Source organism: Acanthochromis polyacanthus, chromosome 16, assembly GCF_021347895.1.
Source record: "Acanthochromis polyacanthus isolate Apoly-LR-REF ecotype Palm Island chromosome 16, KAUST_Apoly_ChrSc, whole genome shotgun sequence".
NCBI lineage: Eukaryota > Metazoa > Chordata > Actinopteri > Pomacentridae > Acanthochromis > Acanthochromis polyacanthus.
In genome coordinates, this window is record NC_067128.1 from 31,315,276 (window position 1) to 31,528,723 (window position 213,448).

Here is a 213,448-nt window from a genome sequence, read left to right on the forward strand (position 1 = left end):
TCACATTTATCTGAGATTTTTTATCCAATTAACAGATTTCTTCTGGTAGAAAATGACTTAAACTGGTGACAAAAGTCGCTGGAGATCTTAATGATAATGAGGATTTTAACTATTTCAATTTTTTGTTGGTTTATTTGTTTTTACACCCCAAAATACCATGTCCAACACTATTCAAACCATTTCTCAGTAAGTATTTATTTGTGACCACAGGAGTCAAACACTTTTTTTTATATGTATATATAAATGCTGACGAGCGTTGGGATTGATCTTCAGTTCCCTCCACAGACTCTTAATGGGATGCTGCTGGCCTTTATATTGGCTGGGCTGCTCCTAACTGTTCATGTTTCCTGTAAACCCTTTTTGACCGTCTTTGACTGTATGTTTTAGATCATTATCATGCTGAAAGGTCTAATGCTGGCCATGGCCGAGTTTTTGAGCAGACTGCCTGGTGTGTTGCTCAAGAATGTGAATGCCTTCCGACGATGTTGTTACTTTTACAAGGTTGCCTGGTCCATCGAATGAAAAATACCTACAAAGCAACAGATTCCCTCCACCATGCTTAAGCCTTGGCATGGTGTTCTTGGACTCTAATGCTTCTGTCACATCTTCATCTCACCCAACCAATGAAATTGATAATCAAAAGATTTCCTCCATATCATCTAGTGGAAGTTAAGTAACTTTTGTGTGCCTGTGGAGTCCTTGGTCAGTCCCAAGGAGACCAACATTTGTGCAGAGTCTGCTGGAGTGTCTTTCTTGAGATGTTGGTGCCCGAATTGTTCAGATTCTTCAGGATGGCCTCAGTGGTGATCCTTGGAATCTTCTTGGTCTCTCACACTACCAGTCTTGCCATTGTCGGGGTTGATTTTGGCTTCCAACCACGCCCTTTGGAGTGTTTCACAGTGTGAAACTCCTTACTCTTTTTATTATGCTCTAAACTGTGACCACTGGGATGGGATTATAGTCTTTTCCTGTCTTGTGTGGAGCCACAATGCAGAGCTCTCTCACAGGAATGGACCACAATAACAAGCTCAAAACTCAAAGATCTACGCTTTTTGGTTTGATTCTGAATTGAGAACCACATACAGCTTGATGTGTAGATTCTCAAACATCCGGGTCATGTTCATCCCATAGAGCTTCAGTAGAAGACAACTGGGCTTCTCTTTTCGGTTCGTGAAGACGTTTCACTCCTTGAGAAGTAAGAAAAATGGATTAGAGCTAAAATGTCTTCAAGAACTAGAGTTGTCTTCTCCTGCATCGTCTGTTCTCACTTGATATTCAAGTGTATTAGAATGCTCTTTAACATTGTAGAAATTATCAGGACAGTTTGGAATGGTATAGAAGCTGTATTATCTCGAACACTTCAGAAAATTATCAAATCAAAATCAAATCAAGTGTATTTGTATAGCATGCTAAAACTACCTGAGTTGACCAAAGTGCCATACAGGTCATTGGTCAGTCAGCAACAGAAATATATGTTCAAAAAGCAAGACAGGAGGAAGCCAAATCAATGTTTCAACAAAACAAAATAGTATATAGTACCAAGAACAAGTCAATACAGGACTAAGGTAGATTTTCTGTTTAAAAACGGATAAAATAGCATTGAGGGCAACCGAATGGCATTAAAAAAAATACTCTAGTAGCGTCGGATGAAAGCAACTGGACTTTATTTTTTGGTTCTAAAAGACACTTCACCTCTCATCCAAGAGGATTCTTCAGTTCTAAGTGATGGGTCTCGACCTGTCAGTTACTCTCTTGGATGAGAGGTAAAACATCTTTAAAAACCTAAAAAAAAGTTGCTTTCTGCTGAAGCTCCTAGAACTTAAGACTTGCATGCTTTCAACGTGTTTTTGTAAGTTCTAGGAGCTTCAGCAGAAAGCAACTTTTTTTAGAGATTTTTCTTTAAAGTACCAGTGGAAGACAGACATTTGATTGAAAGAGGAAGGCTATTTTATAACTTCGAGGCTGCTACTGCAAAGACATAATCTCTCTTTAGCCACCAGCCTCGACTGTGGAACAGTTGAGGGGTTAGAAGCATATTGGTCTAAGCCACAAAAAAGTCTGAACTGGGCTTTATGTAATTTCAGTAATATTTTATGGTGTAGATTTTAGTGGAAAGTGGTGAAACCCACAACCCAAATATAGTGTTACAGCGGTGCTTCGAATGTTAGACATTCTTGACAACACAAAACTTTGAGCCCAATTTTCTCTACAACTACAGAAAGTGGGTTAGACTACTCTGCTTCGAAACCATTCAGTTAACAGTAGCTGTTCTGAGGATATAAGAGGCATCTAGAGGTAGAGCGCAGTTCAGAAATGTGCCCAGGTGCCAACCCATGCACAGTTTTTATAATCAAAAGTATAAAAATTATATGAAATCATATCTAACAGTAGCTGGTGGACAGATGCTCCTACATGAGTCATGCTTTTTTGGTCTTGGAGCAGCATTCTACACCAAATACAGAGATTTAAGCATTTTTAAGCAAAAAAAAAAGTAAGATTATTCATTCAAATCAACCATTAACATCTCTACCACGGTGTTTTACCATCTTCTGTCACTTGTTTTCCTCATTTCCAGCGAGAAAACAATGACTGATCAAATAAAACATCACTTTAAATCAGAGAATTTCATGCCATTTTCACACCAATCATCTGCTGCAAGTTCTTTCTTCCACTTCCCTGAAATTAAAATTGAATACTCAACAGAAACACGTAAAGACTCATAGCTGGTTACTTGGAATGGGTACGAGACCTCCTGATCTACACATGAAAAGCTTACTGTAACCGCAGCAGGAGGAGGAGAAGCATATGTCAAGCTTCCTTGATTTCCGGGTCCTATGACTTATCAGGTGGTTGTTGAGCTGCAGGAGGAGGAGGAGGAGAGAGAAGAGAATTACGAAGTGTACGTGTGAGTGAGTCAGGGGGGTTTTACTTGTAATTTCTGGTGCATCTGACCCTCAGCTGTGTGACCAGCCCACAGACCTCTCAGGCGTGTATGAGCGTGAAAGCAGAAGCAGCAAGTATCTGCCTGTGACTCTTTTTATTTTATTGTTTTGAGCAACGCTGTCAGTCTCAGGATGGCCGGGGGCTCGGTGTCTGAGTGCAAGGAATACCTGTTCAAAGTTCTGGTGATCGGGGAACTCGGTGTGGGCAAAACCAGCATCATCAAACGCTACGTCCACCAGCTTTTCTCGCAGCACTACAGGGCGACGATCGGGGTCGACTTTGCGCTAAAAGTTATCAACTGGGACAGCAAAACCCTGGTCAGGTTACAGCTGTGGGATATAGCAGGTAAGAATCTTGTAAAAAATGACTTTTGGTGTCTCTAAAAGTGATTGTTTGGAAACGTTAGAGAGGTTTCACTTTCACACACGAGCCTCCTTTTGGAGAGATTTCAAAGTACAGTTTACGCGCAGCAAAGTTCGCCAATTTACGCAAACAATTGGCCACGTTGATGGTGATATTTACCCCCAAAAATGCAGCCAGGTTTAAAAATAATGCATGTGAAGGTTTACATTTCTAACCCAGAGGAATTTCCAGGCCGGTTGATCATGTCTGCTTTCCACTTTCTGATCACAGCAGCTCATAATTGTCAATGGAATTTAGGTCACGTTGTTATTACCGACTGAGCGCCGCCCAACTCAGTTAAACTCACCATCAGATCCTTGGAATATGTTCACATGGGACTAAAATGTCTTTATAAACTCCCCGTGTGCCTTTACAGCCCCTTATCTTTACCTCATGTCATCATTCATGCTGCACTGTCACTGTGTGTCTTCAAACTTCCCCATTTCCTTTGCATTTCTACAAAAGCTTGCAGTAAACTTAGGTAACTTTTCCTTCAGCGTCTGCTGAACTTGGCACACATGGCAACCTTTGCATTCCAGCAGCTTGAGTAAGCAAGCTGTGAGAAATCAGAGCAGTGTAAATACAAGTCTCTACCCCCTTCTTTCTCTCTCTCTGCCTCTCTTCTACCACCACAACCAACACCACATGCAGGCAGCTCACAGTGTTTGTCATCTCTGGGCACAAAAAATGAAAAAAATATCAAACTGTAAACAGGAAAAAGTCTCAAAAGGACAGGTGAGATGAGATGAGCAAAGACGAGAAGCAGCCAGAAAGTTTCAAATCAAACGAAGATGACAGATACAAGCAGGAGGGTTGGAAGTTGAGTGGGTGAGGGTGTATCTGAGATTTCACATTAAACTGAGCGTCTCTATAGGCAAACATACCACCAGTATTACATCAGAACTTGTGAAAAAGACTGTTCTGACAATACTGGAACTCAAAAAGCCAGTTTTTGCTGGCTATCTTCATGTTCATCGTAATGGGATCATGTGCTTTTCTTTCAGACGTTTCCACTAACACATGATTTATATTACGGCAGCTTAGATATGAAAATTAAATTGTCTCTTGTGACATTAAAATGCATTAGACAATGAATAAGAATCAAGATCTCATATGTAGAGAGGGGACAGTTGGAGTAGCTGTCTTTTGCAGGGATGGGCATGTTCAAATTAAGGTGTGTGAGGGGCAGATATTTTATGGAAGATGGACATACGGGGCTGCAACCAGTGCCTATTTTCATTTTTGATTCATCTGCCAATTACCTTCTTAATGAAACCATTAAAAAGTCAGAAAATGGCGAACATTTCTGCACAAAATGTCCCAAAATAGAAGAGACATACTGTATGTTTTTATTTGAGAACCTGGAATCAGACAAATGTAGTCATTTTTGCTTCTTTTTCGGGTTGTTTCAATCTTTCTAAACCTTATTTATTCATTTACCTGACTACATGACAGTCCATTAGCAAATATGTTTGATCTATACCCACTAGGAATTGACCAATGTTAGGGTTTTTTGGTGGTCAGGGAAGGTCAGTAACCGATATTTGGCACTTATATACCTCAAATGTAATGTTTTCACAGCATGTGATAGCAGGAAAACTGTACTACATAGCAAGTCATCTTCAAAGATAAAGAATGGCTATGATTGAATATGTAAAATGGAAATAGGAGTGATAAATGATCTCTTCTGTTTCTGTGTGATCAACTGAGATTGATCAGCTTGTCTCCTGCAGTTACATCTGCTGCTCTTTTCTATTTCCATAATCTTTCTCTGTTCTTTCACTTTTATTGCCAAGTAAGGTTCATATCGTAGCCATCTAAGGCATACCACTGTGCAAGTCTGCCTGGACATAGACATATTCTTACATTTTTTCATACTTTAGTGCAATTTGTGGAGTATTTTCATTTCCTTGACATTTGCTTTACATCAATATAACCCTTATATTCCGAGTTTTAATAATATGCATTGACTTATGTTGTAACTACTACAGTAAATTGCTTAAAAGTGCTATAAACCTAAAAAAAATTAAATATTTTTCCACATATATTTCAAAATACAGAAACTGCATAGCTGTATCCTTCAAATTTCTAAATGTAAAAAGTTGCCTAATATCCCATGCTCTCGTTTTAAAATTTTTTTTATGTGCTCTTTATTGTGTAATTTTACAAACCCACGACTGCAACGAAAAAGCGCTCTGACACATGGTGATTGCGTGAAATGTTCGTGTAACTCTCCAGATTTTATATGCAAAAAGAATGATCAATTTATCTTATTTTGTTTCAAATCTACCAGCAATCAAAAATGAATATGTCGTTGTAGCGCTGGTGGTCCGGTGGGCTCTATAGGGTTAAAGAATTATTAACAATCTGCCTTCTAACTTAGCTGCTGGCCGTTAGCCGCTGTGAAAATAGCTAATTTCCTGGTTTGTGGCAACAGCTTGTGTTTCTTGTTCAGTTTTTACTACTTGAGAGACATTTCTGAGACCACAGAGTGACGACAGACAGAAAGAGGAGGCCGCATCCGATCCAGCGTCGTACGTTAATTGATCAATAATCAGCCAGTAAAAATCCAGATACTGATAATGGGGAAAACACCAAATATCGGTGACCAGGCTTATGATCGGTCTATCGACTGGGATGATAAATGACCTCTTATGTCAGCTGAAATTAAAACTGCACTTCACCTACATGCTCCATAGTCTCGTGCAGATTGACCTGCAGTTTACAACACCACAACTTGGGTAACCAGCAATAATACATATACTGGAGATAGATACATGTTTAGGCTCAGAAAAAAACCAAGCCTTCTCCAAATATTCATGCTGTTGCTAAAACACCATGTGCAAATGATTTAACATGTGCTGCAGGGAATAGGGTGTGCTGCTAGTACACGCTGTTCAGAGAGTCTCGGCCAAAAGGGGCAGTTCTGGCTCCTCATCTGGTCCTGTCTTCTTGTTGTTGGTTTTTGTTTTTGAGTCAGATGCTGTTTGTCAAAGCCATTGTGGTCTTCTGTCAGATTTTTAAGAAGTGGAAAACAGAACTCGCATGCGAATATGTACAGTGAAGGAGTGGGGTTTTTTCACCGGCCTTGTTCCTCAAAGTGATACTTTCCTTTTCAACAGATTCCACTGGTGGAATAGTAACACAAATGTTGCACTAATGTAATTGTAGCGGCTCTTTCATTGTGAGTGATGCTTTAAGGCAGCTTTGAGAGAAGAAGACGAAAGAAAAAAACCTGCTTCTAGATATATTCTGTTCTTACTTTTGGTCATGGTCGAGCAGCTCCGTCCTCTTCCCTCAATCAAACCAACCTCATATGCTGAGACAGATCAGGACAGATGGTTAGAAGACTGCTGTTTTGATATTTATTCCATCGCTTACAGCACTGACAGAAAAGGGGGCGAGCGTTTGGGTGTCGCGGTGGTGTTGAGGGGGATCATCGCACCACCTTCCATGTCTGTCACAGACTGACTGGCAGCGAGGGCTTCGTTCCCCCGCCGCCACTCGGGCCCTGGCACCCTGAGCTCAGTGTGCAGGGGCATCTGTGGCTGAGAGCTGGGGACGTCTGTCTGTCTGCCTGTCACAGACAGACAGAGGATCTGCCAGGGTAAATAAAACACTGACACATACTCGGATAGACTGTTATCATTCATCGAAACAATGCTTGAGTATATTGCGAGAACAGAGCTTTGTTTACACACAGTAGGGATTGACTGACATGGGCTTCTTTAGGGGGTTAACAAAGAAAGACTCCTATTTGGAACCGCTACACTGAAAGGAAATGTTTCAACAGCATGGAAGAGCAGAGAACCTGTCATTCATAACTGGGCTTCTTCATTAATAAGGGTGACTGTAACTGAATATCCATCCATTGTCTATATGCTGCTTAATCCTCATTAGGGTAATGGGAAGGTGGAGCCTATTCCAGCTGACTCAAAGTGAAGGCACCAACCACCAAGCTACTGTGCAGCCCTATAACTGAATATGTAAAATGGTAATAGGAGTGATTCAACTGGATGCTCTCGACTGACATCGATCAGTTCGTCTTGTTGGGCCATTTTAAGATTGAACAAATGTTAAAACAAAGCTTATAGGATGTGTAAATCAGATTTTAGTCCAAACAATGATAAGATTGGAAAACCTAATGTGTCAGCTGAATTGATGCATGCACTAAATAATCTTGTGGAAAGCGGCAACCCAACGGAAGCCCATGGAGTCCAAAATGAGGCGTTAAGACTGGAAATTGCATCTGCACTCTTGAGTTGAACCTAAGGTCACGCTGGGCTGAACAGAAATAATGCTAACCTGGCAGAAATTAAAAAAGAGGATTTTGATGTGATCATATACATCCTGATTGGGTCTTAAGACGACGGGTTGTAGCTTTCCAGAATGGAAGAGGAGTGTTTAAGAGAAATTTGCAGAGGTAAACTACCATTCAAAAGTTTGGGGTCACTTAGAAATGTCCTTATTTTTGAAAAAAAAAGCATTTATTTTTCAATGAAAGTAACATTAAATGGATCAGAAATAAATTCTAGACATTGTTAATGTGGTAAATGACTATTCTAGCTGGAAACAGCTGATTTTTGATGCATTATTTACATAGGGGTACAGAGGCTGTTTTCCATCAGCCATCACTCCTGTGTTCTAATGCTACATTGTGTTCGCTAATGGAGTTGAAAGGCTAGTTGATGATTAGAAAAGCCTTGTGCAATCATGTTTGCATATAAATAGAAGTGTGAGTTTTCATGGAAAACATGAAATTGCCTAAGTGACCCAAAACTTTTGAACGATAGTGTATGTAAGACAATGAAACATTTTTTGCAGTCAGTAAAAAATGTCGAGATTTTTGCTTATGTTTGTTCTTACAGCCTCTGTATTGAATAAACATTATTCACGTCAGACTGTGAAAACTGCTTGAAGTTGCGTCTGCTCTTCTTCTGTTTTCTTAATCGTTTACTGTTCTATCACTTTTATTGCCCACTAAGGCCCATATCTTAAAGAATTATCAATTATGCTTTTCCACATTCTGTTTCATTGTAATTTGTGGCTGACTTCTAACTTAGCGTAGCTTTAGCCACTGTGAGAGAAGCTAATTTCCTGGTTTGTCACTACGACTTGTGTTTCTTGCTTTGGTTTTGCAGACTCTGGTCTTTCTAAGACTACAGACACTGAGAAGTTGCTTCCTCAGACTTGACGTAGAACATTTAATTGAACAATTGTTGATCGATAACAGGACCGGTACGATAACTGGAAAAATGCCAAATATCGGCCACGATAATCGATGTATCCTCAACACATAGTCTGACTTTTGAAGTTCATCAACACAGATTCTTTACTACTCACACCGACACAGAATCCTGGCCTGATGAACAAAGCAACCAAGCGTGGGCGCAGAAGACTGAAAGCTGGAGGTATATTTGCCAAATCATTTAGACCATTAATGAGTGACCATTAAGGCATTTAATTGTGCAGAAAAGGAGAAGGAATTATCATCTTGGCAAACGCGTAGAGCAACCTCCGACTTGTCTTTTACCAACCTCGGCGGTGATTACAGTCTGCGAGGAATGATAGTAATCAGAGGACTCCTACAAGATGTGGGGAAGTCAGTGGCTCGTGGCTTTTCCCACCCCCGTTTTCCACCTAGAATTGCTGCTATCTTCCTGATTTGTCTAAGCCAGCGGACAGGATGATTATCACCATTGCACAGAGTGGAAGAAGGGCCTGCACCTTGTCAAATCAAACATTCTGAAAGGGGCAGGAAGGTCGCACAGTAATGGGATGTGTGCAGCGGTTCCCAGCACAGTGGCGACCTTCAGAGCCTCGGTTTTATCTTGAACCCTGACACTTAGCGGGTAAACTCCCCTCTGTCTCTCAAAACTGCTTGTGGTCAGCAAAAAGCACTGGTGATCAGACACTCCCAGAGGTCTCAAGATAAATCTGAGGTGTTACAAGATGACGGGAGGGAAAATATAGGTGGAAAAAAAGCACCTGCCTTACAGAGAATATATTTATCTTGACTGATTTTTGTGTAATTTTTGCTTTATTTTGTCTAAATTCTGGATGCTTTTACCAATTTAGGCTTCTTATTGGAAAATGGAAGGGGAAAGATAAAATAGAAAAAAAAAAACCTTCCTTACAGAAAATATATTAATTTGGATGATATTTGTTTAAAAGAAAACCTGCCTTACAAAAATGACATTTATTTTGCCTGATTGTTGAGGTTTTTTGGGGGGCTTTTGGTAAATACTTGATGCTTTTACCAATTTAGACTCATTAAATGAAAAATCAGAGTTCTAGACTAAGACAGAATATTTGTTGAAGTGGTGCTGCAACGTTTGATTTGATTTGAATAATGATGTCTCTATTATTTAATCCAAACAGGACATTTTACTTAACTTATCAATCAGTTATTTGGTGTACAAATAGTCAGAAAACAGCAAGAAAAGCAACTCCTGAAATCACGATTTACCAAGTGATTTATTTCCGATTGCTTGTGTTGATTGAAAAAACCTGATAATAATTGCTTTCCCATCATGTAAGACAAAGAAAATCCCACAATAATCTCCATAGATGAGATGAAATCAAATGATTAATCAAATGTTTTTGATTATTTTTCTGTCATCGGACTAGTACAGTAATTGTTTGAGCTCTACTTGTGAGCTGCTGAGTGAAACCAAATTACTGCCAAGCAATTTAGCTGTGTTCGCCAACGGTGACTGTGCATGCTGAATGCGACGCTGAGACATTGTCGAGCACGTCGTGTGACAAGCGGCACCACCGTCGAGGGAGGTGGAAGTGAAGGTTTGTGTCTGGAAAGGGACTGTAAGTGCTACAAAAATAGCAGAAAACACAATGTACCGACGGGTGAGAAATTAAAGGAGAAACCAGCAAACAATGTCTCAGTGAGGCGTCGGGCCGTCACAGGCTGACAGAACAGCTCCGGCGCTTCTTGGCGGAGATTCAGTCGATTCTGACGAGTCTGATGGAAATACGATTTTTCCCACATTTAATTCTCTTATTCGCTAAGTCTTTTCCTCTTTCTGAAATCGCTCACTGCTCTGTTTAGGAGCTTCTGGATTCATTATGCTTCTTTATTCGAGTTTATTCTCTCATTTGTCACCCGTCTCTGTCAGTAACATTGGTAACATTTCTTGGTGCTTGACACCAAACGCACGCCTGAAGGAGCTCCTCGGTGCTTCACTTGATTTACCACCTTCTATACGTGGCCTGCTTTTCAAGTGAAAGTGGTGCAACAGAGTTTCACAGCCGTAAGCTGATCATCTCCACAGTCTTCTGAAATGGTAGTGTATAATGAAAAGAGAGGGAACATTATGGGGTCACGGTTTATTAACTTTCCAGCAATATTTTTCAAAAATTAGCTCGCCACTCATCATCAAGACAGCTGTTCACTCTGCACCAACATCTGCACAGCTGTGATATGTATGCAATCTGCTGCATGTGCTGCAGACAGTCCTGAAACCAATTTAAACATTGGAGTCTGTTATGCTTGACAAACTATGTGTTTACACCCTGTAAAAAATATTCCAAGTATATTGTTTCACATTATATACTATGTAAAAAAAAAGTTTTCATATCGGCAGTGACAATACAACATATACAGTATCTCTGATTGACCAATACTGGCTGAAAATATCAGCTGACTGATACGTTGGTCAGGTTCTCGTGAGAAGTAACTAAGCATGTATACTTAAATATGTATTTCTACTGCTCATATTGTTACTCTGCTAAAAAACGCAGTGGAGTTATGTGGCGATCGCCATTTGTTTGTCTGCCCATCTGTCCGTCTGGTAGCAACATTACTTAGAACTCAACAGATTTGGAGTAAATTTTCAGGAAAGGTCAGAAATGACACAAGGACCAAGTGATTAGATTTTGGCAGTGATGCAGCTTGTAGTCTGAATCCATGGATTTGTTAAAGATTTCTGCATCATTGCGAGATAGTGGCATGACATCACTGTAACTATGACAACAAGTGAACACTACATGAGCTGCCTGCTGATGATCACATGATTGTGATCCTACTACAAATCGACCACTGCAGACTTATTGGGACTTATCCATTGGAAATGACACAAAGAACAACTGATTACATTGTGGGATTGTTTCAGAGTCCCATCAATTCCTGCCGACCACATAATATTTAGGCAGCACGATACGGTATCTGTACTTGACGTACACATGCATGACACTATGCTCATGTCAAGGTCATTTTGTTTGTGGGTACAGCTATATTAAATGGCCACATTCTATGTTGCTGTGATTTCTGATCATCAATAACTAAAAAACAAATGCTGCATTTCTAAAAAATAAATAAAATGCTGCATTTCTAACAATGTAATGCATTAGAATGAACAGCCTTGGCAGAGTACTGCGCTCTCTGAGTGCTTTTCTTGTTAATATTTATATTTATGTTGTATTTATTTTCTGCATTTTCTGCTGCTTTATGCTTCTACACCACTGCAATTTTGCTAAATACTGTACTTTTTACTCTACTTGTACCTTTCAGGCATATTAATAGCACACAATACAACCAACCAATACACTGTCATTGGAAATCTCCACACTGATGCCTTATTATTAGATTAAGGTGAAACTTCATTGATCTTTAGGAGGAAATTTATAAATGACCCAGCAGTATATAAAGTCAATAATAAGGCAATTATGAATACATCAGCAATTTTAATCCCATAATACCACAAAGAGTATTCTAAAATTGACCAATAACGTAATTAGTGCTTTTAATAAATGTAGTGGAGAACATTTTACTTGTCACAGGGTATTTATACACTATGATGGTACACAATCGTAGCTAATTCTTCCACTTGTGTATTATTGTACATTTTTACCATAAATAAGAAGACAGAGAAACCTTTTTTTCCCCTCGCCTGTTCTTTATTGTTACTCGTCCTAATAGGTAGTAATTCTGTATCATATTCTACAACAAATATTATCGTTATGAGCTAAATTCTTGCAACCTTGTGGCAAGGCTTTACGCTGCTCCAGCGCTGGAGCTGGAGGTGAGGCCGGGCGAGGTAGAGGGGTAGAACAAGGGTAATACCACTTTAAAGTTTGGGGATTTTCCCTCAGTCCAGGCTCTGTAGTAAGCTGTAGTAAGTCACCGCTCACATGCTGCTGAGAGGAATTCGAACATGCCGGTCATGTGTTATAATTCACAGCCGCTCTTTAGAAACTCGTGCCGACTACCTTAATGACTATCTGTATTATTTTAGTGTGGTTCTGCTGGGAGGGGAGTGGAAGGGAGGGGAGGGAGGGGGGAGTTCACAGCCAGTTGCCTCCTAACAACAGACGGAGACTGCTGCTGTTGCTACTGCCATGTCTGGCTTGGACAGTTTCTATGGCAACCCACCCACAGGATGGCGATATGTACGACCGTAGAGGAAACCGGGGTTGCTAAGGGCTATGGATAATGATGAGACTTTGCTTTTCTTTCTGCTTCTCCCACACAACAAAACAGAGATGACTGCAGCTAAACTCTTTCATCAAGTAGTCCGGCAATGCGTGTTCATAACTGAACTGTACTGCACCAATAATCGACGGCGTGAATGTAAATGCCCACTCCTTTTTTTTTTAAAATTAAAAAAAAAAAACAAGAGAAACTTGAAATTCCACCACAGTTCATGCTTCTCTTTAGTTTCGCGCAGTTTGACGCAGCTCTCTCTGCAGTCTCATGCTCCTCTGTGGCATTCGCTGTGTAAATGCTCGATTGTTCACACAGCTCAATCCATTCCTGTGTTTTATACTGATTGGTTTAGGAGCCTATAACACTCAGTAATGCTTTAAGTGTTATTATATTTGTTCCTCGTGTAGAAGAAAAAATAAGAAAAAGTCCTATATTTTTGCAGGGATCTCATGGAATATTGCAAATTATGAGACTAATGGAGGATAGAACAGAATAGACTAGAAAAACACCGTTTGAATGATACTTCCCAATCTGTTTTCTTTATGTGCTTCCGTCCGTGAGTGGTAGAAATCATAACATTAATACACCTACACAAATCCCTGACCTCTGACCTCTAACATCTTCATAAAGTCAATTTTCTTTTTGAACAAAAGAGACAAGCAGCTGGCTAATTAAGAGCAGGAATGCAAGAGAAATTTAAAGTGATGACCTGAAGATATGACACAAAATGGTTTAACAAAAGTAGTATTTTTTTAATTATTTTTTTTATGCACTACCAAGAAGTCAAAAGTGTGGACACACCTTCGCGTTCAGTGCTTTTTATGCTTTTAAAAGTTTGGGATCACTCAGGCAATTTCATGTGTTCCATGAAAACTCGCACTTTTACATGTGCTAACATAATTGCACAAGGGTTTTCTAATCATCAATTAGCCTTTCAATACACTGAGCTAATACAATGTAGCATTAGAGCACAGGAGTGATGGTTGCTGGAAATGTTCCTCTGCACCCCTATGTATTTCATTAAAAAATCAGCCGTTTCCAGCTAGAATAGTAATTTACCACATTGACAATGACTAGACTGGATTTCTGATTAATTCAATGCAATCTTCATTGAAAAAACTACTTTTCTTTCAAAAATAATAACATTTCTAAGTGACCCTAAACTTTTGAATGGTAGTATGTTTATACTATTTTACTTTCATTTTAACCCTAGGGGCTTCAGTAAAAAAGCCACTTGGCTTTTTTTTTTTTGGTTCTCGAAGATGTTTCAGCTTTAATCCAAGAGACCTGTTTAGTTCTAACTGATTAGAACTGTCTGTCAGCCAAAATGAAAACACTTTTAAACATTGTCAAGGACATTTTTCAGTATTTTCTTAAATTTTATTCACCAAACAATCAGTTTTAATAAAAGGAATGGACATATTTCTTAAGAATAAAGATAATTGTAAGGTTAAGAAATTAAACACTAGATCGTAAGTACTGTACAATGTGATTCTTGTGGACTGATTATTAGAAGTTACTAGTGACACTTGAAAGGTCGGGCATCCTGGGATTTGCTGTCATTTGATGTTAGCGACTCGTGTGGGGAAACCCGAGCACATTATCGATACCCCACATAACTCATTACCCCGTAGAAGAGTCACGTCTGCGTGTGTGTGAGTGTACATTCAGCGATATTGATTGATATTGAGCCGGTTGTGTCCAAGGAAGAAGGGATGTTAATACTCCCACACTGCCTCTGCTTGTCTATCGAACAAGCAATAAGGAGTGGATGTGTCAGAAAATCAAGTGGCGAATGTGGACCGCTGTCAGTTTCTGCTCGCTTTCCAGAAGAAGTCAGTCATCTTGCTTCGCCTCACATTAATCTCTTTCTTTGCAGATTCAGAACAGGAATCAGAAATTAGAGATACTGACTGAAAGTTAAAACTGTACTTTATGTAAATGAGGTTCTTGTCCAAGGTGAGCAAGCAACAGAAAAGGCAGTCATTTTACCAGCAGCACTTGTCCATCTTTTCCTCTTTTTTCCTCACATCATTCTATTGCCGTTCATGCTGCTGTCTTCATCGCTTTTAAGATTAATTTTCTTTCATTTTGTTCAATAAACCATATTCTTCAGCACATTTTTCATCAACTAAAGCTGAAGATATTCAACCATCTCTGCGGTCAGTACAGTTCAGTTGCTCCATTCATTGCGTCCAGCTCAGTCAGACCTCGCAATAAAATGGGAAAAGCGAAAATGATTAAGCCGTCATGTCTTCTTCGTTTTTTTCCCCTGCCCTTGCCTTCACTCTTCTGGACGTATGAGCTTTTACAAGCCATGGAAATGAAAGCCTTATTTCAGTCTATCGGCTCTTTATCCCACTGTGTCGTGTCTCTGGTGAATTCACCTGGGGTTATATCAGCTAAAATTAGACTCTCAATTATGAGCAATTACCGTCAGGCCTGTGGGCCCCACAGTGTATTCGCTCTCTCGCTCACACCCGCTCTGCGCCACGCCACTCCACTTCTGTTGCATGGTCGGGTTAGGTACCTCCAGTAAAGTGAAAGTTTGCTGGGAGAAGCGGCGCTCGCAGTTCCTTAATCCTGGTTCGTTTTCTGCTTTGTGACTGAGCACCAGTGAAGGCTGTTAGACGTCTAATATGCTGCACAATTAGACTCGCCCTGTAGGCTCTCTTAGAGCAGTGAAGCATAAATATGTGCTGAATCTATCACATTGGACGCCTGCCGTAATTGCAGATACTTAAGATTTTAAAAGAAAATGATAACAAATGAGCAGATTCGTAGGCCTGGGGGTGACCTGATGGCTGAATAGTTAGAAGACACACCACATGGGTTGAATTATCCTTAGCAACAGAGTCTCTAGTGTGACTTCCGACTGGTTGGACCTTGTTACGTCTTCCCTCTGTATCAGTACTGTGCTGCACAAATACAAGAAAGAAGTGCAGAAAAACAAATACATGCACAGAATCTACACACAGGATTGTAATCTACTGTGTGTGCACTCACATTAGGAACTGCACTTTTTCCTAACGGTGCCTATGAATTACTTGTGCACACAAATATATATCAGATGTACAAAGTGTAATGCATGAATGCATGATGTAACTGATCTCAAAAACATGAAACCAGTTTGGAAGCATTTTTTCAGGATGTGTGTCTGAGAAACTATTTCTAAAAGAAGAGGAAGCAGGAGGAAAAGCAAAAATTGTTATCTAACTCCTGATGTAAAACTGCTTTTGTTGTCTGTTAAAGTAGTTGCTTTCTGAGAAGTCTCTGAAACACAGAGGGCATTTTAACCGCAGGCTCTCGGCATGAAAAGGATTAATTCTTTGAAAGAATCTCCACAAGTGTGTGTCTTAAAATTTGCATTTAGAACCAGCCAGAGCTTATTATCACAGCTATCCCTTGTTAATGCTTGTGCTCCGCTCTTCTAGCTGTAAGTGGTGCTCAGGGGAGCTCAGTACTGGCATAGGTTGTCCCAGCTAACCTTTATCGATTGCTTTTTTTAGATAACCAGTCCATCTTTATGCCAGAGTGGTCATTAAACAGCATATATGGTGATATAGTATATGTTTTTTATTGTCAAAAGTGTGATTTTGAATGTATTCTGCTATTGACTACATTGTATTTTGTTGTACAGCTCACCTGTGCACAAGCCTGCACTTGGAAGAAGAGCAGCTGCTGGAAGCATCCATGCAATGCATGCATAAACAATTTAAATGGAGTCCTATCCTACTTTAATTTTTGATTCTTCTCAACAAGTACTTGATCCTACTATTTGATTCGGCTAACAACCCTCTATAGCCCATTCCTCTGTGCTGAAAATCAGTCACCACACAGAGCAAATAACATGAGCTGCTGCTTTATGGGTCTTTCAAGTGATATGAGGCAGAAATCAAGGCATCTTTGGATCAGATACATGTGCTTGAGAATGTGATGTCAGCCAAGTGTTACCAGAATGAGTTTTTGCCAGTTTAACTGCTGATCATAGATTCATTTGCCTTTACTGGGCTGCTGCTTCTGTACACCCCGCTGCACACTAAAATGAAATAAGATGTGTTCGAGAGCTGTCCTTCATGTTATTTTCTCACCTCCAGAATATGCTTCCTCTGTAAAATTTCATTGTAGTTGTGCAAATTCAAATATTGATCTTGCCATGATCTGTTGGCATCGAAAAGCACAAATGTACTGGAATAAAATGGAAAAATAAAAAACGGTTCAAAAATAAATGCTGTCAATAGATGTTTTAGTGCCTCGGTGTTTAGTAAAAGAGTCAAATGAGGATTGTTTAGCTTAACTTTTGAGGAACTGATGCGATGTGACTTCAATTAGTTGATCTGAAACATAAACTAAAAGACCTTCCCAGATTGACAGCGACACTCCATGCACCGCTGGTAATTCCCCTTTGCTTTGCCTGTGTGAAATATTTCAGATTTTCTCAGAGAATGACTGAAGAGAATGGGCGTAGCATTACGGCAGATTACCTCTGCCATTCACTGTGCGCGGATTAGGCCCTTGGCAAATTAGGGAAAGTAGGTCGAACAAGATCCGTGTCTGTCCTCATCGTTTTTTTTAGTCCACATTTAGAGGAAAATGGTTGAGTTCTCGGCAAGTTGTGTCAAAGTGGGCAATAAAATACTACATTGTCAGGGCTATACGTTTGGTTTCATTCTTAAAATGCTATTTGATTCAGATTTTTCTGCAGGATTCTTTCACAAGTCATCAAGACTTTAACTGCTCTATCAAATACTCCTCTGAATTTTCTTTCTATCCCACAGGCCAGGAGCGATTTGGGAACATGACGCGGGTCTACTACAAAGAGGCTGTTGGGGCATTTGTGGTGTTCGACGTGACGAGGGGCTCCACGTTTGAGGCCGTTTCGAAGTGGAAGCACGACCTGGACAGTAAGGTGAAGCTGGCTAATGGCAGCCCCATCCCCTCAGTGCTGCTGGCTAATAAATGCGACCAGAAGAAAGAGAGCTCCAACAACACAGCCCTAATGGACAATTTCTGCAAAGAGACTGGCTTTCTGGGCTGGTTTGAAACATCGGCTAAGGTGAGAAATCTTTACCAGACATGAGTACATTACAGGTTTGGAAGCAAATTCAGGTTTCTGTTCACAGTACCTTTCTTAAAAGGGTAAAAATAATACAAAACAGTATGAATTCTGTAGCTTTTGGGATGTATTTACTGCATGAACAGACTTTGCTTTCATTGATATGCACCATCTATCCATCCATTATCAATACACCGCTTAATCCTCATTAGGGTCACGGGAAGGCTGGAATACATCCCAGTTGACTTGGGGCGAAGGCAAAGGACACCATTGACAGGTTGCCAGTCTATCACAGGGCTACACATAGAAACAAACAAGCACACTCACATTTACACCTATGAACAAAATCACCAATTAAACTCGGCATGTTTTAGACTGTGGGAGGAAGCTGAAGCACCATTTTCATCAGTTTCCCTTTACGTATACATTGAAGTTATCAGACAGTGGCTGAATAAATGTTAACAAAAGAAACGAAGGGCTTAGTTTTAGGGTTGGGAAGATTTGCAAGAGTCACAACTTGCGTCATTCACCTTCGCTGTCTGGCTTTGGAGAGTTTGCATACAAAAATCCCAATAAATCTCAGCTGTGTCCATATCCCTATAACTACCACACAAATTTCTAGAAAGAAATAACTGAGTAAAGAAACAAGCGTACAGATACAAATACTTGATAGCTGTAGTAAAAATGTATTTTGATGAGTGACTCTATATAATGATAATTATGTTTATTTTGCTGCAAAGTACACCAGTGAAACTATGATCTTTATGTACAAATTTGATCTTGATTCCAAACTTTTGGAATGTTCTGTATCCATGAAGTAGACCTCTTTCTCTTCAGTTTTTGAATGTCTGTTTGACAGACTTCTCTTTAACATACTTCCCCCTCTTTGATGCCTAATTTGTGCCAGTGTTTCTTTGTTTTAAACCAAGCTACAGCAGTATTTTACAGCAGTATTTGGATCATTGCGGTACGGATTTCCTTTCATGTACCTTGACTCATCGTCAAACATGATTACGGCTGGATTCACATCTTATTTTATACACAAATAGGTTTGTGGCAAATCAGATCTTTGGATCAGAGCTTTGAAAGGCCCACGTGGCGAAGTAAAAATAAAAAGAGTCACCAGACATTTTGCCATTTTTACTGAATATCTCCTTCACTTCTCGTGGTAAACAGGAAATCCTCTGAAATTATCCTGCGGGGAAGCGGGGCCCCTTCTGAATGGTGTAATCACCCTGGTTCTGCTGTGGTTATTGAGAAATAAGTACATGTTGTAATGGTTTTTGTCGGGCACACAGTCAGCAGTAATCACTTTTAATCCAAAATTCAACGTTAAGTTTAGAGGTTTGTAGATGATTAGTCCAAGAGCAGAGCTGAGCCTCAGAATAAGAGCTCCCGTGTATCTTTACATTTCAAAACAAGTAAGCTACGGTTGTCTAAAAATGGCACAAATGATAGCGGTGTTTGATGTCTTTGCCATAGGAGCACAACAACCAGTGAGAAATCTGTTAGTTTGATATGGTATCGCATGACACTGATTGATGTTGCAGCCCTGAGCAGCGAGGATCAAAAGGTTAGGCTTGTGAAAGATAATGTTTTATAGCGTCACTACTTAACCTGAGTCACGGTGTCACAGGTTTAGTGTAACTGTCTTGTTGTGTTGTGCTCTTGTATTGGACAATTAGCCTGTAATGTTGGCCAAAGTAAAAGTGGCAGTTAACCCTTTCAACCCCAAAACCAAACACTGGATTTAAAACTAATGTTAAATATTAACCGTTCGATGGGCCTTCCGCTGGTCATGTCAGCCAAATCGAAGCTTGAAATTAAGATATTTCATTGAAATCACTTTATTCTACATGCCTCATATAAAAAAATCAACCAAAATAAACTGTTTCCACTCGATCCTATAAAAAGAAGAAAAAAATTAGCATTCCTCAGCACAACTGAGCAGCCATGACTGAGTCAGCTGTGACCAACAGTCACATGACAAAAGACCTGTGACGAAAAGGGAGAATGAGTGCAAAAAAGAATGAAATCGAATGATCTTTTTTACGATGTCATTTTAACGTTGTCATACTTGACTGAAGATGAGCATTTTTCAGTTCTGTCTATTCCCAGCCACATTTTGCTGTTTCGATAGAGATGTTAGACCTTGTATTGCAGTGAAAACTGAGCACAGGAGCAAAAATTACATCCTCAACTGGGTTAATGTCTAGAAAGACGACGTAGTATTATAATTTGGGTGATTATTACTTACTGTTAGTTAAAGTGGCACTAATTCCAACTAGTTTTTAAACTGCTGGGTTGTTTAATTCATGAAAATACACCATATGTTATAAATTTGAATGATTATAGGCTTTGTATATAAATGAAGCAGTATACATGTATAAAATAGTGGTAAAAGTACCTCAAATGTACACAGATCTGCATTTTTACTTACTGCAGTTGTATTTATTGGTGTGTTATACAAGTGGATGACAAATTAAAGGAAAAATCTCAAGTGTCATGGTGTTTAATTGGATTATGATCTGGTGATTGCAAAGGTCAAAACATAAAACACATCATTCCATACTGTTCATTCCATTCAGTGAGCTTTTGTGGTCTGTGGATGGGGCTATCCTGGAGGAAACCACTTCCATCAAGATCGAAATGTTTCATTTTAGGATCAAGGGGATCACTCAAAACATGTTTGTGCCAATGGTGGACCCAAACTATGCCAGAAAAATGCTCCCTACTAACATCACTGTATCCCTTCACTGTCAGGAGTCAAAAGGTTCAGTTTTTTCCTTTAATTTGTCATCCATTTATATATGTGACTCATCCGCAGGTAACCGTGTGAGCGCACAAAGCTGACATAATGCTGCATGTGCCTGCTTGTGACCATTGTAGGTTTTCCTGCAAATAAAATCTTCTGAGCTATGAGACTCCAGGGCGAACCTCCTCCCATATTTTCCTGACCTCTCCATTTCCCGTCATTTTTGTTTTTTCTTACCGAGCCGGTCTTCTGCAAAACTTGCGAGTCACTTTTAAAGACACGTGCAGTTTTTTGTATTTATTTTTTTGTTAAACAATAACCATCTGTTTTACTTCAACGTGTAGTAGTGCTTTATTGAATTGGGAATGAGTCGACTTTATGAAGTCATTCCAGATAACTTTCGTCCTGGAGCTGTGTCACGTGCTGTGTCATGTGAAGTGTGTGGGTGTGTGCAAAGCCATTTCCTCTCTGCCAGTGCAGTGAAGTGTTGTTGTTTTGTGTGCCTGTCATGCTGGTGTTAAACTCAACCCACAACAACCTGTGACTGGAATCAGGGAGTACCAAACTTTCTGACTGTTCACTATGATCAGGCATATAGTTCCATCAAGGCTAGACAGGAGAATAATGCACAGTCATGGTGAGATAGGTATTATTCTAATCACAGTTTTGTTATGGTTGTTGCTATCCCTCTGTGAAACATTAAGGGGCTGTTTATTTTTTTGGTCCTCATCACCTTTAGCTATGATATAATCAGTAACTTAGATAGTCTGGTTTTGATTAGTTTATGCCTTTTGCTTTAAAAAATGACACATAACACCCTAAAACACTCTTATTTTTGTTGCATTCATGAATGTCTCAATTAAAGAAACTTCAAGAGTGGACTTTGGTTTTCCCAGATTTCTAAATAATTTTGTAAATTTTAAGCAATTTAAGTTCCAAAGCCCGAAAGGTTTTGTAGCACAGCATTTTATTTACAGCTACAATACTTTCTGATATAATAAACCACATGTTTTCTGAATATACACTCACACTTTGGTTGTCTTTATTCAAGATATTCCTTAGTGGTGTGCTGCTAAGCTAGGTTTGACATAGCTGAGCTTGACTAAGCTTGCCTGACTAAACCTAAAATCCAAATCAGAGTTTATGGGTATCAAGACGGTGGTTATCAACTTTCTTTGTTAATCCAGGTTTTCTATATTAGGAAGACTGACATGTTACGTGACTTTTCCTGTGAACAAAATGGACTGATTATTTGCCACGTACTTCAGTTCTGCAGCTGTTGTAGTGGAGAGCTATGAAAAAATAAAAATTTCCTATGGTAGAAACACTGTTACAGCAAATTATGCAAGAGAGGAACATTGGTAGAAAACTGTCATTCCTGTAAATTAATATATTTATTCAACCACTCAATGTGCTCTCAGTTTAGCTGCACATTAGAGCTCTTAAACTTCAGTCATTTAAACATGATAATAAAGTGATTTTAGGTCTGACACTGTTCCACAATGAAGGATACGTGGAAACCACTTTTGTTTTTGGTTAAATTAAAGTGAAGTTAATGTCACTGACTGAATATATTCTCTGCGATAAATACCAATAGACCTATCGATTTTCTAATCTGTGTTCTATCACCTTCAATAATAGTAGTGGAACATGAACTTGGTAGATAATTAGGTCGAAGCATAAAAACATATTTATGCATTTTCTCCATCACTAATTGAACACATGTAGCTTCCCATGGCAACGCATATAGTTTGCGCTGCTGTAACTGCATGGCTTCATTTAGTTGCCATACCTGGCCGATTTAGAGTCCAATCTTTGAACATAACCTCCACCTGAACAGGATCTAGCAGATGAAGCGAGAGAGTCCTTCCTAAAACGGAAAATTCTTGCTTTTGGCTCAACATTCCTCGCTTAAACATTAGTTTTACTCCTTAGTACACCCCTCAGGCGTCTTTGTGTACGTATTTGCCATTAATACTCATGACTGCTTTAACCCATGGAATTAAAGCTTTTGGTCACAGTGTGAAAGACAAAAGCAAATAGTGGTATTTACCTTGCCTGTGCTGCCTTAAGACTGGTTACTCCAGTGTTGCTTTCGTGAGCTCATTTGTATAAACACAAGTTGCTGACATGTGCTGTCATTCTTCATGAAAGGACAATTTAGCTAGTTTGTCAAGAAAATTCATGACAAAAAAAAATGAGCCAGTTTAAGTGTTACTGTAGTTTGAGATAATTACAGAATCTATTCAATATACCAAACAAAGCATGGCTTATATGTTTAATCCCTCCATTTCAAGTCTTGCTTTTTTCTATAAACATTATCGTGAGGACGGGAGCAAGGGAAAATTCTGCATTGCCACTAAGGTAGACATATGCTAGGTATAGACCAAATATTGGCCTGGCTGATTACCGTGGCTATTTTTGGCATGTTTCTAATTACCAGTATTTTTATCAACTGATTATTGCTAAATTAAATGCGTTCAGGTCTGATCCAGCCATCTGTCTGTGTATGTTGTCAGTCTGTGTTCTCAGAAATGTATTTCAGAAGAAACCCAAGCCGTTGCTACAAACCAAGAAATTAGCTTCTCTCACAGTAGCTGAGGAAATACTATCAGCTAACGGCTAAATTAGAAGGCAGCCAAAAGATAACCATGAAACAAATCTGGAAAACAATGATTAATGTTTAATGCCTTAAGATATGGACCTTAGTGGACAATAACAGCCATAGAGCAGTGAAAGATTAAGAAAATAGAGAAGAACAACAGACATAACTGCAGGAGACAAACTGATCAACCTCAGTTGATTCCACATAAACAGAGGAGATTGTCATAATTTAATCACTCCTGTTGTTATTTTACACATTATAGTCACCCTTATCAATAAAGAAGCAGACTTATGAATCTCAGGTTCTCTGTTATCAAATGCTGTTTTAATTACTTTTAACGTATATCAAGTCCAAATATTGTTTGTCTACCTTTCTGGATTAGCAGTCATCAGAATTGGTATCGATCCCTGAAGTTGATAGTATTGAGTGTTTTATCACCTCACTCAGACACTGTTTTGATGTCTTTTTTTTAGGACAACATCAACGTGGATGAGGCAGCACGTTTCCTGGTAGAGAATATCTTGGCTAATGACAAAGGTTTGCCTTACGAGGAGAGCAATGGAGACCGGATCAAACTGGACAACGACCCTGTGGCTGCTGAGAGCAAGTCAGGCTGCTGCTAACACTCAATCCATTCACACTGGCAGGGTCCATCGAGTGCACCACAGCTCTCTCTGTCACAGTCTCGAAGAGGAATAGGAATGTTTTTGGCTCCTCAAAGCTCCAGGAACTTCTCTCTGCACCGATGGCCAACTGACCTGCACGTCCAAGTTTCTTGTAGCTGTTCATATGCTGTTTCAGGATCTTTATTGGTCTCTTTGTCCCATCACAAGCCCTGATTGCCCACCACCAGCTACTAACCTCACACTGAAGTCCTGGACTGTATCACACTTGAGAAGGGGTTTAAACTGAACACAAAGCTGAGATTCAAGCTTGAAAACAACCTGTAGCTTTTTAATTACTTTAGTGTGCTTTCTCTAAGTATCCTCTGTTGATGTTGATGCCACTGTGTCTGTGAAACTAGACATTTTATTGTTTTTCTGTCATTCTTTAGTTAACATAGATCCATGTTTATGTCATTGAAACATTTGACATACAGCACATCCTTATGTCCCAACTTGTTCTAAAATTAGACTACTGTGTAAAAAGTAAGCAAACGGGCATCATAGTTAAGTTTTATCATTTTTTTTTCATCAAAACTGCTGACAAAATTTGTTGTATTTATGCCATATTTCACCTGAAACAAGGTGCCATAATACACACATTTTTTTTCTATTTTAAGGGCGGGGTTTTATTAATCACACCATCATTTACAAGCATGCCAATGGACAATACAGTATTTATGTTAAAAAAAAAAAAGAAAAGAAAAAAGAACTCTAATGATGGTACTATGTGAGACATTGAGAAACTTTTGTTTGATTGTCTTTCCACAGGTATGATAATAGAGGTTCGATTAACAGTATGTATTTTCAAATTGAATCAGAGGACTACAATCTGTCGTGCCTTGGGTCGCTAGTCTGTTGAAGTATACAGAAGAAATGAGAAGGATTTTTAAAACATGTTTACATGTGGAAAATACTTAAAATCTTCAAGACCAAAATAGAATAAACATTTTAACAGATTTGTGTTGTTTTTTTAATCAGACTGTTCAAATGTTTTAATTGATTCAGTGTTTTTACGTGCGCAACCAAAAAAAGTTAATGTTCAATGACATGTAAATATAACTTGTTTTTAGACTCATTTAGGAACCCAGCAAATCAACTATGTATTTGAGGCACAGTGTTTGACTTGAATACAGTAGAAACAGTGTTTCCCCTTCTGAATTTTACAGTTGATTGTCTACAGCAAATGTTTCTGATTAGAATTTTTTTTGCATTTTTTTTCTGGCACGTACGCATCTCGGATCAAGCAAACTGAGCTGGGATTATTCTCATATTAACGGATTTCTTAACGGCAAGCTGCACAAGTATTAAGGCATGGAGCAGGTTCTTGGGAGTTCAGCAGAACTGTTGCAAGAACCCACAAACTGTGAAAACACAGATACTGTATGTATATGTACACAAGACATTTGGGGGAAAAAAAAGCACTATAGCTGCTGTGTTGCAGTAAGTTTCCATGCAAAGCATTGTGCATTAAGATGTGTGTGATAAGTGCAACAGACTTTATGCTTGTGTGTGTGTGTGTGAGAGAGAGAGGGACCAGGCATGTGACTCCACTCAAGGAATAGTGTGTGATAGTCATCAGACATGCTGCTCCCAGTGCTAGAGATTGTGCTCGTCCACAAACCTAGCTGATTGTTACCAGAGCAGAGCAGGAATGCACTGGAGGCATAACAGGGGTTATGTACAAGCATTACAGCAACTCATGTTTACTGCCAGTAGTGCAGTCCCCCCCCGGCAATATTCTATGGTGTTGGATTGGATTGCAGTTTCTAGTATTTTGTCCATTTTCTGTCAGTTTAAATGTTAAACAGTAAAAATCAAATGTTTAATGGGTGTTTGTTTACCTCTCATAGTTCTGAGCCAATTTGTGCAGTTACACCATAGCAACACGTGACGCGCCAGCTCCAAGCCCCGCCCACGTTGAGGTGGGTTGCGTAGCAACGCTCAAACTTACAAGAGCCGTTAAAGAAATACCCCACCAGCAAGCGTCCTGCATCGTTAAATAAAGTTTGCTTGTTGTGGCGGTTTTACGCCAGAAGCAATGCGAAAACGACAGACAAAGACAGAGGAGTCCTCTTCCAGCAAAGTGTCTCTATCAGACCGACAGACAGAGTGAGTTTGGGTTAATGTTGATAAGCTTTAGCTTTAGCTACATACCATGGAAATATCAGAAACATGCTAGCCACTGAAGAAAGTCTGTCCCTGTAGATTTGACTTCATGTTGTTGTCTTTGAGGTTTTAGTCCAAACTGGGTTAATTCAGCCAACATCTCGTCTTCGGAGCGACATTTTTACACCGAAAGTCTTCTTTTCATATATTACACATATAAAAATTCTGCTAGCCACTTTAGAATAGCTGCACTTTATGTTACACATGGCATGTGTGTAAATCCAGTCTATGATTATTATAAGACAGCAGCCAGCCAGCAATAACACTCAATATCTCTTCCCTGTCCAAATGCAACCAGGAATTTGATGGGTGTAATTCTCATATATATAATCTCTGGCACTGAACTAGCTAAATTTTATGCTAAATACTGGCAAAAAGGTAGGCAAGACCACATGAAGATAATCAGCTATATGTCATCATTTCAGAGCAGCATCGCTGGATGCCACTTCCTCACAGAGCTTAGGAGGTGTGGGGAGATTCCCCATATGGCCTGAGTGGAATGATGCTGAAGTCAACAAGGAGAAATGGGACTCAAAAGAAGGACCCGAAGATCACAAGACAAAAAGGAGTTCCAATACTCTAAATGTAGGGTAGAAAACGTGTGAAATTAGGAAAGAATTTATTCATTTGCCCTCAGCAACAGTATGTTTACACAGCGTTGAGAATGTGTACTTTTCTGAGTCCCACTTCCCAATGGAAATTCATTTGAACATTTTGTCCCTCTGCTTGACTTTGTTTGCTTTTGTCAGCAGTCATTTTTTGAAGATCCGGAGGGAAGAGTTTCTCTGCCTCCATCTTTGAAAGCGCACACTTGGAAGCGCCCTGCAGAGTTTGTTACTGAAAAGGTAACCTTTGTGCTTCTAAAACAACTATATATTTCGTAATGAGATTGAGCAGTGTATGCCAAATGCCAGCCTGTCCCAATTTGGCAGTGGTGAGTATGGTTGAACTCGGACTATTGTGATGTATCTGTTTATCCTTCAGTTTATGTACATGTTCATAAAAATGCGAAAGGATAACAGTACTGAACAGAGTCCAGTATATCTGACTTATGGCTTCACATATATTACGGATGATGTAATTTCATGTCAACTCACATTAGCTCAATTGATTATGGTTTGTTTATAATTATTAGCTGTTTAAATAATTAACCATTGAAAAATACACATTAGTTTGTTTAGTGTCTTGTATCACTGTACACTGAACACATTTAGATCATGTGTTTGAACACAGTGCTGTCTTCATGTAGCTTTTTGATAATGATGTTACATGTTTTAACAAAGTGTATATCTTTGCCACACAGTGTGAAATGTAGTTAAGGAAATGTGCTCTCTAGTCACCTCCAATGAAGTTTTAATTGCATCATTCCACTTTTCTGTTACCCTTGTCTCAGTGCAGTATTGAGCAATTACTGGAAGCTTCCTGTTTTTTGAATTAGCCCTTGCTAGGTCACACGTTGCCTTTCCACTCAAGATGTCAGAATCATTTCATTAATTTCATACGAGGGGAGCACGGGCTAATCACAAAAAGGAATCAGTCAGACAGGAGCACTCAGCAGCTCTTCTGTGATATTCTTTAGTCTACACTGGTCTGTTTTTCTTTGATTTTTTTAAAGCTTTTTTTTTTACAGAACTATTTAAAGTTTGACTCCTGATGAGAGTTGCTTGCAAAGTTAGAAAACAAAAGTCCTCCTTTCCTGCAGGCGATGTGCTTCACGATCATCTGACCCATTAATTTGTATTTAATTAGTCACATGGTAGGGTCTGTTCACTTGGTAGTCAAATATTCATCGCAGACGCAAGCTTGGGAGTGTCATAGCGAGGTTAGACCAGTTTAGGCCGTGAGATGGGTAGTTAAGCATTATGTAGGCCGCTAATTCATTCTATTTCAAAGAGATGACCTGTGAAATTAGTTTTCTAAAGCTGGTTGGCCACTGCGCTAGTATAACGAATGATTCTGTTTTGGCCACATACAATAATAAACTGTATGACAGTCTGATTGTGTTTTTTCAGTCAGCGTGCCTATAGTAAAAACAATGATGTGCTTTACTTTTAGGTTATCACTGTTGTCAAAAATCAAATGACCTTTGACCTGGTTTCTTCCAATGATCATCTGCTTTGCAGTGAGGTTAGTTTTCAATATTTATTCTCCACTTTAAACTGACTTTTTCTTACCCAGTATTGATCAGCCCTTGGATAGCCTAATTCAGATGTCAACAAAGTGATGCTTGACTAACAGAAATTAATTAGACTGCAGTAATGCAATTCCCTATTGATTCTGTGAATTAAAGATCACATAACTGAGGATTCAGTCAATGGATTTCAAGACTCAGAATTTTTTTGCTCCCTCTTTTTATCCCTTCTGTCCTCCAAGCTAATGAGATGGATCATCAGTGAGATGTATATTGTGTGGACGCTGTCTAAATCTACAGAGCAAAGTGGCTGGAGACCTTGGGACCACATCTACTCGCTGTGTAAGGCGGAGGAAGGTCATGTGCCACTCTACAACAGCTTTGGGAAATATGTGGTCAAACTTTACTGGATGGTAAGCTTTACTGATACACACATACATCCAAAAACATTTAATCACATAATTATGGATCCAGAGAAGGTTTTGTTAGTTGTCATTTACAAGGAGAAGGCTTTTAGTGTTGAGCTTAATGCTAAAATGCAGGATATGGTGGGAAATCCAAATATTCTGGAGAAATTCACTGCTTCACAATGCACTCTTTGATTATTACACATTTCTCGAGGCACAGTTAGATGGCATAAGTTGTTCAGCAAACCCCACAGGATGCAGCAGATGAGAGGGGAATGGGGATGGACTGAGGGATAGAAGGGGGGAAGGGATGAGAGAATCTTATCCTCTCAGAGCTCAAATCAATCAGTCTCGCTGCTGTGCCAAAAGCGGCTGGGCTTCATCCATTGCTTGATGAATAGATAAGGCTTAACAGGAGTCAGCTGCTTCTCAGAGACCAAGGCTCAAGTTAGATATCTACACTTGGTACAAATCTGTGAGCTGGGAGGAATTTATGCATGGCATCGTCATTCATTTTGATTATGTGTTAAGTGTGGGGATTTTACACATTTTTGGCTCCAAATCAAAAGTCATCGTTGCACTGGGATACAGCTTGCCATTGCTGTGCTGTAAGTTTCAGTGTGAGCTGCAGATCTCTAAGTAGCGGACACTAGTGTTTTTCAGAGGGGGAACTTCTTCCTGCAACGACAATTTGGGTCACCAAGAGAGTGAAAAAAAAGAGAGCTAAAGCGACGGTGTTCTGTAACACTGTGACTCTTGACAAACAAGCATGACACGGTTGTAGGCAGCAGTCCCCGTGCCAACCGTAGCACGCTAGCAGATGGTTGTTGAGATGGCATTAAGCACCCAGCCCCCATTCCTCGTTCTCATTTCATTCTGTTTTTCCTCAGACTGCTTCTCTTCTCCTGCTCATCTGATCCTTTATTGTTCCACGCTTGTCTTTTTTTGAACATCTTTTCCCTCTCATATTGATTCAAATGTACCTCAAATGTTTTTAAATCCTACAACTCAGTCTCTCTCTCTGTGCGCGCGTCTCTTCATCTCTCTTACAACGTGCCCTTTTGCACTGTATTTCACCCTGTGTGCGAGCACATCAAGCTCCCACTGTGGGCACTGGTTTGACAGGAAAATGGAAGAACAAGTGAGATTGTGCCTGCCTGCACTGTGCAGAGGCTTGCATTGCTTGTGCACGTTGTTCTGATAGATCGCAAGAGACACAGCTGCGAATGGTCAGTCACATTATCGCCTGCTTGTGCTACTTTTCCTTACGAGAAGTGTGAAACTCCCCGCAGACGACCAGCAGATATACCACACCGCAAAAAAAAAAACCATGTAACAAGCTCTGGCACAGCACAGCATGCAAAGTTGCAAGCATAAGGTAGCTAATGTTAGGACAAAGGAGTTCTGGGAGGGTGCTGAATCAATCGCAAGATTTACACAGTGGGACTTAGGGAGAAAGATCCACTTTTGGTGCTTATTGTGATGACGTGAAGGCATTGCATAATGCACTATAGCAGGGGTGTCAAACATGCAGCCCGTCGGTCAAAACCGGCCCTCCAGAGGGTCCAATCCGGACCGGGATGGCTTTGGAAATTGTAAAAATGACACTTTCAGCAAATACAAATTACAGAGTGTAAATTGTATTTGCTGTGTATTTGGAATATATTTTGAAATATTTAATATTTATATTTGGAATATCTGTTTTTGTCATTTGTCTCATGTTTTTGTCGTTTTGTTTCTTGTTTTTGTCATTTTGTATTTCCTTTTTGTCTCACTTGTGTTTTTTGTCTTATCCTTGTCATTTTGTGTTTTGCTTTACTCGTTGTTTTGTGTATCGTTTGTGTTCTTTTTTTTATCTCACTTGTGTTGTTTCTTTTTTTTTTTAAAGTTTTGCTTCTCGCTTTTGTCATTTTTGGTCTCGTATGCATCATTTGTTTTTGTCGTTCGTCCATTTTTTTGTCGCTTTGTAACTTTTTGGTTTAATTTTTTGTCCCTTTTTTTATTTTGTTTCATGTTGTTTGTCTATTTTTTTTGTGTTTTTGTGTCCCGTTTTTGTAATCTTGCATGTCTTTTTTTGTAATATTTTGTCTTGTTTTGTTTTTGTTGCTTTTTTGTCTAGCTGTTGTTGTTTGATCATAAAATAAAATACTGTATCATTCAGTTCCAGATACCTGTGACTAAATATTTTGTTCCTTTGTAGAAACACTGTGATCTGGAAGTTGTAAATGATAAACTGGGGCATAATATTTCTGAAATTGAAGTCTTTTTTCTTAAGACATGTCAGGTTGTTATAATGTTTTGCAGAAAGATAATTCCTTAAATGTGAACGTTTTCAAAATGAACTTTTGTGCCCTAAAACAAAGGAAAGATTTGGAGTTGTTCTTATTCTTCGGTTATTAAGCTGTGATTTTACTGGTTGAGATTTTACTGGCCCAGTTGAGATCAAAATGGACTAAATGTGGCCCCTGAACTAAAATGAGCTTGACACCCCTACGCTATAGTGTAGATTCACACATTCACACCTGCTAATATAATATCCAGGCTGAGGCAATAACACCAGGAAGTTAGCACATAAAGCAGAGGTGCAGGAGGGGCTCTTTCAGCAAGCAGTGTTAGCCTGAAGGTATCAGCCAAGAAAAAGTGAGAATTGTAAGGCTGTGAAGGCTTGTATGGATGTTATTAATCAGCTGGTAGCAGATGAAGCATTAACCAGACAAAGATACTGAATATGACCGCACTTCTGCTCTGCCTGCCTTAAAGCAGTGCCTGACTCTTATCTGAGAAGTTGCAAATGTGACCATACAGAAGGTAAAATATGAATATGCATATACTGCATAGGGTAGAGAACAACATTTACTAGTTGCTATGGGATGATAGCTCTTTTTATTAGGGGTTAAGTGCTAGCAATATAGATTATTATGAGTCAAGAAGGCAGATAACTGATACTTAGAACCAATACAGTTGCTGTAAAAATGAAAATCTTGGTGTCACATTTTAGAATTAGACAAACTTCGACACAAAAATTTGTTTGATTTTGCTGATTTAGGCTTATTCGTTTTAAATTAAAACAGAAGTCATCAACATTTATCCTTCAGTGTTGGTACACTGCAAAAACTCAATCTTACCAAGTCTATTTGTCTTATTTTTGGTCAAAATGTCTCATCCCACTTGATTTAGGGTAAATTCACTTAACAAATGGCATTTCAGCAAGATGGGGTGACTTGTTTTAAGACAATGCATCCTAAATATCTTGTTCAGTCAAACAATCTTGAAATTAACTTGTTTTAATCTTCGTGTCATCCCGCGGGTCATATTGACCCATTATAAAGTTTGAAAATGTGAAAAAAAAAAAAAAAAAAAATCGCAATGAAAATTTCCACATTTTCAACATTTTTGGGAAATTTTTGAACATTTCTTGTGGTGGAAAAAAAATAAATGTTAAAAAAAATCTTCCTTTAAGAACATTCAGAAAAAAATCCATCAAAATCCAGTGAAATTTGCTGGATTTTAATACATTTTTCCTGAATGTTCTTAAAGAAAATATTAGAACTTTTACTGATATATATATGTAATCACTTTAGATATTTTTAGGATTTTTTTGAAAGATTTTTATTCATTTTTTGAAAATTCTTGCAATTTTTATATATATATTTTTTAATTTTCTTGCCAAATTTGGGGATTTTTTTTTTTAAATTAAACATTTAAGGGGAACTTTTAATGGATTTTCTTCCTGAAGATTTTACAAATTTTTATAAATTTGGGGAATTTTATAGGGTTAGGGTTAGGGTTAGTTATTTCAAGAAATCTTACCAAACCATTTTTCACTTGTTCTATTGGCAGATTTTTTTTTCCACTTATTTCAAGGTAAAAGTTCTTTGAAATAAGTTTTTTGTCTTCTTTTGAGAGGAGCATTTTTTTTCCAGAGTAATGTTAATAATAATACATTTCATTTGTAACACACTTGTCTGAGTCTCGGAGCACTACAGACTAAAAACAAAGACAGTTTAAACTAGTCTTAAAACAATTCACTCATAAAAGGTACAAATTCAGTAGTTAAAAGCCTTGATAAACAGGTAGATTTTTAGTCCTGCTTTAAAAGTTTCCAGGCTCTGTGCTGCCCTCAGCTGGATGGGGAGACTGTTCTGCAGGTGTGGGGCAGCTGAGCAGAAAGCTCTGTCCCCTATGGTGTGGAGACTAGTGGTGGGGATATCGAGAAGCTGTTGGCCTGTTGTCCTGAGTGTACGGGTGGAGGACTGGAGAGTGATCATTTCTGATTAATAGAGAGATGTGTGACCGATGATGCATTTATGGGTCAGTAGAAGGATTTTGAAGTCGATCCGGGATGAGACAGGGAGCCAGTGAAGGGAGTGGAGAATGAGGGTTATGTGGGTGTATTTATGGGCTCTCATCAGGGTCCTGGCAGCGCAGTTCTGGATGAGTTAAAGCTTCAGGATGTTTTTGCCAAGAATACTGATGAAGAGCTCTTAGTAGTCCAACCTTGAGGAGATGAAGACATGGAAAAATTTCTCTGCGTCTAAGAGAGTTAGGATTGGACGGAGTTTGGAGATGTTTCTCAGACGATGGAATGGTAGTCTGTTACTTGTGATGGGCAACCAGATAGTGCTGTAGATTGGATGCTGCTCAAGACCAAGGCTCAAGACTGGTGACGACAGATAGAGAGGTGACTGTACTAGAGCCCCATTTTAATTTGTTTTTGTCTGGTATTAGTTGGGGGGGGGGGAAGTGCAACAGTATAATTAATGAGAAAAATGCACAGTACTGGATCTGATAATTGGCCGGGTCAGTTCAGTCGACCCCTGCTTTTTAAGTGGAATTTATATTTTAAGAATTTTTGGACCCTGGCCAACATTTCTTGTCTTGCTTCTGTGTGTAATTAAGAATAATAGAAGTAGTCTCTTTGGTTTGACTGAAGTGGTTAACAAGTGGGATATATTTGGCTTCACTGCACAAAAAACTTTTACTTTTCATGAGAAATAAAAAATAAATGAACAGACCTAAAGTTATCAAAAAGTTACTGGCTCAAATTGGCAAAATAATCGGGGATGTCACCTTCCGTTAATCAGTGCTTTGTCATTCATACACTTAGGCTTGTTTTTCGGATATATAAACAAGATCTAACATGTTAGTAGGTGAGATTTCAAGCTGCTGGCAGTTGTTGGATTTTGTTACACGTGGACAGTCTGTCATGCTTCGGGGGTTTTGTTGCAGTTTTGGTTCGTGTTCTTGTTTCATAAGATCACATCCTGTCTGTCTCTAAGTGTGTGTCTTCTGTGCTTCCTGTCTGTGAGATTCCATATCTCACTTTTTAATTTCTTTCTGTTTCATTTTTGAAGCCTTGTGTGTCTCTGGTGTTTTTTGTTTGTCTGCTCCATCCTCATTAGTTTCAACTATTTGTTGTTTCCCAATTAGTTCTCGGTGTATATATAGTCCTCTGTCTTCCTCTGTCAGTTGTCAGTTTGTCTGTTTTCTTTGGCTTTTCACCTCCTGGTTCTCCTCTCCACTTTAACTGCCTGCGTTCTTTCTCTGTAAGCTTCTTCGTGCAGTGTTGCCGGTTTGTTTTTTCTTTTGTTTGTTTGTTTTTGTATTTAATTACCTTTCTTTTTAATTTACCTTTATTTTCCCTTAATAGTTTTTCTTACCTGTATAGCATAGATCTCTCGACACTTTTTGTTACTCCGCCAAGAAAGGCAGTGAAGTTATGTGACGATCGGCTTTGGTTTGTCTGTCTGTTTGACTCTTAGCAACATTACTCAAAACAGACAGATTTAGATGAAATTTTTAGGGAAGGTCAGAAATGACACAAGACCAAGTGGTTAGATTATAATCTGGATCCACAGATTTGTTAAAGATTTCTGTATCATTGTGAGATTGCGTCACTGTGACTTTGACTATAAGTGAACACTACGTAGGCTGATTGCCATCCTACTACAAATCGCCCGCTGCGGACTTATCAGGACTTATCCGTCAGAAATGATACAAGGAACAATTGGTTTAATTGTAGGGGCCTGAGTCCCATCAATTCCTGCCACTCGCTACATATTTAGGTCATGTGATTTGGCATCCATGTATAACTTACACATGCATAAGACACGCCTGTGCTCAGCCCAAGGTCATTTTGTTTGTGGGCACATCTATGTTAAATGGCCACATTCTCTGTTGCCGTGATTTCTCATTATCAATCACTAATAAACAAATGCTGCATTTATAAAAACAAAATGCTGCATTTCTGACAATGCCCTATGGTACAATGAACAGCCTTGGCGGAATACTGCACTCTCTGAGTGCTTTTCTTATTTGTTTATGTCCCTTAGCCAGTCACCTCGCTTTATTTTAAATGACTGTCAGCAAAACATAATAATAAACATATTTCTGGAAATGTCATATTTTGCTTTAAAGCTTTACGCGAGCTGCTGCAGTGTGAATATGACTGGAAGACTCATGAGCTTGTGTAATTTCTCAGAGCTAGTATTTGAGGTGCTTTGATTGTTACACCATGTCTTCACTCACTCCTCCTCATTCCTTGCTTTCAGGGTTGCTGGAGGAAGATAACAGTAGATGATCTGATGCCATTCGATGAAGACAATAACCTGCTTCTCCCTGCCTCCACCTGTCAGTCAGAGCTGTGGCCAATGCTGTTGGCTAAAGCTCTGATTAAGGTGGCCAACACAGAGTGAGTTACTACACATTCCAACAACCGAATCTCTGTAAGCATCTTAGTACTACCCCAAGGAGCTGGGAAAACAGTTACAGTCCTAATGTTGCACTAGTTTAGAACAGACTCAGCATTATTCCAAGTAAACTAAATAGCAGCTTGACCTTAATATGACCACTGTGAAAATACAGCACACAGTATGTACACTGATTCTTTATACAAACCCTGCTCAAGTAGAGCAGTATACAGTGATATTTCTGACACATATGTGGTAAATGTATCAGGCGTTGTCAAAGTTACTGAAGGAGAATTTTGCAGTAAATTTGGGGTTCAGTAAATTGTTTCATGATCAGGCCTAACTCTGTGTAGTCCCTGCATTTGTGGCAAGTGAGAGTACTAAACAATTTAAAGCCCACTCACATGTGCGAGATCCACCACGGAGGACCTTTTGCTGACTTGACCAAGCCTTCACCTGACCTACGCTTTGACAGACAGTGTTCATGTCTGTGATGGGGCAACATAGCGTGTGCAAAGGTGGCAGTTCAGGTGTCCACAGAAGGTCGAGACATAAATGTTTCATCCAGGACAGGAAACAAAGCAGTCTTTCTCCCGGTGAATCATTTATAAGGCGTAGTGAAAGTTCTTTGTACTGAACTAGAAAAAACTTGACTCAGGTATCTGCTGGGAGTTTTTTAAAAAGCTGAATTTGAGGGATGCTTTCATTTGGTGCTGGGCAGCATTTTTGTTGTGATTGGTGGCATCACTGATCATGTTGGATTGATTTCACTTCCTTGGGTACGACTGGACTGGACAGGTTGGTCCACAGGATCCTGAGAGGCTCAATTAGAGCAGCGGCAGCCATCTGTTTTGAGTGAAAGTTATTTGTGAAGGATGCATCCTGTATACCATCAGACGCACCTTTCTCAGAAATCATTCATAGAGCATGGTTAGGTTTCTTGCATAATGCAGATTTCAAAATGTAGATGGTAAGTTCAACCTGCAATTCTGACAGGCAGTCACGCTAACGGTAATAAAAATGCCAAAGCCCGACAACTACCAAGCAATGGTAATGGAGGATTAAATACCAAATGTGTTCTGTACTTCCTGAGCATGATGTTATTGTAAAGACAGCAAACATGCTGCTTTTGATAAGAGAAAGTGACATTCATTTTTCTTGTACCTTAAGAGTTTTCACACTAAACTTAGTTTCTCATATTGAAATAACGACGTCCCGAGTTTTCTTTAAGAACAAAGCCAGCGTCACCATTGGTGAAGGTTGTCTCTGGTTTGTTTTTTCAGGCTAGTGTCTGAAGTTTGTGAGGAGATGGACCAGTTCAGCTTTATTCACACTCTCACCAGCTGGATCCCAGGGACCAGTACAATTAGGTAAGAATCCCAGTGATTGGCTTCAGTCTTCTGTCTCTGTTACCTCCATGTAGTTCTATGTTCTAAATATTATATAGTGTCCATTATGGGCGTTTTGTCTTCATTGTGTCATTTGCCCCATTTGCTTTTCTTTTTTCCTCTATAAAATACACAGTAAGAATCAAACAGATCATCTAACGTGTTCATTTGATTTCAAGGCTGTGCAGCTAAATTCGCTGTCACAGTTTGACATTTGAACTTTCTTCTCTTCAGGATAAAAATTAGACTCTTAAAATTATGCAGAGAATTGTATTAAAAGTTGCTCTTTGGGAAGAAAATGTCTGACGCTTTAAGATTGGAACAAGGAATATACTGAAGGAGGACTCATCTCAGAGTGAAGTAGGGGATCTCAGCTTGTCAGTGATGGAACTTTAATGGGGCAACAGTGTTTTGGAGTGGAGATGGGGAGTGTTATTCTTTCTAGCTCAGCAGGTTAGCTGTTTTTAGTTGGTCGCTTGGGCACTAATGGCAGCTGGTTCGCACTAGCAAAACATACTGTGGACTTCTCAGGCTCACACCTAAAATCAGCGTACAGCAGGCATTGTTAAAATATAAATATAGCTATTTTTTTGTCAGTATTATTGCTAAAAGTCACTGCTTCCACTATTCACCCCCTGTAAGCAAACAAAATGGAGGAACATGTTAGACTGTTCGAGTCTTGCAAACTTTTTTAGGAGCTGTAATCAGTGGACTGCAGGAAGAGGCAGCAGTGGGACGTTTATAATCACAGTTTATGGTTACAGGATATTACAATGAATGAAAATCAGTTAGAAAACTGACCAGAGTAAGACAAAAACAAATCCTTTGCCCAACGAAATTGGCCTCGACATTCTGTCTTTGAATTTTGAATGATCAAATTAGATGGCTTAGCAGAGACAGATGTTTTGGGGTGAATGGCTTCTTCAGTGTCAGAAACATTGAAAGAAAAAACACTATTCAAATATAAAAAGAACCCATGTTAATCACATGTAAAGATGACACTGTTTCTGCTGTGTCAAACTAAACTAGTAGCTCAGTGTTCCCACGGCTGTCGCTCACTCTGTCCACCACACTGTGCCAAAACGAGCCATAAATCTTGCCAAGTAAGGAACCGGCTAGGCAAAGCGAGGAACCCACTGCTAGATCATTTGCAGTTTGTCATGTTGTGTTGGCGGTGTTCTGTGTAATATACCATCTACAGTGTGTGCTGAAGTAGAAAGAAGATACTGTTGTGTACTATTTTCAAGTGAAGGGGAACTGTTTATGTATTGTCATGAAAAAAGCAGTGCATCCCGTGGAAATTGTGTCCTTATTTGAACAAGCAAACATCTGACCTGTTTTATCATTAATTCAACAAAAATCGATCAATAGATGTAATATTATTCTGAGGCCAGTGAGGATAATATCACCCCCTTCAGCAGAAGTAAGTTCTTGTCAGCACTTTGCATATTTGTCCACCAGTCTCTGAAATCAACTTCACGAATTCTCCATGGCAAAATTCTTTCATTTGTAAAATGTTAAAGGTTTTTTGTGCATGTGCTTCCTGTTTGAAATCCCCCCTCGAGTGCAGTATATGGGAAAAAGTCAAGAGTTTCTGTGGGTTGTATTGTAGCCTGTTGTATTGCAAGTCGAAGGACAGAACAGGAACAGAAACAGCAATAGACCCAGACTGAGGACAAATGTACTTCAGCTGTCAGCAGAGCAGTCACTGTGTGTAAGCTAAGATAGAGTCACGAAAAACCTGACGTCACTCCAGGTCTGCTCGTGCACAAATTGAATTTTTGCATTGGAGAAGTTAGACTTGGGGGAAGTTCCAGGGAAAACCCACTTAAAGATACAAATCCCCAGAAAAAAGGCTTAAATAATAAAGCGTTCGACTGGAACAAATCATATTCTTTTTCACCCCCATCAGGCCACTCTACTCCGAAAAGATCTGGGATTTCTTACAAGGCACCATTCCAACGTTTACACTCCCGGATGAGAGTTTGCCAGTGCCGAAGCCTGAGACTGCATCTCCGGCTGCAGGGAGAGAGTCCACCTCTAAGGACGACAGGAATCAGCTGCCTGAGACAGGAAAAAGTAAAATCTAAATTGTGCACACACACACACACAGATGCACAGCCACAGAAGACACACGATTATGCATACTTGCAAACTTGCAAACATATATCTCAATTACACACTCTGCTTGCGCGTTTAATTGAGTAAGTCAGTTGAATCAATCATCCATTGCTGTGATCATTTGTATGCACAGACAACTTTTGTTCCTCAGATAATTATTTCATCAGTTGATGGTTTTAGGAATATATTTGTGTTGTGTGTCTGTATCTGTGTGTGTACATAGATAGACAGACAGACAGACAGACAGACAGACAGACAGACAGACAGACAGACAGATAGATGTAGGTACAGATAGGTATATAGGTTTAGATAGCTATAGATGTAAATAGATAGATATAGCTACATAGATATAGATAAAGATAGAAATATAGCTAGAAAGAGAAATAAATATCTTTATTCTTGTATAGACAGAAATATATATATTTTGGATTTACTCTCTCTGCATTTATAATTCGACTAAGGAGTATGGCAATGAACATTTCATCAACAGAAACTCGCAATTATCAGTGATTCCATTCTCTTATACTGCAGAAATAAGCTGTTCAACAGCTACAGTCTCAGAATTTATTACAGGAAAAGGCAGCCTCCTGTCCTAAAGTCAACTACTTTTTCAAGTCATACTGCAAAATACCTAAATTTCTGTTTTGTGTAGTGTTGTCGATCAGCCAGTTACCTGCCGCCTCTTTCCTGTTACTTCAAGCGTCACTTCCTGTTTTCTAGGGGTCATGTATTATGGAGTGCAGGGAGGGTTAATGCGTGTGGGGTGGGCCATAAATAAACCAGCAGAGGGAGAAGTAAAAGGGTGAATTATTTGGTCTTCCCGCAGGGCAGAAGAGCCTCCAGAGTCAAGTGTGGTTATCTGATGAAGATAGGATTGAAACACGCCCTCAGAAATAGTGTGTGGCTCGGAGTTGTTTCAGGTCATAGTAGTAGCATAGAAAAAGGTCTTTTTAAATGAATTTGAAGAGGAATTTGCAGCTGAAATGCATTTTTCAATCAACTTCAGCTTGCTCGTCATATTTGACATTATGAATCTGTGTTCTGAAAACCAAGTTTAAGAGAAAAAAAGTTCTCTAAAATTTGAGGGTAAAGCCACAAAATGGTAGTTGGTAAAATGAAAAAAATGTTTCTCCCTGTTGCCCTCACATTGACCCATCTGCACTTTTTGAGAGTAAACTGTCCCTAACACTTCCTGACACTCCCACTCGTTCAAGCGTTGGATTTTAACATAATGTGACAACTGCATGCACGAGTGCTATTACTTCACAGAACATTTCTGCTTTCATGAAATGCACCACATAGCACTTTCATTCACACATGCAATGAGATCTACACATTCTTTTCTCTCACTGTTGTGATGCCCACTGTTATATTCCATTGAAATGCATACATCACTATGCAGTGTGAGAACCACTTCCCTCTTCAATTTTTAATGTGTAGCCTTTATATTAGCCGAGCAATTCTCCCATCTCTTTTCACCATGAACCTTCAAATTAATTTTCCATGTCTCCTGGCTCATGTGCTTTCATATGATATACTCTAAGATGCACGATAGAGCGAAGGACCGCTACATAGCCTAGATATAGCCTTGTTTTTTTTTTTTTATACCAGTAAGCCAGTAGTGTTTTCACATTTCCAGGGTTGCATTTTAGATTGATTTGAAAACCTAACTTATTGTCTTTAAATAAGTACTGATCAGCGCCACTTTCACTATGCTAGTATGGTTAATCTGTGTCTAGCAATTTTACCGTAGTCCCTTTTTAAAATCAATGCGCTGTGGTACCACTCAAGGTATGTATCAATATTGCAGTGTGTGTGCTTATACAGTCAAGCCCAAAATTATTCATACTCCTAGAAAAATTTCTTTAAAAGTTGCTTTTATTCAACCAACAAGTTTTTTTGATTGGAAATGACACAGGTGTTTCCCAAAACATAATAAGATGATGTACAAGAGGCATCATTGTGGAAAAAAAAAAAATCTCAGCCTTTATTTACATTTAATAATTACTTTAAATCAAAATTTGCTAGGGGTATGAATAATTTCAGGCTTGGCTGTATACACATTCAAAAGTTTAGGGTCACCCAGACAATTTCATGTTTTCCATGAAAACTCACACTTTTATTCATGTACGAACATAACTGCACAAGGGTTTTCTAATCATCAATGAGCCTCTCAACACCATTAGCTAACACAATGTAGCATTAGAACACAGGAGTGATGGTTGCTGGAAATGTTCCTCTGTACCCCCATGGAGATATTCAATAAAAATCAGCCGTTTGCAGCTAGAATAATCATTTACCACATTAACAATGTCTAGACTGGATTTCTGATTCATTTAATGTTATCTTCACTGAAAAAAACTGCTTTTCTTTCAAAAATAAGGACATTTCTAAGTGACACAAAACTTGTCAACAGTAGTGTATGTTTGTACATATCTATGGAGTTGACCTGTACTTATGCTATTCTTCTTTGTGTGTTCTCAGGTGGCCCTGAGTTAGTGGTGTGTGCCAGCTTCTACCCTTTCCAACTACGTAACTATTACGTACGGTTTTGCCTAATGGTATGTCTTTTCACTATCCTTCCTCATTTACTGACTGTGGATACACACGGCTCACTGAGTTCAAGTTTTACGCTTTTAGCCATACCTCTCAAGAGACACATTTGCATCCATGAAATTTACATTTCACCTGCTGTGGATTGCAGTCAGATGTTCAATGCAGATTTGGAAGCGGAGCAAATTCACATTCTGATGCAAACACTTCGTTGTGTGATTGCAAAATGTCCACAATCTTTTATGAATAATGTATGCATCAGTGGCGTAAGCAGTACAAAAATGGCAAGTTCAAGGTTTACTCAGCATGTAGAAAAAAAACTGAACATGAAGGTGTTTTAAAATACCTACTGCCATAGTCACCTCTGTTAAATAGCACAGGAATGTTAAGGCACACTCAAACTGTAGCAGTGGGTGGTGGAGATAAAACATTGTTTGATTGTGATCTTGGGTCATGCTGTGTTCTGTTTGGATGCTTTGCTCAACAGGCTTAATGTTTATTCAGTTATTATTGCGTCAAACTAATTTGAGAAAAGTTTCTAGAATTTTCCTCTCCTTCACTTCACTTTTTATGTTTTTTTAAATGCTCGTTACCGACTACTGCTTGTGTATTTATTTCTGTGGATTTGTCTGCAGACTAATAGCTCAGAATTGCTACGTCGTCACGGCCTCTGCTCGCTGCGCAGCCATATTGTCCTGTTGAGTCAAACTCGGGCTTTCCCGCTGGAGGCGCCACCCAGACCTCCGCCTGTGCCCCGGTGGAAACTCATCCGTCAGCGCAAGGAGACTGTGGTCACTGCTGAACCACGGGGTGAGTGAGAGACGGAGAAGGGAATAGGAAACGAAAAATGTTAAAATGAAGTTTGGAGGAATAAAAGGTGGTAAAGGGAAACCAGAGGGAGGATGCAGGGGGGGGTATCAAACGAATAGAAAAGCACAAATTATGTGATAGTGTGTAGGTGAATGTCATAAATAAATATGACTACAACGAAAAGTGAGCATTAATGGTGGAGATTTAGAACGTACAGCGCAGAGGGCATACAGTACGGCATGCTGAAATGAAAATAGGAGGGCGGCAGCTGCAATATTTCAGTTTTGAAAATAGCTGCTGGCTCCGGCATATCTGACATCAGCTGATCTCTGAGCGAAAAACAGAAAATGCAGTAAAAATTCAGAGAGTGATAAAGCAGTGCTGGCATGATGTGTAGAGGATTTTCAGCTTTTTCTCTTTTTGCAGAGATTCCTTTGTCAAAACCGGAGCAGTTCATTGAGGTTGCCAGCCCTTTTCTGTCCTACCGTGTCGAGAAGAGCGGTGGCACACTCCCAGAGCTGTGCGTACACTGAAATGATCTAAAACTGAGAAACGAAATGAGATTATTTTTTCTGTACTTCTGTTCCTCTGCTCTGCGATGAGTATGTCAGTGTTCCAACATGCACCCTGACCTCTCTGAATCGGAAAGGACACCTTCCATATCGGGACCGATGAAGTACATCATCACTGTTCATTTTTGCCGTGTTCTTACTGTTCCCTCATCACTTTTCCCCTTTTTTCAATGCAACAAGGTGGTTATACATATAGTTCTGCTTTTTTTGTTTTGTGTCATAAAGAGTAAAGATTTGCTCCAACTGAACTGCCACCACACTGACTAAAAGTAGAGTTTTCATATTTGATTAAGCTAAAGAGCAAAGATAAGCAGTTCATTGCTGTTTTGGTGTTATATAAAGTTGGTAATGTGGTAATATATGTTCAAAAACTGTTGCCATGTAATATGATGTGTGTATGTCATGCTTATGACACGACACGTGTGCTGCATCTGCACGTAACGTATTGCATGAACATGTGTCTTTCCGTGTCAGAGAGGCCGAGCACAGCGCCTCAAAGAAGCGTTTCTATGGATCCCCTCTGGTGTCCATTACTGAGGGAGAGGAGACTGAATGTCAACAGGGCCTTGAGCGTGATGCAGCTGAACGCACCACCAACTCCCCAAACACCACTGACAAAATACAGGTACATAAAATTGCTGCCTGCTCAGGCGTAGTATTTATTTGCTCATTTGGCACGTGTGGGTTTAACATTTCACAGGTAGTTGTTTAAAAAGCATTGATGTTTGATATAGAACCAGAAGAAATTGCTGTAAATTGCTCTGAGAGTCGTTGAAACCCCGTGTAACACCACTTGTCAAGAACAGCAAAGATAGTAGCAGCTGTCTGCAAAATTTTGCTGCCTCTTGTTGTTTCTTCCCCTTTATTGCTTCCATCCTGCTTCCTCACCCCTCTGTTTACCCTCTAAGTATGCAGTTGAAGGCTCGTCGGAGTTGCACTGTGTGTCAGTGACAACAAGGCTGCCATCCCCCAGTCTCAAAGTCACTTCTGTTGTCTCCCAGCCAGGCCGCTACTGACCAGGGGCGCATTTGCACTAAAGAGAGAACCAGCAAGGAAAAGGAAATGAAAGGGTGTTGGCTTCAGAGCAGCTGCATGGGAGAGACACCGAGACGAGGACGGAAACAAAGATTGGGAGGAATAAACAGGGTGGGCAACTGTGCTGTACAATAAGAAAGGAAGGAGACTGAAAAATGGAAAGAAAGTGACAGCTGGACAGGGAGAGATGAAAGCGTAGCAAGAAACAGAGGGAGATGGAAAAAGACAATCTGTGGCGCGTGCTGGTAGTGAACGGAGCACGAGGGTTTCGTACAGGGAGAGGTCGTGTACTGCGCTGATGAAAAAAGCAGTGCAATTAGATGGGGAGCCATCAGTGTCTGAGTCTCCTGGGGGCTTCATTATTACACTTCACTCCTAGCATACCGAGAAAAAATAGAGTTCATATTAATCGCCCTCTTGTGTAACTGTGACCAGTTATAGAGCAGTTAGGTTAGGGCAGTGTGGACATGCTAATTTGATGTGTCGTTTGATGCGTGTGCACACAGGCGCTCGTGCACATCGGCTTGTGTATGCGTCATGCGAGTGTGTGTGTTCCCGCTCTTCACAAGCACATGGCAGGTCATGTGCTGTGTTGTTTTTTTTTTTTTTAAATAATTTTTTTATGTTTTGTCGACCCGTGCCGACAGAATCAACCTCTGTGTCTAGCTCCCAGGATAGAAGAAGATGTTGTCACATGATGTTCCTGATAACCTGAATGGCCTACTCACTCAGCTTTCGCGTGGGTTAAAGGGTTGGTGTAAGCGTGTCATATTAACTTCTATTATGTTTGGAATGCGGGTAAGCACCAAAGCGCGGCCACAGTTTTGTTTGTACCGCCACAGTTTCAGTTCTCCAGAAAAAAAATATCAGGGTACAGTATGAGATATGGAAAGAATCCCTTGGTGAGCAAAGATTTTAATCTGCCTGTGCAGAATAAAGGAGTGGAGTGCAGGTTAAAGGTTTGATCACACAGGAAGATCGCTGCCTCCTCTGAAAGCAGCAGTGAAAAATCCCAGGAGCCTTGTGTGTAAAATCTGTCCATCTCAGTGTCCCCTTTCTGCACACATATAAGACAAGCAGTCTGATAAAATGGTATGTTGTGGGTGGACACGACATACCATGGCTTAGAGCTTGACTCAAAGTTTAATGCACTTTTGGCAACACACACACACACACACACACACACACACACACACACACACACACACACACTCACAAGCACGTACGCATTGACATTTGTGTTGCAGGAAGGTGTTGCTATAGTGGTAGAGAGGAGGTCAAGTGTCCCTCCCAATCACAATGCCTCTTTCCGTCTGTCTGGATCTCTGGGTACTTATTCAAATAAGTGGTGACTCACACACAAAGACACACACACACACACATACAGAGAGAGAGAGAGAGAGAGAGAGAGACACACACACTGACTCATCAGAGTGTCTTGGCAGGGGTTGCTTTGAAGTTACAGGACACAAAGACATAATTCTTATTCAGAGCTGAGTAAACTATTCACTCAGATTTCCCCTCAAGGAAGTATTGTTTCAAGAAAAAAAGCATTCAAATGAAGGGGCCTTGAGGAAAGTTGGTTGACACAGGTGTACCACTCCCTGCCCTTAGCGGTGATAGCAGTAATGCTCTTTTCCACACTACACCATCTGTGTTGCTCAGACAAAAGAATATGGTATTTGAAGGATATGATAATTACTCATTAGCTATATTTCTGCATTGTGCGAGCATGAAATCAGAGCTGTTCCTTTCTGAGAGAATTAACATGCCCAACAACATAATAACTCCTCATCTATCACTGACAGTTGCAGTAAATTAGAGCTGGTTTTCCCTGGTGGTGTTTTTAGCAGGGGAAGAGCAGCCCTTGTCACATTAAACTGCGTCTCGGCGTTGGGCGAGAATGGCGCAACACCACAGCTGCCATGGAATCACTAGAGGGTGGAGGCGCATCTCTGGTAGTGCTACTCTGTCAGCAACTCAGTTCATGCCTCCCTCACTAGCTCTTTTTTTCCTCTCTCTCGTGGTCCCTTTAGGTTACTGTAGAGGACAAGAAGAAGGACGATGATGACATCTGCAATGGTAAAAGCTGTTTCTCTGCAATGCTAGGCCCCCAATTCATGTTGAAAAAATCTGTCTCCATATCTGTGTCCGAGATCGTCTTACCCGAGGTCACATACAGACTACCAGAATGAGCAGGTGCTCATTAATTCTGTTTTATTGGAAATGACAAATGTAGTGAAGCTCTTCATAATTGGTTGACTTGAACAGCATCTGTGCAGCATAGCCCAATTAATGTGATTCGAAGTATTTGCATCTCTTGCCTTCTTTCTCTCCGTGCCTCCATGGGTTGGGCAAGGCACTTCAAAGAAGATAGGACTGAATTTATGCCTTGTGACAACCGACCAGTTCCCTGCCTTCTCTCTTTTCCCGTTTAGTTGCTTAGTAACACCTGCAGTTTGAGTTAGCAGACCACCATTGCTCTGCGGCAGAGACACTGGCCTTCGCCGCCTCAACTTTCTGATCAGACTCTCGCTTTAAGTAGAGCTCGGGGGCAGACTGTTAGTGTGCGTGCATGTGTGTGTCTTTTTTTGGGGTGGAGAGTGTGTCTGTGTGCATATGTCTATGACTTTGCGCTGCACGTATTGAGAGAGTGGGAGTCGGTGAGTGGGAGTGTGGATGTGCATGTGTGCTTACACTATGCCATTATGTGGGCGTTTGGCCAATTCGACTCACTGTGTTTAAGATAATGATTTGAGTCTATGATAACTTGCTATGACTCACAAGAGGAAGAGGATTTTGTTACTCGCAGCATTTTGAAATGGAAAATTTCACAGGCAGCGCCATACCCATTTGGCAACAAGTGTGGCATGAAAAGCAGTCAACTTGGATGTTGCTCAGCGTGAAAAGGACATGTTTTTCCTTTAAAAAGAAGCTGTCAGTTTGTATTAGCGGTAATGAATGGTATTCTATAAAGTATTTTGCTCTGTAATCTATCCATCAGCTTGGTGCCTGTACACTCGGTAACTGCTGCCTTACACCATATATCCAGCCTGACAAAAATGTTTACAAATCCATTATTAATCATGAACTGTGTCCCTCTAAATGGAACTAAACCTTCCTTCCAGTTATGCCGCAAACTGCAACTAAAAAGCCTGCAACCGAGGAATCCTCAGCTGTTGTCAGTCCCATTCTGCAGAAGACCTGGGTGGACCTGGATGATTTTGCTAAATGCTTTCAGTAAGACAGACATGCACACGTAGATACAAATACACTCATATGCACTGAAAACACACTGTATCTATTGATAGTTGTGGAAAGCTGTGAACAAAGGACGGTGGAGCAGCCTGAAAATGATGCGATAGAGATCGTAATTGTTTAAGCTCACAATTAACCGTCATTCATTTGTGGGTTTTTTTTCAGGCTACTCTGGGTGTTTCATAAACCACAGACCTATCCATATCAAATCCAGAAATCACATTTTAAGGTACAGAATGCATCACAAAATAAGTCAGTGACAAGCAGTCGGTGTGTTTTTCTACACATGGTTGTGTTTATGCTTTGACACACAAATGGTAATTGTGTTGGCTATATGGCAATTAACTGTTGTCTGCAGAGCACCGTCTTGTCTAAAACTGCAGGAGGCATTTGGGGCTCTGGATCATCTACACACTCTCTTTCCACTGGATCCCCTGCTGTAGCAAGCCCTGAGGTGCACATGCAAACACAGTGAAACACGTGCACGCTAAGAGTTGCATTATCTATTCATACATACTGTAGAACCGTCTACCCAACCCATAATGAGCAGTATAAAAGCAAACCTGCCAAAAACTAAAGCAATATATGTTCTCACTAAGTAAATAAAGGAATATGCTGTCTCTTATTCAGCTTGCTTGTATATAATGTTAACAAGCTGTGTTAAGCTACAGTAATGAGGAAGTTTTTAAGAAAATGTCACCATGACCCCGTTCCCTTGAGGCCAAAGCAGCAGAACTAGAGCCATATTTCAAGTCCTTCTTAAAAACAATTCTTGCACCAGAAATCTTTCTTTAGAAAATGAAAAAATACTGTTCAGTCTTGTCTGTAAAGTCCATTTTTTTAAAAATGCATTATGTGGTGTCAGTTATAGTGCATATGTACATATATGTAGGATTGTGTTTGCCTTTCTGCATGTAAAAAGTGCTTAATTCTCCTTTTCATTCTGGACAAATATGAATTCTCACCTTCTTCTTCTCTGTGAGTCTTCACCTGACCTGCTGCTTTTTTCTCATGTTACAAAATTCACCATTTTAGTTCATAAGTTACCAGCTCAAATTCTCCTTTAGCTCGGTTCGCTCTTATCTATCTGCTCTTATTCCTTTCCCCCTCCACTCCCGTCTTCCCTTCCCTCCTCTGTATTTTCCTCCAGCTTCTCTTCCACTAAGCCACCCTTCTATCAGTGCATCCATCATCCCTCCCTATGGCTTTCTGCTCTCTTTCACGTGTTCATTTCTTTCACACAGATAGCTAAAGCTAGTGCGTATATGTCTGTTTCTTCCAGTGTCCAGAGGTCAGCGAGTGTTACTACCTGTGCGCGGACAGTGTGCAACCTTCACAGATCCTCATCAGCTTCACAGCTCTTCTTCTCTGGGGAGATACAGACAGGAACAGTAAGGACTTATCCAAACACACAAAAACACACTCACACACTAAGACAAGGATTTTCTGTTGTGCAAGTAATGCAAGAGACTTGACTGGTTGACAGCAGTTGTAACTTTCCATGCACAAACCGTACATCATAACTACATTTGGCATACGTATTCAGATTAACGCTCACCAACATGTGAGCGTTTTATGAATGTGACTTATTGTGATAGCTGACTGCAGTGTGCAACCAGTGCATTGTTTTTCTCTCCATGTTACAACACGTCGTAGAAAAGGACATGTCAGCAGCACGTAGGTGTGCCGTCCTCGAGGCCCTGCCGTACTGCTGGACAAGTGTGCGTTCTGAGCTGCCACTTCTCACCATCCAGACCAGTTCCTTCAAAGCAGCTGTGCTTAACTTACCCTCAGGGTAGGTCAGCACTGATGAGTATTGACAACTGTGTGTTATATTGATCAAAATTTAAAGCTTAGATCATTACAATAGCATGTCCATAGTATGCTACTTGCAATATTTGATTTGATAGCACTTGTGATTCTTGTTTCTATATTATCAAAAATATATACTATGCAAAACTTCACATTTGTGACTCTCCTCTGAAATTTACATACTCGTTTCTATGGTGCAATTTTACATCCTCAAGTTTATACACCCAAACAAAATTGCCCCATGTCACGTAATTTTTTTTTTTGTCACATTCACATTTACGCCTCGTAACCCAAAATTACCCAAAGTGATTTTTAATTCCCACCATTAGGACGTGCTCTAAAAATGTGTACATTTCCTGCGCAGCCCCCTTGAGGTCTTTTACATCAGTCTATACAGAGATCTACTTAAAGCTATCATGGAGCGAGCAGAGGATATCTGCCTACCTCAGATGCTCTGAAAAGAAGTAAAAAGCATCTGTCCTAGTCTCTATTAATGGGTGCGACTTGGCCTAGAAGCAGAGGGCCTAGTTTCTGGGGTCAGGTGCAGGTATGCAGCAGTGCAATTACCACTGAGCCATAATCACACACATAGCACTCAAGTTACCATGCCCATTTGCCCTGTAGTATTCCCTTTTAAGACACAGTAACTGACAAGACCGCGTTTTTTTAAAAGAACACTTTTTTTGCATGTCCATCTACTTTTTTGTGGAACACTGTTTTTTGAGTCTGTCCACTGCCACTGTTGTTTTTCATGCGCTAATCTATTCATTTTAGAGAAGGTTTTGTATTTACTCCTTTGCATTTTCTGTACTTTTCTTCTTGCTTTCTCCTCTCCCATGCGCCTCATCTCTTCGCTCTCTCCCATTCATTTCCCTTTTGTATGCTTCAGCCGCACTAGTCCAGCTCCGCTCAGTGCTCATCCATCCAGGCTGTGATGGCTGAATTATGTAAAGCTAATGGGGCCAAGGAAGTGGGGTTCTACACTCTCGTGCCTGACCAGGCCCCTGAACTCAGCTTGGCGCTTTAGCAGAGGAGACATTAGGCTACGGCACATCTGACTGTTGGACCCAGCCAGCATTACTTGACAGAGATATACTGTAGTAGTTTTACTATTAAGACAGTGGAGGGATTTTATTTAGCGGGAAGCATATTGCTACTATTATCAACAGCAGTGGAGCTACAGGATAGTGGGATGTCTCTGTGCTTTTTTCATTTCGTTTCTTATCCTTTTAGTAACCGAATTGTCTGATATTAATGTCCTCCACAAACACATTGTCCATTATTTGGAAAAATAATGTGTCTGTCTTTAAAAAAGTAAAGCCTAATATGTTGCAAGATCAATCTGAGCCGTCATATCAATATTGTTTCCACACAAATCGTCTTTTTATTTCTCATCTTTCTGTCCTTTTCTGATATTCTAGATCGTGTGATTTCTTACCTCCCTAGAAGGTGCAGCATCACTCTTTGGTTGATCTGATATCCAACCTGTTGTGCACAAACGTAGCTTCTCTTTGAGGGTTATAAGCCAAAAGGGCTGTCAGCCATAGTTTTAGAATAATTAATAGCTTGAATTATGTGTGCTTGTCTTCAAAATGCAATTTGTCCTCTCTGTGCCCCTCAGGCGCCATGTGCTACGTGTCCACATAAGGGCAGCACTGGGCTACCATGTCCACATGTGCAGCAAGACACCGTTCTTCTTTGGGGATGAGGAAACCGTCATGTCACACCTGGCAAACAAGGTGAACAAGGCCTTTTGACAATAATAGTAATACAAATGCACTCTTCAAGCTTTGTGAATTTCAAAAGTAAACTATCTTTTTAATTACAAAGCTAAACAGCCATTTTCCCATTTTATTCTTCTGCAAATGCAGTCCACCCCAGCGAAAGTAATGCAAAAGAAAAACTGTGTATCTTGTTTCCCGTTTGTCTACAAATCCACCAAGACAGTCGATATCTCTCCTTTCATTCATTTTCTGCCACCCGCTGACCTTCCTCTTTTAACAGGACAGTGCTCGTTTCACTGAGCAGGCGTCGTCCATCTTTACAGCCCTGTGCAGACTGGTGACTTCTTTTGGTGATGAGCAGGAGCAAGCAGCGCTTAGAAAAAGCCTAGATGAGGCTCACTGCCCTAAAAACATCAGCACCACACTGGAAAAATGGGAACACTACAAGGTAGCTCGCTCATAGTGAGATACAGTAAGACTACAGATGCAATGAGCACCTTATCCTAACTTCTAACATGCAAACGATTGGCCGTTGCACATAATAGGCCATGCATTTAGTTTTGTTAAGATAAATCACATGAAAATGCAGATCTGAGGTCAAACATAGCTTACAATTCTATTATCTATTATTTAGCAGCCATGTTTAGCTATTGTACAAAAGTGGTAAAGATACAGAACAATACACTGAATCTGAATGCACCATTTTTTGCACGTTGAATGTTTTACTACATACTCATCTACGTAAGTATTTCAATGTCATGACTGATGTGGATCCAAACAACTCTCCTAAATGAGGAAGACTGTTGCTTTAAGGGGTCATGGATTATGTTTTATGTAAACAGAGACCCTCATGTTCATGTTTACAGTGTATGTGTGTTGGGGTCTGCAGGTATTTAACTCAGCAGTTTACCACATGCTGTGCGAGGCTCTGGGCAGGAAGCTGACAGCGGACGAGCGCTTTGCCGTACAGGCTCTCACTGCAGACCCATCCGGTGATGCCACTTACCCCAAAGAATACTCCCCTGCATGTATGCACGACTCACATATACAGTATTTGTATGTAAATACCGAACACGGAATTGTTAACAGGTTTGTTATATGCATCAAGGTTTGCACCAACTGTACTGCAGATTTAATCCCACTTAATACAAATGTAAAACTACAAAAATGTGTGGATTAATGTATCATATGACACTTTCTAAATCAAAAGTATAAAAAGTATAGCAGCTACACAATAAACTGGATTAATTTCAATATTGATTTAATTTTTTAAAGCATTTTTCATTCATTGAATCATATTTAATAATTTTCAGAATGAAATTTTCACATGCAACTTGTTTTTTTTTTGTCCTGTCACTCTGCTGTTAAGTAGATGCAGATGTAGAGCCCCCAGAAATCTGGAGAGACAGGCAGCCAACAGACAAGGAGGTCAAGGCAGTCACCGTCCTGCAGGCTGGATTCAAAGGGCACTTGGTGCGAGAGGTCCTTAATGCCTCAAAACCTGGTAAACATGTACACACGTAGAGACTGGAGTCATTTCAGTAACGTGATCAGGTGTAAATCTTCAAATGAATTGTGAAAATATGGACTTACTACACAAGAATTTTGAATACTTTTTGTTTTAGTGCCTGTGGAAGAAGGACTGAAGGCCAAAAAGGCTTTATATGAATGATGAACAAAAAACAAAGGCATGAACAAAGCACAGGAATGCCATTGTTTCATTTGTAGATTCCTATTTAGTGTCCCAAAAAACCCAACACACAAGAACAAACCGCCGTCTGCTTTTTGCATTCACTGTTTGATTTAGCCTGCTAGCATATATTGAGCCTCTGAGCACAGGCACAAATATGTATTGATGAGACTGCCACTCTTACTAACACACCCTGACAGATGAAGGGTAGCCACAGAGTGGATACACACACACACACACACACACACACACGCACAGAGGAAACACACACACACACACACACACACACACACACACACGCACAGAGGAAACACACACACACATGCTCACAACATTTCTGCATCAACAACAAAAGCGTTCATTAGTGACAGCAAGAGAAAGATGAGGTGGAGAAGACGGGGAAACAGAGGACCACATTCAGGAAAGAATGACATTAAACAGAGAGACTGAGTAGAGCAGCTCTTCCTCTGCAGTGTTGCTGCTCAGAACTGTTCAGATAACTGCCTTCTCCTAGCACAACACAATACTGTCTTTCTCTTCAAAATTTGCATATATGGGAATACGTACACTTGTTGGTGATGAAGGCATTTTCATAAAGTACTGTACTATAGCAGCACTGAGATTTTGCCTAATTGCTCATGGCTTGTAATTGTGGCTTGAGCGTCCCAAACATCCAAAATACCCACATCGTTATAGAACCCATCTGCCAACAGTGCTACAAAGTATTGCTGGTGGTTATGTGGACATTAGCGTGAGCACACACACACACACACACACACACACACACACACACACACACACACACACACACACACACACACACACACACACACACACACACACACACACACACGGGCTCAGCAGCTTGACTTCTACGTAATTGGCCTGTCATGGTTAAGTTCTCTCAAATTTTATTCACTGACTAGTCAAAGTGCAGCTTTCAAAGTGGCACTTACATTAATTGCAAAACACCAGTCACATTTTCAATACAATGAGTGTCTAATACCCCTTTGAGAAGAAAAGTAAGAACTGAAATAGATGATTGTAGATGACTGAACTCCACAGCATGCCTGTTTATGACATGGGTTACCTCAAACAACGGGATGCTTACCCCAAATTCCTTCCCTCTTCGTCTTGTTGCAATCTGTTTTCCTTCCACCTTCATCTGTTTGCCTCTTCTTCTTTTTTTTTTTTTTACCAGTGTATGTTCTCCCTTTGCACTGCAAAAACTGAAAATCTTACCAAGCCTATTTGTCTTATTTTTAGTCAAAATGTCTTATCCCACTTGATTTCGGATAAATTCACTTAACAAGTGACATTTCAGAAAGATGGAGGGACTTGTTTTAAGACAATGCATCTTAAATATCTTGTTAAGTCAAACAATCTTGAAATTATCTTGTTTTAACCCTTGTGTTATCCTGAAAATGTGGAAAAAATATAAATATTTTCACAGTGAAACTTCTGATGTCCACATTTTCAACATTTTTGAGAAAGTTTTGAGCATTTAGCAAAAGATTTTTTGGTAAAAAAAAAGAAATATTTTTAAAAAATATTTCTTTAAGAACATTCAGAAAAAAATCAACCAAAATCCAGCGATTTTTTTTTTGGTTTTACTGATATATGTGTAATCACTTTAGATATATTTAGGATTTTTTTGGAAGATTTTTATTCATTTTTTGAAAATCTTTACAATTTTGATATTTTTTATTTTTATTTCTTGCCAAATTTGGGGATTTTTTTAAAATAAAACTTTTTCTTCCTGAAGATTTTGCAAATTATTATTATTTTTTTTAATTTGGGGATTTTTTGCTGAATTTTTTGATTTGTTTTTTTCAGACAAGGAAACAATATTTTTTGGTGCCGTAAATGAGGACAACAGGAGGGATAAGCTTGACAACCCTGGTAAAATATAGCTTTGCCCAGCTAATTTTAAGATCTTAATATTCTAAATATCATATCTTATTTCAAGTAATCTTACCAAACCATTTTTCACTTATTTCAAGGTAAACTTCCTTGAAATAAGTTTTTCCCCTTGTTTTGAGAGGAGCATTTTTTCCAGTGTGGTTGGTAAAGATGATGGGTCTTCATCGCCCAATCGCCAGCCTTTGGCACATTATAATGTTCAATTTGGAAAGGTGGCCATTTGAAAAGAGAGCTGAGGGACGTGTGGTGGGAGAATCTGAGGACACCTTTGCCATATGCCAGATGTGGGAAAAAAAATTCAATCATTCAGCTGTCTCTTCAGAACATTTCTCTCACTTCTGTGCACAAACACACACTTACAGACACACACAAGCGCATAGTAATACACAGAAATTGTGTTCTGTCAGAGTGGTTACCTGCCTGCTAAGATGGGTATGAAAGCTAATGTCAAGGTGAGAATAATCTCCTCCTATCACCTCTCACTGAATGAGAATGCATTTTGCAATTCTTCCCCTGAACTAGGTCAGCTACAATAATTTTTTCATGCGCTTGACAGCAGCAGGGATTGTCTTTCATCTTTAATGGCCGCTACTTTTCTGTCTGTGCGCTTGTGTCATTCAGGAACGAAAGAGAATCTGAGTGCATCCAAGATCCTTTTGGACATGTGGCCGAGCATTGAATCAGACGCAGACAAGCATGCTTCCTTCTTGCTACGGTAAAAATACACAGCTGCAATTATGAGCAATACAAACCATGTTCACTCACGCCATGCATCTCAATACAAATGTCATTATCTGAGAGAATATGAGTGCTCCTGCTACAGTTCTGTGGCGTGCACTTAGCCTCTCTGTTGCACTGCATGCCCAGAATCTGCTCCCTCTCCTGGTTGTGGCAGCCTGTGGGGGCCATGCAGGGAGCATTTTCCACATTGTGTTCCATCTTTTCCCAGTGGTACCATCTGCTGTTTATACTCTCCTCGTTCCAATCGGCTAGCAGCGTCTGCTGAATGACCTGCTGCCTGGGGAAGTATGTGTGTGCATGAGCACTGAAAGCTCGGTCAATGTGTGTGTGCACGGAGGGTGAAGAGGGGTAGGGGGGGTTGCTCGGGTGTTGCCAACCTTTGAGCGTGTGTTTTTCTTAACCGACAGAAATATCCACTTCAGTCAGAGATCACGCTGAGAGGCAAAGTGCATCTCCTCTCTTCCAGTGAAGTCATTTTATTTATTTTCCTTTTCTTCTTCTTCACTGGATTTCTTTCTTTATGCACAACATTGAGTAGAACCTGGTGTTTTCTGAGAGTAGATTTTGTCTTGTTCTTTTTATTATGTACATGATTTTATTTGAAATTTACATTTCTAAATGTGCGCTCCCCTTTTTGTTTTCCTTTCAGGTATATCATTGAAAATTCCAAGAAAAAAGCAGAGCTCTACCCCTGTCAACAGGATGAATCGACCAGAATCACCTTTGCTGATTACTCTGTCTCTCTTCAAGACACAGCCAACTCCTGGGTCTTGATCTTTAGGTGAGACATCGTAACTTAAAGGTTAGCCTTGTCAGTGAAGGAGAATTACCAACCAGGTTTGGAAGCTGTGGTTGAATTGTGGTGTCAAGGAAGGATGTCCCCGTTCGGACCAAATGCCATAATGCTATAAAACAGTGTTACTTTTAAACCCACAACTCAATGAGGAAAGTATGCTTTTACCTTGCTGTCCTACACGTCGGACAGCACTCTGAAGAAGACTCCAGATGCAGTTGAAACATGTCAGCAAGGTAAGATCATACTTTCCTTATTGCGTTGTCGGTTTAAAAGTACCATTATTTTATAGTAAAAAAATGACAAAATGAACATAATCCAACTGCCATAATGTTACCTTTAAACCATGTATTCAGCTCTAACTTGTCATAGTAAAGTGAAAATGGCGTATCCATAATAAAAGCTGTGGAAAAATACTTTGTTCAGAGCTTTTGTTGTTTGTACAGAGAGGTGTTCCTGGTTCCTAAGGAGATGCTGCTGGTACCAATGGTCTACTCCCCGATCCCTGACTGTGTGCTGCACGTCATAAATAACGACACAGGAGAGGAGGTGGATACGATCGGCAACAAAGTACTACCCCATCTCTATCAACCCAATAAGGTCTGTGGATGCACCGCAGCACTTCATAAACTTCAGCCTGACTTGACTGGATGCAAACTTACTGTCTGTGTTTGAGGAGAAGTTGTTACTGCATGGTGTAATACAAATTTTGACGTTTCTAGTAGTATAAAAGAAAGACAGATGTGCTCATTGTAGTTTTCTTGATTTACATCTGACTTACACACTCTTCACATTTTTTCCTCCGTCACTTGTGCCAGCTTGGTTTCACTTTTGTAGCAGAGGGTGTCACACCTGAAGTACCACCTGCTGATGCCACGTGGACAATGCGCTTGATTGGCGTGAAGGAACCCTTTCCAAAACTGTCCCGTGAGACTCCACTCAATGCATTCTCAGTGAAGGAATTCCAGGATTATTATGTTCCCAATGACAAAAATCTCATTTGTCGGTAAGAGATTTATAGGGCATATGTTCAATTGGAAAGTTCAAAAAAGAGGACAGCATTTAAACTGGTCACATGGTTTTTATTGTGACAGCTTCTACACTAAATTAAGGACGCTCTGAGAGACAAATTGTACCTCAGTTATTTAATTTTTTTTTTCTTTTTTTGCAGTTACCGTGTGCAGGTGACATCAGACATCCTCGGAACAATTCGGCTTCAAACTTCCAAGCCAGATGTGTTTATACGCCTGTCAGTTCTGGACCAGGAGAAGGAAGTGTGCAGCAAAACTGGAAATGGCGAGGTGATAATTCCGGTGTTCTTCTTCCTGGCCAACAAAGGTGAGGAATCAATAGGTGCAGTAACTGAAGTAAATGTTGAATGAAACCCGTCGTGTTCACAGAAAAAGACGCGTGAGACTGCTTCTTATCTGTCTGTCAGAAAGTTACATTTACAGAATCTGTTTCCCTACAACACTGTTCTAAATATTTAACATATTATTTCCATTTTTAACCTTTATTCTACCATGAAAAGTCTCATTAAGATTAATAATGTCCTTACCACACAGGCAGCGGCACAGTTAACAGTAGACAGAACTACAGATGTGAAAACAGTATTAACATGAAGATTAGAAAGAGTTACTGAAAGCAAAGTCTAAAAATATTGATTCAATATCCATTTAGTGATGAAATCATTGGCATTCAGGTAATTTTGAACCTGATTCCAAGCAGAGCAGTATAGTACTCAAGCATCCTCTTTCCTGATTATACAAGCTTTAGCAGTAATAGTAATAATGAGTCCTGGGAGTGAAGGCGGTAACTTAGAATGTCCTCATACATCAGAATTTACAAGGACAGAATTTTTCCTGTGGCTAAGTCTGTTGGTGGAAAAGGCAGACCATCATGCTCAAGCGTATCATGAGCAACTGTGATTTGGGGCTTCACCATTTGCAATAACCCTCAGTGCTCCATGGTAGCCATTGCCCAGTGTGTGTAAGCATTGTCAGGATGCATGCATGTAGAATATATAAGGGTATATAGCCTGCTCTAAACCTTTGCACATACACTACCGGTCACTTAGAAATGCCCTTATTTTTGAAAGAAAAGCATTTTTTACAATAAAGATAACATTACATTAATCAGAAATCCAGTCTAAACATTGTTAATGTGGCAAATGACTATTCCAGCTGGAATATTGTAATGGAATATCTCCATTAGGGGTACAGAGGAACATTTCCAGCAACCATCACTCCTGTGTTCTAATGCTACATTGTGTTAGCTAATGGTGTTGAAAGGCTCATTGATGATTAGAAAACCGTTGTGCGGTTATGTTAGCACATGAACAAAAGTGTGAGTTTTCATGGAAAACATGAAGTTGCCTGGGTGACCCCAAACTTTTGAACGGTAGCGTACATATGGAGTAATGTTGGGTTTTATATGACACGTGTCTTTTTACCTTGACGTGAACTGACTGGACTCTAATACCGTGTATGTATTTATTTACAATAAACGGTTTCTGAGTTTTTCAAGTGTAAGATTTATTCCTTGAATTCAGTATAAAATGTTTTTGAACAGTTGTAGGGGTGTAGTCTATGAATCTGATTTTTTTTATTTCTTTTTAAAAAAAATTATATATGTGTGATTTTAGGGGCTGCACAGTGACTCAGTGGGTAGCTCTGTCGCATCGCAGCTAGAAGATCCCTGGTTCATGCCCCGGCCTGGGCCTGGGATCTTTCTGCTTCATTTTGCATGTTGTCTCTGTGCATGCTTGGGTTTTCTCTGGGTGCTCTGGCTTCCTCCCACAGTCCAAAAACATGCTGAGGTTAATTGGTAATTCTAAATTGTCCATGGTGTGAATGTGAGTGTACTTGTTTGTCTTAGTGTGGCCTGCGATAGGCAAGCAGTGTATAGATTATGGATGGATGGATGTGTGATTATAAGTATAGCTTCTGTGTTCATGTCTCTCTTGTTTTATTTTGTCCATGTTTTCCACTGTTAATGGTTATTGGATGATTAAGAACACCTGAAACCACTGACCTTATCACACTGTTGGGGTGTGTTCTAAGGAGATGTGTATGTAGCATGGCGAGGCATGTCAAGGACAAAGAATTATGCTGAAAATGTTCAGGAAGATCAGGAAGCCATTTATTTGCTGTCTCCAAAAGGACAAACAGAAAAAAAGGCAAACTTTTGAAGAATTACTTTAACAGAAAACTTAATCAGTAGGAGTTAGTACTGCATCGTGCTGCCTTCACCACAGCCTATTCCCACCCAGGGTAGTATACATTAATCACAAATTACTTCAAAATTCATCACAAATCTGAGACCCCATCTACTCATCTAACACATGACACAGCTGCTTTTGAGGCGTGTCTCCCCTTGAAGCTCCAGCACAAGAAGGTTGCCTTAAAGGACAAGCTCTGGCAGGTGATGCTTTCAAAATTCAACGTCGTGTTAATCGGCTGTTTCTTTTAATTATGCAGATAACGTTGACTTGGAGGAGAGGCACATGTCTGCCTGTAGCATCTAGAAGTGTAAAATAAACAGAGAAACAAAATGGCGTGCAATTTATGTCCACCTTTTTACACAAAAGGCTTGCTTGTATTCAGGTAGTGGTAGCGCTTCCTAACAGGATGCATGACACGAATATGGATGGATGGCTTTCTCTGTTTAAAAAAAAAAAAATCTCACCAAGATCCAAGTGGGATAAAAATGTTGTCAGTCAAGAAAAAACTCATTTGTCTTCAGGTGACAAGTGAGGCCCCTGTAACTTTATTTCTCTTTGATAGTTATAATTCAGCTCACAACATTACAAGCAGATTTTGCTTAAGACAACAAGGCCCTCCTTCCTTTTATTCTTTTCTGTCCTTTTTTTCTTTCTTACATTTCAGCAGTTTTCCCCAACTACCTTTCCCCAAAGAAATGAATAGCGGCAGCATTACTATGAGCGAATGTACAGTTTTTAAAACACATTCATCTTGTTTATTCAGTATTATCCTCTTTACACCCTTCCAGCCTGGATGTGGGCCAAGTGAAAATTCTGCCCCTGTGTTTTTAATGGCATTTGCCCGACCTGAATCAAATTATACGTTGTCTGAAAGCACAAAGCCTCACGATCCAAACGACGCAAACCCTTTCAAGATGGCTATACCACATCAACAAAAGCAGCAGCAGTAGTTCCTTACTTTTTAATAAGAGTGTGTGCACAGCAAAACGGTAGTCGCTTGCCTTTTGTGTCGCCTGGGGGCACACGCTACTTAAGTCACTATGTGCCGTACACTATTTTCACGACAAGAGCAACAAAGTGTTCTAAGATCTGTCTTTTTTTATGCAAATGTAGCACTTTGAGCTGAAGCTCTTGTACAATCCTAGAGTCCATTAAGACAGAGACAGTCTACCTGTCTGGCTGGAAGTAAATGCCATTCAGACTCTAGAATTCATCAAAAAAGGGTCCATATTTGTCTTTTCTCGGACATACGCTGTGTTTAATGTCTCTTTTTCTGTTGCAGACCCCAGTTGCACACATGGAAAGAATCAGAATGGATCCGACACCCAGGACACTCGGCAGCAAAGAAACGGGGCTGACAGCGCAGTTGGAAAATCAGGCTCTTCATCTGACCAGTTTCAGCCTCCCACAGAGACTATGGTATCACCAACAACTGTCTGCGTGGTATCTGCTGTTGCTCAAACACTTAAGTGATCTCACTTGCATGTGCATCTCACTTTCCCTCTCTGTCTTTCTCACCCACTTGCTTGCTGCCTGTTCATATCAATTTTTCCTGCCAGATAACGCCTTACTTGTAAGCACACACACACACACACACACACACACACACACACACACACACACACACACACACACACACACACACACACACACACACACACACACACACAGACACACAGACACACACACACATGAATTTGCACTCACCCACACAGACGCATTCTCACAGACCAAATTTTGACAAAAAGAGCAGCAGAAACTGGAGGGGTGGTTTTGTTGTTACTGTCTGATTTTTGTCGGCGCTCATCGGGGAGCAGCCATTTGTGCGTGATTTATGACTCACTGTATAGTCTGAATGCCCCCCATCTAACAGACCTGTTGTCATAGTTTGGTGGTTGCCAAAGCATATGGTGTGCTCTATAAGTGTGTACCATCACACACTGGCATCCGCATGCACACGAAACATGAGTGCGTAAAGCTCAAAAAGAAAACAAACAAGAAATGTCTGTTTGTTTTGCTGTGGCTGCTGTCAGAAATGCATCTGGAGAGCGAGCGAACATTTTCATATTCTCTCAGCTGTGACTCAGTTTCACAGCAGTGAGTTTAAACCTTTTAACGGCAAGCCCGTATTTTTGCCACAAGAAGCTTTTGTTTAAACCCTGCTTGTGCTTTGGACATTTTTGACACCAAATCACTCTGCTTAACAAAGTAACAGTAGTTTTATGAAGAGGGATTATATCAGATGCCATTGATCAGCAGCCGGCCAGAAAGAAACTGCTATTGATCAGGAAATAGGATTGATCATGACTTAGAGAGAAGGTTCAGTGACTAAGGTGCTGTTCAGTGCAACAGGGACACAGCATCACACATACTGATGCTCACTGATTGCGGATTAATGGCAATAACGGCAAATAATCAGAGTGAGAGTTAAACACACCTATAAGGCCATTAAATCAACAAACACAGTCAACGTGGCTTTCATTTTGTCTGGTGTTATCAACTTACATAAAAAACCAAATCGCTTTCTACAAAATGTTTTTTGTAGCTCTGTTACAGATCCAAATGTTTGTCAGACCAAATGCAACTATATATAGCAAATTTTCTCTATCAGCTTGAGTCTCACCTTGGAATTTTGTCTAAATTCTGTCTTTTGTGCTCAGTGTGATGGATGTGGGAGTTATCACCCATGATATAATCTTGGCTAACAAGCCCTCTGCCTCCCTCTCTCCCTTTGTGCAAAGCATGTGGTTCTGTCAAAGGGGACAGAGAAAAGCAAAAACAAAATGTGTTGTTCTTCTTTAAGGTCTTTGTCTTTTTTTGTATCGTGTATATCTGTCACGTTCGGTTTATGCTTCAGTGTGGGTGTTTTTTTACGCTAACTTTGCTTGTCTGTGTTTCACAGGGTCATAAGTACATGGTGCAGGCAGAGGTGCTTCATAAGAGCTGGGATTTGGATGAATCTCAGTTGGCCTTTGTTCGTGTGCTCAAAGACTTGGAGAAGAATGAGATGAGAGGTATGTACTGAAAAAGATCACAAATGCCACATCAGCCAGCCTTTATGGGATGCTCCAGCGATAGCCTGGGGAAAACGTCTCTGAAAGTCAGCTAAATATATTGTACTTTCCTTCAAAACATATACACTTTTGTAGTTAGGTTAACATAGTCACACAAATCTTAATCCGAAGTTCTCAATATGCATTAGCATGATTAATTCCATTATCCCCAAGGATGTCTAGAATGGGCCATGAAGTACTTCCATTTTTATGACTGCAGCACAAGTTAGTCAGCGTTTGAGCCGTGGGTTCTGAATGGATTTTCTAATGTGCCCTTCATGTTTGTTTGTGTGCAGCTTCTTTTTTATGTTCAGCATGAAATGTTGCTGATAGTCAGTAGGCAGTGTCAGGGGCCAAGGCAGACGCAGTTGATGCTTTGCTTCCGCTAGCCACGGGCCTGTAATCACAGGCCTAATGAAAGCCAAATGAATACAGCTGCTTTCGCAGATCAGTGTGATTTCTTGTGCCCACTGGTTGTTGACTGAGGCAGTAATCCCGTCCTCTGCCACCAGCTCTGCTTCTCTGCCTTTAATCACGCTGCACAATTTGAATCAATTGAAAAATCAGGGCTTTGAAATTTCATAGAAGCTTCTCAAAACATTTGAAGGGGATGAATAAACCGCAGCATGAGTGGATGTTGATGTGAACGGGATGCTGCATGGGGACAGTTTGCATGACTGCACGAAGAGAAAAGCCAGTTGTTCAATTCTCGTTCTCTTTTCTCTGCTGCCCCTGACAGTGATCCCCCGTATTTATCCATCCAGTTCGCTTGACATGAACTCCACAGATGATATGTGTGCATGTGTCCTGTGCAAGAAGAACACTAATGATTTGTAACTGCCCTAGATACGCTGTCTGTTTATTTATCCATTCACATCACATTTCACTTCATAGATGTGTGACAAAGTTAAGACATGCTCGTGTTTGTCCGTGTACGTATACGCCAGTGTCCACGCAAACCTCCTGTGTTTTCCCAATAAGCTTTTGAAAATGGGTCAATAGGATGTCAAATGAAGTTGGCTCTTGCCCCCTGGTGCCCTGGGAAATATCTTAGCAGGAAAGTGAATTAATTTCACCCAGTTTAACTCTGTCTCAGTGGTGAGGCTGTGCCCTTGATCATGCTCCCTACATGCTACATGGACACACACGCACTGCATGTCACGGCGAGCTTTGAAACCTCTTTAACAAGCTGTTTACCAAGCTGTAGTCAAAATACTGGGCTGCACATGTTTAACGCAGGCACATTTTTCACATCTCTGTTCTGAATCCCAATATCTGCTGTCAAAGCGGTCAGCTGTCAGGGCTTGCTATACATGCAGTCCAACTTTGTGTTTTCATTTGCTTGCCAACCTCTGTGACATTTTTTTTACTGGGCTACTGTGCAAATACGTGAGCATATAGGGTTTTTCCCTAAGAAGCTTTTTTCTTTTTTTTTTTTTACTTTCTATTTAAGTTAGTTCATCTTAATCAGTTTTTAATACATGTCTCATGCTTGGAATTATAACAACACCAACTGATATTTAAATCCAGTTTGAACACTGAATGTCTATATGACTTGAGATAAGAGTAAGTGAATGAGCATGCACCAAAAGCTCTTCGGGCAGAATGGCAGGGTGTCAGCTAAATGATGGATTATTACGCCTCTGTATCGCACAAGTGAGACTCACAGTTAATGCTTCGTCTAAGCTGGGGATTGTGTTCGTTTCAGCTTTAAAGTGCAACAGTGCCATCTAGCACACATGCGACCACACAGCATACGCACTGTCTGCCACATTCCCACTTCAAATAAGCTTTACTGATACGAACACTTACTTTGACTGTTGGGAAGAATAGGTTTTTTAGAGACAGTAGTCACTGCTTTTATGTAACATAGAATTCAATGCTGTGTTGTTAGTATTCAGAAGTACCCTACAGATTTTGTAGATGACATTTGAATAATTAAATCCACCTGATCTCTTCTTCAAAACGTAGTTTACAAGCCTGAGGATGCAAAGCTTTCATCCACCGGTAACACACCAAGCAGTGATGGTCACAAATCCGACACGCCCAAAACCAAGCGCAAAAGCGGAGGTGACAAGAAGAAGACGAAGCCAGCTGCCATCTCCAAATCTGGCTCCAGGCAAGAAATGGTAATATTTGGCTACAGGACTGCGGCAGACAACAACAAACACCACAATACTGTACACTGCAAATTAGGACCAGAATTCTTTACATATTATATATTCCAGAATCTGAAAAATGAGTTGTGGAAGGATCCTTGTTCTGGCCACTTTACTGCTAAGCTAAACGTGTCTAACAAAAGTTGACTCCAATTAATCTGTGATCTTTATTAGCTTTTGTTGCATCTCCTCGAAGAGAGACTGCTTCAACCATATCTCTGCCAGGGTGACCTGTGTGTATTCAGACTGAATAAGAGACACTTGTCCTGTCATGCACTATAATCTTGTGTGTAATTCTCAGATTAATGGTTTCAGTTTAGTCGTTAAAACCACAGCTGCTTGTTAAATTCCTCATCCACATAAGTGCCTTTTCTTCTCAGCTTTGCTGCACATTAAACCCTAAACCCTGTGTTAGCAGCACAACTTTTGGTGGACGAAAAAGATGTCATGATCTCCAAATACATAAACAAGAAAAGCACACAGAGAGCGCAGTACTCCGCCAAGGCAGTTGGTTCATATGGCATTGTCAGAAATGCAGCATTTTTCTTTAGAAATGCAGCATTTGTTTATTAGTTACTGATGATCAGAAATCACGGCAACATAGAATAAGGCCATTTTATATAGATGTACCCACAAACAAAATGACCTTGCACTGAGCACAGGTGTGTTTTATGCATGTGTACATTATGTATGAATTGCATAACCTAAATATGTAGTGGGCGGCAGGAATTGATGGGACTTGAAAATCCCCCCACAATTTAATCGATTGCTCCTTGTATCATTTCCAATGGATAAGTCCTGATAAGTCCACAGTGGTCGATTTGTTGTAGGATCGCAATCATGTGGATCTGACGCCATGACGCGATCTCGGAATGACACAGAAATCTTTAACAAATCCATGGATCCAGACTATAAGCCACATCACTGCCAAAATCTAATCACTTGGTCCTTGTGTCATTTCTGGCCTTCGCTGAAAATTTCATCCAACTCCGTTTGTTCATTTTTTAGTATTGTTGCTAACAGACAGACAGACGGACAGACAAACCAAAGCTGATCGTCACACTTCCCCACGTTCGTTGGCCGAGTAACAACAAGACCAGACATTTGAACAATACGTAGAATCCATGGTAATTGGTTAGCTGTTTGTGCACCAGACTGTTTGAGTTGATTATTGAAAAAGACATCATATATTGTGGTACAGTGACCTTTAGCTCAGATGTTTATGTGAGCATGTGTTGTTGTTTTTTCTTTTCCTTTGTGCAGAGCCTTGACCCAACCAAAGCAAACTGGACCCTGCGTGTTGTCACTGACGAGAGCAAAAGCGAGGGCATCGAGGTGACAAAAGACACGGAGACTATCGACCAGATAATAGCTATCAAAAAGTCCTGGGAAACGGCTGAGCCAGGACGCGCTGCCAAGGTAACCCAGAAGTTCCTTTCAACTAAATTTCCACTATATTCTCTATTTTCTGTAAGAATCTAAAAGGTATGATATGAAAATCAGGACTGAAAGTTCTTTTTTATATTAGCCTTATGTGTACTTAAACATACTCGACAGAATAAACTCATCACTGTCTTTTTAGGCTTTAGAGTGTCGTCTCAAGTTTCTCAACCGAGTCCAGCATAAAGCAAGCGATGAAGCTGCTACAGATGAAAGCAAAGAACCGGGTATTGTGCTGTACATATACACGCATACACACATTTACTTAGGCACTTTGTTTTCTGACTGACATCTCTTCTGATTGTCTACTTCCCAGCTGCAGATCCAGATATGTCTCTCAGTCCATCCGATCAGAAACTGAGTGACACCAGCAGCTCTTGTCCTCACATGGACCTCAGTCACCTCATCAGGTGCTCCTATACTTATCCCTTTTTTCTCCTTCTTCCCATCTATTTGACTGCTCATACTGTTTTGGGAGAGAGATGAGGTAAGACGCTACAGCCAGCATTGTTGCTAGTTCTGCTCCTCTGCCTAAAAGACCTTGGTTGCACCTTCAGATGCATTTTGTGATTTGATGGCCATGATGAAAATAGTACATAACCAGCAAAGAGAAAAAATCATCACAGTATTGTATTTTTCTCTTCTTTTTCCCCTATTAAAGTCCTTTGGGTAATATGTAGTACGCAGTCCAGTTGCCTAATGTAGCCGTTGTGTGACCCAAGCTTTGTAGGCCTGAAGTAAGCCTTAGCTTCACTGCTTGATGGCATGAGGGGATTTTTTATGCGTCTTTTCAGTCCACATGTGGCCCTGCTGGTGGACATGCAGGCAGCAGATTGGTTCATACCGTATCTGCAGGACATTGCCAGTAATTTCCTGTGTTTAAGACCTTTGCTCCCTCTGGTGCAGTGGACAGCACTGTCACATTGCGTACTTTCTCTTGCCTAAAAGTGCAACGCATGGATCCCAGAGGAGAATGATGCATGCTGGGGCTGCACAATATGTCGTTTCAGTGTGTCTGTATGCAATAGTGGCATCTCAGCAAAAGTGTGAAATTTTCTGCTGTTTGATACAAAGCTCATTTTTCTTGACTAATCTATAAGAGAAGTCTGTCCAAGAGATGATAATTTATTACGCTTTTAAGGGTTCTTGGATATTCTGAGTTTTTAACTGTTACAATAATGTGCAACAGCAAAGTGAGCGAGAAACAAGGGAGAAAAGGAGATTTGGTTGCAAAAAGTCATGTATTTCAGCTACAGATGGAACAATGTTAATCAAAAACAGGTTAAAAATAGTTTTGAATGCCTGCACCGCTGACTCCAAACCGCTTTTTTTTTTTTTTTTGGGGGGGGGTGGGGGGAGGTGGGGGGGGGGGGGGTGGCTTTTTTAATTTAGATTTTTTCTTCTGCAGATGCACAACCCTGAAAAATCACCTTAGTTATTCTAGAATGAGTAATTCTTTACGAATACAGTTATTCATGTAATCTAGTGAAATTTTTTTCTTGCATTATATACCGCAGAAAAACACAAAATAGTGAAAATGTATGATTTTCTTATATGTGTTCATTTATACATGACAAACTGCACTGTTTGTCATGTATACTTCAGTGACTAAATGACTGACAATAAGTAAAGTCACACAGACCTTTTACTGCAGCAACATTTTATAAAGAATCGATGAGCTGCACTCACAGTATCATCAGATTCATTTTGATATCAGTGCAGTTTGAGTCACAAGCACCTACAGCTTTCCTGGTTGTTTACGTGTAAATAATACGCCACCTCATTGCTTTTCTCGGCGTAAGACGTTTGAAGGGAAAGAGTTTCCCCCTGAGTGTCCCATTACTCTCCCTCACACCATCTCTCGTTCTCTCCCTCCATCTCTCCTCTCTGTCCATCCCTCTCCAGGATAAATGAGATGATATTTGGGTCTGTTAATTAGAGAGCTATTTCAGGGCCTCAACGAGCTCGTTGCTCCAATGAGATGTGCCCCTCTCCCATCACCTCGCCATCCTGCTGTGGGTGTGTTACGCATGTGCGCGGCCACACGTGTGTGTCCGGCTGCTAATGGCTGCTGACACTGTGGCCTGCAATCAGATCTAAGAAAAGGATTCTTAGTCCATCAGGGATGTGCCATTATCCTGCAACAAACTTCACTCTCATACACATGTGGACAAAATTGTTGGTACCCCTCAGTTAAAGAAGGAAAAAACCCCAATTCTCACTGAAATCACTTGAAACTCACAAAAGTAACAATAAATAAAAATTTATTGAAAATTAAATAATCAAAATCAGCCATCATTTTTGAATTGTTGATTAACATAATTATTTAAAAAAACAAACTAATGAAACAGGCCTGGACAAAAATGATGGTACCTCTATAAAAGATTGAAAACTATTTGACCAGAGTGACATGATTAACTCAGGTGTGTCATTTAATTGACATCACAGGTGTTTCCAAACTCATAATCAGTCAGTCTGCCTATTTAAAGGGAGACAAGTAGTCACCCTGCTGTTTGGTGAAAAGGTGTGTACCACACTGAACATGGACAACAGAAAGCGAAGGAGAGAATTGTCCCAGGACATCCGAAAAAAAAATTATAGACAAACATCTTAAAGGTAAAGGCTATAAGACCATCTCTAAACAGCTTGAAGTTCCTGTGACAACAGTGGCTCATATTATTCAGAAGTTCAAGACCCACGGGACAGTAGCCAACCTCCCTGGACGTGGCCGGAAGAGGAAAATTAATGACAAATTGAAGAGACGGATCGTTGGAATTGTATCCAAAGAGCCCAGAGCAACCTCCAAAGAAATTAAAGGTGAACTCCAAGGCCAAGGTACATCAGTGTCAGATCGCACCATTCGTCGTTGTTTGAGCCAAAGTGGACTTCTTGGGAGACGACCAAGGAGGACACCACTGCTGAAAAAAACTCATAAAAAAGCCAGACTGAAATTTGCAAAAATGCATGTTGACAAGCCACAAAGCTTCTGGGAGAATGTCCTTTGGACGGATGAGACCAAACTGGAGCTTTTTGGTAAGGCACATCAACTCTATGTTCATAGACTCAAAAACCAAGCATACGAAGAAAAGAACACTGTCCCTACGGTGAAACATGGAGGAGGCTCAGTAATGTTTTGGGGCTGCTTTGCTGCATCTGGCACAGGGTGTCTTGAAAGTGTGCAAGGTACGATGAAATCTGAAGACTATCAAGGCATTCTGGAGAGAAATGTGCTGCCTCGTGTCAGAAAGCTTGGTCTCAGTCGCAGGTCATGGGTCTTCCAACAGGACAACGATCCAAAACACACAGCCAAAAACACCCAAGAATGGCTGAGAGAAAAGCGCTGGACTATTCTAAAGTGGCCTTCTATGAGCCCAGATCTGAATCCCATTGAACATATGTGGAAGGAGCTGAAACATGCCATTTGGAGAAGACACCCATCAAACCTGAGACAACTGGAGCTGTTTGCTCATGAGGAGTGGGCCAAAATACCTGTTGACAGCTGCAGAACGCTCATTGACAAATACAGAAATGGTTTAATTGCAGTGATTGCCTCAAAAGGTTGTGCAACAAAATATTAAGTTATGGGTACCATCATTTTTGTCCAGCCCTATTTCATTAGTTTGTTTTTTAAATAATTATGTTAATCAACAATTCAAAAGTGATGGCTGATTTTGATTATTTAATTTTCAATAAATTTTTATTTATTGTTACTTTTGTGAGTTTCAAGTGATTTCAGTGAGAATTGTGGGTTTTTCCTTCTTTAACTGAGGGGTACCAACAATTTTGTCCACGTGTGTAGCCTCACATTTATGGAAACACACTCATGCATCTTTACAGTTTTAGCATGTGTCGCTACAAGCAGCTGAACAGGGCAGTGTTCATTAATTGAATGAACTCTATCATCACGGCCTCATCTTTGTTAAAATCGACTTTTATAAAATGGACAACAGATGAGTCATTCCAGAATTGGAGGACATTTTATGTCCTTCCCATCAAATTTAAAAAAATCCATGTACAGAATGCTAAACCATGCCATTGTTGTGTAAATGTACTTGTCCTGAGACCAATTTAAAAAAAAAAAAACAGCCTGAAGTTCCCCCTAAAATGCCATTTTTGTCTTGCTCCACCCCCTGATGACCAAATTGAATCTCAAATAACACAGTTAAAATCCATCCATCCATTCTCTATACACCGCTTTCTCCTCACTAGGGTCGTGGGGGGTGCATATATTCTTAACCGAGGAACACAAGAATATGGTGCTTGCAGCCAAAGCCAAAGAAGCTTCTCAGATATCAATCTGGATATACGAACTTGGAATAAAAGATAAGGCATGGGACTGTGTGTCCAGCATTTCCCCAAGCTCTATCTGAATTTATCTAGCATATTTCTAGTTTTATTTGTCCTGCCTGAGTCAACATCCTCACATATTGTCCAATCTCACAATTTTATGAGTTGGTGGGGGGAGGACACAAAAGTAGATTTATAGGTTTAGTGTGCTATAGTTTGAGATTTGTTTAACATCTGGTCTCAAAATATTCCCTTCGCAATTATATGGAACATACCCAGTGCCTCAACATTGTATTTGTTTGAATGTGTCTTCAGTATTCACAGTAAATACAGTCCTACATGAACTGTTCATTCCGGTTAGAGACATTATTGTAAAGGTGCATGAGGTACACTGTCAGCTCTTGTGGTGGTGAATTGTTGTATACAAATATACACTAAATCCTTGTGTACGCATACAGACGCACAAAGGATGTGCCAGTACTGATGGACTCGCAGATGGAAGAGGTCGAGCACAGGGAGCTCTTAGAAAATATCCAGGCCTGGAAGCTGGAGCGAGACAGTGTGGTAGAGCAACAGAAACAGGATGCATTGAAGAGGAAGGAGCTCATAAGAATTCAGAAGGAGATGTATGAGAGCATTAAGGTCAGTGAAACAGAGCTACAAGACACAGACGGCAGTAGTAAACCATTTTAACTATTGAACTGAAGTAGTCAGCTGCCTCTCCCTCTAGTTGCACATCAATCTGTGCCTCTCTTGTCTCCAGAACCGGGATCAGAAACTTCTCGATTCTTTCGAAGCATTTCGTGTCAGTTACATGGCCGCCCTGAAAAAGGAAGAGAAGAAAAGAGAAGAGAAACAAGCTCATGAGGAGGCCGGACCAGCAGATTCCTAGGATTTAATGTATGTTGAAGCTGAAGATCAGTCGGTGGTGGGTTACAATGTTTAGTTTAAAAAAGCACTTAGCTGAATGTTTAGTTTAGTGCTTAGAATGGATTGTGATTTTATGATATGCATTGTGGACAATTAATATGAACATTTCTACACCTTCATTGTTCTCCAGTTTCTTTAATGTTCTTCCTGTGGTGTCAGTCTAACATGTATTTGCCATTCCTCACAATCAGCTGATCAGAGAAGCTGAATTGAAAATGAAAAGGAAGAGGGTGCCATCTAGCGGCCATGGACATTAATACATTTTATCACTTTGCTGTTTCAAGGTTGACAATAAAGTTACATTTTGTGCCACTGAATGAAGGAAATTATTATTTTTTGCTCTGTGTGTGTGTGTGTGTGTGTGTGTGTCTAAGTGTGTATCAGATACACACTACAGCTGTTCGTCCCTGTTAATATGTGAATCCTGCAGCAACCTACTGTAGCTTGAAAGCTTTTGTTCTGCATTGTTGACAACTCAAATATGAAAATTCTTCTTAAAAAAAATCCTTATCATGGCCCGCCCTAACTTTGGCATAAGAGCTTAGTTGATTAGATACAATGATGCTGCTGATATAAGCAAACTTTTAGGCTAATTTATAAACGAGTTTAATATAATTGTATTCTCAAATTGCTCCACTATACACATACACTGGGAGCACAATGTCTACATGGGGGTGCATTGCTCAGTGTTTTCTCTGTTCAAAAATTGTACCGCTGCTGCTTTGTGTGTGTGTGTGTGTGTGGCTCTGTGTTTTGTGCGTCTGTTCGGTCTGTCAGGCCTCATCTAGCCAACGACTATTTCTACCCCTGTAACTGCTTGACAGAGCTAATCCTGAAAGCCTTGTTCCTGGCACAGAACATTCCCTCTTGTCGTTGCACTGTTCCCACTTGCCCAATTCATTCCTCCCTTTCTAAAACATTAGCAGTTATTTGATGGTTTCCTTGTACCTAAATCCGCCCTTCTCCTCCTCCGGCGTGTGTGCGGTGTGTCGTTGGGGTGGGAGAGTGTGTGTGCGTGTGTGTGTTGTAGTATTTTGTGGTTTTGTTGAGATCACCCAACACTCTAACTGACAGTGACGTGCGTGTATTAACAGAAAGGCTGTTTGTTAATTGGCAGCTGTTGGCTGGTGGTTTGATGTAAATGCGTTGTGAGTGACAGAAGAAGTCGAGTGTAACCTTGAAAACAAGGGGACGGTCGGCCATTTTGTGTGTGCGCGCCGCCTGCCTTTGCATGTGCGACTTCCCACAAGTAATAAGAAAATATTTGATTCTTAAATGGACCCACACAGAGGGATGATGAAATTAAGTGAAACTAGATACACATTCCCCGAGTGGTGTGGAGACTGTGGTGGCTCTTTAATTCACTTTCCATCCTGGAGGTAATAATTCAAGATGGTCTTAATCAAGCTTTTTGCATTTTGTCAATGACAAAAGGGCATTCCAATTTGCAGAAATATCCCATCTTTTCGTGATTGCTTTCTCTTTTTGTTAGGGTCAAACCCAGTGTGTGTGTGTGTGTGTGTATAGAGTAAAACCACTGATAGGTGAAGCGAATACTATTGATCCTCTTGTTGTAATGCAATGTTCTGCTGCGAGGTCTTAGATCCTGGCATTCTTTAGATCTTACTTTGACGCTTACCACCCACCCAGATGTTGTTCCAGGACCAAGCACACTCCAAATAGGGACAAAACTCCCCAACTCCAGCAACCTTGCACAACAGTACACTGATACAGGATAAACAGATAGCTTGCTTATAGCAGCTACAATCAGTCAAGAACCTGACATCCAACCTAGCATCTAACACAAACTATTGTGTCCCAACATACCCCATACAGTTCTCAGGAATGACTCGAGGAACACAGCTAACAGCTCAAAGCACTGACCTCACCAAAAAACTAAGTAGTCCGATCCTTCGCTTAAGTAAAAGTACTAATACCACACACTGAACTCACTCCCCTACAAGTAAAAACCCTGCTTTTAAAACCTTACTTAACTAACAGTGCATAAAAATTACCAGTAAAATGCATAGAAGTATGACATGTAGAAGTACTCCATATTATAATATGACATATGATGACTTTCAGATTAATATTACTGCTGCATCATTGTGTATGTCACATTTCAATGCTGTTGATGTTTGAGGCTGAGATTGTTTTAACAACTTTATACACTGTTTTGGGTTTATCTACAAAATTGCAGAATATTCTCTAAGCATTTTATGGCGAATCATAAGAATAAACAGTGTGCATAGAAGAATGTTCTCAAATCATGAAGGAACACCTAATCTTTGAGTTTATCACAAACATTCAAAATTGCTGTATTTGAAAATAAATGGCAAAAAAAATGTACTATTTTAAGCAACTTGTAACTAAAGGTGTCAGCGAACACTTATTACTCCAATCACAGTGGAGTAATAAGTACTTTATTTGCCCCTGAGATGTAGCGTCGTAGAAGTATAAAGCTGCACAAAACGGGAACACTCAAGTAAAGGACAAGTACCTTGAATTTGTCCTCAGCAACATTAAGTAAAGGCACTTTCCATCACTGGAACTTGGCCCAACACTACCAAAAGTCTGACCTGTTTTGCCTTTTTCTCATGGTCCAACAGTATAAAAAAGACAAGAAAATCACAGAGTGGAGGAGCTGATAAGACAGGATGAAAATCATCAGCTGGAATCCTACCAAGAATTTGATTGCACTCTTGTGTGTGTGTCTTAGGCATCCAACAATTGGAAAACCCCACCACGACAGATGTGAACTATACCTCTTCCTCCAGGTCAAACCAGGATGTGGTTCTAAGGGGTCACTGTCTTCAAGTGTAGTGTTTGGCTGGTTTCATCTGGAGCTGTGCTACCGGCCCTGTTAGGCTGTGCTTACTGTGGGTGTTTTGAGCTATAAAAGCCTTTGCTAACATGCTAATATATGTCAGGTAAAATTTTTCTCACATTTTTCTGCATTTTAATTGATCATTTCAACATGCTAATATCTGCTGATTATGATTACTGCTAAAAAGAATGGACAGCTTTGACCAATAGGGATGTTAATGTCACACCGTCTGATGCTTGTCCACCTGGTGGTGGTGCTAGCTTAACATATAAACCATCAGATGCATTGTCTGGCAACCAGTGATATCTGTACTGCATGTCATTGTCAATCATGTACAGTCTAGCACCACAGATGTCGAGACGTACCACAAGAAACCAAATATGTCTGCCTCATGGCGGCTCTACAGTGAGGTAAAGGCATCAGTAGGTTTCACCCTCTGGGAAACCACAATATTTCCGTGCACAAGACTTGCCCACCCTCTAACTAATCTGCCTAATACGACCTACCTTCACCCTTCACCAGCAGCAGGGAATATATAAAGCCCAATAATGCAGATATTAAGCCTTATTTAGTCCCTGCTACCACCAGGCTTTTTAATCATGTATCATTCAATTATGCACCCCCTAATTTCTAAACAGGAAAGTGTACACTTATTTTTCATTCAGTCTATACACCTGTAATATGTGCAAAAGAATACGCAGTGCCCTTAATATCATTATGTTTTACCTTTCTGCTCACCTTTCTCTGTCACGCACAGTTATCACACCTTTCCCCACGCATGTGAAAGCACACACATACAGCCACGCAAACACACACCTCCGGGTGACAAGGGGTGGATACGGGGCCCTTTAGCTTATTGACTCAACATGCTGCAGCCTTGTCCCATTGTTGTTGCGCTGTCCGCTTGGTACAGGATGTCTCTAGAGGTTCATCCTCAGAGCCTGCTCTGCTGGCAGGGCTTCGAAAAAGAAAAGACCGCGCTGCCGGGGCTAAGACTCAGCTCAGACGACAAGGAGCAAAAGGTCAAGCCTTTGTGTTGACAGAATGATAGCACCGAAGGGGAAAAGGTGAGGGCTAACAGACTAATGCCAAGGTTTTACTGCAGTAATCCAAGCCCCCCCGTATCTCTCTAATGCACATATACAGTTGTGTTGAGGACATTGCATCGACTTACAATAATTTTCAGGGGATTTACCCTTGCGCTAACTTTGAAATACAGCTTTACCTTAAAATTTAATGATTAAGGGGACTTGCTTTGTGTCCCTGTATGGAAGACAATTCCCCACATAGTACCTGTAAACAAACGTGGGTCCCCAGCATGAGTAACACACACACACACACACACACACACACACACACACACACACACACACACACACACACACACACACACACACACACACACACACACACACACACACACAATACTTAGCTAACACTAGAGGCTTAATGGAACCCCAGTCTCACACACACAGAAATGCTGACCTGGTTGCAGTATCGTTCTTTGTAACCCAGCAATTTCTCTCCTCCTTCCTCACCTTGCTTTGGCTCCGCTCTCTTTTTTTTCACTCTTTTGTGGCCAACTGTCCACCAGCAATGCCTCTCTCATCATCAGCCAGCACAGCACAGCTCTGGGGGGGGATGTGAAAAATCAAATAATGAGTCAGTGGAGGTCCACAAAGAAAGAAAAAACCTGCAACACTTCAAATTTGTAGGAGTAAAGGGAATAAAGCACAGAACACAAGGTCAACATCACCACACAAAAAACGGTACCCGTCATCAGACTTCGGTGGCGTGAAAAGAGAAATCCTCGGTAAGAATGTGTTTTAAAACAGATTAGCTTTCGTATTGTTTTTTTTTCCTTTTTCATTTCCCCACGGCCCTCACTTATCAATATCTGCGAGACCCTCCCAGAACCATCAGTAAATACTTTGTAAAGCTCAGTCTATCCCTATTTGAAGGACAAACTAAGTCAATATTTAAGCCAGGATGAGAAACTGCATGTTGAGGTGGATCTGTAATAATGCCATTGTGGTCCATCTCTGTGTACACGTAGATTGGACAGAAACAGCAGGGACACGTTAACATTTTACACTGACGGGATCAAGAGATTTAGTGCATTTGTGGGCACATTGCTATATGAATGCACTGTACAGCCATGGCCATAAGTTTGGACACAAGTATCATGACGCTTGTGAATCTTAGAAAATACCACAAAATTGTCACTTACAGTATACTTATGTTCTGTAATAGACATCAAAACAGACATAAGTCATGCTGTGTCCAAACTTATGGCCATGGCTGTATATTGTAAGTGACAATTTTGTGGTATTTTCTAAGATTCACAAGCGTCATGGTACTTGTGTCCAAACTTATGGCCATGGCTGTATGTTACACATTCTGATCATCAAAGTTTGCTTTTATATCTAAGCTGCCCTCTGGGATGTTTTAGACGCAGCTGCATTTCCTGACAGTTACACTAACTACTACTGATACGAGGGAACTTTGTACAGTGTGTGCTGCTCTGCGTTTGAAAGTTGTCTAGAATTATTACAGAGAAGTCATGATTGTCAGGGTGCAGCTGATGCAACCTCCTGTTGTGCCACACCGTCCGAACTAGTGTTTCGGAAGACCTTGTGCAGATTACCCAAGACGTGACTCTTTCTTTGTGTGCAATGATAAAGTAATGTATTGCATGTGTACGCAGGGGTTAATTTACACTTTTGTTTAGCACTAATCACGCGCCATTCGATGTCACAATTTCAAAGCTCTGCTGCAGCTGATAAGTAGATGAAGCATAATCTATAGATAGCTGGATGGAAGGATACACACAATTTCCTTAAATAGCATCACGGTGACGGTTTGAATCACCACTTAATTGCCTGGTGTTGGAGATGATTACATTAATTCAGCAAGGCAGACTCCGTTTGAACAGCAGAGCCGGGAGGTGTCAGGTTGCCAATAAAACAGGAGTCTAAGTTTCATCCCACTTTATTGGATACTGCAATAGCCTTTGTCAATCACAGGGGATAATTGCGCGGCTTAATTTACCATCAGAGGCGACAGGATGAAAGGAGTCCTCTGTAAGACGGCTCACCATCACACAACTGTAGTCCTTGAGGAAAAGGAATTTAACTTTCCTTCCGAATCCGCTTTGAGTGCTTATGAGCTGGATTTAACAGCATCTTTGTGTTTGGCTTCGGGTTTCCTATTTATGTGAACAGCATCAGGTCATGATTCTTCCCTGACAAGTCTTTCACTTCTGAAAGGACGCTCGGTGTGTTGCTCTACGATATTAACAGCGACTCGGGCTCGCTCGTGGTGAAGTGCTGATTTGATAAAGTGTGAATTGATTAGAGCTGAAGCCAACAAGGGGTAGCTGTGCAAGGGAGTCATTGATAACCTGCCCTGTGCTTAGTATTGATTATTGCTGTCTTAGATAACAGAACAGGAGACCTCTCTCTCTGTCTCACACACAGATGCCTTTGTGCCTCCTTTTCCTTGTTTTTTTTTTTTTTTTTGCATCTGTATGTATTAGGGGGGAGGACAGCGCTAAATTTGGGGCACTGTCCAACCCAATGCCAGCAAAACCATAGTAACCTTTTGTTGAATATATATTGGATTCCCCTCCTTGCTCTGCCAAAGGACTGTGACCAGCAGCAGCAGTGGTCTCGACTCACTGAGTTAGTGACACTCAACTAAGGACAAGTGCTATTCACCTCTTGTGTCTCTTCAATTTCCAGATGACTGGTTCAAGTAAACTTAATTTTGGCCGCATGCCCGCTGCCGCTTCTTTCTAAGAATCTGTCCTCCCAGAGGTCCCGTGTCACTGAGATGATAACATTGGCAATGCCCTTTCTTTTAATAGTGGCATCCATCTGCTCTACTGTGTGCCTGCCTGTGTGTCTGTGTGTGTTGATGGTCAGCTTATCGCCTTGCCTGATTATCGGAATTGATACCAGCTGTGCTGCCCAGAGCGGAGACGAGCTGACGTCCATCCCCGGAGCTGTTTTCGCAAGCACGCCTGCGTTTGGACACACACAAGCAACAAAGTGCAGTTTCGGTCGTTTCTGACTTGTTACGGACACGTAACCGCATGACCTTGAAAACGCAGTCAAACATCTAAGTGTTTGCCCAGAGGAGACACATCTTCAAGTCTTCTCTTCTCTTCACATCTCCAGCTTTTTGATTAGGAGCACTATGAACGTGATGAAGGCTTTACGATGTTTTCGATTTCTCCACCCACCATCTCTTCATCTCTTTTATCCTCCCATCAATATTTATAAGCCCCCCTTAAACAATAAGGGTTGGTGGTGGATGAGAGAGTGGGGTGGGGTGGGGGGGCATTTACAGATGCATCTCTAAGCTTTGTTACCCTCCACATGCAATGCGTCTACATGTATGTTTGCAGGGGGAAATGTTTGACATTGAAAACAGCTTCCTACCAGCCAGAGACAATCAAGTGTTCCTCAAGGGTATCAGCTCATTAGCTTCGATCCCTCTGCAACTGCTGTGGATGTGTGCGTTTGTAGGTATATGATACTAGGGTTTGTCAGCTTGCTGTGTTGACTTTGTCTTCCGAGTGGCGTTCTTGTGATCTTCTGATGATTCCTTTCGATCACAAGCCCAAATCATATATATATGTGTGTGTGTCTGTGTGTGTGCATTCTGCTGCATGTCCTCTCATTTGTTAGATAGAGCTATACTGAATACTTGTGTAACACAGAGGACACAGAGGTTGAATGCTGCAGGGAGGCTCGGGGTCATGAGCGTTAAACTCAGGTGTGCTGTGATCCGCTTGATTAACTACAGCTGTCAGCAAGGGCGCAAGGTGCTGTCCCTCCAGTCCTTCTATGTGACAGGCAGACGCCCCGACTCTCAGCGACCTGACGTTGTCCCCTGCGTCCCCGTGGGTTTTTCACTTTCTCCAGACAGCACAGGGACTTTGTTGCTATTGGGGTCAAGCGGGGTTCACTGTGATGTGGAGCTCTGGGGTGGTGATGCGGATGGATCCGCTTTGTGAATGTGTGAGAATGCAACAAGATCCGTCCCTGTTAGGTCATCTGTAAGATTTTAAGGGGGCTAAAATCCACCGGAGATATTTTGTGTGGAGGGATGCTTATTCTTAGGGCATATATGAATTGGGTATTTGCCTTCTTTCTGTGTAAAGACTGTTAATTTGTTTAATTTGGTCATTTTAGAACTGTTGAAAAGAAATCACTAAAGATGCAAAATTAGATGAAAAATGTGATTATGATGCCATTCGATGAGAATCTTTTTATATTGACACAAATGGAACTTCAGTACCTGGAATAGGGAGACCATGGTCCAATCATCTAAGTAGGTCCTCGAGGGGAACTTGCTCGCAAGCATCTCATGGCCGTGACTTAATTGTGGCTAGGCTGGGCACAACCCTGAAAAGCAACATGGAGTCACCACCCACTAGGACAGGTGTTGGGGTCGGGGGCAATGCAGGTAGGGGTGGGCAAGGCACACGCTAAATATGTCAGTTTGATGACGAAGCTCTGTTTTGGGAAGTTGAAGGGGGTATATATTTGAAGAATGGTAACAGCAAGGATACTGCTTTCAATACTCATATGTGCAAGTAACTTATACTTGCCCATATGAATAAATTTGGTTTTCAGTGGAGAAAAAACAGTTGCACTATAAGAGCATAATGGCAACAAGCTGCCACTTCATAAATCCACAGGCATGTTACTAGCTAGAATTAGATTATATACAGTAAAGGACAGGCTACTAAGAACTTGCATCCTGACTATATTATACTTGGTCAGATTTGTGAATATAACCATGTTTTATATCCCTGACTTTAAATGGAATTTACATCTGTTATTGTAAATCCCCTCTGTCTCTTTTCTTTCTTTCCGGCTCTATTTGCAGTTTGGCTGATTAAAAACACAACAAAAATGACAGTAAACACGCAAACACAAGCAACAATAAATTTAAAAAAAAAAGCCTGAGTGGAAAACCTTATCAAAGGGCACAAACACACAGCAGTCAGACTCTAAAAACAACACGCACAAATGCACATGATGCGGCCAGATGAATGGTGCTAAACACAATGGCGCTAAATTAAATCACTGATGTCAGTGTCGCCAAAAGCCCTCCCCTGCCCACAACCCCCGCTCACACACATGCAAGAACTGACTAATAAGGACCTCTTTGTTTGGCTGCATAATGTATTCTGGATCAGGTGATATCAGTTGGGTTGGAAGGTGTGTATGGTCAATTTCAGTTCATTATGCAAATCAGTACGGCAGCAATTGTTGTCGAGCCACCCTGGTACGATTACTGAATTAATAATTGGCTGCCTGGTCCTCTTCATATCTTTTTGTGCCCTTTTATTCAATAGCATCTTCATTTCCTTCATGCCTCCTTTGCATCAGCTTTGTCCCCTCAAAGGACAGTTTACATGGAAACGCGTGATGGAGCATCACAACATCAGCGTTGATTATTCCAACGTGCTGGACACAGAAATGACCTCTTTTTGGAAATTCTGTCCGGTTGAAGACGGAATTGGCATCAGGTGTTGCTAGCAAGAGCACGAACGCGGCTATTATTTCCGCTGCTGCACCCCTGTCCCTGCAGCCGGCGGGCACCTGTCCAGGATGAGCGTGTTAGCGAACGGCCCCAACAGGTGGCAACGTCAGTGTCGCTCAAGCATGAGCGGCCTTAGCTGAGCTTGTCAAGTCCGGTACTTTCATCTGTGACCTTACAAACAAACACAGCTGTGCAGGGGTTCTTAGCTCAACTCGCTTAAACTCTTTGGGGAGAAAACATAACCGCTGCTGAAGTTGTCTGAGTGGTAGATCTTTATCGCAGCTGCTCCTGGCAGACTGCAGCTTGTGAAAGGTGTGAGGTGATTTTTGGAAACGCAGTATGTAGATTTTGTTGTGCTCTTTAAGGGTGATTAAACCCAAAATCAGCTACTTGTTGATCATTTGAATGCATCCTTTTGTAGGGTCAAAGGAGTCTGGAGTCCAGCTCATCCTGCACAACAGAAATGTGATATAGAAGGTCTGTCCCTATGTTTACCAGTCTTACAATAGTAAGACTGGTAAACATAGGGACAGACCTTCTATATCACAATCACACCTAAGGCAGTTTGTTTCTTCATACTTGTGCAGGCAATTGGGGAAAATGCAAACTCCAGATAGCTCGGAATTGTCAAATAAACAAACAACAGGAGATGGCAAATAATAAGAAACCGCTTAAAGAGAATAGAGAAGTCTTTAGTTAGCTGAAGCACATCTGCAAGATGAATAAGTCATTAATCCTTTAATGATGTTTTGATAGAAACTAGTTTGAATTCAAATACTTAATATCCTAGCACTTTTGCAAAGCTGAAGAAAAAAAAATTAGTTAAACGAAGAAATTAAATTCCCTGATCCCAGCGTAACACCTTGTTAATGTACTGCCTTAATGATTTAACCCCTAAAACATCATGTATGTGTATCAAAGTTGCATATTTGGAGGAAAAAAAGTGTCAGAAGTGCTGCTGGTGTCCTTCAAGCCGCTACTGTTCTTGGAAGACAATAATGATTAAGGAGGGAGGAAGTAATACAACAAAATAAAGCATTAAAAAAATCAGATCCAGGAACCTAAAAGGTATGTCTGTACAGTAAGAAGCCTTTATTTCAAGATTCAAGATTTCTCTATTTGTCATTTCTCTGTACATCTAAAGTCAAGCCCAAATTTTCACGTAAAGTTACTTCTATTCAACAAGTAAGTGTGTTTTTGATTGGAAATGACACGGGTGTTTCCCAAAATATAATAAGATAATGTGCAAGAGGCATCATTGTGGGAAAAAAAATTCTCAGATTTTATTTACACTTTAAAATTACTTTCAGTAAAATTTGCTCAGGGTATAATTTTGGACTTGACTGTATAGACAGACATTTAAATATACACACCGATCAGGGATAGCATTATGACCCTCTGTCTAATGTTGTGCTGGCCTGCTTTATGCTGCTAAAACTCCTCTGACCCAGTGGTTCATGGACACAGGACCTCTGGGGACGTCCTGTGGCACTGAGATGGTGGCAGTAAATCCTGTGCGTCCTGTTGGTTGCAGGGTGGGACCTACCTAGACCAGGATTTTCCTGGCACATCCCACAGATGCTCAATAAGATTTAGATCTGGGGAGTGTGGAACCCCAGTGAACACCTTAGCTCTGTCGTGTTCTCCTGAGCAGTTTTTGCGGTGTGTTGGGGTGCATTGTTCTGCTGAGGGTGGAGATTGGGAGAGGGGGTAGGCGGTAGCGTGACCTGCCATGTTTAGGTGGGTGGAACATGTCAAACATCCACATGAATGTCAGGACTCAAGGTTTCCCAGCAGAAGGTTGGATTATAGTAAGAAGATCGATGTGATTCACTTCACCTGTCAGTGGCTGATCGGTGTGTATATACATATATACTGGCTTCAATATATGCTGTTGCATCTTCTAGAGTGTTCAGATCCATATAGTCCCTGCCTGTGTCAGAGTCAGGAACTGATTTTGAAGAAGACTAATGACACAGAAAGCCCCATCCAGCAAGTTGAGGGGCTCCTTTGGTTTGTTACCTCCGCCAGGAGGTTATGTAATCACCGGAGTTTGTTTGTCTGTCTGTCTGTCTGTGTGTCTGTCTGTCTGTTTGTCTGTTAACAGCATAACTCAAAAGTCATGGACGGATTTTCACCAAATTTTTACAGGATGTCCGGAAGAGCTCGAGTAAGAATCAGTTAGATTTTGGAGGTGATCCGAATCACCGTCTGGATCCAGGAATTTTTTGAAGGTCGAAGGACACAGCTGTGCAGGCCATATCCCAATTGTCGAATTGGGATATGTCCAATTCGACCCAAAGGTCGAATTGGACAGAGAGCTTCAACTAGTAGAGCTTCAACTAGTATGAACCTTCAAAAAAATTCCTGGATCCAGACGGTGATTCGGATCACCTCCAAAATCTAATTGATTCTTACTCGTGCTCTTCCGGACATCCTGTAAAAATTTGGTGAAAATCCGTCCATGACTTTTTGAGTTATGCTGTTAACAGACAAACAGACAGACACACACACACACACGGACACGCAGATGGACAGACAGACAAACGGGATGGCGGAGGTATGCGCTCTCCGAGTGCTTTTCTAGTTACATATGATAATTTGGAAGGCTGAATTAGTTTTTTTGAGACTGTCATGTCCACACTTGAGTTTCAAGGTGGAGCTGCTCAGCCAGTGCATACTTAACTTATGATACAGTATGTTTCCAGCACACGAGAAGACCCCCCCTCACACACACACACACACACACACACACACACACACACACACACACACACACACACACACACACACACACACGAAATCTAACATATAGCCTTCAGCATGTTAAGAAGGAGGATATACCAGGTAAGCTCCACCATGAGCTGGAAACATTCATTACCATGGATACTGACAGAGGCATTGCTTGCTCAGCTGTTGGGATTTATTTATTTATTTATTGATATATTATGTGCTGCTTGCCCTTTAATACTCTTCTGAAATAATGGAACATATCAAAACAGTGTGCACTAGAATCGAACCTTTCACCAAATTACTCACTAGGCACATGCTTTTATTCCCTCAGTTTTGTTTTCTGAAGGAAATGCTGCCCTCTTTTTGTGATGTTCCTTCTATTCCCCATGAGGCTTTTACAAATTGCCTCCAGTGCCATCAACTGTCGGTCCCGCTGGCCTTTAATAATATGGCGAATCTTCCACGCAAGCATTGGATAGGGCGAGGATGTAGTGGAAAGAATAGGACCTAGCTCGGGTTTTTTTCTTTCTTTCTTTTTTGTTTGCTTGTCTGTCTCCACGCAGTCGCTCTCCACGCTGCAGCATCCCAACATTCACCAGCATCACCAGGTGCAGTGGAGCAAAACCTACTATGTGTGCGTGAGAGGGGAGGTAGCGGAGGAGGGGATGGGAGGGGGCGTTGTCGCTGGGGGCAGATGAAACGAGAGAGAGAGAGAGAGAGAGAGAGAGAGAGAGAGAGAGAGAGAGAGAGAGAGAGAGAGAGAGAGAGAGAGAGAGAGAGAGAGAGAGAGAGAGAGAGAGAGAGAGAGAGAGAGAGAGAGAGAGAGAGAGAGAGAGAGAGAGAGAGCTGGGAAGGTGGCGGGATTTGTGTTGAAGCCTCTATTCCGTCAGACATGCGCAAGAGCGTCAGCAGCAGCACAATCGCCACCGCTGCGCCGCGTTTCCGCCTTGGCTGAAGCGGCGCACACGCAGCCGAGAAAGGGGAGGGGAGGGACGCCGAGAAGGGGAAAGAACGGGAGCCACCGAGACGCAGTGTAGTGGCAGGGGGGGCACGGCAACGGACCCACGAGCGAAATTGCGCACACCAACACCCCTGCGGGGCCCCGGTCTCCCCCTCCTTCACCTCCTTCACCTCCCCTCCCAAAAAAGACACCAAAAGAAATTTTACGCGCAAGAGGCGACCTGTGCGGTGCGCGTCAAAGCTTTTGCTTTTTTTTTCCAGCATGGAGACTGCGCTAAAGAAATAAAATGTGAGATTCACAGGGGGAATCAGAAGAGAGAGAGCGCGTATGTGTGCGTGTGAGTGAGAAGGAAAGTCGCTTTTATCTTTTTTCCCCCCATTTTTGCGGGTGATTTCAAATTCTGTGTTCTGCAGTCTGAGGGGAGGGAAAAATGAAGAAGTTCAACATCAGGAAGGTGCTGGACGGTTTGAAAGAGGTGTCCTCCTCCGCACCGTCTGTCCAAGTGGGGCCACAGGAGAACCATCTGATCCAGGAGACCCTCCAGTCCGAGCATTTCCAGCTCTGCAAGGTGGGCGAGACTGATTATTTATTATTACCCATTCATTAGAGCTCTTCTACCTGCAGCCTTTTACTATCAGTATTATTGCCACTACTGCTGCCGGTTAGTGCTGCTCTCATCCCATTTCAGGACGCAAAAGCTTCAGAGAATTATTATAATAACGCCAAACCAGTTTCTTCTAAATTGTAATTCCCATGTGCTGATTAAAGCTTTATTTCCCGCTAGACGAGAGTCTCGCGTTCTGTGATTGGGAACATCTCCAATGCGCATACTGTATGCGCTTTGGCCACAGGGAAATAGAGACTGCTAAGTTCCTATTTGGTTGCATTTTTTTGCAGTGTAATTCTCTTGGCACATGTGGGAAAAAAAATAGATGCAGTTGTATAGAGCATGACAGTGACAGTTCTATATTCTACTCAGTGCAGAATGCCAGAGTTTGCTGCATGTGCGCATGGCATGAAGTGTCATATCGAGGGGCTGGGCTCGAACTGATCCCTTCTTGCATAATCTACTGGTTTGGATTAGCGAAACGGTGGTTTGTGGTTGATGTGTGCCTGTATGTGCATTTTACCCCCCCTAGCTGCTGTGTCTCTTCATCCTCTTCTTCCCCACCTTTTCCTCTTTCTCTCTCTCACACACACAGTCCGCTGCTCTGTCACCCTCCCACACACACACACACACACACACACACACACACACACACACACACACACACACACACACACACACACACACACACACACACACACACACACACATCACTTTATCCCCAGATCACTGGTCCAGTGGGGACTGATGGCGCCTGAAGTGAGTGTGGTGGTGGTGGAGGGGCAGAGGGGGGCTGTTTGGAGGTGGGGGGGAAACGGAGAGGCCTGCCCTCCTCTCTCTGGATAGGATAATTAAACATTCGTGCAATTTACATGCTGTTCATGCTACATGTTCTGTGAGTTGTGCTCTAGTGGTTCGATGTGGCCTTTTTTTTTCTTCTTCTTCTTCTTTCATAGACCCCACTGTGTGCTTGCTATTGATTTCCCCGCATGTTTTACCAGCCGATCGTAACGGGCTTCTATGTGGATTCGTTTCAAGCTTTCTTTAACTGAATAATTCTTAGTTTAATGGCTTTCCCAGCGTAAATGGTGAAGAAAACACAACCTGTACTTCCAGTGGCCGCTGATAGGCTTCACCTGATTTTGCAGTGTGGAAACTCTTTTGATTTGACTTTTCATCTTGTCTATTTTAGAAATGGACAATGAGCCAAGCAGCAAAATATGGTGCAAACATTTTCAGCAAACAAACATGTTACAGTGTCTAAAACTAGAAAAGCACTCGGAGAGCGCATACCTCCGCCTTGCCGTTTGTCTGTCTGTCTGTCTGTGTGTGTGTGTGTGTGTGTGTGTGTGTGTGTGTGTGTGTGTGTGTGTGTCTCTGTCTGTCTGTCTGTCTGTTTGTCTGTTAACAGCATAACTCAAAAAGTCATGGACGGATTTTCACCATATTTTTACAGGATGTCCGGAAGAGCAAGAGTAAGAATCGATTAGATTTTGGAGGTGATCCGAATCACCGTCTGGATCCAGGAATTTTTTGAAGGTTCATACTAGTTGAAGCTCTACTAGTTGAAGCTCTCTGTCCAATTCGACCTTCAAAAAATTCCTGGATCCAGACGGTGATTCGGATCACCTCCAAAATCTAATCGATTCTTACTTGTGCTCTTCCGGACATCCTGTAAAAATTTGGTGAAAATCCGTCCATGACTTTTTGAGTTATGCTGTTAACAGACAAACAGACAGACAGACACACACACACACACACACACAGACGGACAGACAAACAAACTCCGGTGATCACATAACCTCTAGGCGGAGGTAATAATCTAGAACCAAGCACCTGAAGGCTTCAGGGATATTGTGTGTTTAGAAAGACGAGCTCAAAGCCTTCAGGTTTGTTCGCCACAGCAGCCTAAATATGTCCATCATCAGCCAGACATCTGATTGAAGTGTCTCCGAACAAGAATCCAGCCTCCCTCCTCCAACTTCACTGTCTGTCTGGACAGGGACTCGCTGTAATGTTTCTCTGGAAGAAAGGCAGGTGTCTCTGCTGCACTGAGTGCTTCTTATGTAACATGCTTTAGCCTTCTGCCACTAAGCAAACAAATCCAACAGCCCACCACCGGCTGACTGATGCCATAAAACTCCAGTCACACGAATACACCGGAGAGGGAAACAGGAACACCTCATTGTAATACGCTCCTGCAAGAGGCCTGGCACAATCGAATCCTCCTTAGCCATGCCTTCCTCATGTGTTTTAATTCCAGACTTCAGTGTAATCACGACTTCATGTGGGAGGCAGTGAGAGAAGGAAAACGACATAAAAAAGAGGGAAATGAGAGAGAGGAGATCTCAAAATAGGCCCCGTGATTATAAAGGGATCCTAAATAGCGAGGGCAGATATCAGCCTATCATAGGAAACAGGGTACCCATGCATAGAGAGAGCATTTGTTCCTGTCTTTCATTTTCCCTAATTGTCTGCACAGTTTCGGCCTTTATATGTCTGTTTCATAGCACTTTCCACATCCATCTGGGCCATTTGTTTACCAAAACCAGGTATGTGACATTCTCTGACAAAACAACACCTCTGCTGCAAAATAGAAATTGATATTCTCTCTAACACATTCTCCTTTTTTTGCCCCCCTCCCATCTCTCTGCATATCACGCCAGACTGTCCGTCATGGCTTCCCCTATCAGCCGTCGTCCATGGCTTTTGACCCCGTGCAGAAGATACTGGCCATTGGCACCCAGAGCGGAGCGCTGCGATTGTATCCTTTTAGTTGCCATTGAGCTGTCTTTCGGGTAGCTGCATCCCAGCAGGTAAGTGGACAGATGTCTGAGCCGCCATGGTCGGATGCTGATGTATGTTGCTTGGGTTTCGGTGTATTTTTAGACTCTGCTGAACAGTTTTCGATTGCTTGACTTAACAGTCCCCTGGCTGTGGGCTTTGTGAGCTTACCTTCACCTCCAAATTCCAGATGATGCTACGTGGTAAGACAATGCATCGATCTGCATCCTTTAGATCTTGCGTTTTACCTGCTTTTTCCGGCATTGCTGCACATTTATTTGCATATTTTAAACCACAAGACAAAAATCTGAAAGTACAACAGTGGTGGTTCACGTAGACTTTCTTGCAATATGAGGACATTCACGCAAAAAAAAAGGGACAACAGCTTGCGATGAAACGGCACTGCAGGGAGTCGTATAGCTTGAGAGAACGCCCGCGAGCTTGCCTGCGTGAGGCTGCTTTTACAGGTCCTCCATGTGTTCTCTTGCCTGTCCGACAACCTTTGCCAACTCATTACAGTGTGATGAAGAGCTGTCCGCCTGGCTGTCCCTCATTCCCACCTGCTGGCAGCTGCCGTTGTGACTCAGTCTCATTCACCTGTGCTGGAAAAGTGGAGAATAATAGCAGAGTCTCTCGCAGGCAGTCGACGACGAGGATGAGAGTCTACAGAACTGTGTTTACCGGAGTTTTTGAAGAACAACAGTGGGCAGGCTGTGTGCCTTTATGCTTCCTTGTTCTTCTGAAAGGCAGACTGGACGAAACTGTGAATATGTACCACATTTTCTGGAGATGACTGAATGCCCCTAAAGATTTACAGATTCAACAGAAGCCATAACCCAAGCAGAGCAGATTCTGTCAGTGGTACACATGTATTAGCAGATACGAGATGAAATCCCTCCTCTGGTGGAAGCACCGTATTAGGGCTTTTGCAGGAACTGGCGAATAAGCTTAAAGGGGCTTATGTCTTGCTTTGCTGTTACATTACTCCTGTGGGTGCCAAACTGGGTAAACCCAAAATAAGAAAAAAAAAAAACTTTAACCAAGAAGTCTATAACCAATCAGCTTAGAGATCAAAAATACATTCTCCCTGAGACTCCCCTGAGTTTGTACCCCGCTAGCTGAAACTGGTCATTTTGAAATGGAATGAACAGATAAATCTCTCCTGTGTTTGAGTGATGTGGATCAGACAGAGTCTTATCAGAGTCAGGGGAAGGTGAAATGGGAGTCATCTATCTGTTCTTTGGTGCTGGTTCCCCTCCCCTTGTTATTCTGCTGTTTAGTCAGCTCTCTCTCTCTCTCTCTCTCTCTATCTGATGACAATGATACCATCGTGGTACAGATGAAGGGGGTATAATGGAGGTTTCATGATTCAGAAGTTTTGCGTTGCTGAGCTGCTGCACATGGTGTATTTTTGTCCAAGTAACATATAGAAAGGCCTTGTTAATAATGACACTTGTGGCCTTTAAGTGAACTGCAGCTAGCATTCTTTTGCTAGTATGAACTAGTACCCAGCAAGTGATGTAACATACACAAGATTAAATGTGATTGACTGGCAGGTTGATATATGAGATAACTAAAGTTGCACTGTTACCATACCATGGCTGTAAAGTATACACTACCGTTTAAAAGTTTGGCATCACCCAGACAAATTCATGTTTTCCAAGAAAACACACTTTTATTCATCTACTAACATAATAGCACAAGGGTTTTCTAATCATCAATGAGCCTTTCAAAACCATTAGCTAACACAATGTAGCATTAGAACACAGGAGTGATGGTTGCTGGAAATGTTCCTCTGTACCCCTATTGAGATATTCCATTAAAATCAGCCAATTTCAGCTAGAATATACATTTATCACATTAACAATGTCCAGATTGTATTTCTGATTCATTTAATGTTATCTTCATTAAAAATGCTTTGTTTTCCAAAATAAAGACATTTCTAAGTGACCCCAAAGTTTTGAACGGTAGTGTATGTGAGACTGTAGACTTGCACTGGACATTATAAAGATAGCAATATGTACCAGCAGAACAATCCTTAATGGCACAAAGAAAACTATTGTTCAATCTGAACCGCCATGGAGACATAACAAAAATGCAAATAGGGTTCATGAACAGTCAATTGTACATCGGTACTGAAGGTCCTTTGCCTTCCATTGCCCTTCTAAAGACTTCTGTGCAGGTCTCCCGACTAGCGCTAGTCTGCTGCTGCAGATCGCTTTTAAATGACACACATTTCATATCATTTTGTTTGCTAAGCTTGACAGTTTCTTTTAAGTTGGGTCATTTGTTTTACCTAATTGGTGTTGGTTTGAGGTCAGTTTAGCTCAAAATAGATTTTACCCACTGTTTTTAGTGTGTGTTCTTATTCAAAATATCCCTTTTTGTGCTGCTCTTTGTTGTAGCAAGTCAATAAAAAATGTTCTGTCATAAATATGTTTTTCTATTATATTACTTAACCCTACTAGAGGCTGTGTAAACTCTCTTAGCATTGGTGCATCACTACAATTAAGCTTAGATATAAATCAGGCTATGCAAGACAATAGTTAGACAAATATGCATTTTTTCCTGTTATGTCTCTCAATGAATGAAATATGCTGTGAATGCTGACCCTAGTTTTTTGATCATATTTCCATTTGGCCAGACAGGCTTTACTAGATATTAGTGTTTTTTAGGTTTAGTTTGTGTTGGAGTCTATGTTGTGCTTGGAGCTGGTCATTGGTTTTTTTTGTGGATCCTATTTCAGTTAGCTGTTGTACCCTTTTGGTGCTTTAGAGAAGTGCAGTCACATCGCACTCTTCGAATTTTTCTGGAAAATTTGTCTTGTGTCTTCGACATAGATAGGTTTGTCAGTTTTTAAGCCCATTCACAAAGTGGCAATAAAAAAAACTGATTATTGCAGGTAAATTTCTTCACATTTGTACACCTGGTACCTTGAAGGTTTTGTCTGGTTGCAGGTTTTGTGAAAGACAGCCTTGGATCTCGTACACCGTTGCACATCCTTGAGGTCGTTGTTATTGCAGTTCTGGTGAATATCGATGCCGATGCATGTTTCTGTGTTTGCGTGTTTGTTTGTCTGGTAGGCCTGCCAGGATATTTGGCTGCACCCCTCTTCCATGGAGGATTACAGGAAGTGGCAGATCAAGGGTCTCAGCCTGGCAGTGTGGCAGAGGACTGAGAATTACAGCAGAAACAGGAGGTGTGTGCCGACTCGTCCATGTGTGCGGGCGAATGTGTGCGTTCAAGTCCGAGCGTGCGCGGACCCTTTGAGGAGACGTCTGATCCCTCCAGCCATAAAGCCAATCACTTCTGTGATCCCCCCCAACAAAACTGCCCCGTGTTTGATGCTCGCCACTGACTCTGCCTCTGCTTTCACTGTCCAGCTGGGAAGATGACAATGTCTCTTTGGTGTTGTCTGGAGCAGGGAGAGAGGGGAATAGCTAAAGAGGTTGGCAGCAGAGCCTGTGGAGAGGACAGGGAGATAGACGAAGGGAGAGCAGAGAGTGGGAATAGATAGCGAAGAGTGAGAGAGGTAGGCTATCCCTTTTTTTCAAGATCTAATGGCCAAGAATAGAATCCTTATTGATCTGTGTGTGGTAATGCACTGAGACAGATATGCCCAAGTGGACACATACACACACACACACACACACACGCAATTGTTTTCTGCACAATTTCTCAGCAGCAAAAAAAACAACAAAAAAAGAGTCGTGAGCATTTAGGAAACGGGTTTTGCTGTGCAAGCAGTCACCCCACATTAGCTATCCCTTGGATTCGCTGTGTAATTTAAAAAAATAAGCAGGAATGCTGCGTTCTAAAACGCTGAATTAAAAAAAGCTGTTTTAGTGGTTTTAGTGATGAGACAGTGTTTCTGATTTAAAAAAAAAAGGTATTATAGCAATAAGTCAAAGGAACCGTCTAGCTTTTTTTGTTGTGTGCCCTTCATTTTCTTTGCCAAACAGATTCTCTGCACTGATGTCACTTTTCACCCAACACTCCCGAGATGCTTTGGCCTTTAGTTTAAGCCGGTTATGAAACAGAGTAAAGGCCAGTGACAACGGACAAAAAAACATAATGAGCCATGTTCATGCACCAATCCTATAATGTAATGTGGTGTTAACTGCAATTCATGCTAAATGAGATTGGGATCTGGGGAGTTTGGGGGCTGTGTAAATGTCGTGGTTCTTTGTCACGGGACTTGTTCTGTTGGGGAAGGTCACTGGCATTGGGGAGTGCTGTTGCCATGTGGGGGTGTGCTTGGCTTGGAACAATGCTCAGTTGGGTGGTACAGTCAAATAACATCCAGATGAATGCTACTACCCGCCTCTCATTATAGATCCATAATCAGTTGTATATGCATTTGTGCGCTGTGTTTTGTGGGTGGTCTGCAGCTGTGCGTCCGGCCTCTCTGGAGAGATGGCTCTTTACTGGTGGTAGCCAGGAGGAATGGCAGCACTATAACTCAGAGACTCCTTGTGAGCCAGCAAGACGCGGATCAATAGATCAAATTGTCAGTCCATGCTCTGCCAGATTATCTCATCGACAGGCGCAGGACATCATAAGACTCACACGGCCAAATGGGGGCACACAAACAGCCTCGCACGGGGGAGTTATTATTTCGGGATAGACATTCGGAGGTGGCAGAGGCGAGACACATTTGTGTGTACATACAGTGGTAGATCAGTTATACACTTGTTAATTGATGTGCACGCAAATATTGTATGTGTATTGACTTCCGCAAAGGGGCAAACGTTTGCACATGCAAGCAGACGCTGGCGCACACATGTTTGCAGAGACGAGCTGACACACACACACACAGGCTTTGCAGTAGCTGCTGCGCCTGGTCTGTGCAGCTTTTGGTTGCACCACAGATCGACTATGACATATCTTCATCATTAATCTTCTTGCTGATTCACTCAGCAGCTGTGCTCGCCTTAGTCTACAGCCACAGGAAAACCTTTCTGAGGTATGAGCTCTCTGACTGGACGACTGATGGGAACAATTTTAAGTGCTAAAAAAGAAAAAAAAATGTTGCTCAGCAGTATGTGCTGGGATTTTATTTTTATAGCACAACACAAACGGAAATGTTCGGTTGCAGCATGCAATCTCTAGAGAGCTTCACCGTGTGTGTGCACGAATGTTTCTCCTTGTGAACCGAGTTTAGTTGGAGTTTCAGTGTATTTCAATACATGTGAGGATTTCCTGAAGATTTCGAATGCAGTACAAGTGCTTGTTTCACAAAGTAGCTCCCAGATGCCTTACACTGATTAGAATTTATTTTCCATTTGATTATTTGCTTTTTTGTATTTTAAGCATGAGCTGTGCCACCAAGAATCCAGATTCATCATCATTATTATTGCTACTATTATTTATGTGATATTGATAATGGATATTGATTAAAGGAGTGATTACAAGGACTCTACATATCTGCATGGATTACCTTGAATATGACAATATTTTACATCCTAAACAGTTTGGCTTCCGGCCAAAATATTCAACAGAATTTGCAACTTGCTACCTAATAGATAATATTAAAAAAAGTCTGGATAGGGGAAACGTGGTTGGAGCAGTGTTCTTGGACCTCCACAAGGCCTTTGATACTGTCAACCACATTGTCCTCTTGCACAAACTAAAACGGCTAAATTTTTCACAACAAACTCTCAGCTGGTTTACATCATACCTGGAGTTGAGATCACAGAGTGTAAAAATTAATGATAGTATATCAGAACCTCAGCAATATAGAATAGGATTACCACAAGGTTCCATTCTGGGTCCTATTCTATTTTGTCTTTACACTAATGACCTTCCATTCATCTGCACTGAGACTGAGTGTCAACTGTATGCTGACGACACTGTCATCTATGTCTCAGCAAAGACTACAGAGAAAGCTGCAGAGTTACTAAATAAACAAATGGTCAAGGTTTCTCAGTGGCTGGAGGACAACTATCTTTTTCTAAATTGCTCCAAAACTGTGTCTATGTGTTTCTCCTTGATGCCAAGGTCTTTAGACAACTTCCGGATACACATAAATCAAAATATAATTCAAAGAGTAGATCAAGTAAAATATTTGAGAGTAGTGTTGGACTCCCGTCTGAAATTTGAATCCCATATTAAGAAGTTAACAAAAACAATTAAGACAAGTTTAAACTGTTTTCGCCTAATAAGATCTTATCTGACGTCTATTGCAGCCAAGTTGTACTTCCATTCGATGATTGTGTCCCATTTTCATACTGTATCACTGTGTGGGGCCAGGCTAATCAGTCAGCTCTGTCAGGTGCGGTCTCCCTTTATAAACAAGCTTTAAAAGTACTTGATCTAAAACCTATGAGGTGGCACCATTGCAAAATTCTAGAAAAATATAATCTTCTAAGTTTTGAAAATTTCTAAAATTATTCTTTTTTAAAATTAGTTTTTAAATGTGTTAATGGTCTTGCCCCAGATATCGTTAGAAGCATGATCCAAAGAAATCAGAGTCGTGGTATAACAACAAGAGGAGTAACAAACGGAGACTGTAGAATTCCCCAATGTAAAAATGCTTTTGGACGAAGTGCATTCACAGTGACAGGGCCACAGATCTGGAACACTTTACCTGCTGAACTGAAACATCTGACAGATCTGAAAAAGTTTAACCATAAAATTAAACAATGGCTCAAATCGAACCAAACCTGTGAGCACTGATTAACATTTCTTTGTTTTAATGTATATATTTTTATTAATACTGTATGCGTAATTTTTTGTAAACTTTTGTAGACTGTATTTTCTGTAGTTTGTATGTGTGAGGGACCAGGTCTGCGAATTAGCTGTTAGCTATTGACCTATGAACATGACATCGGTTAATGTAACAATGTTTGTTGTTCTGTCCCTATCAAATAAACAAACAAACAAACAAGCAGTGGACAGAGGAATAATTAAAGCTTCTTTTGAGGTCACAGACCATTTCTTTATTAATTTATTCTATTTAGCTGCACATTTATTTGTTTTCCTCTTTTTTGCTTTCTCCATGTGGGGATTCTCAGTGGCAAGTTGACTCTTCTAGATGGAGCTCTTTTCCTATATTGCTGACAAATGGATATATTTGTACTCCACCAAAGAACAGCGGAGTTATGTGACGATCGACGTACGTTTGTTTTTCTGTCTGTCTGTCTGTTGGCAACATTACTCAAAAACGGACCAACGAATTTGGATTAAATTTTCAGGGAAGATCAGAAATGACACAAGAACCAACTGATTAGATATTGGCAGTGATGCAGCTTGTAGTCTGGGTCCACAGATTTGTTAAAGATTTATGTATCATTGCGAGATGGCGGCACAGCGTCACTATAACTATGACTATAAGTGAACAATACGTCAGCTGCCTGCTGACGATCACGTGATTGCGATCCTACTACAAATCAGCCATTGCAAACTTATCAGGGCTTATACGTTGGACATTATACAAGGAACAATTTATTAAATTGTGAGGGTGTTTCCGAGTCCCATCAATTCCTGCCGCCTGCTCCATCTTTAGGTCACGTGATTTGGTATCCATAAATAACATACACATATATAACATACGCCTGGGCTCAGCGCAAGGTTATTTTGTTTGTGGGCACATCTATATTGAATGGCCACATTCTATACTGCCGTGATTTCTGCCTTGAATTTTTTCAAGATTTCAGCCATCAGAAAGGAAGCAACCATTGAGCAGCCTTTGTGGAGTAGTGCACTGTCTGAGTGCTTTTCTTGTATAACATTTTTATAGCTTTCATTTGAAAGTTAAACATTAAAACAGCCTGCCTATTATTGTGTAGGTTCCACTTTGTGCTACCAAGACAGCACTTGGGGCAGTCGGGGCATGAACATATGACCTCTGGGGTGATTTCTTGGTGTCTGGTCTTGGGACATGGATTGGGCTGGATCAGCTATTTGGACTGTTGGTCATGCTCCTGAAGCAATCCCAAAGCAGTTTTCTTCATCTTCTCAAAAGCAGGTTTGTACACTGGTGTCCAACGAAAGTGCATCACTCATCCAATTAACCTAAATCTATGGCAACATTTCTTACAGGTTGCATCTCTTAACATACAACTGATAATGTAATATTGCTTTCAACTGTATAAAACACGCTCTGCAAGAGTTGCAGACTTTTCTCGCTTGTGTCAGGATGGCGCCGGGTGAACTTTTCATTTTGCATTCCATTTAAAATGATAAATTGAAGTAACTCGAGGGCTTCTGATAACATTTCAGCTGTAAATGTCATGTTTATCACAATTATTGTCTAAAGGTTGCAGATGCTCATTTTGGAATATTTTGAGAGCCGCTGCCAAATGTTGGTTAGCTTTAACTATGAATAAATGTCTTTTGACTGTACTGCTATATGTGATGCTAGTCACTAATGCAACACATAATGATGCATAAAGGGTTAGAAATGTGAAATTCTGAGGTGATGTGTTCCTTTGCAAATCAGTTTTAAATTTAAATCTGATCCAACTTCAGACTGTGTCAAGGACAAATGACGTCAAGTCATTTTAATACGTGATTCATATATCTTTGTCGATGGAAACTGGCATGACATGACATAAATTTATACATAGAACGTACTTATTATTCATATTGTCATGGTAATTTTTAATAAACTTGTTGAAGAAAAACAAAAAGGATAAGGAAATTATAGTTTGCTTTTATTTTAGATTCTCTAAAAACACATATCTGAGTGTCCCTAAAGTTTGGACACACAGGAAATTAACTACACGAAAAGTACTGAGAGAGCACAGTACTCCACAAAGGCTGCTCAGTTGTTTCATTTCCAACGGCTGAAATCTTGAAAAAATTTGTGGCAGAAATCACAGCACCATAGAATGAGGCCATTTAATATAGATGTACCCACAAACAAAATGACCTTGCGTTGAGCACATGCATGTACTTTGCATGTGCACCTTATGTGCGGATACCAAATCGCGTGCCCTAAATATGTAGCGGGCAATGGGTACTGATGGGACTCGGAAACGCCCCTATATTTTCCATCAATTGTTCCTTGTATAGCTTCTGATGGATAACTCAAGATAAATCTGCAAGATTCAATTTGTAGTCAGATCACAATCTTGTGATCATCAGCAGGCAGCTGATGTAGTGTTCACTTGTTGTCATAGTTACAGTGATGCCGTGATGCTATCTCATAATGATGCAGAAATCTTTAACAAATTCATTGATCCAGACTGTAAGCCAAATCAGTGCCAAAATCTAATCAACTGGTTCTTGTGTCATTTCTGACCTTACCTAGCCTAGCCGCGCTAGACAACCCACGGCAACGAATTTAATTCTCTGCCAGGGTGGGTCCAGTTACCCTCCATAAGGCTCGAGGTTGGATGCTCCTAAAACTGGCCGGACGAATCACCATGAAGTGTAGAGTCAGAAGGCGGGCGTAACTAAGTGACGACACAGGCGCGACGATTCTGACAGAAACAACCGGAAACAACTAGCCTTGCCGTGCTAGACAACCCACGGCAACGAATTTAATTCTCTGCCAGGGTGGGTCTAGTTACCCTCCATAAGGCTCGAGGTTGGATGCTCCTAAAACTGGCCGGACGAATCACCATGAAGTGTAGAGTCAGAAGGCGGGCGTAACTAAGTGACGACAGAGGCGCGACGATTCTGACAGAAACAACCGGAAACAACTAGCCTAGCCGCGCTAGACAACCCACGGCAACGAATTTAATTCTCTGCCAGGGTCGACAATAAAAACGACAACAGTCGTTGAGCTCCATTAGCACCGACTCTGAATAATCTTTCTGTTAACATGTCTGTAATATACTTGAGCTTCACCCATTGACTGTATAAATAAGGCTTCACCGAACTACCGCATCCTCTGATTTCCAGCCCTCTAGGAGCCTATTCGTTGCGCTGATTGGTTGTATACTTACCCAATTGCTGCAGAGTGATTTGATAGACAACCTTTTAGCCCGCCTCCCTCCCTGTCGAGCGTGCCTAGACCCTTGCGTCTTCAGAGCATGGGTCTAGCGCGGCTAGGCTAGACCTTCCCTGAAAATTTCATCCAGATCCGTTAGTCCGTTTTTCAGTAATGTTGCTAACAGACAGACAAATCAACTGTGATTGCCATATAACTCTGCTGAGGCTCCACCTCCTTGGTGACGTAATAATTTTGTTGAAATGATTCTTCTCAGTGGACATAAAAGATGGACGTATCGAAAGATAGCAGATGAATTTAATGCACGTCATCCAATGAGGATTCCACGTGGCTTTTCCATGGTGGCAAAGGTGGTTAAAAAGGTTAAAGAAACGGGCAGTGTCATGGACGACCAAATGTGTCAGTCAAACTAAAAAACTAAAAAAAACCTGGTCATTTGTAAAATTCATGATAGCCCCAAAAATCATCTCCATAATCCTGACCCCACCTTTCGATATGTCCACTGAGAAGTACCAGCTCAACTCTTTCTTCTATTAACAAAGCCATATTTAATCTGTGGATGCAAATATCATTAATGAGATTTCCTATGTGTCTAGACTTTAGGGTCACCCAAGTATAATGGTGTACAATATAAAATAAATATTCTTGCAACTGAGACATGAGTTAATATTGGTGCGTTTTTCTCTCGTTGCACGTTTTGGTGGTTCGATCCCGACCCCTCTACATGCATGGCAGCTCTACCACTGGTGTGTATATAAACGAGATGTTTCTAAAGTGCAGTGAGTGCCATGACACATGCAGGCCGAATTAAATTTGAATTAAAAACTGCAAACATTATATGGAACATATTAATTTGTCATGCACTTCCCTACATGCATAGTGTTTACTTGATCCATACTTCATTTTTATTATTAGTTTTCATGAGGAAAAATGCATACTTTAATGAATAAATCATACATGTCTTGTTAAAAAATAACATGGTTGAATAAATTTCTTCAAAAATACATGTATAAAGATTTGCTACTGGAGGCAAAAGGGAAAGTTTGTCTTTTTGTTTTCCATATGGGTAGTGCTGACCGGACTCGGAGTTGTGTGTTTGTTTCGGTTACGCAATGTGCCAGAGGATGGCTCAGCTAAGACGAAGCAGACTGAGACAGCATGAAAGGAGTTCAACTGATGCTGCTGCTGCATTATGAAGTAGAAATATGTGATGTATATAGGATACATTGCATCTGTATGGATGGCTCAAGTCAGTTTTGTGTCGTTCCTGTCTCAGTGGTTCGCTCGCAGTGGCATAAGAGGCTGAAGGATTGTGGAAGAGGAGCGTTATCACACCAAATCATGACGGATTAGTATCTCATCCCCGCTGACCTTATTTCACTTTTCGCACAAGTGGAGGATGGATTGATGAAGACAAAGAAGAGAGAATTAAAATTACTGCATGTGATGAGAGAGTTTAATGGTGTGCTTGTCTGTGTAAAGAGCTGTTGGTGAGGTTGAATGAATCTACTTTTGTCTGTCAGATGGCTTCCTAAAAAAATGCCTATTTCAAAGTAAAGTCTATAGCGAAGTCACCAGCAGGCTTCCAAGATGTGGCTTTCAAGTCAGTTCAGTGCACATCAACTTTACACCATTCCTGGAACAAAGGATGTGTGTGTTTGTGCCTGTGTGCACTGGAGTACTCTTAATCAAAGACCCCTTGTGTACCAGGTTTCATCTTTCATGCTCTCCAAAAGCACTCAGCGTCCTCGGTTCTATCGGTTCTTAGAAATGGAAAACAAATTTTGCTGCATCAGTACCACAACAATGCAGATGCTGCTCCTCTCTGTCCAATATCCTGACAGCGGGTTCTGCTTAAGTCCTTTAGCCTTGACAAGCGCCAAATGGGATCCGGGTTTAGGGTGATTAAAGTTGCGCTGCCATGTTGCTTCTCCTCAATAATTTAGTGTACATTTAACTCAGGCTTTTACTCCTCTTGCTCGCTGTCCCTTATCTCTGTTGACTGCTGACTTGCCAGGAATCTTAGTTCTGTTGGCGGCTGCGTGTTCGTTTGACTTTGAAGGTTAACAGAAACATTCCTTTTTTCCTACATTTCTCATCAGCAGGTGCGCAATGAAGACTGAAAGCAAGCTAATATAAAATGTGCACAAGTGTGGACGCTCAGTCGTGTTGGATGCAGATCCGTTGGAGGTCGCCAACCTGTGTGCTAATTATTCCCAACAGACGGGAGGTGACGCTTGAGTAGCTCAATGTAAATACACAGTCTCATGTGGGCTGGAGAGAATAAATGGGTTTGTATTTGTACACTGGGAGGGCGTATCTGCTGCACTGGATGATGATTGGCTCTGGTTTGACTGCTCGTGCACAGGTGAAGATACAGTGTTGTGATTGGGCAAATGGTAGTAGTGTTTGCTGATGTGGGTTTGCTTGTTACGATGCTTAAAATGAAGTGATCCGACACCACACTGTCATTGCTAAATACTGCAGGATTTGCAGGGCAAGATAGTCCAGGTTTTTAATATACCCGGAGGTTAGTCGGACATATGAGAAAGAGAAAACAAAGGGGAATGTTACAATAATGACATGTGATCTGTGGTAGTTTCTGCTTGCAGATGCTTGTGCAAGACTTCTAGACTTTTTTAAAGCTAGATAGATAACTCTCTATGTAGTAGGAAGATGAAAATGACAGTTTTAAAGGGCCCATATTATGCTTTCTGGGTTTCTCCTTTCCTTTGGAGTGTTATTTAGCATTTTCGAGCATGTAGGTCTGCAAACCTAGAAAGCTCAAAGTCCATTCTGAAGGGAGAGATTGTTCACCAAATACCACTCCTTTCGGACTAAAGTGCCTCATTTGTTACTTGTTTACCTCATCATGTATTACATTAGCATAACGCCTAGCAAGTTTGGTGTGTCTTCAAACAAAAAATCAGCAACCCCGTTCTATGTCTGTCTGCATACACTCACAGATCTGCGGTTTTTTTAACCAGCATAATTTGCTTTTGTCTTGTCAGCTGACCAATTGGAGCAGACTTGGCTTTTAAGGAGGGAGGTCTTAAAGAAACAGGGGCTAAAACGGAGTGTTTCAGACATATAGTAGAAAGAGGTGCTGCAACAATGTACAGTATGAGAAAAATAATGTGCATTTTAGGGCTTAATGTATGTAAACATATTCTAGTAGATGCCAAAAATATATTTCTAAACATGGAAAGGTGCATAGTGTGGGCTCTTTAATACTGCCTGAAAAATGGTGGCAAAGTAGTGGAATTCATGGAAATCCCCATCAGTAGTCGCAACACTACACCAATATGAGTCCCTGAACAAATTAGGACAGCAATTTAAAGGCCTGAAACCATGTTAGTTCTTACCATAGCTGAGCTTGAACACAGTTTTCATGTGCAGTGAGGGATTAAGAATGGCATTTCAGGTGCACACACTTTCACTTTTAGCCGTCTGATCAATTTACGGCTTGTTTATCGCTCTGTCTGACTTCTAACAATGGTGCCTTGATCCCATATTTTCGAGCTATTTTCAAGGAGTGTGGTGTCATCAAAACCAAAGAAACGGCCAAAGCTATGAAAATACGACCCGTGTTGTAACACAGCGATAATCTAGGATCTGAGCTGCGTTTTAAGCACGTGGTGTGCAGTATTCTTGGAAACAGACTGGCTGCGCCCTTCGGCCTCGCAGACAGCAACAATCAGGGACACACAGCGCTGTCAGCATGTTGTGATTTATGACAGGGTTTATTTCACACAACTGCCTTTTCAGCATTGCCAGGGCCACTTGTGAGAACCATGTTCCTGCTGTATTGATTTGCACTCATATTAGTGCTGGTCAATATGCTTTTCTAATGTAACGCTGCTCTCATGGCCAAAGGGTTTGACCGCTATCCAGTCCCTATACCACAGAGGTCTCTTACCATGTAGAGTCAAGTTTTCAAAGTAAACAGCCTTTACAATCTATTAGATTTGTTTGCTGCCATTGTGCACGGCTTCTGATTCAAGAGTTACAGTGCTTCAGCTGGTGGTAACACTATTCCTTCTGTTGATTTCATTTGTAAGTCTGAGGCTTTCATTATTGTATTATTGTGACATTTTGGCGAACTCCCCAAGGATTAAATGCTTGTACTTCAAATACCATTTTAGCAGCGATTTCTTCGCTATCAAAACCGAACCAAATAATCCAGATCGCCCTTGGTCTATAAATATCGAAGCTCTTAATAGGTTGAACTTGTTGTTTCTGAATTGCCCAGAGCAGATTATGGCATTATTATCTCGCCTGTCCGGTGAAATAAATATCGCTTCATCATACATGCTGTAAATCTGGCATCTCACTGAGATGTCACTGTCATTTCACAAATCATACATGATGTCGACAGAGAGCGAGCCCTATGAGATCAAGTTCAATGCAGTTTTGAGGTTGAATGGGAATGTGATGCCTTTCAATTACCTTCAGTGTACACAGTGTGCGTGCCGGGGGATTGCTGAGAAGTGATGTCCGCCCTGTAAACACGTGTTCACCCACAGGTTCAGCAAAAAAAAAACAAAAAAAAAAAAAAAACTTAATTCTGCTTTCCAGGAAGGGAATTAAAATACAAAGTGAGGCGTTGTTTTGTGTAAGAATGTGTAGTAACTGGATAACTGTTTATTCTTAACGTGACCCGACTAAATCAAAGGCTTTACCTCGACTGCATTTGATGAGCTAAAAATAACGGAATGTGTGTTCGGCTGCTTGTTTGAATATAACATTAGTGTCAGTGGTTTTGAGACTCGCTGGTTCTGCTTGAGCTTGTTGTGGAGGTATGGAAGCATAGCGGGGTTGAGTCAAACTTCTGCTGTCAGGTTGGCACAGTCCCTGTGGTGCTTGTAAGGCGACTGGCTTCCAGAAAGCTGTGAAGCACAAAGATTTTGTCATCTTGCTTTTCCCCCTGCCTTTCATGCGACCTCTGGGTCTCCACGGGGCCTCAACACAAACTAAAATAATTGTGAAGTATTTCTTCCTCTCTTGTACTTCCCCCTCTATTTCACCTTCCGTTGTGCCCAATTCAGATTTTTAAAAAAAATCTTTTCCATATATCACATTCCCTGGGATATAATTGGTTAGTTGTTTTAGGATTGTGAAATTTTGTCTAATGCTTTCACTGATTTTTCTTTGGTGCTTTTGGTCCCGCTGCTGATTCTCAGTGTCTCATTATTTTTGTTTAGCTTCTGCAGGTAATCACCCACTCTGTTTCAGGGGACTAGACTCCCTCCGTATTAATGTTTCATGTGTTTTCTTATGATTTGTCTTCGTAACATTCTCCTCTCCCATTTGCCACTTCCAGAGATTTATGTTGTAAGACATATTTTTAAGTCTACCACAACCACCATGATAAATGAATTAGAATTAATCAGTGATTAGTCTGTCAGTCAGTGCATAGTTGGTCTTAATGTGAATCATTTCAGAGCTTTTGTGTTATTATGTGCGCATTTATGCAGTAAGGTGTGCCAATAGCTTAACACGGATGTGTTAGATGCTATCGTGATGATGTGATGTGGCAAATGTCGGCGGTTTCAAGGTGCTAGAGCTCTATAGATATTTTAAGTTCCTTAATATTGTGAAGTTTTGGTATACTTGCACAGATTACCAGTGCAACAACCCATTTCCGAGCTGCCCTTTGTTTCTAACAGATGTGTTGAGAGACGGAAGCAGTTGTGGTTTGATGCCACGCAGGTGACAAACCATGAGCGCCTATGGGCTGTGTAAATGGTAGGTTATGTCCTTGCAAAAAAAAAAAAAATCTAGATGCTCTGTCTCTGTCTGCAAGGTTCTCTACGCACGCTCAGACACATGCACACATACATGCACGCACAGAAACACAACTGAAGAGCAAAGACAGGGAGGCTTCCGAGGTACCAGACCTTGAGGAATTGCCTGTCACCGAGTTTGTGTGTGCTGACATGTGGGTGTATGATACAAGCTCTTGAAGACAGAGACAGAGCTGTATATGATTTCAGATGCATGCATATAGTAGGTGTGTGTTCTTGCCTGTGGGTTCTATATTTATGTGTAGTTAACCTCACTGAGGCCTAAGCATCCAGCAAAAACTTGAGTCCGGTTGAACCATCTGTTACGGCAGACACACACACATAGGGCAGCTTTCTACAGTTTTATTGCTTCAAAGCTCAAATCCCAGACTTAGTATTACACAATTTGAGTCTGAATGTTCTATTTCATGCCTTTTACCTTCTTTGCTAAAGGCTAATTTCTACAACTAAACCAACTCCAGCTGGAGAATATTAGTATCTCTGTCAGCTGGAGCTAACAAGCTTAGGCTGTCAGTGTGGCCATGTGGGTAATGTTGCTTCTAGGCATATTATGGAATACATACCATAACTAGAGATTTCACTTGCTACTCTTTAAATGCAGTGAATACCCTCGAGCAGAAATGAGCACTACCATGCTTACAGTCCTTATTGTCCAATGTATGCTAGCTTGTGCTTACACCTGTTCAGCAGCCCAACAAAGGTCTCAAAACATCTGCCTTAAGGTAATATTTGTTCCACTTCCTAAAAAATTCCTGGCCAAGGTGGAAAGATTTCTGAAATGGTATTTTAAGAGCAGTATCAGAGGTCAACCATTTTGGTCCAACTACCTGGAAACCTGTGGTATGATGCCATCAGACTATTGGTTAAACCCCACTGACAAGGTTATTTGCCTTTGCAACAAAACACATAAGAAGCAGCTATGCCACAATAATGAAATAGAAGTGCTTGTAATGGGGTTACTGTGCATTACTTCTAATTGAAACAACGTATGAAATAAAAATGCAGCTTTTCGGAGAATTTTAGAGAAACAAGAAGTGCATTAATGATACAATTGTTCTGGAAATTAGGTTTAAAAAGTGAAAGATCAGGCATTCTTTCGTAATGGAGAACCAGCACCAGTGTCTGTCTCTACAGAAAGTGTTCCGTTATGGGTTGTGTCTAGATTTAATTCTACTTCAAGAGCCCAATACAGGAAAATACACGCATTTGATACACATTCTGAATAATCTCATATTTCACTTAAATGACAGAAAAAGACTTCAGCTATTCCTCCTCAGTATCTTTAAAACAAACGCCTGTATCATTTCCCTGTAGTTTCTGTTTTCCCATGGTCATGCAGCAAGCCGCTTTGGCAAGATGAAAAAGTTTCGTCCCTGTAAACTCCAGAGTCAAGTGCATTCAGGGCAGCTGCACTTACTTATCTTTGCTGCTGTCGCTGACCTTGATGTCACGTCTCCTGCTGCGTTCGTACTGAGAACAATAGAGGCAGTTCTGTCAACAGGCTATCGAGAAGCACCATTGGAGTTGTTTTTACAGTTTATTCCTGCTGCTCTGTAGTAGGCCAAAAAGTCATATTTGCCATTGATTTAAATGACATGAATGTCGGATTCTCCAGATTGAACCAGATGCACTGAAAGGAAGCAAAAATTTAATATGCACCAATCAGCTATATTAAAACTAGTTACAGATGAATTGAATAACATCGATCAACGTGTTACAATGGCACCTGTTAAGAATGGGATATGTTAGGCAAGTGAACAGACAGTTCTTGAAGTTGGTTTGAAGAAAGCTGGATAAAAAAGGCAGCATAAGGATCTCAGTGACTTTAGCAAGGCCCAACTTATGGTGGCTACACAAATGGGTTATGGGTTAGATTTTCTCCCAAACAGCAAGTCCTGTTAGGTGTTTCTGGTATATAGTGATTAGCACCGACCAAAAGTGTTTCATGGAAGGGCAGCTAGTGACATGGTTATGGACGCCTTGGACTCATTGAGGGTGAAGGGTACAGTCTGGCTTTTGTGGTCAGATCCACAGAAGAGCTAGTGTAGTACACATTGCTAAAAACCTTAATGGTGCCTATGACTAGCTGTGGATAGGACTGTGTTGCGTCAGCCCAGTCAAAGTGCGCCAAATTAGAGCCTACTGTTCTACATACACCAGTCAGGCAAAACATTATGACCACCTGCCAAATAATGTATTGGTCCTCCATTTGCTGCCAAAACAGTCCCGACCCATTGAGGCATGGACTCCACTAGACTCCTGATGGTGTGCTGTGGTATCTGGCACCAAGATGATAGCAGTAGATCCTTTAAATCCTGGAAGTTGCAAGATGGGGCCTCAATGGATCAGACGATCCTGCAGATCCTCAATTGGATTAAGATTTGGGGAATTTGAAGGCCAAGTCAACACCTTGAACTCGTTGTTGTCAACCCGAGTCCACTGCTATATATTCACATGACATACTCCCCACTGTATCACATATCCAACACATTCTTTTAACCATGGCGGTGTACAGAATCCGTTAGCTCACTGTTCTGCTGCATACCTGCACCCCACTAACCTCAAAGCATCGCTGCTTTCAGTGCCACTGCTGTCACTGCTGCTGACAATATTTCAAAATCCTCAACCTCACTCAAGCATCCACCTGTAGTTTTCCCTTTGGGGGACATTGTCCCTCCCCACGGCATGCTGAGCTGAGCTCAATGTTTTCTTGTGAGGAGTGATAAGGACAGAACCAAACATCGACACTGTGCCATCTCTACATTTACACAACAATCTATTCTACGTGAGTCGGCTGCACTTGGTTTGATCACGTCCCTGCATTGAGATGTTCCATTTTTTTCCCTCCTCAGACTGACAGCCCATCATGGCCCTGCAGTGTTTCTATACCCCCTCCTCTTGCTGACAGTGGCATTGCAAACAAATGTTTGAAATTTTCCTCAGCTCAAGAGAGAGGGCTCTAAATATCCACTGAGCGACTTAAACCTTACTGCTGCCAGCCTAAATAGATGGCATTTTGTAATGGGCTTTGCTTGAGTAAAGCCAATGTCCTAAACTTTAGTCGACTGAGGCTGTGATCGTGCCCGGGTCTTGGCACCGTCTTTGTCTGTCAATAATAGCGACGCAAATCTTGATGTTCACCTTCCCCTGCTGGTTGCTGCAATGGTATTTATCCCCCTGTTGCGCCTCCGTAGGCTGCCCTTTAGTGTGCTGTCATGCTGAGCAGCTGCAGGGAAGACACACACATGTGTCGCATGAGGTAATGACTCAGGCCTTAATGCCCCGCCACATGGCTGTCATGCGCACAGCCGTCTCGGCTTCTTAGCTCTCAGTCTGTTGGTGTGTGAGATGTATAGGGTTATATTTAAGTGCATTGGAGTCTGTTAATGTCCGGCATGTGTGTCTGTGTTGGAAACATGACTGGGGGCTCTGGAGCTTTTCTGTCTGATTGAAGCTGCGTGGGTTACGTTGTGATGTGAAATGTGGGAATAGTGGGGGAGGGGGACGAAGGTTGACATAGGGATCTCGGGACTTGAGGCGACGTATGGAGTGAAAGGGAGGATGGGTGAGAATAGGGAGGGAGTTGTACACTTGTCCTGAGACAAAGGGCTGTGGTACATTGTGTCTGTTTGCTTTCACGTCATTCAGACTGGCAGTTGGGAGATTCCATACGAGGGATCTATGCTGTGAAATTTTTTTTCACATCACTGGAGTCAACTAAAATAGCATCGGCATGATACAAAGATGTAAAGATACAAAAACCTAAAAGTGCACTGCAGATGTGCCCTTGGTTTATCATTCATTGCAGCACAACCAGGCCTGAATCCCTGCAGCTATAGGAGAGGGGATGGCAAGCAACAGGATGAGTGGAGGGATGAAATCACTGCAGACTGACGAAGTTGTGTCTAACTTTAGAAAAGTGAAGAGGAGGATGAGAAATTAGAAGGAGATGAAGTGTACTGTTGGAAGATCTGCATATGGAACGGAGCCATAGTGGTCGCAACCATTCAGCTCTGTGACTCAGAGCCCTGATGTTGTGTGGGTGTGGGTCTTTTTTTACTGCAGAGATTGGAAGGGCAACAATTGGCTCCTGACATAACTGCAATCAGACTGCTCTTCAAGCAAAGGCCACCACGTTGGCTGTTTGTCCGCTATAAGAGCAGGATAAAGTGTCAGACCTCTAGGATTCCAGAGATGATGACCATGTCTCAACCATCTCAATGAGCGCTGTCTCCACCAAACAGATCATCCTTTCTCTTTGCACTTAACCTCTTTGATTCAAACCAAGGACAGCCTGTGACTGAAAGGACAACCTTGCAGCTTGTGCATCACCAATTTTCTTTTCAGCCACCAAGTAGCTCATTTGTTTGATAAGCCAGAAACCGCTGCCTTCTCCAAGACAGCAGCGGGAGTGAATGATGAACAGGCAGTGGGAGAGGTCTCAGCTAGCCATGCCACTGGGCCCCCATTAAGCCTCGACTGGGGTCTATCGCCCTGATTTCTCTTCCTGTCTGGTGCTTGGCAACGCTTTTGCTTTCACATTAGAAGCGAGCGTCGATGATTGCTGATAACACTATGACGGAGGACAATGGCGAGCACATTAACCGTTGCTGGCACCGCTGCAGACCTGACAATATTAGCATCCAGAGAGATAACGTATGCTGTTAACTGTTTCACTGACGGTTAAATCACAGATAGTCTAAGGAGGACCGGTTTAGATATAATTGGCTGTATTGTACGCTTTCCAGTAAGAGTGTTTTTATATTCCGTCTCACTCTCGGTAGGCAGTTCTCAGTGTACCGATCAGCAGCTGGCCCTGATGCTCATTTTTAGAAACTGTTGCTGCAGTGCCATGCATTTTTAATGGCTAAGGCCATAGTAGCAGGCTGTGTTCTGTGTGTGTGTGCGTTTACCTCATGTGTGTTTGTCCTGTGTGAGTGTTCGTGGCTGTATGTATACAGCATGTGTTCTGTGTGCCAGTATGTAGAGAAGTTTGTCTAACATTTGTGTGTATGAGCCTCCGTCAGCATATGTATGCATTTGTACATGGCCCCCTGCTTCCGTTTGTGTTTGTTCACTGTTTTGTTTGCTAACACTGATTTGGAAACTAATGTGATGCGACAGCTTTGGACTTCAGACACACTCCCTGAATCATTTTGAATAAGACCTGTCGGGCTCAGATTCCCAGAGGTCTGTCTATTAATGCTTTCCTGGCTCCAGTGCATCTCTGCAAAATTAATTTGAGGCTTTGCCCGAGCTTTAAAAAAAAACAAACCATAAAACCTAGAAATTATCCAAAATGGAATGGAACACAAAGCACATGCAACCAAGCATTTTACAAGGAGCGTTAAGTTCATGTTTATTTAGTAGCGATTCTTCAACACAAGAATGTGCATACGTTAAAATGAGATCTGGTTCTTCAAAGTACCAGTGACCACTAAAGGCGATACAAAGCCATACAAATATGAATGCTTTAGAGATATTAATTTATGGGCAGTTTTTGCTGTTGTCATGTTTTTACTCGACAATAGAAGGTTCTGTACCTCTGTGGAAACACCACAACCATGTCTAGAAGTAGACAAACCTCAGAAATGTCCTTTTTGCCTACAATAAATCAGGAAAATAGAAACAAAAAATTGAACTTTTTTGATTACTTGTTTTACAAACATGTAAAAAATAATGGAATCAACACGTACAACATATTTCTAAGTGCCCACAGGTTTTCCCAATACTATGGAAAATGGTGACTTTACAGATTCTAAATCTTTTACTTCTTACATTTTAGTTGGTTTTCCAATTCAGCCAAACAGTCTCAGATTTTTTTTGTCATGGGACAGTCGGTTGCAGCTGAGTCATTCATGGCTTTCCAGTTCCAACAAACAAAGTGTGAATTTTTCATCTCATACTGATTTTGGTTAGGGCAAACAGTTTTAATTTTGGCACTTTTTTTTTTATTTTTAGAAATAGTACATGCAGAATAAGATTATTATGGTGAAATATCACAATTTTTGCTTCGATTTGGTGAAGCTTCCAGACAGAATGATATGTCACTGACAAGTATTTCATAAGATAATTGGAAAATCTATCTATTCTTTCTGTTTTTACAGTTTCAGACTATGATAAAAGGTGTCTTGATGATTTCTTTCAAGCCAACGTGCTATACAGGTGTATCGTTTTCATGATTATCTTGGATCCGTGCAGACAAACTAGAAAATAGCAAACAACTTGGTAGACAGAGGAGTTGTTGTGTGCAAGAAATAATTTCCAGGGTTAAAAAGATGTCTATGACTGCACGGCAAGTCAAGAATGCTCTCCGGTTTGTAGGCGTACATGTTTCCTTGCCAACCACAAAGACGAGACTTCATGACAAGAACCTGGGGGGGATTCAGCACAAGATGCAAACCTCTGAAAAGGCTCAACAACAGAAAGCCCAGGTTGCAAAAGAATTCAAAAAGAAACTAGTTGAGTTGTGAAACAAAATCCATGGATAATTGGAAAAAAAATATGTGCTTGGATTCAGTCAGATGCTTTTAAATTGGACCACGTTTTACCATCAGGACGACAACCAGCCTAATCCTCATTCCCAAGGCCAAAACGCCCAAAGAGCTTTTCAAGGTGAAGAAGTGAGATAACCTTGCCGGGCTGAGTCAGCCATTTGATCCCAATCCCTCTGAGCAGCAGTCCACTTGCTGAAGACAAGACTCAGCAAGCTAGAGCTGAAGGTGGCTTCAGTGACGGCACAGGAGCACATCGGCAGGGACAAAATGTGTTGTGAAGTATGTGCGAAGGGTTTTCCCAAAACATCAACTATACTTATATTGTTTGAATTAACGTATGTTTGTCCAGTTATTTTGGAAAACCAAAACTTTGGCCTCTCTGTGTTTATAGGCCAGTATCTCCCAGATAGTTTTTTTAAATAATCAAGTTAACTTGTTCTAACACTTCGATGTTTTATTATTCAGTTTAACTGTTCATTGCCCAATGTAATGGCTGTAGAATAATGATACCATTTACATTCACACTGGTTCCCTAAAAGTCTTTACCTCACTGTGCAGTTCTGTCTGCTACTGGGTAGGAAATCTACTGGAAACTGACAACTCGATTTACAACACAAAAGATTAGAGTCTGCAACTGTGCAACCAAAAAAAAAAGCAAGAGTAAAAGCACTTTTGTTTTCCCTCGTAGCTAAAGTGGCAGATGGTGGAACAACTGGAAAGAACTGTGGAAACTCTGCCCCGAGAAAGAAAAGAAAAAAACCCTGTTGTCAGAGTAGGCAAAAATGACGAAGACAGAGAGTGATAGATACCAAGATAGAACAAGAGTGAACCTCGGACAGGCGTTCATTTGATGAGAGGGTGCCAGGACTGGAGAAGGCTCAAAACCAACATTCAGTTGGCATCCTGTCTTCTGGATCTGTACGTGAGAAAACCTGTCTACTTGTTAATCCAACTGGGTGTACTGCTTTGCCTGGGAGTTTCTATTTCAAACTGGTGTCTTTGTTTCTTCACTTTTATTTCCTAACTGGCGCTGATCGTTTTATATCCTGCGTTGTTGGGAGATGCAAGAAAAATGGTAAAAGATCAGTGGCGCCTACAGAAATACTGCTAGAAAGCTGTCACTTTAAAGCAGAGACTTACTGTCTATTATTTTATTTCAAATTCAGTGTCTTGAAGAGCAGAAGCAATTGGTAACTGTCCACATATGTAGCTAGTTTATGCTGGACTTTATATTTAGGTTGTTTTTATATTTGTTGTTGCTTTTTTAATATAAGCTACAAGACATGTCATAAGTAAAAGAACCAGCCGAACGCAATGACGTAAAAATGAATACCCTCGGGGACTCTAAAATGATGCTTTTGAGAAACCAGTTTGTTATTTAAGAGCTTTGTGTGCTACTTTGATAAACTCTGTTTTGAATTGTGTCTTATAAATGGATTTGACTTAGTAACTGCTCACTCTTGGGTCAGAGATATGAAAATAGAAGTCTACAGCTCTAGTCGGGAATTCTAGGATTAATAATGCCTAGAAAGTAAGAACAAAACAGATCTAAGCAAATGTGTATACGCACTAATACATTCATACGTGTTTGTCATCTTTCCAAGAAACACTGTCAGTATGCGCCAACATGCTGCATGTTGGCCACTTAATTGCCAGTCGTGTATGAACACATCTCAGAAGCTGAGGGTACTTACAATCGGTGTTTGTATGCATGCATGTGTGAGCTGAATTTGAGCGCAAATACAGCCGGGCTACTGAGCAAGAGCGATGGGATGAGAGGGAGGAGGAAATAAGAAGAGGGACAGATCAGACAGAGAGGCGAAAGAGATAAAAATGACAGAGATGGTACGAGCAAGAGAGGCAGAAAGGCGACCGAGGGGATTAGCAGCAGAGCGAGAAAGACACGCTTTCTTTCTTTTTTTGTGCTCTCGTTCCTTTGCCCCCACCCCCCCACCACCACCATCCAAACACTATAGACACTTGGCCTAACACACAGTGATGAAACAGAATACACCCTGGCCTGCGTGCCCTCCGCACTGCACAGCACATGTCGACAAACACTCACGTACGCAGGCGCTCGCCAACAGGGACAATCCTCTTGACTTATGTAACTGCTTTTGTTGCACTATGCACTCACTTTAGACCCCTCCCCCAAAAGCCTGCATGCGCTGTGTGATGTGATTATGTGTGGATCTGTCTCCCCCCCCATCCTCCCTCTTCGTTCTTAACCTGTTTGTTATAATCCCCAAGAAGGTAACACACAAACATGCGGCGTAGTGTTTGTGCCGGAGTCATCGGCGCGCATTTTTGCATCGCACAGATGGACATATGAGTCATCGCAGTCCTGTTGTTTAATTAAGTGCTTGTTTGTCTGCGTGAATGTGCATCCTTTATATATTTATTTTTTATTTTTTTGGTTTAATCCTCTCATTCAGACACAACACCTTCCTTTTTGGGGTCCAGAATGGCTTAATCCAATTGAATGCATCACCTAAATTAATCCGCGGTCGCTCTTTTTCTCCCCTTTCAGGTATTAAAATGACACTTCCATTCATCCATCCACCAATACATTTTAAACTACTTCTTCAGGTCAGGGGTTTTAATATTTTCATGAGAGGTGTTTTGGTGTTTGAAATTGCTAGAAAAATGGCCAGCTGAGTTTGCTAGAGCCCACCGTGGTGTGATCAAATTGCTCTGCTTGAGGGAAAAAAAGCCCCAAACCGGCTATTTATACCACATGACACGGCCAAAGGAGAAAATCCTCATGCCAAAATACAGTTAAAAAATAGGATTTAGTAAAATAATCACTAATTTGTTGTGTGTACTTTCCCTAATTTGCCTGCCTGTTGTATTTTTTAACAGTTAAGGATTCACCTACTTACAAGGAGTCGACAGATATTTTATTTTTGGGGCTGATACCGATACCAGTCATTGGTAATCACAGAGACCATAGCTGACTAATCTCAAATCAAAATTTAGAATAACACAAACCAGCACAACACAAAGTTTTCTAAAATCCCTTTGTTTATGTTTGTGTAAGAACTGGTAGTCTTGCGATGTGAAACCAGTCAAATTTTAGATTGCTCGACATCAGAAAATGGTGACTTAAGATAGAAAGCAGCAGCTATATCAGACCTTTAATTAGGAATTGATTAAACACAACTACTATAACAATAATAGGAAAAAAAATGCTGAATATCAGTCATGAAAATCAGTCAGTCCTTGTGTCTTGCTCAAAGGTACTTCACCAGAGCAGATGGTCACCAACATGGGGAACCTTAAACCCTTTTCCTCCTGTTGAAGGACACCTCGTCTACCGACTTTGCCACCCTGCTGCCCTCAGTGTGGGCCAGAGATGAAGGCAGAGAGAAAATGCAGATGCTTCACCATGAACAACACAGCAGTGCTTCTATTTCTGTGTGTGTCAGTTCACTGGTAGCCACCCGATAAGTGCCGCGAACGCTCGGCCTTCTGTCTCGCATTAATCACAGAGCAAAGGACAGCACTCAGATTAATATTTTATATGCTGCATGACACTTGGCAAGATGCCCTCCTCCACCATGGTATTGGCATAGTGACAAGCAAACAATGTACCAGTGGTGTCTAATTAGTACTAAGGCAGACACAACAGAATTCACGCCAGCAGGGAGTTCTGCATACAGTAGATAAGTCAACCCATCAGGCTTAATAAATCTATAGATTTCAGTGTTGTATGTCTGTATAGTCATCTCTGGGCTAATGCGATGGTGTCATCTCTTCATTTTGACTACTACACAATACTAATGTTTCATTTAAATGTGTTTGCATTGGAGTAACTTACTGCCAATGGCGCAAAATCAGATGAATTCAGCCCCAACAGGCTGTAGAAATGCACTCTCAATCCCATTCGTATGCAATTTCTGTGTTTTTTTAAATTCATTATTTCTTGTTTAACAGTGTACGTCTTTCACATACTCATCAGTTTCTGAGATGCGTACTACTACTGCATGGCTGGCAATACGCAGATTTGTGCTTCCCTGGCAGCTCTCAGGTACCTGACCTTGAAAGCAAGGCCTGCCTCTGCGTTGGTTGGCACATTAAAAGATATCAGAGGCCAATGGTGGCTGATCTCCCAAGGTCCTACTTTGGAAAAGATTTGTTTGATATCAATGCCAGAGGGTGTGTGTGTGTGGCCAGAGAGAGGCGGGAACAAGAGAGAAAACACACCCATACACTACAGCATCCCTTGATTGCTTAAGGATAGTTTTGGGAATATGGTGTTGGGGATAGCTTCAGGAACAGGCTTAATTGCTGTGTTGGTTTGTGAAACATTTTTTTTTTAACAGTGGAAATGACTGAATATTCATTTCAATGCTCCCCTTTGTCACTGTATACATAAGCACACCAGCCAATGAACAGTAGAAGACAGTGTAGTACCTGGCACAGTTCATATTAGATTAACGCAAGTGTCTGGATGCATTTTATTGCCGTTTGAGCTTGTAGTAAAACAAAGACTCGTGATATTGCAGTGTGAATGTGTTAAAGGTTAATTTGGCTTTAAGTTACATTCTAATAAAACAGCTTCCTCCCCACCACTTTGAAAGGGTAATACATGAAGCCATCTAAATGCATATGCTGGCTCCCACTCGCCACATCCATTATTCATAGACAGGAGGAAAACCAGTCTCAGACTTTTAGTCCTGCAGTTGCTTGTGTCTTCCTCCTCATCCTTCTCTTTCCTTTTCTCCATCCTTTCTCTGTATATACCCAAACCATGTTTTTCCTTAAATTATTCCCTCCCTTGTCTTTTTAAATGTCCACTTGGGTTTTGTCTTTGAAACCGATTTCTCTCCTACTTCCCCCTCCACTTCAGACTTACCGTGTCTTTTCTTCTCAAATCTCTCACTTGTGCGAAGCAGGTATTGAATTGGATGGAAAATGAAAGGCTTTCGAGTAAGAGAAAATTATTACATTCATATTTTATATGTATACTACAAGCATTTCATCTAGATCTGTTCCTTAAAGGCCTCCTCACTCTCCTAACTCACTAGATTCAGTAATGAGGATGTATCGTAAAACATTATGTTTACATGGTAAAATTGATCAGATGTCAAGGAGATTTTTGTAACTTATTCTCTGCTTAGTTCTGCTTGCATTAGATACCCCATTGTTTGGACTATCTGATGGTTTATGGATTGAATGCTCTGTTTTCATACTGGCCATGCTCAATATGTGCAATCCGATGAGAACAGCGGGTTGAATGTGTGAGGCAAGAAAAAGCAATGAGCTCTGTGTGAAATGGAATTACAAGTATCCCTTTGGAGAACTGTTGGTGATGTTGGGTAGTTATACCATAGATTTCTCTCACAACAGAAGAATTAAAAGTATATACACAACAAACACAATCGAAGTCTCCCTGGAGTGACAATGTGCAAATGCACCTCTGTTTTTCTTTAACCATATCATGTCTTCCACTTGTCTTGCCATTGCGCTTTCCAGTGTAGCCAAATTTGATTTCCAACATGGTACTTCTTAAAGCATAGCCTGGCCCTCAGTGTCGTTGCTGTTTTGGTCCCTCTTACTGCTTAAATTGATGTACTTGTCAGAAGCAGTAGGTTGCTTTCGAAGAGAAATATCTAAATAGTCTCCCCACATGCCCAGAGACAAATGGCAGCTATAGTGGATTTGTTCAGCAGCTGAAAAGCCCCCCAAATCTCCAGGAGTTAGTGGAGACCAGACCAGAACTGAAAGAGGGGTGAGTTTTGGATGTATAGTCACCAAACTTCCAGATCCAAGATTCCAAATCTATGAGTACACCTTTGTGCAGTATCACCTAAATACCAGAGGGTTTGAGCTTAGAAAATCCAAACTGAATCTCCATGTAATCTCCTATCTCCATGTTAGGAGATACAGGCGAGTCAGTTTGGCATTGTGCGAATTGAATCGCGTTTCCCTCCCGGGACAGTTTGGTACGACCAATCATAGCACAGGAGGCGGGAGTTAATGCTGCGTCATCTTCAGCGCCTCGAAAATGATGCCGGAGGAGGAGGAGGGAGGCCAAAGCGAATCTTTTTGTGGTCTCTTGGCGTTTTGGATGGCGTTAGTCGTTGCCTCTTTTCACTTGACGTTTCCGACGATGAGGAGGCAGTGGATGGCTCATTACTTTCGGCTTCTTGCCATTGTTTGTACAGAGGAAAATCCCGTTCCAAACGTGTGAGTAAATTTAAGCAACTTTTACACATACGCACCGACTTGGTTTGGCTCCGATTTAAAGTTATTCCTAACACCGCTAATCGTTCGGAAGGAGTCTTTTGTTGCGTAGCCTTTTCAAAAATAAGTGTTGTACTTGAGAGTACCCCATGTATTCGCAGATTTTTGTGACAAAAACGGCAGTAATCATTCACTGCGACGCTTTCTCGGGTGCATGCCATTGTTGTTTGGACTACATGGACTTCAAGGTCGATTTGTTTGTGTGTCACATCCGTGTTACGCAGATTGGTTCTTTCTCGTTCAAGCTACATTCGTTAGCCCCTCCTTTTTGAAATCGTCTCCTGTCATCACAATGCCAGACTGCCTTTATTTGTATTGATGTTAATACATAAATAAAGTCAGTCTGGATTTTCCAGGTAAAGAGGGTTTCTAAAATGTAATTGCAATACCTCTAAGTTAAACAGTAGAGTAGTTACTTCGGTATTTGGTCAAATCTAATCTAGCAGTTTAGGTTTACTATATTGTAAAACACAGGCACCACAGCAAGAATTCAGTTTCAGAAAAGTCGTAACGGAGATTCAAATCTTTTTACTTTTTCATTGCTTCTGATGTTCGTCTTTAATTTCAATGACAGATTCAATCCTCCACGGTGTTGCTCTGCTATAAAGTATCCCAATAATGTCAATGTTGGATTCATGTCAGGTGATATCAGTATGATTTCGATCAAATCAAATCAAGCTTTATTGTCATTTAGCTGTACATAAAACAGTAGTACAAGCAAGATGAGAGCACGTTTCTCCAAGATCCGATTAAAAGCTGTGGTTATCATGCTGGAATATTCCTCTTCTGTCAAGGTTCTGCAGACTAGCAATCATCTTCTCAAACAGTATTTTCGGTATTTTCATGTATCTATGGTACCATTTATCTCCCTCCACCCTTTTTGCACCCTTGCAGCACTGTACCACCACATTCCCATCCCTGTGCTTCACTGTCGGGACTATGCATTCACTGTAGCCTGGCAAGGTTCATGCTAAACATGCTGGACCCTGTGTGAGCTGAATACATTTGTCTCTGTCTCTGGCGATGTTAGCCGCATTGAGTCACTTCCATAAACTAAATAGTGGTAGTCAATGTGGACTGGCCACAGTGGCCGTCTTCTAATCCACACAGAAATTTCATTTACTGAAGGGACAGACAGAAAATGCACACTGATCTGAGCTGTTAACAAGCTTGGGCCTATGAATAAGACATAGGGTTGTGGAAGTTGAGCGAACATTGTATGGATTATTTTTAGTACTAGCTAGCCAGCTATGTGCAGATATCAGGCTGATGTCTTCACCACAAAAAGTACAGATGAATTAGTGCGAAGATTTTCAGCTTCTGTCCCGTCTGTCCTCGAGGATATTAACAAAGAAGCATCTGGTACTGGCTGTCCATGCATGGTCGTGGAGAGTGCTTTATGCAACATTGCCATTTATCTGATGTGACTTAAACATCAAGAACTGAATCAAACTGAGTCTAATCAAATGGAACTGAAAGGAAGCAACCGCGAACGATGAGGATTCAAATCAAATGGAACTGGCAAGATTAGTGCCAATATCCAGCAACACTTGCTGTTGTGTTTAGCTCCATTGCCTGTTGGAACATAATCCTTTAACTGGCTTTGCATTGCTATCACAATGGCAGAACTTATGATTTCTGTTAAGCCGCTGACTGTCAGACTCATGCAAATGAGACTATTAAACTGTTTAGCTGTTGCAGTAGCATACTCCCAAAAATAATTGTCTCTCTTATCCGAGCTGTTGAAAGCATAGAAATGTCCAGTTCTGCCATACAAACCTGAACATCCTTACATTTCTCTCGTCCATCCATACAGCATCTCCCTCTCTCTGGTGAATTCCTTCACTTACCTCTCTTCCTTCTGTCACACTCTTCTTCTTCTTCCCTTCCTTCCTCCTGTCTCTTTCGATATCGCCTCTTCCTCCTCCTCCCCCCCTCACCCACATCTCTCATTTTCTCTCTCATGCTTTGCGTGCTTTTTGCAGGGAGGGATCGGCCACAAGCTGTTCTGCTGACTCAACATTTGTTCCCTAGTAGTTTACCCCTTTACTCGCTCCTGCTCCCTTTTCCCATCCTCGCTCTCTTTCTCCTCGCTCCCACCCACCCTCCCTTTACCGTTTCCCACCTTCCATCTCCGCAGCCAGTGAATTTCCAAACCCTCTCTCGGTGCTTTCATTCTACTCCTTCTGCTGCCTCCCTCTGTCTCATCTCCTTTCAGATATTTTGCCCCCACCCCCGAGTGGACGTACAGTAGCTCAGTGCTGAGTCGTCCTGCTAAAATTAGATGATGTCCTGGCTTATTAACACCCTACTACTGGGTAGCGCTGGACATGCTCCAACAACCAACAATCCACATTATCCCTACTGCATGGGGCGGTTGCAGTTTTTACTGTGTATCATCGCTGTGGGTGCCTTGTCTGCTGGCTCAGACCCAGACTAATATTTCTTAACAGGACAGGGATTCTGGAACAAGCGGCCCCAAACCTTTTTTGTCTCAGCGTTGTGCTTCACAGTAATCTTCATAAGTCAGTGAGAGCGACTGGAGGCTCTCAAGAGGATTGTAGCTAGTTTAAGTCAGTGTAATGTTTTTCATTCCTGCAACACAGAAGCCCCATAAAGTATTTTGATACTTTCTTCATTCTCTACAGCGTCTTTGGATGTGTCGGCAAGCTTTGATTTTGCACTCTCAATGCATTGCAGCATCTTTCTGCTGCTAATCAGGAATCTGCCTGCAAACTCACACAACAGTTATTTTTTTTTCCATGCGATTACTGCAATGTTGAACTGTGCACCTCAGCAAATGGCCATTGTCAAGAATGTCATCTAGACGAATTTAAGGGACAGAGGCCAGAGTAGATATAGGGGCTGTAGTATGTGTGTGCATCCTGATGCTTTCCAAGGTGAGCGTGTGCGGAAGCTGAGGCAGCGACAAATACTCAGTGGCCCCAACACAGTTTAATTGTTTGCCTGCATAATAAATCAAATGTGTCAGGGGGGATTATTTATACGAGGACTGTGTTAAACAAATGAATCACCAGTTTGCTCGACTCTCCATTTTCCTTTGTGTGTGTGTGTGTGTGTGTGTGTGTGTGTGCCTGTGTGTCGACGCTTTTCAGTATGATTGCACGACAAGGCTTGTGGGTCTCTTTTCCACGTGTGATTCTCGAAGCTTTTCCTGCATTCTCGCCGTCATTGATGTATCAGGTGCAGCGTGAATGCTCTCGGCAGAGGAAAAGGAGGGGAAAGGGAAACGAATTAACACAAATAAGTCGTAGGGCCTCTTGAGTGCTACAGCGTGTAAACCTCCAAAGCTCAGAGGGTGAAGACCTGCATCCAGAGAGCTGTTTTAGCGCGCAGTGTGCAGCGGCACCTTGGTGGCATGCTCGTCATTGTTCCTGCTGTTGCTAAGCGACAGTTGAAAACCTGTTTAAAGGACGTTTTTGCTCAAATTGAGATGATTTCAAATTTTGCTCACCTGGAGCCCAGCAGAAAAAGAAATGGCCTGACCTCTCATGTTGTTTTCATTGTTATTATTATTTTATCTTAAACCAAGACAATCATGTAAACATTGTAAAGGGAGGTTCCTGGAGTCCTGTAAAAAGACATAAGAAAATGTAACATGATATGTGCAAAAAAAAAGTTTGGGCCCTCAAAAAGCATAAAAACTGAGTCATGAGAACTTTTAATTCAATTAAGTTCAACCAACAAACTAAATTTAGTTTATTTTATTTTTAATGTAAACTTGACCTCAATGTGAATAAAAATGAAGTTATCAAGACAATTTCTTCAAGTTGCCTCAATTTAAATGTATTTTAAAATCAACTACAAGATAAATTTGTGTTCAGATTACACACAATATTAAGTTGATGCAATTACCAACTTTACTGTGTTGACTCAACTCATCAAAATCATGCTTAAAACAATAATAGCTTTATCTAAATCAACAAATGAGATTTTTTTTTTAATCTTGCAACTGTGCTTGAACATAAATTCCTTTTTACGACTGTACTAGTAGTCGTACTAATACTGGAGTACGACTACTTGTACTCTCTTGTGCTAGAGATTACGATATGTCAAAAAAAATTACAATTATATTTAAACAAACTAATTATTTCATCATTGTAAAATGAGATCCTTGGTTGATAGAGTATGCTACAGTGTAACCATGTGAAGACAGTAGAAAATGTAACGTACTATGTACACAAAATAAAGTCAGAGCTCAACACTGGCAGTCTTTTTGAGTCATGAAAACTTCGAAAGAAATTATTTTCAACCAGCAAACTACATTAAGTTTGCAGAATTAGCCCTTTAAATCAAAGCTATTTTTAATGAGAGAAGGACTTGAAATCCTGACCTCAAGGTGAATAAAAATTAAGTTATCAAGCCAATTTCCTTAAGTTACCTCAACTTAGATTTAGTTTTAAATCTGCTAGCGCATAAAATTGTGTATAAATTACAGAAAATATTCAGTTGATGCAATTTCCAACATTATTATGTTGACCCAACCCTTTATAATCATGTTTGCAACTTGTTTGCAATTTTTAAAATTATGTTCAATCAGCAAACTGCTTTGAATTTGAGGAAATTAACCTTTCCTTGACAATCAAAGGGGTTTTTAATATTAGGTCAGGACTTTAAATACTGACCTCAAGGTCAGTACAAATTAAGTTATCAAGCCAATTTCTTCAAGTTACCTTGCGTTACATTTTGTTTTAAATCAACTAAGGTATAAATTAGAATTTAAATTGCACAAAATATAAAGTTGATGCAATTACCAATGTTAATTTGTCAATACAACTCATTAAAGTCACATTTTCAGCTTAAAAGTTTAATTTAAATTAATAAATGCAGTTAAATCTTGCAACTGTGCTTACATAAAAATTAGCTTAGTCTATTAGCCTGTGGAGGCTATTATGAAGGCTACAATCTGTTAAAAAATATAAATCATTACACGTGTATATTTATATTCTAATTGTATGTACAGTTGCGCTCATACATTTGCATACCCTGGCAGAATTTTTAAAATATGTACCATTCTTTAATTAAAATATGGATAATCAGAGCAAATGCAATTGCGTGACAATGAATAACTTTGTCTGACTACGAACCCTAAATGAAAGAAATGTTTTTCCATGATGAAGCATATTTTCTAAAAAGGACAATATTTCACAAATTTTGCCTGGATGTGTTAACCTATTGAGCACAATTGTATGTAGTTGCAATTAGATATAGTAATTTTCATTTTAAATGATGTGTGCCATAAACTTTTTATTTAAAAAATAATAATGAACAATAAATATACAACACGAAACACTGTCCAATGTGCCGCCTCAGGGTAGCAGAAGAATTTATGAAAGATCGAGCTCAGTGTTTGCTAACAGCAGAGTGGAGGGCCTGGAGGAGCGGAGCTGTATCTCCCTCAGCTGCCTTTAAATCTGATATAAACAGCTGCAGGTGGCTGGAGGGAGGGCAACAGATAGGTGACATGGGATTGTTCACTCTGGCAGAGGTCAAGGTCGGCTACAGCATAACGTATGATTTGTGGGATATTGCCTTAGTGGTACGAGGACAAGCCGCTGAGCCAAGACTTTTGTGGGCGTGTTGGGGGTATAACACAGCTTCTTAGCTCAGTACGCTGCCGACTTATTTGCTTCTTCTGCTCCCAAAGCCTGTCTCAAAGCGCCCATCCTTCTTCTTCTTTTACCACAATTTTTGCAGCTCTTTCCCTGTGTTCCCTCTGCTCTCCGCCACCCAACACCCATCGCCTCATCCTTGTCTCTGGGTCCAGTGCAGGGAGAGGCTGTGCCCTGTGGCCCCGCCCCCCCCTCCCTAGCAGGGTGATGTATGAGTGGCTTTGACGTCACTCCGGGCCCAACGTCATAGCAACTCAATGCTCCCAGGCTCGCTCTTTCTGGTGCTTTCTCTCTCTGCCTCTCCCTTTTATTCCTTCTACCTCTGTATCTTCCATTAATCACCTTTTTCGCTTCTTTCTTTTCTCGGTGTCTAATCCTCCCTGATAGCTCCTCTGTTTTCCCCTCCTCCACATCCGTTTCTGTTTATCGTGCCTTTTCATCATTTTTCATCACTCTGGTTTATGTTAAGACATAATCTCGTCCTCTGTCTTGCTCTTGCGCTTCTCGTACTGCCGTCAAAGGCCGCATCCTCCTCTTTCGTTTTGCTGTTTGTTCCCCTCGCAGACGTACAAATGCACTCAGGCGGGGACATGTTTCGAGGTAGGCAGACATGCAGCAAGGCAACGCTTCTCTCATCCTTAATCAGCTATGCTTATCAAGATCAACCCTATTCCTGGATACCAGGGCTTCATGAAACCTGCAGTCTGTTTCCCACTTCTCTCTGTGACAGCTTTGCTTTGCCAGATGCCCAGTGACTCACCTTTATTTGTCAGGGGAAGTTGCCCGTGGCTTTGACAAAAATAAATACATGAAGAGCCGTATGAAAGTGAATTATCAGTCAACTTTGACTTCCAGAATAGCTGGGGAAAGAATTTTTATCGGACTCGACAAGACGTGAAGCTGACCCACTTTCTTGCTTTGGCTCTCTGTCTTCCCGTCGTCTTGTCTCGCTGCTATCGCTGCCTGCGGTCAGTCTGTCCACTTTTAGAGTTGGTGCAGTGTGGTGAGAGGGATGCAGACTGAGATAGAGACCTCGGCTGGCTAAAAACGAACGAGGAACGCTCTTGTCAGCAACTGTGACACATCTCCTACCCAGCCTGCCCCATGTGGCTCGAGCTGAGGCGCTTCAGAGTAACTTTGGGTCGTGTTTGTTAAAACGGACGGAAACAATGCGAGAGACAGGGACCTGTTCTTGCAAAGTGATTCCATATCATTTCAGAATTCAGAAATGGAAAGGTAGCATTTTGCTGGTATCTCTATGAAGACTATCCCTATATTCTTACTGTTCTGTATTTGCTTGCATAATGACATAAAGTCTATGCCTCTGGTTGTGCCGAAATGTTCTCCTAATTCTGATTCTGTTAATTACATCTACATAAAGCACATTTGGTTGAAGGATTGCAAAAACAAACAGACAAAAAAAAGCATGATCATGTTCTTTAAAGGAACCGTAAGTTGTCTGTCATCTTTCTTCCTATAATCCGGTGAAGCATTTTCTAAATGTCGTTATGCTGTGTCAAGAGCCAATGATTTGAAAACAACCCACTGAAATTGAAATTGTGTTATTTCTCAACCCGGCGTGAAATCGAGGCAAAAAAAAAAAAAAAAAACTGCCAGAGGAAACATGTATTTTATGGGAAACGCATTTTGACACAGCATAAGTAAACAGCTACCCGCTTTGCCGGGAGGTTTGCAAAAACAAATGCAAAAGCTTTCATGTACTGGATAAAGATTGAATTACCATCAGATATTGAGGGCGGCAGAAAGGGCGTTTGGGATAAATAACACAGGCAAGCGTGTTACTTTTCGGATGGAGCGTTCTTTCATCTGGTATTGATATTTTTCTTAAGCAATTAACTATTGATGAACGCTGCGTCATGTGCTAAACATTTATGTACTTTTGCAAATGATTAATAAATCTTTTTTTTTGGCCGGTTATTTGAGTGCTGCAAGCCATATGACATTACATACAGTAATCAATTAATCTTTAGTAGGCAGTTAGTTCTTTAGTTCTTTGTCTAGTATGTTCTTGATAGATAATGTTTTATAGTGTCTTTTGTTGTCCAGTATTCAGGTACTTATAGTATTATGAAATAAGACATAATAAAAAACATATTTAAGGAACTAGAGGCTGTAAACTATTCATATTTCTATTTTTGAAAGTAATTGGATACATGTGCATGTAAATTAAGGAATGAAGAGCAACTTGTCAGGAATGTCATCCTCTCATCTAATGAAACTTCTATTGCGTGTAAGTCTTGTTGTAGACTTCTGCTGTTCTTTAAGACTCATTATGGCAACATTCCCTTGGAACACATGAACAAATGTCAGTGTTTTCTGTCTTCGATGGTGTCGATTTATTGTACAGGATGTTTCTATGATCGCATCTGTGTCTAAGTGCGATGGCTGAGGGAGAAGAGGAAATAGGAGCAGTGAAAAAGGCACAATCTTAAATTCTTTCCTTTCTCTCTTTCTCTCTGTCTTGGTTGATTTGGTTACCAGGCAACTTGCGGGGAGTTTTCAATTAAGTCGCTTTGAGTTCGATGGTCTTCACCGTCGCTGGGTCCAGAGCATCCTGGCTAACACCTAACTGGCACTGCTGCATCTATGCTCAGCAGCTTTCTGGATGAATTGTGCACTTCACTCAATACTCTTCCAGAGATTTATTGTAAAAACATGAGGATTTTGTAGTGAAGAAATCAGACATTAAAAGAAATAATTTCAATTATAATTGCTGTTCTTCCTCACCCGACCTTATGTTTGCAGTTAATTGAGAACAGAGACATTGCCGTCGTCCAAGTTTACTTCATTCTTTCACTGATTTACAGAGCATGTATTAACTAACTGATCAATTCCTCTGCACTATTTATGGACATGTAGTCAGCTTTACTGATTCAAGATGCTGTTTTAGGGTGTAGGAATGCTCGGTCATCACTTTCTCCATCTGACCTCGGAAGCTATAAACTTACCTTTACCGTATATTGTGATCCTCGTCCATTGAGTTGGTTCAAGTTGGTGCTCTTCTACTTGCACATTTGGCTGACAGTGATGTCAGCGTCACTGAAGTCAGCGTCTCTCTCCAACTTTGTGACAGTTTGGCCAGCAGCAGTATCCCAGAGGATGGCGAGCGTACTAGGTCAAGTGGAGAGAGCGTTGGGGTTGTTTGCCTCCGTCCACTGGGTGTGACAGTGATGTTGTACATTTTGACATCCAAGTAGTGTCATGAGCCAGCTTATTCTGTCAGCTTTCTGTTTGACAGCTGGCGACGTTGCACGTGAGGAAATGTGCACTGCCGTTCAAAAGTTTGAGTTCACTTAGAAATGTCCTTTTTTTATATTTTTTTCAATAAAGATAGCATTAAATTAATCAGAAAACAGACAAAAAGCATAACATTCATCAAAATATTGTCTTGCATAGCCTGATCTGTATCTAAGCTTTATTGTAGTGATGCACCTGTACTGAGAGTTTAGGCAGTCTCTAGTAGGGCTAAGTAATATACTAGAAAAAATTTATTTATGATAGAATGTTTTTTATTGTCCTGTTATAATAAAGAGCAGCACAAAAAGTTATATTTTGAATAAGGACACACATATTCATACACACTGAAGACAGTAAAATAGCAGTGTTTCCCCTCCTATATGACCGACGAGGCGGGCCGCCTCGCTGCTATAGGCCACCGCCTCACTACAATTTTGCCGAAATTGCCGCCTCACTGTTCTGCGCCCGAAAAAAAAACCAAAAAACGGAAAGCACCAAGCCACCGGAGCTGTCATTTTTAACTCTGCGGTTCCGCGGCTGCTCTCCCCCGGTCTCCCCCGCTAGCTGGTCGGCTAACACCTGCCGCCGCTCATCTGCCCGGGACAAACCACGCACCCAACCGCGCGAAAATCCCTGTGCAATTATGTTAGCACATGAATTGAAGAGCGAGTTTCAGTGGAAAACCTGAAATTGTCTGGATGACCCCAAACTTTTGAATGGCAGTGTATGTGTTTAATAAGTCATAGGAACATACACAAATGTGGCGTTGGATAATATACCACTTGTGTGCACAATCTCATGGTGCTATTTATTATAACTCTGAGTCCTTTTTGTTGTATTTGTTAAGTCAGAGAAAACATGTCTGTGTAGAGTCTCACTCATCCAGGTTATGGTAATCCGAGTAGCTTAAGTAGAAATCAACCAGACTCCTCTTTTAGGTTCTTTAAGACATTTCACCTTTGATCCAAGAGACTTCTTCAGTTCTCCCTGACTGATAGGTTTTTATAGTCCCTTCAGCTCACTTGGCTAATGGCCCATTAACAACCCAGGACTCATGTGACTCAAGGTGTGAATTGTTGTGAAACCAGATGGTCCACCAACAACAAAGACAGCAATCATGGTGATGGAGCTGCCAGTTGACACAAAGCAAAAGATATGAGTCCGTCATGTCAGATTTGACTCAAGGTTATAATGATGGCGAAACTTTCTGGCGAATGACCAGAAAGGTCAAGACACTTCTTCAGTTTGAACTGAACTTTGATGGAAGGTCAGGCGAAAAGATCAGAAACACAAGTGACTGTGTTTCTTTTAGCTTTCTAGGAAAATACTTCTTCCTTTTCCTCTCTTCTGTTTCTCAAATAAAAATGACAGACTATCCACATTGTTCAAGTACTTCCAAGTGATGTAGCTGGATTTAAGCATTCAGGCATCAGTGACTCACACTTTGGTAACTGTCAAAACACTTAATGAGACAGAGCTTTTGTGTTTTTCTATGTGGAACCGAAGCAGCCAGCTGTACATGTACTGTAGATATTTTTAGTTGTGGTTCACCTCTTCAGTCGCACCTGACAACACTAGAAATAGAAGATGCTGATTAACATACACTACTGTTCTAAAGTTTGGGGTCGCCCAGACAATTTCATGTTTTCCATGAAAACTCACATGTGCTTACATTAATTGCACAAGAGTTTTCTAATCATCAATGAGCCTTTCAACACCATTAGCTAACACAATGTAGCATTAGAACACAGGAGTGATGGTTGCTGGAAAGGTTCCTCTATACCTCTATGGAGATATTCCATTAAAAATCAACCATTTTCAGCTAGAATAGTCACTGAACACATTAACAATGTCTAGACTGTATTTCTGATTAATTTAATATCTTCAATGAAAAAAACGTATTTTCTTTCAAAAGTAAGGACATTTCTAAGTGACCCCAAACTTTTGGATGGCAGTGTAAATCAGAGCAGAAGCTACATTTTCTGCTACAGCCATTCCAGTTAGAGCTGCATTTGGATGAAACCGTAAAGTGGTTGTAAAATATATACCACATTGTGGAATCAGGGATTTGGTTTTGAGAAGCTCCCGAAGCCATTTTGCACTCCAAAGTTACAGATTTGGTTCCGTCTCTTTCCATATAGAGACAAATGAGTACATTTTACCCCGAACACAGAGGTAGACATACAGTTTCTGGCCTTTCAGTTAGTTCTGCCTCCCAGTGATCCCCTGCAGTATTTAGGTGCCTCCATCACTACAGAGATGGATCTTAAGCTCTCAAGGGTAGTGGGGGTAAGAAATTCCAAGCTCTTGAGACTGAGCATAATGTTGGTGACTGGCCCTGGAGAAGATATGATCACCGCTGTTTTGGTGGTGCCCTGCTGGTGAATCAGATAAAGTCAGCTCAATCTCCTGTTGGATTTTTCACTGGTCACTGGTGCAGAGATACAGTCCTTTAATTGCCTATTGAAGGGGAGGGAGGGCAAAGCTTAATGGATCTGTAAAGTCAAGGGGTAGCTTTCAGGCAGCAAAGCGAGTCCTTTACCTTTGATATCTGATTGCGGTTGGAGGGGACCAGCATCTGCTCTGATGTGATTTAGGACTGACTGTAAGCTCTCTACTGGACTGAAGACTCTTTACACAGAAACCCAAGCAGTGTCTATGCATTTTTTCCCCCCTGTCACATTTTTACTCACTGTTTGCTCTTTTTTTTTTCATTGCAGTATAAAATCCTGCACCTCTGTGGAACCACTACAACCATGGATAAAAATAGATAGAACTCAAAAATGTCCGATGTGCAGCAGGACATAGTTATAATGCCATTTGTGAAATCACAGCCTGCAGTTCAACACCCATTTTGCCAAAAAGAATCCCTATTTTTTTGTCAGGTAGTTACAGCTATAGCACTATTGGTTTCACAGTTGTGGTGAGGAGACCAGAATTTTTGTTGTTGCAGGATCTGGTTAGAGAAAACAATTTATTTTCGATACATTTAACTTAGACATTTCTAGTAAAGTGGTTTTAGTGAAATATTACCATGTTCTGTTTAGCTTCTGGCAGTATGGCATTGCACAAATTATTTTTTTCAGACTGTAAGAAGGTTAAAGAACTGATTATTCTTTCTGTTTTTAACAATTTCTCACTCAGTTAAATACTAAACAGTGGGTTTAACTTGTTTTCAAATGGTTGCTTATCTACATTTATATGACATGGTGTTGTGATTGTAGCCACCTAAATGCGCATTAGCCCAATATTCTCTGTCCTTTTAGCCCTGTTTTTGACTCCACCCACTCTGATATGAAAATATCAGCTTCGTTAGCGGCTAAATGCGCCACTATTTTCACCGCTTACTTCCCTAAATACACCTCCATGCTGTATCTGAAAACAGTGGTGCTGACAGCTGTGAGAAGTGACCATCACTATCGGTGACGCTTGTGATTTACATATAGCCATTTGAGCCATTGTTAATATAGAAATATCGACCGTGGCAGCTTGAAGCACAGTGCTGACCATGCTTTCACACAACACCTTGTCGTCAAATGTAGCTATATGTGAACCACCAAAGGACTGATTGAGCTGTGGAAGAACTGTTTAGCATATATTTATAGTGTGTGCATTTATGTACACGTGCTTTATTGTGCATTCAGGCCCAAGGAAATTAGCTAGAAGAGGGGCAGGCATTCGGTTTTGAAAAAACAAGGTGTGTGGTGATGACCTTGTTGATGTGGTGGCGTTATTCAGCCGCAGCACACTTCAGGAATGATTACATGCATTACTACTTAATAAATTACGCTGGTGCCTCTCTGGGGGCTGAAGGCACAGTTTGTACTGTGGCAGAGAAAGGCTCGATTATTGGTTTTTGCATTAGGTGTTCTGTTGTCGCCGCTATTGTCATTGTCACGCCGTTTTTCCCTACTTAATGGTTAATCAAACCAGCCTGTCTCTACTTCTGCCTTTCTGTCAATCTCCCGGTTCCACAGATATGTAGATGTAGGTGCGTACGTGTGGGTAAGCTCGGCAAATCTGCATTCATAAGTAGCAGCGTGTGTCTAATGGTGCTGTAGTCGGATCGCTCTGCAGGCAGTATACAGTAGCTGGCAGTATGCAGAAACACAACACCTCCCTTCCCTTTCCCATTAATGATGAGCAATAGTGTCGTCCCCGGGGTCTTACACCTCTGTGTGCCCCCGTATGAAAAATTGCCACCCCCCGCCTCAGTCCCTATGCTCACGGGAAGAATGAATGGATATAATCAGTAAGCTCACCCATTCACTCTTCTCAAGAAGGGAAAGTCGTTACTCTCTGTCAGTCTCCTCCTCTTTCCTTCTTTCTCTCATTTTTCCACCTTCCATCCTTCTGCCACTTTTCTCTCTCCTCTCTGCATCTTTTATCCGACTTGTCGATCTCTGTTTGACTGTGTCCTCTCTCTCTCCCTATCCCTCTCTGCGATTATTTGCTCGTCTGCTCGCATAATATCCATCTCTTCTCTGCTGATTAATTTTCTCTGTGAATATCCCCCCACCCATTTCCATTTTCTCCCCCTCTACCCGGTTACATTTCTATTCCATCACTGTGGTTCTAGCGATGTCCCTTTATTGAGCTTTGACTATATATTTAATTCTTGCAAGCGCTCTCTTCTAATGTAACTGTTTCTGTAAATCTGCAGTCGTATATGTGGTTCAGCATTTCCTGGATCGCATTTGGTGAATTCATTAGGAGCACGCTCTCTTATAATAAAATGTTTCCTGGTAAAAATGGATCCCTGTGGTGTATAGCTAGAGGGCATATAATGGGGGAATATTTTAAAGATAGGAATGTCATGCAGAGGTGTGTGTGGAGTCTAAAAGGGTGTAGTGTCAATGTTGAAAGGGCGGAATATATTCAAGCTCTGCTAGTCGACCATAAAAATAACATAATGTCATGACCTTGAACCAAGTTTGGCGACTTTCCAACTACGGCTCGAGCTGTTTATTGTTTTCGTTATCTAGTAGTCTACCGATCATTCCATCAGCTCATCGGATGAGAACTTTTGCTTTATTAAGGAGCAGTTGTAAACCTGTGATGAAATATTTGACATTAGTATTTAGTTAGATGGTGAGTTAAACTGTTAGTGACAAATCTACTTTGTATTTCTATAGTAGTTCAAACGACTTAATAGCAGGAGTGTGGATGCATGAAATATGTAGATTCCGATCTACTACATGTATGTGACAATGAAGCATCCAAGCAGACTCTAAGTCGACTAAACATAAGTATAACTTAAACTAGCATTCTGTAAGTGGTGTCTGCAGCTGTCTGTGTGTGTGAATCCACAAAGGACTGTAACGTTACAGCTAATGCAGGTTCAGTTTGCTAGCTTAGCTATCAGTATGTTGCCTGTTGAAGCAGAATGTTAATGCTCCTGTACTGGATTTGTCACTACAGCTAGACGAGTGATCATGTTGATTCATGCTAAATGGTAAAGCCAACTTTACCTTGTGCTGGCCTCGGGTTAGCTCTGTAGACTAGGTGCTTTTTTTTGCTGTTGTGCCATTGGGGCAGGATATTCTGGTTTTACAAAAGATGCACTTTTTCATCATGAAATCATCCCAAACTTTGTAAACTTTCTTTAGTTTTTTCATTTTCATTATGGTATTAGCCATAACATTAAATCCACTTTACTATTATTGAGTAGGTCTCCCTTGTGCCTTCCAAAACAGCTTGAACCCATTGGGACACGGGACCTCTGAGGGAATCTTGTGGTGTCTAGCACCAGAACACTAGCAGCAAATCTTTTGGGTGCTGTGGCTTTCAAGGTGGTACCCTCAGGAATTGAACATCACATTCTACAGTTACTCAGTTAGACTGGGATCTGGGGATTGGATATGTAGACCTGAGGCTTTCTGCTGTGATGCTACTATGCACAGCTTTGGGCTCTTAGTCGCATTCGTTGGTGGGGCACATTGTCCTGTTGGGCAAGGTCACGACTGTATTGTTGCCAATGAGGGGTATGTGCTTGTTTGCAATAATGTTTAAGTGAGTAGTACAGGCAAAAATAATAAAATCTACATGAATTACAGGGCCTAGGTTTTCCCAACATAAAATTGGATTGTAACAGATGATCAAGGTTATACATTTTATTTAATATTGTGACTGATGGGTGTACACTACAGGCCAAAAGTTTGAAAGCAAGGTCACATTTGTACAAAAAAGATCACAGTTTTATTGGGGTACTTTTCAACAAAATAAGCATTATTATTATATAAAGAGTCACTCATCAGAATAGATTTTTACTCTACTTATCAGGTATTTGTATATGCATTCTTGTTTCTTTACTCAGCTGTTTCTCTCCAGACATTTCTGTGGTAGTCATAGAGATATGGATACAGTTGAGATTTATTGAGTATTTTTGTGTGCAAACACTCAAAAGCCAAAGAGCTAAAGTGAATAATGCAAACTGTGATTTGTTTTTTTTACTTTTGCAGCTGAAGTTGTGGCTCTTGCAAATCTTCTCAACCCCCAAACTAAGCCCTTCTTTTCTTTTGTTAACATTTATTCAGCAATTGTCTTGTAACATCAATGTATACCTAAAGGTAAATTGAGGAAAATGGTGCATATCAGTGAAAGCAAAGTCTGATCATTCAGGAAATACATCCCAAAATCCAAACAGTTCATACTTTTTAAAACAATTATTTTTACTTTTTAGAGAAAGACATCATGAACAGAAACTTGATTCGAAATGTTCTGCCTGTATTGGCCTTGCTTTCAAACTCTTGACCTGTAGTGTATGTGATTATACAGAAGTACCATGAAATCAATTAGTACCAATGATTTTTAGTGTTTGAGTAATTCAAGCTTCTCCAAGAGTGGCTTCAGTCCTTATCCAAACCCTCAAATGCTTGGAGGTTAAAAAAACACAGACACCTCATTCAGTTGCAGTACATAATGGGATGCCCACACAAACAGAAACAGATATTATTGTTCTGGTAACAAATTCCTTTCGTTGAACCGTAAGTTCCTTGACTGAGAACCTTCCAGGTTTGGTCGTCCCGGAGTGGAGTGTTACTGTCAGCATGAGAGTGGAGCGGCCGTCATCCAGCTACAGTTCCTCATCAATGAGGTAGGCCACAAAAACAGAAATGACTCTCGTAAGACCAGTGCTACCTGACAAAGCTATGGGATTTGATAAAACCTCTGAGCTGATTCAAGAATGTTTTTCCTATGACTTTTCTTACCTAAATGTCCTAAAAAAAATAGTTCCATTTGACAGCAGCTGAAAGTAAGGTGGTTTGAATGACATTGCATGTAGGCATTTTTAGTGTCAGTATGACTGGCTAGCACTACTCTGTACTTTCACCTGGTTTTCCTCGTATGTGAACGATTAAGTGAATAAAACAATGACTTTAAAATCCACTAAGCACTAAACATATACTTTTTATTATCAATTTCTAAGTCATTGCATGGCCCATTATCATGTTTGTGATATTAACAGCTCCAGACGCTTTCCTCTATACAATTAATAAAAGATTTCTTTATGCTGACATATAGTTAAAAACATTATAATTTCACAATACAGAATTATTTTTCTTTATTATAAAGGATAATATAAATAATGTGCAAGTATATTAAATCAAATGATAGCAGAGCTGGATACCCGATACTGTTCTGAAAAAAAATGCTACAACTTTTATGGCTAGCCTTTATAATGATCAAGATAAGAGCATAAAAGTAAATTTACCCTGAAAATAGCCTCGGGCTCATCGGGTAAACAATATTAAAATTAGTGATGCATTTATAGTTTGACATATTTTATGAGATGAAAGAAAGCAACAGTCTCCTCTGAAGGACATTGCATGCTTAAATCATCATTATAAACTGTATGACACCTTAACAGTTTTTTTTTCCATGCTTGCATCCAAAATCAGGGCACAGTCCTTAGTAAGCCCTCGATCAGCTAAAATAGGCAGTTCCGTCCGCGTGTCACGTTAAGCTGCAAGCCACACTAAAAGTCCTAAAGCATTTTTTTTTGTCATGATTGACAAGCTGGAAATACACCAGCAGAATTTCTGATTCATTTTGGAAAGGCAAGACGATATTGATTTACATCATATTTATGAGAAGTGCAGCATTTAACGCTTAGTCGTGTGTGTGTGTCTGACTGTGACTCAGCAGCTAAAACAAACCCTCAGGGAGACGGAGATGATTTTTAGTGCCTCCTACACGCACATGTACACTCATATACATCTTATGAATCATCCTCGTTACCTGGGAGGAAGCTGCTTGATTTAAAATCAGCCCAAGCTTCCTGAGAATGCAGTCTGACTAATGCATGTCGTCCTAGCAGGGTAAAATGTGCAGTCTGGGTTGTTTTGTGGAAAGTTCTGCAGTTATAATCTTCATGTAGCCTGTGTTTTGCTTGAATGCGCTTCTCTGTGTTATCCTTTGAACATTAAATGACATGCCCATGAATCTGTCATGACAGGGAGCGCTGGTTAGTGCTTTGGCTGATGACAGTGTCCACCTGTGGAACCTGAGGCAGAAGAGACCAGCCATCCTCCACTCCCTTAAGTTCAACAGAGAGAGGTAAGCAGTTTCCACAAAGCCGCAGAGAAAGAAAGTCCATCTGCTGAGTGGATGTGTCCACCTCACTGCCACTATCGGTTCTCTTTTCTCCCTCAGTTATGCCTCTCTGTGCTCAGCTGCTCCCCGCACTTGGTCTGGTGCAACATGAGCACGATCTCGTGGGTTTCTGAGCATCACAGTTTGCTGCCTGTGTCAACTGTTAGTTTTTGCTTTCAGACTGTATGCAAACAGACAGCATTTCATTTGGAAAATGTGTCTGTGCGTCTGCAAAGCTGTGCGCAGGGTAAAGGAGGTGACGGAGAGGCTGATTCTCTCTCTCTCTCTCTCTCTCTGTCTGTTTCTGTCTCTGTTGGTCTCTAACTAAACTCTCATTATTTGGGTCACATACTCTGCCTTTGAGGATTTCCCTTCGCTGGGGCGCAGGTGTGAGCCTGCCCAAACACCTGAAGGTTTACACCAGCAGGTTTTTCCACATGTACAAGCACGCTGTAAACAGAAACACACGCAACCAATGTGAGTGGATTGCAAAATATAAAGTTCCGAGATTTTATTTTAGTTGATCATTATGTACAAATAGGGCTGCACAGTGGCTTGGAGGTTACCACTTTCGCCTTGCAGTTAGAAGGTCCTTGGTTCGCGTCCCGACCTTAGTGGGATCTTTCTGCTTGGAGTTTGGATGTTCTCCCTGTGCATATGTGAGTTTTCTCTCGGTATTGCAACTTCCTCCCACAGTCCAAAAACTTGCTAAGGTTGACCAGTAATTCTAAATTGTCTGTAGGTGTGATTTTTTTTGTCTCTTTCTGTAGCCCTGCGATAGACTGGTCCCCTGCCTTCGTCCTAAGTCAGCTGGGATAGGCTCCAGCCCCTCATGACCCAAATGAGGAGGAAGCGTTGCATAGATACTGGATGGATAGATTATGCACAAATATAGATTTTTACTCTGAGTTATCACCTTTGGCATGGCTTTCTATTTGACCAACCATGAGGGTCAAGCCTCAAATTAGTAGGGCTGGACTCGAATATCCGAATATTCGGTCGTTGTGGTAATGTCCGAATATTAGTATAGAGATTGCGAGCTTTCCCGTCACTCTTCACTAAACAGAAGACAAAATGCGAAGACGGAGATATCCATGCTAATGCTAACTCTGTCAGTCTCCGACAATAAATACCCTCTTCCCTCTGCCGCCATCGCCGCGGGCGAGATGAATATTCGGATATTCATCATTTATTGGGCCCAAATATCGGGAGCCTAGAAATTCTGCTCTTCAGACCAGCTCTAAAAATTAGTTTGCATTACTTTATATGCAGAGTACTGCAAACACCCATTTGGACCTGGTTATCCATCTGTTCCATTAGTCAATTAGTCGTGCAAACCAAATGCAAGTGTGTCTTCGAGTCTCCCAATGCATTTGTCTTAACAAATTGTGATTGTGGCTTTCTTCTCAGTAAACCTACTTTACCATTCCCAAACTGCTTGATTAGTAGGTGTAGAACTCAATCACAGAATCCTCAAATTATTTTTGATCTTTAGTGAAGGTTGTTCAGGGTCTGAGATACAAGTGCAGAATCACCTCACCTCAAGGAAATTGGCGTTTACTGTCTCCTACAATCACAAATGCGGTGATTACCCATCAGAGCCAATCATATCATTGGCCAGTAATCTGTCACTGTGAAAAATGGTGAACGGGGTAAACGTCAGAACCGATGATCTGAGACAACGCTGATGTGATGGACAGGTGGCCAGCAGCGGCTTTTAAGGCGGGTTGTGTTCTTGTGAAGGCGCTCGAGCGCCTCTGACATTTAGTAAGCATCGCCGTCCAACGCAATGACCTCAAGACAGAGCATCGTAGAGGAGCGGAGTCAGTGCATCTTAACAGATGTCAAGATGGGAAAGAGGAGCCACGAAATTACTTGGCACATTTGGAATGGGTAGAGGAGAGAAGAAAGTTAAACTAAGTTAAAATAAGTGGAAATAACTGCTGAAGAAGATTGTGAGGAAGACTAGTTAAGAGTTTAATGGAACGTAAAAAAGAAGAGTGTTCTCAGTCCTTTAAAATGTTAAATCACTCAGTTGCTGTCCATGCAGAACTGAATGCATGTGGAGGGGAAAATGCCAATACCTGACCCCATGAGACAGCCTTACCGGTTGATGTCAGCATCAAACATCAGACTAGCTGTTCCACCCTTAACAACAGTTTCACTTAAGGGCTTTGCTGTCTCAGAATACCATTTGACAGCTTGCAATAACTCAACTTGATGGTAACACAAGTTTGCATCTTTTTTTTCAGGTTTTGGTTTCTTCCTGCTTCCCAAAGGCATACAGCTCATGTGAACTAGAAACTTAATTGCCTTTAGGTGTTAATGTGTTAGGTTCAACAAACACCAGCTGTGTCACAAAGCATTACATCATTTGACGTGCATCAGTTGACTTACATACCAGACACAGTTGATGCTCTGATCGAGAAAGTAATGAAAACTGCTGCTTGAACACAGACAAGTATTGATGCTAGGGAATGTAGTGCAGTTGTGTATCTTGGCATGTTAGTGGTCGCCAACCTGTGATGATGTGCTTTAGGATAGCTTTATGGGCTTACATATAAAATAATAGGCGAGGGTGCATTGATCCATGTTGTAAGTCATCAGATGCATCCCTGTGAGTCCTTTAGGAGCTGGGAGCTGGGCCGCTGGACTTCTCAGGACCTTGAACAGGAGTAAACATGTGTGGAGAGATGGATAATAGCTGATACATTAAACCGATTTTAAAAAAAAAGAATTTGACATTACTTTAATATGTTACCACCTCATACCTCTTAGCATGCATGTATAGATTTTCACCATTCAAATTTGCTTAGAGTAAGCTGTGTGCTGTGTAGAAATCATATACCTTTGCAGATTTAATGTTGCATCAAATATAAATTCCTACTTGGCAACAGACTTTTCAGTCCTGTCTTTATTCAAGCAGTATATGAAATGTTTTATGTGAAAGGTAATCGTGTCTTACATGGGTATTAAATTATTTTCAAGTGTTTGCATATCAGCACTCAATTTTCCCTCTCAGTATACTGATATACACCTCCGCAGTCTTCTAAAGTTGTTATTATGATGACTGCCCCAGGGGGGCAACCTCCACAGTTAATAGGACCATCAGGGTTTTGTTGGACCCATTTTATTGCAGCTTTCGTATCACACTGTTTAGCCAAGTGTCTTTCAATCTGATAAGCTTTTAAAAGATCCTCAGGCATTAAAGGCGACAAAAATCTCTGCATCTCCATTCTCTGCTTTGTTTATTTTTATGACAGTTGGACACCTCTGTGTTGTGTGAGTCCTATCTTTTTAAAATAGTTGTCAAATGAAATAACAAGAGGTTACATTTCCAGACAGCGATACAGTTCAAAGTATCTGAAGTTCAGAGTGACTGTTGAAGTGAGGCCAAGAGACAGTGTCAACCATTTTTAAGGCCCACACGTTGCAGGATTAAATCGGACAGATCTGTACAACGAATAAAAGTCTTGGTTGCCGAATCTGTCCCGGCTTTTTACCACTGCTTTTATCTTCTTCTTCTTCACTGACTGTTTGTTTGAACCTCTTTGTTAACTTGTCAAGGTGTAAAGGACAAGGCAACCTTTTCCTCAATCAACAAAAGGACAGTCACCCAACCAGAACAGCCTCGGCAGCCCAGCTAACAGAGTGTAACAGAATGACACACAGGCTTAAACAACCTCAGCCTAACAACGTAGACACTCCTAGGAATATCAGTAACTATTTGTTGTTGTTTTTTTTGCATGGACATTTTTCTTGGAAAAGTGTTGATATCCATCTGCATTTTAAGGAACACTTAGTTTTGTCAAATTAAACAAATTACTATTTTGTATGTCAGATGAGAAGATCAAAACAATCATATCTGTACCTAAATTCTGGAATTATGGAGAATTCTTTTAAGGGGGGGGGGGGGGGGGGGGGGGGTTAGAGGGAGTTGCATAGTGTAACAAACAACAATTTTTCACTGCTGCCATGCTGTGCAGTATGTCTGCTAGTACGATTGAGTGGTTACAGCTAAAGATCACATGATGATTTTTTTTTATCTAGAATCACGATCTACAATCAAAATCACAAGTTTTCCCCCAGATTAAGTTGAACTCATGTGATCCCATGAATAGTTATGTATGTAACTGTCTGCCACTTCATCTTCAGACTAACAGGCCCAACTCACACATCGCTGCATCCTATTTTCGCTCTTAAGTGGTGATTCATGTCTCCACTGCTTTGACGCGGGTTGAGTTTCCACCCTATAAAACCAGCTGGATAATCATCATTAACTGCTACAGAGATGCTGTCATAGGGCACAAAGAGACCAAATGATCGACAGCAAATGATCTTCAATCTCTTTACTCAGAAAAAGGGGACATGATTCCAGGTAGCTGACTACGTAGCAGTGGCAGTTAGGGAAATTGAAACACCCAGAAAGGGAACATATGACCTGCCTCCTCCTAAGTCCTAAAAAATCCGACCATTGATCCATCCATTTTCTTCTGCTTGTCTGGAGTCAGGTCAAGGTGGCATCAGAATATTCCGGCATCTTCTTCTTGATGCCAATCCATCCATCTATCCATTTTCTATACACCGATTTATCCTCTGTAGGGTTTCTGAGGGGTCTGGAGTCTATTCCACTTGAGTTAGGGTGAAGGCAGGGTCAAGGCAAATCCCACATGTAATCCCTCTAGTCAATTCTAAGTTTACCTCAGGGTTTCCTTCCACTTGGACATGGGCATAAAACCTCGAAAGAAGGGCGCACAGATGGTGTCCTAATCAGATGTCCGAACAAATTCAGCTGGCTTCAACACAACGAAGTAGCAACTCTACTCCGATCTCTTTCCAAATATCCGAGCCTCTCACCCAGTCGGAGGAAACTCATTTGGACTGCTTGTGTTTGCAGTCCCATTCTTTCTGTCACTACCCAGAGCTCATGTCCACGTGATGATTGGAACGTAGATCGACTGGTAAATCGAGAGCTTTGCCTTCTGGCTCAGCTCCCTCTTCACCACGACAGTCCGGTACAACGCCTGCATTACTGCTGATGCTGCACCACTCCATCGGTCTATTTCATGCTCCATTTTCACATCACTCATGAACAAGATCTTGAGCAATTTAAGCTGTTTCGCTTGGTAGTGAGTTACTATTTTCAAATGGGCAGCCCCAGCTAGCCCGACACAGTGCAGCAATGACAGCCTTAGTGAAATGAAAGTGCTATTGCACATACAACTAAAATTGGTTACTAAGTTTGTCAACTTAACTGTCAGCTTTTGTTGAGTACAACTTAAAGGAACAATTTAGACAGAACAGTAACACCAGAGGCTTATATGGTGGAGAAACTGACAACTGCCATATAGTTAATCAGTAAAGGTATTCAGTTGGAATCCCAACACTGCATTGGAGATAGAGCTCTTGGACTCAACTTACCCAACTAGCTTAAACTGCAACTATTTACATCACAGTCCACGTAGTTTCTGATAAGAAGAGTTCACAGCAGTTCTTCTTTCAGGATGGTGATCCACTCATGGCTAGTCTTTCTCTGCTGTGCTGTCTTTCGATCGATAAAATAGGTTACACCTTAATGATGTGAGCTTTGTCCTAATAGTGTCATAACTGGTCCTGCTTTTGCTTAGTTCCGGTGGTGAAGGAAAATTTGGACATTGCTCACCGGTATCTATTTAATGGCATGTTCTGTGCCCGCTTCTTCTAACAAGCAGATGCTATTCCAAAAAATAAAGATCACCTACAATTTAAGATTGCCGGACCTGTAGTTAATTACCAGTTCATCTGCGGCTTACTACTCCGAACAGTTCCAGTATGTACTTTATTCCTCCAAGTGTTGTTTGTATGTTCATTTTGGGCGGCTATGGCTCAAGTGGCAGAGCGGGTTGTCGACCAGTCGTGAGGTTGGTGATTGAATCCCTCCACATGTCGAAGCATCCTTGACCGAGACACTAAACCTGAGGTTGCAACTTGCACGGCTTCTCTGTTGCCACTGATAAGAATGAGAATCACATTATAAAGGGCTTTGAGTACCACTAAGGTAGAAAAATGTTATATAATTACAGACTATTTACCATTTCTTTGTACAATAAGACCAGACCAAGATATAACATGTTCTTACATGTTACAACATGTTACTAATATTATTGTGGACATATTTTATAATATAAAATGGGAGGTTTTTGGTTTCTACCTGGTAAACTAAGCTGGCTTATGTTTGGTTTTTAAGTCACAATCACATAGGTGTAACCAATTTAGTTATCTGCAGTACCTCTTAGCAAGAAAGCAATCAGTTCTATCACCCAAAACATGAAACTATCCCTTTAATAGATGTATTGACTGGGTGCAGTCATCTTGCTAACAATGTGTGCTCATATACCGGCTACCATGTATAAGCTAAAACATCATGCAATTCCTCCTCTTTTTGTGCATTTATTTTCTGGATAGCCTTATTTCACCTTTTCAAAATCCATAGGCTGCCTACCATCATTGGGCCCGTTCCATTACTCTCAGCAGATCTTTCTTCCCCCCCCCCTCCTTCCCCTGCTCAGAATTTGAGTTGATGGGTGAAAGCAGTGTTGCAGAAAGCCCCCCAGCATCAGCATCCATTCACATCAGATCACAGGCACCATAGGAGAGAGGAGAGGAGAGAAGAGAAGGGAGAGGAGAGGAGGAGTTGAGACAGACTGGGCCTCAGCCAGAGAGCAGTGAGTCAGTCTGTGGGAAGGAATGTGGGGACGGAGGGAGCGCAAAAAGAAATCCTGCCGAGTCATTCTGGCGTAGGATGCTCTCGTCACCTCCCGGCCTCGCAGGAATGCACTGCAGATGTGGATGCTATCATCAACACGGGGTGACATGATGGGAGATAATGGTGTGTGTGTGTGTGGGGGGGGGGATGTACACGTACAACATAATGAGACCTGATCTCTGCACTTTTACTTTGCTCGTTGGAGATTCAAAAGATTTTTTGGGGGGTTTTTTTGGGACAAAAACTCTTCTTAAACTCAATGTTTCTGGCTAAAGCTGCTTGAATCTCTGCTTGTGAAAGCTGATCATTCTACCTTCATATTGATATCTCCCAGGTTTTATCCCAGCAGGAGTCAAAATCTGCATTAAAACATTTTTTTTTTTAAAGCTGTAACGCCTTAAGTTATTCTATGACTAGTTTGTTGGCATTGGTAAAGCATCAGTTAAATGACTTAAAATGCGAAGAAATTATTCATTTCAGCAGTTTAATCAAAGATATTTGACTGATTAAAATTGCCGCAAGGCTGTTGATTTAAGGGTTTAATTCCCTCCTCAGCATTTTTTCCTACCGTCTTTCTTTTCTCTCCAACTTAACCTTGTTACTGCGGAAATGCGCATGCATTAAAAACATGTGAGGGTGACTTAACTTCTGCTTTGCTTCATTTCTGATAAAGGCACAGATTTGGATCTCGGCAGAGAGGGCAAAAGTGCTCAGGAGATGCTGTAGAGACAATCAGTACTTGTGTGTGTTTGTGCATGTGTATGCAGTCCGATATTAGATTAGATTCCTGTTAATTGAGACCCTGTGGTACATTGGGGTCTCTAGCATCTCAGATAAGAGGCACTCTATCCGCTTTGGAGGCTTGCCAAATGGATACTGTGTGTCATTGACTTCTATTTGATTTGTGCTTTCTTAGTGATGGGCAATTTGTGCTGTGCCTAAATGGTATTCAACAGTTTATCAACTGTTTTTTGCTGCTGTTGTAGCTTAATAGTCGCCCGGTTTTGATAGTGTGAAATCATCATTCCAAACAGTGACAAAAGGATTGTCTACAATCTTAATTACTCAAAACTCGGACTTGTTTAAGAAAAGATTATTAACCTGATGGACATTTTATGAAGAGACAATTAACATTTAGTGTTTAATCAATATTTAGTGTCTTTAATATTTATGTCCAGGCTATTACTCTCCCTGTTGTTATTGCACACACCACCATAATTCTGCATCTTACTATGTCTGCATACATTACAGTTTGAACCTTTTCAAACCAAAACCCATCAGTAGGTTTAAAACGCATGTTTTCTTCTTAAAAATTTGCCAAAGTGACACCATTTGTCAGAGCCAAAAACTGTGAAATGAGGAAGAATAAACAAACCTTCAGCTTCACAATGATGATTTAGTTTTTATGTGCCATTTTGTTGGGAAAATCAACCAAAACTAAACCTTAAAATTGTGATATTCAATAAAAATTCACATTTAAAATTTGCCATGCATGGATTTTTGACTTTAACCAGATTCTGTATCTGTAAATCTGTGCTCCTCGATGAAACAGTGAATTAATTACTGACAAAAACGTGTGTGTTTTAAGCTGACATGGGCTGAACTGCAGGCTGTGCTTAAACCGAGCCGATAGGAGGCAAGTATGGAAGTGTTTTTATTTTTAAAGTCTATGGCATTTCAGCTGTGTTATACTGCACAGAAGACATTTTTCAAACTCTTTTTACCTCTAGCCATCGTTGCGTTGTTTCCAGAAAAGTGCAGGATTTTATGTTGCAGTGAAATTTTTGCCTGCGGCAAGTAAAATTGTGACAAGAGCATAAACCGCCCAGAAACTGCTTGGAGTTCAGAGGGTTAAATATCGTGACACTCATAAAATTTTGTGCCCTGCCACTGTTTCACTGCAGCAGAGACACAATGTTATTCCTGGAACCATACCCTTTTCATACCACATTACTGTCTCGTCAGCCATTCAGCAGTTAGCGGTCAGTGCTCAGGGGTAGTTTATTAAAAGTTATTCAGAAAAAGGACAGTATCACTAGATCAAGGCACTTTAGATCAAAGCGTGTGATTTCTAATGACGGCGGGAACAAATTACTCCATTTCCAAGGATGATCCTCATTGATTGGCGTGTCGTGTAAAACCGTGCATCACGAAAGAGGATATTCTGAAGAATCACTTCTCCCCAGTTGGTTTGCAGTGAACCGTGCTGTCATACGTGCAGCCCACAGTGCAGTCAGTCTCAGAGTTGCGCTGTGTGGCCGGCGTCTGTCATTTCTGAGGCAGTGTGTTTGGCCCTGAGCCTCCAAGCTGGCAGCTGCCTTTGTGTGTCGTGACCACTTGAAGCTGGAGATTTCACCAAGAGACACGTGCACGTACAAGTGTGAACACAGCGAAACGAGTACGACTGCATAAACAACCAGGCACATATTTACAACCACACACGAGAAACTGACACACACACACAGACACACACACGCACGCACTAACAAACTGTGAACAAATTTGTATAATTATGCTCCTGACACTGCCTCTCAGCTGGCCCTCTCACACTGGCTCTCAGAACACTTAATTAGTTAGCTTCTATGTGGGTGCATTCACAGATCAAACATATTTATGTTACATATGGTGCATGTGCAGTTACATTAACTCATATTGGCACAGAGACAAATGGACACTAAATAATCCCTCTGAAATACACTGAACATCCAAAAAAAATCGCACTCTATTATTTTATTGGGCATCCTTTAGCTCTGAGAACGACATACATTTGCCGTGGAATCGTTTTGATAAGCTTCTGCAATGCCACAGCATTTATTTCTGTCCACAGTTGCCTTAATTTTCTACCAAGATCTTATACTGATAATGGGAGAGTCGCACCGCTGCGCAAAGTCTTCTCCAGCACATCCCAAAGATTCTCAGTGGGGCTGAGGTCTGGACTCTGTGGTGTCCATGTGTGGAAATGAGGTCTCATCCTCCCTGATCCACTCATTCACAATGTGAGCCCCATGAATCCTGGCATCATCATCTTGGATCATGCCCATACCAAACTCCACTGATGGAAAGACCTGGGGCCTCATTTATAAAACATTGCGTAGGATCCATACTAAAGTTTGCGTACGCCGATAATACGAAAAGGGCGTATGCCCTTCACCCCTGATTTATAAAACTTTGCGTAAGCACAGCTGCATGCAATTTCTTGATAAATCAGACACCAGCTGGAAGATTGCACAGGTGGATCCACCTCACATTCCGCCCACAACACACCCACATTTTACCATGAATGGTCAATGCAAAGTAACTCATGAATGTATCTGTATATAGATAAGCTGCGGGATCCACGGCATTTCACGCAGCGCCAGCCGGCAGTGTTTTCACTGCTGTGCGTCAGGATGAATGAGTCATGTGTTGACCCAGGCCACCCTGCCACTAAATTTGTTATGATCATGTCCGATGTACAAATAATTTGTAAACTGATTGAATGTACATTTTTTCGGTTCACATAGACAAATTCATTTTCACTCGGGGGTTGTGGTGTGAAGCATGTGGGCCTGTGTGCCTGTACAGGGCTGATTAATGGTTGGACGCTCATCCCATTCGGCCGCATATGGATAAATAAACAAAATTCTTTACTTTTTTTTTGCCTTTTTACTGTGATAGTTGCAGTGAAGAGTGACAGGAAATGGGGAGAAGAGTAGGGGGAAGACATGCATAAAAGTGCCGCGGGCAGGAATCGAACCCGGGCCACTGCGTCGGAGACCACCCCTGCAAATGGGTCTTCTGCTTTCCCCGATGAGCCTTACCGGCGCCGGGTGATCAGTAAACAAAATTATTTAATAAAGATCACCGCACCAGCCCCAGATACCGGCCCTTCGGTCAAACGACCGAATGAAATAACGTTCAATCCGCCCCTGTTAATATATGAACATAGTTCTGCAAATACAGTCGTCGGCCGAATGGCGCACTATATGAACATCTACAACAATGAGGGTTTATGATTATCCGGCTCTACAAGTCTAATATGTGATAACAATAAAGGTTTGAGATCAATCTGGTTTCAATTCGCCACTTCACCCTCCGGCACTGCCGTTCCCTCCGTCTCCAAAATGTGCTTCAGCAAGCATCAAAGTTGGCGCACCGGTGTGCACATTCTCATGCCAAGTTTGTTTTAGAAATCACAACGAACACAGCGTACGCCACTTTCTACGCAAAGTTTGTGATTTACGCCCTGTTTTGTGCGTAAGCAAGCATCAAGAATCAAGGTTGGCTCACCGGTGCGCACATTCTCACGCCAAGTTTGTTTTTATAAATCACAACCTTTGCGTAGAAAGTGGCGTACGCCACTTTCTAGCCCTGTTTTGTGCGTACGCAAGCTTTATAAATGAGGCCCCTGGTCATTCAGTATATTCGGGTAATCGCCTGACTTCATTCTTTGGGAAGATAATGTTGCTGAACCTGACCAACCCCAGATTGTAAGTCACTATCCATGATGAATCTGTCATTTCATCTGCCTCTCTTCTTACCCTGGTGAGCCCATGACTTTGGAACAGGGTAAATCTGGACTCATCAGCCCACATGACCTTCTTCCATTGCTCCAGAGTCCAATCTTTATTCTACCTAGCATACTGAAGCGTTTTTTTTTTCTTTTCTGATTAGCCTCGCTGATCAGTGATTTTCTTAGAGCTACACAGCTGTTTAGTCCCAATCCTTTGAGTTCAGTTCTCATTGTGCATGTGGAAATGCTCTTGCTTTCACTATTAAACACAGCCGTAAGTTCTACTGTTGATTTCCTACGATCATCTCTGAGTTTGTTCCGACCACATTTGTTCCGCAAAGATAATAGTTCACCAGTATTCATGTGCATAGAAGAGGCAGGAGTCTGTTTATGCAGATGCAAAAGGATGTTAAATCTAGTAGACTGGCTTGCTCTTTGGGTGTAAAGATGCCAAAAGTGCTCATGAAAAGTCATGTTTCCGTTGCATCTTCTCTGGTTAACTAAATCTGTACAAACATGTGCATCTCAGTGATCAACTGTAATTACATCAACTCACAATGCTGCAGCCTTGTCTCCTAAAAATCATGGTCATATACAGCTAATATCATATTTTACAGTGTATTTCATTAGTTCTTACATAAATGGACTGATTTTGTTTATCTTTAGGCAACTTGGGTGGTTGACATCAAGAAAATGTCAGGTAGCAATTAGATTTGCTCAGAAACATGTTTGGCAAAACAATATACAGAAATACTATGTAAGAAAGGCTTTCATGAAAACCCATGTCACCTGACAGTAAATGAACTTGTGCAACTTGTCCATTTTTGACCAACCCAAGCAGTTACTGCTAAATGTAACCTACAGACCAGCATGTCATTAGGGAAGATGCAAAGTGTCTGGTAATATTTATCAAAGTCAAAAAGGCTTACAGCAGTTATTCTCTGCACAGAAGTTCCCACTAAATATTTAATGTATCGGACTTAATGTACATCTGTCCAATTACTCCTAAACATTGGCACTTTGCGTTAAAAAGGCTACACCTCCGGCACACACTTCTTTCTGCATTGACATAAACCTACTCAAATTAAAGCAGACATCTGACATTTAATTGTAGTGTTATTGCTGTATTTATTCATGTTTTTCAAACTGAATGAGATGCAGAAAAAAATGACCGTGTAAACTGTACATTTTGAATATTGTTTTATGTGTATCTGTGCACATTTTGGATGGTGTGGATGGGATTTATGTCAAGTAGTCTGACTCCTCTCCAAAAATATGAATATATTCTTGTGTTCAAGCAGAGCCTTGGGGAAGAGAGGGAAGATGTGTGTATGTGTGCGTTATAGTAGAAACTGCTGATCTCAATGCATCTCTAGAGAAACAGCATGAGGTAGCCTCGCAGAGAGGGAAGCTTTCTGAGGATTTAAATATACAGGACAGACACTGAAAGTCACTGCAAGGGCATCTTTACACAGATTTAGGTTTTGTATGTTACCCGTACGTATGTTTTTCATTCACGTGCTACTCAACTGCTTTGCCAAATAGGTTTTAAAGGAGATGCAGTCAGATATCGCTGACCAACAACATCCCTTTGTTGCATATGTGGGCACAATTATTTGACTTAGATCTAAGAGACCCAGATAATCTGGCTTGTGTCCCCAGTGTTAGGGTCCCTGTGCTTTAAGCGTCTGAACACCAAGTGGTTTCTGGGTAAGTTTGGCTCCTGTCACATTTTTACTCACTGCAGGCTCTTTTTTTTCTGCAATATACAGTCTTGCACCATCGAGGAAACCTCAAAACCACGGCTAGAAATAGAGCTCAAAAATGTGTATAAATATCTTACTGCTTACATTTTTATGGTGTATTCATGCTTGTCTGCTACTTTCTGCGAAAACACTGCCTGCAGTTCAGCCCAGTTCAGCTGAAAAATCCCAGAATTTTTGTCTCATAACTGTTGGTCATAACTACAGACATGGCTTCATGGTTGTGTCGAGGAACACAGAACGTTTAGATGTTTTTGTTTTTTTTTTTGCTTATTGTGGTGAATGCAAAGAGTACATTTCTGGCAATTTTCGAAACATGCATGTAAAGTGATTTTGATGAAATATCACAATGTAAAGCTTAAACTTAGTTAAATTTACTGAGAGAACAGCATGTCACAGATAAGTAGTTCAATGGCTGTCAGAAAGATAAATATCCAAAGATTCTTTACATGTGGCTCCACCCACCAGCAAATCTTGTGTTTCAGATAATTATCCAATCAAGTGTTCTGAATTGTCCAACATTGATTTAGCACTTGATTGCAAATTACTACCCCTTGTCCGGGATTTGAACCCGGGACCTCTCGCACCCGAAGCGAGAATTATACCCTAGACCAATAAGCTACATACTTTACATCTTCAAAAGTTTTTGAAACTATAGTCTAATTTTGATCTTTCTTTAAAAACATTGCAGAGAGCCTCGTTTTATGTTCAGTGTCAGGATTCTTTTTTTTCATTCATTGCCTTCAACATAATCTGATTGGAAGTGAAAAACATACTTTATTTCATTTTAATGTATTATTTCCTTGACATGCCGTGTCTGCTTAATCCGTCTTTGACAGGAGATATTACATTCAAATATTAAACTTGTTGTGTTGAGTGACTAAATATGAACTAATCTGTCAGGATTGCAGAGGAAATCCTCCACTCTGTCCTTCACTTGGAAATCCAAGTCAAGAAGAAAGCGCTATCAAAATAAAGTGAACGCAGCTTAATTCCTCCTCCTACATGGATGGCTTCCCCAGCTGGTGAATCTTGTGGGCTTTGTCTTATAGATACAAACCACTAAAGTCCACAGCTGTGGCTCAAACCCACCATGCAGAATCTAAAGGATCACTAGGGGAGCTGAACGACCTTGAAATATTAGCAGAGCTGGATTACCAAGGTTGTACATTATTATTCCACAGATGGGTTGGAGGTTGAATTGGAGGATGGATGAAAGTACAAAATGATGAAAAAAGGATGAAAAGATGAATGGATACCCACAGTTAAGGAGGGAAGGGTTTATAACCTCTCATTAAACTTAAGTCTGATGGATGGTTGAAAGGAGGAGACGGGGGTGATAATGAAAACAGGAGAATTATGGGTGCCTCTTTGCCCTCGTGTATCCTGTGGGTGTAGAGAAAAAAGGGGCTGATTGAATGACTCAAAAAGTCTCTTTGGTTTCGACGCTCTCATCTTGACTGCCTTCGACCTGGTGGAGTGGTAAATAGTCCTCTTCAAGTTTTGCATAGTCTGTGTCTGGTTATAATAGGATGTGGAGGGATTTTCATGACGTCTCTGTCTGTTGAGGGTTGTCCACCTTTTCTGTCTTACCCTCTCTCTTCTCACGCTTGTCTCATTTCCCTCTTTTCACAGAATAACTTTCTGCCACCTGCCCTTCCAGAGTAAATGGTTGTACATCGGCACAGAACGAGGAAACATCCACATTGTCAACGTGGAGTCCTTTATGCTCTCAGGCTACGTCATCATGTGGAACAAAGCCATTGAACTGTAAGTGGTCGTGCCCGCTTTTTGACCCCCTGATGCCCTCTCACAGATTTCTATCCCGAAGGTTCTTTGCTTTTCTTCTCTTTTTATTCAAAGTCAGCACGATTTAACATGCTACTGTATCGTTTTTGTCATTTGAAGGATTTTTCAGACTGAGTCACTGATGAACAAAAAGTTCTTGACCTCACCCTGAAACACGTGGCATAACTCCAACCTTTGGGGGCATAAGTGTCTTTTATAAAGCCTTATATCACCATCCAACAAACTTAAATGTCTGAAGCAATCAAAGACAAAAGGAGAGGAAGGCTTCGAGCTGGTTGGTGTTGCTCCAGGACAATGTGCCCATCCACAGGTGGCAAAAACAGCCAAATATGACTAACTGTTGACCCATGCACCTTACTCACCCAATGCGATCTGTTTCCCAAACTAAAATCCCACTTCTGTGGTAGCTATTTTCAGATTGATGATGATGTCATGCATACTGTTGAGTCGTACCTGGAGACTCAAGATGCGATAGTAAAGGTTGAAAATTGGTCGACCAAATGCTTTGAAGTCAAAAGAAACTACATTGAAAAATATTGCACGAGCAATCTTTCTACTGTGATGTCTCCTTGATGAGGCCAAGTACTTTCTGAAACACCCACATAGACCAATATTTGAACTAATTCAACCACTCGATTCAAACAGCACAGATTGTGGAAGCAGCAAAATGTGTCTTTGAACTGTTGCACCTTACTCACCTGATCTAGACCGGCCGACTTCCGTCCATTTCTTTAGCTAAAATCCCAATTGCATGGTCGCCATTTTTCAGGTTGATGATGAGGTGCATGCATGCTCGAGACTTTAGATTTGACCTTCTTCCAAAAAGGGATAGTAAAGCTTGAACATTGTTGATCCAAGTGCGTTGAAGTAAAAGGAGTTTATGTTGAAAAATAATGCAAGAACAATCTTTCTCCTGTTAAGTTTTTGTGGTGAGGCCGAGAACTTTTTGAAGCATCCTCAAATATCAATAGTTGAACTAATTCAGTCACTCAATTCATACAACACAGATGGTAGAAGCAGCCAAATGGGACTTTGTTACTCACCTGATCTAGACCATCTGACTTCTGTCCATTTCCAAAAGTAAAATCCCAGTTGTGTGGTCGCAATTTTTAAATTGATGATGAGTAGTATCTGAAGACTCAAGATGAGACCTTCTTCCACAAAGGAATCGTAATGCTTGAATTTCAGTGGACCAAGTGGATTGAAGTTAAAGGAGACTACACACGTGGACAAAATTGTTGGTACCCCTCAGTTAAAGAAGGAAAAACCCACAATTCTCACTGAAATCACTTGAAACTCACAAAAGTAACAATAAATAAAAATTTATTGAAAATTAAATAATCAAAAACAGCCATTACTTTTGAATTGTTGATTAACATAATTATTTAAAAAAACAAACTAATGAAACAGGCCTGGACAAAAATGATGGTACCTCTATAAAAGATTGAAAACTATTTGACCAGAATGACATGATTAACTCAGGTGTGTCATTTAATTGACATCACAGGTGTTTCCAAACTCATAATCAGTCAGTCTGCCTATTTAAAGGGAGACAAGTAGTCACCCTGCTGTTTGGTGAAAAGGTGTGTACCACACTGAACATGGACAACAGAAAGCGAAGGAGAGAATTGTCCCAGGACATCCGAAAAAAAATTATAGACAAACATCTTAAAGGTAAAGGCTATAAGACCATCTCTAAACAGCTTGAAGTTCCTGTGACAACAGTGGCTCATATTATTCAGAAGTTCAAGACCCACGGGACAGTAGCCAACCTCCCTGGACGTGGCCGCAAGAGGAAAATTGATGACAAATTGAAGAGACGGATCGTTGGAATTGTATCCAAAGAGCCCAGAGCAACCTCCAAAGAAATTAAAGGTGAACTCCAAGGCCAAGGTACATCAGTGTCAGATCGCACCATTCGTCGTTGTTTGAGCCAAAGTGGACTTCATGGGAGACGACCAAGGAGGACACCACTGCTGAAAAATCTCATAAAAAAGCGAGACTGGAATTTGCAAAAATGCATGTTGACAAGCCACAAAGCTTCTGGGAGAATGTCCTTTGGACAGATGAGACCAAACTGGAGCTTTTTGGTAAGGCACATCAACTCTATGTTCATAGACTCAAAAACCAAGCATACGAAGAAAAGAACACTGTCCCTACGGTGAAACATGGAGGAGGCTCAGTAATGTTTTGGGGCTGCTTTGCTGCATCTGGCACAGGGTGTCTTGAAAGTGTGCAAGGTACGATGAAATCTGAAGACTATCAAGGCATTCTGGAGAGAAATGTGCTGCCTACTGTCAGAAAGCTTGGTCTCAGTCGCAGGTCATGGGTCTTCCAACAGGACAACGATCCAAAACACACAGCCAAAAACACCCAAGAATGGCTATTCTAAAGTGGCCTTCTATGAGCCCAGATCTGAATCCCATTGAACATATGTGGAAGGAGCTGAAACATGCCATTTGGAGAAGACACCCATCAAACCTGGACAACTGGAGCTGTTTGCTCATGAGGAGTGGGCCAAAATACCTGTTGACAGCTGCAGAACGCTCATTGACAAATACAGAAATCGTTTAATTGCAGTGATTGCCTCAAAAGGTTGTGCAACAAAATATTAAGTTATGGGTACCATCATTTTTGTCCAGGCCTGTTTCATTAGTTTGTTTTTTAAATAATTATGTTAATCAACAATTCAAAAGTGATGGCTGATTTTGATTATTTAATTTTCAATAAATTTTTATTTATTGTTACTTTTGTGAGTTTGAAGTGATTTCAGTGAGAATTGTGGGTTTTTCCTTCTTTAACTGAGGGGTACCAACAATTTTGTCCACGTGTGTATGTTGAAAAGTAACACAAGAACAGTCTTTATCCTTTGATATTTTGTGGTGAGGCTAAGAACTTTTTGAAGTGCTCTCATATGCTAATATTTGAACTCATTCATTCAATCAATTCATACAGCACAGGTGGCAGGAACTGCAAAATGTTGCTTTGAATGTTGCACCTTACTTATCCGACCTACACTGTCTGACTTCTGTCCATTTCCTAAACTACAATCCCACTTGTGTGGCGACCATTTTTCGATTGATGATGAAGTCATGCATGCTGCAGAGTAGGATCTGAAGACTTAAGATTTGACCATCTCCTGAAAGGGCATAGTAAAGCTTGAACATTGTTGGACCAAGTGCATTGAAGTAAAATGAGTCTATGGTGAAAAATAATGCAAGAACAATCTTTCTCCTGTGATGTTTTCGTGGTGAGGCTGACAACTTTTTGAAGTCCCCTTGCAGATCAATATCTGAACTCATTCATTCACTCAGTTCATATTGCTGGCTCTGGAACACTGAGTTTCCGTTGACTCACCTTGAAAACACTTAAAGTGAGGTGAGGAACGCTGTGTAATCTGCATTTTACCTTTCGAAAGGTTATTGTGGTTTAACTATAATGAGATAAGAAAGGATCATTAGTCAGTGTATCATTTCCCGGCGCAGTATCAGATTCCAGATAGTGAGCAACCTGTCTCTTTGCTGTTTCAATGGATCTGTCAGCTTGACAGGCTCCATTTTGGTTCCCTGCTGTAGAGACTTAAATTATTCACCGGAGCGTTTTGCTTCACGCTTTCCCCCTCATCCTCTTCTGAGCATGTGCGTGTAGATGTGTGTGTCTGAGGCAAAAGAGGAGGCAGGGGAAGGGAGAGGAGGGGGTGGAACAGGTGTCTGCCGAGATCAGTGTATGGTACACACAGACGTCTCGTCTCGTCGACAGGACTGCAGGGGAGGGAAGGCGAGAGTGAGTGGTGGGAGAGAGGAGGAGGAGGAGGAGGAGAAAGAGTGTGTGACAGAGTTAGACGAGTGGAATGGATGAGACAGGGCTTTTGCCTGGGGAAAAGGACGTGCAGAGAGGAAGAGTGATGCAGGAGAGGAATGGAGTGGTGACAGAAGGTACACACCGATCAGGCATAACATTATGACCACCTGCCTAATATTGTGTTGGTCTCCTTTATGCTGCTAAAAGTCCTCTGACCCAGTGAGGCATGGACACAGGACCTCTGGGGATGTTACCAGTGAATTCTGTGGGTCCTGTGGGTTGCAGGGTGGGACCTACCTAGATCCGGCTTACCCTGGCACCTCCCACGGATGCTCAATAAGATTTGAATCTTGGGAGTGTGGGCCCAGGTGAACAGCTTAGCTGTGTCGTGTTCCCTGGGCCACATCTGAGCAGTTTTTGCGGTGTGTCGAGGTGCGTTGTCCTCCTGAGGGTAATAACTGGCATCAAGGACTGCTGTTGCCATAGGTGGGTGGTGAGTTGCTTGATCTGCATTGCGTAGGTGTATGGTACATTTCAAACATCCACATGAATGTCAGGACTCAATGTTTCCCAGCAGAAGGTTGCATTATAAAAAGGTGTTTAATGGTATTCACTTAACCTGTCAGTGGATGATTGGTGTAAATGCAGGTAGCAGAGGGCAAAGCATTCACATGAAAGAAGTTGCGCAGATAAGCGGGAAGAGAAAGGTAGCTTGGGAAAGGTTTCCAATTAACAAAAAAAATAGGCGAAAGAGGTAGTTAATTATAAGGCAGTGAGTAGATGCGAGTGATAGAGAGGTAGATACCAGAGTGCCCTCTAACTAAAGGGCAAGTTATATCTTTCATTTTTTTTGCAAGTTTATCCTCCACTTTTTTCTCCTTCACCTGCCTTTTCCTACATGCCTTTTCCTTTACCATTCCTTCAGCAAAGCATTTCAAAGCTCTTCCCGTGGCCATGAGAACAAGCTAAATGCATACATCCTTCTCAGGAATGTGAGAAATAGTTGGCTGATTGAAAAAATCTCCTTTAATGGCTGTAATGGTTGTGTCCATAACCTGTGGGAGCAGCGGGAGTTCATTCACATGTTCAAGGACACTCTGACATACAGACAGGAGGATCCAGGTACTGAAACCTGGACCAACCCTGTAATTAGTGTAAGGTAAGCTCTGTGTGCTACAAAACACAGCCAGCTCAAAGATACCTACGCATTTTGTATCTCTGAAAATAAGTAAACGTGTAAAAAAATTGATTGTAACTCAAAATTTAAGTTTATTTTCACAACCTTTAAGGTGCCTTAAAGATAGACGCTCGCTGCTGCAGTGAAATTTCTGTTGAATTCTGAGATATTATTCACAAGAAAGTCAAATTATACTTCATCATGGCTATTCTTCTGGTTTGACACCCTTTTCAACTGTAACGTCTGGGGGAAAGCGTCCTGACTGTGCATTAGTCCTTTGGAAAACTCCAGAGATTGTATAAGTTATAAATAAAACCACACAAATGAAAACGAAAGGTCATACAGCTCGTAATTAGATCTTTAAACGGACTCCATATCCCTATCTCAGAATCACAAATAGTCAAGCAGCAAACAAATTTGCAGTGTTGCCAAGATATCAAGGTAATGAAAATCTACAGCTCATTTAAAATAACTAAAATGGAAAGCACCTACAAGTAAGTAACATATGCTTTAGTTTGCTTTATTGCCAATTTTAACTCTCTTCAAAATACTCTTGAATCATATTGACCTGAATTATCCGCATACCCTCCCCTTTTTCTCATTCCTGCTCTTCCCATATATCCGATGGGCATATAAATCTACATCTACTCTCATCTTTGTCGTCACCCTCCATTTCCTCACAGCACCCAAAGATTAATTGTGCTCTTCACCGTATATCATCCAACGTAATGCTCTTTTCTGCCAAACCCCTCACAGCTTTGTTAAGCCGCGGAAACTTTCTCTGACATGTTGCTGTTTTCTGTCCAAACTGTGGCCAATTAGTTGGAGGAAATTAGGTTTCTTTATCTTTTGGGTTCGGGTCTCAGTCGTTCACGCAGCCATACCGCGTGCGATATTACCACTTGGGAATCGGTTCTCGGATTTGTTGCAGACGCGCTCGGTTTGCATATCTGTTTGAGTGTGCGTCTGTGGTTTGCTTTGATGCAGATCAGAGAGGTGTGAGGTGACTCTCTTTGTGTCTCGCTGCCAGCTGTACGCCAGCCGTCCGGATACAAAAGCTTCTGTATCCTCTGCTATTGTCCTCTTGTGAGGCTGTCATCACATGAAGATAGCACTTGATCTAAATTACTGCTGTTCAGCGATAAATATCACTCAGCAGCAACATTTTTTAGATCCGATTAAGTGCTTAAGTCAGCCATTTCCTCTCTAATGTGAGAGAATTTGCTGCTTTATTGCTGCATTATTACAACCAAAGCAGTTCCAATTGGAAGACGTTGCTTTGGGCTCTTGGAATCCCTAATGAGCATTTTTTCCACTGTTTCCTGACCTGAACTCCAAACTGGGTCATGTGCATTAATGCTATTGTCACCTACACAAAGTGTTATTGAACAAATTACATCTTTTTCAAGTCCTGTCCAGTACACCTCTGTTCTACTGTGGCTGCTGTAATGAGGCTAAGACTTTGTGTGTGCTGGGGGTCATCATCCCTTGGGCCCTGCTATTTGAAGAAAAGCTGCAGTTGCTGTGCCAGTGGCCCCGGGCCTGGCCTGGCCTGGCCTGGCCTGGCCCAGTGCTCTGTGTATGTGCATGACTCACACCTCTGTTCCCAAGCTACTGTACTAGACTATTAGACAAACACACATCCTGCACCAACTGCATGGCACTATAGTTCAGTCTGCCCTATAGCTATTAAGGCCATGGCATTAAGGCCACATGTGAATCTGCGTTGGTTCACATGATGTGCATTCTTTCTGCATGTATGCACTGTGCAGCATATGCAGGAATGTTTTAATGCATGTATCCTGCAGTGTCTTTGTGCGTGTGTTTCGGCTAAAGGGTCACTAGGTACAGAGACTCAGGGAGAAGTGGGACAGGAGTGGCAAATGTTAACAGCTTACTATGACACATAGTTCATAGTTCATGGGAACATGTTGACCTGAGGCGTCTCCTGTTCCATCCACTTTCATTTTCTCCGGCTCGCCCACTCAGGACCCCGAAGCGATTGTAAATAGTTGGTTGAATTTTTGTATGCCTCTGCTTGCTGCATGCTCGGTTTTTATTCATGTGTGAGGTCCTCAGCTGGTACCACAGTGCACAATTAAAGCATCACAGCGTTTGATATCCTCAAAGCCATTCACACCATTTCCAGGGTTTGAGGCTCCAGCTGTAGTGACCTTTATCTGTGGGGGCAAAATCATGAATCACTTTGCTGCTGATTAATCCAAGAGGTTACTTTTCCTCCAAAAACATGACTAGTTCATTTAAGTTCACTTTATTTTTGAGCTTTATGACTGTTTTTACCAGCCACAAGGACAAAAGATAATTAAAACCTTTCCCGACTACAGAATACAAAAAAAACTGTTGGTGGTTTTGCCTTTTCTAGCAGAGGATCTTTTTGAATATTGCCTGTGTGTTTTTGCTTCAGGCGGTCATGCATTGCATTACTAATGTCGCTGTTGTATGCCGTCCAAACTTTGCAGTGCACAAATCACGAATATTTGAGGATAATTTGAAAAACTCCAAGGCTTTCAAAGCAGTGGCTCTTTGGAAACTTTTACACTGATCCTAGTTAGCTTCTAGTGCAACTAAGTTAGATTCTGCTACAGCCGCTGTTTTCTAAATCTGTAGTGCTGGAGCCAAAAACCACTCCGTTATGCCGCAGTAACAGTGATACATATGTTACAATGAATAGAACCATTTTAGAGGGGACGAAAAAACATGCAAGTGCTTAAAATATTGATGTTGATGCATTTTCAGCATTGACATAATTTATCATGTCAGCTAATCACAGCAGTCTTAGCTGATTCATATTATTTTGTTTGGATCATTAGATATATTTGCAGGCTGTTGCATGTTTTAACTGTTTGCTTCAGCAAGAAAAACAAAACCTGAATAGCTAAGCAAACATTTAAAGGACCACTCCACCATTTTTGAAAACAGTGTTATTTACTGTGTTGCGCATCTGTCCTTTTAATATAAAGAAGACAGGTAGCATAGCCTAGCGTAAAGACAGGAAGCAGGGGAAACAGTTAGCCTGCCTTTGTTTGACAATAAAAAAAAAAAATGTTGAAAAGAGCATTTTGCAATTTTTCAAGGGATTATACCATTATATTTTAAGATTCTGGGTGAATCAGAACACGCGAGCTGTTCTCACCTTTTTCCAATCTTTATGCTCATCTTAGCTAATCTATCATGTGTCTTCTCATACTTTCTAGGTTGTCAGTGTAAATAAAACATAATAACTAAATTGAAATATATGGGAGTGGTGTATATCTTCTAACATACCTCATTACGAGAAGCATATTTCTCGAAAATGCTAATTTACCCTGTATTGCAATACATGTAACTTCATGGTTTCTCCTGTTGCTTTTGCAGTCTTTGCATACATTTTTAAGAACAAAACAAGATGTGCATCATGACTGAAAGCTGATAATGGGGCTGTCATTCAGCTGTAAGAGAGGAGATACAGCCAAATACTACTTGTTCAGCTTTAGGATTTAGTATGAAGGTTTTCTTCACTCATTTAGGATTGACATGTCACCTGGGACATGTTTTTGTACAGGAAATATAAGTCACAGCAATCATATAATTGCATGAAGAATCCTACATCATAGACATCTCCAGTCTGCTGGGGTGGCATGAGGCCACAGTGTGGGCGTGCTACAAACAGTCTGTTCAAAAGCCATGTTGCTGCAGAGACACTGTCATGGTGACTGCATCTCTGCTGCCTCAGAGGTTGTCACCTGTGATGACACCAGATGTTCAGGGCTTCACTGTGCATGTGCGTCTGTCAGTGTTTGTCTGTGTATGCAGTGGAGCTTTCTAACAGGCACGCCGAACGATTATGTGAGCATCTATTTGCTTTATGTAATATCAGAAGTCACGCATTTCTTCAATTTAATTTCAACTGAACCTGAAATTTTATTTATAAAGCTCCAATTCACATCATACATCATCTCAAGGCACTTTACATAGCACAAAACTGTCAAGATATTGTAGAGATTTCTTGGATTTAAAGGTGCTTTGGTAATGTTGGGAAGAAAAAACTCCGCTTTTTACAGGCAAGAACTCTGCGGCAGAGCCAGATTCAGGTAAAGCAGCAATCTGCTTCGACCTTTTGGGGTGAGGGTAAAGGTGAGAGAGAACGTCATATCAGAGAGAAAACAGACAAACAATGCGTAACAAAGACAGTTCACGTATTACTGTGTGCATGTGTTAAGGAGGAAATGTGGGTGTGTCTAGACTGGAGAGATGTTTTCCAGTTTAATGATGTGTTACCTTTCCTGTTGCTTAAAATTCCCTTCCGTGTCGCCCACGCAGCCCAAAACAATTGCTTTATGGTGTGTGTGTGTGTGTGTGTGTGTGTGTGTGTGTGTGTGCACTCAGGTCTTTTCAGGTATGCTTGCACTACATATATACAGTAATGGCCAATTTTCTCTAATGCACTGAAGGAATTGCTGCACAAAGACAGATATGGTGCAGTAAAGGTGTATAACAGATGACTGGCTGAACTGAAGGTACCAAGGGGTGAAGAATTTCCAGATTGTATGATGTACCTAATGAGCATTATATTCGCTATGGAGTATTTATTTTAACTCTGAGTGTAGTCAACAGGAGACAATGTCAACTGTGGAAGAGACTACAGGAATAACAAGGATACAGAGAGGCAAATACAGAAGTATTTTAGGGGTATGTATACGTAATAAAACATCTTGTCACTGTTTGTGTGTTTATGGTAGAGTATATTTTCTCATTTGAACTGCAGACAATGTCTGGAGAATTAGCTTATTGTCTGAAGTTGCTCTTTTACACATACAGCACACAACAGGAGCTGGTCTGTGTCAAATAGGATCTCACTACTAGGAATACTCTGTTTGGTTTAGGTAAGAGGTGGTGCCTGAGTAGAACATGCAGGAAACAGGATAATAGTATGTAGTGGTCAATTATTTTGTTTTTAAGTTGATCAGAAACAACCAAGTCCTTGAATGTCCAAGTCTATGTTGGTGGCGGGCCAAATGGACAGAAGTTCCCAAAACTCTTCCAAGCAGACATTTCTGCTGACATCTTTGTGTAAAAAGACCCTTCTTTGTGATGCTTAGGGTCTTGCATCCTTATCATTTTGTGCCACTCACATGATAGAAATGTTATCATCATTGTCATTGCTCGCAATGAATTCCCCAGACAATGATCTGTTCTGTTCCCACACTGGCTCAGCTGCATTTTAATGTCCAGTCCGACTGATTCAGACATCTGCATTCTCACGCATGACTCCTCCAGGTGATGTCGAGATAGGTTCAGCTCTTGCAGTGCATGTGTGAAATCAGCTTATGGATGTTTTTTGTTTTTTTCGGGAGCCTGTCTGCACTCTGCCCATCCTGCCACTGTTGCCATGGTGATTCCTTTATCTTCAAACCTGAGCGTGTGTTTGTGGACTTTGTAAATATGTTCATGTCTGACTTATTTACTGGTTAACAACAGCTTTTAGCTAAGCAGATTTCTTGTACGTTAAAGCCCTTAAACATGGTAAAATAGACCACATGGGACAGGAGGGTTCAGCAATTAAGTTGCATTTTGTAATCCAGCATGAGAGTAATCACGCATTTTGGCACTGAGGGTATTGTTTACGAAGGGGATAGGTGCTAAGATGTGTCTTAATTGCGCTGACATGCAAATGTGTGTGTGGACTGCTGCTAGCTGAGAGACAGGCAGCGAAGGGGGATTAGATAAATCAACAGCTCCGGCTGCAGCAGAGCTTAGGTAATAAGGCTCCAGCACTAACAGGCTAAATATAGAGACAACTGACTGACTGCCTGCCTGCCCACTAACTGTTACCTTCTAACACACATATATGCATGCACACAACTACACATTCTCTTACATCCTTCCCTTCTTTCGATCTTTGCTCTTATTCATAGATTCATGCAGGTATGCGGAGCTAAACTGAACAAATAGCGCCAACATTTATCCCTTGCTAATTGATTTCCATCCAAAATCATGTTCTCACCGAAAAATGCATCTTTTTATAGTTAGATGTCAGATTATAGGATGAATAAAACACTCTCTGCTGCTAAGACATGGCGCAAAAACAAGGACTTTGCCCAGCCTCGTTTTTGCACTATTTACATTTGGTTGCAGCTCTTTTGCCCTGCTGCTCCTTGTCAGGCATCTCCGCCCTCGCTCTGTGGTGCTGGGGTTACGTTTCAGGCTCTTAACAGTCACTGTTTTTGCAGCGGTGACCTTCCCCGGCATTCCTCGGCCCACATCATCTCTTTAAGGCAGGGCAGGTTGGGTACATTCTGCTGCCACGTGGCACACAGAGAGGAGGTTTGACATAAGGCTGTCTGGAGGGTAAAACACAGACAGGAGGGGCCGAGGAGACGACGGTGGGGGGCGAAGTCGAGCATTTTTGCGCCGTCTTCTCCACCGACATGCAAATGGGCACACACACCGACATGTGCGTGCACGGACACACGGCCGCTGGGGACGACTGCCTGGCCTGACAGAGCCATTCATCACAACCTTCAGTGAGCTTATGTCTTTGAGTCGCCTTTTAGAGCCTTGGAGTGACTGGCAGCGCTGTCCTCCCAGCAGACCTCTTTCACAGGTTCAAAGACACTTGCTCTGCACCTTAACCCTCTGAATACATCACTATATGGTGCTAGTGAACTATATTGAGACCATGTTAGGTACTGCATCAACCGTTACATATTGTTTGGGTCAAATTTGACCTGTTTTGTCATTTGACCGCAGTAAAAAAAAAAAAAACTAAACATCATTCTTTACCCTGAAGCCTAACGACTTTTCCTTAAGTGACACAAAATACACAAAAATGAAAATAAAATTTTATACTCTACCGTTCAAAAGTTTGGGGTCACCCAGGCAATTTCATGTTTTCCATGAAAACTCACACTTTTCCTCATGTGCTAACATAATTGCACAAGGGTTTTCTAATCATCAATTAGCTTTTCAATGTGATTAGCTAACACAATGTAGCATTAGAACACAGGAGTGATGGTTGCTGGACATGTTCCTCTGTACCCCTATGGAGATATTCCATTGAATATCAGCTGTTTTCAGCTGGAATAGTCATTTACTACATAAACAATGTCTAGACTGTATTTCTGATTCATTTAATGTTATTTTCATTGGAAAAAAAATCTTTTCTTTCAAAAATAAGGACATTTCTAAGTGACCCCAAACTTTTGAACAGTAGTGTAAGCAGTTTGAATAAGGTTAATAGGGTAGGCTTTTGTACAGGTGCTACAAATTTTTGTACCGTTAGGCTGTTTTGGGTCAATTTGGCTCATATCTGTTGAGATGGATTTTAGACCTACCGCTGATTCCAACCGCTCCGATGAAGAGGCTTAGTTCCACAGACATAAAGTTTCCTACCACTGCTTTGAATGCAGAGACTAGTTTATAATAAGCATTTTATTATCTTATGTTTTGTGCTCTAAGTGGTAAATCTTCAGTTGATATTGATAATCAGGATCTGTTATGATATAGCAGTGAGGAGAGTGTTGCAGTGATTAAACATGGTTGTACTATGAAGTCCAACAGTTCTGTAATGTTCATGCCACTTTCAAGTGGCATGGTCAAAACTGACCTGGACTATATCATGAAGGCATAAGATATGAACAGTATGTAAGGCTTAAGAGTGAAACACTGTATTTGACTCTGTTTCTGTCTCTCCTGTAAGGTCCTCCAAGGCTCACCCAGGACCAGTTGTCCACATAAGTGATAACCCCATGGATGAGGGAAAGGTAAAGAACTGCGTCTTTCACATAACACACACACACACACGCAAGGATGCAAATGCAACCACATTTTAGACTACATCTGCAGAACGACACTACTTCACTTAGTCCCGTATGGAGATAACCTGGACTGTTTTTGACCACTCCTAGACCTATGGAGCTTTGTAGCACACATCCAAAAACAGATGCACTCAGACATTCAGTCATGAACATGAAACACATTCCCGCTCCACTGATCATCAGTCAGCAGTGGGATCAAACCAAGAAATAGCAGAGGTAGTCAAGAGTAAGACTGCAAGCAAGCATGAATGTAAGCAGTGCACTATTTAACCATCTGAACCCCAAAACCTGCTAATGGGTTTGAAAGATATATTTGCTTTCTTTTAAAAAAATAAAAATGGCAAAATAACATCATTTATCAGAGGCAGAAACCTTAAAAAAACAGAAAGAATGAACAGATTTTCACTCTTGCGGCAGTCCTTAAACCAGTTTGTCAGAAAACTTAATCACATCTCAGTTAAAATTTCCAATATTTAATCCGAATCACTTTACTCTACATGCTCTTTGGAATTTTTTCAGAATTTTTGCAGATGTTTGCATGACCCAGGTTCCATAAAAATCAGAAAATTTTGTCTTGACACAACTGTGAAGCTATTAGCGACTCAGCCATGATCAGCAGTCACATGACAACATTTTAGGGACTTTTTGGCTGAACTGCAGGCAGTGTATGTACTTTTGAAGACACTGCAATATTTATATTACTACACCAAGCTCTTTATCACTGATAATATCATAGAAGAGGTGATGCAAAAACTTGGAGGGTTGGAGAGCAGCCACAGCTGGAGGAAAAGAGTGGAAAAATGTCTACAAAATAGATGTTAACATTCTTCTATTGCTATTCTGTGGAATGTTCTTCTTTATAAATTATCAAAATGTTCAAAATATGTTTAAAAGTGATAAGTAAACTTATTTCAAACATGAAACCATTCTTGTGTGTACAAAAATATGATATAAACAATAATACAAATGATTATTCATAACCAGAATGTCAAAAACGGCATAAAAACACATTGGTTCTTGTACAGGTCATTTTTCACCCACTTATAGAAGAGTGCGGGGTCTAATCACTTGTGCATCTAAGGGTAAGGTGATGCCACTGATAAAGAAGATAAAAATTCTTAGATATAATCCACTTGATGTAACTTTTGTATACACCATAGTGTGTGTCTATGTCTACACTGTGCAGCTTCACTTTCCCATGAAAGGCGCATACTGTAAAGATTGTGTTGTTTATTCCCATTGCATACAGAATGTGACACATATTTGAATTTGAAAGTACTGAGACTGACTCTGAAAGGGCTTTTTTCTATAAATAAGTTGTCAGAATAATAATTTAAGTTCTTTATCTGCAACCCTTCTTGCGTTTTCTGTTGTCATCGCATGTGAACCAGGTGGGCAGGTTTCTCCCTGAGCCACTGTAGTCCGCTTACGCCCTGACTTCCTTTCATGCAGTGCGTCAATGTCAAATGTATTACTTCTTTTTCTGCCCATCATGAGGTCTATTCTATCCCCTGTCTGTCATCTCTCCTACCTATCTCATTGACTGCCTGTCGCTCTCCCTCTCCAGCTTATAATTGGATTTGAGTCTGGGATCGTGGTCCTGTGGGATCTGAAATCAAAGAAGGCAGACTATCGCTACACTTATGATGAGGTAGGCAAATCTCCCCGATTTTCTTTTCTTCTCTAACAGCTTGCAGCCATTCCTCTGACTTGTGATCTACAGAGTCTGTTTTTTTGTTCTGAAACTTAGAAATAAATCACATATTCATGAACTGAAGTGTATACATTCGTGCACGTGTGTTAGTGTGTGTCAAAGCTTGAGTTTGAGATATGTTACGACAGATGGCAAGGACTGTGAGTGAAGCATGTGTGCGTAGATCACGTACACACATACTGTACATGCACGCACCTTCCTGAAAGCGAGCTTCTTTGCTCTTTTTGTTTAAAACGTGATGACAGTACTAAAAGAGGGTGCTGACAGGAAAGGAATAAGTCTTTTTACTCCCTGCTTCACAAGTTTGTCTTCATAAGAAATAGCAGCTCTAATTGGTGGGTTTTTTTTCCATGTAGAGGAAGCCAAAGTTTGCTTTAGCAGTGAAGAGTGTTCCAGCCAATTTTAACTGGACTCACCAATTGGATTTTTGCTGTCCAACCTCTTGTAACTGGACAGCAAAACATGTTTTTTTCCCTCTTCAGAAAGTCTGAAAATAAGCTGCTGTGAAGAATTTTTTTCGTGCTCCAGAATTAATTTAGCTTCACCGAACGCCATCCTGATTGTACCAGGTGATGATTAAGAATCTAAATGACTAAAATGCTTCAAACTTTTCGCACCATGCTTGAGTCACTTTTGCAAAATGAGCTCCACAGCATCGTCTCTCTGGGTAGCGACGCAGTTACAGCTTAAGAAGAGATGTTCTCCCCATCAGCTGTGTCACTTACAAAGAAGAACAGTTTGTGAAATGCATCTTTTAACAATGCTATGATTTATACAGTAGAGCGCCACGTGTTCATGTCTCCAGAGTGAGTGTGCAAAGTTTCCTATCTAGACCCAGCATGCATCCTCAGCATTGTCTTGATAATTCAGCAGTATTGTAGTATACAGACGAAATCAAGATTTCTTCTCATGATGCACAACTTGCATCTTTTTCAGCTAGCATTTGCATCTGCTGCATCACTTCCCCAACTTTCTTTTATCTGTTTCTCACATGGATGCCATTTTTCAATTGTTTTATTGCTAATATAAATGTCACATTCTGCATATGAGCCCATTAATAACTAATGTATGTGTTTCTGCTCAATCTGATTACAGTCTGACCTCCCACAGTACGCGATTAGAGCCCTAGTGGGAAATTGAATATGTCTGTGAATGGGAGCTCTCATTAATAAACTTGTCATTGAGGCTTAAGCCAACTGAATTGATGCTGACACACACATACACACAGTCAGCATGTACATGGTCATACAGCGGCGTCGGTGGTACTTAGACATAGAGCTAAACTGCCTGTTTAAGATAATGAGATTATCGTAACCCTCATGCTGGGACTCACCTTGTCGGCAGTGCTGTGGTGCTGTAAGCGCTCTGAGATACCCAGAGTCTCAGACATAAAAATGATAGTGGATTTTGTATGTTCAGTATGTAGGGAGCGCTTGCTCGCTCGTTCTCTCTCTGCCTTCGCTCTCAGATAAGCTAATATCCTCCCACTGCTCCTGGGCATTACAGTCTGTGGTACTGAATCTCCCACAGGAGCTCATCTCCTCGCTCCAAGCCCTCACAGATACACCTCTCCAGAGACGAGGAGGAGATTGGATTGGGGGAATGGAGGCTCTCCTCATTTAGCTGACTGTGATTTGCACTGACGGACTCCAAGAAAAGGGTCTGCAGCACGCAACCGTTCTTTGGTGGGGTAATTCCCCCCGCTAATAAATCCAAATGGTTTTCAAAGTCAGATACCTTTAAAGTTTAATTTGGCCCCAGACCTTCTTTTAAGGGCACTGCAGTGGTGCATCGATGGTGACTTGTGGTTATGACTGCGCTGTGACTTTTCTGATATTACTGTTGTGGACAGCCCTGTAGCCGACACTAATTAAATTGACTAAAGAGCGAGTGCCGCGGGATATAAACATACCGGGGCTTTATGATGGAAGGCGTAGGTGATGTGGACACAATTAATATGTTCTTGATATTCACTCATAAATTCAGCAATAAAAATCACATCATGGAAACTTTGCTTCATAACAATGGCTAAACAATTAGTCGGTATAATCAATGACGTCAGTACTAATAAGAAAAGCATTCAGATAGCGCAGTACTCCACCAAGGCTGCTCAGTTGTTGTATCATTTCCGATGGTTGAAATCTTGAAAAAACTTTGTGGCAGAAATCACAGCAATATAGAATGTGGCCATTTAATTCAGATGTACCCACAAACAAAACGACTTTGCTCTGAACACAAGCATGTGTTATGCATATGTACATCATGTATAAGTATGTATATGTATATCCATATGTATAAGAGCGTAATACACAATGTGGTGAATGACGTCAGTGTTTTCAGTGAAAACTTTGGCTACTTGTTCAAATGGCGAGTGTTGTATTTGAGAAAAATTCCACTCTGGTCGCCGCATTGAAAAGTTTCTGCTTTAGGTCATCTTAAACGGCATTCATATGTAAATGGAAGGCTGAAATGCATCAATACATATACGTTTCATCCTAAATCCTTTGTCATTTCTGTTGTCTGACAATGAAATGAGTATGAAAAAGTGACTCAAACAGAGGTTCTCAAGATAAACCGTTGTCATTGCCAAGCTGCTGCTCTGTACCACTGCAGATGACAACTATGCTGTGATTTCAGTTATATTTTCTTAGACATTAAAGCTGCTTCCAAAGTCAGAGAGCGTTTGCACAATTAGTAGAAAAGGAATTGCTTCAGCAGGTCCTTGCTTGCGAAATAACCACAACGTTCATGTTGTGCTTTGCTTAATATGTTTATGACTGAAAAAGATGCTTTTTCTCCAGGTCAGCTTGACCTGATGGCAGGAACAGAGGAGAAGGAGGGAGCCTTTGTTTGTCTCTTTTGTTTCTGGAAATTACAGCTTGTTTGTGTCCTCCTCAAAGATTCAGTTGAAGTTGTAAGTCTTTAAGAAGATTTTTTTTCCTGGAATACAACTTGTGTAGCTGATACACTTATCGCATTTTCTAATTTTAGCGTTAGCGCTTTGTTGAGCAATGCTAGCGTGCATTTTCTTCATATTGTGCAGGGCTACAATATCAGTTTGACACCACTACTTTGTAATTTTTTTTTAAGCATGAGCCCTTGTAGGTCAAACAGAGATTTTTGAACTTGCTTTCATACACAAAAATATAACAATTACTATTTTGTTAGTAGACATTCATCATGTATGATTACGTCAATTAAAATAATGCACTCCACTCACTTTTTAGAGGTTTGATTTGTCTTGTCGTCTCTGTAAGTGCCACTTCTGTTTTTAACTGAAAAAGGCTCTTTTATGCGATTCATGTGGATGTGAAGATGAATTTCTGGCCATTTCTGATTTTTTATAGGCAGTGTGAATGCTGTTCTAAAGAAATGCCAAACGTTATGATTACAGTAGATCAAGTGGTGCGGAGAGCAGTGTGCAGGATTATTGGCTTCATCTTAGTTCACACTTTTTTGCACTGACAGTCAGCTGTCATTAACAATTTAATGTGCAAGAAAATTATAGAAGATAAACATCCATGCTCATCTGATTTCAACAGTGTAAAAGTAGTGAAGTGTTAAAGGCTTGATGCTTGTATGGTTGCTGTGGAGTCTATCTGATGTGAGGATATAGATGTAATCTACTTCATGCCATTAAGCATATTTTAAACATTTATTATAAACCGCCGACAATGCATGGATTAGTAGGCAGAAATATCATTGTCTATAGTCTTTCACCGGTGTCGTAAATGTATGCACAACATCCCCGTATAGCTTCTTTAAACAGTACTGTAGGGTGAAATAAGTTTTTACAGCTATCAAATCCTTTGCGGGTTATATTCTTCCTGCTGTGCACTTTAATTCAAACCCTATTTGCCTAGAAGCTCGCTGCCAAGTATCAAAGTTGTCGACTGAAAGGAACAAGGAAGCTTTTCCTCTTCTTCTTTTCAACAGCCAGCTAGACCCATGCGATGATGGATTCAGACCCGTGGAGGGGGAAAAAAGCATCTCTTAATGCGTATTTTAGTTTTGATGGAAAATTCTGAACGTTTAAGCAAAAAAAGGCAATCTTTGGTCTTGGATTTCAAAGGACGCAGATAATTGTGAGTACTGCCAGCTGCTGTTTTCTTGACACATTGGTAACGATTCTTACAAACTTTCTCACACAACAAGCGGAGGGAAATAATGGAATTGTTTTGACTCAAATGAAGGCAGCTTTTCTTAGCTGACAAATTGCAGAAATGTCAGCGGATCAGCTGAACGTAACCTGGCTCCCACGTAACAACAAAGTTTCCGGCAGAGTTCAGACAAACAGCACAGGCATTAAAACTTTGGTTTTTACAAGCTCTCAAAGAGCTGAGAGAGCACGCCTTCCAGTCCGCGTCTTTCACTGGATTGTCTATTATTAGCAGTGGATCAGCACTATGGGTTTCCAGTCGGTGCTAGCCAGAGAGCATTCGTCACTCTGACCCTGCTTCGCTCTGATCCGTCTGACTCAACACCTTGGTCTGAGCCCGACCCTGATGAATGGTTAATATTGCAGCCAAATCTGAGTTTCTCCTTCCCTCATACTTCTACGTTTGTCTTCTGGTGACTTTTGCTCTCTTGCTGAACTCATGGATGAGATTTTTATTTTTATTTGGCATACCATTAATAGGCCGATTGTTCAAATGCACTAATTTATTCCAATCTGCTTATACAAACAGTCCATCCTTGCCATTTCCTCAAAACTCTTTTTTTATCTGTCTTTTGTTTGCTGTTGTCACTTTTCCGGTTCTTGCGTCATTATTCTGACCTTTTCTGTCAATATAGTTTTCTCTTTCTTTGGTTCCAATCATGGAAATCACTCATTATCTGTAGTGTGACTGCAATAACAAAGATGTGCTTGTGCACACAGAGTATAAGCCCACACCAAGTCTGTTGACATTTGCATCGATGCACAAAATACTGAGGCATTAAATGTTTCCCCACAATTAATTAGCAGTTATTACTTAATTTCTAAGAAATGCAATGATTGCCTGCATTGGTTATGGAGGAGTTTGCATTTTTCCCACTGGAAGTATTAATGAAAACAACCTGGCAGTGTTTTCAGTGCTGAGGTGAGTCTTAGTTCTTAGATGTGTGAGATTCTCCTCAACAATACATTGAATAGCAGAAAAATGAGAGTACCACAATTTTCATGTGGAATTATTTCTGAAGGAACAGCCTAATCTCATAAGAAATAGCTATGTCAGGACACAGCATAAAATGTTGGTTGGTTGATTGGTTGGTTGGTTGGTTGGTTGGTTGGTTGGTTGGTTGGTTGGTTGGTTGGTTGGTTGGTTGGTTGGTTGGTTGGTTGGCTGGCTGGCTGGCTGGTTGGCTGTGTGGTTGGTTGGTTGGTTGATTGGTTGGGTGGTTGGTTGGCTGGTTGGTTGGCTGGTTGGTTGGTTGGTTGGTTGCAAAAAATGTGTGATGTTTATGTTTCTTAATAGCTGTTTATGGGTGTGGACCATATAGACAAAGTAGAGTTTCATTCTTTTTAACCCAGATCTTTTCCTAAAAATCACCAAGCTGTTTTGGTGCCTGAACTCAGTAGTAGTTTTAATGCAAAAACAAAACCAAATAGTGGCTGAAAATTGAAGCAAATTAAAAATATAGACAGTTTCCGTGTGTATTTTACCTCAAAATGTGATCTTTTCCTTAACATTACCTCGTAGTAGTTTTGGCACCTTTCACTAAACAGTGGTCCCACATGGGACTCCTACCCCAGTTTCCTGGATGAAAGTCCTTTGTTTTATGTTTGCTTTATCCCTGTAGCCTACTTATGCAGACTTTGTTGCTCTTTTATGTGTGAAGTGACAGAAACTGCCGAGTCACATGAAATGGGTGCAGGCCAACAGAGACAAGAGGCATATCACAAGTTTACATACTTCTGTGAAACTACTACTCTTAACGCTATGGACCAACATAGCTATTGCAAATTATTTACAAACTCCATCTAACATGAGTGCAGCTTCATTCAGAAGTGTTTTCTTTCCCCCTAAGACCCGTTGAGACAGATAACTTTTCATAACTGATGGATCATTTGGCAAGTCTCACCTTATATCCATTAGCAGATAGAGAATTATCTTCATATGATGGTCAGCCTCTGTGTGGTTCTGTCCATTAGGGTGAACTGGATGTTACTTGTAATACTAATGTTATCATAAAACTTAATGTTAAAGAAAATGTGATTCCCATGTGCTGCTCTTGAAAGCCATTTGTTGCTAATGTTAATTTCTAACCAAAGGATGTTAACAAGGCTATTATGAGATAATATGTTTAACACATTAGTCTCTTTGTAGATCCATTGATTTGGTCATGAGTGACATAAGAAATATTACTTTAGGAATCGGATGGATGCCAAACCAATGAACTGTTGATGTTATTTTTATTTTTTCACATCATCGTGACTGTACTTTTATTGGCCTATTATTGATCCATTTAAAGCCCTACTTCAAGTCTGATGCAGCCTCCTCTCGCTGCCTGTTGTCAATCTGTAGTCTCAGAAATGTCTCTCCAACAGAAACTGAAAACACTGAACAAGAAACACAAACCAGGAAATTAGCTTCTCTCACAGTGGCTAAGGCTACTTTGACGGATAGCGGCTAAGTTAGAAAGCAGCTTTAGATTACCTTGAAAGTGGAAAGTGATAATTAATAATGCTTTACGATCTGGACCTTAGTGGGCAGTAAGTGATAGAACAGTGAAAGATTCAGAAAATCGAGAACACCACCAGAGGGAACTGCAGGAGACAAACAGTTGATTCCATATAAACATATTTACATATTCAGTTATAGTCACTCTTATTAATGAAGAATCCTAGTTATGAATGAGAGGTTGTCTTGTTTTGCATGCTGTCAAAATCTTACATTTAATGTACATCAGTTACAAATATCAGTTATCTGCAGTTATCTCTGTCAATGGTATCAGCCCTTAGAAACACATATCGGTCGATCCCTACCAAAATGACTGTATTTTTTGTGTTAAACCACCTCCAGATATGCTCGATCTATCATTCACAATAATCTGTCAACACAACAGCTGCGAGCTCGGTGCCAGAGGTTTGACTTCATCTTATTCCTTGACCAGAATGTTGAGGGCCTAGTCTTGCTTATTTCTGGTGCTTAAACCTGCTATTTTATGTAACAGATCAGAACTTAACATGGAGCATTGCAAAGGAAGGGATGTTTTTGCATATTACCCAACACTGACCTTTAAAGGCAGTAGAGTTACCTCTCACATTATGTGAGATGGATTTGACTGTTTCAGGCCTTTCTTCACATTTCTGCATAGACTGATCCAGAAGGAAAACTGCACAGAATTGAAAAGACGAAGAAACACACACAAAAAAGCGGTTCTATTCAGCAGGAATGTGCTCACACTGACCTCTCCAACATGACAAATCAATCATTCCATGTAGGCTGCTTTGCTTCATTTTACTTCATTCTCATATTGCATTAGTTATATAATATATTCAATTGCCTGTCAAATTACAGCTATTATGTGACTCAGGCACATCTGAATTTTGTCAGAATGATGTCTGAATATTACAGTAATGTTCAGGTGCCATTGAATGTATTTTGGGATTTTGCAGAAACGTTAGTAGAGCCATTGATGTTTGTTGTGCACTGCATTTGCATGTCCATTTGCATATATAACAGTGAGGAAGTGAGATCCAATTGCAAGTGGTCATCCAAGATGCACGTGGAGATAAATTCTAATATGTAAATAAGGTGTGAACTTAGATATTGTGACAGCTTGTGATCACCCAGGACTCATGTTAATGGCTGTTGTCAACAGGAATTAGGATTTGAAAGCCCTTCTAACAGCTCTGTGAGGCTATACTTTGAGTAACTTTGACATACTAACCTACTCAATTTTAACATGCTGATGTTGAACAGATGTAATGATTACTATAAATAAGTAAATTACCAAATAATTTAGCATATTAGCAAGCTAAATTAGCAAATTAGCAGTCATAAAATAGCACAACAGTTAATGGGAATGTCATTAGTTATGCAACAGGTTTTTTTATGCAACAGAATGTCCCTTCGTGGATGAATAAAGTGATTCTATTCTATTCTATTCTGATAGGATTGTTCCTTACATTTGTGAGGTATAAAACCCTAGAAATTTGAATTTGTAAGATAGACATTCTCTTCATTACCTTGACAGAAATTTAAGAAGTATCACACCAGCCCAGCCATGATTCTGACCAAACATGTGAGACTACCCTAGCTTGTACAATGGCAAGCCACACCATGCAAACTGACAGGATTGTTATGTGTGAGACATTGGAAGTCAGAATTTGTTTTTTATCATTTCACCTTCTCCTTCTGGAATTTCAAGTAGTAATCTTTGGAGGATGCGGGCATCAATCCCGCTACCTCTCACATGCTAAGCGAGCGCTCTACCATTTGAGCTAACCCCCCTGGTTGATTGTTGTCAGTACACTAAAGTGGAAATGCTGGTGTTCAGTACTAACTTCACTTATATGTCATCTAGTATGTCAAAAACATCATATGAACATGTGAATAAGGTTAAAAAAACTTGATTTTTACATGATGATAGCATTAAGTTTTCCATGCAGCTTCATCAATCACCAAGGCTGATGGTTACAAATAGCAGCAAATGGAATTTGTAAATGCTAGATGAAAGTTGGAGGATCACCAGAATACATCACAATTTAGACTGAAGTTGCATTGCCTGTCTAACGATCCAGTCCTTTCAGTAACTTTCTGGTCATTGATTAAACCCTTAAACTGGTCTCCATATATCAAAATTAAATTCATGTCCATGTGAACGATCCATTCCTACCTTAACATGGGCCTAAATGTGACTTTTCACCGTTACTTCTTTGAGATTATATAGATCTGTGAAGTCATTGCCATCTCCAGCTCTCCCATGATTCTGACCAAACACTGTGAGACTACCCTAGCCTGTACAATGGCAAGCCACACCATGCAAACTGACAGGATTGGTTGCTTATATTTGGAAGTCTGAATCTGTGTTTTAAGACTTAAGAGATAGATCATTTAGTCCTCTCCTTGGGGAATTTCAACAAAGACTGGTCTTTGGAGGATGCAGGTATCGATCCCGCTACCTCTCGCTTGCGCCTGCTGCACTCTGCTGTTAGAGCAAAGTAAGCCCAAAGTAAGCCCAAAGTAAGCCCGAGCCAACCAATCAGCGCAGGACCTCAGAGCAAAGTAAGCCCAAAGTAAGCCCAAAACAGCCAACCAGCGCACGACCTCATGTTCCGTTGGGCCAATCACGTCCAGAGCCTGTGGGCTTACTTTTGACCAATCACGTTCCATCTTCCGGATCCTTTTTAAGCTCTCGGAGGAAAATGATAAACGGTCATCCACAGCTGTCAGGGCTATCTTTTAGCAAGCGGTAAGTGTAAACATATTCCATTTTTCAGCAGCTAAATGTGTCTTAGACAGTAACTGTATCCTGTTGTTGTTAGCGTGACATGTTTATTGCGAAAAACAGCACTTTGGTAATGCCTAGTGTGATGTTGATGCTAAAATATTGGGTACACAACAAAGAGAGCACATAATACCGACTTTTCTGTGATGTACATCTCTCTTTCACTAGTTGGTTCAGAGTATATAGCGCTCGGGGAGTAGCTAACGTAAATTTAGAATGATCTCGTCATAATAAGGCTTTAAATAAATGCCCACCTCAAACCTCTTATTCACTGTGTGCACCCCAGTATAATTATGGGATCACCTGTCATAAAATGACTATTTAGGGTCCGAGCACCGAGGGTGCGAAGGACAGGCGGTGCCAGGGCACCGACTGTCCAAGGCACCAGCGGTGCCAAGGACCCTATTGAAACCCTAGGGTTTATTATTATTATTATTATTATTTTTTTTTTTTTTTCTCCCGTAAAGTAAATTGGCTTTTTGGCGGCCTTATCATACTCCAAAACGCGTGAAATTTGGCATGCACATCAGGACTGGCGAAAAATTTGATATTTTATGGGAGTTGCGCATGTGCGTGGCAAAATGGCTCTATAGCGCCACCTGCAAACTTGAAAAAGTAGTCATTAGGCCAACTGCCACAATGTTTCATGTACAGCTACAATATTTGGTGGGCATATGCAGAACATCTGGACACACCAAAAAGTCAATTACAGCCACGCCCTAAACCCAACAGGCAGTCGGCCATCTTCAATTTGCTGTAAATTTTTCAAACTTAATCGCTCCTCAGGAAATGACTTGCCTTTTTGGCGGCCTTATCATGAACCAAAACGCGTGAAATTTGGCGTGCACATCAGGACTGGCGAAAAATTTGATATTTTATGGGAGTTGCGCATATGTGTGAAAAAATGGCTCTATAGCGCCACCTGCAAAATTGAAACAGTGGTCATTAGGCCAACTTCCACAATGTTTTATTTACAGCTACAATATTTGGTGGGCATATGCACCACATCAGGACACACCAAAAAGTCAATCACAGCCACACCCTAAACCCAACAGGAAGTCGGCCATCTTGAATTTGCTGTACATTTGTCAAAATTTATAGCTCCTAGTGGATAAGTCTGAGAGAACTGAAATTTGGCCAGTACATGCACCAGACCTTTCTGATGAAAAGTTATCAAAAACTCAACCAGAAGCCAAAAGGTGTGGCCATGGCGGAGCCTCAAACAACTGATCCTTCGCCATGAAACAGGAAGTGGTGTCTAATTCTTCTCAACATGCTCCAATCTGCCTGAAACTTTACATGTATGATGACAGTCCTGTCCTGATGTCATCCACATAGGGATATTCATTGACAGTCATAGCGCCACCTTGTGGTTTCAGGAAATAGACATCTTTTACACTTTCACGCCCTATTGTTACCCGGTTGATCATATTCACTTCAAATGCAGTGACAACAGCCTAAACACATTGATGATGCATCCCAGTGAAAATGGTGACTTGTCATCAAAGGGCGTGTCTGTGGCGGCCAAACCAATTTCGATGTTTCGCCATGAAAATTTAACGATTCATATCTCAGCTGAACAACATCCTATCTGCCTCAGACTTCACATGCTGGATACCAGGTCCAGTCTGAACACATCCACACTCATAAATTTTGAAAAAGTCATAGCGCCACCTGTTGGTAATAGTAAGTTTAAGGCCTTATATTTTCAGGTACAATGGCCCCAAACTTGGTGATATCATGCTGGAAATTGGTCAGTCGAGTCTTCACCTCTTGACAATCACACACTGTGAAGGGTGTGACATTTCATGTAACGCTGTTGCCGTAGCAACCAAATATCGCCATGAAAAACAAAGCCCTTTCTGACAGGTTAGGAATACTCCAATGCTCACAAAAATTACCACACACATCACCATTGACCCAAGGAACAACACTGTATGCATCTCGGCACTGCACATGCTATAGCGCCCCCTACAGTATTTTTAACAAACAGCCCCCCCAGCACGTTTCACCTACATCCATGAAATTTGGGAGGCTTATAGAGCACATCAGGACGCACAAAAAAGCCTCTTGGAGCCATGTCCTAAACCCAACAGGAAGTCGGCCATCTTGGATTAATTGTGAGATTTTTGATGATTTTTCTCATTTTTGAGAGTTAATACCTCCTAGGGGATAATTCCAGGAGACCTGAAATTTTGTCAGTCCACACAGCAGGACTTGGTTTGGAAAAGTTATCAAAAGTTTAACCAGAAGCCAAATGGCGTGGCCATGGCGACCATCAGCGTTTTGATGCTTCGCCATGAAACATCAACTGCTGTATAACTCTCCTCTGCATGCTCCAATCTCCCTCAAACTTTCCATGTGTGATCACAATCCAATCCTGATCACATCTACAGGCCAACAGACACTCTCAGTCGCAGCGCCACCTGATGGAGGGACAGTAAATGCTGTATAACTGGCCTCTACATGATCAAATCAGCCTGAAACTTTTCATGAGTGATCAGAGTCCAACCCTCATCACATCCACTGTGTGAAATACACTCTGAGTTACAGCGCCACCTGGTGGATAGACAGGAAATGCTCTATAACTGCTCTGAACATGCTACAGTCTGGCTGAAATTTTAAATGTATGATTGGACTCTGGTCCAGATGCGATTCAGAGGCCGACATACACTCTCAGTCACAGCGCCACCTGGTGGACGTGCGTGGATTCACGACCAGCGTGGATGCGAGGACCCGTCCATCGCTGCTTGCAGCTTTAATTGTACATGGTATTACACCAACAAGAGTATACCAACAAGTGTTATTGTTTTAACAATTAGCAAAGTTAACACTGTATTTTTTTAATACAAAATAAATGTACGTCACGCTTAATTTAAATCAACGCGGTTGCGTTTGGGTGGGCGGGCTGGCTGCTGTCACGACAGTGCAGGTAGTACAACAAAACTAAAAATGACAAGATTGTACAGTATTTCATGACAATTAAGTGCAGCGAGCAGCGAGCACTCTTCCATTTGAGCTAATCCCCCTGTTTAACTGTTGGCAATATACCACAGTTCCCAGGTGAAAATGCTGGTGTTGAGTATGAACATGTGAACAAGGTAAAACATTTGATTTTCACATGATGGGAGCTCTAAATTCTCCATGTAGCCTCATCACAAAGGCTCATGGCAACATTGATTTTTCTGATCATCCCAAACTAAAACCAGAACTCTTACAAAAATACTTCTAATATTCTTAGACAGATGACAAGGCTATGATGCAGATTTCATTTTAAGCATCTGCATGCATTTAAAGTAGATGTGTACTTCTGTGTTTGCCATCAAACTCTTCAGAATGATTTAAAGGCTTGTGCAAATGTCTTTCAGTTCAACCAAAGTATACCTAACAAATAAACCGACTATATGAACTTGTCAGGTAAGGGGCTTCTTTGATTCAGAGTGAATTATTGTGCATGGTTTATTTATCTTTCGAGTGAGGGGCAGGCAAAACAGGATTTTCCTCTCTCTCTTCCTTTTCTGCAAATGGAATGTGTAAATAGAATTATATCTTGATTGAGAATTGTTTTTTTCTTCTATTTATTTTCTGGAGTTTTGCATTTCCCAGAACAGAGTCAATAAAAATGAAATGAAAATCTTCATTCCAACAGTCAATCTCCCAACAGTTTGGTGATATACTGTACGTCCAAAAGTAAAAACCAAACGTCTCAGTTGTACCGCAAGTTAATAACTAACAGCACTTTTTTTGATCCAGTCATAACCAATGATGATGCATCTTTTTTTTTCTTTCTTTTTTTTCATTGCAGAAAAGTGTCTTAATGGGGAAATAGAAATCAGCTGGAGCTTTCGGGGTTTATGTAGGGACAGCAGCACAACAGAAGCAGAATGGATTTCAAAATGTATTGCTCAGTGGGTTTCACTCTTGACACTTTTGCCCTCAAATGCTTGTATTTTTAGATTGGCTGAATGTTTTGTTTTGTTTTTAATCCGTGCCGTACACTGTGTTGTGGGAACAAAGTATCGTTGTACACAGTCACATTGTGGGAACTGGCCTTTGGGGGAAAAAAAACTAAATAAAAAAAGCAAAAGTCCTCATAACTCATATTGTTCAACTTTAGGATGAAGTCTTGGTTTAAGGTTAAGGTTGGTGTTACCCGAGTGTTAAGGGTTCATAGATGAATGTATGTCAGTGTGTTGTTGTCTGAAGTGATGGAAACCTTACTCACTGTGTGTGGATGTGTGTGTGTCACTCTTCAGGGTTGTTCTGTGTCCCAGTGTGACACAATGCTGGCAGACGCTCCTCTAACTAGCGCTGTGATATGCATGCTTAAGTGTATCTCTGTTTTCCTTCCCTATCTTTGTGTATTCATCGTCTTCGCTGTGAGCGCGTGTGTGTGTCTATGTGTGGGGCTCTTGTGTGACTGTAATAAGTCTTGACTGAATTCTGGCATCCCCCAAAGACCAATCTGTGAAAACTGACCTAATGTAATAAATAATGGAATTAGCCTTTTTAATTGGTATTGTCTGATTTGATGAGCACCATGTGTTTCAATTACCCTGCTCATTTTCCAATTAAGCGCCATGCTTTGTCGCCTATTGAGGCTGTCACAGCACACAATGCTGCTGACAGAAGCCTTGCTGTCAAAGCATCTACAGATGCGAGACTGAGGGACTTTTCTCATAGCAGTTAGATGATTTTTAGTTTTGAGTGTATTCTTGAAGGGATTTTTTTTTTTTTTATGTGGATTGCAGCCAGCATACAGAAAAACATCTTCTACTGGTATCTCAGCTCCTTAATGTCTGTCTGCTCATAAACACAATCAGAGCAAGACCTAAAGTGTCAGTCCAAAAGAATATTTCCTGTTGGTATTATTACAAGTACAGCTTTTGCATTGCACTTCATTTCCAGAGCGTGGGAGGCTAAACATTTTACAGAATCTGAAGTTTGTTCATTCAGGAAATGACCACATTAACACTACCTTTCACTGCGCACCGGTGAATCACTTCAGGCAAAAAAAAGAATTTAGAAAAATCACTGGCAAGCTATCTCTCCTTCTAGACAGCTACATCCCACTGTCCCCACCACTTCCCCTACGCCACTGCTGCCAGATTAAAAAGAACGCCGAGGCCATTACTCATCGTGCCTAATTATTTCTGAGTAAACAATCTTCATGAACAGGAAACCAAGATTCTCCACAGCCAAAGAGTGCTTGAAAAAAATCATGACAGATTTCAGAACTTTAGCTGTGAGTCAGACGGAATACCATTGAGAAACCGAAGTAATGAGACCTGAGAGTCTCCAAAAAGTCATTTTTAATGGTTTCATCTGTGTGATTTTGAGGTCTGACCAAGGCAAGACTGTGCAAAGGATGGCATACTTTAACAGCAAGGGTTCATTATTCCACAAAACATGTAAATAGGAGAGCATTTACTCTGCAACAGACAAAACTGGGTTTACTGTGATTAGCGGATCGCTGGTGTCATACGAGTACAAGCTGACGCTACAGTATCCCCCATGCCGTCTCATGTAGCTATTTTCTTCAAAACTCAGCACGTTCAGCGAGCCTGACATGCAGCGTCATTTATGATTAATGACACGCTGAAAGCAAAATTGGTATACACCTTAAAAAATTGCTGCTGCAATCGGAAGAGGTTGACTTAACCTGACCGTGCGCTCACATCAGCATTGACAGAGAGGCAATCATTCATTTCAGATGAACAGTCTGAGACAAGAAGAAGCAATTGGGAGGCAAGGAAAGGAGAGTTTTGGGAAGAATTCTGCAAAATGTCGAACAGTGCAAGGTGGCGAGAAGGTGTCCTTACGAAGCATGACCAACAAGAACATTTTTCAGAACCCCTATCCAATACTAGACATCATGTCAGAGTCCTGTATTTATCTCTTGAAGGCAAAACTTCTCCCTGACAGAGTGTTCGGTTTGTGGGACATTTTACTGAAATTTCATGTTGCAAAGCTGCTTTTGAAGCCGTCGCCATTATCAAAATGTTCGCTGATTTTAATTATCAGCTATGAAAAGGGCATCAATAAGCAACGCTGCCCTTTACTGGCCTACTTTGGTCATTATGTGTTTTCTCGTCAGCAGTTAAATCATCATGAACTGGGCTTACAAAAGCCACAGGATTGTTCAGATGACGGGAAAGATGAGAGGACAGAGGGGGCACCGTCTCTTTAATTCGTGCCCGTCTTTCCTTATTATACTCTTTATCTGAAGGCTCGTCTCTGTATCAGAGATCTGTATCTCCATTTGGTTCTTTGTGTTTTTTCACCCGTGCCCTCATCTGCGTTTTGAAGCTCTCACTAAAGGTCACCTCTTAAGCATCCACCTTTTAGCATCAGTGGCTTTTCCACTGAAATGCTATCAGCTGTGTTTCAGTTGCTTTGCATGTTGCAGACACATCCATTTCCTCGAGCAAAGTCTGTATCTTTGTGAAAATGTATATCAATGCCACTAAGACCTTCCTAGTGCCATTCCTTTTTTTTAATTTCTTCCATATTCAACAAATGGGTTTGTTTAAACACATGCATTTGTGGCACAGGAAATGCTCTGGGGTCAAGAAACTCTTTTATCTCACTTTAACCATCTGTGCAAAAGTGCAAAGGCGCAAGCTTTTAAAATACATATGAGCATTATGGACCATATGGCTATGGTAATGCAACAAACTTGTAGCATCGGGGACATGGTGGCACATGATGTTTCATTCCGCTGAACTCGCTGTTTCCCTCCCCTGCCTTCCCCACTTGTCATTTCTTAGGCTATCCACTCAGTTGCCTGGCATCACGAGGGCAAGCAGTTCATTTGCAGTCACTCAGACGGAACTCTGACCATATGGAACATCAGAGGCCAGGGCAAGCCCATACAGACAATCACACCGCACGGTAAGGAGGTGAAAGCACACCCATCACACACACACATAGGCTATGTCTGAAATCACTAACCAATTCACTCATTTACGGCTTTGTTTACGATACAACCTCTGCAGTATCCACACAGGAATTCTGGGAGTAAACCAGAGGGGTAAATAAATATATTACGAACAAAAGAGTGCATATACTTGTAAGGACCATGTATATCATGGCAGTCTTAAGTTTTCAGTGACTCCTACAACTCTTGTTTTTCTGCAATGGAATCATTGAAACACGTTTCTTGGCGCACAAGAGTCAGCAGCTGTACTCAATTGTAATCATTCATGAGAGGCTAAGAGGTCATTCCGCTAAGAAAATTTGATGGATACAGCTTTCTACATCGCCAAAACTGGTTCAAGTTGCTCCATGTATACTACCGTTCAAAAGTTTGGGGTCAACCAGACAATTTCGTGTTTTCCATGAAAACTCACACTTTTTTTCATGTACTACCATAACTGCACAAGGGTTTTCTAATCATCAGTTAGTCTTTCAACACCATTAGCTAACACAGTGTAGCATTAGAACACAGGAGTGATGGTTGCTGGAAATGTTCCTCTGTACCCCTATGGAGATATTCCGTTAAAAATCCGCCGTTTCCAGCTAGAATAGTCATTTACCACATTAACAATGTCCAGACTGTATTTCTGATTAATTTAATATCTTCACTGAAAAAAAAAATGCTTTTCTTTCAAAAATAAGGACATTTCTAAGTGACCCTATACTATTGAACAGTAGTATATATTTTTGACCCAGCAGATTTTGTTGTATTTTCAAAAGATCTAGAATAAATATATGAAAGGACCAAAATTTGTGATTGTTTTTTGTGTTTTAATGATTCCATCATAGAAAATTCAGAGTCATAAGAGTCGATGGAAACTGTTTTTTGCAAGTGTATGTAAACTTTTGTTCACAACTGTATATTACACAGGGAGTGATTTCAGGCATAGTCAGGTGCATGATGTTCTCATCGTACAATACTTGAGGTGGTATTCTATTATTTTGGAAATTCTAGGCCAATCAGTTGGAAGCTGACACACAGTCGTGATATACTACTAGCACAAAGTATTTCAGGGACTTTATCTCTGAAGACGTTTCTTAATACAGTGACAGAATCCCAAATAAACTGAATTCGTGAGTCAAAGGGGAATTCTTGGTGTGTTTCCAGTTAATGCAGCCATCTAAGTGCCATGCTAACTTTGCACTCATCTTTGCCTATGTTGCAGTGATTCTGGGAAATAATATTTAATGCAGGACAATTAGCACAAGCTCCTTGCAGCTTTCCAAAGAAAGATTTCTATCTGAATCATTGAAACATTTATTGTCAAGTCTGTTAGAAAGTCAACACAAAGATTTGATTGTATCATCTTGTGAAGAGCTTTACATTCAGTCTGACCAGTCTTGGTCTTTTCTTCCAGTTGATTTTGTCATGGTACAACACCATCTCCATGACAGCAATCTTAATCAAAGCTGCAGACTTCTTAGTTGTAGTTCCAAAGTCCATGGACACGTGGAGATTTTTTCCAATCTGGCATCCACAGATCCTTATCTTTTTGAAAGAACAGCTAGTGCAAGAACACCACTAGTTTCCTGAAATGCGTCATGTTCCTCTTTCTGCCTCACTCATTACCTCACAGACATTTAAAATCAACCTCACACTTGTAAACAAGCTGGTATGGACCGAAAAATACGCTGGTGATTAGGTCAACTGGCCAGTATTCCCAGATGGACCTTTCTAATGCAGTTAAAAGTCTGCTCCAGGCGACCAATTTTTGCGTGGAACTTCGGTCAGATGAGAAAACAAATGTTTTAAATGATTCGTGTGCAAATCGGCTTTCTTTTTGAAAGCTGCAGGGAGCTCATGCTAATTGCCACGCTAAACGGCGTTCACAAGCTGTTGTCCTCGAATCTCTATAATCTCTATAACAGAGATGTTGAGTGCAAACTTAGCGTAGAGCCACAATAGCCACTTTAATGGGAAAATGGGAAAAATTCTCATTTAGCCACAAAGGTAATGATAAGTGATAATCCCCTGCTTGATCTTTTTTCTCCAAACGGTTGCCATTTCACCCCCTGAAACAGAGAGAATAATATCACAATCATTAAAAGAGATCAAATATGAGTGCATTTGGATTGCGAAATGCCCCATAAATAATGCAGCTTATATTGATATTCTGTGATAAACCGACTGCCTGTGGGCAGTGCAGAGACTTCTGAGTCAGTGGATCCAGTGTCGGGGTCAGGACTCCTACTGAGGGTTGTGAGATAAATCTAAATTGTTGTGAGATGTTTACTGGACTAGAAAAGTGAGAAAAAAACATTTCCACAGTTGAGTGTTAACTTTCTACTGCTTATTTTGGTAAAATCTGTAAAAACCGTCATGGAACTGTAACTTGTGCTGAGGAGTTGCAAGTAAATGCTTCATTGTATTGAAGGACTTAAACAAAAATGTGGGGCGCTGAACACGCCTGACACCTTTAAAAATACTTGTGGGCATTAGGTTTGATGTGTGGTGTGCTATATGGAGATATGTGCGTCAGTTTTCTACGATCATTACATCAAAGGAAGCACTGATTCTGCCTCGTCTGGTTTCTTCAAGGTCTTATATTACTGTACAAAACTCCCTAACAGTGCCCTCTGCAACCTCCGTCACTGCAGCCATCCCTCAAGAGTCTCCCTACATGTGGCTCCCTTGCCGTTTCCTCATTTCAGTTAGAGGGATTATTGTCAGTTCAATTATGTCCCGCCTCTGTTTGCTTTACTTTGCATCCGCATACTTTAGTCGCCGGCGCTGTGTTTATTTCCCACAGAAAGCGAGTCTGCTCTTTTGAAGATGCATTTTAATCCATACTCCCCTGCATGCCCTCCTCCCCCTGCTACACACACACGCCTACTCACCTCACAGAGTACTTTGACAATTCACCCAGATGAAGGGCCGAGAAGAAATAGAGTGCGACAGCGGCAACTGGACAGAGAGAGCAAGAAAGAGGAACAAAGAATGGAATTAAATCAAAGAGAGAAGAAGCAAAAATGACAACTTCTAACCAGTTTCTCGAGCTGGTTTTGTGTGCAGAAAGGATTTCGCCACACAGGGTTTTTAATTAGTTGTTTCTCCCACCGCTGCATGCATAATTAGTTTGGTATTTAATGGTCAACTATGCAAATTCCTTTGACAGGTTTAAGTCAGGCTTATAAGTCCTCTTTTAATTGTCTTTTTAGATATCTGTTGTTTAGATATAGTTATTAAAAGTGTTATTTTCATACAGAGCTGTCTTATATAACCCGCAATAGGGGTCATTTATTGGCTCTTCGGTTATAATTTAGAGATTTTCAGCTGCTCACTGTGCATTGTCATTCAAAAATATGCACATGGAAGCATTCATGTGACGGATGCGTACATTTCCTTCACACAAGCGTCCCCCGAGGTTTCGATAGATGGACTCTGTAAATCATCCATGATCCTCACACCTTCTTTGCATGTCCCTGCCCCTGCATTTGTCTTTCTCCTCTCTGATGAATAGGCTGCTGTTATTGTCTGGCCACCGTTCAGCACAGCATTTTAAGTGCTGCTTCTGGGAGGGGGACGGAGGAGAAAAAAAATGAGATGACAGGAAAAAATGAGAAGAAAGGAGGTGAAGGAGTGAACTAGCAAACTAAAGTAACTTCTGTTTGTTCTATTTTAGGAAAACAGCCCAAGGACGGGAAGAAGCCAGAGCCTTGTAAACCCATTCTTAAAGTGGAGTACAAAACAACCAGAAATGGGTATGTTCCCTCTTTCTTTCTCTCTCTTGTACACTTACATGCATGCACACATGTTTTGGCATGTATTTGCTTCATGTATAAATGCATGATGAAAGACGAAGCAAGATTATTTACCTGAGTTCAAAGCTGTTGCTGATGCAGTCTTAGATAAGTAGCTACCCACAAGTCAGTCTTATGTAAGGCTGAACAATATGCAAAAAAATATGGTGCTCACTCTCGACTTGACTGTTATTTATAATGTAAGTATAAAGTCAGAGGTGTGTTAGTGTTGAAGGTAGGAAATATCACTCTTCATCGCATCACTTTTTTTCAACAAAACTTTCATTATTCTTGTTTATTTGTGTGTGTTTACGCATCTGAGTTCAACCCTTGCATAAGTTAAACACACTGCTGGGTGAATGTATTAATGTTAACAATATGGAGAATGAAATTAGATCATTGCTTACTCACCATGAGGAGAGAGACTTCACTCCTCTCTAACATATGTAACAGCTTTCATAGTGAACACAAACAAATAGGTTGTAAATTTTAACCTTTTTGAGGTGTTTCATACCATGTAAGAAAAGCTGAGTCCATCTTTCCAAGAGCAAAAACCTTTCTGGGGTGTAAACCATGTCCACTGTGGGATGCTGCTGCTGACCTTCCTCCAGCCCTCCGCTTCCAGCTCCCCTTTTCCACCAGTCAACTCTGCATCGCCTTCACTATACTGTTATGCTAACTTACATACTGTTTGAATTTTACTGCTAGCTATATATGGAGTATGTTTAATATCAGAGCCGTACATCATAAGAGTAAACTATGAGTCAGTTTTCAATGTTAGCTTACACTTTGTTTGTGTCACATATCCTGTCATACATGTATCCAAATGTGTGTTGTGTTTTCCTTGCTTTCCCACCCCTCCCTCTTCTCCCATCCCTCCCCCTTGCCCTCCTGTGTCCCTCCCAACCCGCTCGGCCAGCAGGCAGATGGGTCCCCCCTATATAGAGCCGGGTTCTGCTCGAGGTTTTTTCCCTGTTAAAAGGGTGTTTTCCTTGCCACTGTCGCCTTTGGGCTTGCTCTGGGGGTCAGGCATATGGGTTCTGTAAAGCGTCTTGAGACAATTTGACTGTAATTGACGCTATATAAATTGAATTGAATTGAATTGAATTGAATTGAATTGAATTGAATTGAATTGAATTGAATTGAATTGAATTGAATTGAATTAAACATCTTCTCTGGTTGTTTTCAGACCTTAACCTTTTCACCCTTTTGGTCACTCTTCCATCTGAGCCTGATAGAAGTTACTCAACTAGCATGAATATTGTTCCCCAACATCAAAGATACATGCACATTAAACAAACAAAAAGATAACAAATGATAACTTCTGAGCTTATGGTTGATCTTAGTTTTACAGTATCAGCTATGACATAATACACACTATAATTACTGCAGCGAAACACATTTAAATCATGTTTTTTTTTTCAGTTCCTTTGTAATCAGATTAACTATTTCTTTCCTGCTAATTTATTCAAAAACCTGATGCAAATCTATGCAGTCACTTAGTCCCCCGCTGGTTACACTAAACATCAAGAATGCTTAATATATTAGAATATACATTAATTAAGTATGTTTAATGTACATTCTTAAGCAAAGCCAAGTATATGAACAGCCTTGTAAGTTAAAAGCCTTTTTCCTCTGTTTGTGTGTGTGTTCCAGGGAACCCTTCATAATCTTGTCTGGTGGTCTGTCCTATGACACGGTGGGCCGGCGGCCATGTCTGACAGTAATGCATGGGAAGAGTACTGCTGTGCTGGAGATGGATTATCCTATAGTAGACTTCCTCACACTATGTGAGACACCATATCCTAATGGTGAGTGTGTGTCTTGGTCTAAATGTTAAACAGAGTGTGTTCGCTTGCTGTTTACTGCACGTCTGAGCATTTTATTTGTATGTTAATTGTCGTCACTTCCTCCTTTTGGACTCTGACACACATATAAATATCTGTATATTTATATACATATATATGCACACACCTTTCTGTTTTTTTAATTATGTGGGATTGCTTGCCCCTGTGTTAGTGCATTTCTGTAATAAATATGAAATTTCCCAAGGGTAAGGATCTCACTTTTCAGTTTCATTATCTGACGCGCTGAATATTACATTTTCATTTCATCCCTTAGCACACAATAGCCTTCCATCTAAATTAAATTATTATCTTATTTCCTGTACTGAGGAGTCAACAGCTAAAACAAGTCCAACTGGAGTTTGATGATATGGGAACGGTATGTGTGTAAGCTCGTATGTAATCTCTGCTGCTGTGCTATCTGGCACACATACAGCTACGGGAAGGATTAGTGAGTTATGTAACAATGGTGGCTTCATTATGTCACTGGCAACCTGATGTCACTCCCCACTGATTTCATCTGGTAATGGACATTACTAGGTCTTTCGGATTACACAATATATGTCGAGCCGATAGTGTGTGCCTGCACACGCTTAAACCATCATTAGTGTGTAGGGGAGCTTGATAATCCTTGATGATGTGACTGCAGACGATGCAGTGGCACTAAATGTAATGTGGACACTGCTGTGATTGAATGGAAGTATCTCAACTCTCTGTAGTTCAGGCACAAGAACTAGCAGACTGGTACTGTTTGCAGACAAGGGCAACGACTTAAAATGCAAGTCATTAACGTATTTATATTGTGTGTCACTGTAGAAAAGCGACCACTCACTTGGTTTGTCCAAGCTTCCAGTCATACCTCATGACCTTCCTGATCAGATAGATGGAGTTTTCTAAGAAATACAATGAAATGTATTATTAATTAAATTACCCTGAAAAGATGTCACAACATTACAAACAGCCCACACATTGTTGTCTAGGTCCCCATTTTCCCACCAAAACAGCTCTGAGCTGTTGAACCATTGACATGAGACCTCTGGGTTGTCTGGGTCTTTCTTTCTGGCACTGAGGATGAACATCAGATCCTTTGGGTCCTGTGAGTTGTTGGGTGAGTCCTCCATGGATCACGCTTGTTCTGCCACACCCTAGTGATCTGGGGATTTGGAGGCCGGGTCGGTGTCTGGGGCTCTTGGTCGTGTTTCTCGAGCCATTCCTGGGCAATTTTCATGGTGCACTGGCACTCTGGTTTAAAGTATTCATTGGCAATTTTCACCACTTGTTAGCCAATTTGGTCACACCCACCTGCAGTTATTGTACTCTAACAAGATCCGGTTTCTATCTGAGATGACAGAAGGAAAGCTATAGCTGCAATTTCAAACGTCACCAGAATGTAAGACCAACAAGTTTGGAATGACCAGTCAAATCTAAAAAAACTGCTTTCAAAAAAGTGGTCACTCTGCTTCAAAATAAGGTTTTAAAAGCACTGTATTTCTACTGCACATGGACACGACACTGTACTTGCCTCTGTGCAGAAACATGATTGACTAAATGTTTCCCGAATACGTTGTTGAAAACCAGGTTGGCCTTTTATGTGGAGGGGCAGGACATGTGTCATACAAGCTCCATCTTTGGCATTGCAAAAATATCCTATAGATTTGTATTCAGGATCATTTTAGTGCTGAATATGCGTTGTCTAGCACATGAGAGCGATGTTAGCCTGCAATGTTTAGGTGTTAGCCTGCGTGTCAGAGTAGCATCCACATGAATGTACTGTAATGAGATGATCAGTGTTGGCACCTTTTAGGTTTGCGGTTGATTGCAGTATTGTATTTTCAACCTGAATGGTGCTATTTACATTACATTTACAACTCAAACTAATTTCCTGTCTTTGGTATCAAGATGGTTTTGACCCAGTTAACTGGTTTGCAGTTAGCTTGTATCTCTCAGAAAGTCAGCAGTGAAAGTCGCCATAATTACAATTGCTAGATAAGATAATCCTTTATTGCTCCCCACGTCAGGGGAAGTTCCCAAATCAAGTTCCCCTTGCTTTCCCCCTCTTATGTGCATGAGCACAAGCTTGAACATGCACAGGACACTCTGGCAAAGTGATCAACCTGAGCTACTATGTTTGCTTCCTGTATACAGAACCAGGGCTGTGTACCAACACCTGATTCTTTTTACAGTAGAATCACTGACTTCACCTTAACATAGTACAATAAAACGTGATGTTATTTACAAGTCAAGCATCCAAGACAAATGAAGAAGTGCCAACTGTCTATACATAATGCAAAGGCTGGTGCTTTACGACTGCAGCGGGTCAGACAACGCTTGAGGGCAACAAGCAATTTGTGGTTAGAAAGGCAGTTTTGTATTTCCTTTCTTTCCCTATGAATTTCGTCAAGGTCCCCTTCAGTGAGGCTTTTAACTCCCAGCTGCTCTGGTGGTTAAGTGGCTGCCAGATTCGGGTAACTCTCTACTGGACATGTGATCACTGTAAATCCTTTAAAGTTAAACAACATTTGCATACATTCTCTACAGAAATGAGCCGGATTCTAAGCATGCATTGGCTCCATTGTGGTGCCTCTGCAGATTACAACAGTTCTAAGTTTTATATATATATATATATATATATATATATATATATATATATATATATATGTCATGAATTCATTCAGTACAGCAGTTAAAATCTATTATGAGGGACTCATCTGAAGATGGCATATGAAATTCTACTCTCAGATCAGACTGATACAAATATTCAACCAGAGCAATATCCCCCCGCAGTTATAAATCACATAGATTAATAAAATTTGAGCGTTAAGCTTTCCTGCCCTCACATCCTGAGGGCATAGATATGATTTGCCGTACAAAGTGTGAGGAATTCCTCCCATGTGGGTTGCAGATTTCAAGGAGCTCTTTCTCAAGGAATTACAAGACTGATAAAAAAAATAGTGCTGTGATAAATGGCTCGCCTCTGTGTGTTTCGTTTTTGCAGATTTTCAGGAACCTTACGCTGTGGTGGTCCTTCTAGAAAAGGATTTAGTGGTGATCGACCTTGCACAAAATGGGTGAGTCCAACTATCTATTAAATATCACTTCATTATCTTGGCTCCTTTTGTTTCTTTAATGTGGGCCACAGTTGACCCACTGGTCCTTGTTATCTCAGTTATTCTTTGCCTTCTTTTTTATATCATGAGGCAGCCTACTTATATAATTTGTATTCCTTGGCCAATGTCCAGAATTTATTGAATGCCGACTTAAGCAGGCATGCAGTCCTGAACGGGACTAATGGACTGATGCTGGCAGACAGACTAATGTCATTAAGAGTGACTTTGTCTGTGCTCTCTTTTGTGCAGTTACCCCATATTCGAGAACCCCTATCCTCTGACTATCCATGAGTCCCCTGTGACCTGCTGTGAGTACTTTGCCGACTGCCCTGTGGACCTCATACCTGCACTTTACTCTGTTGGCTCGCGGCAGAAGCGACAGGGCTACAGCAAAAAGGTACCGCACAGGAACGCTTTATGTTCTGACATTGTATACGAATGTCGGTGTTGCTGTTCGTTCTCTAAAACAGAAAATTTTTCACTATAACATATCACTGGTAGAGATCAGGCTGTGGATGGAGATGCACTAAATCACAAAGCAAATGCTGCTTTGTCGGTTTACAATTTTGCAGGGAAAAGGGAGAAATTATTTCAAGATGAAGTGGAGATATTCATTTGTTCTCAGTAGATTGGAAGCAGTGCGTCCACAAGACATTCTTTTTGAGTTGAGGTTCTATGAAACTTGAAGAAGCAGAAATAGTTTTATTTGTTTATGATGTGTTTAAGCCGCACAGTGGGTGGTGGTTAGCACTGTTGCCTTTCATCTATTCCTAGGCCTGGGATCTTTCTGCATGGAGTTTGCATGTTCTCCCTGTACATGTGTAGGTTTTCTCCAGGTACTCCAGCTTCCTCCCACAGTCCAAAAACATGCTGAGGTTAACTGGTGACTAAATTGTTCTTAGGTGTGAATTTCAGCGTGCTTGCTGTGCTATATGCAGTCCTGTGATAGACTGGTGGCCTGTCCAGGGTGTCCCCCCTTCATCCTAAGTCAGCTGGGATAGACTCCAGATAGACTGCAGCCTCTGCAGGTTTAACTGACCTGCCGTGCACAGACTAAAAGTCTAGTTAATATGAAACTGCAGCAATTTTTTTTTAAAGTGGACTATTTGAACAACATCATTAGATTTGGAAATATTTGAAAAACCAAACACAGCAGCCTCAGTTGTGTTTAGTGCTGACCAAGAAGTGTTAGAGTGGGTCAAACTCTGTTAAATTCAGATGTACAGCCCAGTAACAATGCAGACTAAACATCAATATGCTGACATTGTTATGATGCATTTACATTAAAGCACCTCTGTGCCTAAGTACAGCAAACTTACCAATACAGGTTCTGTAATAATTCTTAGAATTAACATCATATATATGGAAATTTGATTTATTATTACTTGCCAAGGAATGTGGCAGAGTTATGTGACAATCGGCATACGTTGCATGTCCGTCTGTTAATCTGTCTGTGCACAACATTACTTAAAAATAGACGTAACGGATTTGGATGAAATTTTCAGGGAAGTTCAGAAATGTCACAAGGACCAACTGATTCGATTTTGACAGTGATGCAGCTTATAGTCTGGATCCACGGGCTTGTTTCTCCATCATTGTGAGATAGTGGCACCGTGTCACTGTAACTATGACAAGTGAACTCTTCGTCAGCTGCCTGCTGACTTATCTATCAGAAACTAGACAGCGACTGAGTAGCCTTGGCGGAGTACTGCACTCTATGAGTGATTTTCTTCTTTATTTATTTGCTAGAGTAATTTTTTCACAATTCAGAATTTTAATTTAAAAAAAAACTTTGTTATTTTACAGTGTCACCAATCTTCTCAGCTATTTCTTGGAAACTTTCCAGGAAATTCTGAAACTGTAATATAAGTAGTGCTGTGATGCAACAAAAAAATCACCAACCTTTTTTTTCTCATCACTGAAAGCAGACTCAACTTTGGAAATAAAATTAGTTACAACGGCTTATGAACTTGCCTACCTACCGTCACAGATTCAGGTTGTGTAACAGCGTAATGCTAACCTGAGGGTGCGATTTGCCCTCACGTTGTTCTGGATAGCGGCACCATAAAAGAGCTAAATGCCGAAATTACAAATTTAAATGTTCTACGCTGCACCCTCTAACCATCATGCCATGCACCAAGAACAACAAGGTTACTGGATAAAGGACATGTTAACACACCACTCCACATACTACTGCTACAACTGCATTCAGCAAGAGTAAATTCATCTCATGCTAAAGTATATTTCTCAATATTTCCATGCAGCTAAACGGACCATATAACACTGTCATATTACCTAATGATCCTCCTCTATATCTGTGCATCTCCTCTCTGCTCTCATTCTTATCCCCTGTATCCTCTAAGACATACCCCCTGCTCTTTCAGCCATTATTTATGTTTATGTTCTTCTCCCCGTCGCGTCGCTCGAGCTTTCTTATCAGAAATGTCAGCATGCACTGACCCAAGCTGCTTCTTCTTTTGTATATATTTTTTTTTTGGTTCAGTAAAAGCCTGACTGAGCTGTAGGAGGGCATTCTCACATAAAGATCACAATGAGTCATCCCGGTGACCTTTGTATTTGTCAACGTGTTCAAAGCCAAACCCCCACGAACCCACACACACATGGAGACACACACTAAGGTGCATAATGCATAATTGCAAGGAGACACAGTGAGAGACGTACACAAAAAGGGTTCCTGGCTGTGCTCCTGCACTCACACGTGTGCAGGTTTATCATGTCATCTGTTTCCAGAATCAATGTGTTTACTGACACCCTGTTTATTGACGTAGCTGCTCCTGTACTGTCTCATCCGCTAATGTAATGTGTGTGTGTTTCTCTCAAGGAATGGCCCATTAGTGGTGGAAACTGGGGTCAAGGCACACAAAGCTACCCCGAGATCATCATCACTGGGTAAGACAATACTGATTTCATTATCATTATTATCCCACCACAATTACATTCACCTCCCTCTGCACTGCTAGGTCAGCGCAGCCAAGGAGCTTCATTTTTTTCCGTACTGTAGGCCTTTATTTATTCCAATCATGCGCACTTTGCTCCGTTTTAATGTTTATTATCCAGCGCTAAGCTGTCGACACGGGGAGAAGGGGTGTTTTTAACAGAACACACGCACTGAAGAAATGACATTGAGTTATGGGTTTGGCAGCGGGAGGCTCTCGCGCCCTCTCCTTCCTCCCTTTCTCCTCGCCGCTACGTGCCGGATTACTATTCTGTCCAGGTTTTCTGTCTCTCCGAGCACCACAGCCTGCAAAATATTTTCTCTCCCAATCCACTCAGCTGAATTGGCAACAACACAAAGAGAAATGGGGGGGGGGTCAACAAAAACGATAACAGAAATACATGACCTTTTTTGCGAAGCAAGTGGAAAAGAGTTAATTATCAGTAAGTCAGTGTTGTTTTACTAAAAAAAAAACAAGAATTGCAGAAAATGTGTGCATATTTCACCTGTATGTTATAGAAATGTGTGCAGCAATGTTTTTTCCTCTACATACTTTCCCCACAATATCAGGAACCCATTTTTGTTTAAAATAAAACTTTATGCCATCGTATTAAAACTTCCTAATTTTATTTTGAAAGGCAGATAAAGGCTAAAATGGAGCATTGACATGGAAATCAAAATATTTCTGGCCATATAGTGTACTAACTTGTTACCTCTTGGTCAAACAACCTTAGAAATCATGCCAGAAGTCAGAATTTACATCTTTTAAAGATTATCGTCAGACTTTACATATTTCTAAAGCGCATATCAGTGGTTGGGTAAAGGATTATTTAGGCAATGAGTTTAGCATTTTAGCTTTTAAAAAATATATTTTATGCAGTGATTTAAATCAGATTTGGATGTAAATACTGAACAACAGCAAAGTTATGTCACTTTACTCTCTCTTGCGCTTCCAGGCATGCTGATGGGACTGTAAAGTTCTGGGATGCCTCTGCAAGTAAGTTATGGTCACAAATTACAAGTATCATTTCTTGTATTTCAAACAATAGAAGACAAAGGACACAATGAGCTTTGATTAAACTTTGAGACAAAAAGAGAAAATTAAGGACAACTGGACTTTTTTGAAGCTGCTTCGGAGCACTACCATTCACAGACAAAAATCTTTTGTTTGGATTTCATCTTGTGGTAATCAGTTTAATCATGTTCAGAGAGCTGCTTTGTCTCATTCAGCATCGAGTTCTATGTGGCCCAGAAAGCAGCTGATACTTTCTTCTCTCCCTGTTTTATTTATTTTTTCCTAGTAATGCTCCAGGTGCTCTATAAGCTCAAAACAGCCAAGGTATTTGACAGAAATCGGTCTAAAGAGGACAAGGGCAGCACTGAGGCGTCGGACGACGACCCCTTTGCCATTCAGATAATGGCCTGGTGCCCTGAGAGCCGGATGCTCTGTGTGGCCGGCGTGTCAGCCAACGTTATCCTCTACCGCTTCAGCAAACTGGAAGTAACTACTGAGGTGGTACAGGTGGGTAGTAGTTTGATTTTTGCACTTTTATTTCCATATTTCTTTCAAAATTCGGATTTTTTTTTCTGATCTTCTCTTTTACTGTAAGTCTCACGCAGTTATGCAAACGAAGAACACGATGCAACTCTGAAGTCCTCCATCACCGAATATTTTGCTTTTGAATTGCTTTCACTGCTCACTTTTCCTCTCTTGCTTTAAGATGCTGAGACATACCCACCACACACACACACACACACACACACACACACACACACACATGCACTCAAAAGATCTGCCTAGTCAAAGGCAGTATGGTTGCCATGCCAACAGACTGAGCAGTGAACAAGCAAAGCCAGACCATCATTATAATCTGCCTCAATAGCGACGTAAGTGCTAATGGCGGCGTAAAAGGAGTCAGCGTTTAATAAAATAAAGAGAAATGTCGTTTAATCCCTGCGTGTGTGCTCGCAGTTCTCATATTGAAATGCAACTGCACTTACAATATCAGTGTTAAATCGGTTACCGGTATAAAGCTGCTTGTAATTCTGGCAACATTTTACTTGCTAAGCAGTCGTTGCGGTGGTGTTTTTTGCACCAGACTTTGCAGAGATCACTTGTCAATCATAGCACGTGGGCAGCACTGTGATGTCTTCTAGCTGATGCCCTTTTTGTGTTCAGCACCGGTTGTCCTAAACATCTAAATCTTTTGTTGTTCTGACCAAACAGCAAAGAAGTGCCAGCTTCAAGTGCCTTGCTAAGGAGCACTGTAGCAGCAGGTTAAAGAGAGGGATTGAGTGTTTCAGTGCCAACGAGCACCGGTGCATTTGTCAGAGCAAATTCCAGGCCCTTTTTTTCCCTTCACTCCAAGCGCTGCGATGTAGATCTGTAATTAGGAGAGCAGTCTCCCCTCTGCACAAGGTCGAACACCTCTCTGTAACCTTGCAGAAAATGAAGGTAGACAAGGACGGAGACGGGTGGGAGGGAGAATCGGAAGAAGGCCGTTGATCACTCTTCACTCCTACATGCCAGTGGGGCTAATGAGACTGACAGAATGCAAAAGAGAGGAGCTTATGAGCATTGTGCATGTGTGCGTGTGAGTTTTGTGTGTATGTGTGTGTGCGAAGGCGGCGGTTGCAAAGGGGTAGCCTGAAGGAGGACTTAAAAGGAACGGAATATTTCAGCTTTGGAGGACCTCTTTGACTCTCAGCCTGCCCACACACACATGCACTCGCACGTCAAGCAAATCCTGATCATCAAAGTGACTCCGCGAACGCATGTCAGTCACTGTCATGTGACTCTTCACCGAGGAACTGTTGTTTACAAGAATTTTTGATGCCTCTATCATGCGTTCTGTGATCTCCTCATGTGTAAACTCGCTGATGCCTCCCCCCCTTCACTGTGTTCGTTTTCTCATGCAGCTACTAGAGGTGCGAATGCAGTACGAGCTGAACGACATAGAGTCTCCAGATGGCGGGGGCGAACAGACGTCGGCGCTCCCCACCCCTGGCGCCTCCCCTCAGACGAGCGGCCCACCTTCGCACCCTTCCACCAGCAGCAACAACTCTGACGGAGGCAACATTCCCTGCCTCAAGTACGACACACAGAAGCACTTATGTAAACTCTCACACACACTCACACGCACAAGAGTCTTGCCTTTTTGCCTCAAGCGCACTTGCACAGACTTAGTCACCGCCTGAAGCATTCTCAGCCTCAGCCGCCCCATCATTCCCTTGCAGCCACTCATGCCAGACCCTCAGCAGACAAACTGATTCAGGACTGCAGCTGCACCACTTGTCATTCTCTTTATGAAACCTTTTTTTTTTCCTTTTTTTATGTCTCTCCCTTTCATTTTTTTCTTTTTGTTGGTCCCGTCTGTCTCTATTCTCCTTCAATGTACTTCTCCTCCACAGAGTGCGCAGTGCTCCACTGAAGCAGTCTCCAGGTTACCAGGTAGATTTGGTGGTCCAGTTAGTGTGGGTGAGCGGAGAGCCTCCTCAGCCCATCACAAGTCTGGCGCTTAATTCCTCCTACGGCCTGTAAGTACCAGACCTCAGCACAGTAAAGCTGGAAATTATTTTCTTTATGTCAAGCAGTTTTATCTTAAGTTAGAAAGTAATATAACTAATTAAAGCTGCAAGCATCGTTGAATGGGTCCTCGCATACCCTTGCATGTCTAGACGGGCGCAAGTTAAAGTGTGGTGTTTGGTGGGGTATGAAAAATGTCAAGGTGTTCAGACCTAGCTGACGAGTTTCAAGAATTATATCACAAAGTTTCATGCAAATAAAATGCATGTAACTTCCAGTCACCAATAGGTGGTGCTATGAGTATTGTTACCGGTACATTTTTTAGTGTGGATATCTTATCCAGCAAATGAAATTTGGGCCAGATTGGATCACACATCAACATGTAAAACAGGTTATTTCCTGTTGCCAGCAGGTGGTGCTATGACTGTGATCGGACATTGGCATATGGATGTCATCAGGGCAGGACTCTGATCAAACATGTGACGTTTGAGGCAGATTGGAGCATGTATATGGTAGTTAGACAGCACTTCCTTTTTCATGCCGATGCATCAATGTTCAGAAAGCCGCCATGGCTCTGCCTGTTGACTTTTGCATAAGATTTCAATAACTTTTAATCATTAAGACCTGATGTATATAATGGGCAAATTTGAAGTCTCTTGGAGTTATTCCCTTTGAGGACTTAACCCATGAAAACTAGCAAAAATAACAAAAAAAGTCTTACAATTAACAATGACAGACTTCTTGTTGGGTTTAGGGTATAGGTGCCGCTGTTTTTTTTTGTGTGTCCTGACATGCTCCATATGTGTATCAAATTCAGTAGATGTAGGTTAAATGTCCTGCGTGCAGTAGATGTTACAAATGTTGTAGGGGGCGCTGTGGAGCCATTTTGCCATACACATGCACAAGTCACATAGAATATCAAATTTTTTGCCAGTTCTGGTGTGTATGCAAATTTCCAGAAATTTTTGAGCATGTTTAAGCCCTCAAAACTTTGATTCTTTTGGGGCGAATTCCTTGCATTCCAGTAGGGTCTTATGTGCCATCAGTGCTTGGGCCCTAAACATTGCGAAAAGCATCTTATAGGGCAGTGGTTGGCAACTGGCGGCCCAAAACTGGCCCGTCAGGAATAATAACTGGCCCGCCAGATGATTTTGAAAATTTCATTTGGCACGGAGCCAAGCCAGTCCGTCACCGCAACATGAAACTCGCGTGGTCGGCTGCTGCCGGGCATTTCCGCGTTTGCGCTACTGGTCGGACACGGTTGTACCAGCCAGATTTCACTGAGCAACAGTGTGTGCAAAACATGTGTGTCTCGGGAGTCATTTTTAATACATCTGTGATCAGAATTGAGACCTGTGTCCCAAGCAGCGGCGATCAGCTGCCCACCCCCCACCCCCGCTCGCGTAATCGGAGCGCGCCCCCTTCTGTGGCCTGACTACAGTTTCACCACTAATCAGTTCTTCCTCATTTGTTTCTCAAACTTTTTCCTCTCCTACTCCTTCGACTTCCTCTCTGACTTTGTCATCCCTCCCCAGATTGGTGTTTGGCAACAGTAACGGTCTGGCGGTGGTGGACTACATCCAGAAGACGGTCGTGCTCAACTTGGGTACGGTCGAGCTTTACGGCTCCAACGACCCCTATCAGAGACAGCCCCGGTCGCCAAGAAAGACACGACAGCCTTCTGGAGGTAATAAGGAAAAAGGGACACGAAAGAGAGTAGAAATAAGAACAACTTTTCTGAACATACTCAACAGACTTTTTTTTGTTTGCAGTAAATCAAACATAACCCATTGTTGTTGTTTTTTCCACAGTCAGCTAATCACACATCCAAGCCTTTTTATTTTGCCTGAATTTTAAAGCCAGGTGGCTGCGTACCAAACTTGCAAGTCACTCTGGCAAAACCATGAGATCACTGAAACTCCATTCATTCCCTGTCTTTTTACCCTCAGCAAACAAAACTTTTCTAGCAGGTCCTTGTGTTTTGTGCAGATACACACATGTGTATAATTAAGTACTACATGGCATTTGAACATCATGCTGTCATTAAGTTTGCAGAAGCGCAATACTTGCAAGTACGAATCATGAGCAAAATAAGCAGTCGACACCATGGCTGAGCATTTCCACCTTCAAAATGCATCATACCAACAACAGTCTCAAAGACATGGACGAAAACTTCCAGTGTTTCATATGTAAAAAACTTAAGGAATCAGTTGTGTGAATTTGCAGCAAACTGATTTCTTGTTCCAAAACATGTAGGACTAAATAACTCCAATATTACAACTTACCACTGTGTCTGCAGTGTTTGAACAAAGTCATAGGTGAGCTGATGTGCTTGAGCTGTAGATGCACACATTCTAAAGTAAGCAATGGTATGGAGTTGCATCTAATTCATTTTAAGGTATGAAGGGGTTACTTTCATTGAAAAAACTTCTGGATATGTAGTTATTATACACAGAGATGAGTTTTTTTGGGTTTAATTAAATCACTTCAGATGGTCTTTAAGCTTAAAATAGAAGCACTCTACATGACTCTTGTTTTTTTCCCCTTCTAGTTCTCTCATGAAAAGCAGTTTTTCGACATTGAAGTTCAACCAGGATTTTCCTGGTCTTATCCTAAAGGCAAAGCGAAACAACCAGAGACAGTTACACAGAACATCAAATACCACTTGTCAGCTGTTGGTCTTGACTGTACAAGCACAGTGAATCTCACAGGGGCAGCGATCAAATTTGGTTTGTTCTTCCTTTCTGTCGCATGGCAGGTTTCAGGTTTAGGTTTTCATCGATCACGATGACTGGTTTTTGCCACTGGAGCCCACAAACCCACAGCCCCTGATCTAATCTCTAAGCAGGTCCAAGTGTGAGAATGAATGACACACATTGTCTAAAAATGATGCCATCCAGGTTTAGCTCACAAGGCAGGCACTTGACAGAGCCCTCCGACAACACAAACTCTTTCTTTTGGCTTTGATTGACTTTCTCGCTTTGTTCATCCACCTCTCTTTGTCTCTCATTCACAAGCACTGCCTCAGAGCCCATCCCTTTTACACACATCGCCAATGCAGCTCCATTGTACCAGTCAGGGATAACAGAACCCTTTCAGTATAAACACACTGCCACCATGTGTTAGAGAACGGCAGTGCAGCTAGACGGACGATGCCGCAGTGTCATAATGATGCACTGCCCATGTTTAAGCTCAGGTTTGACTGATGAATTAATAAGGTGTGTGGATTCTGAGGGGTTTCTTTTTGATGTGCACCGTAGTTGAATATGCTAAGCAACTAGAAGACACAAAATAATATACAGGCACACATTAAAAAGACTTCGGTATACACGAGAAGATGCACGTGTAAACACACACAGAGCATCTGGTGTCAGTGACTGTTGAGCAGTGGGCTGGCACCTGTCAGAGCTTGGCAAGTGTGAGCAGTAGTCAGGCGTCCAGCTGTGTTTCTCTGCCAACAGGGATGGCTGTCTGCTTGGCTTTCTGCCTCATAGGACAATGTCACACACACACAAACACACTTATACCCCTTACGTGCACGTGGCGAAGGCAAGAATTAGCTTTCAGACCGGATAAAGACACGTTGAAACTGCACAAACCTGACTGGCTAGTCTGTTGGTCAGAGGATGGGCAAACCAGCCAAGACATCATATGGCCATTTTTTTCAGGCACAGTCTGAATCACAGAGTCATTCCAGAATTGGAGCACATTTGGGCTTCAAAATTTTTCGAAAAATAAATCTGCTATTGTACAAATTTCTGCTACATACTCATCAATAATAGGCAATACACTGTCAAATGCTTGATTGACTCAGCTTACACATCAGCGGTAAAATTTTCATTAGATGTTTTATTTATGGTTTGCTAACCCTACTCTAATCACAGTAACAGGAGTAGAAGCTAGATATTTAACGAGCTGTTACTGCTGACCAAGAGGACAAACCTACTGATGGAAAAAAAGTAAAAAGAATTAGTCTTATCCTGAAATTATGCAGAACAGAGTTGCATGAGGTAGAGTGAGGCATTCAATGAAAATATAAAAAATAGAAGAGAAGACATAGCTCTGCTCTACCCATTCTTTTAGAAAACTGTTTGATGATGTTTATTCCAGCGTTTCATGTGATTCACTATTTTCTTCTTCTTCTATCAGGCATAAAGGTTATGCTAACAGGGCTTTTATGGGACACACCTTTCATGAATAATAATTATTATTTAAAACATTATATTGATTAAAAACATGTTCCCACAATTACAAGACACACCAATGACAAAAATTATACTGAAAAAGGACATTTAAATGTCATTTTGACTGTTTTATTTGAGATTTAACTTGGTCATTAGGGGAGTGGGGCAAGATAAAAATGGTATTTTAGGGGGAACTCCAGGTTTCAGCTTATTTTAAATATTTTCAGTCTTTTCTCCTATTTTTTAGAAGTAAATTCACATGACAACATGCTTTTTTTAGGTGTTTTGCACACAAATTATTTGAAATTTAATGGGTGGGACGTAAAATGTCTTTAATTTCTGGAATGACCCACAGCTCTCCCAACAGATGTAGTTAAATGTTCTCATGTGAGAACTTAATTAGTTGTGCATATGGCCGCCTAGAAACAAAGCCTGCTTCTTTAGCTAAAGGCTAAAGTTGTACGTCCACCCAATCGTTTTTTTGTCAGCTAAAAAAGCCAGAAATGCTCCTGAAAGCATTTGCTGCACCCTTTGCTTAGCTCCACCCAATACATCTGTGGTTGTTTTGAAAAAATACAAATAAACCAGACCTGTTGCAGAATGATAAAGAAGTTCAGAGTGATCACTATAAATAGAGGTATACAATGGCCCAGTAGACTACATACAGCTCTAGTTTGTCTATGTTTACAATAGGTCATCTGCTGCCAATACCTCCCATCCTGGGTTGATTTAACAGCTAGATAACCAGCTTTATTAGCCTTAATGCAGTCGTTCAGCTTAGCAAAGCCGGGTAAAAAAAAAAAAAACATGACTATGTTGAACTTGGCTTGTGGTACAGGACTTGATATGATTCATGTAGAAAATTATTATTATCCATAATCCCACTTGATATCCGAGGTTCTGTCTGAGTTTGCAGTCTATGATAAAAAGTATAATGAAATACGATAACCCCAGTGCCTCTTTTTGACCTGTCTGGTTTTGTATTTAATGATGAACTGTCGGATTCCCGCTCCAGGTCTGTGCGACATCAACGAGGGCTCAGCCACATCAGAGGACCGCTGCAAGTCGCCTACTTCAGGTAACATGTCCCTCAGCATCTTATTGAAAGAAAACACGCACAACAGAGGCTTTTTACTCTCTAGATGTGAAGCCCAATCTGTGAAGCAGATTAAATATACAATGTATATGCATGCAAGAGGGGTATTAGTTAGGGAAGAAGATTAATGTTTCAAAAGAGCCTCTACTTTTAATACTATTTTTCTCAGAATTGTTGCTCATCCAACTGGAACTGTATGGAAAGGTTTTTCTATTTTTTTATTTGATTTTTTTTTTAACCATAAAATTGTCTGGCTGTCAATTTCATTTTACCTCAGTCTTTAGAAAAGCACAGTTTGAGTTTAATACCCTACATTTATGGGTTTGGGAGAGTATTTTCCAATTTGTGCATGCATTCTTTTACCACTTTGCAGAGTTCAATAGACAGGAATAAATTTGTTTTAATCTCACTCAGAATCCTGGAAAACAGGGTTACAGGCTATAAATATATCCAATCTATGTGACGCTAATTCAATGTGACTGCTAGGAATTGTGAACTGAATGAAGAGGTAAAACAAAACTCTGCATTCTGGTAGAGAAACTCATTAATTTACATTTGTCATAGCTAAAAAGGAAACAGAAAGTCATGCATTATCACATATTCAGCAACGGCATAATTTTAAACATAGTTAGTAGTAAAATATACGATTTTTCTTGCCAAGATTATGTGAATTTAGTTGGATTTGAAACAGGGATCTTTCTCTCTGTTGACATAGAAGCAGATTCTTGCAAATACATTATCATATTAAGCAGTTTTCATGTGTGTATTTCCTGTGTGAAAGCAAATGAAAAAGTTTGTGCTGCAGGAAGAAAACACAACATCAGATCTTCCTCATCAGCTTGATGTTACTTACCACATAATGGCACCTCCGAGTGCAAATAATCAGCCCTTTGATGAGCCAGGAGAAGAAGTGCTTTGTGTTTTGCAGCGGTCAGATGCTCTGCTGCACTTAATCTACGTCATTAGTGTTTCGGCTGAAGGTGCTTGAAGAGCGAACAGCACAGATTCATCTCATTAGAGCAAAGTTGGCATTAGTGCCATGAAAATAAGGAGCTTTTTTTTAAAAAGGTCAGACAGAAAACAAATCTCAAAGTCTGGAGTCTTGCTGCTGTTGCCAGGTATGATGGCTGTCCCAACCCCCATGTCTGGTGCCACCAGACTGTGGTCTGATACATCTGTCTGCTTTGCATTATTCATGGGACAGAGAGAGATAAGGCGCTTTCCTGCAAAAACTGTCTCCTTTAACTAGTCGCTTAGTCTAGACCTGAGTGCTTCTTTCCTTTTTGGGAAAGTCTTAAAAATCTGCTAGTGGAAGAAAATAATATTACTTATGGTTGTGTCTGTTTTTATTTGAAATAAGTTGTAGTATGATGAATAAAGACAGGATCAATTTAAGGATAGTGGGGCTTTTTTCAAAAAGACTCTTGGAATAATTTAATTTGCATTAAAAAGAACTTAAAATGATGCCAGTGCTCAATCACAAATACCCCAGAGATGCCTTTTTTTCCTTTCCTTTTTCCTGTTTTGCACTCATCTTCTGTTTTAAACTGAAAATACTTTAAATCAAAAAGAATATTGTCTCACTATGGTATCAAAGTGAAGCTGGAACTTTCATTTGTTTTCATTTTACGGATGAATGCATTAAACGATTAAACAACTGGCACTCTTTTTACTTTAAAAAGAGTGGCAGCTTAAGGAGTCTTAAACTGTGTTCCTGGATCGGTTTAGTTGACCTTAAAAGGCCGCATCACTGCTCAGAACAACAACGAAAAAGGTTCTTCATGACTGTAAACTGCAACAGCTTCAGTAGTAAAAAGACAAAAGGTGTTTCTAACTGCACATCTACTCTACTTTTCCCCCTCCTCACGTCCCCAAAAGTGCTGATGTCAAACAGCAATCTACAGCAATTCTACAATGGAGGTGGTAGAGGAGGTAAGATTGGCCAAAGAGTTCCATGAGAAGCTGTGTAGGCAGGACGAACATGGTCCAGATTTGGTCCCCCTGTTTTCTCTTTGTTTTTTTTTTTATTCTTATTTGTTGTGGAGAAACTGTCTCTGTCCTCCGTGTCATTAGTCACCACAGTGGGAAGAAATAGACAAGAGAATAAAGTTCCGCTCTACTTCAGGGTTCGCCTATGTCCCACTATCTTTTGGCTCTCTCTGTTTGTTTGGTTTTTTATTGGAAGCATTTGTAGATAACTTATTAGAACAGCATAGCATACAAAGTGCTTAGATTTGATATTTCGGCACATAATATGCATAGATAATTGTATTTAGAGGACTGAAAGCTCTTGGAGCAGAGGCAAACCCGGAGGGAAGGTGGGACTCCAGCTGTCTGTAGACACCTTAGTCGTCTAATATACATATTGCATGCTACATGTATGTAGCACGAGTGTCGAACTGTAAATGTGCCTGCATTTGATATCTGTCCATAGTACCGTATGATGACACCACAGAATGGAGGACAACTCATCTGTCCAGCTGTGTCTTTGTGTGCCTCCGGTGTATGTTGACTAAAGCATTAATCACAGGAATAAAAGTGCATTTAAACTAAGTCAGAAACAAAGGAAGGGCTCTTTTAGATTCAAGCAACAGTGAGTAAGTATGGCATCTGCAACGGTGTTTAGATTAGATCTTGGGTGTTTCAACTTGGCCCAGACTGAAACCAATGTTGTGGATTCTTCTTAGATTGCCTTTGCATATTTAAGGAGAATGAATCCTTTTTTAACCCTGATTATTCATAAGACTCATGGTCGCAATACCCCAAATACCAGCACGGGTGTCTCCACTTGGTTTGAGCTTAATTAGACCACATGTAATCTCTCTCTGATGGCAAACAATAAATCAAGGGTTTGATGATAGAAATAAAAATAAATTGTCTGTGGCAGTCAAAGGTCTGTAAAAAAACCAATTCAATCATTGGTCTGTATGAGATGATTGGATGCCCTACCTACCTAAGCACCTGCCTATCTGTACACACTCTTTGTGCAATGCTACAGTGTTCCACAAAGCTCTGCTGACACACTGCTAGAGCTGATTAGCAGGTGGCACAAGAACGGCAAACAATATACATTTTTGAGTCCTTCCTAAACCTGCTACATCTTCCAACCTTCCAAAAGATTGTGTCTGTTTTTGTGTGTGTGTGTGTGTGTGTGTGTGTGTGTTTTAGTGCTTTTTATGGCTTTCGTCCACTTCCTGTTTCTTCAGGGTACATCTATACGTATTTGGAACTTCATTGTTTGATGGTATTGATCTTATGTTAGTCCATTTTGGCTTCGAATGGGACACTATGCAAATGTGGAGATGTGGCCGATGAGCGTGTCCTTAGACTTGAGGTAGTTTTAGTGCTTCCTTTCTACATCAACGCTCTTGTTGATTCGTCTTCCAGCCAGATCATGCGTTTTGGAGGAGTGGATGGGATCTTTTTCAGATGTATGGCAGGTGTTTCTATGATCCTGCATACTCAAGCTTTAATTTAGCTTTATTCCAAATGTGAGTTTGGAAATGTTACACCTTGATCATTTTTCGCGAATGAAGGTTAATGGAGTTCGTTGACCTCATGTCATTTCCAGCGTCGCTCCACCCAACAGCGACCACAGCAGAAATCTAATTAACCTTCATACTTGATAACATATGCAGGGCCTTTAAAGTAAACAAAAGGTTTACGGTAAGCGAACTTTGGACACGAGCTGGACAAGAGCGAGCTTTGGAAACTGGATAATCAGCATGGTGTCCGATAATCAGTTCCACTTTTTATTTGATTTGATTTGATTTTTTTAAATCACTTAACTGTAAAAACAGATAAATATCTAAATGGAACCCAACCCAATTTGAGCTTGAAGGTTTTAAGAATGTCACAGATCATTTCTGACGATAATTGTTTGGATTTCCTTAAATTATTACGTCGGTTTCTGTCAGTTTTTAAAGCACAAAAAACTATTTGCTAGTGACTTCATCACTTCTTAACTATTACTAGTTGATGTAACATTTCAGTGCGTGCATGATGAATGTCTCCTTTTATCGTCACTGTCTCCTACTTCTTTCCTCTACAGACAGAGAAAATAATATCACAGGCCTTCTTTCATGGTCATTTTTATTAAGTCTTTTAAAAGATGGAGCGATTTGCGAACCAGTGCTAAAACTACATAATTAGCAGAAGAATTTTTAACCATCTTTCTCGCTATCTTCTTCCATCTCTTGTTCATTATTTTCTGTTCCTTGTTACTTCCTTGTTCTTGATGCATGCTCCTTGGCATGAAGGTCCTGAATGGCAGTTTTGATGTCATACCAGTCCTCTCTTTCAGGGCTTGTGCAACCAGAGGTCACCTCTTTTTGTTTTGTCCTTCACAGCATGCCTCTGTGATATACAGAGTTGTCTGACTCCTTATGCAGTGTCTTCTTCTGTGTAACGCATTTTGGCTGCTATAGTCAATAAAACAACCCCCTGGCACTTGTTCCACAGCCTTTTGTCGTTCTGTGTACTTTGGCTTTGTGCACAATCCCAGTCCAATGCTAGTGATCTAGCTTTGCATGGCATCGTGTGTTAGCTTAGACGTGTGTTTGTAAAGAGGGATGTTCTCTTTTTTCCAGCAAAGATGTCACGGAAATTAAGCTTGCCTACTGAGCTAAAGCCAGACTTGGGTAAGCCTTGACTTCGTGTCTCCAAACAATTTGTATGAAATGCAGTATACTTTCGCCACTCCGACTGGACTCCACCACATCCCATTAGTCCGGTTTTATCTGGTTATTAGCCTCAAAATTGGCAAGCTGTGCAGATGTTCTCCTAAGTTTGCATGAGTCCAAAGTAGCACTGATCTGATCCGAATTGGCATTGTTTTGAGCTAAATCAAATTGTTGCAATTAAACTCCCACTTTTTGACCACGGTGGGGGTTTCACTAGAGGTCAGTGGTGCTGAGCTAAACTTTGCAACCCATTTCACTATGAAGCTTTCTGTAACTTTTGCAGCTTTCTTTTCCTCTTCTATGTTCTTCATGTCGTTCTTTTCTCTGTCTGATTGGTTCCTGAAAACAGAAATGTTAGAAAGAAAAAGGCATTTTCTTCTTCAAGGCTATGTAGCTTTCCTCTAAAGCAATAGAAGCAATGAATGGAACTTTGTTTGATTTCAAAAAATGCCACGACATTCACCTGTGTGCTTCTTTAAGGGCCAGATAGCTGCTGATTGGAGATGGAACATTATGAGTGATTCATCTGTGAAAATGTGCATTCGTTTTGTTCAAATAGTACAATATAAGAGTCCAGTAAAGGTTTTTAGGTGATACTGCTCTGTTGAAAATTGGCAGTTTTATCTGTCCTAGAGACAAAAGTAAATCGGCTGTATACTATTTTCACATTACCCAGTTAAGAATGCAAATCCATCTCCAAAGATTCCTTTAACTACATTATCAGTTTCTAAACAAATGCAATTCTTACACATCTGGTATTCCTTGAGTTTGCTTTAAAATTTAAACCCACTTGCATTTAGTTTTAGAGTGTTACAATTAATCGACTATACAAACCACTCTTTACATAATTTTATTTTGTAAGTAAAGTACAGTGTTCATGTTGTTTGTCTTTGATGCTACTGCTTTGCGGGTGCTTTACCTCTCTCTGTTTTCTCCTTACTGTCCTCCTGTCTGTATGCCCGCCGCGGGGTGCCAACCCTTTAGACCACCGGGACAATTCTTTCAGCCGCTCACGCTCCTCCAGCGTCACCAGCATCGACAAAGAAGCCAAGGAAGCCATCAGCTCCTTCCACTTCTGCGAGACCTTCGCCCGCAAGGGGGACAGCACTTTGACTCCCTGCTTGTATGTCGGAACCTCCCTGGGAACTGTGCTTGTTCTAGCTCTTACATTGCCACCTGCTGGGGAGCAGCGGCAACTGCAGCCAGTTCTCATTTCACCGACAGGTAGGAATCTCAGAAGAGAATGGAAAGGTAAACTTTAATGAGGTCTGTCCTTGCAGGAGTTCCAACGAACTTTGTTGCATTCACCAGGCATGCTGATACGGCTGAAGGGAAGCATCTTGCGGATGGCTTTCCTGGACTCCACAGGTTCACAGCTGCCTCCCGCGTACGAGCCTTGGTATGAACCCAACGTCACAGCAGATGGCGAAGAACGAGAGAAGGTCCGTAAGCGCCGGCCCGTCTCCGTGTCCCCGTCCAGCTCCCAGGACCTCAGCGAGAGCCAATACGCCGTGGTGTGTTCAGAGAAACAGGCCAAAGTCATCTCCCTCCCCTCCCAGACCTGCATCTACAAACATAGTATCACAGAGACCTCCTTCATCTTACGGGCAGATGTGGTGCAGATGAGCCAAGGCGTGTGCGTGGCTTGTTTCTGCGCCAACGGCCACATTATGACCCTCAGGTGAGAACATGTCAGTCTGCATCTGAGGTCAGTCTGAAATAGTTGGTTATTAATAAAATGCATCGACCGAGTCGGTTTGAATCAATCATGTGCGTATGGTTAGATTTAGGCACATTTGAACTGTCCTTTGCTGTATGTTTAATCACTTTTACCGATTCATGTTTGAGTGTTGCTAGGGGGTCAGTTTTGTCAATATTCGTCAGCGTTGTGATGACAGTCCACACAAAATCACTCAGCAATCCAGCGAGAGAGTTAGGCAAGATCAGCTTTTTTGAAAGTTTGGTACACAAACTTGTACCAGAGTGATTTTCATGCAGTATGTGGAAGGATATAAGTGCAGAGGGGTGGATCAGTGTGTCGCTCATCCTCATTAATCTTCACTTCCCCAAAGGAGAGAGACGGAGACAGAACAGCCTTCCATATGGGTGTCTGACAAAGCAAGGATGTCCATCTGTCTGCCTGTCTGTGTTGATTCGGGTTTCCGTGTGAATGTGAATGTGTTTCCCTGTTGAAAACAATCAATAGTGCAGGGAAAGATCAAAATACACTTAATATAATGCTGAAAAAGTATGTTAAGCTGATTATATCTTGAAATACTGACTCTCTAATACTGACTCGATATGTAAGAGGAATTTAACGGCTGTTTTTAGTGTTCCGTACATTTAAAATCATATCATTTCTGTGCCCCCTGTCCAGTGTGCCGGGACTGAGACCGCTCATGGATGTAAACTACCTACCTTTGACAGACATGCGGATAGCCAGGACGTTCTGCTTCACTAACCTGGGTCAGGCCATGTACCTCTGTTCCCCCACTGAGGTCCAGAGGATCACTTACAGTCAGGACACTTGTGAAAACCTACAGGTGAGGTAACATTTTGTGTATAGGACACATAGCATATGGATTTATTTATATCTCTTGTCTTGGTAGTATAAAAAGATTTGCATATTGTACTGCATAGAAAACAAATCATATAACGTATGACATCTTTAGGAACATATAAGCAATGTATATACAGCATGTACTGTATATGTCACTTGAGGAACAGTGGAAAACAAAAACCACTGTGAAAAGGCACAGTTTGTGTTTACTGCAGAATAATAATACTCGATGTTTCAGGAGATGCTGGGTGAGCTATTTACACCAGTGGAGACACCAGAGGCACCTAACAGAGGGTTCTTCAAAGGTCTCTTTGGAGGAGGAGCACAGTCACTGGATAGAGAGGAGCTATGTATGTCGAACTCATACATGATACGCAGTTATGGGCATAAGTTTACATACACTTGTAAAGAAAATGTATATCATGGCAATCTTGAGTTTCCCCTGAATTATATAACTCTTAATTTGTTTGTGATCAAATGATTAAATTTGATGGGTCAAAAATGGGCCAGAAATAATTGGTTCAAAGTCCCTTAACCATTTTGACCACAACCCTTTTAGTTGCTAGCCATGAGTTTCTTGCAGGCGTGTAGTTGAATGTTTCACTACTCCTGTCCTCCTTCTGATAGTAGTTTCTTCATCACAGTCCACAGGTTCTTGATGGGATTTAAGTCAGGATTGTGGAGAGACCAGTCTCAAACCTTCGTTCTGGTCTTATTTAGCCATTTCTTTACCATTTTTGATGTGTTTTTTGGGTCATTGTCTTATTAGAACACCCAACTACGTCCAAAACCCAACCTTCTGGCTGATGATTTTAGATTTTCCTGAAGTATGTAAAGGTAATCCTCCCTTTTTGTTATTCTGTTTACTCTGTGTAAAGCTCCAGTTCCACTTTCAACAAAACTCAGAGTATGATACTGCCACCTCCATGCTTGATGGTACATATGGTGTTCCTGGAGGTTAAAGGCCTCACCGTCTTTCCTCCTCCTGTTTTTGTTTCATCTGAACGCAGAACTTTCCTCCAGAAAGGCTTTTCTTTTTCTGTGTGATCAACAGCAAACTTCAGTCAAGCTTTAAGGTTCTGTTTCTGGAGGAAGGACTTCCTTTGTGCATGGGAGCCTCTCACCCAGTGATGATGTAAAACATGCTTGACTGTGGACACTGACACCTGTGATCCAGCAGCTTCTAATTCATTGCAGACCTGCTTTTTGGTGATTTCTAGTTGACTCTTGACCATCCTGAACAGTTGTCTGCCAGCAGCAGGTGATAGCTTGTGTTTTCGTCCTGATTGTGGCAGTGACACAATTGTACCGTTCACTTTATACCAACAAACAATTGTTTGCACGGTTGATTATGGGATCTGTGTCTTTAAAATGGCTCCAAGTGACTTTCCTGACTTGTTCAAATTATTGATTTGCTTCTTCAGATCGGTGCTGAGCTCTTTAGACTTTCCCCCTGTAGATTTTGTGACTGAGTCTAATGAATGTATCAAATGGACCCTATTTACTGTACCGTTCAAAAATATGGGGTCACTTAGAAATGTCCTTATTTTTGAAAGAGAAGCAGTTTTTTTCAACGAAGATGACAATAAATTAATTAGAAATACAGTCTAGACATTGTTTATGTGGTAAATGACTATTCTAGCTTTAAACGGCTGATTTTTACTGGAATATCTCCATAGGGGTACAGAGGAACATTTCCAGCAACCATCACTCCTGTGTTCTAATGCTACATTGTGTTAGCTAATGGTGTTGAAAGGCTCATTGATGATTAGAAAACCCTTGTGCAGTTATGTTAGCACATGAATAGACGTGTGAGTTTTCATGGAAAACATGAAATTGCCTGGATGACCCCAAACTTTTGAACAGTAGTGTATGTTGGCTCAGAGTCACCAGCTGTAGTCGATCATAATCACTCACAAGAAGTTAAGAGGCCATGCCACAAAAAAATTAAGATGTACACAACTTTCTACATCACCAAAATTGATCATTCATATTACTCTATATTTCTGACCCAGCAGATTGGCCTTCCAAAAGACCTATAATAAGTCTATGAAAGAACCAAAATACGTGATTGTTTGTTGTGACAAAGACCAAGTGTGTCAATGATTCCATCAAAGAAAATTAAGATTTTAGGAATCATTGGAACTTCATTACTAACTTGATATACATGGACTTCACATGTTTCTGTAAGCTTATGTTCAGAACGGTACACCCACAAAAATTCTTCACCAGATGCAACATCACTTTACGTTTTTCTCTCCTTTCCACCTTCACTCAGTTGGTGAGGTAACAGCTGGAAGGGCGTCACGAAGTCTGGCCCAGCACATCCCTGGCCCGGGCGGCATAGAGGGCATGAAGGGGGCGGCATCCGGCGTGGTGGGAGATCTGGCACGTGCCCGGATAGCACTGGATGAAAGAGGCCAGAAGCTGGGCGAACTTGAGGAGAGAACAGCTGCCATGATGGCCAGCGCCGATTCGTTTTCCAAACACGCCCACGAGGTAAAAGAAAGTGTCAAATACTTTAATCTGTTAAAACGTAAGGGGTCCTGAGTACATGCTTTTGCAACATCGGGTCTTAAAGGGTTTAAATGAGGAGAGAGAAGGACACCATACCAGCTTACTGGAAGCAGTGCCTTACAGTAATAAGAAGTGTTGGCTTAAATAATTAACTTAATGAGGAATAATCTTCTAAAGGCAGAAGGCACTGATAATAATTAATTACTGCTGTTTCCAATTCAGCTCTGAATCTTTTGCAAACTGATCTTTAGGCTTATTATGAATGCTCATTTTATAACTTACAACCTAATGGGCAGTAAAGAATTAATTAAGGGCCCCAAAGTTTAAAGCCGTCAATTAATGATGCGTCATTTGACAAGTGTTTATCCTCTGGAAAACACTGTACAAGAACAAAGCATACACTTAAGTACAATGAAATACTGCATGTACTCTTAAATACTGAATATTGAAAGCTGTTCCTCCAATTATTTCAGAAATATTACGCCGTTATGCTATTTATCCACTAGAGGGCAGCATACTCAAACTTAAATTACTAGCACAGTTGAACTTGCGGTAGTGTCAGACAGATTTTCTTCTCAGAAATGACACAGAATTTAAAATATGTTGTATTTAATATATTTTCTGCAATTTTTATGATTTGGAACCAAATTGAAAGCACAACATTTCAGATATAAAGTAAATTTCAGTTGCAGCGGAGGGACCGATGAGGACCTTGACGGGATCTTGTTCTCATGCTAACCTGCCCTTTGTTTCTAGATGATGCTGAAGTGCAAAGACAAAAAGTGGTACCAGTTCTGATCGGTGACAGAGGAGGAGTGGAGCTCTGCGGACGCGACTGTCTGACTGACCCTCCATCCATCAGCCCATCTGGACTCACCGTGAACCCCCCAAACCCATCCGTCTGTCCGTCCATCCGTCCCTCCAAGCCTTCTTCACTGAGACACTTGGGATTTTACTCCCCAGCACAATGTCGAATACTGTTCTTACTCAGTCTTAGGGAGGAACAGAGGGGTAGACAGGGGAGAGGGACAACCTCAGAGGGAATAGGTGAATGGTATCTTTTTTTCTTTCTCTTTTTTTGTTCTTGTCTCCGTTTGTTTATCTCTGTTCAGCCTCTCCTCCGAGGTAGCCGATTGGTCCACGCACCTGGAGATCCTTCGTTTGCCAAATAATGTTCTTAACTGTCGTCTCCACTCTGTACCCTCGTGGCCAATATTCAAAGCGACAAACACAGCTGAAAAAAGGACAAATATCTTAACGAAGAAACAAAGACTACAAAAAGATTATTCAAATGTAAAAAGCAAGAAAAAGAATCTAAATACATCATTATATATACATAGATCTAATAAATGTGCAATGCTGTATCCACTTCCGAGTGACTGGTACGAAAGAAAGGAAATCGAGGAGCTGGGTGTAAAAATGAAAAAAAAAAAAAATGAAAAAAAAGGTGATGGAGGCGGCGTTGGAGAGCCATAAGGAAGTGCTGGGACAGTTAAGCCTCCTCTATGCAGACAGTTACAAGGATAAAAAGCAACTCATTCTGATGTACACTGGATATTTCGTCATCTTTCTCAATCTCTAGACTCTCCTCTGTATCTGACAGACTTTCATATTGTTACCAACAGTGTATGTGTGTGTGTGAGTATGTATGTGTGTGTGTGTGTGTGTGTGTGTGTGTGTGTGGGCACGAGTGTGTATGTGAGACTGTGCGTTACTTTCAATTTTCTTGCCATTCCTCGATTTGTTATTCGTTTTTTGCTCCGTCTGTATTATTGGAAAATCTCTTATTTTTCTATCGTTGTGAAAGTGGGCGCTATTTGTTTGGTTTGTTGAAAAAAAAAACTTAATTATAACACATTTTGTGACTTGTCTAAAACTTAATTTTCCTTATGAAAAGGGCTGGAATCTATAAAGGAGGGCAAGGATATAAAGGCATATATCATTTAGGACTCACTCACACGGCGACATCGGATTTCTTGATCCTTAAAGCGACGCCACACATTTATCGTTTTCCCTGAGGATTTCATTTTTTAACTCTGATGTCATAAGCTTCCGCAGTTTGACTCAGTCTGCGAGTATGACTGTATAAATCCCGATGAGATCCACACGAAATACACTTCCAGTCTAGCCGGATTTGTTGGGGTTTTGGAAGTTTCCAAATTCTGCCGCACACATCACTATGAGATGACAAAAAGTATTCATATATGCAGGATAACAGAAAAATGGAATCTTTTACACTTTCTTTGATGACAGTTGTCAGCGTGAGAAGATTGTCCTGTGCGATTCCTTCGTTGCTGTTTGTTTATTTATCGAGGTGCAAGAGACAGTCGTGTTTGGTGTTCGAAACATTCGCCATCGTTACTACCTTGTTTCTATTTCCATGTTTGCAGTGAAGCTCAAATGTGGTGTTTTCTCCCGTCTACCAGGCTTCTAACCTTTATTTGTATATAAGTAAATAGTTTGACAATCTATGACCAACTGGAAAGTAAACGTAAAAGTTCACAAAAAAAAAAAAAAAGAGGAGACAGGCCATATTTTTTCTGACGCCAAAGAGTTGCTTTAGCTTTTCCATTGCATTATCATTTTGGCCGTGGATTCTTGGAAACCAGACAGTGCACAGTGACGTGTGTGATGCAGTGTAGTGCAGACCCAGCATCAGGCCTGTTTAGAAAATATCGTCACCTTCACCACTTTGCAGGATTCAAGAGATGGGAAGTTGCAACGGAGCTCACCCATTTATTGTAAGATATTGCGTAAAATGTAACGATTAAGGTGTTGAAAGCTGCTAAGCTGTTGGTTGATATGACGGTTTCAGGAAAACAAAACCATCCCACTTACACTTCGCACAATATTTATGGCATTCATCTTATGTGTGTGTGTGTGTTTTGTATGTCTGTCTGTTTGTGTGTAAGGAGTGTGTCCATGGAAATTCTATAATTTACAGTATTCTGTTCTGGTTGTTTCCTTATTACTGTGTCCTGTCAGGAGTTTGTGTCCAGTTCAGTGTCTGTTCGATTAAGCGAAGAAGCCACCAACAAAGGTTAAAAAGATAACAAAAGGTTAAAGAGGAACACCGGAGGATGACTTTCTGGATTCTGTTTTCATGTTCAGTCTTTGCACACATGCCGAGACTTTTTCAGTGTTTGCCTTTGTCCTCTGAATTCCTCCAGTGAGTCTCCACTGACTCCTTTCGGTTCCACAGCTACAGATTTGGCCTTTTCGGTGTTTAGTAAGCATTGTAGTGTGAATGTTGGCAGGTAGCTCTGTCTTTTTCATCCCCAAGGTGAAGAAGAAAAAAAAAACCTTCAGGAAAATCTTTTAGCGATAAGTCATCCCAAGAAGATGCTGTTTAACGTCTTTCCCTTTGACCCAACTGTCGCTGTGTTTGTGTCTTTATTTTTACAATGTTGTTTCTTTATTGTTTTCTCTCCATCTATGAGTGATTTGTTTCTTGTCCACGCACTACAGTATGCAGTATTCTTCCCCGAAACGATCCACACGCTCAAACAATAAGAGGGAGTCCTGTCTATCTGCCATATGCCATCTTCTGTCCTGGATTCAACAGTTATCAGTGGGTTGCAGTATTTTTCTCATTGTAGCCAATTTTCTTGTACAGTTTTATGCAACTTTCACATGGATGTTTATGACTTTATCTGCTGCCACAAAAATTTAGAAATTCTGTAGATAGAGATTACTGTGCAATGGAAAATAAAAGTGGAAAATGTATTCTTGTGTCCCATTTTTAAAATGCTACACGCAGAAAAATGAATGGATTCTTCCAATGCAGTATTTGGACTTGTGCAGGCATGGCAATATGTTCAGATGACGCTTCATAATGTTGTAGAAATACACTAGGTGGCAGCAAACTCACATGAGCCTGTCAACATGCAACTTGACTGAAGAGGGGAAACACAAAGACCAACATGCAAGCCTGTGAGTCATTTTCTGCAGATTTAACTGCCTCATGTTTGACAGCATGTTAATACAAGAATAGATTTATAGATTAAATAGAAATTGCTGCTGGAATTAAACCATAAATCCAAAGATCTGTTTAGTTTCTCAGTGTGAGGTCTCATGGAAAGTCTTTCTCTCAATGTCACTGTTGTAGCTTCCCTTCTTAATTAATGACCTGTTGTGTATTTCTACTCTACTGTCCCACTTCTTCAAGCCAAGTAATTCCATATCGATCAAACTAGATTCCCGGATTCTGGTTTCTTTATAGTCTCCATCGATGAGGAAGTGGTCAGAGGAGCTCTTGAAGGTCATCTTGGTTTTTGTTTTTTTTCTGGAAGTGCCTTCAAGTGACCCTTATTGTGAT

The 213,448-nt window shown here is 41.0% G+C and overlaps 3 protein-coding genes across 11 annotated transcripts; all 3 read left to right on the forward strand.

Annotated features, from left to right (window-relative positions):
• Window positions 1-2,757: 2,757 nt before the first annotated feature.
• On the forward strand, window positions 2,758-24,824 carry rab32a (RAB32a, member RAS oncogene family). Its single transcript, XM_022212041.2, has 3 exons — window positions 2,758-3,288; window positions 17,566-17,843; window positions 23,677-24,824. The coding sequence occupies exons 1-3, from the start codon at window positions 3,075-3,077 to the stop codon at window positions 23,824-23,826; spliced, it is 642 nt and encodes a 213-aa protein (XP_022067733.1). The 5' UTR covers window positions 2,758-3,074; the 3' UTR covers window positions 23,827-24,824.
• A 975-nt stretch (window positions 24,825-25,799) lies between these two features.
• adgb (androglobin) lies at window positions 25,800-71,090 on the forward strand. 7 transcript variants are annotated; one of them, XM_051960861.1, is made up of 35 exons: window positions 25,801-25,977; window positions 26,460-26,619; window positions 26,784-26,879; window positions 28,090-28,161; window positions 28,408-28,578; window positions 35,124-35,263; window positions 36,545-36,631; window positions 38,562-38,728; window positions 41,255-41,331; window positions 41,959-42,133; window positions 42,560-42,653; window positions 43,180-43,330; window positions 45,777-45,822; window positions 46,869-46,980; window positions 47,164-47,227; window positions 47,357-47,452; window positions 48,281-48,389; window positions 48,655-48,793; window positions 50,432-50,549; window positions 50,815-50,982; window positions 51,424-51,562; window positions 51,904-52,038; window positions 54,769-54,862; window positions 55,538-55,669; window positions 56,128-56,281; window positions 56,500-56,687; window positions 56,853-57,019; window positions 60,187-60,347; window positions 61,807-61,918; window positions 63,929-64,086; window positions 65,380-65,535; window positions 65,699-65,783; window positions 65,873-65,966; window positions 70,302-70,485; window positions 70,607-71,090. In XM_051960861.1, exons 1-35 carry the CDS (start codon window positions 25,907-25,909, stop codon window positions 70,733-70,735), a joined length of 4,401 nt encoding a protein of 1,466 aa, XP_051816821.1. In that variant the 5' UTR covers window positions 25,801-25,906; the 3' UTR covers window positions 70,736-71,090. The 7 variants fall into 7 exon arrangements, with proteins under 7 accessions (XP_051816826.1, XP_051816821.1, XP_051816823.1 ...); XM_051960863.1 differs by having other exon boundaries at window positions 60,187-60,323; XM_022212011.2 differs by having other exon boundaries at window positions 51,907-52,038.
• A 12,672-nt stretch (window positions 71,091-83,762) lies between these two features.
• Window positions 83,763-212,856, forward strand: stxbp5a (syntaxin binding protein 5a (tomosyn)). 3 transcript variants are annotated; one of them, XM_051960868.1, is made up of 28 exons: window positions 83,763-84,143; window positions 84,269-84,423; window positions 87,129-87,226; window positions 131,606-131,687; window positions 133,050-133,150; window positions 147,822-147,956; window positions 160,673-160,736; window positions 162,358-162,441; window positions 178,710-178,833; window positions 182,541-182,619; window positions 184,315-184,469; window positions 187,498-187,570; window positions 187,859-188,006; window positions 190,452-190,519; window positions 191,522-191,562; window positions 191,867-192,087; window positions 193,485-193,657; window positions 193,977-194,102; window positions 195,627-195,778; window positions 199,291-199,353; window positions 201,250-201,303; window positions 203,961-204,010; window positions 204,995-205,277; window positions 205,365-205,734; window positions 206,431-206,596; window positions 206,852-206,963; window positions 208,892-209,112; window positions 209,887-212,856. In XM_051960868.1, exons 2-28 carry the CDS (start codon window positions 84,286-84,288, stop codon window positions 209,926-209,928), a joined length of 3,423 nt encoding a protein of 1,140 aa, XP_051816828.1. In that variant the 5' UTR covers window positions 83,763-84,143; window positions 84,269-84,285; the 3' UTR covers window positions 209,929-212,856. The 3 variants fall into 3 exon arrangements, with proteins under 3 accessions (XP_051816828.1, XP_051816827.1, XP_022067690.1); XM_051960867.1 differs by having other exon boundaries at window positions 83,763-84,423; XM_022211998.2 differs by lacking the exons at window positions 201,250-201,303; window positions 203,961-204,010 and having other exon boundaries at window positions 83,763-84,423; window positions 205,038-205,277.
• The last annotated feature ends 592 nt before the right edge of the window (window positions 212,857-213,448 follow it).

Bases quoted from the DNA above. Each gene is read 5' to 3' on its own strand.
- stxbp5a (XM_051960867.1), top strand. From the start codon at position 84,286: ATGAAGAAGTTCAACATCAGGAAGGTGCTGGACGGTTTGAAAGAGGTG. The intron at 84,424-87,128 runs GTGGGCGAGACT...ATATCACGCCAG, and splicing joins AGCATTTCCAGCTCTGCAAG to ACTGTCCGTCATGGCTTCCC. The intron at 182,620-184,314 runs GTATGTTCCCTC...TGTGTGTTCCAG, and splicing joins TACAAAACAACCAGAAATGG to GGAACCCTTCATAATCTTGT.
- adgb (XM_051960861.1), top strand. From the start codon at position 25,907: ATGCGAAAACGACAGACAAAGACAGAGGAGTCCTCTTCCAGCAAAGTG. The intron at 47,228-47,356 runs GTACAGAATGCA...TGTTGTCTGCAG, and splicing joins TCCAGAAATCACATTTTAAG to AGCACCGTCTTGTCTAAAAC. The intron at 60,348-61,806 runs GTATCTGCTGTT...TGTGTTTCACAG, and splicing joins CACCAACAACTGTCTGCGTG to GGTCATAAGTACATGGTGCA.
- rab32a (XM_022212041.2), top strand. From the start codon at position 3,075: ATGGCCGGGGGCTCGGTGTCTGAGTGCAAGGAATACCTGTTCAAAGTT. The intron at 3,289-17,565 runs GTAAGAATCTTG...TCTATCCCACAG, and splicing joins ACAGCTGTGGGATATAGCAG to GCCAGGAGCGATTTGGGAAC. The intron at 17,844-23,676 runs GTGAGAAATCTT...TCTTTTTTTTAG, and splicing joins GGTTTGAAACATCGGCTAAG to GACAACATCAACGTGGATGA.